Raw genomic sequence first — 288,358 nt, 5'->3', positions numbered from 1 at the left:
CATGTAACATCCTCAGCTCATCTGTACGCAGACACGAACCCTGACTGCCTTTTGCTGGTACTAATGTTCGTTGGAAGGAGAAGGCAAAAAAAATGGGTTTAGAGTGGCATTCTGCTCCTGTTCACCTCCCAAACTCAGTGTAGATGCAGCTTTCTTAAATATTATAGAATCATTGAGTTGCATAATAGTTTGGGTTGGAAGGAACATTAAAGATCAACCAGTTCCAACCCCCCTGCCATGGGCAGAGACACCTCCCACTGGATCAGGCTGCTCAAAGCCTCATCCAACCTGGCCTTGAATACCTCCAGGGATGGGGCATCCACCACTGCTCTGTGCAACCTGGGCCAGGGCCTTCCCAACCTCACAGGAAAACATTTTTTCCTAAGATCTCATCTAACTCTCCCCTCTTTCAGCTTCAAACCATTCCCTCTCATCCTATCCCTGCACTCCCTGATAAAGAGCTGCTTCCCAGCTTTCCTGTAGCCCCTTTAATTACTAGAAGGCTGCTCTAAGATCTCCCTGCAGCCTTGTCCTCTCCAGGCTGAACAAATCCAACTCTCTCAGCCTGTCCTCATGGGAGGTGCTCCAGTTGCTCTGATCACCTTCGTGAACCCCTCTGGACCTGCCGTAACAGATCCATGCCCTTCCCGTGCTGAGGATTCCAGAACTGGACATGGGACTCAAGTCAGGTCTCACGAGAGCAGAGTAGAGGAGCAGAATCCCCTTCCTCAGCACTGCTTTGGATGCAGCTCAAGAATTGATTGAGACCTGTGAATGCACAGGTGTCAATTCTTCATCTTCTTGTGCTCTCTTTCCCTTTGGTCAGTTTGTGGTTTTGATGATGATTCGTTCTCAGATACAAGGTGATAGAGCAGTCTGATCCACTGCAGAAGGTGACAGAGGTTGGCCAGATGTGGAGCAGCCCGAGAAAACAGGATAGGGAGGGAGACATTGCAGTTGAGGAGTGTGGTACTCAGGATTTCCCATCTGTGCTGTACAGCGCTGACACAAAGACAACGACCACCCACTTCTTCCCACTGCTGACACCAGCTAAACCCTCTGGGCAGTTCTGTGCATCAGCACTGCAAGCAGCTTCAGGCTTGAATGATTGGCACATATCAACACCAGACTTATCAACCTAGACAACCTTGTAAATGTCATGTTTTTCCCCCGAATGAACCGCTCTCAGGGAAGCTGCATGAGACAAACAGGTTCTTCTTCATGTCTGAGCATGCTCCATCTTCTTCTTAAAAGGAAAATTCACTGCTTCTTTCACCAGCAGCAAACAGAGGCTTGCTTATACCTGAGTGCAGGACCGATACTCTGGACCAGTCTCTTTTGCCACTGATCCCTTTCCCTGCTTCATCAGATCCAACCATGACTCCTCTCAAGCATATATAAGCACATGCTTTCAAGGATAGAATCCTTCCGGCTCCTCAGTGCCAACCTTTCTATCCTACTTGGACCTCCTAGGTGGAAAAAACTACAACAACTTGATCCTATCCATGCTTATCCTAGAAAAATGCACAATAAAGAGCTCAGTACAGAAACCAGGTGCATCTGACCTGGGTTAACTTCACACGGACTCACCTGGGACAGGGTTTTGTCAGAAATACTATACAGATTGGGGTCTTTGAATAAGCTGCTGTATTTCTGGGCAGAGGAAGTGGCTCACCTTGGGATCTTGTTCCTGGTGCTGAATTGGAAGTGGAGCTATCACTCCATCCTCTGCTTGGCAACAGAAGAAAATGTTGGCATGGCAACCCTCTTCTGATACATAAAAGGTTGTTATAAAGGGGATAGAGATCAACTGTTGTCAAGTCCACTGAGAGAAGGACGAGAAGGAAGGCAGCTTAATTGGAATTAAAAAAATATTAGGGATGGTAGGGAAACCTTCTAACCACCCAATGGTGAAATGCTGCACCTGGCTCATGAGGGAGGCCACAGAATTCCCCCTCCCAGTAAGCTTTGAAGAACAGATAAGATAAAGCTGTCAAGGCCAGTCTAGATGCACTCGAACCACTTCAGTTCAGAGCCTTGTATGGGGAGATTTCTTGAAGCTATTTCAACTGCACTCTTCAAGGACTCCTCTGATGCCTGAACTCTTTTTGTCACTTCTCTGCTTCATACTAATAGGCAAGAAGCCTTATTTTAACTCTTTCTCCCTGCCTCTAATATGCTGTCATCAGATGTCATCAAATCTTTGTCTCCATGCATGTCACACCCTGCTATAATACCATGCTCGGTCCTGGGATTGAGTGGACCCTCATGAAGTATGCAGATGACACCAAGCTGAGTGGTGCAGTTAATCCACCTGAGAGATGGGATGCCATCCACAGGTACCTGGACAAGCTTGAGGTGTGGGTCTGTGTGAACATCATGAGGTTCAACGAGGCCAAGTGCAAGGTCCTGCACTTTGGTCGAGGCAACGCCCAGTGTAAATACAGGCAGGGGGAAAAAGGGATTGAGAGAAGCCCTGAGGAGAAGGGTCTGGTGGTGCTGGAGGATGAAAAGCTGGATGTGAGCTGTCCCAAAAGCCTGCTGTATCCTGGCCTGCATCCAAAGTAACATGGACAGCAAGTTGAGGGAGGTGGTTCTCCTTCTCTACTCCACTCTTGTGAGAACCCACCTGGAGTTCTGTGTTCAGCTCTGGAATCCTCAGCACAGGAAGGACATTGACCTGTTGGAGAGGATCCAGAGGAGGCCAGTAAAATGCTCAGAATGCTGGAGCACCTCTGCTCTGAGGACAGGCTGAGAGAGTTGGGGTGTTCAGCCTGGAGAAGTCTCTAGGGAGACCTTAGAGCAGTTTCCAGTGCTTAATAGGGGCTACAGGAAAGATAATGACAAACTTTTTAGCAGCGCTTGTTGTGACAAGACAAGGAGCAATGGCTTTAAACGAAAAGACAGGAGATTCAGACTAGATATAAGGAAGGAATCTTTTCCAACGAGGGTGGTGAAACACTGGCACAGGTTGCCCGGAGAGGTGGTCAATGCCTCATCCTTGGAAACATTCAAGATCAGGTTGGATGAGGCTCTGAGCAACCTGATCCAGTGGGAGGTGCCCATGGCAGGGGGGTTGGAACTGGATGGGCTTTGAAGTCCATTTCAACTCAAACCATTCTATGATTCTATGATTCCTTCTACCCTGTTCTGCAAGAAACTGAAGCCCCCTGTTAATTTGGACAACATCACCTTAAACTGGGGTTTTCCCAACCACAGGTTTAGGATCCATGATGTGTATTCTTAGCCCATTTCCTACCTTTTCTTAGCTTATTATTATACCTGTTAGTCCATCTCAAGGCTTCCTGATGAGGCAGTTTCTTATATGCTGGGTTCTAACAATAGAAATTCAGAGAGCATCACAGCCAGCCCTTGGCCTCAGTGACACTCGTCGTTATCCCCTGCAAACTATCGAACAGAATGGAGAAAACCACACATAGAGAACTGAATTATTAGGAGACAGTGCTGGGAAAAGGAGAAATCAAAGCCTAGAAATATCACACCAGAAGGAGCAATAAAGAACATGACTACAAAGAATTAACTCTGATCTTTAACATAAAACACTGTTTTTAACAATCTTTTCCAGCAGGATCAAGTAAGGATCAAGAATGATGCTTGTTATTGAGTGAAGAAGATAGAATTGGCCCTTCATTCTTATTTATTATTTAACTTTCCCTGGTTAAAAAAGTAAAACAAAGCCCACAAAACCACAAGGCAGAATCTTAATCTCTCCACAAGATAAATAATAAAAACAAGCAAACCTCAAGCCTCTCTGATCCCAGCACAGAATCTCAGCCTGCTATAAACACTACTGGATTTAAATATCAAGTATATTCAATGCATCAACAACAACAAAATATAATCCATGTTATTTCAGATGACAATGCACAGAGTACAGAAATAGAAAGGTCTGTTCCGTTAAGCTTGCATCTCAAACTGCACTGAAATTATAATCAACAGCTTCTTCAGGGCAAAGGAAGAGAAAACAAAGGAAGGCAGAAGAAAAAAATAAACTAGAGCTCTTTCCCGTGACAGTCAGACCATATTTCCAGCTTTTTTCTGCCTCCCTGGTCAAGTGCTCCAATGTGGCTACTGAATTTTGGAGTCTTCTCCAAACCTGTCTTTTTTTCCAGTGCTGCACATAGAGCTGCAAGCTGGGAGCAAGGTGGGATCCATCAGCAGGATCCACACAGCTCCCTCTGGTCCATTCCCCTCCTTTCTTGTCCTGTCTCAGCTTCCTTGATGAGACAAGCCACAAGGAAAGCCTAGACTGAATCCTACATGAGTCTACCAGGAAAGTTTAGTGTGGGAGATGTTATGGCACATTTCAGGTGGAGAAGACTGACCTTCAGTCCAGGTTCCTTGTTTTGCTTCCTGGCCATTCAGCTGCCTCTTCTCATTTTCTGAGTGACATCCATCCCTTTGGGATGCTTTCCAGCAAGATTTTTCAGTAGACATCCGTGCATCGTGCAGAATTTTCCCACCTTCTTTAATTATTCTTAAGCTGCGGATGGGCTCTTGGTCGGGGAACACAGGGATGGGACAAGGGGGAATGATTTGAAGCTGAAAGAGGGAAGATTGAGATGAGATCTTAGGAAAAAATCTTTTCCTGTGAGGGTGGTGAGGCCCTGGCTCAGGTTGCACAGAGCAGTGGTGGCTGCCCCATCCCTGGAGGTGTTCAAGGCCAGGTTGGATGGGGCTTGGAGCAATCTGATCCAGTGGGAGGTGTCCCTGCCCATAGCATGGGGGGTGGAACTGGATGGGCTTTGAGGTCCCTTCCAACCCAAACCATTCTGTGATTCTATGATTCAAGGGAGGTAAAAACCCATGGCAGGGGGATTGGAACTGGATGATCTTCAAGGACCCTTCTGACTCAAACCATTTGTCAGGTCCCGGATTCATGAGCCACATGCTCACATCCAGATCTGATTTTGGGGCCAAGGGCAGGAGGGGATGATTCATTTATCTGTGCGGCCATCCAGAGGCCAACAAGGTCACACTCAGTGAGAAAATCGAAAGCAATATTTATTCTGCCTCCGGCAAACATAAACAGACCAAAATACTCGGGTGCAGAGCCAAGATATGGGGGTGCAACTTCGCAAAGTTATAGGAAAAATTCCCAACCTGTTTACATCACAACCTGATCCCTGAACGCAACCAAGGTTACTTGGATCCGATCCGACAAACCGTAAGGTAACGAGAGGGAGACGGAGAGAAAGGGTGAGAAAGAGAAGGGAAAAGGAAAGAAATCCCCACATCGATGGGCAGCGATGGTTTCTCAGTAAGATTGCTGCAGCAGCTTCTTCCAGACTGCGTGGTCCTGTTCCCTCCAATCAAAGTCATGGTCAAGGGAGTGAGAGAGAATCAGAGCAAGAGAGCAGAGAGCAAACTCCATGGCTCCTCACTCATTCTTTTCTCAGCCCTTCTGATGCCCATCAACATGTGTTGGGGTGCTCTTGCCATGGGTCTGGCCAAGGCAGTCCAGCTGGTGGAGGACGGTAGCAGTGCTCGTGGCTCCATCACCTCCCCCTCTGGCAGCAGCTCCAGACCTTGAGCTCAGTGAAGGAGAGCGGTGCTTCCTCCTACCCCTCTCCTCCATGGAACTCAGTTCCACAAATTAAGCCCTCATGCATGTCCCAAGCTCCTTCCTTGGGGAGTTCTGCTGCTGCCCCACCTCCACTAGTCGTTGCTGGAGCCACAAAACAAACATGCAAATGGGCAGCCTCCAGACAAAATGTTTAAGGCAAAGAAAGAAGCAAAGTTGGGCTTTACACCATTCCATGATTCCATGTTGATTTTTTTTTTTTAACTAGCCAGAATATTTGAAGTCATCATTTTAAAAGTCAAAATTTTGCGGAAAATTAATCCAACGAACCAACAAGCATAAAGTTAAAAATGCTGATTTTGTTTTCCTGGCATGAACTCACCCCGGGATGTCAAAACAGGGGCCAAATTCTCTGGGCAAGGAAAACAAGAAGACTTTAGAAAAATCAGTCTCTCTGCTGTCGCTCTCTTTGGAGCATATCTGTAATCCCCAAATTCCTTCTTCCGATTTTCCAGGTTCCCTGCAGCTACAGAATCCTATTTCTGTTATTAAATATATTTTTTTCATCATTGATTTATGCAAATTAAATAGAAAGAAATACCAGCACTCCAGCCAAAAGCAGAAACTCTGGTTTTACAGGCTCAATATTTCACACAGATTATTCATTCTTCCTTGTGAGCAACTTCTTCTTTTTTTTTGCCTCACATTATATTTTTACTGATAGCATTAAACGCTGGATGTAGGCAATATCTTTGATATATGGACAATTTACAACACACACAGAGAACCCTGACAGGATTCCTTTTCATTTCTTTATTATCTTGCTCATAAATTACAGCTGCTCCAAAAAGGGGGCTCAGAAGTGAGAAATCAGGGCTGCGTTTGAGGGGTGAAACCATGGTCTGTCTGCAACGTATGACCAGTCAAACTGTATTTGGTGCATTTATCTCCTGAATACACCAAGGCAGTTTGCTTACAGCCTGAGGGTTGTGTATAGCCTCATAGGGCAGTTAATTCTTTTTTTCTGCAGTGCCCTCCTGAGTGCTTTCCTTTTTCAGGACAGCTCTGGAAGGGACAAGACGGGGGAAAGCTGGCAGGATGAATTCTTGCAAGAACAGCCACACCAGCGTAGACCAAAGGCTTGTCAAACCCTGCTGCAACTAAAGAGTCGCGATGGTCAGCATTTGCCACCCAAAGTGACCTCGGGAAGGTTATAACAAGCTGATGTGCTTTGCGAGGCTCCGGTGACGTGTCTTACAAGTTGTTGCTTTTTTTGTCATTTGGGATGGTTGCGATTCATTGCAAGCCCACGTCTTACGAGTTCTCTCCACTTTTTATGCTACCAGAGAGGAGGTGCCAGGTACTCTTCTATGAAAATCTGCTGCAGGAATGAGCACAGCTGACAAATCACCTCTGACATCAGAACAGTGTCGTGGGAGCCCCTGGACTTCCATGCAGGGCACAGGGTTGGGAACCTGAGTGACTATCACGGTGCTTATGCAAGGAAGGAGAAGCCCAGTTCATTGCTGGGAGTGTTCACATCAGTTGGACACAATTTTGAGATTGACTCTGGGATTTCCCTATTTACGCTTAAGTCCATGGTGTCCATGGACTCCAACTATGGATTCCTCAAGACAGATGCCATTGACAGAGACCACAGATGGAGAGTGTAACCTTCCTTGCTGGGATGTCAAGGGACCATATTCAGAGCGTGCACCCTGTGGAGTGGAAAGGCACCCGGAAAGGCTAGAACCGGGTGAAATCTAGGGAGAGGGACAGATGAACTATGAGTTTCCTTCTTCTTCTGGAATAAAAACAGCTGTTTCTCTCTCTGGGTCATAGCAGCAGCAGAATCGAACACTTAGAAAATTGCCAGAAGTGGGAGGCAGTGGGGTGGTGAGAATGAAATGCCAGGCACAGAGCCATAACGATGTGAACTGAAAACACATGGCGTTCTCTCAGCAACACTTAATGCACCCCAGTGAACTGCTCTGTAAATGCAAACTTCTCACCTTGATTTGTCACGTGGAGACACAATCAAAGCATAAGGAACTGCATTGGGATGGGTGGCCCCATATTGAGTGACTCCTTCATCACCGTTGCAGCTCAGCAATGGCATCCAGTTCTGGGTACTCTGTACACTTGGAGGAAGGCACCGCTCTTTTCCCAAGTGTTAAGAGATAGGATGAGAGTAAATGGCCCCAAGTCGCACCAGGAAAGGTTTAGATTGGATATTAGGGAAAATTTTCTTTACTAAAAGGGCAGTGAAGAATTGGAAGAGGCTGCCCAAGGCAGTGGTGGAATCTCCATCCCTGGAGGGGTTCAAAAAACGTGTAGACATGGCACTTTGGGAGATAGCTTAGTAGGCATACTAGTGTTGGTTTGATAGTTTGACTTGATGATCTTCTAGGTCTTTTCCCACCTAAATGGTTCTATGGGTCTATGAGGCACCATCTGATCACACAGGAGCCCTGGACAAGGAAGACACAACTTCCATGACCTGCTATGCGTGGGTTGCAGTTTTGGATCGCAGGCTCTTTCTAGAGATTCATTTCAGTTAGTGGCAAATTGTTTAGAGCCGTATTAATCTCACTCTTCATGCATCTGTAGTCATTTTCTGCTGCTTATAAGCAGCATTTCTCTGCATAATTGTATACTACCCCCCCGGGGTCTGTTACAAACAGAACTTCTGTTAAAAATAGAGTTGTTAATCTGCTTCTCTTTTTCGTTTTTCAAGATACAGGTCAATGCGCACCTGTTATAAAACATCTGTATGCAAAATTACAGCAGCTACCTTCATGCTATCTGAAGTCATGGTTTTTACCTGGCTGCTGGATCACGATTGTGAAGCCGTTACGAGTTAGGATACAAACAATGCCAACACTGACAGCTTTGGCATAGGCTTTCCTATGAAACAATTGCCTGATTGCTCTGTCTCTAAACCTCTTTCCACGCAGCTACTCCTATGGATGGGTAATCTGCCTCCAGCTGCACCCAGAGACAGAGATCCATTGCAGACCAAATCTTGAGGAAGACAGAGTCTGCCCAGGGTTGCTGGTTAATGAAGATGCATTTGTTTCACCCAGCTAAGAAGGATGGTATTTGAACTGAATCCTAGCACTGGAGTGAAGAAGGAAATTTCCTCTTTAGTTCCCAACCCCTTGTCCAGCCCACAGGTCTCCCTGCGATTCATTGAATCATAGACTGGTTTGGGTTGGAAGGGACCTCAAAGATCATCCAATTTCAACTCCCTGACATGGGCAGGGACACCTCCCACTGGATCAGGCTGCTCAAAGCCTCATCCAACCTGGCCTTGAACACCTCCAGGGATGGGGCAGCCACTACTTCTCTGGGCAATCTGGACCAGGGCCTCCCCACCCTCACAGGTAAATATTTCATCCTAATATCTCACCTCAATCTCCCCTCTTTCAGGTTAAAAGTGTTCCCTCTCATCCTATCCCTGCACTCTTTAAGAAGGAGTCCCTCCCCAACTTTCCTGTAGGCCCCCTTTAAGTACTGGGAGGCTTAAAATTCCTTTTGTCTTCTGCAGAGTTGATCCCTTTATTTCCAATCTGAGCCTGAAGAGGATCCATCCTCTCTGAGAATTTTGCTCTTTTCCAGCAGATAGATTGTCCTAACAAAAAAATACTACTTCTGCCTACAAACCTAGTCTTGCTAAAAAAAATCAAGGCTTTCTGTCATGATCATGATGATGCTCTGGCTCTTTTATTGTCTCTTCCCAGAGCAGATTTGAGTTTCTTTGGACTTGTCTTTTCTACTTAACCTTACTGTGAGTCATGTGGAAGCATTTTGCAGCTTGTGAAATTAATGATCCCTTAATTCTCCTGGATTGGCCACGTATTGATGAGTTGCCCACAGTTCTGCAGATGGACACCGCACAGCACTCTCCTGTGCCATGAATATTTTACAATACCATAATCAAATTATTCCATGGCTATCTTATTCCTGTTGGGAATCGCAGACTCAGAGCAAATTGAGGAAGATATATCTCCTTCGGAGATAGATACTTGCATACATTCTCTGCTTATGAACCTTCCATGGACTGGTCTTGCTTCTCACACAACACAGAATCATACAATCATTTAGGTGGAAAGGATCTCTAGAGCTCATCTTCTTCCCCCTTCCTGCTCAAGTAGAGTCACCTAAAGCTGCTTGCCCAGGATTGTGCCCAGATGGGTTTCGAGTATCTCCACAGACAAAGACTCCACAACATTTCTGGGCAACCTGTTCCAGTGTTTCACCACTCAACCAGTAGAAAAAGCTTTTCCAGTGTTCGGATTGCATTTCATGCTTTTTAATTGACACCCATTGCCTCTTGGCTTGTCATTGGGCATCATCAAGAAGAGGCTGACTCCTTTGTCTTCATTAGCTACTGTCGTATTTACACACATTGCCTCTATCATTCCATTTATACCCTATTTATACACAAATGCCTCTATCATTCACAAATCCCAGCATATGAGAAGCACAATTCAGAAGAGATGTGAAGGAAGACACTGCCCCAGACAATAGTTCTCTGAGATTTTCAAATTTGCTCAAAAAGCAAAAAATACATGAGTTCCACAAGCAACAGCAGAAAGATTGCCACCATTGAAGCCATTTAATGCAACTCCACACCATGCTTCATGAGCTTAATGGAATCATAGAATGGTTTGAGTTGGAAGGGACCTTAAAGCCCATCCAGTTCCAACTCCCCTGCCATGGGCAGGAACACCTCCCACTGTACCCAGCCTGGCCTTGAACATCTCCAGGAATGGGACATCCGTAATTTCTCTGGGCAACCTGTGCCAGTGCCTTGCCAAGCTCACAGGAAAATATTTCTTCCTAAAATCTAATCTCTGTCTTCTCTTTTTCAGCTTAAAACCATTCCCCATTGTCCTGTCCCCACACTCTCTGCTAAAGAGCCCCTCCACAGCTTTTCTGTAGCCCCTTTCAGTGCTGCGAGGCTGCGATAAGAGGTAGCTTCCAAACCAGACAATGGTAATTCATGACTGGAGACATGGTCAGAAGACACCAGTGGTCTGGGCAGGATCAAGTCAAGGTATTCACCATCCCAGCTTTACAAAACCATGTTCATTCAACTGTTGCACTGTTGTTTCCACAATGATCATCCTCAGGTTTCTGTGGTTCTGCTAGACCTTAGGCTTCTCTGGGATCACAACGAGACAAGATGCTTCATCACTTACCATCCACAAAAGGTTTTCCTGAGCTTGAGATCCTTAAATCCACTCTGTAAAAGTAGACAGGCTTAACGTGGACCTTGTGTTTGTAACTTTTCCATCTGATACATCCCATGGTGAAGATCCATTTTAATGCTTCGCTTATAGATAACATATCCTTAACCACAGATCTGCCCTGACCTGTAGACTGCAGTTGATGTTCAGTTTCTTCTGAATGAATGTAACTCCAAAAGAAAAGCTACAAGGCCTGCTACTAAGAAAAAGGTTGCCTCTAATTCTTTGATCCATCTCACGGCCCCATCAGATGGTTCTGTTGCCCCTTTCTCCTGCAGAGCTCATGCTCTGGCATGAACCAGAACCATAATTCATTATGAAGAAAAAGATTAATTTCATTAGTGCTAAATCCCTGGTAGATGCAAACCCAGCAGACAAAAGAGGAGCTCAGAACTGAGAAGCCAGAGATCAGCCTTCGTGGTGACTCACGGGACTCATGACAACACATGAGCGCACAATGAAATGTCACGCTGAAAAATCCTCATTGTCTGGCCATAAATCCTTCTCCCAGCTGGGCCGTCTCCCTGTCTCCTGCCCTGCTAAAGGCCACAGAGCTGTTCAGACTCACTTGTAGAGGTCCCTGAACAATATGGATTTCAGGAAGGGAGCCAATGCCTTCCCCAGGCTGGGGCCTGGGAGGTCATCCTTTGCTTCTGACAGGATCTGGATTGACATTTCTTTGGAGCTGCAGCTGAGAAGCAGAGTAAAAGCCAGCTGGAGAGGCAGAGAGGATGCCTGGCTACACGATATAACAGTAAGGAGGCGGAAAGTGTGGTCTGTAGTCGGTGTCCCAGGGATGTTCATCACTCTTTCTTGTCTTCCATGACAAAGTGGAGTAGCTACATCGTAAGCGACAGGGAGTTCCGTTTGTTGGAGTATCCCATTACCATGTTGTTGGAGCACGACGGGGGACAAACAGACTCAGATCATTGCAGGCAAAGGAGACACGCATCACTTAGTGATCTCCTGTTGTTGAAGTAGATGCTGTAGCCACCAACAAATTGCAGTATGAAAGAAGGTCCTGTTCCTCTGGTCTGCTGTTGTCTCTGCAAGGCCTGTTTCAGAAGGTGGAATCCCATGCTGAAACTCGATAGTCTCTTCCAGTTCAGGGGATTCCACTGGACCATTAAGAGTTGTTGGTGCTTAGGACTCAGGCCACTCCGGGCACACCTAGGAGCAAGCATATAGAGAGCATATGGTGGGAATCATCTCCTCTAACTTTGGACCCTCTGTCTAATCCACAGAGAGAGAATTGCTTTCTAAGGCTTTGTCTTCCCAGCTGGTCTTTATCCACTGGTTGAAAAGAGAGGTTAGACATCTGCTTAGGAATGGACACATGGCTTTTACACAACTAAAGGTTATGAGAAGCAGCTGTGGGAATTAGGACTGTTCAGTCTGGAGAAGGCTGAGGGGAGACCTCATCATTCCCTGCAGCTCCCTGAAAGGAGGTTTATAGTGAGGTAGATGCTGGTCTCTTCTCCCAAGTGACAAGTGATAGGTTGAGAAGAAACGGCCTCAAGTTGCACCAGGGGAGGTTTAATTTGGGTAGTAGGAAAAATTTCTGTATCAGTAGAGTGGTGAAGCACTGGAACACGTTACTCAGGGCAGTAGTAGAGTCCCAATCTTCTGGACGTGTTCAAAAAACATGTAGCTGTGACAATTTGGGAGATGGCTTAGTAGGCACTGTGGTGTTGGGCTTATGGTTGGACTGGATGATCTTAAAGATTTTTTTCCAGCCTTAATGATTCTATGATTCCATTCTAAATAAAGCTGTTTCTTTTTTATTCCGTATAGCAAATAAAACTGATTTGTGTTTAACAGCTTCCCACAGTGTAAAAGTCACCACGGGCTGCATTGAATGGATCATTCTTGAAACTGGCCATTGACTTTTCAGTCAAAAAGGTTTCCTCGGAGCACTTTTTCACAGCATTTAAAAGTAGTGTGGGAAAACTTTTGGTTTGTATGACACAAGAATAAATTGTCTCATTTTATGTCTGGCTTATAATTATATTTTTTTATATGAAGCAATGACTTCTTTGTGATTTTGGTGTCAAGTGATATTTTTCTCTTCTGCGGACATTACATTAGCAAAGTGCGATCTCACAGATTTTAAGCTGCATTCAGAGCTGACTTTGTTGAAGGATTTTGTCACTCATAGTGGAAAAAAACATCTCTTCACTGCTTAAGTTGTGTGATGCATTGTGAGACTCATAGAATGGTTAGAAGGGACCTTAAAGCTCATCCACTTCCAACGCCAGGCCACGGTCAGGGACATCTCCCACTGGGCCAGGTTGCTCAAACCCCATCCAATCATTCCTTGAACACCTCCATGGAGAGGGCAGCCACAGCTTCCCTAGGCCAGTGTCTCACCACCCTCACAGGAAAATATTTCTTCCTAAAATCTCATCTCAATCTCCCCTCTTTCAGCTTAAAACTCCTCCCCTCTTGTCCTACCCCTGCATTACTTGATAAAGAGCCCTCCTTCTCAGCTTTCCTATAGACTCCCTTTAAGTACTGGAAGCAGAACCAATGGGTGATTATGGTATGGGAGGTATAGTTCAGCCAAGAAACAAAGCCAGTGGCACACAGATGGCAGTGGGCAAAATGACATTACAATAAATGTGTCAAAATGAGAAAATACTGATTAACAAAGGACAAGACTTCCAGCAGAATACTGGGGAATGTGGTAATGAACTCAAGATAAGGGGTATTGATTTAGGAATTTATTTAAAAGTGCCCTTTGGGTTAAAATTCCTGAAGACAAACAGTTTGGCATTGCGGGATATCTTGGATTTACTAGGTTGCAGAAAACAATTGAAGCGCGAATAGTTTTGTCCCAGTTTGCAAGAAAAAGCCAACGTTGGTGTTTTCATAGGGAAGGGGATTCAATTCCCCATTCCATTCTGCTCAAATTAGCCTTGCCTTTTGAGAATGGGCACAGATCCACTGGTTAAGGAAGAGCAGAGCTGTAATCACTGGAGGTGGAAGGTTGGAGCATCTGTTGCCTGCAGCTGCCCTTCCTCCACCCACTCCTTTTGTTATGCCTCTGCCTCAGAAAATGCCTACCTTACTTTAGCTCTCAGCCAGCAGATCTTGTTATCCTTTTGTGATACAAACTGAAGAGCTCTCTCATTTCAAATTACTGTTCCCAAGCAGGTACTTACAGATAACGATAAATTACCCCTTAACCTTTTCTCTGTAACACCAGGCAGCATATGCCTCCCACCCCTAGATGTGTATCCTCCCTCCAGTCCTGCCATCCCCATCTCCAGGCCTTCAGTTGTTCCTATGGCTCTTCTCCGAACTGCCTCCTGTTGAACAGCATCTTTCTGGACCATGAACAAATTGAACCAAACAGGGGAGAGCAGAAATACCGAACCAGATGAAAAGCCCCCATGTCTGCCCTGCTCTTGCTGGGCTGATGTTTGCTCTGCTCCTTGTTAGGAGCGCATATTTTCTGTGTGTTATTGCTCATCATGATTGCATCGCAGTTTAGTGTAAGATCCTTCATGGTTCCTCTCCAAATCACACCGATCTTTCTTTTCCCCAAAAGGGCCTCCTGATGTCTAAAATTTTCCCTCTCCTCATGCTGCCGGTTTCTGAGGGAAACATTAACCAGAATGATCCAAGGACCCACAGCTCCTGTAGAGATTGGATAGCACTGGGTTGTCAAAAGCTGATTCTACCTCATAGAAGGACAGCTGGACTAGAAGATCCTTATTGGTCCTAATTTCAAAGAATCGTAGAACCATTAAGGTTGGAAAAGACCTCTAAGATCATCCGGTCCAACTGTCAGCCCAACACAACCGTGCCTACTAAGCCATCTCACAAAGTGCCAGGTCTACGCAGCTTTTTGCAAACCTCCAGGGAAGGAGACTCCACCAGTTGCCTGGGCAGCTTGCTCCAATGTTGGACCACTCTTTAGGTAAAGAAAGTTTTTCTAACATCCAATCTAAACCTCTCCTGTCACAAACTGAGGCCATTTCTGCGACAGTATGAGATTCCAACCCTCAGACATGATATAAATGGGAAGGAACTCTCTAGAGAGGTAGAGGTTTGCCCCTGTCATTATGGAGGCTGCAGAAACCTTGACAGGTTTCAGCCCTATCCAACATAACACGGAGTTATTTATAATGTCCTGCTCTGGTAGCACATCGTCTGTCTTTTCTCTAGTCCAGGCAAACTGAGCCCAAGACAATCCCTGCAGTTGTTCTTCTGACATACCTGCTACTCCCCTACCGCTACCAGGAATGGGCAAGCAACATCCACCAGTACCTCATCAATCATCTCCAAATGACACACCACAATGTGTAGAAAGTTTAAATCAGTGGTTGCCAGAGAGCTGTTGGGGTAGACGAAGCCGTTTTACTTTTCTATTACAGCTGACAGCTGGAGCGGTGCCAAGGCAGCATGGTTTCATGATGTGTCTCTAAATTACAGCCGGACTGTGGCATACTCCATCAGTGTTAATTCTATCCACAAGACATTCAGCGTGAGGAGAAAGGTCTCTTTCAGCCTGCGTGTGTATTGATCTGAGTGCACGGGACCCTTGGTGAGAATGAAAAAAAAAGTGCTGGCATTTCTGAAAGGGAAAGAGGCTGCATTGTGTTTGGTGGCTGGGAGAAGAAGAAAAGGCTACTTGTCAAATTCAATGAGCGGTTTCATATGTAGGGAACTGTTTATGGCCCTTTCTAATTGCTGTAATATTCCTGCTGCAGCCACAACTCTTTTTTTCTAGCTGCTTCACTTGCTCTGACAAATCAGCTGCCAGGAGAAGAGAAAACACTAAAGTAAATAATTTAAGCAATGAAAGGAAGGGTGACCAATCCTGCTGATTTCTCAATCTCTGCTTGCAGGAAGGTGTCCAAATGATACGCAAGGATTGTCCATACCCTGTCAGGTATTGACCTCTAGCCGTGGCCACTCTGCATCACACACCTTGAACAAAAGGCTGCCTCCCTTCTGTACAATGTGTCTCATAAAATGTGCTTTCTCCTCCCTAGGAGTTGGTAGCGACTATTCGCTTGGGTACAGCTCATTATTGAAGCATGAGGGGCAGTTTGCACTTGGTTAAACTTCAGAGCAGGAAATGTACTTTGGGGCAGAGTTCAGCATCACCTTGAAAGCCATGTGCAACCTCAGATGCAAGGTCCTGGTCCAATGCCTTTCATTCAAAATAGGTTTCTCTGGGAATCGTGTTTGTTTGTTGGTTAGCAAAGGACCCAGGAGCCTCACCTGCAGGGAGACTGTGAGCTCTTCCAGCTGTGTGTTTTCTCTACCGTGTTCTTGCTATGACCTAAGATGCGCTTCCAAGGGGGAAAAAAATGCCTATTCATTGCCACATTTCCTTCACCACCTATAAACACTCACAAAATCGTTTCTGAAAGGTCTAGAAACTCATTCTAGGTGTGCAAGGCAAGTTTTTGTCAGTTTGGAAATCAAAATTTAACGAAGATGTAGTTAGTGGGACTCATTGTCTTGGACTGTTAGCACCTGAGGCATGGATCGATGTCTACAACAAATTTATATAAATATGGGTGACTGATGTGCACCAAAGCTTTCTTGAGGTAGGCCCGGCTGCTTCACCCCTGGTCAACAAGCAGATCTCCGCTCTCAGCCCTGGAAGTGTTCAAGGCCAGGTTGGATGAGGCTTTGAGCAACCTGATGCAGTGGAAGATGACCTTGCCCATGGCAGGGGGTTGGAACTGGATGGGCTTTAAGGTCTCTTCCAACCCAAACCCTTCTTTGATTCTATGATCACTGCTGCAACCAGTGGGGCAGCTGCCCTCCAGCATCCGTTTGACCAGTTACACCACCACAAAGTACTATTTCCATGCCCTGGTTGGATAGTTGGAAGGAAAAAAAAACAAACCCTTTTCCCTTAAATATATTTCACCTGTCCCCAACACATAGAGATTGTTGGATGCCTGAGTGTATCACTTTATCCTAAACAAGAAAACTCCTCAGCACTTGAACCTTGGAGAACAAATGCAAGCCCATTTCTTGTTATACAAAAACGCACAAAAGGTTTGTTTTACTGGTGGTTTGAGGGAGAAGAGCTCTCAGGAAGAACACACAATGCTCTCATTATACTTGAGCAGACCAGGTGAAGTGCCTAAGTGGGAGTACAAATGCCTCTGAACTTGCCCACTTGCTAATGACACACGCTTGACCTATTGTGCTTAACTAGTGTATTGTCTGCAAATTGCTGCTGGTGGTGTTTTGTCATAGGCAGGAAAGATAACCTGTCTTTCCTGCAGCAAGGCACAGAAATGCTGATATGAGCTGGTGTCTCTATAGTAAGAACCATGAGGGTTTCTCTGGACACAACCTTGCAACACAGAATGGAAGAAGAAGACATAAATTCAAAACACTCTAAGCATCCATTGAATTCTCACCATAGCCATTTCCTTCTTTCTGCTCCTCTTTTTGAAGCCAAGAGGAACAGGGTCAAGAATTGGCAAAGTTCTTTGTAGAATCTCAGCAACATGGAAGCATAGAGAGTCCGGAGGAGGCCATGAAGATGATCCGAGGGCTGGAGTACCTCCCATACAATGACAGGCTAAGAGAGTTGGGAAAAGAGGAGACTCTGGGGCGACCTTATAGCAGCCTTCCAGTACCTGAAGGGGCTGCAGGAAAGCTGAGGATGGACCTTGTGGCAAGGCCTGTTGTGACAGGACAAGCGGAATGGTTTTAAACTACAGGAGGGGAGATTTAGGCTGGATATAAGAAAGACTCATTCTACAATGAGTGTGGTTAAATGCTGGCACAGGTTGCCCAGGGAGGTAGTGGAGGCCTCATCTGTGGAAACATTGCAGATCAGGTTGAATGGGGCTCTGAGCAACCTAATTTAGCCTCTGCAGGGTGTTTGGATTCTGCTTGTGTATGTGGGGGTCTAACAAGCTAAAGGCCACCCAGAAAACTGAGTGGGTCTGGTTCCCTTTGAGGTAAAAAGTCCAAGTGAAGGAAGAGAGAGCGGTCCTTCTCATTCAGCAGCTTGTGAAATTGAATAGCAAACACACACTCAGAAGAAAATACGAAGATTAAGAAGTGGTATCACTATTCCATAACAGAATGGTTGACTTGATGAGGGGGAAAAGAAAAAATAAAAATTCTGAGTCCCTTAGCAGTCTGCTGTCTCCAGTGGAATACCAGAAGAAGACTAAAAAACTAGAAGACTGAGATTTAGTATTGTTATCTCTGATGCACAATGAGGCAAGGACAAATATATCGCAATTCTTTCTGCTAATCCCAGCTCTCAGGTGAGCTCTGACAGGACAACACAGGAGGGCTCAGAGGGCTGGAGAATCTCCCATGAGGACAGGCTGAGACAGTTGTGGTTGTTCAGCCTGGAGAACAGAAGGCTCCAGGGACACCTTAGAGCAGCTTCCAGTACTTGAAGGGGGCCTACAGGAAAGCTCTTGATGAGACAGTGCAGGAGTAGGATGGTTTTGAGCTGAAAGAAGGGAGACTTAGATGAGATCTTAGCAAGGAATGTTTTCTTGTGAGGGTGGTGAGGCCCTGGCCCAGGTTGCCCAGAGAAGTCATGGCTGCTCCACCCCTGGAGGTGTTCAAGGCCAGGTTGGATGGGGCTTTGAGCAACCTGATCCCATGGGAGGTGTCCCTGCCCACGATAGGGGGGTTGGAACTTGGTGGTTTTTAAGGTCCCTTTCACTCCAAACCATTCTGCGATTCTAGGAGAAGACACATCTCCATGCCCTGCAACTGGGGCATAGATGGCCCCCTCTCCAGATCAGACGAGGTGTTATGATTGAGTTCCTGCCTGCACCAGGTGTTTATAATATTTTGAGGAATCTGAACTCCTCCTCAGCCTTGTGGAGTGTAGGGTTCGTCTCCCCCGACTTGAAATATGCAGATCGCGAGTGCCACCACCTGAGCTGATCACTTTGGCTCACCTGGCAGCCGGCAGCAAGGAATCAGCGCTCGCAGTGGGTGGCCTTTTGGCTAATTTTGGTGGGATGAATCATGCCATAGAAGTGCCATCGACTACAAAGAGAGCTGAGGATGAATGTTGCTAATGGAGATGTCGCTGTGAGTACTATGCTGTGTAAGGTCAAGAGAGAGGCAATCAGCATAAAGCATCTATTCTGCAAACTCCAGCTCTTTATTTCCCTATGGATAGAAATAACCTCTGGCATCTGTGGGACATGATCATAAATGCTAGAGCCACCTCCCTCCCTTGCACAGAGAGGCCAGGTCTGGCAGTCCTTTGGAGTAGGCAGCATGATTTACTCCTTACGGTTGTGACTGTGTTAGGCACAGGAGCAGCACATGGATCTGGGTCACCCCAGAGCATCCGTTCTGTTTAGGGGTTTCCTTATGGAATGCAGCTTCTTGTTGTTGTCTTGATGCAGCTGAGTTGTAAGAGTGACACAGATCATAGAATCATAGAATGGTTGGGGTTGGAAGGGACCTTAAAGCCCATCCGGTTCCAACCCTCTGCTATGGGTAGGGACACCTTCAATTAGGTAAAGTGAATAAATCTCTGCTGGTGCCTGCATCTCTCACTGGTGGAGGTGTTCCTCTTGGGAGGTCCTCAGCACCTCAGGACGCAGATCCCTAGGTGTCTATGGTCTCTGCTGGATGGACAACGGAGCAGAAAGAGATGACCAAGGGATTCTGTGTGGTCTCTTTGCTGCAGATATTGGTCTGGATTTGAACCCTATCATCCTTCCTCTTAACTATGCACTTAGGGCATGTATTAAAAGATAAAAAATTAAGAGGAAAGAAATAATAATCAGATGCAAGCAAGTTAACGCTCTCTGTCTTCCTGAAAATACCACTCTACTGGAGAATGAAGGGAAGGATTGTTTGAGTCCTCACAACCCAAGGCACTGGGTGGAGTGTGGCACAAACAATCCTTTTAAAACCAGACATGACCTGGCCTGCTCACCCCTCTCTCCCAGTGCAGGGCTTGACGTTTCAGGATGGCCGTGTGACATGCTGCATGAGATCACTTTGCATTTGACCCAGAGCGCATGGGGTTAGAGAAATACTCACCCGTCTATTCTCAGTAACACCATCGCTTCCATTTTGTAAGACATTAACTGCAGCAAATTAGCTGCCAGTCACAGAGGAAAATGCTGTTGCTAAAGGAAACTTCCCATTTAGCAGCGCAAAACTCCTCATTAATGTTAAGGCTAACATTATTTTTTATTATCTTTAATTTCTTCATGTGAGGCATTGAGATCAAGATCAAGATTCAGGAGTTGTTCGACCTTCCAAAACACAGTGGTGAGCAGCAAACCCTGGCCAGTCAAGCTTACAGCCTTCATGTGCTTTGCTGAAAGTTTCAAAGGGGTAACAATCAGGTCAAGAAGATGAGTATTGAACTCCTTTTCCCTTTTTCTTTGCTATCTGTGGCAGTCCTTTCTTCAGCCACGTGCCTGCATCCTCAAAGAGAGGTGGGATTTTGTTCCTACTCTGGCTGTAGACCAGCTGGCTCTGTAACGGCCATCTCCAGCCACAAGCTGGCCATGGACAGTTGCCCAGAGTAGGGATAAAATTCCAGAGAACTGAGTTAGTTCGTTTGTCGTTGGCAGGAATTACACTGATGACCAACTAGAGCCATCGGGGTTAAGGCAGTGAAAGGCTGCAGCAACACCAAAAGAGTTCGAACCTCGTGTGCAAACACCCAACACCTGATGCAAGGTTCAGGCTTTGCTGCCTCGATCCTTCTCAATTTTACCCTTTCTCAGAGGTGAATAATTCACAGTATTTGTGGCTGGTCAACGTGGATAAAAGAATCTGTTGGATGATACTAAGCCTATCCAGGGATGGGTACTAAAATGTTGTCTTCTACCACATGGCTGTGTTTTCCCAGCTCAAGATAAAACCTTCTATTTGATGCTGGAAAGAGAGAGGCATTGTAATTTTAAGGAAAATAATAAAACCTACACAAGCTGAAAAAAGGAAACCATGTCAGGGTGTCACTGGTGGTGAGACATAAGTCATAGTTTCAATAAGCCTAGGACAAAACTACAGTGAGAACCTTTCCGAGTGATTTTGGCATACACTGCATTCATTCTGCTTATTAATGCAGAAGGGCAAGCTGTAAACAATATTTACACCCTCGCTCCACCACCAGGCAATAATGATGGCGATAGCAGCAGGAAATCAAACAAACCCTCCCAGTGCTGAGGTCTGTGGTGGCTGAAGAGCGTCATTGTGTTCGATAGGGTGGAAAGAGGAAAGTGAGCTGCTGGCTAATGCAGTTTATCAATGTGTTGGCTCAGTTGAGCGAGGATGAGGAAGATGTGCTGATGACACTTTCTTCAGCCTAAGGATGACGTTGTTATTTAGGACCCAGTTGGAAAAACTCTCTTGAAGGTTCACCTACCTGCAGTGGAACATCTTGGGGAAGAGGATAGAAAAGGGCTGACACACCAGAACTGAAGCTTTGTGTTTGTTTGTTGAAATTATCCTTCCTTTCGTATTCCTGTTGTGGTTTCAAGACCAGCTTTCTTGCCCAGAACCCTTTTATTAAGTTCTAGATGTGTTTGAGTTCATGTTACCTATAGTGTAACCAGTCAGTGGCGCAGATTTGTACGTGTGTGTGTGTGTCTACATGCAAGAGTACAGGGAACACAGGCTTTGTTCTGATCCCAGGTGGATTTTACATACATGTGCTTTTTGCAGTAGGTTTTCAGATTCGGATCAGGTCGGATCCAGGGTTTCCTCTGACTGCATCCCAGGCGAAGTCCTGTTGAAACAAAGGGGAATTTTGCAAGCTAAAATTACTTTACAAAAAATGAGTGGGTTTGACTTCATTTCCTTTCCAGCTGTCCTGTCTGGCACCAGAGCGCTGCCAGCCCTGGCTGACAGCACATCAGCCTGAAACATCAAGAGTTACTATGAATTCGAGTCATTTTATGTCCTTTTCTAAAAAGGATGCTCCTACAGACTGAGAAAGAAGGTTGAAGATAGGGTGACTGAAACGCCCTTTGGAAAGTAAATGAGGTATGTTGGCTTCTCTCTGACTCTGTCCACTATTAATGATCTTTCTTCCTCCAGGGGATTTATGCATTAAAATGAATTGCTGGTAGTTCTCTCATTTGCCACACTTATTTGTTAATTTAAACTGAGCTATAAATATTTACCTCCTTTTTTTTATTCTGTCTGAGGAACTTCTACCTCTCTCATTGCAGAGGTGGCTGTTTATTCATAACAGCACAGCACAACCAGGGCTCAACTCACAAAGTCCAGTCCCTGGTTGGCCCGGGTGACCTTAGAAGCTTCTCAGTTATCTCATTCTCCCCATCTCAGACATTGTTCTTGGCTGTACAGCATATTCTTTGTCTTCCTACTGCACCAATCTTCTCCAGAGAGGAGCTGCAGCCTTGTTCCATCTTGGTCTCCGCTGCCCTATTCAAAATCATAGAATCATAGAATGGTTTGGATTGGAAGGGACCATGAAGGTCATCTAGGCCACCCCCCCTGCAGTAAGCAGGACATCTTCAACTAGAAAATCTGTCCAGCCATTCACCTGGCCTTAGCTTCTCCAGAGAACATTGACACAACTATCAGTCTGTCCTTAGTGCAGCTGTGGAAGTTCATGGAATCACAGAATCCTTGAGGTTGGAAAAGACCTCTAAGATCACCAAGTCCAACTACCAGCCCAAGTTCTGCAAGCCCTTGTTGGCATTGCCAGAGGTTTCTAAGGTGCCCAGGAACTGATTTTAGTGAAAGAGGCAGGGACAGGAGAGCATTTGTCCACGCTGTGGTGCATGAGACCAAAGCACAAAGTTGACAGAGCAACTCTCAAATTTTCTTCATTCTCAAGTGTGAAAACCCTCACAGTGGAAGGACTCTCCTTCCCATGATGACATGGGTTTGGGTGGCCCTTTTGCATCTCTGGGATGCTGGTGCTTGAGAGGAATCAAATCTCTGAACAAAGTGCAAAACCCCAGCTTCTTCCCTTCTTCTGACTGCAAACACCAGGTAGATCTTACGAGGACATCAGATCAGGCTGTGCAGCCACATCTGGCCTGTGAACCTAGAAGGAGTGAGGAAAGACTATGGCATTTCATGGCTGGTATGAGGTGCTGGCTGTGATGAGCAGGACCCTGTTGCAGTAAACCACACTTGATGAAGAAGACCCATCATCTGTCACTCCATGGCTCTCCTTCCAGATCCACTTTGTCCTTCCTTGGCCTCTGAGGATCCCAAGGATGAAATGTTGCTGGCAGTGAGCAGTACAGCTTCCCTTCCTTCCAGACGCTGGGACTCCATTGTGCATGATGCACAGCAGAGACAAGCTTCCGTGCTTTGACAAGGCTTTTTGGTTTAAATCCCAGGTGAGTATCCAGAAGATGTGTTTTCTGGATGAAGAAGGTGGTGATGCGGTCTTAGGCCTCCAAAGCAAATGCTGTAGATGTTTGCATCTCCATGGGACAGGATGCGCCAGACCACTGAAGACCACTGAAGACTGGTGATCCTGGAGCCTGGTGCTCACTGCACACTGACGCTCAGCACCACCAGGATCTATTTGTGGGCTTGCCACAACATCACCCTAGTGTTGGGGCCCACTTATTCCAGGGCTCGCAGATATGAAATTTTAGGAAAGATGGAGGGGAAGCTAATAGTGTGATCTGACAAATGGCTCTGCCTTAGCATGGTGGTGACAGCTGCTCCCAATCATAGAATCATCGAACCACAGAATTGCTAGGTTGGAAAAGACCTTTAAGATCATCAAGCCCAACCGTACCTGTCCATTACTAAACCACATTCCTGAGAGTCTCATCTATCCAGCTTTTAAACACCTCCAGGGATGAGCGCTCCACCACCTCCCTGGGCAGCCTCTGCCAGGGCCTGAGAAGCCTTTCAGTGGGAAAATTTTTCCTGATGTCCAATCTGAACCTGCCCTGAAGCAACTTGAAGTCATTTCCTCTCATCCTACCTCCTGTCACTTGAGAGAACAGACCAACCCCACCTTCCTACAACCTCCTTTCAGGTAGTTGTAGACAGCAATAAGGTCTCCCCTCAGCCTCCTTTTCTCCAGGCTAAACAATGCCAGGTCCCTCAGCTGTTCCTCATAAGACTTGTTCTCCAGCCCCTTCACCACCTTTCTTGCTTTTCCCTGGACACGTTCCAGGACCTCAGTGTCTTTCTTATAGCGAGAGACCCAACGAGCTGGGGTGAAACAGCCTGTCTGCCTGAAGAGGAGTTTGCAAGAAGGGAAGAAGGTAATGAAAGCAGCATTTGGTGAGGCAGCACATGTTCGAATTTCAAATGTTTCCTTGTGCCCGCAGGGTTGCTGCGCTGCTCGTTGAACCAGGCTGCTAATTTCCAAATTGATACTTACTCTAATCCCATCCCTGAAGGCTCCATTATGGTGCATTCAGTAATGGGCTATTATTTGGGCTTGTTGCAGGGGGGCAGGAGAACGAAAGGAGGAAGGAGGGTTTTTCGGAAAGCACGCTGGTGTTGGAACAAATCAGCGTCGCGATGATCCTTCCCCAAATTGCAAAGTGATTAGACTGCTTTAGAGCTATTCGCTCTCCTTTGGTTTGTTGACAACCTTGTTTGAGGGAGGAATTTTATGGAATTTTACTGCCTCATATAACACTTATCCCTGGCAATCAATATTGATTTTAACATAACATTTTGTTTTAAGACTCGTTTTGTTGTTTTGTGTTCACTCTGCATGTTAATAAGGTTTATAAAATCCATGATATTTTCTCATTTCATGAAATCTTGTTGGGATAATTACCTTGCTCTGCTGACAGATAGTTGTGCCTGAGTTATATAAAGAACACGACTGTTATCAGATTTTCTTCTCTCTCTTGAAGAATGCTTTCCTAGTTTGACATGCATTGGGTGTATGAATATAGAGTAAATACTGAGAAATATTTATTGCATCCAGTGTCACCTTAGTTGGGTTTTTTACCTCATGGAAAAGAAACTGCCAAACCCCGGTGTTTTCAGGTAGACTGACCTTCACTGTAAATAGCGAACTGAACAAATGAGAAAGAATAATGGCTAACCCTTCAGGACACAGTATGGGCTCTATGTCTGTCTTCTACCCACCTACACCAAGTGCAAAAATGACTGACCACCTCTGGAATCATAAAATCATAGAATGGTTTGGGTTGGAAGGAACACCAACAGATCATCCATTTCCACCCCGTGCCATGGGCAGGGACACCTCCCACTGGATCATGTTGCTCAAAGCCCCATCCAACCTGGCCTTGAACACCTCCAGGGATGGGGCAACCACAGCTTTTCTGGGCAACCTGGGCCAGGACCTCCCCAACCTCACAGAAAAATATTTCTTCCTATTACCTTATCAAAATCTCCCCTCTTTCAGCTTAAAACCATTGCAGAAGCCAAGGGGAGAATTGCTCTGGGAAAACCCTTCCCAATGAAAGCACTTTCATGAAATCATGTCTAGGAATTTTGATCTTTCTGCCTTTGGCACCTGCCTGCTAGACAGAGCATTTTGATCTTGTCTTGTGATGCTCATGCACTAGTTTTGTTACAATGATGACTATCGTCGATTCTGGTATCACATCAGCCAAAGCCAGGTGAGGTGCCCCACCCCTGCATTGTGTGTGATATCAAAATGTGTCTCAGAGTCCTTTTTGGTGCCTTTCAAGAGCTGGACATAAAGTCTCAGGTCACTTTCAAGACCATATAGAAGGTTGTAGAAGGAAAGAACTGCATCTTGAGCCACATCTGTTTGAGACCTGCGAACAAAAACACCTCAAACCCATGATAGAAAAAAGAAAGGTTGGGAGATGTGCACAGGGCATAGCCACGAGTTGCAAGATGAGTTGGGAAACCAATACGAGATGCAAGTTGCATCACAGGAGTAGGACAGCTGCAAGATGAGATGGGAAACCAAGAGAACTGTGTCTGACAGCCTGAAATTGTAGGAAGAGCTGTCTGGGGCCAGGAGCTAAAGAAGCACCAACTCACTGCACATTGTGACATGATGCATTAGTCAAACCCATGATTATTTTTTGTTCCTCTCCTTTCTTTAGGGCTGATGCCTCCAGACAATCATCTCCTTCTGAATCACACTACCAAAGTCATTGCTCGTGGGAATGTCTCCTGCAAATGTAGGGCACAATAAAGATTAGAGCTTCCTTTTCATCTTCTTGAGACCTTGCTCCCCGTACAAATTATCCCTGTTATCTCTCCCAGATTACACTGAACCTACAGACAGTGTGGATTTCTGGACTTCCAGAGCCACACAGTGAGGTAGAAATGTAATAGGTAAAGCTGTCCTGCTTTTGGACATTCCTCAGCAAACAGTGTTTTTCTTAACACTTCAAAGGATGCTTTATGCATATCTATGTTTAAGTTGGCTGTTCTCAGGCATTTGTTTCTCAGTTATTAAACACAGTTCACCGTTAAGTGGATAACCCTGCATAAAAGCTGCCAGTGTGAGACCAGGACTGAGTACCACATAGCCCCAAGGTCTCCAGATGTTACAAGAAAGAGCTGAGGACTTCTCTGGGTCTAGGGTTTGGAGGCCTGGACTCCTATTGCCAAGGTTCTTATTTGCCCTTGCGATGCTGGGTGCTACCCGCGGCAATCAGAATAATGCAGATTGATTGTAAGTGTTGTACGTGTTACATCAGCTTTGCAAGAGATGTGCTCTGGAAAAATCAGAGGAGAGAGACAGGAAGGAGAAAGAGTGTGTGGATCTGTCTGCTTTCAAAGAAAATACTACACCTGGGTCAGGGCAATCCTCAGTTTCAATATAGACTGAGGGATGACGTGATTGAGAGCAGCTCTGCGAAGAAGGACTTGGGGTGCTGATGGACAAAAAGCTGAACACGAGCCAGCACTGTGCACTCAGCCCAGAAAGCCAACCGTGAACTGGGCTGCATCCAAAGCATTGTGGCCAGCAGGGTGAGGGTGGAGATTCTGACCCTCTGTTCCACTCTGACGACACCCCACCCGGAGTCCTGCATCCAGCTCTGCAGCCCTCAGCACGAGAAGAACATAGGCTTGTTGGAGCGGGTTCAGAGGAGGCCACAAAAATGATTTGAGGACTGGAACACCTCCAGTATGAAGACAGACTGAGAGAGTTGGGGTTGTTCAGCCTAGAGAAAAGAAGGCTGAGAGGAGACCTTAGACCAACTTTCCAGTACTTAAAGGGGGCCTCCAAAAAAGCTGGGAAGGGGCTCTTTAGCAAGGCCTGTTGTGACAGGATAAGGAACAATGGTTTTAAACTAAGGAAAGGTGGATTTAGACTGGATATAAGGAAGAAATTTTTTACGATGGGGGTGGTGAGGCACTGGCCCAGGTTGCCCAGGGAGGTAGTGGAGGCCCCATCCCTGGAAACATTCAAGGTTGGATGGGGCTTTGAGCAACCTCATCTGGTTGAAGGTGTTCCTGCTCACTGCAGAGGTGCTGGACTGGATGATTGGTAAGGATCCCTTCCAACCCAAAGCATTCTATGATTCTATAAAAATACCTGCCCTGACAGACCCTTATGTCTGAGCTACAAGGGACTTAGAGACAGGCAGACACATTTGTGGTGAATCAAATGAAACAGCAACACTATTGCTTCCCTGGGACAGTCACCAGACCATGAGTTCAAAATTTCTCACCCCCATCAAGACCATCTGTGTATTTTTATGTCATTGAAACAGCAGTGTCAAAGGGGAAATAATCACCGAATTGTCATTCCAATGGGCACATACAAAGGGAAAAAAAAATGTCACTTTCCCTAGATACTAGGAAGAGAATTGGGTTCTACTGCGTTGTCTCTGGTCTCAGACAGGAAGCAACCACAAGGGACTGAGTTTATGTAGATCATGGAATCACAGGATGGCTTGGGTTGGAAAGGACCTTGAAGCCCATCCAGTTCCAAGCCCTCTGTCATGGCCCCGGACACCTCCCACTGGCTCAGGTTGGTCAAAACCTCATCCAGCCTGGCACCTTGCCAGTGCTCCACCACCCTCACAGTACAGAATTACCTCCTAATATTTAATCTCCCATCTTTCAGCTTAAAAGCAATCCCCTTCCTTCCTCCCTGTACTCCCTGATGAAGTGCCCCTCCTCAGCTTTCCTGTAGCCACGACACCAAACACAAATTAGACAGTCTAGGGAGAAAGTAACTCAAGATATCTCAAAGCACCCCAGGTAGCATTGACCAGCTGGGAGTCCAAAATCCAATTTAACCTGGTGTCTGTTCTCCCTTGGGAATCAACGGGGACTGATCTGCATGCAGCTGACTTCACCTCTTTGAGCTTGCATCGATATTAGCACATAGAATAGACAGAATATATTCATTACCCTTGGGGCAAAGCAGCATTGCATGGCTCAGGACCACCTGGCCAGACTCTGCTCCCATCTCTCCATCCCTCAGCAAAGTGTAACTGTGTCCATTTGCCTTCTAGGAAGAATCCCTGCTCTGTGGTACCCTCTCACTTCTTCCCAGTTTTGTTGAAGCTGTGCACTACCTGGAGGGATGGCTCAATGAAGTTGGCCCTGTTTGTTTTGCTAGGACTGGTTCCTATCCTTCAAACCCTAGGTAGCTTGGACTAGACATCTGCATTTAAAGAGCGAAGAGCAGATATACTGAATCTTCTCTTTTTCACGCTAATTGGGTCGGTTTGGATATTTAGCTTAATAATGCTATGGCTGGAAGGTAAAATACTACATTTAGATATTGACTTTCAGCTTTCCTAGTCATAACAGGAATCCATCGCATCAGAGATGTCCTCTGTCTCACTTCATATCATGTAAAACTCGTGGGGAAATAAAAATATACTATGCTTTTAATTTGTTTTGCAGGTTTTAGGGGGTTAGCTGGACATCCCTGATTCATAACCCTTGCGACTGTGGGGGACAAGAATCCATAGGTGGCCTTTTCCATCTGTGTGGCCCAGTAGTCGTAGCTGAAACATTGCAGACCTCTCCTTCTCACACCTGGCCAGATGGAAGGAGGTATACGATGCAGCAATGCTCTCGCAAGACTTTTTATAAAGGTATGTAGTGATAGGATGAGGGGGGATGGCTTTAAATTGGAAGACGGCTAATTTAAACTAGACATAAGGAGGAATTTCTTCACGATGAGGGTGGTGAGGCACTGGAACAGGTTGCCCAGGGAAGTTGTGGCTGCCCCATCCCTGGAGGTGTTCAAGGCCAGGTTGGATGGGGCCTTGGGCAGCCTGATCCAGTGGGAGATGTCCTTGCCTACGGCAGGGGGGTTGGAATTAGATGATCTTCAAGGTCCCTTCCAACTCAAACCATTCTATGATTTTATGATTCTAAGTACTTCAGGCACTGAGAGATTTCTAAACACCTGGTCATTTATTCACAGTGGACTGCAACCAAGACTAGCAATAACTCGAAGCTGCACAGTTGAATGGAGCATTGTGTCCATCAGAGTCCATCACCGCTCTCTTCTACAGAGCCAAGGCTGAGAGACTTAGCACATCTTGTGCAAATAGCTTGACATATCTGAGTGACTAGGATTCACAAACTGAACCAACGTGCAGCCCCACGCTATTGTTGGATTTGTTACCTTTCCTCACAGCTGGCAACTCTGGAGAGAAGGTTCTTTTAGCTGCATTTAAACAGGTGCAGATGGCAAAGCCAGCTGCGTGTTCTATTGTTCTCGTTGGCACCACAGCAGCAGCTCTCGGTCAATTAACAGTTATTTCTGTATGGCTGCTGGTTTTCTCCCCATGTATCAGCCATGCCTGAGTTAGAGTAAAGCACTGGAGGCCAGATGAGAGCTGGTTCTTGGATGGTAAACCCTGCAAAGTGCTCTGGGCTTTGGTGACAGCAGGTGGCTTTCATTGTTGATGTTTTCCATAACACAACAATGCTGTAACTGGATGCTTCAAGTGATGATGCTTCAAGTGATAATGCTTCACTGGATCCTCCCTTAATGGAGAAGTACTATAAGATAGAGGGTCATCCTATCCTGGTCCCACAGTCCCAGGTCCAGAGGGACCTCGGCAGGCTGGACAAACAGGCCAACAGGAACCTCATGACGTTTGACAAGAAGATGTGCAAAGTCCTACACCTAGAGAGAAACAACCTCAGGCACCAATATATGCTAGGTGCCACCCAGCTGCAAAGCAGCTGGAAGAAAAAAGACGTGGAGATCCTCTTGGACACCAAGCTGACCAACAATGGGCCCTTGTGAAATGGCATTCTGGGTTCCGATAGACAAAGTATTATTAGCATGTCAAGGGAGGTGTCCAGTGGGCTTCCCAGTATGAGAGACATGGACACACTGGAGAGAGTTCAGTAAAGGCCCACAAGGATGATGAAGGGACTGGATCACCTTACATGTAAGGTGAACATCAGGAAACACTTTTTTTTTTGCTGTAAGCACTGGCACAGGTTACCCAGGGAGGTTGTGGTGTCTTCATCCTTAGAGATATTGGGCCTTGGGCAGCCTAACCTAGTCGGATGTCCCCATCCATGGCAGGGGGTTTGGAATTAGATGATCTTTAAGGCCCCTTCCAACTCAAACTATTCTATGATTCTATGATATTCAAAAACCATCTACATGTGATAACTGGTTCTAGGTGTCCTGCTTGAGGAGGAGGTTAGACAAGATGACCTCTATAGGTCCTTCCCAATCTAAACAAGTCTGTAATTCTGTGGAACTATAGCAACCAGCTTGTATATGATAACCTAAGTTCTGTATCCTACAAAGAGCTGAAACATTACCAAGCTCAGACTCTCTTGTGGTTCTGTGAAGTTGTGGCTTGTCACTTGGAACCAACATGTTTTTCTTTGAGAAATTACCCTTTTTTTCGGTGGCTCTGTAGAGGCAGAGCTTAAGGAGAGCCAGGAGAGAGAGGGACAGCAGGTTGGCATTCATCTCGCGTTATGAATCAACACTGAGATCCTTAAATCTCAAATACATGGTGAAAGGTTTGGTGTGTTTCAGAGATTCAAGGGCTCAGGCTCATGGCAATAACCACAAGAATATTTGCCAGATGCTGCTATGCTGATGAAAGTCATCACAGAGGAGAGGAGGGCTACTGAGTTGTTGACTTAACAGTTTGTGATACAGTCTGGTACCAGAATGATGTGGTTAGAAAATGTGAGAGAGATTAGACCCTCCTCAGAGAAGGCAGTCCCAGTGTCTCAGAGTGCACAAATTTGATTAATCATAGAATCACAGAATCATTAAGGTTCAAAAACTCCCCTAAGGTCATCCGTTCTCACTGTCAGCCCAACACTACCGTGACTACTAAACCATATCCCAGAGTGCCACATCTACACACATTCTGAACCCCTCCAGGGATGGTGAATCCACCACTTTTGCCGGCAGCCTCTTCCAGTGCTTTACTCCTCTTTCAGTAAAGAATTTTTTTCTAATATCCAATCTAAATCTCCCCTGGAGCTACTTGAGGCTATTTCCTTTTGTCCTATCACTTAGTACTTGGGAGAAGTAACCCCCCCTTGTAGCCAGAATGTCTTTCCTTTGTCAAATCCAAGAACCAATTTAACCTTTTTCTCACAAGTGCAAACTCTTTCACATGAGGTTTTTGTGTGAAATTTGTTTGGGACTGCCTTGAAATAAAAGCTGGAGGGGGAAAAACGACTCAACTTGATGAGCAAGGCTCAGTGGTAGATACTGAAAGCAAACTTTCCTGATACCCAGTGGCAATTCCCAGCGTGCTGGAACCTCTTTAGCTCAGTCAAGTGTCGCTGTGGCATGGAGGCACCTCCTGAACTTTGCAGAGAAGTCACATCAAATATTTGTGTTTTGTCAAGATTTCCAAATAAGTGAGGACAACATCACACTGGAAGGATAAGAACTGTATTTAGGCCATTTCGTAATGTTTATAACTCTTCCTCCCTCCAAAAGTTAATAACTGCAATTAGGCGCAAAAAGAGATAGTGAAACTGTGATAACTGCCAGAAAAGCGTGGTGTAAACTTCTCGAGAATTAAGGAGGTCTGTAAGTCACCACAAACAAGCACTGTGCTAAGGAAAGGTTTAACAGGGAGACACAGACGCTGATTCAGATGCTGATTTTAATGTCCCATCAATTTGCTTTTCCCTATGCTCTGGAGGACTTTCATAATTGCAAAGACTTTTGATCAGAAACCTCCTTGCCGGAGCCTGCCTGTCAGCAGACGGACAAGGGGAGTCCTCTGGAAGAGTCAAGAGCAGCTTGAGGGCTGGGCCAGTAGCCTCCTTGGTTTAAATGAGCAGCTCAGCAGGCTGACATTTGGAGATATTTTCTTCATAACCTGAAGGTCATCACCCACTCCCAACCTGCACAGAGCTGTGAAATGACCTGCAATTATAAAGCCAGAAACTTCTCATTCTTGGCTTTTGACACCTGATGATAGAGTTTACCATTCTAGCTATTTCCCATAGCATTGTCGAGAGCAATATTCTGGTCTTGTCGCACAGGACAACGTCTTCTTGCCCTTGGTGTGCTTGATCATCTTCCCCCCAGGCAGTAGCAGGGTCAAAGCTTTATTCGTCCCTTGGCAAAGCTGGCCCAGCAGTAGTTGCAGTTCATTTGTTGGGTAGATGTCACTCACAAAGCTCCTCGTAATACTTGTGGCATCAAAAGAGAGGCAGAGCTTGTGCAGACCTGCTTGCACCCTGGGGTGAAGCAGGTCTACATGTTCTTTTCGCAATGCTCCTTGTCACCTCTCTGCTGCATGTCAGTCACAGCTTTCTTGAGGACTTCTTGAGAGCGGCATTTAATACAGCTGCTTCTTTACCTGAAAGGGAAAAGGTCATGATTTGACAAAGGTTTGACAGTTCATGGTTGGAACAGAGAGCCCAGGAGATCCCTGAAAATCTGAACTGGCTGTCACCGCTACCAGGAAAAAGAGTGAGGACAGCAGCTGATGGTACTGGAAGAAGTCACTTTCTATTTCCCATCAGTAGCTACCATTCCACATACAGCCGCAGGCCATCCCCACTGGAGTTCTGGGGCAAGGGTCAATGAGATTTTGACATCTATTTGTGTGCACCTCTGTGTTGCACCTACATGGGTTGAATGGGGCTCTGAGCAACTTGACCTGGTTGGTGTCCCTGTTCACTGTAGAGACAGTGGACTACACAGCCTTTAAAGGTCCCTTCCAACCCAAACCACTCTCTGATGACATGATTCTACGAAAGATAAACCAAAATCGTAGACACTGGAGTTGTTCTTGTGGCAAAATCCCTCTTCCTTCAACTCAGAAAGCTTCTCCGAAACCATACAGGATATGAAGAGAGTTGCACACAGCAAAATAGTTCTAATTTCACCCATTTTAGGGCAGTAGAGCACATATACACACACACAATGCAACCATATGCCCATCCTTTTTCATAACATCTGTCAAAGAGGTAAAGTCCTTTCCTCCATGATGGAACGACTCCTCCGTGTACCACAAAGCATCTGGATTTGATTTTTCCTCTCATTTTATCTGTGTGAGGGAAAAAAAGGTAACAAAGCAGTTGAAAGGCTTGTTGAAGGTCATGGTGTTCAAATGCTTAACAGAACCTCCTACCTGATGTTCAATTCCCAGTCCTGCACACAGGCATCTTGAAGAACAGGATGTAAAAAATACCCAAGGTAGGAGGAGAGCTGAAATAGAAAATACGCCTCTAGAATTTAAATTTATCCCTAGGATGATGCAAGTAATTATTTATCAAAGCATCATAGAATAATAGAATTGTTTGGTGGGAAAAGGCCTTTGAGATCATTGAGTCCAGCTGTACCTGCCCACTACTAAACCATAGCCCTGAGCATCTCATCTACCCAGCTTTTAAATTCCTCCAGGGATGGGGACTCCACCATCTCCCTGGGCAGCCTCTGCCAGGGCCTCAGAACCTTCTTGGTGAAGAAATTTTTCCCAATATCCAATCTCAACCTGCCCTGGAACAACTTGAGGCCATTTCTTCTCATCCTATCAGTTGTTACTTGGGAGAGGAGACCAATATCCACCTAATTAGCACCTCATTTAGCTACACTGAAAGGTTTTCCTCACCAGGGGGAATGTGCATTGTAGGGAGCCCACTACGTGTGGTCGTTTGAGGGACCTACTTCCATGCGGAGATGGAGGGAAGCAGGACTATGGGAAACTCAGGAAACAAGTGCAGATACCAGTCCATCACCCACTTCAAACACAAACAGAACTGAAGCGTAAGCCTACATCACAGTGAAAGTCTACTCTGTAGCCAGGAACTGAATCCACCTCCTCACTCCTTAGAAACAAAAGGGAAAAAAAGCCCTCCCTCTTCCTGCAGTTGAAAATCTGCCAGTTTGTAAGTGCTAACTAATATTTCAATTTCTCTCTTCAGTGGCCAGAAAGTGATAATATTTTTGGTTCTGACCCAGCTGACATGACCCCTCCACCATCCTATATCCCACGAAAACGCTCCTGTAGATGTACACTGGTGATAGTGTCATAAAAGCATCGAAGGGGAGGGAGGAGAGGGACTTGGAAGGGAAAGGAATGATTAAACAAAGCAATAGCCAGGCACCCACATAAAAATCTATCTAGGTGATGAAGCTGCAATAAATGTGGCACATCAGAGCTTTCGTATAAATTGTCAGGGTACGATATATTTTTATATATATGAAAGAGTAGTTAAAAAATTCCTCTGAGCCCACATTGCCCCCCACCAAAAGGAAAAAAAAAATTGTCTGAAGTGTAGCGTGTTATTGATTTTTATAAGTCAGGGCCAAATTTATAGGGGAGAAAAGTTCATTATTTAGTAATCCCCAGCACAATCTGCTCTGCTGGCCATTAACCCTCAACAGTTCCCATGATAAACTCCCTGTGAACTCTATGTGTTGCCTCAATGAACTGCAGATGAATTTTGCTCAGTGCTCATTCAGCCTCGCCTGGATATTCATCGTGCTTTTTGCTGACACAGATCTCAACTAACTTGGGTAAAGCAGCAATGTCCATACCCATCTTGGCTCTCACACAATGCTTCAGTTCCAAGGAATCAGCCTCCAAGACCTCATCACTCACCTGTGCTGAGTAAGAGCAGAAGAAAATAAAGACTGAGGAAGTCTTTAAGTAAGTATTAGATCATAGAATCATAGACTGGTTTGGATCGGAAGACACCCTAAAGCTCATCCAGTTCTAACTCCCCTGCCATGGGCAGGGACACCTTCCACTGCACCAGTTGCTCCAAGCCCCATCCAACCTGGCCTTCAACACCTCCAGGGATGGGGCGTCCACGACTTCTCTGAGCAGCCTGTGCCACTGTCTCACCACCCTCAGAGGAAAATATTTCTTCCTAGGTTCTCATCTAGTTCTCCCCTGTTTCAGCTTTAAAAATATTACCCTTTATCTTATTCGCACACTCCTCGACCAAGAACCCCTCTCCAGCTTTTCCGGAGCCCTTTTAAGTACTGGAAGGCCGTTCTAAAGTCTCCCTGAAGCCTTCACTTCCCCAGGCTGAACAAGGCCACCTCAGTGGGCCTGTCCTTGGATGGGAGGTGCTCCAGCCCTTGAAACATCTTCATGGCCCCCTCCAGACTCATTCCAAGAGATCCATGTCTTTCCTGTCCTGAGGACTCCAGAAATGAAAGTAGAACTCCAGGTAAGGTCTCACAAGAGCAGATTTGAGGGGCAGAATCCCCTCCCTCAACACACTGGTCACCTTTTTGATGCAGCCTAGACTACGGTTGCCTTTCTGGACTGCAGGCACACATTGCTGGCTCATGTAGAGCTTCTCATCCACCAGCACCTGCAAGTCCTTCTCTTCAAGGCTGCTCTCAATCCAAATACATCAACACTCTAAATTCTCCCTCAGTACTTTTTTAAATTGGAATCAACTAGTCAGAAGTATAAATACGTCGGAAAAGGAGTTTTTTCACAAGCATCATGGCATCATTGGTGCTTGATGGCCATGTGTGAGTGCACATGAGTAGGTACAACGCAACTACATGCAACTCTACATTGGGACCAGTTATCTTGAACATACACAACAACATGAAGCTCCATGGTGGGATGCTGTTAGAGCCCTGCACAAGGATGCTAATATTTTTCTGACTTAAGTTCTATACATCAAGTTAAATAACATGAAAGTGAAGATAAAATAGCTGTACATGCTACTGTCCCTATCCAATGCTATTTTGTACCCGTGTTGCACAACTGGAAAGCTCAACTCTTGCCCTTAGTAGGTTTACAGATGACACTAAGCTGGGAGGAAGTGTCGATCTGCTTGAGGGTTGGTAGGCTCTGCAGAGGGATCTGGACAGACTGGATCCATGGGCTGAGACCAACAGGATGAGGCTCAATAAGGCCAAGCGCCGGGTCCTGCACTTGGGTCACCATAACCCCATGCAGCTCCAGGCTTGGGGAAGAGTGGCTGGAAAGCTGCCTGGCAGAGTGGCAGAGAAGGACCTGGGAGTGTTGGTTGACAGCAGCTGAACATGAGCCAGCAGTGGCCCAGGTGGCCAAGAAGGCCAATGGCATCTTGGCTTGGATCAGGCACAGCGTGGCCAGCAGGAACAGGGAAGGGATTGTGCCCCTGGAGTCAACACTGATGAGGCCGCACTTCAAAACCTGAGTTCAGTTTTGGGCCCCTCACTACAAGGGGAAGGGAGGGATTTAAAAGATGGGTAGATGAAGTGCTTAACGATCTGGTTTAGTTGCTGACAGGTATGGTTGGACTTGATGATCTCAAAGGTCTTTTCCAAGCTAAGGATTCTATGATTCTGGGTAAAGGTTTGCAGGGAATAAGGCAAGAGAAGCAGAATTATAAAAAACAGCGTTGTGAAATGATGAGGGAAGTCAAACTATATTTGCCTTGTATGTGAAATCTGTCTTGGTAAGTCATTTGATAGAGTAGATGAATTGCTCATCCGAGACAGGCTGAAATAGAGAGTGTGAATGAAAGGAATAATTGAAACCAGCCATCATAAGCTTTCAGAGTAAAGGAAATCATGCATTCAGGAAAGGTCCTAATCATCTGGTGACCATGTTACAAAACACAGGGCAGAGTCATGGGAAAGGAGCTCTTGCTTCACTTACCACTTCACTCCAACTAGCGTAAACCAGAACTCTTTCAGAATTCCTGCTTCTCCGAGACACCAGGTATGGATCCCTCCTGTGCTGATGTAATGTGTTGGCTTGATGGAGAGCCCCTTGAGTTTCTTTGGCTCAGAGATGGGGAAGGCACAATGGGTGAGGAGAGCAAACACAGGTGGGCAGTCAAATTATCATTAATCATTGAGTTATAGCTAATTAGCCGAGATACAGGTTCCGTTAGGACAAGAGCATACAGCAGCCAGTTATGGTGTCTCTGCTGACCGGTGGCAATTTATTAATTTCTGTTGGTGGATTTTGGTGGGATGCTTTTCAGCAGGACATCTAAGCAAAAAGAGTAACATCTAACCACCACAAAAGTGTATGATGTACACGAGTATGTTGAGAGTCATATAGGAAGATAGTTATATGGGAAACCAGCATGTGAGTCCTTAGTCTGCCAGCACAGCAAGAAATTGCACAGTGGACTTAACGGATGTAGACTTAATCCCACAAAAGGCTTTGTCTCCCTCCAAGCATCAGCTCACTGAGATTGTCTCCATCACTTAATGAAGAAGTATAAAAGATCAAGACGTGCTCCTGTCCACTTCTCTGCACTACTGCCTCCTTCTTCGCGCATGTCCACACAATGATTTGAATGAAAAACATGGCTGAAAAGTGATGAGGACCTTCAGATCATTCACACAAAGGTTCTCCTGGATGCACCTGCGGGAAACTGGGGACCTGATGGGTTTGGACCTGTCCCCATCCTTGCAGAGTGTGGACATTTTCCCCTGTAGGTGGGGACCCTTTTCAGCTGCTAAAGGAAGGAGGGTAGGAGTATCCTCCAGGATCCCCACAAAGAAGATGCTGACCTGCTGACCTGTTGTTCTCTCACACCTTGTAACTGTCTTTCAAACACCGGCAGACAGCTTTGCTAATGATGCTTTTTCTGAGCTGGACCTGCCTCAGAATCTAGGAGATAACTTTGCTCAGCATCAGCATTAATTTCTACACAGAGCAAGACAAGCACTTTTGATAGGATCCAAACCACAGTTGCCTTCACCAAAGCTGCCTCTTTGCTTTTAACATGACAGTAATGGGCTGTGACTCTCCTGGTCAATGAAGGATGTACTTGTTAACAGGTGTAAAACCAGGTGAATCCATGTGGGATAAGGAAAGTTTATTACTTGGTGTTACTGAGCTTGTGCTTTGTAGAGGACTACAGGCTCACTCAAAGGTTCCTTGGATGGTAATTCCCCAGTCCACCCATCACTTCTGCTATGAGGACAGGCTGAGAGAGTTGGGGTTGTTCAGCCTGGAGAAGAGAAGGATCCACGGATACCTTAGAGCACCTTCAAGTATCTGAATGGCCTTCAGGAAAGCTGGGGAGGGAGTATTCACAAGGTCCTGGAGTGATAGGACAAGGGGGAATGGCTTTAAAATAAAGGGGGAGATTTAGATTAGGTATTAGAAAGAAATTCTTCATGATGAGGGTGGTGAGGCACTGGAACAGGTTGCTCAGGAAAGTTGTGGACAGCCCCTACCTAGAAGTGTTCAAGCTCAGGTTGGATGGGGCTTTAAGAAACCTGGTCCAGTGGGAGGTGTCCCTACGCACGACAGGAAGGTTGAAACTGCATGGGCTTTGAGATCGCTTCCAACCCAAACCATTCCATGATTCTATGATCTCCATGCACCTACAGGATAAGCCTTAAGTAAGAAGTAACAAACTTGATTTGATCATACTGTTTCAAAAATAGAAGCCATCTAGAGTGTCAAGCGACATCATACACTTCAGATGACCAACCACAATAAAAAAGGGTGGATCAATTTATTTTGTAAACAGTCTGTGTCTTAAAAATGTGTAATCTCCACTATCTCTGGAGACCTGGGTGTTTTTAAAGTCACATTTCAGGTGTTTCCTCCCTGCATTGATGAAGCAGGTGTTTGGAGCAGAAAAATCAAGAAAATCACTTTAATGGGGAACCTTCCAGTCTAGGAACACACGTGCCACAACACACAAAAGATCTTCTAGATCTGATCAATTGAATAGACCAAGAGAGTTCAAAAGCCCCTTCTCTAATCCTCATCCTTCTTGTCCATGACCAGTATGGAGGGAAAGGGAACAAAACAGAGCCAGAGGGAAATGCTGCCTCCAAATAGCCTCTGTCCTTTAATAAAGCATCATGTCATGTGTGAAAGCAAATCATGCTTCCCCAGGGCAATGAACTCATTTGCTAAGCACCTGCCAGAAGGTTTCTCAGGTTTAAAAAATAGCAGAGCTTGGGGTTTGGAGGTTATTTATTTATGTGTTGGTTAATTCCGAGTGCTCTGCTCATATGAGAAAAGCCTCGGGGGAAAAAAATGGGTAAGAACAGGTATTTCAGCTGTTCTCTGTGACAAGCCAGTTCTTTTGCAGCCAACACACACATGGAGACAAAGCATCTTGGCAGACACCAGCTAAAATACATCACAGCTCCTGTGCATGGTCCTTTCAGGCAGCTGCAAAATGAAGAGCAGAAGTATCCCAGGAAAAAGGGCACGTGGGACCAGGACCCTTCTTGTCATAATGCATACATAGAACTGAATAGTTTCAGTTGAAGGGGATCTTAAAGCTCACTCAGTTCTAACTCCCCTGCCATGGGCAGGGACACCTCCCACTGGATCAGTTTGCTCAAAGCCCCATCCAACCTGGCCTTAAACACCTCCAGGGATGGGGTATCCATGACTTCTCTGGGCAACCCGTTCCAGTGCCTCATCACCCTCACAGGAAAACATTTCTTCCTAATATCTAATCTAAATCTCCCCTCTTCCAGCTTCAAACCAATCCGCCTCATCCTATCCCTGCAATCCCTGATCAAGAGCTCCTCCTGAGCTTTCCTGGAGCCCCTTTCAGCACTGGAAGCTGCTCTACATCCTCCCCAGAGCCTCCACTTCTCAAGGGTGAACAACCCCAGCTCTCTCAGCCTGTCCTTCTACAGGCAGTGCTCCAAGCCCTCGGATCATCCAAGGAGCCATTTCGAACATCCCCTGTGCTGGAATGGGGGGACAGTTGTAGGACCTAATGTCTGCATATGACTCTTTATGGCTGCAGAAAATCAAGAGCTCTGAGCTGTAGCTGCTGTTTCAGATAATCCAAGAATGAAGCAGATAAAACAAGAGAAGAGAAGTTCAAACTGACTGTAAAAATGAATAGGACTGAGGCTGAGTTTTCCTAAAAGTGGCATTTGTTGTTGACAAGGCTGTTGCATATGCCTCAGCCTTTCCAAAGACATCTGGTCTTTTCCTCTGCGCTAACGGCACCGATAAAACCCTCTTCTCCAAAGGTTTGGATGCAGCTTGGGATCTGGGAGGTAAAACAGCATCTCAGCTGTGGTGGATACCAAGGAAATCCTTTGACATCAGCGAGTCTGACACTCCAGCTGGACCAGAGCCTCTCTTCGTGTGCCCTGGCTTGACAAGTTAACAGATCTTTGCCAATCTGCAGAGACACTTCAGACTTCCAGGACTGCGCACTGCTTTATCCAGGTCACTTGCTTTTTAGGCCTGACAGGGGCCAACGCTGCTTCTCCTCTGCCCGCAAGCACTGGCTGCATTTTCTTCCATCTCCCAGCAGTAAAGCAAAAAGTTTTAAATCCTTTTTTTTCTGCTTCCAGGGCGATGAAACAAGGTTCTAAACAGTGCCCATTAATTAGGAAAGGATATAGAAACTTGTTGTATGGGCAGACTGCGGTTGACGAGCTTTTCAAAAAAGAAATCTGTTTGCTTTTTGGACTTTTGGACAGAGGGACCATAGTATCCAACATTTGGAAGTGGGTCCTGGATGTAATTTAGTGAGGGTTAAGGCATACATTTTTACCTAATGGAGATACTTCATCATTAACAAAAATAATTTAGCACTATTTCAATATTTCTAGAGCATGATATGTCTCTAAGTGAGGCCACAGGCAGATAATCATAGAATAATAGAAAGTTTGGGTTGGAAGGGACATCAAAGATCATCCAGTTCCAACCCCCTGACATGGGCAGAGACACTTCCCACTGGATCAGGCTGCTCAAAGCCCCATCCAACCTGGCCTTGAACACCTCCAGGGATGCAGCAGCCCCGACTTCTCTGGGCAGCCTGCCAGGGCCTCCCCACCCTCATAGGAAAACATTTCTTCCTAATATCTCACCTCAATCTCCCCTCTTTCATCTTAAAAACATCCCCCCTCATCCTATCCCTGCACTCCCTGATAAGAACCCCTCCCCAGCATTCCTGAGCCCCTTCAATACTGGAAGCTGCTCTAAGTTCTCCTTGGTGCTTTCTCTTCTCCAGGCTGAATGACCCCAACTCTCTCAGCCTGTCCTCATAGCAGGGGTGCTCCAGCCCTCACATCATCTCCATGGCCTCCTCTGGACCCGTTCCAACAGTTCCATCTCCATCTCATGTCGGGGATTCCAGAACTGAACACAATACTCCAGGTGGGGTCTCATGAGAGCAGAGTAGTGGGGCAGAATCCCCTTCCTCGCTCTGCTGGTCACACTTCTTTTGATGCAGCCCAGGACAGGGTTGGCTTTCTGGGCTGCAAGCACACATTGCCTGCTCCATATTGAGCTTTTCATCCACCAGCACCCCGAGGTCCTTCTCTTCAGGGTTGCTCTCAATCCATTCTCTGCCCAGACTGTAATAGTTCTTGGGACTGCACACCTGATCATCAAGGGATCTTTCTCCTGTTTGCAGTTATTCAGACCAAAATCATGCGTGTTACTCAGCATGTTTATTAAAAACTACTTTTCTCTTTCCCAGGACACAATGTTGTACTTGGAGATGCCTTACCCAGCTCTTTAGTTTCTGTTAGTTTTTAAAGAATGAGCAAATCAGCACACCGATGTCTCATAGGAGCAGACTGGCAGCCCTTACATCTCCTTTAACAGCAGTTAGGGGACGGAGATTAAATGGCATGAAAAGCCTAGATTTGTGGCCCTTGCAACATCTGTGATTTATGGTCCACAGACACAGAAAAAGAGTTTTTTCCCTCCCTCCCTTTATTAAGCTCTTCCATTGACTGCTAGTTAAATTTTGTCTGGGAATTGCTCAGAATGAACATTTAAATCTCCAACAACATATTGAATAACATCTTTCCAAGGAGCATAAATAAAACGGATCCATGTCTTCAGCCATCTGCATGCAATCACACGCTGTTTATGTTTCAAGTCCCGGTCCAGTGAACTTCAAGATGTAATGTTTTGGAGAGACACATCAGACATAGAAGTTCCTCCATAAGCCACTAGCACTGGTACAAAGTGGAAATGACAATGCTGTCTAATGTTTGATGCACGCTCAGGGGAAGCAAAGGTGTGGCTGGAAGGCAAACAGCTTATAATTACATGGCTGCGTTCATTCATGGAGAACCAAAGGTCCAAAGAACATTGGTCCTCTGGGTTGATGGAGTTTGGAGTATTAGACTTTGGTGTTTCACTGCAGCTCTGACTCATTCCAGAGAAGGGCCTCTCATTTTTACCTTTCAGCCTAGAGACAAATAGAGCCCATTTCTATGGCACCTTCAAGGTACCCTCCAACAGGGCAGGAAGCCCTCTTTACAACTTCTAGCAGGACAGAGCACAGTCATGGTCTCCAAGGACATGGTCCAAGCATGAAGGCTCCCAGGGCTGCCTCAGGTGTGTTGGGCAGTCACGTCCTCAAAGCACTAAGTGCCCTACGGACAACAGTGCTTCCCCATCTCAAGTGACATTTGCTTCTGTTTCAAATCCTTGTATTATGTTTGTTTTAGTCACACCTCATATTAAGTCACAGTTTGCTGTCTGTGGCCTGCAGACTTTCTGAGGGCACCAGAAGTTACTTCTAAAGGCAACTAGAAAGCCCATTTCCTGTCAGTCTGTTATCCCTTAAGGTTTTCAGGTGCCTAGATGGGTGTTGTTCATCAGGAACAAGGGATGAATCAAAGAAAGCCTGTGAAGAAATTAAGGAATGAAAATATCATATGTTATGATGGAGAACTTTTTCATAATGTGTTCTCTAAATCATGTTTGGCAACCAAAGCATTACCATGAGGTGTTTTTTCGATTGTGAGCATGAGAGAAAGAACATCTCGGTGGTTTACTCCATGTCACAGAGGTTGAAATACATCTGAAAGCAGCTCCTGATTCACAGTCCATTGAACAGCCAGCAAAACACAGCCTCTTCCCAAGAGAGAAGCCCTGTCTTGAAGCATCAGGTCAGTTTACAGCCAAACACCCACCAGCTAGTTCAGATGACTCAAACGTTTTCCTTCACCTCTTTCTTAGACAGGCAACCGAGAACTAAAATGACTGCATGAGAAGACCTTGGCTGAAGGAGCAACTTGCAGTCTCTCACCTCAATGGCAAAGAGGACAACAGGAGGTTCGAGAGCATTTGTGGTGTTTTTATAGAATCTTAGAATAGAATCATAGAATAGTTTGGGTTGGAAGGGACCTTAAAGATCCAACCCCCTTGCCATGGGCAGGGACATCCCATTGGATCAGGCTGCCCAAGGCCCCATCCAACCTGGCCTTGAACACCGCCAGGGATGGGGCAGCCACAGCTTCCCTGGGCAACTTGTTCCAGTTCCTCACCAGTCTCATAGTGTAAATCTGCCCCTCTCCAGTTTATACCCCCTGCCCCTACTACTATCACTACAAGCCTCTATAAACACATTACTAGCACTTTCAGACTCTTGGAGAGAAGGAAATTCTCCTCCGGTATGTGACTGGAATGGTGCAAAATGAGCCAGCTGTTCTCCAAAGTTCCACAGTACTGCTGCAAAACAAAGAGTTAAAAATTAAAAAGATAAAGCAACCACTTGAGAGAAAAGATATTACATATTATACTGTATATATGTATTCTGAAAATGCTCAGATGCTCACTGTGAGGCACAGTATTTGCATCCACAGCCTTTGACCGACTGATTTTTGTTCATAAAGTGTCTCAAAATACCATAAAGTGTCTTAAAATCCTGTGCCGTGGTTGTCGGGCAGATGAAGACATATTTCCTTCTTCATCCACTAAAGCAGTGCTGGGCAGTAACCAACACGGCAACCTGGGCTGCTCCAATGTGGGAGCACATCACAATATTTGTCATACTGGCCAATTTGCTAATTATTGTGGGGACTAAAATGACATGAGTGTTGGTTGAATTGGCTGCATGAAGACAGCTTGAAAATAATTTATAGATATGTTTGTATGTTTTCCCAGAACAAGCGGACAACCTAGGAAGATCTGTGACAAAATTCCCATTATTTCAATCATAGGTTTTCTGTTGTCAACAAACTGAGTATGTGTGGGTGGGTGCTACAGGAAGAGAAAGAACATTGAGGTGCTGCAGCAGGTCCAGAGAAGGACAATGGAGGTGCAGAAGGGTCTGGAGACCAGATATTATGAGAAGAGGCTGGAGAAACTCAAATTGGTTTGCCTAGAGAAAAGGAGGCTGAGGGGAGACCTTATTGTTCTCTACAACTGCCTGAAAGGAGATTGTAGCGAGGTGGGTGTCAGTCTTTTCTCCCAAGTGACAAGCAATAGGATGAGAGGAAATGGTCAGGGGAAGTTTAGATTGGATGCTAGGAAATATTACTTCATAGGAAGAGTTGTCAAGCATTTGAACAGGCTGTCCAGGGAAGTGATGGAGTCACCAGCCCTGGAGATGTTTAAAAGATGTGTAGATGGGACATGGTTTAGTGGTGGACTTGGCAGTGTTATGTCAACAGTTGGACTCTATGATCTTGAAAGTCTTTTCTAACCTAAAAGATTCAATGAAAAATTGCTGTGCTTTCACCACAGTTTTTCAAGTTTGTGATTTTCCTTGGTTTACTTTTTCTTTCATTTTGACAAATCTCTCGTAGGTTATGGAAAATTTACAGAAAAATAAATATTTCCACTTTTCCATTTGACTTTTTTGGCTGAGAGTAGAACTGCAGTGCTGGAGTTGGTTTGGCCTATGATTGACTGGTTTGCATGGAGGGTGGAGAGATTAAAATATCATTTTTTCCATCCACTCAATGCAGCAAGTGCTCTAGACCTTATAATAAGAGCAAGTTCACATATTTACCAATCCCCACCACCATTCACAGAAGCCTTCTGTTATTATCTTCTTATGTCACAATGAGCTCAAATTAATTTGGATGTTACAACCCCCTAATTTCATTTTTTGAGTCATAACAACAGGCCATTTGATAACTCTTCTGCACTAGTGACCTTGCAAGCCTGATGTCTTTGCAGGAACTGATAGGGCCACACTTGTGCATCTCTAAAGAAGTCATTCAGAAAGTTGTTCTCAGGGCTTTCACATGAGGGTTTCCATGTCTCTATCTCTAAGGTACTTGAGGGAAGGAATAATCTGCATGTGCAGTCATGGCTTATTGTAGATGGAGAGGGCTGACATAGAAGAAAATGCTGTGTGAAGACAATATGAGTTGGGCTGAGAACTAAAAGGAAAGATGAGAACGGACTCTATCAAGGAGTGCAGGGATAGGATGAGGGGTAATGGTTTGAAGCTGAAAGGGGAGATTTAGATGAGACCTTAGGAAGAAATTCTTTACTGTAAGGGTGGTGAGACACTGGCCCAGGTTGCCCAGAGTGCATGCCCCATTCCTGGAGATGTTCGAGGACAGGTTGGATGGGGTTTCAAGCAACCTGATCCATTGGGAGGTGCCCCTGCCCATGGCAAGGAGCTGGAACCAGATGATCTTTAAGGTCCCTTTGGATCCAAACCATTCTATGATTCTATGATTCTATGTTGTGAGGTTTCACAGACTCAAACATAAAGATGACATTCAATAATTTATAACTATTCAATTTGGGAAAAATATTTATCTGTTCTCATTTACAGCTCTCAGAGTAGAATTTCCCACCATTTCTCTAAGAATTTTGCTCCTGTCCTCTACTTTGTCTACTCTGAAGCCCCAAATTAGTGTTTTCCTAAATACTTTGCCAAGAATATTCCCTGCTTCTGTAATATCTGGCTCTGATTCAGTCAAAAAATATCATGTAAATAGATTTTCTGACAATGTTATGTTGTAGTCTTTACTTCTCTTGCTGGCTTGAAAGAAGAAGCAAAGGAGACATGCAAACTGGGCAAGAAAATGAAAGTGATGGAACATCTCCAAAGCTCAAAACCAATAAAAGAATGTTGGGGTTTGAGTTCTGGGCATACATTCAGGATGTCTCTGATTTTATTTAGATGGTGTAGCCCATTTCTATGTTTATTAGGATCACTACACTAATGAAGGCTTAAAGAGAAATGCTGCAAGAACAAATGCTGGGAAAGACTTTTATGCATCTAATGACACTTAATTTCCATAGTAAATGCCTAATGTTTAATGAGTATTTTATTCTTTTCCAATTTACATATTTATAGTTAACTTTTGTAGCTGCTCATGAGTAATTAACCGTCTGTTTAAAAAGAGCCTGTGAACTATACAACCACATGCTCATTCCAGTGGTGGTAAGAAAAGTAACCAAAAAAGTTGGGCACTTCTTTTAAGGAGATATTTGAAAGGCAGTTGAAAAAAAGTTAGTGAAACAAAACAGCAGAGGATTGCAAAATGAGTAAAACACAATGGGAAAAAAAATGAGACAAAATGACACAGAGTCAGATTCTGAAGGGTGTTTCCCCGATTGCAAAAACATTTGCAAGAGCTGAGAAATCTGGAATAACGCTGGTCTCACGTGCCAAGTTCATTACTTTCTCCCATTGATGGAAGACTTGTGGTCATCATGTTGGACTGAGAGTAGCCCTGAAGAGAAGGACCTCAGGGTGGTGGTGGATGAGCTCAACATGAGCCAGCAATGTGTGCTCACAGCCCAGAGAGCCAAATGTGTCCTGGATGGCATCCAAAAAATTGTGGCCAGCAGGGTAAGGGGGGGATTCTAAACCTCTACTCTGCTCTCGTGAGACCTCATCTGGAGTCCTGCATTCAGTTCTGGAGTCCTCAGCACAGGGAGAATATGGTTCTGTTAAAGTGAGTCCAGAGGACACTACAAAGATGATCCAAGGGCTGGAGCACCTCCTGTATGAGAACAGGCTGAGACAGTTGGACTTGTTCAGCTTGGAGAAGGCTCTGAGGAGATCTTATAGCGACCTTCCAGCACTGAAAGGGGATAAAAGACAACTGGGGAGGAGCTCTTTATCGGAAAGCACAGGGATAGGATGAAGGGGAATGGTTTTAAGATGAAAGAAGAGAGATTGACATTAGATTTTAGGAAGAAATGCTTTCCTGTGAGGATGGGGAGGTCCTGGCCCAGGTTGCCCAGAGAAGTGGTGGCTGCCCCAATCCTGGAGGTGTTGAAAGCCAGGTTGGATGAGGCTTTGAGCAACCTGATCCAGTGAGAAGGTGTCTCTGCCCATGGCAGGTGAGTTAGAACTGAATGAGCTTTAAGGTGTCTTTTGACCCAAACCATTCTATGATTCTATGAGGGAAGCCTCACAAGGGACTCAAAGTTTTGGAGAAATCAAGCTTTTTTCTGATAAGGAAAGGACAAGTTATTATGGAGCTAGAGGAAAAATCGTGTTGCTATTCATTCTGAGGGAAAGGCCACAAACTGGCCAAACTACTGCAAAACACCAGATTGTGTAATGCGTTTGCTCTCATTCATCCATGTTCATGAAGTTTTGTCCAGAAACAAAAGGGGGAGAAGCCCTGGTATTCATGGCACATATTTACTCATCAAAAGGCATCTCACAAATGCGATGTAGCTGACAGCAAGGCAATGGCATAAAGATATGTCCTAAATTCAGAAATTAAGGGGTTTCTTGTCACTTGCCATAAAACCTTGCAGGATATCATAAAATGTAGCTTTTTTACTTGCACCCAGTGGTTGCTGTAACTGAATAAGAACAAAAATTAAGAGTTAAATTCAAGTGTAAAGAAGGTGCTTTGGAAAAATATTTGTTGAAAGACACCCTGAACCTTACTGCTGATCAACAGTGTTCAGGGAAAGGCCAATGTTGTGTCTAGGAATAGAATTGAGCTTCCAGGCAGATATTAACAAAGTCATTTATTGTGCTGGCCCATAATCCTACTACCAAACACAACAATTGGATGTCTAACCTTTATCTTGACAGAGTAAACTAGTCATGCTCTTCTTTTTTCTCAGGCATTGTCTGTGGTTGAAGTCTGTGGAAAATACAAATACAATGTATAAATACATGTATAAAGTCTGGATATGCATCCAGGCCAGGTATCTGCCAGCCAGTGTAAGACCAATGCATTCCTCATAATTCCCACTCATTATCACTGATATCAAGGGTCGGGTGATGGTAACCGAGTTTAGCACATGAGCTTGTGTTGCCCAGTAGTCTGATTGGGTGTTGGTTTGTGTGTTAAGCCTCCCATCTGGATTAGAGCCGTGGAATCATAGAATTGTTAAGGTTGGAACAGACCTCTAAGATCATCAAGCCCAAACATCAACACAATATCAACATGCCCATTAAATCATGTTCTGAAACGCCACATCTACATGTTTTTTTAGCACCTCCAGGGATAGTGACTCCACCACTGCCCTGCGCAGCCTCTTCCAACGCTTCACCACTCTTCCAGTAAAGACATTTTTCTTAATATCCAATCTAAACCTCTTCTGATGCAGCTTGAGGCCATTTCCTCTCAACCTATCACTTGTTAGTTGGCTGAAAAGACCAGCACTCACCTTGGTACAATTTTCTTTCGGGCAGTTGTAGACAGCAATAAGGTCTTCCCTTAGCCTTCTCTTCTCCAGACTAAACAACTCCAGTTCCCTAAGCTGTTCCTTGTAAGTCTACGAGACAGCTCCAGATGCTTCACCATGTTTTCTCCAGCAGTGCTGTGCTTCCCTACTCTATGGTCCCCTCCCACATTTTTAATGGACAGAGTTCAATCTTGACCTTCCTGGAGTTGTAGAGACATCACGTTGACAAGCTGGAGGGCAGCACTTAGAAGAGGTATTGATGAGTGAGAGAGTTGTAGACCTGGTAAAAGGTTTCCACTCTTCCACGGGCCTCTCTTCTGGATAGTAGCCTCATTTCAAGTTCTCAAGAAATGTAAACGCATTGTGCTACATTTTCTAACCCTCGGTTGTGCCACATTAGGGCAGTTCGTGAGACTACAAAGCCACTGACCTTGCAGATGTATAACCTCTTGGTGTCTGTAATTTCAGGTTGCTGGAATTCACAGCAAAAATGATGTTCCAAATTCATCTAGCATTTGACCTAAATTCATCTAGCAGGGACATTCAGCAGGCCTTTTTCTAATGCTCTGCAGCATGTTATTTTTTTTTGCATTTCTATCAGGCTCATCCTCCCACCCAGTGACTGGATCTTCAAATAAGACACAAAGTCCGGTATCTGGTTGTCTGAGGTAGGAGCACCAGAGTAAGTGTAGTAGAGCTACAATAAAACTCTCAATAGTATCCAGAGTGATCAGTGACTTCTTATCATTCCTGATGCTACCTCTGTGTGGGCATCGACTGTGTGAAAACATCACTAGGGACCGTGCTGTTTGGATGAAAGCCATTCAAGATAAATCTTTCTGCTCTCATGAGACCTCACCTGGGGTACTGCATTCAGTTCTGGAGTCCTCAACACAGTAAAGACTTGGAACTGTTGAATTGAGTCCAGAGGAGGCCACGAAGATGATCCAGTGGTTAGAGCACCTCCTATATAGGGACAGGCTGAGAGAGTTGGGGTTGTTCAGCCTATAGAAGGCTGCAAGGAGACCTTAAAGCAGCCTTCCACTACTGAAATGGGACCTACAGAAAAGCTGGGGAGGGGCACTTTATCAGGGAGAGCAGGTAGCGGTAGGACAAGGGGTCATGGTTTTAAGCTGCAAGAGGGGAGATTTAGATGAGATCTTAGGAAGAAAAGTTTTCCTGTGAGGGTGGTGAGGCACTGGCCCAGGTTGCCCAGGAAAGTCATGGATATCCCATCCCTGGAGGTGTTCAAGGAGAGGTTGGACAGGGCTTTGAGCAACCTGATCCAGTGGGAAATGTCCCTGTCCATGGCAGGGAGGTTGGAACTGGACTGACTAATGCCCCTGCCAACCCAAGCCATTCCAGGATTCTATGAAATAGGGTCACAAAGAAGACCAAGCCACTTTTCCCATGGACCTCCAGCCTATAGCACAGCTCTGAGAAAGAAAAGAAACATTTGTATCAGTAAAACAGAGGAGTTCTTGGAAGTTACAAGATGCCACTCACATTTCTCAAACTTTTGAGTTTTCTGCATTCCCGGGTCTTTACTGGAGGCATTAAGTTAGTGACTTTATAAACATATAAAAAGAAGTTGAGGAAAGTACAAATGAGTTTCACCTCAGTTTTAATGACTATAATTTTCTCTCCTAATGGTAATTTCAGTAATTAATGGCTGCATTCATCTATTGTTGCAGTATTTGGAGATGACATGAAATGAGCAAGTGTTTTTGTTTCAGTGACAAAAGGAGAAGATTAGCTGGTTGAATGCTGATAGGAAATGTTTGGTGGGAGGAATAAGCACGGAAGGACTGATAACAAGTTTAGTGGTATTGTTTCTTTGCTGTATTATCTCTATTTTACTGGAAGGGAACTGCAGCAGGAACAATGATCTGATGGGATGCTGAAAATGCCTTTCTGCTCCAAGATGCTCAGTGGTTTTGGTGCCTGGATGGACTCTTTAGGAGAACTACACCCACCACACATAGTGCAAAAAATGCTTTCTCAACCAGAAGCATAGCATGGGATTCATTTAGAAGGTCTTGGTTCAAATCTCAGCTTTTCCCAGATTTCACAACTGATCACTTAACCTCTCTCCCTGGGCACCATCCCATTCATAAAGAGAAAAATTTCTTCTTTCCTACCTCCCTGGGAGGTCTCCAGAAGGACTTGTGGTCTCCCAGTAGTTTGAACCCAAATTTAGCCAATGGGAATCCCAGCATGGGTGGGGTTTGTGGGAATTGTTTATTTGTTTGCTTTTTAATTTCAAATGAAAACTCTAACATAGTTTGATAGCAATAACAGGAATAAAAATGCTAACAATAGGACATAGAATGTGGGACTTTGGGACATGGCTTAGTAGGCACGGTGGTGCTGGCTTGACAGTTGGACTGGATGATCTTAGAGGTCTTTTCTAACCTTAATGGTTCTATGATTCTATAATAATGGTACCTGTCAACGCCTCGGATTCCTACCCAGTGATGCAGGAGTTCTGTGCCCCACAGCAGCTAGCACTTCCCAAATGATTCTATCTGGAATAAGTTTCTGGTATCAAGCCATGACGGACCAGGGAGGTATCTCCTGTACTGATGGCTTGGCTAGCACTGCTCACACCAGGACTGACTTCCCCTCTTCCCCATAGAGGTCTGTAATTACAAAGTCTTAATGAACAATCAGACTTCAGAGGGTTATTTAGGTGAACAGCCAACTTGACAAGAGTTACCTTCTGCCTTCAGCTGCCTGGAGACTTGCTGGCTGTTTCCCATCTAAATTAACTTGTCTCCAAAGACTATCTCATGACTTTGTTCCTGAGGCTAGAGGGCAGGCAGTTAATGAAATCCAGACTTCACCTGCAACCTTCCAAGAAAAAAAATCTGATGAGTTCATACATACCTGGTCCCAGAATGGGGTCATCAACTCACAGAGGTCCCTCTGGAAGCACAATGAGATTTTCTAGATTTAATATACTCCCCGCCATATTTCACTGGGGGAGGCTGGGTTTCACCTCATGACGGTGATTTTTTTTTATTTTCTCTTTTTCATTGCCAACCGATTTCTGTTTTTCATCGCCCTTCACTCCTGCTTTGCCAACGAGGGAAGATGTTCATGACTGTGTGTCATTCCTGTTCCCATTCTGGGACTGGAGGCTTGACTCAATGCTTTTCGTGCCTTCCGATGATGCCGCTTAAAACCAACTCCCGTTATCTTACACTGCCAAAGTGCACCTGTCAGAAAGGTTTCAGAAGCCCATCCAGATAGATGTGCCATGTTTTTGGCTTGCTCTCCCCATCTTTTACTGCCATATGTTTGTTAGCTGCAGAACTGTGAAAGAGAAGCACTTGAACACTGATTTAGCAATTGAGCTTTTTTTTTTTCTCAGTCAGTGGCAAAGAAATCAACCCTGAGGAGTTGCCTATGTTAAAAAATAGGTCCTTTGATTTGGTTTTAAAACTTTGAAACTCTTAAAAAAAAATGTTTCCTGAATGAAAAGGCTGATCTATACTTTGCCTTCTGCAAAGTGCTCTTTTCATAGAATCATGGAATCATAGAAACATAGAATCATAAAGTTTGGAAAAGACCTCTAACATCGTCCAGTCCAGCTATCAGCCCAACACCGCCACACCTACTAAATTATGTCACAAAGTGTCACATCTACAGTTCTTCAAACACCTCTAGGGATGGAGACTCCACCACTGCCCTGGGCAGCTTCTTCCAATGCCACTCTTTTGGTAAAGAAATTTTTCCTAATATATAACCTACACCTCACCTGGCACAACTTGAGGCTATTTCCTCTTGTTCTACCATTTGTTGGGAAAAGAGACCAACACCCACCTCAGTACAACCTCCTTTCAGGTAATTGTAGAGAGCACTAAGGTGTCCCCTCAGCCTTCTCTCCTCTTTTCCTGTATGTCGTCCCTGCACTACAGCTGCTGGGCTGGAAACTTAAGAATGCTTCAAGCCATGCCTCTGCAAAATCAACTTTTTTACTGCAAGCTGGTGCCGGAGGTGGTTTGAGCCAATGCAGCTGATCTTCCACCAAGACTGGCAGGATCATGACACGTGCTGCTGGTGCCCAGCTCTCTCCCTCTGATTCCTGGTGTTCAGCCATCAAGCAGAGAGATTTACCAAGCAGTTCTGTTGCACTCTTACTGTAGAGAAAAAGATGCTTTCACAGTAGCTTTCATTCTTTGTTTGCTGGCCAAACCACCAGGGAATATTTTTTTCAGCCATAATGTTTTTGCAGCGTGGGAGGGCCACAGGAGCTACATGGCATCCCCATGGCAAATGGCATGAAGCTGGGTTTGTGTTAGCTGATGGGCGGTCTTCCTGATGCTGAATACATTCCGTTTCTGACTGGGCAATTCATCCTGGTTCCCAACAGTGATCTGCCAGGGCTGCCTCTTCACAGCTGTGTCTTGCAACAGTGGGACAATTCCCTCTAGTCCCATTTCACTCAGTTCCACCTTGTTTGCTTTAGTTATAGGCCTCACTCTTCCTTTTCCATGACCGAGCTCTACTCTTCCAAAAACAGAAAGCAGCTGCACTGCTGTAATATTCCAGGGATTGCCAGTTCCCTACTTGCCTAAAGAAGGGCTCTGCTTCTGCCCGTGGTGGGCTGATGCTTGCTTTGCCTTCCCTTCCCCCTTGGTCCCAACTCTTTGTTTTGAGATTCATCAGATGGAAATCAATCAATTGTGACATCTTCTGCTGAAGTTACAGGAAACCAAGAACAGGATACTGGCTTGCACCAAGGCGGTGAGAGGAGGGGACTGATTTATCTCAAGTCTTCCCTGCACTACATGAACCCCTTTCTGTTTTCCAGATGTTGTTCTTCCCCTCGGATTGGCAAAGCGGGAAGTCCAAGCCATAAGGTGGAATTCATAATGAAGTCACTTATGTACTGCTTTCATCTGACTTTCTGCCTCTGTTGTGTTTGCTCCACCCTTCTCAGATTGTGTCTGGGGCCCTCAGCTTGGTGGTATCTCACCTCACAGAGACAAGGTCAGAGGCATTTCAGAAAGGGATTTAGAAGAGTGCACCTCATCCAGTGTTTTAATACAGTTGGATCTGGGATAGAGCATGTGTTTGGCAACACCAGGGCACCAGCATAGGAAAGCAGCGAAGAAGGTTCCACATGCTTATTTGCTAACAGCAGTGTTGGCTTAGTTCTTTGCTATTCTGACCTACTTACTCCATCCTGCTCTGCACCAGCCTACAAAAATATTTTGGACGGGGCCACACGTTGAACTGCCAAGTAAAGCTCTGGCTCAGAGCATCGCCTTGGAGGCTGCTAAGTGGGCAGAAGCAGGAGCAAGGCAGACCATGCAGCAGCGAAAGGAAGGAGCAGGAAGCTTTGCAGAGGAGAGAGGGAAGGCAAAAATCCCCTAATCCACCAAGTCTCCATGGATAACATATGAAGAAGGTGCAAATATGAGACGTGGCATTAGTGTGTGATACATATACTATGTGTTTCTAGTGGAAGGTGTCCCTGCCCATGGCAGTGGGGCTGGAACTGGGTGATCTTTAAGGTCCCTCCCAACTCAATCCACTCTTGTGATTCTGTGATCAGGTCAAAGGGGCACCCACAGTGCCATCTTGGACCGGGTGTCACTGCAAGGCAACAGAACACGTGGTCGCAGTGCTGTGGGAAAAGACCTGGTTTAAATAACCTTTCCGCTTCCTTTTTCAAAACTGCTTTATATATACATATAAAATCATCTTACAGATCATGACAGGTGTCCCTGCCCATGGCAGGAGGGGTTGGAACTGGATCATCTTTAAGGTCCTTTCCAGGCCAAACCATTGTATGATTCGATGAGTCTATGATCTGCTTTAGAGCAGAGGGTCCTAGAAGCTCAGTCAAAGCATCTGAGGTCTGGGCACAGCGCATGGAAGGATGGGCAGTGGTAGCAGAGCAGAGAAGGGTGAAGAAAAACCTCAGGACATTTTCATCCCCACAGCACGACTGCAGCTGTCAGGCTGCAGGTCAGGTTGGATGGGGCTTTGAGCAACCTGATCTGGTTAAAAAAGTCCCTTCTCCTGCAGGGACAAAAGTGTGGTTTAACCCAAGATTTTAAAAACAATCCTCTCACAAATAAAATATGCAAAAAAAAAAAGACCCCAAAAAGACACACAGTTGTGGGTTGAACCAAACCTGGAATAAACCCTTTGTTTCCTTGCTTCAGCTTTTTCTAAAAATAAGGGCTAACAGAGGTCAATTTTGAATGATCACTTCAAACCTCCAAACCCAAAATATTTTGTGCTGAGCCAATCAAAAACAATTTCACACCCTCCTAAAAAAATATCCCAAAGTCTTTGTTACGTACTTTGAACCAAAATGTTTTGCTAAGTCCAGCCAGAATGAATAAGCATTTTTGGTCAGCATGAATAGATATGTTTTTCCGGGGAGATAAATTATTCTACCAAATGTATGCATTTATTTATTATGCATTTGGGCTGTAAATACAAATGCTGCTTTCTGCCCATAAAATGCACAAGCTATCATTTAAAAAAAAATGTTTATATTAACACTGGAAGTTGGGCGGAGTGCCTAGCAGAGAAAATAATGTCAATTACCCACACAAATGGCTTTCCAAATCTCTCAGTGCCTGCTTTCTGCTTGAGCAGTTAGATTCATAGAAATTAGAGATGGGAAAAGATCTTATTAGCATATCTCATCTACCTCACTGCTAGCAAAGGTTTGTCCCCCACTGTGTGTTTTCTAGTTAGGTTTGCCCAGCCTAGATTTAAAATGATGGGGGTCTCTTGGGTAGCCTGGATTTTTTTTTTCCCTATAAATAACTCTTCATTAGCAAGCAGAAATATTGAATTTATGCTGCAGAAATCAGTGACTTGGAGTCTCGTGTCTGTCTCTCACCTGTACTCAATGTGCAAGAACTGAGAGTAAGCTCTGGGCTCAGCTTTGGAGAGGTAATGGGCCCTGGAGATGATGTTTCAATCACCCTTTGGTGGCCTGTCAGCCTTTGCTCCTTCTACACTACTCTGGTCCTGAGAAAACCCTTTCCCAGTGGGAACCTGCAGAACAATTTCCATCCATGGGCTCTCTGAGTGGGTCTCTTGCAGCCCAGCTGGTTTTATAGGAGATGGGTGGTGTCTGTGAGATGTTGCTTTGGCACGGACCCTGCTCAGCCATCCCTGCAGCATGTTGGCTTCCATGGGCACCACATCCAGACAGAAAGCATTAATGTCTGGAACAGAGCACCCAGTCTCTACCAGTGCACAGGCAATCTTCAACCTGAGAGCCACATGCAGTTCTCTGCGGTCCCTCAGGAACACCTTAAGATCACCACACGCCATAGCTCCTGGAACTCCTCTGCACTGAAAGGCACTTGATAATAAAGATCAGAACAGTTGAGGAGACTGCAAAGCTCAGGGAAGTCCCCAAGTCAATCACTTGGGCTCTTTGTGTAGTTGCTCAGCAAAAGGAGACAATGCATCTCACTTGGCCCCCTCCCACAGAAATCTTAGAATCATAGAATAATTAGGGTTGGAAGGGACCTTAAAGCCCATCCACTTCCAACCCCCTGCCATGGGCAATGACACCTCCCACTGGATCAGACTGCTGAAAGTCCCATCCAACCTGGCCTTGAACACCTCCAGGGATGGGGCAGACACAACTTCCCTGGGCAAACTGGGCCAGTGCCTCACCACCCTCATGGTGAAGAAATTCTTCCTTATATCAGGCCTAAATCTGCCTCTCTCCAGTTTACACCCATTCCCTCTCATCCTACCACCACAAGCCCTTACGAATAATCCCTCCCCAGCTTTCTTGTAGACCCTTTCAGGTACTGGAATGTCGCTATAAGATCTCCTCAGAGCCTTCTCTTCTCCAGGCTGAACAAGACCAACTCTTTCAGCCTGTCCTCGTATGAAAGGTTCTCCAGCCCTCTGACCATCTTTGTAGCCCTCCCCTGGACCAGTTCCAACAGTTCTGTATGCTTCTTATGTTAAGGATTCCAGAAGCGGACACAACACTCCAGATGAGGTCTCACAAGAGAGGAGCAGAGGGTCAGAATCACCTCCCTCGAGCTGCTGGCTAAAGCTTCAGCTGCTCCATGGGTTAGTTTCTGGTGTAACCCCTGTGGTGACACTTAGCCTAGAGAAAGGGACATTTGTACATATGGAAGTATAGTCTCTGCCGAAACTGGACTTGCAGAAGGTCCCAGGTCTGGGATGGGGCCAGAGCAGCTGCTGAAGGCTGCCCCAAGCTGCACAGGGAACTAAATCTGCACACCCAGATGAACACAGTCTGTTGTCTCTAGCAGCCCTGTTCTTTTTCCACCTTGGAGTAGCCCTGGCATCCTATCAGCCTACAAGCAAGTTGTAATGCCTGAAAAGAAAAGAAAGCACAAGATGATGGTGTAGTCTCTAGTCCCGGGACTTTTTTGCCCAAGCTAAGTTCTTTGGGTGCTAAGTGGAGAAGAGGGGAAGCATGCTAAAGCTTTGTTTACCCGCCAGCTCTCTCCAGGATCTCAGCAATCAGCCTTTGGATTTGATAGCAACTACATGCCTGTGGCTCACATCCAGCCAAAACAACTTTGACAGTGAAACCTTGTCATATTCTTTTTAAAGGTCACCATAAGTGAGCTAGGCTCCTTCTATCAACTTATCAGTTCTTTACTTAAACCAGCTCAAAGCGAAACTTCCCATGGTGAATTATAGTTTAACAGCATGTTATTGTCTGATAAGCACAATCCATGGGGCCCGAGACACTCTCTGCTTGGAAATTGCTGATAACAGCATGTCTCTTTGGTGAGGCACGGACTTATCTGCCATAATCATAATGCACCTTCTCCTCCACCTAAACACTGGGCACATAAGCAACTGCTGGGGCAAGCAAGATATCCTGGGCAGGATTTCTAGTTTGTGTCCTAAAAAATTAGCTAATTCCTTGCTGCTTTTGGGCAGATGTACCTGTGTATTCTACAAAGCATTTCTTGTTATCCCAGTCCTGATAATGCTTTAATTTGTATGTGTGCATCCCACTCCATGCCCTCCAAGTTCAACATCAACACATGTCATGTATAGGTCATCTCTGCTGTCCCACAGACCAGGTATGGGTCAGAACAGCGCTAAAGCCCCAGCAGAATTAGATTTTCCTGGAAGTTGTTCTTCCAAGTTCCCATTTTCAGTGCCTGCAGACATTGCCAAACTGGAACAGCTCAATTTGAATTTTTTGGCATAGCGGTTCTCCAGCTCAGGCTGTGTGGTCTTGGAAAACATTAGCTGATACATGGCAGAAATCTCTGATTAGAGAGCTTTTGTGTTGTTAAAAATAAAATGATAGCAACAGTGATCTTTCCCACATGGTGTGGGTAGGGATTCCCAGTGTGCTTTCTCTGGGAGGCAGGAAACTGGGTTGCACCAGTACCAAGGGTCAAAACGCTTAGAAATCATAGAATCATCATAATTTGTCGCGTCCCTCAGAACATCCCCTCAAGCTTGCTGCTTCCTCTATCTTTTGCAAGTGCACCTCCAAAAGGCATTCTCAGATCTCACACAATCAGAGACAGTTTGGACTAATGTTGATAGTCTTAATAGCATCACTTTAGGTTTTAATTCAGTGCAAGCAAGTCTCACTTGTCCTGCATCCCCCTCTCGAGCAGGGCTGGCTGGGAGTGCAGGACACCCACTCTGCCAGTGGCGCTCCTTTCAGCCTCTCTGAAACCATCTTACCAACACTCATGAGATTACAACTGTCTATGCAAACATTTACAGAATCATAAATCATAGAATCACCAGGTTGGAAAGGACCCACTGGATCATCGAGTCCAACCATTCCCAATACTCCCTTAAACCATGTCCCTAAGCACTTCATCCACCCGTTCCTTAAACACCTCCAGGGAAGGTGACTCGACCACCTCCCTGGGCAGCTGTTCCAGTGCCCGATGACCCTTTCTCTGAAGATTTTTTTTCTGATATCCAGCCTGAACCTCCCCTGGTGGAGCTTCAGGCCATTCCCTCTTGTCCTGTCCTCAGTCACTTGGGATGAATTTACGCAGCTTCGCTGGGCAACCCTCCATTTAAAAAGATGCAGATTTCCATCATCTTGGTGTAAGTATAGAGCAACAGTACTGGTCCAGTCAATCCGTGTTTTTGTGGATGCAGCAGGGGCAGAATTCATTCCTTCACTGGTTTGGATGGACCTCGCCTGAGAGACATCTCATCCGTAACATCATCTCATCTGTAACATGCACATGCTGTTGGAGGTATCATTTGGCTTCTTCCACACGTTCTCATTATGTTCTCAGACTGCAACCCTTGAGATTATGCAAATGACAAAACTGAGGGGAGCTGCTGATATGCCAGAGAGGTGTGGTGCCATTCAGAAGGACTTTGGAATGGTTGGACTCGATGGTCCAAGAGGTCTCTTCCAATCTGGTGATTCTATGATTCTATATTACACATCTGGTCACCCTCCACACTTCTACAGACTGTTCCTTGTGGCCCTACATCACCCAGCCATGCACAATGCTGCACCAGAACTTCATAACTGACCTTCTCCACAGGGAAGGTTACAGCTCCTGTCAAATGAGTCATCTGTTCTTAAAGCTTTTGTTACCAAAATATGGTGCGAAAGTGATTGACAGAGAACTGGAGCCCTTCCCTGGCCCCTTCACGCAGTTGCAGTGTGCTTCATCTCCTGCTGTCAGGGAGCATCTCTGGGGCCAAAGCACTGTTCACTCTCTAGGAACATTTATTTCTTAACCTTGCTGTAGACACAGAGCCATGGGGCTTTACTTGCTCCATCAGAAGAAGGCTGTTGGATCACCAGGGAGCAAAACTTCTGTAGATCTGACAACTGTGATATTTAAAGAAGATGCCCGAACTGGCTCAGTTCCCTAATGCTCCAGCTTTCCTTCCCTGATCTTAGTCCTTTGTAGCACCATCAGCTTCTGCCCAGCAAGGACAATACGTGTCCCTTCCTCCACATCACAGGCTTCGCTTAACCATGATCCAGCTCTTCTCAGATGAATTAAAAGCCTTAACAGCTCCTGCTTCAGAGCCAGAAATAAATACAGCAGACCTAATCCTAGGACCTATTCTGAGCTCCCTTTGTCCCCTCTATACTAGGAAACCTTGGGGAAATTAGTCCTTTCCTCTTCTCCCATCAGCACCTACTCTGACACAGATGAACTTTGGTTGAGGTTTTGGGGGTCATCTGCATCTAAAAGGTGAGTTCCAGGCCCCTCAAATGTGCTGGTTTAAGATGACCCTGAAGAATGAATCACGCAGAGATCCAGAGATTTACTTGACGATGAGGCAGATACTGCAATGAGCTGCCCTTGACCCAAAACTGACATCTCCCTTCCAAGGTCACTTTTGTCCTCCTGGACATCCCTGAATACCCCTTTGGCACCTTGGGAATGCTGGAGAGTCAAGCAAGCCCCCTCCCACCTCCTGATCACCTTTCCATAATGACTCACTCCTTTCCCATTGTTTATATTCCTTTCCAATGGATGTCTATCTCTCAGTTGGTTTAACTCTTTAATTCTCTTCTTCCACTGTAATAACTTATAGTCTTGCTATGGCAACATTAATTGCTCAAGGAATTCAGGGATAGGAGCATTATTTTTGAAAAATTAATTTTCTTTTTGCTCTTCATTTCCTATTCTCCTACTGCACTGCCTTCTGATGTAACCCAGGTGTGGATTTTCTCATTTCCAGTTCCCTGCTTGCAACCAAGTTTCATAAGTCTGAGAAGGAGAATTAAAATAGTAATAATAATAATAGTAATAATAGCAACAACCATGAATAAAGACGAAATTGTAGCAGCCTGAAGGCAGATAGGTGGTCGAGATAGCACCAAGAGATGATGTTATGCCACAGACTCATCCAGAAGTTCATAAATATGATCTTTAAGGTCCCTTCCAACCCAAAGCATTCTATTATTCTATGAAATATAAACATGCCCCAACTTTTAGGCCCCTAAGCATTTCTGTACAATCTCCCCCAAGACCTGATGGGAGAGATATGGGCCAGCATCCAAGCACCTGCTTCAGGACGTGGAAACCACAGGTTTGGCCCATAAATTTGTCATCGGGCTTCACACAGCAGAGGGGAGGCAGAGAATTATAGAATCATAGAATGCTTTGGGTTGGAAGGGACCCTTAAAGATCATCCAGTTTCAACCCCCTGCCATGGGCAGGGACACCTCCCACTGGATCAGGTTGCTCCGAGCCCCATCCAACCTGACCCTGAACACCTCCGGGGATGGGGCAGCCACAACTTCCCTGGGTAACCTGGGCCAGGGCTTCACCACCCTGACAAGAAACTTGTTTCTTCCTAAGATTAATGTCTGGAACAGAGCACCCAGTCTCTACCAGTGCACAGGCAATCTTCAACCTGAGAGCCACATGCAGTTCTCTGCGGTCCCTCAGGAACACCTTAAGATCACCACATGCCATAGCTCCTGGAACTCCTCTGCACTGAAAGGCACTTGATAATAAAGACCAGAACAGTTGAGGAGACTGCAAAGCTCAGGAAAGTCCCCAAGTCAATCACTTGGGCTCTTTGTGTAGTTGCTCAGCAAAAGGAGACAATGCATCTCACTTGGCCCCCTCCCACAGAAATATTAGAATCATAGAATAATTAGGGTTGGAAGGGACCTTAAAGCCCATCCAATTCCAACCCCTTGCCATGGGCAATGACACCTCCCACTGGATCAGACTGCTGAAAGCCCCATCCAACCCGGCCTTGAACACCTCCAGGGATGGGGCAGACACAACTTCCCTTAGCAACCTGTGCCAGTGCCTCACCACCCTCATGGTGAAGAAATTCTTCCTTGTATCAGGCCTAAATCTGCCTCTCTCCAGTTTACACCCATTCCCTCTCATCCTACCACCACAAGCCCTTATGGATAATCCCTCCCCAGCTTTCTTGTAGACCCTTTCAGGTACTGGAATGTCCTATAAGATCTCCTCAGAGCCTTCTCTTCTCCAGGCTGAACAAGCCCAACTCTTTCAGCCTGTCCTCGTATGGAAGGTGCTCCAGCCCTCTGACCATCTTTGTAGCCCTCCCCTGGACCCGTTCCAACAGTTCTGTATGCTTCTTATGTTAAGGATTCCAGAACTGGATACAACACTCCAGATGAGGTCTCACAAGAGAGGAGCAGAGTGTCAGAATCACATTCCTCGAGCTGCTGGCTAAAACTTCAGCTGCTCCATGGGTTAGTTTTTGGTGTAACCCCTGTGGTGACACTTAGCCTAGAGAAAGGGACATTTGTACATATGGAAGTATAGTCTCTGCCGAAACTGGACTTGCAGAAGGTCCCAGGTCTGGGATGGGGCCAACCCCCTGCCATGGGCAATGACATGGGCTGAGAGAGCTGGGGTTGTTTAGTCTGGAGAAGAGGAGGCTGAGGGGAGACCTTATTACTCTCTACAACGACCTCAAAGGAGGTTGTGGAGAGGAGGGAGCTGGGCTCTGCTCCCAAGGGACAGGGGACAGGACAAGAGGGAATGGCCTGAAGCTCCGTCAGGGGAGGTTCAGGTTGGATATCAGAAAAAAATTCTTCTCAGTAAGAGTCATCGGGCACTGGAACAGCTGCCCAGGGAGGTGGTCGAGTCGCCTTCCCTGGAGGTGTTTAAGGAACGGGTGGATGAAGTGCTGAGGGACATGGTTTAGGGAGTGTTAGGAATGGTTGGACTCGATGATCCAGTGGGTCCTTTTCCAACCTGGTGATTCTGTGATTCTGTGACACCTCCCACTGGATCAGACTGCTGAAAGCCTCATCCAACCCGGCCTTGAACACCAATGTGGGCAGTTATTCGGTGCCTCCCCCCCCCCACACACTCCCCCAGGCAGCACACAGGGAAATGGCTGAGCTGAAGAGGCCCTTGAGGGACCTCAGAAAAGCGGACAACAGAGCAACATTGCCGGGAAAGTACCTACGAAAAGCACCGTAAACAGAAGAACAAAAGAAACAATTATAGCTTCTGATGCCCGAGGAAAGAATTGGGGCCGCGAGTGGTCAGTTACCTGTTCAACAGTTATTTTGAGGTTTGAGCGCGGGGGGGGGACAATTGTTTGGAACCAATCAGATAACGCCACGTGTATTGAAATGTAGCAGTTGTATAAAAAGCTTTTGCAATAAAGGGTCTTCTGTTAATACAAGCTCAGAATCCCCTCACCCCCCCAGGGACGTGGGCAGCCTGGGCGACCCCACCCTCACAGGAACAAAATTCCTTCCTAAGATCTCATCTCAATCTCCCCTCTTTCAGCTTAAAGCCATCCCCCCTCATCCTATCCCTCCCCACATTTCCTGTAGCCTCCATTAAGGACTGGAAGCCTGCTCTAAGGTCTCCCTGTAGCCTTCTCTTGTCCAGACTGAACAACTCCATGTCTCTCAGCTTGTCCTCGTGTGGGAGGTGCTCCACCCATCGCATCACCTTCATGGCTTCCTCTGGACTTATCCTTAACAGATCCATGTCCTTTCTGTGCTGAGGAATCCAGAACCAAGCTGCTCAACCTCCCAGTCCTTCTCCAGTGCATTCACCTTCCTTCAAAACATCTTCTGAATATCTTCACTGACCTACAAGTCAAGGGACAAACATCCAGCATGAAAATGTTCGCACAAATGGAGTGAGACTCAGACCCAGGAGGCTTCTGGCATGTGACTGTAACAGAGAATAAACCTGTCCACAACTCCTTCCGCCTTTAAAAACCTTTCTGAATCTGTGAGTGCTGTTGGACATCCTTTTCCCTGCTTCTTCCTGCAAGAACTACTAACAGGGTTAAAGCCTGGATGGAAAGAAGCCTGGAAACCTTTCTGAGAATATCACAGGTACCTCGTGTTTTTTATGGCTTCAATTATTATGTCCATTATTCTGCTCAGATGTGGTTATTGGCTCATTAGTATTTAAATCAGCTGATAATATGTGGAGAGAGATTCCTTCTGACACAGGCTTTACAGCTGGTCTCTGTAGTGTGGAGGCTATAATGGAACCAGTTGATGCCATTTGTGTCAAGCAAGCTTTGATTTTTTAGCCTGCAGTGGCGACAGAGCAAGGCCATGCAATTTGGTGAGATTAGCATTTTGCCATCCACAAAAGGAGGATTACAGAGTTTATTGTGGACTGTGAAAATGAGTCGTGAGAGAGCAAAACCCTGTAGTTTGCTTTCTTTGTGAACAATGTAGCCCCCGTGGCAGCCTCAAGGGAGGAGGAAAGGGGATGAGTTTTAAGCAGTTTGATGGCTGCGGGGTCCTGGTTGCTTTGTGGGATGAATAAAGCTCACAATTCACGTGGGAAAAGCATGGAAGAGGAGAGCAGAAAGTGGGGAGATGGTGTTGTTCAGTGAGGGAAGGATGAGAGCTGGGGCAGACAGAAAGGTTGGTTGTCTTCTCCATCCTCATGCATACATACCCCCTCTAGACCCTTGCTTTGGCCCGTTGCAAGAAGTAAAGAAAATAGCACAATTACAGACTCCCATTGTCCTTGGAGATCTTGCTTGTGGTTTTGCCACCTTTTGGGTGGACTTTGGAACTTTCAGCCTAGTTTTCTTCACCTGGTAGGTAGAACCCAGGTGGTTTCCTAATTAAGGATGCACACGTGTATATTGGGGGTACATAAAGGTACAGATTAGAAGTTTAGCTGGGTGCAAGTCTGTCAGATACGTGGTTTAGTGTGAGGGTCCTTCTGGGGAAGATGGAGACTCGGTAGATTTCATCTGGAGGTGGTTGATTCCCCATCCCTGGACGTATTTAAAAGATGCATAGATGAAGGGCCTAGGAGTGGACAGGTAAGGTTGAACATGATGATCTCAAAGGTCTTTTCCAACCTGGTGATTCTATGGTTCTATGACATCTCTTGTTGAGTGTCACAACTCCAAATCCCATATTCATGGTGCAATAAGGAGGTTGAGTATTGCTCCTTATCTATCCTTCCCCGAGCTAAACTTAGGAGTTTACCTGATAGCCAGCTGGACATTTGACCAAGGACCCCCAAATGTCCTGAGATTCAGTGACAGAAAAATGCTGAAAGTCACTCCAGACCTGGAGATCCTCATGGGTCCTCACTGAGAGGAAGACCTCAAAGAGCACAAACCCTCCTGTGCCTTCTGACATGCCACAGTGTTGCTCCCACACTTCAGGACAATCACGGGGGCTAATTGGACTTGAGATTCCTTGAGTTAGGAATCAAGAATTGCTTTCAGCAGTGTTGGTGTCCCTCATGACGGCTGCTCAGATGATGAACCACTTGTGCACAGGAGCTCAGGCATAGAATCATAGAACCATAGAATCATTAAGGTTGGAAAAGACCTTTGAGATCATACCTGTCCACTATTAAACGAGATCCCTGAACACCTCATCTACCCTTGATAAGACAGTGATAATGTCTCACTCCAGCCTCCTGATGGTTTGACTTGATGATCTTAGAGGTGATTCTATGATTCCATAGAATCTAGTGATTCTATGATTCCATGATTCTACCTCTCTGCTGAGTTGGTGGCCTTGTTCCAGGGGTCATAAAGGACAATGGAAAAAGCGAGAGGAAAGGATTGATCCATCTCTTCTCTTGCATCTGAAACCTGCCTAAAGCAGGAGCAGCACAGGGAGAAGTCCTCATCACTCAGAGATGCATGAGAGGGAAACTGGCACAGCCTCTTCCTGCAGTAAGGGTTTTTCACTGCTGAGCAATAACAGGGTAAGAAAGGACATAAGTTAACTGGAGAGAACAGGCTTATGTAAGGGTTTAGGGCAAAGAGGGGTTTCCACCTCTCTTAGTCAGGCTTGGGAATATCTATATTTAAACTTCTCCTTTGCCATAAGTTCACTGTATTGGCGTGGACCAGAGACTTACAGACAGTTTAAGGTCTTGCAGCTCCTGCTCCAGAGTGTGAGAACTGTATGCTATGCCAGGCTTTGTAGGGTGTTTGTCCATCTACGTCATGGAGATAGCCGGAAACAGGTCTTGTAAAGAGGTCTTCCAAGTGTGGTTGCACCCATGCCACTTCTACTTCCCAGCTCCAGATTGAAATAACTGTCATGTAGGTCATTCCAGTTAGGATGTCATTTGTGCTACAAGAAGCCCTGCACCTTGAGCTGGGCCCACTGTCTCCCCTCTCCTACCAGCATAAGTGCATTAGCACACAGGGCTTATTGCTCCAACAGGCTTTGCTCCTCCTTGGACCAGCACATCCCAAAACCCTTTCCTGACCTCCCCTGTGGGCAGCCACCTCATGCCACCCTGAGGCTGGGGACAGACTGTTCTGCCAGGCAAGGGAATGAAGGGGAAACTCTATTTCCCTCATGAGGGAGTTGAACTGAGTCCCGATTTATATTCCAGGATAAAAAAAAAGAAAAAGGGCAGTGTTCCCACCAAAAATGAACCCCATTATCCTTTTTCTGCAGTAAGTCTGGTGCTATGCCATCTTTTCTGGGGCATTGCAAGGGTCACATCATTCAAGGTATGGCTGACTCTGAATCCATCAAGAGTGGTCCTAGACAAGGAAACAAGGGTCTCGCAGGGTGGCTGATGTGAGAAGAGTTGCCTGCCCTCAGTGCAGTTCCCTGCAAAGAGAGGTTCCTCCCTTTCTTATCATCACCATCCTCAAGGTGCCATGAAACCCGAGTGAACCAGAGCAGAGGCTGCAGGGCTGTCCTCATGGGACCTGTGCTCTTTTGCTATGACAAAGGAGGGGACAAAGTCTCTGATGCTTTGGGATGCACAGAAAATTGGAGCAATGGAGTTTCTCTATGCTCTGTTCTTCAGACTAATGCATGAGTCTGAGTCTCTTCATCCATTTTAATCTGGCTATTTTTTTCCCTTCTGAACTCAGCAGAACATGTTCCCCCCTACGCTTCGCTGCAGGATCTCAGCCCAGCATTTCAAAGCTCTTTTCTTTCTCTGGACAGAGCCTTAGCAAACAATATTGATGATCTAAGTCACTCTCCAAAAAACAAAGAGGAATTTGCTCCCTGGTGTTCTTGTACACGGTGGGAAAGCAATCCTTGCAGAGAAGAGTTTGCAAATGAAAAGTGGCTGGCACTTCCCGCAGGGCATTACTTCCCTAAACACCTTTAGTGGTATGAGAAGCATTCCCACTTCTGATTCCCCTGCTCAGAATCACAGAAGGGTCTGAGTCAGAAGGGACCTTAAAGCTCATTCAGTTCCATCCCCTCTGCCATGGGCAGGGACACCTCCCACTGGACCAGGTTGTTCAAAGCTTCATCCAACCTGGCCTTGAACACTTGGCCTTCAGGGATGGGGCAGCCACCACCTCCCTGGGCAATCTGAGCCAGGGCCTCACCAACCTCACAGGAAAAAGAATCCTTCCTAAGATCTCATTTCAATCTCCCCTGTTTCAGCTTAAAACATTCCCCCTCATCCTATTCCTGCACTCTTTGATAAAAAGTCCTTCCCCACCTTTCTTGTAGACCTCCTTTATGGACTGGAAGCTGTTCTAAGGTCTTCCTGGAGCTTTCTGTTCTCCAGACTGAACAACCCTAACTCTCTCAACCTGTCCTGTTATGGGAGGCTCTCCAGCCTTTGGATCATCTTCGAGGCCTCCTGTGGACTCAGTCCAACAGATCCATGTTCTTCCAGTGTCATGGACTCTAGAACTGAATGCAGGACTCCAGATGAGGTCTCACATTAGCAGAGGAGAAAGGGAGAATCACCTCCCTCAAGGTGTTTCCTTCCAACCCAAACCATTCTATGATTCTATGAATCACACTCTCCCTGCAGAGTGAAACATCACCACATCCATCAAAACCATGCCCAAAGCAAATCAGCGATCAGCTTTCAGGCTGGAAACCGATGCATTTTCATAAGAAAAGATCCTACTCCTCCTAATTCCTTGTCGTTATTCACAGCCTTTTTGATGCTGTGGGAAATAAGCTGTTCCATTTTAATTGGGAGAACCGCAGCAACAATTTCTTAAAATGCTTTTTGGGCCCACCCAGAGTAAAACCCAAAGAACAGAACAAAATTAAAAATGCAGCGCTGCCCCTGCAAATCAGAGAATAAAAATCACAGTGAGAGGGTGTTATTTTTTCTTATCTCAAAGGAAAGGTTTCCATTTGTTGCTCCCCTCTCCTCATTTTACTTGTAAAGTAAATCACAGCGTTTTGCTGAATTTTTAAATGGGGCCGTGCTGTAAAAGGAAAAATCAAAACATTCCACGTGACAGAATTATTAACATTGAACTGCTACGACCGTTGTACAGCAATATCGTTTTTCAAAGTAGCCCCCTCCAAAAGGAAATCCTGTAAGTGGCTTTTGACCAAATGACTGGAAAATTAGTTCACTGAGAGTTTCGCTCAAGCCAAATCATTATTTTCCAGCATGATAAACTATTTGACCAAATTTTGTTTCATATGCCAGAGCGCCCTCTCTACTACCTATCAATATGAAGGCTTTAAGAAAGAGTACACCCAGCTGGATGCTCTGTTAATGGGTCAATTTGTTGTTCATTTTCCATTATCACATGGTGTGGGAGACAAGTTAACTGAGAACCCTGCAGGGACGATGGGTTTCTATGGGTTTTATTCCCACCACCACCCCTGAACTTGCCTTTGCCTCCTGCTATGCCAGGAAATCTTTCTGAGCTCACCTTATGGGCACTTATGTTCTCACAGCATGGTAGAGAGGGTTGGTGCATCAGGTCTGAAAGTCTGCAACCTCACTTATCCTCCCAACCAGCCCCAGGCATGAGGCACCACCTTGCTGCATCCAAGGCTTCTGATGCAACTGAGTCCTTCCTGCAAGGAGAGGATGAAACAGCTGGAGTCACAGAGATTTTTCCCATAAAAGGGCCAAGGAGAATACCAAAGGCTTGATGACTCGGGGGACAGGAGATGAGATGCTGGCCAGAGCGAGGAACGGTGGGAGCCTTGAGCAGCCTGGTCCAGTGGGAGGTGTCCCTGCCCATCTAGGTTGGAGCTAGATGATCTTTAAGGTCCCTTCCAACCCAAATCATTCTACAAATCTATGATTCTATGGTGGAGCAGAGCTGCAGAGTGGGGTACAAGGGTTGCCTTCACCTCCAGTGTCCCACCCACAGCAGGCAGGGTGGGTGAGATGCAGTAAATGAGCTCATTTGGCGACAAGCAGGAGCCTTTGATTGCTCACATTCGTACAGAAAGACGAAGTGGATAAAGTAATGGGTATTTACTCTTCTCCGCCTGTGTACACAACAGAACTGTGTTTCTTTTAATGGGAAGTCTATTCTAATTGCAGTCATTACCAAAGTGAGACTTTAAGCTCAATACCATCTTTTTGTTACCTCTGTGTGTGATGTACTGCTTTTCTAGTTTGCTCTCTTTGACACGATCTGAGCCACAGTCCGGATAACCCTCCCAAGATGCTTTTTTGGCATCCCTTCTGAAGTCTCCCCAGAGCCAGACGTGTTCACAACTCTGCAGGATCCAAAAGATCCTGGTGATGTTTCATTAATGGAGCTCGTCTACCCACGGATCCAATTTTGTCTGCTCATCAATGCAGTCGGCATGTCGTGTGAACAGCATATGCCACAGCAGATGGCACCGACTCAATTCCAGCAAACAGCACTGGATTGAAATCACTCATCTGCTCTCCCCTGCTTTAGAGAGACTAGGAGCGTTGCTGGAAGAGAAGTTTGAGCTGAAAGGGGAGGAGGAGCAATGATGGAAAATTAGCTGAGTTCTGTGTCAGTTTCTCCATCAAACAGACCCTGTAACTGATCTACAATCAGCAGCCTCTGATTTTGCTCTGCAGCAGAGTGCTGGGGTAGGTCATTAGCTGTCAGACTGCTCCCAGCAGCCGGCAATGCTGCCTTTTCTCTTGATCAGCCCCATGGAGGAGGATCTTGAGGGCTTATGTAGGAAATGGGGAGGTATTTAAACCCTAACAGTGGACACAGGTTGTTGTGGGCATCTCAAGGTGGTTTTGGGTTGCATTTTGTAATCTACTAGGTTGCCTTCCTTACTTTCTGCTCCTACCTGGCTCTGCCACGTTGTCTGGATTTTTCTTGATGCTTGGGTTGCACTTTCTCCTTACTATGTGTATGTTATGAGAATTAAAGACTCTCTGACCATGAGTCCTGTCTGAAAGCAAACATTTCAAGAGGCATCCCAACTTTTCTCCCTCTTCTGCTTGCTGTCTGGGTGCCTGTGGGTTGGCTTGGGCTTACTGTTCCCCCACACTAGAGCTTTAACCCCAAACAGTGCTCTGTGCAGAGCCCCAGCAGTGTACCTTTGACAGTCTGGCTTTTCTAGTTATCAGGAAGGAAGCTTAGGAGGTGGAGGTGGACTTTGAGACCTCACCTGGAATACTGTGTCCAGTTCTGGAATCCTCAATGTAAGAAGGAGATGGAGAGGCTACAAAGGTGATCTGAGGGATGGAGCACCTTCCCTACGAGGACAGGCTGAGAGAGTTGGGCTTGTTCAGCCTGAAGAAGAGAAGGCTCTGAGGAGACCTTATAGGGACCTTCCAGTACCAGAAGAGGGCCTACAGGAAAGCTGGGGAGGGGTTATTCATAAAGGCTTGTGGGGATGGGACCAGGAGGAACGGGTATAAACTGCAGAGGGGCAGATTTAGACTGGACATTAGGAAGAATTTCTTCATCTTGAGAGTGGTGAGACACTGTAACAGGTTGCCCAAGGAAGTTGTGGATGCTCCATCCCTGGAGGTGTTCAAGGCCAGATTGGATGGCGTCTTGGGCAGCCCAGTCCAGTGGTACGTGTCCTGCATGGCGGAGGGGTTGGAACTAGGTGATCTTTAAGGTCCCTTCCAACCCTGACTATTCTATGATTCTGTAATTCTAATCAGCAGAATGGACTGGGCCCTTGAATTCTTCATGTGTCCTCTTTGGGTGACTGTGTGTGGCTTGGTCCAACCACTTCCTAGGATCCAAAATCATTGTCTCAATGAAAATGATGTCTGATATAGGTAATAGGTATGCAACACCTCTTTGGTGTACCAGTGGCGATCTGCATCGGAGAACCTCAGAGCTTCCTCAGCCTTCATTTTCAGCAGTGCTTTGCCTCCAGTGCTGAAGAGTCGAGCTGGTTTGGGCTGCATATCTACTTACTGTCATACTGGGCTGTCTGTTTTCTCTAGTGAATAGTTTTCATTTAGAATGTAGTTTTTCAAGCAAAGTCTTCCCATGAACTTTTGGACTTTCCCCGAAGTCTTCCAATTGTTTATTGATTAAAGAGCTTGGTCACAGCTCCCATCCAGCCCTCCAGATGTTTTCTGCACAAGAGTCTGTGTGTGCTCCATACACAACAGGAATTTGCAGTGTGACATGAAGCACAAACTCATTTCTGCATCCCATTTTCCACCCTGGCCGGTGTGACTTCACGTCACTTGAGAGTGGGAGAGATTAATTAGATTTCTGGAAGTATTATATCTGCACTAGCGTGGCATTTGAGCATGTTCAACTGACCAACCTGATCTAGTATCAGATGACCCTGCTCGAGGAGTTGGACTAGATGATCTTTTAAGGTCCTTTCTGCCCCAAACCATTTTATGATCCTATGATTTGTGGCTGCCCCATCCCTGGAAGTGTTCAAGGCCAGGTTGGATGGGGCCTTGAGCAGCCTGATCTAGTGGGAAGTGTCCCTGCCCATGGCAGGGGGTTGGAATTAGATGATCTTTTAGGTTCCTTCCAACTCAAATCATTCTGTGATTCTATAAGCCTATAATTTGGACCTGCCCCATCTTGCATATTGGTTGTGTCAATTAATGTAGAGTATTTCTGTGCTCCTGGTTTGAGTCTCTGTCCCAGTGACCTCAATACCTCTGCATTCTCCAAAAAGCAAAAATAAACCCATTTTTGCACAAGGCTTTCCTCTAATTACACTTAGCCTTTCTTCACTCACATCCTGCAGTAGATTACACCACCTCTTACACTCCTAGATGGTACCTCCATGCATCAAGAGAGAGGAGTAGGGACCTTCCTGAACTTCGTAATGTTCCTGGTGAACAGGTTGCCCAGAGAAGCTGTGGCTGCCTCATCCCTGGACGTGTTCAATGGCATTTTGAGCAAGCTGATCCAGTGGAAAGTGTCCTTGCCCATGGCAGGGATTTATAACTGGATGATCTTTAAGGTCCCTTCCAATCCAAACCATTCCATGATTCTACTATCATGCTCCTAGATGAAAGCCAATAGCAAAGCAAAACACAGCCCTTGAGTGAGGTCTGTAGATAAAATTTTCTCTGGACTCTGGGGTTTGTAGATCAGATCATTAACATTCTCTACCATCCTGGTCAAAGATCTGGACGGTGATCAGACAATAGTTCAATGCTTTCAATTTACAATGCAATTACATTTTAATAAGTTGTGACCCTTGAGGCAGGACCTGCCACCTGTCAGCTGAGATCCAGCAGCTGACCTCATCTCAACCATGGATGTATGTGCTGCAGCTGAGTAGGTGGCAGTGTAGTAAAATGTAATCTATGGCAATTTTCCAGCCAAACCCTTGCTGTCTGACCTCAGTGCACAGTGGGAACCAGATGCCTCAATTTCCCTTTTGGTATAATACAGGTCTTACGTCTGGCCTCATGAAGATGTTGCAGAGCTTTGGAAAGTCCTTTGGCTCCCCTTCCAACAGCGTGGCAGGGAAGGAACACTGTTTGGGGGAAGGAGAAAGTGAGCAAAAGGAAAATGTTCTTAGAATCATGGGATGGTTTGGAGTAGAAGGAACCTTAAACATCAATCAGTTCCACCCGTGCCATAGGCAGGGACATCTCCAACGGCATCAGGTTGCTCACAGCTCCATCCAACCTGGCCTTGAACACCTCCAGGGATGGGGCAGCCACATCTTCTCTGGGCGACCTGGGCCAGGGCCTCACCACCCCCACAGGAAAACATTTCTCCCTAAGATCTCATCTTAATCTCCCCTCTTCCAGCTTAAATACATTACCCCTTGTCCTATTCCTGCATTTCCTGATAAAGGCCCCCCTCCAGCTTTTCTGTAGCCCATTTTAAGTACCGGAAGACCACTCTAGGGTCTCATTGCTTGCCCTGCTTGTCACACTTGTAATGCAGCCCAGGGTACAGTTGGCTTTCTGGGCTGCAAATGCACATTGTTTGGCTCATGTTGAGCTTCTCCTTTACCGCGTTACATACCCTCATCTCCCCCCATGCTGATTTGGGCTAAGAGCAGCTCCAAACGAGTTTCCCACAGATCTGACTGCAACTGAAATATCACCACTTGCTGCAAACATTAAAAGAGGAAAAAATCATCCATAACTCCTGATGACAAGTTCCAGAGAGGGTCAAATTCCTTTATGAGGATGAGACGAGAGGTTTTATGATCACACGGCCTTATTATACATGACTCCCTGTAGCGTCATATGCATCCTAAGAACCAATTTACTATGTATCTCTCTCTCTCTCCAGCACCATTAGGAACAAAACAGCTTCTAAATATCCTTCCACTGCTATAGTTGTTGTTTTTTTCAGTAAACATTTGCTTAGTGGCATTCAGGGACCCAATCCTTGCAGAAGGGCTGAAGCATCCAAGCATCACTGAGGAGACAAATGGGCTTTTGTGGTCCTTTCTGGTAATAAAGGCTGCATTTTCTATCACATTTTCTTTGTGATAGCAGAGTATAAAGACTCCTGAGTATGCTGGCTACAGCAACAATTACATGAAATTTTTGTTCTACCTTGCTCAAGTGACTTCCACCAGCAGAAGTAAAGAGTCTCTGGCTTAAAAGAGAGAGTCAACTGCTCCTTCAAGGAGGTGATCACCAGGAGAGAACCCTCCCATGCCTTTTTCCCAGAATATGGGGGTAGTTTTGGTATTTTAGGGGTGATTTTTTTTTTTCTTAAACATACAGAGGCTATTATCTATTCCTTGAGACAGGGAGTTGATGTCACCTGAAAGCAGAACAGTGGGATTCAATCTGACAAGGCCCTGTACTGATAGACAAGGGGAAATGGCTTTAAATTTGAAGGGGGAAGATTTAGATGAGACATTAGGAAGAAATTCTTCACAATGAGGGTGGTGAGGCCCCAGCACAGGTTGCCCAGGGAAGCGGTGGATACTCCATCCCTGGAGGTGTTCAAGGCCAGGCTGGATGGGGCTTTGAGCAGCCTGATCCAGTGGGAGGTGTCCCTGCAGGGGGGTGGAAGTGGATGGGTTTTGAGGTCCCTTCCAACCCAAATCATTCTACGATTCTATCCTTCCCTGGATGTCTCCATCCCATAGGAAGCAGCAGAGCTGAGCTGTCTAGACACTGGAAATGGCTATGTCAGAACATCTTTGATGTGATCCCTGACTATGGAAGTGTAGAGGGTTGTTACAATGGGCTCCTGGGGACTAAGTGGTGGCGGGTAACAAGGAGGTTTTTCCATTCCAAGCTCTTAAGGAGAGGATAGGTCACCTGGAGTCAAACACGGTTTTCTCAAAGCACTTCAATGCAGCAAATTGAGTTTGTCTGTGAACATGCCACAAAGTCAATGCTGAGAAACAATGGGAGCACCAGCAAAAGCAAGAGCAGGGTGGAAAAGCACTGGGAGCACCTTTCACCCAAGTGACCTTTATTTCTATGATGCAGCCCCACACTTGGAGCTTGCCAGCTGATTTTCCTTGAAAGGTAAACAAGGATATATGGTGAAGGGATTTTTACTGGGATCTCCTTTGCCAGGAGGGAGCTTCAAGCAGTAAACTCTGAGCTCTTACACCAGCCTGGAAGGATACATTTCACTTGCCTTTTGTATTCCCTCCCTTTTGCTTAATTTATTTCTTTTATCTCCCTTTTTCCTTTCTTCTGGTGCTCTCAGTCTCTTCTTTCTTCCTTGTCTTCTTTCTTTTCTAATTCATGCTTTCAAAGACAACCTTGGCAGCAAGGAAGGGGAGAGGGGAGACGACCCCATGGAAGTTTCTCTCTTCTTTATTTTCAAGCTTGTTCAGCAGGGAGGGGGGAAGAAAGAAACACACAGCATTAAAAACCCTGGAACGATGCTCCTGCTGCTTTCCTGAATGTCAAGGGAGCATTATCTGGCCTTGCACAGAAGGAAGGAGAACTTGCACCTTGTGAAATGTAATAAGGAACACAGAGCCTAATGGAAAAATCATTTGCTTGTGGCATTTAATTAAATATGTAAATTTGTGAACGGCCCTGAAATCATCAAATTAAAAGGCAGAGCTGTTGTGAATTTTGATTTGATTTCCTCCATGGGCTTTCCCTCTATCCTCCTGCATTCCCTTTCCCCTTAATCAAAGAGGTGGCATGTGAGGGTGGCTGAGTTGCTGCCAGGTCTTTCCTGAAGGTTTCCCCAGGGGTGGCACACAGAAAAGGTGTCTTCATCCTCTGCAAATGAGCCGCTGGTCCAAGGAGATGGCAGATGGGTGGGTGCTTTTTGGCTGCAGGGAATCCAGTAGTGCACAGAGCGTGGAGACGCAAGTTGTTCTCACCATCTGGTCCTGGAGCTTGGTGGGGTGACACCACATCACATCTGCTACCACAACTGGACCTTTACAGTATCAGTGTCCACAATCCTACCCATGCACAAACTCATCCTGTGCCTGGAGGACTGGCATTACCTTCTGCCTTCTGTTCCTTGCAGACAGCGTGGTCACGTCACCTCTAACCTGACACACTACTCCCATCACAGACATGGAGAAGAAAATCCTCCAGTGAGGGAGCTTGAGTCCCTCGCTGTTCCCCAAAATCTACCTTGAACTTGCATCCTGGCACCATGATTCACATCATTTAGTACTACCACAGCATCCGGATTTCTGATGTGATGAACCCACAGCTTCAGCCTTTTCCCACAGACTCAGGAATATGGGACACTGGGACTTGTGGCATAGCAGGCATTTCTCTAGGGCCATCATTGCTCTGCATGAATTACTGACCACCTTCCAAATAGCCACCATCCATTTCAGAGCTGGAATGCACAGGGAGGTGACTTTGTCACATCTGGATTACTAAATTGACCCTTTTGACTTGCAGCTGACTGGGCAAAATCTGGACCTGCCTTCATCTTCTCATGCCCAGCTCAGCCTTTGAGTTTGATGCATGGACTGTAGGGTTTAGGATGAATGATTCCTGCTGATCCTTTTCCCCTTGTACAGTTCCAGTTAGTGTAGTCTGTCAAAGACTCTTTCTCAGCACAAACCTGATGAGAATCTGTGTTTAATTCTGACCTGGTATCTGCCAAGCAGCTGCAATGGGTGTTCAGGTAACAGAATAGAATTACTTTTCCTCAGCTCCCCATCAGCCTGCTTCATAGAGTCCATCCAGGCAGGAGTGCAGAACTGAATGGCCTTGTGTGGGAAACACTAGCCAACGTTGGAAAGGGCAGAGAGCAGCAGAGAAAGTTAGAGGCTCTACAGCGACAGCAGAGCCCCATGGCAGCCAAAAATGAGTATTGAGCTCCAGAGGAAAGAATAGAATAGAAAAGGGTAAACAAGGTAGGAGGAGGTGGAGTTCACAATAAAAAGACCAAGCAGAAAAGATTGTAGAGAGTTGGGGTTGTTCAGAATGGAGAAGAGAAGGCTCCAGCGAGACCTTAAAGCAGCCTTCCCACACTTCAAGGGGGCTACAGGAAAGCTGGGGATGAGCACTTTATCAAGGCATGCAGGGATAGGAAAAGGGGAAACAGTTTTAGGCTGAAAGAGGGGATATTGGGATGAGCTCTTAGGCAGAAATAGTTTGCTGTGAGGCACCTGTGAGGCACTGGCACAGGTTGCCCAGAGAAGTCATGGATGCCTCAACTCTGGAAGTGTTGAAGGCCAGGTTGGATGGGACTTTGAGCAACCTGGTCTGGTGGGAGGTGTCCCTGACCATGGCAGGCAGGGGTGTTGGAACTGGATGATCTTTGAGGTCCCTTCTAACCCAAACCATTCTATGACTTTATGACTCTTTGTCCATAATGACATGGCCACAGCTTTCTCCATCACAGCAAAACTTGCAGAAGGAACAGGTCTGACACTTTCTATGATTTTTTACTGAATGCCAGCTCTCAGCTGCAGTGGCAGATGTGCCTGTGAGATGATCCCGTTCCCTCAAACACCCCTCTGTCACCACAGCATTGCCACGTCTGCATCTGGACTGTGAGCTAGCAATGAGGAAAATCCTGAGATTTGAGCAAGTTTCTGTTAAAACACGTTGTTTTTTCACCTAGTGACTGTAAGACATCTCTGCAACAACTTCATCAGCATTTCTACCCACTCCAGTCTTTCCCCTTTCAGATTGCAATGCCAAAGCCAAATCAGAGGGTCACCTCACCTCACTCTGGTCACCTCCCAGGGGCCACCCCAAAGCTTCCACAGAGGAAAATTGAGCCCCTTGTTTGTCCACATGTTTTGGAAAAGTCAGACAGTTTTTCCCTGCCTTCCCAGGTTGCTTTAGATCTGGGTGAACAGGTCATGAGGTGCGAAATCCATCTCAATTTGGCACCGACGGCTGCGACATTTTGCGAGCACACCCCCTGGAGTAAGCGATGAGCCTCTCTTTCCACTTACAGCTCCTTATGGGAGATACTGTGAGAGGATTGCCGACTCCCCAGGTACGCCACCGATTATCCGTTCAGTTTATTTATACGTCTGCCTGAAGCAGAGAGAAGAGATCTGCCGTGTGTCATGCAGGGACACATTTATCCTGCTGAGATGCTGCACTGATACACTTGGCAAACAGCAAGTGCTGAAGGAGTGTCCTTCCTTTCAGCCCACTCCTGTCACTGGTTCTCCGAAGAGACCAGGAACAGCTCCAGCTGTGCAAATGAAATTCAAGAGACTTAATAACATTTTAATGCATGCTCTTAGCATTGAGAGTTGGGGCTTTTTTTTTTCTCCCCTTCTTGCTTTCCCTTTGATGGTTACAAATGGAGGGGATGTCATTTGCTTGTACAGCTGCAAGGCCAGTTCTTTGGAGAAGGTAGGGGGAATGAGGGAGATTATTTTATCAGGAACTTGAAAGAGGCATAAAACAGTAATATGCAGGTGTGCTGATTTCCCAGAGAGCTCTAATCAGCTAATAATTTAATCTGTCAGCCTGTCTCAGCAGTGATAAAAGTCTTCATGGTTTCTGGGATGAAACTACACTGCCCATTATCCCAGCCCCAACACTCAGCTCGTTGGGTTATTGCTGGAGAAGACAAACCCAGTCATGAGCACCTGCCCAGGAGCTGCCAGTGGGGAATTGTCCACCCAAGGTCCTTGCCTTCAAATGGTCTTGATCTTCAGGAGAGGTGAAGAACTATTGAGGAGATGGCTGTGAAGCACAGCTCACAATTCTTTTGTCCACAGGACAACGTCCTGTTGACAGGATGAGGGGAGACAAGGAGAAGAGATTTATATTAGATTCTAGGGAGAAATTTTTTACTGTGAGAGTGGAGGGGCACTGGGCCCAGGTTGCCCAGAGAAGTCATGGATGCCCCATCCCTGGAGGTGTTTAAGAGTAGGTTGGATGGGGCTTGACGCAACCTGATCCAGTGGGAGGTGTCCCTGCCCCTGGCAGGGGGTTGGAACTGGATGGGCTTTAAGATACCTTCCAACCCAAACCATTCTATGATTCTATGATCCACCACCCAAACATTGCCAGGAGTTGCAGTGCCCCTGATTTTGTGGTCAAGATTGAAAACACCAAACTGGGAGGTTCAAAGTTTTTCCAGTCATTGCCTTCCTGTGGTGGCACAATGGTTGGTGGCACTTACTGCTGGTCCTTACATGGTCCTTTCTTCTGACTTGTCCCATAGAATTACTTTTGGGAAGTCCAAAGATGTGCATTATGCTCTTGATGGACCATCACTAAGGAGAATGCACAGGTTTTGTGGTCTTTCTGTTGGTGAGCACAGAATCACAGAAGAGTTTAATTCACCAGTGACATATCCACAGGCATTCATGCTACATTGGCTTCTTTATCACCTTTTGGATATCAAGGTGACAGTTTTCAGTGCTAGTTGTCTTTGTTAAGATGAAGCATGAATTCTTAGTCTGCAAGATGAGGCAGAGCATTACTTGGTCGTCTTGTTTACCATGGTTTATTTCCTGTATAGGATATTCATTCTCCATGGAAGAGAAAGGTTAAACTGAACTGGTAATACACAAATGACACAAGAAAATTCCTGGAGGCACCTATAACTGTGACATCCATGTCTGCTTTCCCTTCCATCACCCTGAGCAGACAATCCCACAGCTCACAGAGTGGTGCTGAGCTTCTGTCCTTTCCACCCAGGGCATCTGAGGCCACGTTATTTACACAGCCTCTCTGATCCAGCCACTGAGCAGAGAGAGAGAAGCAGGAGGTTTGCTGTGCTCTCCTTCTCCTCCTGACCCAGAAACGTGACCAGTCCCCCATCAACAGAGACTGTCCATCCCTTCACCTGCCTGGACAGCAGAAAGTGAGGAAGTCTTCCCAGCATCCTGAAGTATCTGGGCTAAACATAGCAAAAGCAATACGAGGAGAGAAGCCATTTATTCCTACATGTTGAGGAATGGAGCAGATGCAGATCCATGACCAAAACTCTGGGATTCAAAGTGCCCACACTGAGCTTCTCCCATCCATCGAATCGTAGAATGGTTTGGGTTGAAAGGGACCTTAAAGATTATCTAACTGCCACACCCATGGGCAGGGATATCTCCCACTGGATCAGGTTGATCAAAGCCCCATCCAACTTGAACACTTCAATGGGGTAGTCACGACTTCCCTGCGTAACCTGGGCCAGGGCCTCACCACCCTCATTGTAAAGAATTTCTCCCTAATGACTTATCTAAATCTCTACCCTTCCAGTTTAAAGCCATTCTCCCTCATCCTGTCACTCCATGCCTTTATAAAAAGTCCCTCCAAAGCTTTCCTGGAGCCCCTTAGGGTACTGGAAGGTCACTCTAAGCTCTCCCTGGAGCCTTCTCTTCTCCAGGCTGAACAAGCTCAACTCTCTCAGCCTGTCCTCATAGCAGAGGTTCTCCAGCCCTCACATCATCTCAGTGGCCTCCTGTAGACCTGTTCCAACAGTTCCACATCCTTCTTATATTGGGGATTCCAGAACTGGACACAGGACTCCAGGTGGGGTCTCAGTAGAGAAGAGGGACAGATTCCCTTCCCTCACCCTGCTGGCCACGCTGCTTTGGATGCAGCCCAGGACAGGGTTGGTTTCTGGGCTGTGAGCACACATTGTGAGCTTCTCATCCACCAGCACCCTGAAGCCCTTCTCCACAGGGCTGCTCTCAATCACATCGTCCCCTAGCCTGGATTGAAACCATGGATTCCCTGCCCCACATGCAGAACCATGCATTTGGCCTTGTCGAACTTCATGAGGTTCACACAGCCCCACTTCTCCAGCTTGCCCAGGTCCCTCTGGATGACATCCCATCCTTCTGGCGTGACAACTGTACCACTTAGATTGGTGTCATCTGCAAACTTGCCGAGGGTCAACTCGATCATGCTGTTTAAATCATTGATGAAGATATTAAACAGCACTGGTCCCAATACAGACACAACAGACAAGAGCTTGGAGTGATGTTAAGACAGAGAACGCTGGGTTTGTGTGGTCTCTACTTTTGTTCCTGCAACTCAGGAACTTATGCTGCAACTCACTTATGGGGAATGCTGCCTCCTCCCAGTGGGGCAAGCTCTCTGGAGGTGACATCCTGTGATAACACAGCCATGCTGGAGCTGTTGCACGTCTGGCTGAACTGGGATCTGACTGACTAGAGGCAGAATTACTGCAGCAGGAATTATCATGGGATGGCCTGTTCGCATAACAAGCACATCTTGCTCTGTAATAAATCAGAATTACTGCTTAGAAATCTGGCATTGCTAAAAAAAAAACAGCTACTACCAAGAAAATGTTTACTTTTGCAGCACGTGGTTTGATTCAAAGATATCATCTTAGGAGTAGTATACAGCAAGGCAAAGAGCCATGGCACAGCAGACAAAGGGCAAGTGGTTGGGTGCTTCCTAGTTTGGAGGGTGTAGTCAAGTGAAACCTCTGGTACAACCGCACATGACACAGAATACAGCCAAACACCACCAAACTTCTCCCAAGATATCTTCACCCATGAGAGCGATGGAACCAAATGGGCTGCAAATAGTCTTCATCCCTAAGACCAACCACTCTGTTCAGGGTACAGCACAGGTTCCCTGCCCCAGACAACACCCTCCATCTCTCAACAAAAAGTCAGTGCCACCTTCGGAGTACTCTGCTAAGCAAAGATTTGCAAAAGCTCCCTGGGATGATACAAAGAGTGCTTTTTCTGATGCAAGGGGACCACAGGAGTGGTTCACACCCTGGATTTGAGCCTCGGTGCCCTTGGCATCCTTTAACCCATCTTTGAACTGGCTTGAGGACAACTGAAGAAAGCAGAGCATGGCCAGGAGAACTGTCAGCTCTCCAAGATCTCTCATCATAAAGTGCAGCAGAGTTTTATGAATAAATGCAATTCCTCTCCACAACACAAGCCAAGCCCTTCGAACTGAACTAAACTATTTCTGCACTTCTGTGTCTAGAACAGCAAGCTAGAAACTCTTTCTCTATCCTTTAGATACCATTGACCCCCATGCAAACTTATGTTTGCCCCTACCTGGGGCTCTCAGAGAGTACATGTTACGCATTATTATATCCTGTCCTCTCAATAAAATGTCTTCACTCAGTCAGACCCTTCTTCTCCCCCCTGCACAGTTCATTTTCTGTCCAGACATCTTGCTGGTTCTGTTTGTTTGGAGAACTGCTGGATGGTGTCATCAGAGAAAAACAACACTGCTCACATCCCATGAACTCAGTGCAGAAGTGTTTTGAAAACACGAACAATCAGGACAGGCTGCCAGGAAGGGCCTTTGTTGACTTTGCACCCAAATCTTTGAATTTCTTTAAGTTCATCCTAGGGGCTGGCTCACAAAATTCCTGTGTATTATTAGTTTGCTGCTGTTGCATTGCTGTTTATTCTCCTCCCAACTTGTTGCTCTCACGTTTGGAAGCGGCTGTGTGATTCTGGACCCGGAGCAATTCTGTGGGATGTGTTGAAGCTGAGGAATGTTCTGAGTTTGACTAAAGCAAAGTATGAACGTGTAGATAGGGCATCTTCATCTCTCTGTTTGGAGCAGTATCACCCATCAATAAGTGCAAGACCTTTGAGAAATGCAAGTAAATTGGAATCATAGAATCATTAAGGTGGAAAAGACCTCTAAGATCATTCAGTCCAACTCTCAGCCCAATACCACGGTGCTTATTAAGCCATAGAATCATAGAATGGTTTGGTTTGGAAGGGAGCTTAAAGAACATCCAGTTCCAACCCCTGCCATGGGCAGGGACACCTCCCACTGGACCAGGCTGCCCAAGGCCCATCCAACCTGGCCTTGAACACCTCCAGGGATGGGGCAGCCACAGCTTTCCTGGGCAACCTGGGCCAGTGCCTCACCACTCTCATGGTCAAGAAATTCTTCCTTATGTCCAGTCTAAATCTGCCCCTCTCCAGTTTGTAGCCATTGCCCCTCGTCCTATCACTACAAGCCTTTGTAACTCCTGTCCGGAGGTGCCATGTCTACATGTTTTTTGAACCTCTCCAGGGATGGAGACTCCATCACTGCCCTGGGCAGCCTCTTCCAGTGCTTCACCACTCTTTCCCTAAAGAAATTTTACCTGATATCCAGTGTAAATCCTAAAACAGACAGGCTGTGCCAAATCTTTCCCTCTTTCTTCTTGCTTTTGCTTCCATCAGGACTGGCTTGGAGATCCAGACCCTTCCCAAAGTAAAAATAATTGTGAAGCTATGTGCTGAGCTGCTGAAAGCTAGTGATTTCTTATTCCTGGATTGGCTTACTCCAGGCTTACTGAGGCTAAGTGTAGTGACTACAAAATCACAGAATCATAGAATAGCTTAGTTGGAAAAGACCTTTAAGATCTTCGAGTCCAACCATACCTGTCCATTACTAAACCAGATCCCTGAGCACCTCATCTGCCCATTTTTTAAATCCATCCAGGGATGGAGACTCCACCATCTCCCTGGGCAGCCTCTGCCGGGGCCCGAGAAGTCTTTCAGTGCAGAAATTTTTCATGATGTCCAATCTGAACCTGCCCTGGTGCAACTTGAGGCCATTTCATCTCATCCTAAGGAGTCCACTAAGATTTTGGGAAAACAAAGCCCCAGGCATCCTCTGGAAATTAGGACACTAAATGTAAAAAATCTGAGAAGTTTCCTAATTGCTGAGTGTGTCTGCTACCACGTTTATCTGCTCTGCTTCTAAACCCATTCCCGAAGCTACCCAGCTCTGCAGGTTCTCAAGATGGTCTCCTAATTTTAGAATCTGAGCTACATTGGGATGCAAAAAAAAAAAATAAAAAATCAAAAAAACACTTTTTTTCACTCTTCTGCCTCCAAAAAAAGGCTTTCAGTGCTTCCAGCAAAGAGAAGGTGGCAAAGGGTTTCTAATTCTGAAGCTGTCAGCTCACTTGCTTTTGTGGCAGCTGGAACAAGCCGAAGTGACGAGGCTCTGGAAATCGGTGTGTCTGAAAGCTGTGCCTGAGCCAGCAGTTTTTATCTGGCTAATAATATTTATAATTGGATGACACTTTAATTAGACAATCAGAAAGTTCTAAATCTTGTCTGAGATTTTAACTCTGTTTAACTCAGGCAATCTTCAATCATGTTCCCCCTGATCCAGTGGGAGGTGTCCTTGCCCGTGGCAGGGAGGTTGGAACTGGGTGGGCTTTGAGGTCCTTTCCAACCCAAACCATTCTATGATTCTGATGGGGTTTTTTTTCCCCATGGACAGCATCACAACTTTTGCTGTGACTTTCTCAAGTGGAGCTGTCTAATGATGTTAGCATTTATCTTTCACTAGGGCGCACGGGCATCGGCTTGCTCTTGCCATGGCTGTTGTTATTCTTGATGCTCAGACAGGACCGGCACTGGTGAGACCACACCTCGAATACTGTGTTCAATTCTGGGCTTCTCACTACAAAAAGGGTGTTGAGGCTCTGGAACGTGTACATAGAAGAGCAACGAAGCTGGTGAAGGGACTGGAGAACAAGTCTTAGGAGGAGTGGCTGAGGGAACTGGGGTTGTTTAGCCTTGAGAAGAGGAGACTGAGGGGAGACCTTATTGCTCTCCACAACTACTTGAAAGGCTGAAAACCCTTCTCCAATTTATACCCCTTCCCCCTTATCCTATCACCACAAGCCTTTATGAACAGTCCCTCTCCAACTTTCTTGTAGCCCCTTTCAGGTACTGGAAGGTCATTATAAGATCTCCTTGGAGCCTTCTCTTCTCCAGGCTGAACAACCCCAACTCTTTCAGCCTGTCCTCATGACTGCCAAAGAAAATAAAATTAGCTTTTCAGAGTAACCCAGGTTACTTAGGCTACTTAGTAGGATGGGGTTTTCTCTCTTTTTTTTAAGTTTACTCCCTGTAGTTTTCCTGCAGAAGTGTGGAAACTTGAAAGGACCTCCATGCCGGAGAGGAGAGGCGCTAGTGCGTGAGGTTGGCAGGCTTCGCCCTTCAAACTCTTCACTCTGCACTTGTTAGGCAAGGTCAGGTCAAAGCCCACATCATCCCCTCTGCACCAAGCATGAGCAACTGCAGGAGTCCCTGGTCACCGTCCCTGGAACTGTAGCACGTTGTCACACGAGAGCAGGGCCAGCACTACCTGAGGTGGGTCAGAGAAGAATGGGAATCAAAGGGAACCATGCTGGTGGGGAGCCTGGCAGGCACAAAAGTCTTCCTTTGAAGAGTATATTTAGGACTTCAAGGATATCTCATGTGCTTATCTCCTTAGCAACAAAGCCCACTTTGCCCCCGAAGCAGATAAAGCTGAGGACTCACCCCGCATGCCTCCCTGTGTGCTGCCACAAGGTAGGAGGGTGAACCTGTCCCTGCCTGACTCATGACAGCTTTGGACATGCCTTCTCTTCCCAGACTCCAGACTGCAAATGAGACTGAAAAACCAGAACGGCAACAGTGAGCTAATGGGGTGGCTAAAAATTTTATTGAGCCAAACCACTGGAAAGAGATGTGGAGAGCCCCTGTTCCATCTTCACACCATGTTCCAGTAGGTGAACATCAGCTTCTGTGAGGAACCCTGTTCCTCCTTTTTTATTCCCTGGCAGGTGGCTCCACTGAGGAGGCACAATGTAGAGCAATGCTGTCCTTTAGTCTGTCTTGGATCTCCTGTGAGTAGAGAGATCACTGGGCTTGCTGGGCCACTGGACACGCTTTACCTGGACAAGCCCAAAGTCTCGAGAGCTGCCTTGGCCTTCACTGGCAACCAGCAGGCTCTGAGCAGTGGTTGACTCTTTGCTGTAGCCTGGACTCCTTTTTGCCTAAGATTTTGGGGCTGCTAATTTTTTCTTTCCACGTAGACATGATTCTTCATTTGAGGGAGCTGAAAAGGGTCGAGAGGCAAAGGGTTTTCTTTCTAGAAATTAAATCAAGCTGACAATTGCAGGATGCAGCCTGACCCAGATGATGAAGCAAAAAGGTTTTCTTCCCATCCTGGCTGACCTAAACTCCAGGCCTATGTGGAGGAGATAGAGGAGAGGTTTTTTTGATGATCTCTGTCACTGCAGGGTCTCAGGTCTCTGGCTGGTCGTCAGTGTCCTTGTGTCCTCCTATCTACAAGCTTGCTCAGATCAAGGGATACCATGGTTGGCACCTCCCACTGTCCAGAAAATAAACCCTCAGAGAAAAATCAGTCATCAAAACAGGGCTTGCTGCCACCATCTAGATGCAGACACCATGGCTGTCTACAAGGATCAAGTTCATTATGAATCCAAAAGCATCTCCCTTTTGAGACAGGAGAAATGCCCTGGTAGATTCAAAACCAGCAAGGAAGCAACTCTTTACTCATTTCCCAGCCGAGCTGCAAAACTCCTTGGCACAGGAGGCTGTGGATACTATCACAGGAGTTAAGAAAGGGGCCAGAAGGAAATGAATCAAGAGCTATTAAATACAAAAAGGCCATCACTGCATCTGAAGAGAAGGCTGAAGGTGGCTACTAAGCATGACAGTCCTGAGTAATGCTGTCATAGCCAGGAGCTGCAGCGTCTCTGAATGTACCCTGTGTCTCATGCAGCAGCCCTAAAGGTCATTCTCTGTTTGTTTTAATCTTCCTCCTTATTCATCTTCTGGGCTGAGATGCCACTCTGGCTTAGAGGCACTTTTGATTGACTCCAGAGGGCTATTTCTCCTTCTCAGGACACCCAAAATCAATGAAGTAAGAGGATGAAAGCAGGAGATTTCAAATGCATCCAGACTGAGTGCAAAGCTACCTGGCATACTGGTGACTGGCTCCAAGGAGCAGTTGGTTGTCCTCCCCTGGACTGTTCTTTATAAAGCCTGCACTTGCTCTGAGCACCACCTGCCCTTCTCTAGCATGGACAAACCAAAGTGGGCATTGCAGTGGGAAGCAAAGATCAGGAAAGCCCTTCTGTCATCTTGCTTTGCCCCGTACCCACCGCAGCCTTTGCTAGGAACCTCCAGAGACTCACACGAGCTAATTAAACACCAGTTTATTCCTTATCATTGCTTGTCTCTATCAATGACAACAGCAGCCTGTGATGGCATGGACCAGGTCGCTCTTAATTAGCTGTGAGATGAAGTGATAACCTTGAAGGCCGTGGCAGACCTAGGCGAGGCTGATACTCCCTGTCAAACCACCAGCATTTCAAAGGCTGTCAGCTGAGATGTGCATGAGCCGAGGAAAATGAACCCACTCACCTGGGCTCCTGTGATGTCTCAGGAGCAGGGAGATATGAGGGGAGGGAGAGGAGAGTTCAGCATGATGCCTGGTTTCCTAAAGCAGGGCAAGCTTTGCCTTTGAGCCTTCACTGTGGACAGATGTGTAAACAGCTGGCGCCAGGCTGGCAGGGCAGCTGGGTGAAGAGGAGCAAGATGGGACCCTCTGTTGCTCCAAGGCTTTGCCTCACTGGCTCAGAAGCAGCTGTGGGTGGGGGGAGATGGGCAATCACACACAGACACATGGAGGATAATCACTAACTCTCATTTCCTATGGAAAACAAGCTGTGAAGTCAAGTCTCTGGGTCAAGCTGGCTCTGCTTGAGTTCCTGCTGGCACAAGAACACAGCATCATCCCCACCATCCCCTCAGCATCCCAAAATCCTTCCACTCCCAGCTCAAACCCTCTCACTTCAGGGTTGGCAATTCAGCCAGTGTTGCCTCTGCTTTGCTACCCTGGTGGAGAGGTAAGTGGTCCTTCCGGAGTGAAAGCTTTGTGCAGCAGGAGACACCTTGGTGAGGGCACTGCTTTAACGCTGTTAAAAGCCATCTGTACATTTTCATGGAGATTAGCAAGCCTTTTTCGCAGAGGCCTGGGCAGACCTCTTGCTGTCCAGGTTCATGTGAATGGCCACGGAAACTGCAGAGATAGCTGTTGAAACTTGCCTCGAGGCGTTCTTCTGCTGTTTCCCTCTGTCCTTACAGCTGAATTGCTTCATTGCTACCTCCTTCTGCTTCTCCCACACTTGCTGGTAGACTTGAGTCCCAGATCTGAGCTGGGCCTCAGCACATTGCAGCATCCTCACTACAAAGCCCGTGGTGGAATGAGGACCATGGTTTTGCTTCTTTGGCTCCAAAGCACACACTTGCTTGTCTGCTTCCAGCTTCTTCCCAGAGATCCTGGTTTGGTATCCACCCGTGACTGCCTAGAGCAGGGACATGGGACACCTGAATGAGGAAGTTCTTTCCTTCACGGTGCAGAGCCAGAGCAGCATCCCCTTGCTCCAGGCCCAGGCTCTTCCCATGAGCTTCAGCAGCAGTAAATCGACTTGTTCTCATGTAGGGGCTGACCTCAGAAACTGTAAAAAGAAATAACAAACCAGAATCTAGATGAATCACATCTTCATTTGCAAGTCTTCCAATGTTGCAAGACCCAGTCCCCGTAAACGTAGACATCTGGAGAAGAGGAGGCTGAGGGGTGACCTTATTACTCTCTACAACTACCTGAAAGGAGGTTGTGGAGAGGAGGGAGCTGGGCTCTTCTCCCAACTGGCTGAGGACAGGACAAGGGGGAATGGCCTCAAGCTGTATCAGGGGAGGTTCAGGCTGGATATCAGAAAAAAATTCTTCACAGAAAGAGTCATCGGGCACTGGAACAGCTGCCCAGGGAGGGGGTTGAGTCACCTTCCCTGGAGGTGTTCAAGGAATGGATTGATGGAAGTGCTTAGGGACATGGTTCAAGGGAGTGTTAGGAATGGTTGGACTCGATGATCCAGTGGGTTCTTTCCAACCTGGTGATTCTGTGATTCTATGATCTAGTGCAGGTAGAGGATTTTACAACTGACAAGCCTTGGGTGTCCATATATCATGGCTATTTCAGATTTTAAGAGTGCCTCCCCCTTACACACACATGGAAACACACAGGTAGGTCCATGGTAGCCTCTCCTTTCTCTTATAACCTGCTCAGCTTTTTCCAGGCAGCTCCAGCCTGGTCTCACTCTCTGAAAACCAGTGTAATACAAGAGGTCCTGCCAGCCTGTGAAACATCAGAACGAGGTGGAAGGGGAGGAGGGGGGAGCACAGGGATGCGATGAGCTGCCGGCAGTTGAGGTGGGAGAGGTCTCCTTCCCTGCAAGGTGCTGGGGCTGATGCCCACTGCTGATCCAATGTGTCGGGCTGGGCCAGCTCCTCCTGCCTCCTGTAGAAACACTTAAGGACTTAAGGAGGGCTCATCCTGTTCTCCAAGGAGCACATTTTGGCAACTGTTCGGCCTCAGAGCACTAAAGGTCCCTTTCTCCAGCCTGGATCACAATGAACTCAGGCTTTTGGGCTGACAGGAGAGAATCATTTCTCCTTCAGCCAGAACAACCTGGAATAGCTTGCAATGACTCGGGATCTTGCCAGGCTCCCTTGGGAATAGCAGTGATGTTATTTGCACTCCTGTCCATGCATCTGCCACTCCTAAGAGCTAAAAGTCTCCAAGCATCGTCCTCCAGAAAACCAGGGAGGAGAGGAGGAGACAGGGCACCGCGGTCCTGCTGTTGCTTTATTTGGTAACTTTGCTGGAGTCCCACAAAGGCCATCCTGATGTGCATAGCAGCCCTCATCCTCCTCGTTGTAAAGCTGATAAATGAAGCATCCCAAATGCCATTTTTCACACTGACCTCAAAAACCTTAATGAATCAGCAGGTACCTGAAGCGGGTATAAAAGAAATATGGAGAGGGACTTTTTACAATGGCACAGAGTGATAGGAAGTGGGGGAATGGCTTTAAACTGGAGAGGGGAAGATTTAAATTAGATATTAGGAAGAAATTCTTCATGATAAAGGTGGTGAGGCACTGGCACAGGTTGCCCAGGGAAGTCATGGCTGCCCCATCCCTGCAGGTGTTATCCCTGGTGGTGTTCAAAGCCAGGTTGGATGGTGCCTTGGGCAGCCTGATCTAGTGGTAGATGTCCCTGCCCATTGTGGGGGGTGGGGAGTGGAACTGGATGATCTTTAAGATCCCTTCCAACCCAAACCATTCTATGATTCTATGACTTTTCCAAAGCTGCAATCTCGATGGTCCTAGGAAAACCAGAAATGAGCCCCAAGCATACAATTTACAGCCCAAATAGTGACTAGTCCTGGTGCTTTCACTGCTCAACCCATGTTGTACCCTGGAGGGTCAGACCAGAGTTTGTCTTGTTCAGCATATCATCTCCCATAGCCCCAGTAGGAGGCACAGTTCAGTGAGATGATGTGACCCAGGATCCTTTTTGTCAATTCTTCTGCCATAGTCCTTTAGCATCCCCAGTTGTTCTGTTGGGGATGCTGCGGGAACATGTGGGATGTTTCCCTGCCCATGGCAGGGAGGTTGCAACTAGATAATATTTAAGGTCCTTTCCAACTAAACTATTCTATGGTTCTATGATTCTATAATTCCTGCCTTCCTGTTCATGGACCTACTGTCCATGAAATGATTTAAACCCTGGTGGGCTTGGATGTGCCACATTCCTGACTACCTGGACTGGTTTTTACACCTCATTATAAATAAAGCCAGCAGCGCCCTGGCACTCTGCTCTTTTCACAGCCCACAAGGCAAAGCCCAGAAGCAGCTTTCCCTGCACAAGCACCTGCAGATTCCTGCTAGCCAGAATCCAGCATTTCAACACAGTGGGTTCCACCTAAAGTAATGGGTTTTTTTGCTTACTGTTTGTGCAGCCTTGTACCCCAACTAGAAGCAAATGCTGCTTATTTAAGACATATTTCTTTGTATTTCAAATCACAGACCTTATAAATCCCTTGGAAGAACACAATTTCTGCAACTTAGTGGCCTCTTATTTGGCTTCCTCTCATCCTCCAAAAAGTGGTAGGGGAGGGAAATGTGATGCCACTCTTCTGTTTGCTGTTCTGCCACTCCAAAGCATTTCCATTGCTTCTTCATCACTGCTAACGACAGGTCAGTGATGGCTGTGATTGATAAGTGTCATTATTTCTATCTCACTCCCAAAGCAACAGGACAAATACTATTTGTCTGTCTTGGAGCTCTACACGTTACAATTTCTTCTGGAGCTGTTATGAAGCTTGGTCCATCTCAGTCACCACAGGCTGCAAGATGGACCATGGTGCAACATTGAAAGCCCAATTCTCTCAGCCTGTCCTCATAAGGGAGGTGCTCCAGCCCTTGGATCATCTTCGTGGTCTCCCGCGACTCACTCTTCCATGCCCATGATCCATGTTCTTCCTGTGCTCAGGACTCCAGAACTGAACACAGGACCCCAGGTGGAGTCTCACGACAGCAGAGTAGAGGGGGAGAATCTCCTCCTTCCCCCTGCTGGCCAAGGTGCTTTAGATGCAGCCCAGGATATGGCGGGCTTTCTGGGCTGCAGTTCTTCACCTCTTGTGTGTCCAAGCACCTCCTGTCACTGTCAGCATGAGTGAGTGCTTTCTGATGGAAAAGAATCATGGAAGATGCTTTGACATGCCTGACTTGCAGGTGTGAGCCCCTTGGCCCTGCAGAGTCACACAGACTTCTCACCTGGTTTTGATCCCTGTGGGTGGGATGTAGGTGATCCAGGCTCTCCATAGGACAGCAATTAAATCCTATTCCTATTGACAAAGACACAGAGGTATCACAACTAGGCTCCACACTACTCTAAGTCCGTGTCATCTGCAGGGGAAAACCCAGTGGCATTTAGCAGAGACAGAGCTTGGCATGAGGTTGATGTGTGCCCAGGAATCATGGAATCAGAGCTATAGAATGCTTTGAGTTGGAAGGGACCTTTACACTGCATCCAGTCTAACTCCTGTGCAAAAGCAGGGACACCATTACCCAAATCAGGTTGCTCAGAGCCCCATCCAACCTGACCTTGAAAGTTTCCAGGGATGGAGCCTCCAATACTTCCCTGGGCAAACCGTGCCAGTGTTTCACCACCCTCATTGTAAAAAATTTCTTCCTTAGATCCAGTCTAAATCTCCTATCCCTTAGTTTAAAACCATTACCCCTTGTCCCGTCACAACAGGCCTTGCTAAAAAGTCCCTCCCCAACTTTCCTGTAGCCCCTTTAAGTACTGGAAGGCTGCTATGAGGTCTCTCCAGAGCCGCAAGTCTCTCACAACCGCAAGCCTCTCAGCCTGCCAAGATGAGGGGCAGGGATAAGACCTACTGCCTTCCACAAGAAAGGCACCAGCCTGCCTTCTGCAGCAGGATCAGCGCATCCCTTCCAGCTTCATCAGGCAAACGCTTCCCTGCAAACCTCTGCACAGTCACTGCCTGCCTATCTCCAGCCAGAAACCAAAGAGGGATGATGATCCCCATGGGCACATCCCAACCTCTGATAAAATGCTTGGCTTCACATCAGGCAGCTCTCCCAGCCGTCTCCAGGATATTCGCCTCTCCCAGCTGGTTCTCCAGAGGGGTGTAGCTCTTGTTTTTCAGCCTCTGTGTCCAAGCCCCCTTTTTTTTTCCAGCAAAGCAAATGCACCACAGCTCTCAGTATCCACTTCTTGTAAACAAACAGAGCGTGTGACCAGCCAGCGTTGAGCCTAAGCTGTGGGGTTTGTGCGAAAGGAGCAGTAGGGCATTTCGATACACCCCACCAACTCCGAATGCTATAAAAACAGCAGGAGACAGTGGAAAGCAGCTCGCATTTCAACAAACCCACAGACTTCCATCCTCCCCGTCATCGTATTATTATCATTATTATTGTTATTATTGTAAATAAGACAGTAAAACCCCGCTCCAAGTCTTATAGAAGGGAGCGGCAATTTCTTGCAGAGATGGTAGGAAGCTGGCGAGGTCGTGTAAGAAGCATTACATGTAATAAGAGCCACAGTCCTCCCAGGCTGTCATCTAGCACTGAGAACATCTAGTTGGAGATAATTCAGAGGATGGAAGGAGTCTTTTCACAGGCAGTTTATATTCAGAATGGGCCCTGGGATGAAATTCTCTTCTGCAAGCCCACCTCCTTCCCATCTCTCCTGTCTCTAGCTCCCAGCAAAAGTCTGTGGTAGAGTTGGAAATGGGTCCAAGATGCTGCACCACCAAGTGTCTGCTTCAATCATGGACCTCGGGGAGGAAGCTTGCCCCAGGGCTGTGTTTGATGGGTGCAGTCACCTGCAGAGCAGCAACAGGGTCTGCTCTGGCCAGGCGGAAGGGAAGTCTGGCTCCCAAAGCTGTCTGCTCGAGGCAACTGCGATTGAGGGATTCAAGCGTTTAAGAGATTTTCTATGAAGGCTTTCAGTTCGATTGACCTTTAAAAGGCTAATTCTGTGCTTTTGTAGTTAAAGCTGATCAGTAGGGGACGTTGTTAGCACTTATGTTGTTTACCCCATCGTTTTCCAAAATGACAGTAAGCTCTCTAATCCCAGCCTCACCTAAACCATCTGGAAAAAGAACAGCTAAGTGACTCAGAACTTACTTTTTCACGCATGTGCTCTCAGTTCAGTTTCCTTCTATTCCCTTGGAGCTGCAGAGTCACAAACAGGGACTCCTCATCCAATGTCCCCTTTCCACCATGCACTTGGCCTACGTCCAGTGCCTGCTGGATTCCGAGCCACCACCAAGCATAGGCTCTCTGTGATTCCCTGTCATAGAATCATAGAACCATTTCAGTTGGAAAATACCTTGTTTCAGTTGGAAAATGGCCATTGAATCCAACCATCAACACAACCCTACCGTGACTACTAAACCATGTCCCAAAGCACCACATCTACATGTTTTTTGACCACCTCCAGTGATGGAGATACCACCTTCCCTGGGAAGCCTCTTCCAATGCCTGTAGGTCCCCTTGAAGTAGTGGAAGGCTGCTTTAAGGTGTCCCCACAGGCTTCTTTTCTCCAGGCTGAACAACCCCAACTCTCTCAGTCTGCCCTCATATGGGAGATGCACCAGCCCTCCAGTCATCTTCGAGGTCTCCTCTGGACTTGCTCCAACAGCTCTATGTCCTTCTTGCTTTGAGGACTCCAGAGCTGAACACGGGAATCCAGGTGAGGTCTCAGAAGAGTAGAGGGTGAGAATCATATCCTTCAACCTTATCTACCACATCGGCTACATTTTCTTCCTTGATTTTTTTCCCAGCTACTCCAATTTAATCTCTTGGCATCCTGCAGAAAACAGTCATCAACCTGTCTGTTTGAAGGCCATCATCTGTTAAATCCTATTTTTCATCCCAGAGAAGACCCCGAATGATCAATCTCAGCCATCTTCTCTGTGCGCATCATTATTTCATAGACCACCTTCACACTGGTCTGTACAGTCTGTGTGTATTTTATGTATGTTTGTACATGAAATAGTGAGGAAAGCCTCCTTCCTTGTAGACTAAAACACTCGAAAAACAGCTACTGCCATCCTACTGGCTTGGTCATGTTGTACCTCTGCTAATGAATTAAGGCTTTTACAGACTAAAAGGGTAGAAGTATTGCCACCAAGTAAATTACTTTATCTTCCCCAGCTGAGAGGCAGTGTAAAGAGAGAACAGAGAACAGGTGAGCTGTGGAAATCTATACAAAACGTTTATTGATTTCTAGTTCTTTTTTTTCCCCTTTCCTCTTCCCACCTCCCAGCTGGTGCCAAAGAGAAGATAAGAGCTGCCAGGACTTCTAAGGGGATGAGTCACCTTCTTTCAAGCTCCTGTGACTGGACTTAAAAAAGTCAGTGAAAGAAGAACCCTTCACAAAGAGAACACTGGAAGACCCACCAACCCCGTGCAGTGAGGAATTATTCAAGGAAGGTCAGTTCATGGGGGTGGGAAGGGAAGGGAAGGAGGTTTGTGTGCAGTAGTTTAAAACCTGGCTCTGCCCCAGACTCCTGCTCCAACCCTGGACCAACCTGGTGGGGCGAGGCATCCCCTTAACACTCCATAACTTGTATTTTTGCAGCCTGAAAGAACAGGGCATGAACTAAAGCCTCGCACAGCTCAGCCTCTCCTTAGCAGGATACGGATCTTTTCTGCACTGGCTGCATATGAAAAATGCACACCATGATGTGGAAGAAGCCCCCCCATTCCAGGCAAACCCTGCAAGGTGGCAAGAACCCCATGCATGGACTTTTCATGCCCTCATGGATGCAGTAAAGTAGAAGGGATGTGACTGAAGAAAGATGAGGTAATAACAAGAGGAGCTTGCAATGATTTCCAGGGCAGGGAGCTTGTGAAATAGGCTGCCAGCAGAGAGGACGCAGAAAAGACGTTTGTTCGCTTTGCCTTCATCCTCCATCACTTCTAAACCTTCCAGTCATCAGCTTGGTGGCAGGCCTGACTCACAGGCTGCTTCAAGGAGGCATTTTCTCTGCAAAACTCCCTCTGAGGACTCTGGTGACTGAGCCTTTGGGCGTGCAGGCTCCATGCCCTGCTCTGCCCCTTGGGAAGGAGAAGGGAAGGATGCTGCCTTCAGCCTGCATCCCTTATGCTGCCCCGGTCCGTGTCTCGCACAGTGACCTTGTTGCTGATCCTTTCCCAGTGGACTCAGGACCATCCTGTTGTCAATTCTTCACAGGTCTCATCTCATCTGCCTTGACAGCTGCCCAGAGCAAAGTGCTAGATACGAGTGATCCTTGCCCCAAATCACCCTACCCTCTGCTGTACCACTGCTGGTTGGCCATGGCTCCTTTTTGGTTGCCTTTGGCTTTTCCAGCCCCAGGGCTTCTGTTTCCACGGGTTCAGCTTGTCTTTCCCATTGGATTTTTGCCTGGATGTATTTAAGTATGTATGTTGTGATGCAGACAGCTCCAGGTGTAGGATGATGTGACATCTCCACCGCTTCCCAAGAGCTGTGCATCATTTCAAATAATCAAGCTACCAAGGTGCTCCCTAAGCACACTCAATGGCTTCATCTCTCCTCGTGCAAGAAATAACACTAGGATTTCTGGTTAGCCTGCGTTAACCTCATGAAGTTTAACAAGGCCAAGTGTGAGGTTTTGCACCTGGGTCAGGGCAATCTGCAGGACGAAGACAAGCTGGGCAGAGAATGGATTGAGAGCAGCCCTGAGGAGAATGACTTAGAGGTGTTGGTGCATGAGAAGCTCAATGTGAGCGGGCAATGTGTGCCTGCAGCCCAGAAAGCCAACTGTGTCCTGGGCTGCATCCAAAGCAGCGTGGCCAGCAGGGTGAGGGAGGGGATTCTGTCCCTCTGCCCCCCTCTGGTAAGACCCCACCTGGAGTCCTCTGTTCAGATCTGGAGTCCTCAGCACCGGAAGGTAAGCACTATTTCAGCCAGTGCTTATTTCAGGCTTTATTTCTGTTGGGAGGGAGGTGGAGGGGGAAAGGAAGGAGTGCTGTGTAACGCTTACAAAAGCCCTTCTGCTGATGTTGGTGTCACGATCTGCAGGGACTGCTCTACTCCTGACCTCTACAGGAGTTTACTTTGTAAAGTAGAATTTTAAACCTTTGTTTTGGCAAGTCTAAAATTGCCTCCTGGCTTTAGATTCTTTGAAACATGCTGGGGGTCAGAAAGGTACCCAGTGTGGGGGGCCAGGTATTGACCATGTGCTCGGCAGCAACTCAAGATGGGTTTTTGTGGCAAGCCAAGATGTACATTAGCAGCCTGAGACAGGGAGAAGGAGGTTGTCCATGCTGGAGGTACTTCTGGCCCTCTCTGTGCAAAAGCCTGCCAGTAGCTGGCGCCTGGGAGCCAGTTTGGGGCCTTTCATGATCTCTGTAGACAACAGTCCTCAACACAGGAAGGACATGAAGCTGTTAGAGCAAGTCCACAGGAGGCCATGGAGACGATCCAAGGGCTGGAGCACCTCCCATCCAAGGACAGGCTGAGAGAGTTGGGATTGTTCAGCCTGGAGAAGAGGCGGCTTCAGGGAGCTCTTAGAGCAGCTTCCAGTACTTAAAAGGGGCTCCAGGAAAGCCGGGGAAGGATTCTTGATGAGGGAGTGTAGTGATAGGACAAGGTAGAATGGTTTTCAGCTGAAAGAGGGGAGATTGAGATGAGATCTTAGGAAGAAATGTTTTTCTCTAAAGGTGGTGAGGCCCTGGCCCAGGCTGCCCAGAGAAATTGTGGCTGCCCCATCCCTGGAGTCGTTCGAGTCCAGGTTGGTTGGGGTTTTGAGCATCCTGATGCAGTGGGAGGTGTCCCTGCCCATGGCAGGGGGGTTGGAGGTGGGTGGGCTGTATGGTCCCTTCTGACCCAAACCATCCTATGATTCTATGATGGTCAGCCGTACACTGTCCATACCCTGCTGTTGACATCAAATCCCAGAGCCAGCAGGCCAGTAGATATCCACTGTTAAAGAGGAATCCACCTAACACAAAGACATGCCAACATTTTAGGCTGTGGTTTCAGGAGAGATTCTAATCCATTTCCAAAGCAGAGTGCTGAAATGACCATACAGGTGACAGAAAGCAGTGGAAATCTCAGATGGCCTCAGGGGGTGTTTCTATCCCTCAGGTTAGCTGTCTAAATAAAATACACTGAACCAGAGCCTTAATCACAGATTTCCTAGCAGTGCTCATTATCGCAGCATCAGAGTATGTCACAACCCATTAATTAACTAATCTTTGCGTCCTTTGAGTACATTATCCCTACTTACAAATGGAGAACTGAGGTTCAAAGTGCCTAAAACGAAAAGTTTCCAGGAATGCTTATTTTTCTGTATTATGCATGATCCGGAGTGCTTGGCAGTACCAGCAGAGTGCTAAGTGATGCACAACAGAATCATAGTGTTCTTTGATTAGAAAAGACATTTGAGATCATAGTCCAACCCTACCTGTTCACTACTAAACCAGATCCATGAGCATCTAATCTACCCATCTTTTAAACACCTCTTAGAATGGGGATTCAACCATCTCCCTGGGCAGACTCGGAACATTATCCATGAAGAAAGTTTTCCTAATATCCAGATTAATTCCCCTCTGGTGCAGCTTGAGGCCATTCCCTCTCATCCTATCGCCTGTCACCTGGGAGAAGAGACCAACACCCAGCTCACTACAACCTCCCTTCAGTTGTAGACACTGATAAGGTTTCTCCTCAGCCTCCTCTTCTCCAGGCTAAACAACCCCAGGTTCCTCATCCATCTCCCATAATCCTTGTTCTCCAGCCCCTTCCCCAGCTCTGTTCCCTTCTCTGGCTTCCAATGTCCTTCTTGGAGTGAGGGGCACAAAACTGAAGCCAGGATTCGAGGTGCAACCTCACCAATGCTCAGGACAGAGGAAGGATGACTCCTCTGCTTCTGCTGGCCATGCTCTTTCTGATCCAAGGATGCTTCAGGATGCTGTTGGCCTTCTTGGCCACCTGGGCCACCGCTGGCTCAAGTTCAGTAGCTGGACCCCCAGGTCCTTCTCTGCCAGGGAGCTTTCCAGCCACTCTTTCCCAAGCCTGGAGCATTGCATTGGGTTGTTGTGTCCCAAGCACAGGCCATGGCATTTGGTCTTGTTGAACCTCATCAACAAGGGTCACAGCTCATCAATCCAACCTGTCCAGATCCCTCTGCAGAGCCTCCCTACCATCAATCAGATCAACACTTCTGCAGTGCCTTCTTCCACTCCTTGTGGTACCTAATATTATATTTCCCATTTCCCTACTTTTCCATTTGTCTTTTTGATCCCTTTTTGACCTCTTCACTGGCATTAGATCTCTTAAAAAAAACCACATTCCCTGCATCCCATATCCTTACCGCGTCTGTGTGCTTTGGGCTTTTGTTGAAACATGGCATGTAGCAGATCCTGGTTGATCCAAGTCCACTGGTAATCATAACTGTGGTTTGCGACATGCTCAGCCCTCACTACTGCTAAGGTGTTTGACTCTTCACATCAAAACGTGCCTTAGCCCGAGTCAGACACCTCCATTGGTCATTTAAAATCATTTGCATTTTAAACCATTCTCTGATGTGGCAGAGAGAAGGGAAGAGAAGTTTGCAGCCTGCCCCCATGCATCAGAAGGGTGGATGCATGCCATCCTAGGGCAGCTCGTGGCCACCTGCCCCTTAAAATGCTGCAGGGGTGGGGTAGTTCTGAGCAACAGTCTGAAACACTGTGAAGCAATCACCTCCACTACCTCCAGATCTTCCCACCGTTTCTCACAGCTGGCCCTGATGTGTTTTCTCAGCAGTCTGGTCACTGAAAACCAAGATTTGCCTCCTTGCAGGCTTCATGGAAAGCTGTTACCTTAGGAAAAACAGTCTGAGAGACGGCGATGCCATCTCCCGATAAATGCCGAGAATACAAGAGTGAACCTCTTTACGTCTACCTTTTCGTATGTACCATCTGCCACATTCACAGGTAAGAGAAGTCCTACAGAGGAGTAACACCTTTGGCTGTGAAATGAGAACCCCAACTGCTGTGTATCAGCAGAGCTGCTCCAAGCTGCCACCATTTATCTAAGCATCTCTCCCCCAGGCAATTTTACATCCCATGAAGGTGGTGTTATCCAGTAGCAATCACCAGATATACGGCTTCAATTGACTATGAAATGGAGAAATTCCCAAATGGGAGTGCAATCTGTGAAGCACTTTCTGATGGATGTTTAATGTGAATATTGACTATCTGGGCTTTTCTGTCTAATAAGTGGAGTGGATTTATGTGAAGGCTCATTGTTCAGCTTTCAGTGTCATAAGGCAGCTCTGTTTTGATTATGGTGATTTATTCTGCTCTGCTGCACTATCTGTAACAGCTTACAACTGATTCAATTCCCTATCACCTTCCTCCAAAAAATAATTCAGCTGCATTTGGGACTTCATAGGTTTTTCAGAAAAGCATGAAAAAATCCACTGTGATAATTTTCTCTGGCCTCCTGGTCAGCCTCGCCCATGAGTTTTGTGCACTAATATCCACCACAGATCGAATAACTGTGATGAAACAAGAAGCCCTCCTTTTGAAACACAACCTGCTTCGGTACAGATATCGCTAGCAATGGAGAATGTGACACAGCCTTTGCTGCTTCTATGATCGATTACCCTCATTGTTTAAAAAATTGCATCTTTTTCTGGTGTGGTTTGTCTGGCTTGAACTCCCAGACACTATTTCTTGTTGTACTTTTGTCTGCAGGACCAGAAAACCTCTTGTCGTCGATTTCTGTTGTCCATGCAGACATTCATGAGCCAACATAAAATTACTCCTTAATCCTCTCTTTGTTGAGCAAACCACGGCGAGATCCTGGAGATTCTCACAATAGAATCATGGAATGGTTGGAAGGAATCTTAAAGATCATCCACTTCCAACCTTCCTGCTTTGGGCAGGGACATCTTCCACTGGATCAGGCTGCTCCAAGCCCCATCCAACCGGGCCTTGAACACCTCCAGGCATTGGGCATCTGTGACTTCTCTGGGCAACCTAGGCCAGTGCCTCCCCTCAGGATAATATTTCTTCCTAAGAACTCATCTAAATCTCCCCTCTTTCAGCTTAAAACCATCCATAAACAGGTTTCCAATCCTTTAAGCATTTCCTTGGCTCTTCTCTGAACCTTCTCCAGTCAACCGTTGATCCCAGTCTGGATGCAGTCTTTCTGCAGGATTCACAGCATTGCCAAAATCCTCCTTTTTCTCACCTAAACCATCAAATGTTTATAAGGCCAAGGCTGGCATAAACCTACTTAGCCCCAGGCTGAGAGCTCCTGTTCAGCTGTCTATCTGATATGCCTTTTAGGTCTTTTGCAACCTCTGCTTCTTGGAAATAAGTCTTACATCCTGTAAGTGTGGATAGATCCCAGGACAGGGAATTCAGATCCTGCCCAGACACGCAGTAGGTCTGACACCCAGTGCATCAATTTGAGTTGAGTGGCTGTACCGGGTCTGGTCCCTCTATACATGCTGTGTGGGCTATGTCTCCCAAGACACTTATCTGGCTTTCCAAATCTGGAAGAGTTTTAAGATGTCCAAGTGCCTGTATCTCAAAACTGGAGTCCTGCATTCACATTCTGCTCTTCCATGAATACTAGACCAACCGTGAAGACCATGGTCCTGATGCACCACCCGGTGCCACACAGACATGCACACTGGCCCAGGCTGAATCCCATGCAAGAGCATCTCCTCATTAAAGTCCACATCAAAGTCAAGTAAAAAGTAGCCACCATTTCTTATAGAATAACAGCATCATTTAAGTTGGAAAAGACCTCTAAGAGCATCCAGTTCAACCATCAGCCCAACATCACTGTGCCTACTAAACCATGTCCCCAAGTGCCACATCTACACATTTTCTTAACACCTCCAGGGATGGTGACTCTATCGCTACCCTGGGAATCCTCTTCCAATGGTTCACCACTGTTTTAGTAAAGACATTTTTCCTAATATCCAACCTAAACCTCCACTGGTGCAACTTGAGGCCATTTCCTGTCATCCTGTGACTTGTTAGTTGACAGAAGAGACTGACACCAACCTCGCTACAACCTCCTTTCAGGCAGTTGTAGACACTGATAAGGTCTCCCTTCAGCCTCCTCTTCTCAAGGCTAAACAGCCCCAGGTCCCTCAGCTGTTCCCCATAACCCTTGTTCTCCAGCCCCTTCCCCAGCTCTATTCCCCTTCTCTGGATGTGCTCCAGCCCCTCAAAGTCTTTCTTAGTGTGAGGGACCCAAAAACTGAACCCAGGATTTGAGGTGCAACCTCCCCAGCACTGAATACAGGGGAACAATACCTTCCCTGCTCCTGCTGGCCACACCATGGCTGATCCAAGCCAGGATGCCTTTGGTCTTCATGGCCATGTGGGCCACTGCTGGCTCATGTTCAGCCACTGTCAACCAACACCCCCAGGTCCTTTTCTGCAGGACAGCTTTCCAGCCACTCTTTCCCAAGCCTGGAGCGCTGCATGGGATTGTTGTGACTGAAGTGCAGGACCCAGCACCCGGCACTTATTTCCTCATAGCCAATAAGTTAATCTGGCTGCAAATGAGCCTTCTCCCAATTTCACCCTCACCCCACCACCCCAGCCCTGGCACTGCTATAGAGAGTGAGTTAAACCTTTTGCAAAACTACTCTTCCTTGCCAAGGCTGGATCGAGCAGGCAGGGCAGGGCTGGATCAGTGACAGGGCTCCCATTCAGCTGTCACGCACCATATGAGACCATCTTCTGCAACACTGCCAGAAAGTCTTTTTTTTCCTAAGGGTTCAAGTGTTTTAGATTCATGGTACATATTTGATATCTTCATACTTCAAAAGATCATCAGAAATGTGGGTCAGAGATTCACCATTGGTATGGAAGACAGCAGTGAATTTTCGATGTAGGAATAGCACTTGCTATCTGGACTAGCTTAATAAGAGTGGGTATCAAACTGTGATTCTCCTGCCTGCATTCTGCTCTCCTGAGGCGTCACCTGAAGTCGTGCATTCAGTTCTGGATTCTTCAGTACAGGAAGGACGTGGATCTGTTAGAGCGAGTCCAGAGGAGGCCATGAAGATGTTCAGAGGTCTGGAGCACCTCCCATCCAAGGACAGGCTGAGAGAGTTGGGCTTATTTAGCCTAGAGAAGAGAAGGCTCCAGGGAGACCTTTAGCAGCCTTTCAGTACTGAAAGGGGCTCCGGGAAACCTGGAGAGGGCCTCTTGATCAGGGAGTGCAGGGACAGGATGAGAGACTTCAAGACTTAAGGAAAACCATCTCAAAAGTGAGGGCTCATTAGATCAACTTTTTTGCCACCTGAAAGCTAGGAATATAGTTTGAACTAGTGTAGACACCTCTCTGGTCACTGGAGAGAGACCAGCACCTGCAGCAGACGTGGGTAAGGCTACAGGAGATGAGGTCGGGTCTAGGATGCATCCTGCCCAGGTGCTTTGAAACTCCTCCAGGCAAATGTTCCTCACCAGCTCATGGGTGTAAGGTGACTTTATTAGCAGATGAAATCCTTTACACCTTCTACTCCCCAAGACATCGCTTGGGACATGGACAGGACCCATTTCCTTATGTATTGCAGATAAGGTAGTCAGGCCCTTGGAAATAAATCTTCCCGAGGAGATATCTTTTCTTCTCCACTAGTCACTAGACTTGGGAAAGAGTTTCAAAACCTGGCTCTGCCTCAGGCTGCCCGTGTGATTTTGTAACAAGATAGATCAGGCCAGAGATTTCAAAGAGCTCAGCTCCTGTTAGAAACCCCAAAACATAAAGAAGAGCCAGATTTGTTCGTGACCACGAGGCATCTGGCAACTCCCACTGTGACGTGAAGAGCCAGAGCTTCAAAAGGGTTGGCTGAAGTCCAGCCTTTATTCACCCCAGGGCTTCCCTTTCTTCATCCAAAAGGAGGATGTTGCCTCAGATCACCGAGGTGTTTCTAGGCCAGACTCGCTAATATCCATGGGCAGCATTTCAGCGGAGAAAGGAAAGACAGGTGAGATATTGATAGCAGCCCTGCAGAAAAGGACCTGGGGGTGCTGGTTGATGAGAAGCTCGACATGAGCTGGCAATGTGCGCTTGCAGCCCATAACCAACCGTATCCTGGACTGCATCAAAAGAAGTGTGGCCAGCAGGGCGAGGGAAGTGATTCTGCCCCTCTATTGCTCTCTTGTGAGACCTCATCTGGAATAGTGTCCAGTTCTGGAATCCTAAATGTAAGAAGGATATGGAGCTATTGGAAAGGGTCTAGAGGAGGCTATAAAGATGATCAGAAGGCTGGAACACCTTCCCTATGAGGACAGGTAGAGAGAGTTGGGCTTGTTCAGCCTGGAGAAGAGAAGGCTCTGAGGAGATCTTATAGCGACCTTCCAGTACCTGAAGAGGGCCTACAGGAAAGCTGAAGAGAGACTGCTCGTAAAGACTTGTGGTGATAGGACGAGGGGGAATGGGTATAAACTGGAGAGGGGCAGATCTAGACAAGACATTAGAAAGAATTTCTTCACAATGAGAGAGGTGAGACACTGTAACAGGTCGCCCAGGGATGTTGTGGCTGCGCCATCCCTGGAGGTGTTCAAGGCCAGGTTGGATGGCGTCTTGGGCAGCCTGAGCCAGTGGGAGGTGTCCCTGCCCGGGGGTGGTGGGGGGGTGGTGGGGTGGAACTAGGTGATCTTTAAGGTCCCTTCCAACCCTAACTATTCTATGATTCTATGGTTCTATTTTGACTGGACGGTCAGAGTGATTTCCTGCTTCTCTATTACAGTCCTTGTAGAGTATTTTGCTCTGTGTAAGAAATATCCCTTGTAACATCTTTCCTTTCAAGGTCTGAGGGAATTTTGACAATACCATGACGAGACGTCTCCCGAGTGCAATCCTAGCATCCAGTCCCTTGTAGCTTCCCAAACCAGGCAGAGTTTCTATGCATTTAACCACCCTCAGGGCACTTCTTTGGAAAGAACCTCTTCCAGTTCCCTTCATTGTTAACTTTTATCATATACCATGCTGAAAGTAAAGTGAAGGAGGCCTGCTGTGTTAGGACCTGCAACATAAAGACCTTCTGCTCTTGCTTGTTGTGAGCCTGACACAGGCTAGGGCACTCCAGAACAAAAAGCAGGAAAGCTGGGGAGGGGCAGGGATAGGACAAGGGGGAATGGCTTTAAGCTGAAAGAGGGGAGATTGAGATGAGATGTTAGGAAGAAATGTTTTCCCATGAGGGTGGTGAGGCCGTGGCCCAGGTCGCCCAAAGAAGTCATGGTTGCCCCATCCCTGGAGGTGTTTAAGGCCAGGTTGAGTGGAGTTTGGAGCAACCTGGTCCAGCTGGAGGTGTCCCAGCTCATGGCAGGGGGTCCCTTCCAAGCCCTTCTATGATAAGCCACCCCTTGGCCACCAAGAGGGCATCCCACAACATGTCAGAGCTATTCTGACATCACTGAATAGGATGGGCAGAGAAAAGGACCTATCTCAAGAAACAAAAAATTGCCTTGTAAGGCTGCATTTAAGCTATGCTTGGGCTTGATGGACAGCGATCAAGAGCACTCTCTTTCAGGGATCTGATTCTGGATTGTGATTCCCCCACTGATGAGCTGCTTTAATAAATTTTTAAACAATTGTTGAGCTGATCTGTGCTGTGTAAACACGGATTTTAGACACAGAGCAAGTACAAATACCTATCGTTCAGACCACCTAACACTTTCCACTACAAGAGCTTATTTGCAGTGACTTACAGCTTTGCAAAGCTGAAACCAGAGAGTCTAACATTTTCTGCGCAGGATGCTTTACCCCAGGTTGACCTCATCTGCAGCAATTGCTCAGCTATTGCCAAGAATAAGGTTAGGGGAGTATCTGCTGGCTTGCCTGTATTTATCAATTTGTGGTAAGGCTTTTGTTCTGGACATCATCCTGTTGTGGCACTTTGCAATAGGGAGTAAATGGAAAAAGCAGTGTGTGATTAGCAGTTTAAAGTTTGCATCGTATGTGCATGGAAGGGATGAAGGTTACACAGTCAATATTGCAGGCAGCATTGCCCAGCTTTGTCCTTTACAACCTTAACACTATTTCATCTGGGGCTTATGTCAGGCTTTATTTTTGTGGGGAGAGAGGTGGAGGGGGAAAGGAAGGAGTGCTGTGTAACACTTACAAAAGCCCTTCTGCTGATGTTGGTGTCACAATCTGCAGGGACTGCTCTACTCCTGACCTCTACGGGAGTTTACCTTGTAATGTAAAATCTTAAACCTTTGTTTTGGCAAGTCTAAAATTGCCTCCTGGCTTTAGATTCTTTGAAACTTGCTGGGGGTCAGAAAGGTACCCAGTGTGGGGGGCCAGGTATCGACCGTGTGCTTGGCAGCAACTCAAGATGGGTTTTTGTGGCAAGCCAAGATGTACATTAGCAGCCTGAGACAGGGAGAAGGAGGATGTCCATGCTGGAGGTACTTCTGGCCCTCTCTGTGCAAAAGCCTGCCAGCAGCTGGTGCCTGGGAGCCAGTTTGGGGCCTTTCATGATCTCTGTAGACAACAGTCCTCAACACAGGAAGGACATAGAGCTGTTAGAGCAAGTCCACAGGAGGCCATGGAGATGATCCAAGGGCTGGAGCACCTCCCATCCAAGAACAGGCTGAGAGAGTTGGGATTGTTCAGCCTGGAGAAGAGGCGGCTTCAGGGAGCTCTTAGAGCAGCTTCCAGTACTTAAAAGGGGCTCCAGGAATGTTGGGGAGGGGCTCTTGATCAAGGAGTAGAAGGATAGGATGAGGGGGGAATATTTTTAAGCTGAAAGAGGGGAGATTGAGATGAGATCTTAGGAAGAACTGTTTTTCTCTAGGTGTGGTGAGGCCCTGGCCCAGGTTGCCTGGGGAAATTGTGGTTGCCCCATCTCTGGAATTGTTCAAGTCCAGGTTGGATGGGGCTTTGAGCATCCTGATGCAGTGGGAGGTGTCCCTGCCCATGACAGGGGGTTGGAACTGGATGGGCTTTAATCATGGAATCGTAGTGTCATAGAATGGTTTGGGATGGAAGGAACCTTAAAGATCGTGTAGTCTGCCAAACCTATGACCAAATATATTCTTCCATTCCTCTGACAGCTGGACTCCATCAGACCCTAGAAGAGCAGGTTTCACAAAGCGAGCCTCATGGTCAAGGTTGCTTTAATGTCATTTTCAACCCAAACCATTCTATGATTTTATGATTGTATGAAAAGCATGGATCCGAAAGCCTGCTGGTGGTTTTCTGCCTCTGCTCCCCGCTTTTTTTTACTTTAACTTCCTGCAGGACTTCAACGTTCACTTTTCCCACCAGCAGCAGTTTCTCCTGCTAAACAGGGATACAAGTTTTACGTGGGTCTACTGAATATTTCTCCTAAGCCCTTGGTATCCTGCCACTCACACCGCCACTATTCATGCTGCAAAGTTTAGTGGCAGGCAGGATTTTAATGGCAACAGCCCCTAATCCATCTGCACAAAGATTTCCAGCTCTCAGCAGACCAGCTCTCCCTATCATGGGCAGCCCAATACTCAGCACCTCCCACACAGAGGCTGAAAGCCACAGTAACTCTCCTAGATGGCCAAATGCCAAGAAATAGGGCATTTGTAATGGGAAAAGAGAGGAAAAACTGCTCCTGTCAGAAACAATGCAGCTGCCCTGCCCATCTTCAGTGTAGCAAGGGCTTCGAAGGCAAAGTGAAGGTAGACACCCAGAATGAAGTCGCCGCCGATGCCTTGCCACGAGTAATTCTCCGTGTTACTCAGCAGTGATAAAGCTCTCAGCAAAGGACAGCAGAAGGCAGCCCTGTGCAGAGAGCGGTGGGGTCAAACCAAGGTGGCTCTAGAGCCACTGGTCCTCACTGGGTAGAGGCAGGTGATGGCGCTTTGCTGCTGGCACATCAGTGTGCCAGGGAAGGGAGGCGCTAGTGATGCAGGAGATGGATTTTTCAGCTGTGAATGCCTGGAATCAGGGAAAGATGTTTAGCCCAGAAGGATCCACAGGAAACCTACCCCATGTCCCTAATGGCACAGGTCCCAAACCCCAGATCCCTTATGCATTCAGTCTCCCAACAGGACTTCATCACACCGTCTCACTCCTCGGAGGTGCCCAGCAGAGCAGCTTGGAGTTGGCACATCATCGCAATGATGAGAGGAGAGGGTTCCATGGGTCTGAGCCAGTTGTATCTCTGGAATTGCCATACCTACCTGCTGGCTGCCTGGGGCAGCTGCTGAGAGAGTCCCTTTGGTTTTCCTAGATCAGTCCTATTCTGTGTCCTCTGTGTGAGCACCAAATATCCCCACAAGCTACTGAAGCAGCCTTAAGAAGGATGCTGCAGCCATCTCAGTATCTGCCATCCCTTCTTCCTGGTTTGAGAGATAAGCTCCCCAAGAACAACCCAGATATAATAAAAACAGAAAAAGTCAGAGCCTTCTTCAGCAAGCAGTGCCCACTTTTGATTCTCACAGGAGCCTGGACTATCTCCACTCTGGATGTCACCAAACTTAGCTAATTCCCTAAACTCCAAATTGCTTAGAGGTTGAGACAGCCTTTGAAGGGCACGCTACCTTCATGCTGGCCCTGTTCTGCAAGCCTTTCCAGGGCATCTGTCTTAGCCATTCAGTGGGACAGCAGACAGATAAATTATTCATAGAGTCATACAATCATAGAATGACCTGAGTTGGAAGGGTTCCACAAGGATCGCGTTCAACTCCTGTCCCTGCATAGGACAACCCAAACATTCACACCATGTGTCAGAGGGCATTGGGCAGATGCTTCTGGAATGTTGTCGGGCTTGGAGCTGTGACTGCTTCCTGGGGAGCTGCTCCAGTGTTCCACCACCCTCTGGGTGAAGAACCTTTTCCTAATGTACAACCTAAACCTCCCCTAGCACATCTTCCTGCCATTCCCTCAGGTCTTTGGTGGCCAGAAAGATCAGCACTTTCTCCTCTTCCTCCTCTTGTGAGGAAGCTGTAGACCATAGTGACGTCTCCCCTCAAGTCTCCTCTTTGTAGACTCCACAGACCAAGTGACTTCAAACGCTCATCATATGGCTTCACCTCTAAACCCTTCACCAACCAGGATGCTATTTCTCATCAGAGAGGCCAACACTGAGCTCCTCTTGTGCCGAAAACACCCAACCAACCCACCTACAAAGGAACCACTCTTACAGGGGAGCTCCACAGGCTTGGACAGATAGCTGAGGACTTCTCTTGTTCAGAAGAAGGCTTTTTTTCCTGGTATCACACATTACAGCTAATTCAGTGGTGCTTTTTCCTACGAAGCACTTACAAAATCAGCAACGACAAAAGATATCCCAACCCAGCCATTTCAAAACCCTGCACTCTTGCTGCTCTTAAATGAATGTCTGAAAGGTCTGAATTGTATAAAGTAAAGAGAATATGGAGACCTGATCCTCAGGTGGTGTAAGAGGACATCTCTCCAAGGGAATCAGATGACTCTTAACTGATTTTTAGCCCAACCAAACGCCTTTAAAACTCAGCAGAGAAGATTGCATTGCTATTGATCACATACCAGCTATCACCAACGCAGAGGGAGATTTGTGCTTCGGGAATGCAGTAGAACAGGCTCCGAGACCCTGCTGAGAGAAACAGCAATTTAATAAGTGTTGAAACATGCTGTCCACTGAAAGGAAATGGAATAATCACGCAGACTGTTGAGAAGCAGGACACAATTCCCACAGAGGGGAGGGCTCTTTGTAAGAAGAGGATTAGCAGCCAGAATCCAGCAGTTAGGCTTTGGACCAGTAGCCCCTGTCTTTCACAAATCATCCTGTAATGAAGGAGTCACTTAAAATAACACTAGGGCAGCAGCATCCACACCAATTTGCCTGATAAAGCCTTTATAAGAGCTTAATAAGAGCTGACAATTGTTGTCATCATGAGTTAGCAGCTCTGAGCTGCAGCCCAAAACCTGCTGAAAGGACTAAGCTGGAGTTCCTGGAGGGGTTTTTACTGTGTTGGAAGTTTGTACGAAGTACAGACTGAGAGCCTGATTTTGCTTTTCCAGTGTTTTGCTTTTGCAGAGTCCCTGGCAGGATAATAGAGGCTGCAGGTGAGGTCTGGAGAACAAGTCTTAAGAGGAGCAGCTGAGGGACCTGGGGCTGTTTAGGCTGGAGAAGAGGAGGCTGAAGGGAGACCTCATCACTGTCTACAAGTGCCTGGAAAGGAGGTTGTAGCGAGGTGGGGGCTGGTCTCTTCTCCAAAGTGACAGCGATAGGATGAGAGGGAATGGTCTCAAGTTGTGTCAGGGAAGGTTTAGATTGGATATTAGGAAAAATGTCTTTACCTAAAGAGCGGTGAAGTATTGGAGCAGGCTGCCCAGGGCAGTGGTGGCATCTTCATCCCTGGAGGGGTTCAAAAAGCGTGTAGGTGTGGCACTTTGTGATGTGGTTTAGTAGGCACAGTGATGTTGGGCTGACGATTGAGCTGGATGATCTTAGAGGTCTTTTCCAACCTTTATGACATTCTATGAGACCTCACCAAGCTCACCTCGTCCTGGCGTGACGACTGTGTGAGCAGCATCGAGGCTCCAGGTCTTGTGCAATGCTTGTCCACGGGAACCAGGCTGTGCAAAGCCAGGAACACTTTCTGAAAGTCTTCTGGGCCCAGTTTGGCACCAAAATAGCATTCAACAAGGACAAGGAAGACCGAATCCATGTTGCAACGTGGTGGATGCAACCGCATCCATGGAACCACAGGGTCAAAAAGAAAATGCATTGAAACAGCGTGGCTCCTGCTCCATAAATGGACCTCTCAGGGTATAATGATGTGAAACACTGATCTGTTCATGTTCTCTTATCACCTCTATTTCTGTCTCGCAGCTCTGATAACTTCAGATATTTACAACGCAGAACCATTTGTCTCAGCTCTCTTTCTAGGCTGTAATTCATCTTATTGCAGGTAAACATCTGAAAGTAGGTCATATTAATCTAAATGTGGGCAAATGAATCCTACCCTAAGTGACAACTTCTGTCATGTGCAATTCACTTTTCTCCCTTTCTTGTCTCAGACTAAGTGTTATCCAGCAGACAGTGTTATTCTGTAGGAATTAATTCCTTGTTTGGGTGGTTTTTTTTGGCTGTCACTATAGATGTCATAGACAGGGAGCTGCACCAGAGAAGTGCCCTGTCTCATGTTGACAGGCCATAGCAGGTAGACCACAAAAACCATTTCAGTTCTACAGTATTTGCTTGACAACAAGACTGAGGGTGGCTCTTGAAAGACTCAGAGGATCCTCTAAGCTCCACAGTCTCGGTAGATCATTACTCTGTGTGGTCCTGGCTGTACTTATCTGCTGGCTGATAGGAGATCAGACACGTCAGTGTCTTGGCTGAGGAGACCTAGACCACTGCGGTCCTACTAATTCTGGCCTGGAAGTCCTATAGGGAGTTATCAGTTGTCACATCAGGCAGGTTTGTTTCCTAAACCCCTGTTGGAGGAGCTGGGAAGGCAGGAATTTGGGAGATTGTGAGCAGTACCCAATAAATGGAGAGACCACACACTCTGTCCTACCCTCACTTCACAGCTCTTAGTGGCGGGCTGTCCTGGGGGACACTAAACACAAGAGGGGAATGTTTTTAGCTCCTCCCACTCAAAATCTCCCACACACTTTTCCCAAGATGACAGGTAACCAGACTTCAAGGTTCCTTTCATACCCTGTTGCTCCAAGGACATACCTTGTTGGTCCAGTTCAGTTTAATATCTTTCTTGATCAATGATCTGTATGAAGGGATTGAGTGCACGCTTAGTCAGTCCACAGATGACCCTAAGCTGGGCAGAAGGGTCGATCTGCTTGAGGGTCGGGGGGCTCTGCAGAGGGATCTGAAGAGGTTGGATTGATGGGATGAGGCCAGTAGGATGAGGTTCAACAAGGCCAAGTGCCATGGCCTGTGCGTGGAACACAACAACCCGATGCAGCACTCCAGGCTTGGGGAAGAGTGGCCGGAAAGCTCTCTGGCAGGGAAGGACCTGAGGGTGGTGGTTGACAGCAGCTGAACATGAGCCAGCAGTGGCCCAGGTGGCCAAGAAGGCAAATGGCATCCTGGCTTGGATCAGAAACAGCGTGGCCAGCAGGAGCAGAGAAGGGATTGTGCCCCTGTCCTGAGCATTGGTGAGACTGCACCTCAAATCCTGTGTTCAGTTTTGGGTCCCTCATTCCAAGAAGGACATTGAAGGGCTGGAGCTCATCCGGAGAAGGGAATGGAGCTGAGGAAGGGGCTGGAGAACAAGGGTTATGAGGAGCAGCTGAGGGCGCTGGGATTGTTTAGCTTGGAAAAAAGGAGGCTGAGGGGAGACCTTCTCACTGTCTACAACTGCCTGAAAGGAGGCTCTAGTGAGGTGGATTTTGGTCTCTTCTCCCAAGTGACAGGAGATAGGATGAGAGAAAATGGCCTCAAGTTGCACCGGGGCAGATTTAGATTGGACATCAGGAAAAATTTCTTCATGGAAAGAGTTCTGAGGCCCTGGCAGAGGCTGCCCAGGGAGGTGGTGGAGTCCCCATCCTCAGAGGGATTTAAAAGCCGGGCAGATGAGGCGCTCAGGGATCTGGTTTAGTGGTGGACAGGTGCAGTTGGACTTGATGATCTCAAAGGTCTTTTCCAGCCTAGATATTGTATGATTCTATGCTTCTCACTGCTCTGTAGGACAGGCAAAATGCACAGGAAAGACGCCGCATTATCCTTATCACCCTCTTAAAAAGATATTGCTGGCAACTGCCTCCCCCCTGATTTATCCTCTATTGAAAGATTAACGCTTAATTTTGCAGTGTCCCACTCTGCCTTCCAACCCTCCTCCTTTTTAGGACAAAACCTGATTGATTTCTTTTTTGCTGTGACATTTCCAGGCATTTTCCTATGAAAACTGGGAAGTGACCAGCACAGATTTAATTGTGTTGGTGGGCAGGTCTTATATAAAAGCTTAAACTGTCTGCACACTGTGCTACAAAAGGCTTTTGGGGGGGGCACAGTGAGCTTTGCAAAGGGTACTTAAAAGCTTAGCGCTCACTACCCTATTACCGTAGCAAGGGGCAACATCTGGCTTTGCATCAAAGTGCTCAGAAAATTCTTCCAGGTTCATTTTCTTTTTTTTACTGAGTTGTTCCTTAAAACCCTTGATGGTAGATGCTGTGCAGGACACAGGCGTTATTGCTCCACATGATTTAATGGCAGCTGCTTTCTGCCTCTTCTCTGCACACCGTTTCTGCTGTCATTAAGGTGTTTCTCTAATTGCAGAAACAGGCTATTATGGCACATGTCCTCTTCAAACTGCATTAATTAGGTGAGATAGTGTTTTAGCTCACGTGTTTACGAACCGATAGATATAAAGTGAAACAGAGAAGCACTCAGGTCCTAAAAAGGACTTTTCAGTAAAAACGACCCAAGCAGATCATGTCCTGAGGAGTCGTAGAATCATGGAATGGTTTGGGTTGGAAGGAACCTTAAAGCCCATCCCGTTCCAACCCCCCCTGCCATGAGCAGGGACACCTCCCCTTGGATCCAGTTGCTCCAAGCCCCATCCAACCTGGCCTTGAAGACCTCCAGGGATGGTGCAGCCACAAATTCTCTGGGAAACCTGGGCCAGGGCCTCACTACCCTCATAGGAAAACATTTCTTCCTAAGATCTCACCTCAATCTCTCCTCTTTCAGCTTAAAACCATCCACATCCCATCCTATCCCTCCACTCCCTGATCAAGAGCCCCTCCCCAGCTGCTCTAAGGTCTCCCTAGCACCTTCTTTTCTCCAGGCTGAACAAGCCCAGCCTTCTCAGCCTGTGCTCATACGAGGGATGTTCCAGCCTTTGGATCACCTTCGTTGCCTCCTCTGGACTCGCTCCAACAGATCCACGTCCTTCCTGTGCTGTGGACTCCAGAACTGAACGCAGGAAGACAAGGCCACCAGCAGTAAAAAACCCCATAAGTCTGATCCACTTTCCTCTCCAAATCACAGGTTTTGGGTTAAAATTGTTTTTTAGCAAGAACCACAATGTGTGCTCCTTGTCGGCCAGCTCACGTTTAAGGTGTTTCAAGGCCAGGTTGGATGGGCCTTGGGCAGCCTGATCCAGTGGGATGTCTCTGCCCATGGCAGAGGGGTTGGAACTGGATGATCTTTAAGGTCCCTTCCAACCCAAACTATTCTATCATTCTATCATTCTATCATTCTATCATTCTATACTTGAGGTCTCACTTCTCAGTTTTCCTCCACAATCATAAGAGCTTCACATATTAATTTTGGAGAGAGAAGGAAAAAAAAAAAGCCCGATCATCTCACTCTTGGCACTGGGAGTTAAAAGGTGCATCCGCTGCTGCAACAATTGTGATAAACAATATTGCCAGCTGAGGGACTGTTGTAAAACTTTGCGCATAAGGAACTTAAGCTCTTGGATTTGGCAAACCAATTATTCCAGTTAAAACACACAACCTTAGTTCATTGTCCTAATACCATCCCCTGTTTCTTGTTCCTTACAGCATCCACACCTGCCCTTTGGTCAGTACCTGGCCAAGTGGGACACTCACACTCAGGGCTTTCTCCCAGAGGCCATGTTTTACGCATGCATTTGTATTGTTACATAATGTTTAATTATAGTTCTATATGAAATTAAGATTGTTGTGGTGTCCAGATGGCCAGGTGGGATGCTCGTCCCATTTGCCAGGGATGGGGGCTGCAGAAAAGCAGAAGGACCCTGGCACTTAATCATAGAATCACAGAATCATGGAATTATAGAATGACAGAATCGCAGAATCACAGAATGGTTTGGGTTGGAAGGGACCTTAAAGATCATTCAGGTTCAATCCCCTCCTGCCATGGGCAGGGACACCTCCCACTAAATCAGGTGGCTCTTAACATCCTCCAGCCTGTTCTTGAACACGTCCAGGGATGGAGCATCCACAACTTCTCTGAGCAACCTGTGCCAGTGCCTCACTGCCCTCCTTCCTTGGAGGCTGATACTCTTTGCAGCGCTCCAAGCACCCCGGTGCTGAGGCTTTACTGAAATCCTTCTGGCACAAATAAGGAATTTCAGACGTGCAGGGGACTGGGCTTTATAGCATCAGCTCAAATAAGACATATCTCCATTCCTTCCCATCACATCTCCAGACACACACACTGCGGTGCAGCAGAGGGTGCCAGGTGCTGCACATTGCTTATCGGAGGGGTTTGCCAAACTCTGGAGGGCAAGGGGCAACAACCCAAGGCAGAGAAATCTGTGCACACTCATGGCATGACATGTCAAACACTACAGTTGGCTGACAGAGCTCGCAGCCAGGCTAGCATGCAACAGAGAAGAAGGAGGAGGCAACAGGGAGGGGATTAGAGAGGCAGCCCTACTCGTCAGACATGCTTTCCTCCAGATTATGCTGTTCTGAAGACTTTTGCATGCAAAAAATCTGGGTGTTGAGGCAGTCTGCAACTAAATTAAAACCAGCTAATGGAGGCATATCTTTCTTAGCAGCTCTCTGTGTAAGACCGAAAGGGAAGACACAATTAGGACCATGGTTATCAAAAGCAATGCTGCTTATTTAATGTACTCCTGCAAGATATCAGATTTTCTACCTCACAGCCCTTTGATGGACAGGTAGGATGATTTAAAATGAACATGGTACATGTTGAAGGGATTCAAAGCCCTTGACTAACCTCAGCTTGTGCCAACAGACAGGAAACATTTGCAAGGAAGTTGTGGCGCCCAAGAGATTGATGCCATCTCTTCATACTTATCAGTGACCCATAAGGAAACCCCAAGACCTCACCAATGAAGTCTGCAGAAGAAGCAAGACCCTGGCAGAATACGTTGCTGATACAAGGCAGCCTAGGTGATATGATGAGAAGGACATGGGGAGCAGGTTAACACCGTACAAAGTACAATCAGTACAGAGGCTCATGGTGTGATGACTATGACAATGACTATGGGTTGTGAATGCATAAACGAAGAGTTTTGCAAGGAAAGGCCCAAGTGTCACGTCTGTGTGTAGCTGTAGGGACAATGGGACTGTGAAACGGCATCTTCTTCAGTTCTGGAACCCTCAGCGTAAGAAAAACATGGATCTCTTGGAACAGGTCCAGAGAAAGCCATGACGATGATCCAAGGGCTGGAGCACTTCCCATATGAGGGCAAGCTGAGAGAGTTGAGGTTTCTCAGTCTGGAGAAGAGAAGGCACCAGGGAGACCTTAGAGCAACCTCCCAGTACTTAAAGGGGTTCCAGAAAAGCTGGGGAGGGGCTTTTGATCAAGGAGTGGAGGGATAGGAAGAAGGGCAACAGGTTTCAGCTGAAAGAGGGAAGATTGAGATGAGATGCTAGGAAGAAATATTTTCCTTTGAGGATGGTGAGGCCCTGGCACAGGTTGCCAGAGAAGTTGTGTCTGCCCCATTCCTGGAGGTGTTCAAGGCCAGGCTGGATGGGGCTGTGAGCCACCTGATCCAGTGGGAGGTGTCCCTGGTCATGGCAGGGGGGTGGAACTGGATGGGCTTTGAAGTCCCTTCCAACCCAAACCATTCTATGATTCTACAATATGATGATTTATATTGAAAGTAAGAGCAGAGAGAGATTAATTATTGGAAAGTGTGAGTTAACTGGAGAGGACCCGGGAGTTCAAGTTGTTTTGTTATGAAAGAGAAAGCCCAAAGGCGTGGTTGGAGCAGTCTGCAAGACTCCTCATTAAGTGCAGAAATCTGGCATTTGTCAGTCTATCAAACAAAGACATAAGAAGCACCTGAGTCTGGATGTTAAAGCAGGACAAAATCAAACAAGAAATTACATCTGGTTGCTCTCTTACTGGGAAGGATAAATAAAAATGCAACGTTCTTATAAATGGCTGTGCTGGAAAAGACTTTAAAAACAATCCTAGGTGGGTTTTGTTCTTTTCTTGAAAATCTACTCTCATCCCATTAAACAGAATGTCAGTGTCTTCCTGACCTTACAAGAACTCTCCAAAGTCTGTGTATGAGCTGCATGGCAGTGTTCCACATCCACTGAAAAACCCAAGGAGGGAGGGAGCTCTCTAGAAGTATCTTCTAGGCAAGAAGTTGTAACAGCTCCCTGGGGTCCCTTCTTTGCAGGACGGAGATGCACTGAGCACACCCCTGTGTTCCTGGGCTGCTGGTCATCCTTTCTGCCTGCTGGGGAAGACCTTGTAACCCTTCCCTGGTCTCCGTGGAGCACTGGTGAATTCAGCAGCAAGCAGTGTCACCGTGGGAACCCAGAGAGGAGAAGGTAAGTAGCTCTGCTTGCCTTGCAGTCCCTATAAGGATAGAAACATAGAATCATTAGGGTTGGAAAAGATCTCTAAGAGCATTCAGTCCATCATCCCAACACCGCTGTGCCTAATAAACCATGCCCCCAAGTGCCATATCTACCCATTTTTTGAGCACCTTCAGGGATGGAGACTCCACCACTACCCAGGGCAGCCTCTTCCAGTGCTTTAACACTCTTTCAGTAAAGACTTTTTTCCTTATATCCAAACTAAACCACCTCTGGGCCATTTCATCTCATCACTTGTGCTTGGGAAGAAGAGACCAACACCCACCTCACCACAACCTCCTTTCAGATAGTTGTAGACAGTGATGAGGTCTCCCGTCAGCTGCCTCTTTTCCAGGCTAAACGACCTCTGTTCCCTCTGCCACTCCTCGTAGGGCTTGTTCTCCAACCCTTTCACCCACCTCGTTGCCCTTCTCTGGACACACTCCAGCCCCTCAATGTCTTTCTCGTACTGAGGAGCCATCAGGTGGTGGAAATATTTTCCTTTCAGCGCCTTTCCTGAATTCCCTTATGCTTTTTTGAGGATGGAGGAGTTCCCTAATACCACCTCCTCTCTCTGTGACAGCAAGGAGACAATCCAGAAGACGTTGCAGGGCTCAGCTTGGCAAAGGGAAGCCAGTGTCTGTAGGAAGGAAATGCCTAGGAATAGCCTGGCCACATTCCTGTGCTGTCAGGTGCTTTCCCACAAAAAGTGTGTCCCTCTGTGTCTATGATTAGATATGATAGTAGTAATAGTGATGAAAATATACAGTAAAAAAAAAAGAGAGAAAGAAAATACAGCAGCCTCTAAAATCAATGACCCATTAAATAGGTGATGATCATTTCCAGAGAAGCTCTGAATATTTAATTAGGACAAACTGAGGGAAAAAATGGTAAAATAAAACACCTGCCTGGGTTCCAGACCAGCCCCCAATGCTGTTGCTGCCCACTACTGAGGACAAAAATTGCACCTTTCTCTCCAAGAGGGTGGGGATAAAAGGGATGAGCCCAAAATAGTGATCAGATTCATCTCCACGTCCCTGTGTCAGCTTCTCTCTGCAGGGAACATGGTGAAGAAGAGACTCCAGAGGGAGTTTCCAGCAAATGATGTGAATTACTTGGGGCAGGACTAAGTTAGTGAGACCAGGACTTCTCTCTGCCCTCTGCAAGGGGACTGGGTAACACCACCACAAGGGACTGACCCTGTTCTTCTTCATATAATTGATCCACTGAAGCATTAAAGTCTTTTTTCCATCTTTCTCTTGGCTGTGTTGCCTTTTTCACCTCTCCCAGCTTACCCAGGATGGTACTCAGCCTATGAGATGAGCGAAGGACAGTGGCTTTTTGTGTTGCTCTTTGACCCAAATTCAGTTCCACTCCAACTAGTGTAGCAAAACCATGCTGCTCACCTGCTTTCCACCTCCTTGGGCTGTCAGATGGGGTCCTGCCCCATCCCACCCTATTCCTTTCATAGAATCATAGAATAACTAGGTTGGAAAAGACCTTTGAGATCATCAAGCCCAACCATACCTGCTCACTGCTAAACCATATCCCTTTCTTGCTGAAGACCAGCACTAAAAGGAAAAAGGTGCTGACAGAGTTTCTAAAGTAATTAAGAACTTCGGGCCTCCAGTAAACCACCTGCAGTGGGTAGAGGAACTGGTTGAAGTGGGCAGAGTTCCCATTCAGCATATTTTTCATTGATCTGGTCTAAGAAGTAGGCCAGGACTTGTCTAAGGACAGATAAATCATCTACCAGAGGTGTCAGTCACTCTCCATTGCCCAACTCTGGAGTCTGGAGGGCCATCCTACATGTGATCCCTGTGTAGACTGTTACGATTAGGCAAGACAATTTGAACCGCAAGGTCTGGAAATGTTTTTTTACATCATCCCGCAGGTGGCATGAGCCGCTGCCCAACCCATAGGTTGTCCCCAGTCACACATGCAAGAAGGGCTGGTTGTCCTCATAGTGGCATCACTGATTTGGGATATGATTGGCCACATCCTGCCTCCTTGCCGTGACCCCACAAGCACTCTCAAGGAGACCGGTGCTCCTCCAACCTTGCTTGCTTTTTAGGCCAATAAAACCCAAACCCCAGGTACCCATTTTTGGAAGTTCATCCCCAGCCCCCACCACAGTGGTCTGCTTCTACATTGGACACCTCCAGAGACCTCTTTTGATGCAATTTATTTTCCTTTCAAATGAACACAGGTCTGAGTATTGGAACAGGAGGAGGAGGTTGGGAGGGAGCAGGGGGTGGATTCTGCAAGCAATTCCCCATTGGCTCTGGTTGTTATGTTGAATTGGGCTGCATCTGTCACATCTGATTAGATTGTGTTGTTCTTTTTTATCTCCCTCATCTAAGCTATGATTCTCCCATTTTTATTTGACATTTCCTTGGCAATACAACTGCTTGGATTATATATTCAGAGTGTTTCACAAGCCGTAAAACATCCAGATTACAAAGAGTATTTATTTGCACAGTTATGTTTTGCTTTGTTTTGGTTTTTTTTTAGTGTTGCCTTTTTTTCCAGTGCTGATTCTGCTTGTAAAGAGGATCCATGAGGCTTTTATGGATGAGTTAAATTTAGAGTAAGGCTATCTGTGTCATATTTGCGCAAGGATGGGGCTTTTCTGTTTAAAGAACTGTGTCTCTCTTCTGTTGACCTGGTGTCAGGGCAGAGTAAATCTATGAAGTCTTTTAGGTCAACAGAGGTTTAGGAGAGGCAAGAACCTCAACCAAAATGATCACATCTACAACTGGCTTTGTTAGGAAGTCCCTTGTACAAACCATCATTGTGGGGAATAGTGACAAAAATAAGGATCAGGGCTCCCATTTTTTGAGTTGTGACATCTTCAGGACCCATCAGTTACACAGTGGCTCGAACCAGTTGTGAATATGCCTACAAGTCTGAGTGCAGACAGTGACAAACCTAATCCTTCCATGCTCAGGGCTGGAGACCATCCAGAAGATCCCAGCCACCACCCAGGTCCATCTAGCCTCTTCTTGTGTCCTGGCTACAAACCGGATGCAATGCCTAGGGGGAAAGTAAAAGAATTGGGACAAGGATGAGATCTTTCTCCTCTCTCTCAACTCCATCACAGAACTCTCATCACCACTTACATATAGTTGGAATGTGCTTTGAGTTGTAAAGAGATCTTAAAACCCCTCTGGTCTGTGAGAACAAGCTGCCCCACAGGGCTAAAAGATGATACCTGTTATCAAAGGTTATTCTTCCGCACGTATCTTCTTCCCCAATGGCACTGTCTCATCCCCTTCTTCCACTTCCCCAGAACGGGAGTCAGCCCTGAGAGGACTCAACTATACTCAGCTCTGATCATTTCCCAGTCACCGCAGCCCCAACAAACTCACTTGCAAGGTTGTCCCAGCCTTCCACGGCCCTTGCAGCTCCTGCAGTCCTGTCCTGGCTGTTGGATTGCTAGAAAATTCCCACCAGCACATGGATAACGTTCTCCTGTTCTCCAAGCAATCCACCCCTTTCCTTGTCAGCCATCTCCAAAGGACCATGTGTGTCAGGGGCTAAAAAAGCAAACAATAATGACCCAGACCAACAAGTAAAGATCTTGGGCCAGCTCCTCAGCTCTGTCAATAGATGTTACTCTTGGACATGGATAGAGTTGCACTTATTACATCAGCTGAGAATTTCAGCTTATTTTTTTCCTCTGAGATACTCCTTGTCTATGTTTTTTATTTCATTAGATGGTTTCTTCTTGGCTCCACTCTTGTTGCACACTTTTTGCAACCTCAGACACCCTACCCTGCAAGGTCAATGCTGGGCTGCTTGGCTAACTGACCAGCACAGCTGGGATTTCATGACCGGATCACTGTTAGAGATGATTGGGAAAAGCCTGTTAGTCCCATTAAATGGGTGAGCTGAAGCAAATTTGGCCCACAAGATCCCCAAGGAGAATTGCTGCTGGGGTTCCATAATCATGCAGAGAGGATATTGAGCTGCAGGAACCCACCAGGCAAAGGCTTTCTTGGTAATATCAATACTACAGAATCTAGAATTGTTAAGATAGGAAAAGACCTCAAAGATCATCCAGTCCAACCATCACCCCAACACCACCATGCCTACTAAGTGACTCTGTCCTGGTAGCCCATGATAAATCAACACAAAGGTTGGTGGAGGATCAATCAGGAAAAGTTACTATCAGGAGATTGATGGGCAAAAGTGGGCTATGTCCCCACACCAACCTGTGCTCTCAAACTTGGAGACTCTAGGGCCAAATATTGTCCTGCAAAAAAACATCTGATACATCTCTTGATTGACTTGACCACACCTTGCTAAACCTGGTCACATCTTTGCGCCAACATAATCTTTCCTCATTTTCATCCATTATCAGCAGGGCCTGGAAGAGTCCTATTAAAAAAGCAACTTTGTGTGTGCGTGTATGTGTGTGCTCAGAAGATAAATATAATTACTGGGACCGATTGACTAATAAACTCCTTTCTAGAGCCTACTGATTATTCCTATGGAGGCGAGACCATGCTGATGAATTAGCAATGGGTTATTAGAGTAGTCCTGTGTCCTGTCTGCAGGGCTAATTTTCCTGCTGAGGTAGAGCGTGTTTACCAAACCAAATATTCAACTGCCTTATCTTTCTCTTCTTGTTTGCAAGAAAATAATTCAAACTTCCTTACTCAACTGTGGTCGTGGATAGGGGAATGATTGAACGGCTGAGCTGTTTTGACAGGCTGGGAAAAGAGGTTATGTAAAGAATTGTATCTCAGCTCAAACACAAGACACCTATTAAATAAACCAACAACGAAGATAGACAAACCAGCTCCCACAAAGATTGAGTGTCATCATTGGCTCTTCTGTTTACCAACGAGACCTAGAACACGTAGGTCAGAGATGTCACCTGGTGGTTGAATCACCATCCCTGGAGGTATTCAAAAGACAGGTGGATGAGGTGCTCAGCTGGTTTAGTAGTGGACAGGTACAGTTGGACTCGATGATCTCAAAGGTCTTTTCCAACCAAATGATTCTATAATCCCGTACTAACTATATTGTTCTGCTCTAGTTCTTCAGGGATAATGAGAGTGGTGGGCCACAGACAAAGAGTTAGACAGGTCCAGAATGACCAGAAGGACCAGGCTGGGTAGGGAAGGAACTGAAAATTAGTTTGGCGGTGTATGATAGACTTGCAGAGTCATGGAAAAGAATAGGGCAAAGCCCACAGGTGCCAAATTCCTCCTCCCACACAGGTTTGAAATGGTGTTTCTGTCCCAGGACTGAGCACCCGCTGCTCCACCTCTGAGGATGAGCAAGTCACGGGAAATTCAAACACATTCCGCTGGAAAGACCCCTTTTCTGAGTAATTTCTGGTTCTGAATTCACCTTTCTGGAACTCCTTAATGGATGTTGGGGGGTGAGTTACTGAAATGATATTTTACAGAGAGTTTTTCTCCCACTCCATAAATTCTCTGCCTTTGCAGGGTCCTAAATCAACACTGAAGTCATTCAACCTCTTTTCTTGTCTTTCCAAAACACGTTGAAAGCTTTTCAGGCTGTACCCCTCTCAATCTCAATTCTGTCATCAGTGTTGCAATGTCAAAACCGGTTGTGCCATGTGTGACCACGTGGACTTGTCCTCAGCCAAGTCATTACATGGGACGAGGATGAGGCCAGACTCAATGGCTCAAATCACTGATGGCCTGGGGGGTGTTTAAGTGCCAGATTCCTCCTTAGAATCATAGAATGGTTTGGGTTGGAAGAGATCTTAAAGATCATCCAGTTCCAACCCCCTGTCATGGGCAGGGACACCTCCCACTGGATCAGGCTCCTCAAAGCCCCATCCAGCCTGGCCTTGAACACCTCCAGGGATGGAGCATCCATGACTTCTCTGGGCAACCTGGTCTAGCGCCCCACCACCCTGATCCTGAGCAATTTCTTCCTAATATTTAGTCTATTTTAAAGCCATTTAGTGCCATTTAAAGCCATTATAGAGAATAAAGTGTGGGGAATAGCTGTATAATCCTGTTCTGGATCTACCTGGACTGGCTATGCAGAAGAACCGGGGATGTAGGATGCCTCAAGCACTGACCCAGGGGATGCACCCTCCCCTCTCCAGTCCAGGAACATAACAGTATTTGCATTTAGATGGGAACAGTTATGAACTCAGATGGCCTTTTGTCACCACGCAGCTGCTGCACACAGCTGCTCCTGGATGTAAAGAGGTCCCTTATGGTTGTTACACATCGGGGCCCTGCAGCCCTTTGGTGTCTTCCCCCATTCATCTAAATAAAAGCGCTGGGTGGAAATGCCAGAGAGCAGCAAGATTTCCCTGTGGAGTCCTCCCATCCGTCTGTATTCCCAGCACCACCGTGCCTGCTAACACACCCCACTGCCTTGGAGACGGAGACTCTGCACACAGTCTCGGACACCTATAGATGAGCATTTCTGCGTTATATGGATGCTTTGTTCATGACATATGACATGAAAGCTGCTGTAGGTTATACAAAGGGTCACCATGTTACAAAAGTGCAAGTCTCCCATGGTCTGCAAGCCCCGTGCAGGCATCTTGGACACCCCTGGACATCTCAAATACCACTAGGCAGCTGTCTTTAAAAAATTGAGACAAGCTGCTAGTAAATACACACTTGAACTTGTCTGCTTCAGGAGGGAAGAACTGCTCTCCAGACTCCTTGGATTATACTTAGTACTCCCACCAAATTGCAACCTGAGCTCCCATGCCTTGCTTCTAGGAGATATCTGCAAGTGTGGAGTTGAGCCCAAGGTGTGAATTGGGAGTTGAATCTCTCCCAGAATGCTTTTGGCCTTAAAAGAAAAAGATTATTGGTTTAAAAACATGTTTCTTTTATGATGCAGCAGCGGAAGCAGCCGTTTCACAGGATTGTAGAATCATAGAATCATGAAATGGTTTGGGTCAGAAAGGACCTTGAAGCCCATCAAGTTCCAACCCCCTGCCATGGGCAGGGACACCTTCCACTGCATCACATTGCTCAAACCCTCATCCAACCTTGTCTTCAGCACCTCCAGAGCATTTTCTGTAATGCTTTGGGAACTGGAGTGACATTGAGAAGAAACAAAGCCTCCAGAAAGTGTAGATATAATCTGTTTAACCATCACATCATTCCCTTGATGTCAGCAGCTGTGATTTCACGTTTATCCATTCTGATACCTGGAGGTTTCCAACGAGATCTGCGACTCAACGGGGCTGCAGGACTATTGCCTTCACCTAAAAAACAAACAAAGACCACTAATTCACTGCAGCTGAAGAGTTTTGCTGAAATACGGTGGTTTGTGGGAGGTCAATGGCTCATTGACATGAGGGAACTCACCCTGTCCACTCTTGCAGCTGGGGATGGGATAAAAGCTAAGCCTCTAACACTACTTTACGAGGACCCATGAGCCCCTTGAGTCCCCAGTAGCTCTAAACCAAATCCTTCAACTTGTGAATTCAGGAGGTTTACATTTCCAACTCAGGAGCTGTAAGGAGGGGGGATAGATAGTCAGTGTTCAAGATACCTGGACTTTGGATGATGAAAATCAAAGTTGAGTTACAAATCTGCACCAAAGATCGCATCTGAAAGTTCAGCTGAAATCCTTCTGAATTTGGATGCTTTTCCTTTCTAGAAACTGAAATATTTGTGATGGAAGATTCCCCCTCTCTAGGAATTGCCCCCTTCCCCTGGCAGACTCACTGTCTATTTGTTTACCAACCTTATTTTAGAATTAATATTAACCAGGATTGATCTCTTGGCAGGGATGAGGGTTTTTTTCCCCCTCAGTGGTGAAATTGCATGTGAATTCTGAATTTTCCAGTTAATTGAGCAAGCTAAGCACTGGCAATGCAAGAGGCCCCTGTAACATACATATGCTTTATTCTGCTTTTCCTTGTGGTGACAGTATTAGAACAGTCATAAGGAAAAATAAAGACCAGGAAAAAAAAGGGAAGACACTTGCTGCATTTGCAAGGTCATTTCTTGTGGGTCTTTGAAATCCTTCCAACTTCCTTATGTCCAGCTTAAATCTGTCCCTCTCCAGTTTATACCCATTCCCCCTCGTCCTATCACCACAAGCCTTTATGAATAGTGCCTCTCCAGCTTTCTTGTAGCTCCTTTCAGGTACTGGAAGGTCCCTATAAGATCTCCTCAGAGCTTTCTCTTCTCCAGGCCAAACAACCCCAACTCTCTCAGCCTGTCCTCATATTTTAACGACTTTTTTTTATGGCCACCCTGACATGGAGCCAACTCCATCCTAAGGACCTGATGGTTGAGGGGGTTCCCAGTGGGGAAAGACAGCCCACACACTGCAAAACAAAACCCATCAGCTCCAAAAGGAAGCAGGATGAGGGCCAGGTGTAAAGCACTGCAGCTCCACCAACACCCAGCAGCAAAAAGCCGGTGGGACAATGCCAGTTTACAGCCAGGAGGGAGCTGGCTCTCTATCAAAACATGCATTAAATCTCCATTTGGGCGATAGGATTTTATTTAACATCTGTTCCTCATTGACACAGTTTGTTTTATGTGAAAAAGGATTTGCATCAGGAGCTTTGGCAGGAGCAGCAGATGTGTGTAAACAGCATGCTCAGCAATGGGTCTGCCCCCCATGCTGAGGGGACAAGAGTGGTGAAGCCCCTGGGCTGAATAAAGATCCATATTTTGCAGATGGGGCTTACTTTCTCCTCCAGGCTTGGGACTGAGTTGGCAACGAAAATATGACTCACTGTGACTTCCACCGCATGGGAAATTCCTTCCTATTTCACAAAAAAGTGTTATATTTCCCTTCTTTGATCAGGGGCTTTGCAGAACTTCTCCTTCCTGGGGCTGAAAGCCAGGGGTAGAAAGTCAACATGCTCCACCTTCATGGATTTGGGATGTCCTTATAACAAAGACGGACTGGTTTCCAGCCCCCTATTTTTAAGCTGAATTTTAAGGCCGAAAGAAGAATTTTTATTTAAGTGCTCCACTTAAATAAAGGTTTCACAAGGTGTATCTTTCAAAGAATCATAGAATGGTTGGGGTTGGAAGGGACCTTAAAGTCCATCCAGTTCCAACCCCCTGCCATGGCCAGGGACACCTCCCACTGGACCAGGCTGCTCAAAGCCTCATCCAACCTGGCTTTGAACACATCCAGGGATGAGGCATCTATGATTTCACTGAGCAACCTTTGCCAGAGACTCACCACTCTTGGAAACCAAGATTTTCTTCATTTCTCCCCAGTTCCTTTCCTGTCTCACACTGGAGATTTGCAAAACTAACTCCATCTTGCATCTTCCCTGTCAGCCAGCTCTCCCCACTGCCTTTTCTTTCACCACTCCTAGCTATGAAGATCAAGAAAGGGCTGGAGCACTTCTGCTATGAAGCCAGGCTGAGAAAGTTGGGGTTGTTCAGCCTGGAGAAGAGAAGGCTCTGGAGAGACCTTAGAGCAGCCTTCTCGTACCAGAAGGGGCTCCAGGAAAGCTGGGGAGGGACTTTTTCCAAGGACCTGGAGTGATAGGATGAGGGGGGATGACTTTAAATCGTAAGGGGGAAGATTTAGATTAGACATTAGGAAGAAATTCTTCACGCTGAGGGCAGGGAGGCCCTGGCACAGGTTGCCCAGAGCAGTTGTGGCTGCCCCATCCCTGGAGGTGTTCAAGGCCAGGTTGGACGCGGCTTTGAGCAGCCTGATCCAGTGGGAGGTGTCCCTGCCCACATCAGGGGGGTTCAAACTGATAGGGCTTTAAGTTCCCTTCCAACCCAAACCATTCTATGATTCTATGATTCTGTATCCCCTACGATTTCTTTTCCATCGTCCCCTGCAAGAGTTAAGAATAATTCACCTCTGAGCAGCCCAGCCACTTAGTCCCAGAAACTCGCTCAAGTGGGACCTACTGCCAGTGCCAGAACGTATTTATATCCCACTGTTCCCAGCCATTTGGCAGGTGATTCTTAGTCACAACGAATTTGCTCTGCTCCTGTAGGACTGTCATCTAGTGTTTACTTCCGGACCGCAGGAAAAATCGCTGGTCTAAGGCAGGGCTTGGACATGAGAGCCACTCATTTATTGCCTTGCATGGGGTGTCATAATTTTATTAAAACCCAGACAAGCCTGACACCTTGGTGATAGAATTTAATTTCCCTAACCAAATGCCTTGACACCAAAAATTAGGCTAAATTGCATTATTTTAAAGGAGAGGCTGGGAATGCTAAACATTTACCCAGGGAAAGGCTTAGATCGCCACAGTCCATTATTGCCAGGGCACGGTAGGGTGCCTAATGGCCTCCATTAGTGAGTGCAGAGCAGAAGCCACAGGTAAAAGTTGGTCCCTAGATGTTCCTGTGCAAGAAATAGATATCCTCCTCCCCAAACACAGGAGGCGTGGAGATGCTGGGTGGGGGAAGATTTGGTTTGTAGCGAGGCTGTGAAGATAAGATGATAAATGGTTAAAAAGGGACTTGTGAGATACCTCTCCCTCCATGTCCACACAGGTCCAGTAGCAGAAACTGTCAGGGATGTAGCTTGGTCAGCTAAATCTTCAGAAACCTCCACTTGCCATTGACTGAACCCTTCACCCATGAATCTCTAAGGATCTAATAAGAAGGTTGACCTCAAAATACTATAGAAGGATCTGGATGATCTTTAAAGTCCCTTCCAACCCAAACCATTCGATGACGGCACGTTTCATAGAATCATAGAATAGTTTGGGTTGGAGGGGATCTTAAAGACCATCTAGTTCCACACCCCTGCCATGGGCAGGGACACCTCCCACTGGATCAGGCTGCTCAAGGCTCTATCCAACCTGGCCTTGGACACCTCCAGGGATGGGGCAGACACAACTTCCCTGGACAACCTGTTCCAATGCCTCACCACTCTCATGATGAAGAAATTCATCCTTATATCAAGCCTAAATCTGTCCCTCTCCAGTTTATACCCATAAACTGGACCCTCTGAACTCTCTCGATACATACCCAAGGTCCCTCAGGATTTGCCAGCCCCATCGCTGACCTGAAACACCATCAGCTAGAAATCTCTGTGCAAATAAAATAGCCCACAAAACCCAGGGCAATTTATAGAAATGCAAACTCCAGTTTAAATTGGAGTAGATTGGACAATTTCTGCACACTCTGGAAGCAGAAATGCGAAGAGTGTTTAAGAAACAGTCGGAGAGAAAGCAATCAAGAGGACAACAACAATAAAAAAAAAAAAGAGAGAAGAAAAGAGAAATAGATGTGAAAAAAAACCCTCGGTGTGCTGGAAACAGCAGTGGTTTAGCTGGAAAGAGAACCCCCAAGAGAGCAAACAGATGATGGGGAGGGGAGGAGAAGGGAGGAAGAAGCACCAGAGAAAACATTTAGCAGAGAGACTGAGCTGGGGAAAGAAAGTAGGAGCCACAAAACAAGCAGAGACAACACAAAGCAATCTTTAATTAGAGGAGGCAAAAGAAATAATGTGCAACAAATTGCAGAGAGCATTGGCAATTAGCAGCAAGGAATCCATTCCCTTCTGCACACAATAGACGCCAGATAAGAACATCCATTTCAGAATGTTTTGCTCAAGTGTTGCTGGAGGGTGAGTAGTCGACCAGAATGGGCATTTGTGCTGGTGCTGCCTCTGCAAAGGGAGGGAAGATCCATCATGAGAGGAAGCAGCTGGGTGAAGAGGACGGGGGCACCCAAAGAGACTGGAAAAGTAGGAGTGGCAAAGGATTTAAGAAAAATATTCCTTTTTCAGTAACACTGAAGAAGCTGAAGGAAGTGGTTGAGACCTAGTAACATCAAGCATGTGGTTCCTCAGAGGAGACCACACTTGGATCTCATCACAGGATCATAGAATCACAGAATCATAGAATGGGTTGGGTTGGAAGGAAACTGAAACACCGTCCAGTCCTGCCACAGGCAGGGACATCTTCCACTGGATCAGGTTGCTCAAAGCCTCATCCAACCTGGCCTTGAACACCTCCAGGGATGGGGAACCATGACTTCTCTGGACAACCTGTGCCAGGGCCTCACCAGCTTCATAGGAGAATATTTCTTCCCAAGATCTCATCTCAATCTCCCCTCTTTCAGCTTAAAACTGTCCCCCCTCATCCTATCCCTGCAATCCCTGACCAAGAGCCCCTCCCCAGCTTTCCTGTAGCCCCTTTCAGTACTGGAAGTTGCTCTAAGGTCTGCCCAGAGCTTTCTCTTCTTCAGGCGGAACAACCCCAACTCTCTCGACCTGTCCACATATAGGAAGTGCTCCAGCCCTCTGATCCTCTTCATGGCCTCCTTTGGACTTGCTCCAACAGACCCATGTCCTTCCTGTTCTGAGGACTCCAGAACTGAACACAGAACTCTAGGTGATGTCTCAGTAGAACTGAGTAGATGGAGAGGATCCCCTTCCCAGCCCCTGCTAATCACACTTCTTTTTGTGCAGCCCAGGATACAGTTGGCTTTCTGGGCTAAAAGCACACACTTCTGGATCATGTTAAGCTTCTCCTCCACTTAAATATTACATATCCCTGAACTTACCGTGACATGGACAGCAGTGACCTTCATTGCATGAAAGGATGCAGAACAATGCAGGGTTAGCAATTTGTATCCGCTCTGGAGTCAAGCGACTATTTGTATAACTTAGGTGCTTTGTGCTGGAAAACTCTACAGAGATTGAAGAAACCAGTTCTCCATTCCAATGGCTCTTGAAAGACTTTTCATAGATCTAGAGATCTGTCCACATGCAGAACTCAGCCTAAGCGAACTACCAGTTCTTCCCAGCAGCTGAAGCCAACACACCCTAAATCAACGTCTACAAGATCAGCTACTGCTCTTGAAAGCACAACAGTTGAATTGGTTTTGAGTGTGTTGCAATGCTTTGCTTCTGTCCAAGTTTTCTGGAAGATTCCCAGCTCTGTTAGTCATCGTGGCAATCAATGAAATATGGAGATGATGAGGAGGGAATTTCTTCACTTCCAGCTTAGCAAAGGGATTGCCAGCTTACAGCTCGGGATCTGAGCGTGGTTGGTCAAGAACAGCTTACCCTCCGCTCACTGCAGGTAGGATTAAATTCACTAATGTCAATGCCCACATTTAGGTGTCTCCATGTAGTTGTCCAATGGTCTGAGTACCCACTGCAGACCTTGGAATCACAGAATCATTCAGGTGGGAATAGATCGTTAAGGTCATTGAGTCTAACTGTTAACCCAACACTGCCAACTCTGCCACTAAACCATGTCCAGAAGAGCCACATCTACACATCTTTGACGGTTGAAGAGGTGTCATGGGGCTCAGGGGGTGACAGGGAGGTAAGAAATGGGGGAGAGGGTAGAAAGATCCCTGATCCTTGGAGAATTCAGTCAAGTTGGAGCCAGCAGAAAAATTCAATCCTCCCAGATCTGTCGTCCTCTTCAGGGTGGACATTGCTCTTGAAGTGAAATAAATAACCCACTTCCCTCACTTTTTGGTTCATGTCTCTCAGTTGCCTTCAATGAGTTAAACACCCCTGAAAGCCATGCGGATCCTGGAAAAGCCAGAAAAAGAATGTGCCCTGACTAAAGGCAGCAGTGTGAGTGGAGGGATGAGACGTCTCACTTAGGTGATTTGTCAAATGTCTTTGAAGACACCACTACTGAGGTATTGGAAGAAAATAACTCTCTCATCCAGTGATTTTTTTCAAAGAGCATCTCAGAAGGTTTCATCTGTGAGATAAATGGTTGAAGCAGAGACCTGGGGAGCGAGAGGAAGGAAAAACAGAGTCTGGAGCACGAACCGGTTAGAGAACAGGCAAGAAAGCAATGCCAGAGGTAGAAACCATCTGAGCTTGGAAACACATCATGGGACAGGCTGCACCAACAGAGCCATCGGAGCAGTTGTGATTTATGACAGGCAGGAAAGAAAAGACTGCAAGTTTTTAACAGGACTGGGCAAAGAACATCCAAGGCAAAGAAATAACCTAAGGAGCTTAAATCTCTTTGCAAAGTAGATGTAGGCACTTGTGTTGTTTTTTCCTTCTGATTTTAAAGGCCTTTTTCACTGGCTTTCAACAGTGTGGTCATGAGCCACAGCACAAACTTTAGCTCCCACGGTGCTGAAAGAAAACAAACCAATTAGACCGGTCCCTCTGAAATTCATTGGTTTGGGATATAACTGAGTCAAATGTTTGTCATACAATTCCTCCCACAAAAGGGGAAGAGAGAAACAGGAACTGAAGCAGGGAGGGTAGGAGTAGACACCGGACGAATGTTTGGTTGAGCCAAACAGGATCTGAGATCCAAATACATCGGTGTTTGCAAATGAATATCTCACTGTAATTTTGTTTTCTAGGAAATGCGGTCCTATTTCATCTTTCATTATTATATAGGGAAATAATGAAATATCCAGGAAAACTCTCTTCTTTCAAATATGTCTTATGCTTTTTCTTTCCAAGAAGCAAACTTTTCAACAATTAAAAATGAGAAGAATTCAATCCGGGTTAAACTAAGAAGTACATTTTGTTTTGTTAATAAATTTCATTGAATCATAGAATCATAGAACAGTTTGGGTTGAAAGGGACCTTAAGGATCAACCGATTCCAAGCCCCCTGCCATGGGCAGGGACATCCCACTGCATCAGGTTGCTCAAAGCCCCATCCAACCTGGCCTTGAACACCTCCAGGGATGGGGCAGCCACAGCTTCTCTAGGTGACCTGGGCCAGTGCCTCACCACCCTCACAGGGAAATGTTTCTTCCTAAGAACTCATCTCAATCTCCCCTCTTTCATCTTAAAACCATTTCCTCTCATCCCATCCCTGCACTCCCTGATCCAGAGCCCCTCCCCAGCTTTCCTGGAGCCCCTTTCAGTACTGGAAGCTGATCTAAGGTCTCCCTGGAGCCTTCTTTTCTCCAGGCTGAACAACCCCAACTCTCTCACCCTGCCCCCACACGAGAAGTGCTCCAGCCCTTGGCTCATCTTCGTGGCTTCCTCTGGACTCGCTCCAACAGATCCATGCCCTTCCTATGCCAAGGGCTCCAGAACTGGATACAGGACTCCAGGTGGGGTCTCAGGAGAGTGGAGTGGAGGGGGTGAATCCCCTCCCTCACCCTGCTGGTCCCACTGCTTTGGATGCAGCCCAGGACACAGTTGGCTTTCTGGGCCACAAGTGCATGTTGCTGGGCCATTTCTTGGCAAAAAAAAATCAGGTCGTTCAATTTAAAGTTTAAATCTACATTTGTATCAGAACTATTCTGGGGAGAGAGTGTTTGGAAATCAGAGTTTTGCCAACCAGCCTCTGCTACTGGAAAATTATTCCTTCTGTGCAGTTAGAGCTGACACTGAGAAAACCTCCTACATGAGATATTAGAATATGAGCCTCACGCCTGTACCAGATATCTGGTTCCCATGCATCATTTTGCTCTTTTCTTGAATTTTTTTCAGCTCCTCTATCAGAGATGCCATTCACTTTTCAGCTAAATATTCCATTCAGAAGCAATGGATTCTTTTTTTGGATAAATATCTGTCACTGCCTCCTATCAGCAGTAATTAAAGCAGATGATGCAGCCTTCAGCGTCACAGGTGACGAGTGATTCGTGGTGGTTGTTGATGGGTAACAAATTCTTTTGGGGAAGGAGCTGACAGTCACTGTGCTGACATAAACCACCATCAGCTCCTGAATCCTTCCAGGACAGAGAGGCCACTGGGACCCACCAACACGCTGTTCCTGGGGTGCAGCAACGCATTCGCTTCAGTAGGAGACATTGATGGTAGAGTACACTCATGCTCTGGTGGTCTTTCCCTCGCCCCACCCTCCTTCACTCAACACCAAGTCAAGAAAAGCTCTATTTTTTCTTGTTCAAAGGTCCTCTGACCTTCCAGCTCTGTCTCACTGACCTCCCACACCGGCCACATCATGCTCCCCCCTCCAACACCCCTTTCTCTTCCCATGTTGCTTATCCCACCGCTCTGGCTCTATGTTGGACAGATATATCTGCCCATGCATATCTATCTATTGGACAGTCATAAAGAAGCGTAACTGCCTTACATATTCATGCAGAGAAGGTGGCTGTGACACCGAAGCGTTTCATAACAACTCAACCCACAGTTTTTCCTACAAGTCCCCAAAACACCACGTCCCAGCAACTGCCGAAAGGAAACTTAGGTACCAAAAATTCCCACTCCCTCATCGAAAGGAAAACTTGAATGCAGGTCAGAAATGGTGATAGCCTCCTCCATCACTGTTTCTCAGATTAAGAACTCATCTTCTTCCTGTTGCAGCATAGACCCCTATTAATCACAGAATCATGGAATGGTCTGGGTGGGATGGGACCTCAAAGCCCATCCAGTTCCAACAACCCTGCCATGGGCAGGGACACCTCCCACTGGATCACGCTGTTCATAGACCCATCCGACCTGGCCTTGAACACCTCCAGAGATGGGGCAGCCATGACTTCTCTGGGCAACCTGTGCCAGTGCGTCACCACCCTCGTAGTAAAGGATTTCTTCCTAATATCTAATCTAAATTTGCCTTCTAGCAGTTTAAAACCATTCACCCTCATCCTATCCCTGTACTCTCTGACAAAGGGCCCCTCCCCAGTTTTCCTGTAGGCCTCCCTTCAAGTACTAGAAGGCTGCTATAAAGTCTTCCCAGAACTGGTCATGGTAAGGAGGTGTAGAGGTTCCATCTATTTTTGACCTCAAAGCGTGGTGAGTGGAAGTGTCGATCTGCTTGTGGGCAGGGGGGCTTTACAAAGGCATCTAAACAAGCTGGAGTGATGGGCTGAGACCAACAGGATGAGGTTCAACAAGGTCCTGTGCTTGGAACACAACAAATCTGTGCAGCTCCAGGCTCAGGGAAGAGTGGCTGGAAAGCTGCCTGGCAGAGAAGGACCTGGGGGTGTTGGTTGACAGCAGCTGAACGTGAGCCAGCAGTGGCCCAGGTGGCCAAGAAGGCCAATGGCATCTTGTTTTAGATCAGAAACAGCATGACCAGCAGGAGCGGGGAAGGGTTTGTGCCCCTGGACTCAGCACTGGTGAGGCCACACCTTGAATCCTGGGTTCAGTTTTGGGCCCCTCACTCCAAGAAGGACATTGAGGGGGTGGAGCGCATCCAGAGAAGGGAATGGAGCTGGGAAGGAGCTGGAGAACAAAGGTTATGGGAGGCGGCTGAAGGACCTGGGGCTGTTTAGCCTGGAGAAAAGGAAGATGAGGGGAGACCTTCTCACAGTCTACAACTGCCTGTAAGGAGGTTGTAGCGAGATGGGGGTTGGTCTCTTCTCCCAGTGACAGCTGATAGGATGAGAGGAAATGGCCTCAAGTTGCACCAGGGCAGGTTCAGATTGGACATCAGGAAAACTTCATGGAAACGGTTCTGAGGCTCTGGCAAAGGCTGCCCGGGAAGGTGATGGAGTCCCCATACCTGGAGGGATTTAAAAGATGGGTAGATGAAGTGCTCAGGGCTGTGGTTTAGTAGTGAACAGATACGGTTGGACTTGATGATCTCTAAGGTCTTTTCCAACCCAGTGATTCTATGATTCTGTGTGAGACTGCCCATCCCCACGAAACTGAGGGGAAGGGAATGAAGTGGCAGTACTGGGTCATCCGACAGTAACACAACAGTCACAGTGCAGCCAGGGAGACTGGGAGAAGACTAGACATAAATTAATTGCATTCCCTTCACTCTGCACCAGACACCTTTCATCCTCCAAACACACACACACAAGCCACACAAGACAAACCACACTCCTGCTCTCTGGCCCCGGCACTGCTAAAGAGCCGCACTCTACCTCCAAGGCTGCCACGTAAGTCAGAGTGTGGAGGCCAAGCAGCAGAGATGCTGGTTCTCATTTTCATTCTGCTTCAGTTCAGCATCTTGAAGAAAAGCAAAGCCACGCACAGGCACACGTACTGGATTTCATACAAAGTAATCAGAATGCAATAATATTCTCCCCAGTAACCGTCCTGGCAAAAGCCTGGGAGATGTTGACATTATTTGCATCTTTATTGTTCCTGAGCAGTAGAGCAATGATCTTGCCGTGTTTTGACTAAATAGACAGAGAGAGATGTTTTGTTGCTTCCTTGAGTGTGGAAAGATTAAGACCAATTACACATTCGCTCCATCTCCCCCTGTTCACACATACGGATTCCGCCTTTGCCCAAATTGCAGAACAACCCTGCCAGTTATTCAAGGCGGGCATTAACAGAGAGCAAGTATCATCTGCATTAAATGGAGGGGAATGCCACCCACCAAGGAGGATTATAATGATTTAGTTTAGATGGGTTGAGAGCAGTGATGCACAGGAGGTTCTTGCCATCCCCATGGTCCCAGTCCCAGCCTCAGACAAGTTCAGCGTGCCAGCATGAGCACACTCAGCCTGCAGGTAGTCTAGGAAAGGGAGCTTTCTGCCTCATTGCATTCGCTTTTGCACCACTGGAGAAGCGAGGAGCTGCAGGAGCATCCCAGCATGGCTCTCAGGAGTCCACGAACCATGGAGATCATGGGTAGGGTTGCAGCACAGCTGCAGCACCTCCAGGGAGGGTATGGCATGTCCTTGGGACACAATTCCACTATGCTGTGCTCCAGGTTTGGGGAAGAGTGGCTGGAAAGCTGCCTGGCCGAGAAGGACCTGAGGGTGTTGGTTGACAGCTGCTGAACACAAACCAGCAGTTGCCCAGGTGGCCAAGAAGGCCAACAGCATCTTGGCCTGTATCAGAAAGAGCTTGGCCAGCAGGAGCAGGGAAATGATTGTGCACCTGGATTTTGCTCTAGTGAGGCTGCACTTCAGATCCTGGATTCAGTTTTGGGCCCCTCACTCCAAGGACACTGAGGGGCTGGAGCACATCCAGAGAAGGGAACAGAGCTGGGAAAGGGGCTGGAGAACAAGGTGGCTGAGGGACCAGAGGTTCTTTAGTCTGGAGAAAAGGAGGCTGAGGGGAGACCTTGTCACTGTCTACAACTGCCTGAAAGGAGGTTGTAGTGACGTGGGGGTTGGTCCCAAGTGACAGGCGATAAAACAGGAGGAAATGGCCTCAAGTTGCATCAGGGCAGGTTGGGATTGGACATCAGGAAAACTTTCTTCACTGAAAGGGTTCTCTGGCACTGGCAGAGGCTGCCCGGGGAGGCAGACCAAACTCTTCCTTCCAAAATGGCAGAGAGCTTTATAAAGCCAGTCCCATCCTTCCTTCCCCTTGATTTTTTTTGCTGTTCATGTCCTCAGACAATCCAGACCTCTGCAGTTCCCTTGCCAGGGAGAAAATTAGGATGTCACTTTAGCTGTCAGTGTTCTGGCTTGTCATCGGAAAACAGCCAGAGGGGGAGGAGCCGGAGGAAGGTCAGGGGGAGCACGGAGGGGGACAACAGCAAGGCAGGTAAAGGTTTGTGCAGTAAAGTGGGCAACAGCTGCTGCTGCAAACTACAAATGGCCAGGGGCCAGCACGAAGGATGGATTTTGCTCTCTGGCCTTTGCACCGGGAGGGAAGGAGAACCATTGGTTTAGGGGCTGGAAGAGAAAGTCGAAGTCCGGGTGGTGAGGCTGACTGAAGGCAGCTCGCATTAACCACACAAAGGTGCCGCCTGGTCTTCCCTAGATTCCTAAGAAAACTAACCATCCTTTGTCTCCCTTAAATCTAGTTTGGAGGCTGCTGAGCAGTGAAGTTCTAAAGCTGTGGTTGCAATAAGGCAGGGTAGATGTATTTGGTAGGACTATCCTGGGCTCAAGAGACTGATTACCACCCTGTCTGGTGCCTCTCCATCTTTCTCCAACCCTCCAGGGCAGGCATTTGAGCCCAAGCGGGTCGTGCCCTCAGCTAGCATTGCATAAGAGCACAACCCTCTCACACACACAGTTCAGTCCTTGAAGAACCGCTGTCTTCTGTGGTCAGGACATCAGCCCTAGGCAATGGATGCTGTGATTTCTGCTCCCACTGCCTCCTCACAAGATTTGGGAAAGCTTTCAAACAGCCCATTTTTTGTCATTAGCCACCGAGAAAGCAAGGTTAGTTGCTTCTCTCCCTGGATTAACACTCCTTGAAGGCTCTACACGGAGGCAGCAGGCACAAAGCCTCCATCGATGGCAGCTGCTTTCAAGTGCCACTAAAGCTCAGTGGAATATGGGGAATGAGACTCATTAATTAAACAGATAGTTAAGCCTTCCCACAATCCTGCTTTGGCAAGATGCTATTGTTGCTCTCCTCAGGTGAAGCTCACCCCTGGTGTAAGAGCCTGCGTCAGGTCTGTGCACAATTTCATCCTGAATTGGAAAGCACAGCAAGCTCACTGGACCAGCAGAGGCGTGGTTTTCCCTCTCTTACCTCCCAGTTCACCAATCCCTTTCCATCTCTGCAGGACCTCTTGCTTGTGCCCAACCTTTTCACCCCATCCAACAGTGCATTTTAAAGTATCGCCACATACTGACACTCATGTCTGGGTTGGAGTGTACAAATCCAGGCATAACGTTCCTCTTCTCTAGAGTGGGAGCTTTGTGCTTGTAAATCTTAATCCTACTAATACTTAGTTTTCAGACTTTGTCAGGTTCTCAGCACCTCTGTTTACAATTTCCCTGCTCTGAGCATCCTGGAGAGGAGCCCATGCATTCCTCCTTAGCAATGGGGAGCAATCCCAGCAGATCATCCAAAGCTAGGACTGGGTCGTATACTCTTTTATGTACCTTTATGGGCTTGCAATGGTTTCCCAACTCCAGATCCTTGATTTGAGAGATGCATTTGGGTTCACACCTTGTGAGTTTGGATCATCTCATTTTCAAAGCATTTCTTATCAGTAGCAACAACAGCAAGGAGACAACTGCTCTGTGGTCCCAGCAACCCAGCAGGTCCAGACCCCAGCCACCTCCAAACCAGCAACCTTGGCTGGTGTGACAGCTCCTATGTCTGCCCAATCGCCCCTCTGCCGGGGAGGGGGTTACAGCCTTGTGATATCCTATATTTTAGGCTATGGGTCTCACGCAGTCACTGCTGCACTTACTTGACAGCCAGGACAACCTGCTCTGCTTCAGGTACTTGGTGGTCAATAACTCTCCTGAGCTATCTGGACTCCTGGAGTTGTTCCTGGAGAGCATTCCGCATGGTTAACCCATGCTTTGGCGGGCTAAAATGAAGGGAGAACCACAGTCATGTCTGTTTCTCCCCACTTTAGATAAATGGGTTTGTGACCTGCTGGAAACAGCAAACGATACATTCCGCCCATGGTCTTGGGTGAAGATGCCCAGGAAGAAAGCCCTCTCCATGCATTACAGCTCACCTCGTGGTCTCCAGAGAGACATGGCAATAGGAGAACTCCCATGGCTTTTACCTCACCAGCTCGTGGCACAACCAAATCTGTATCTCAGTAGGAACCAACAGGATTTAGGGACATTGGCGAAAATGCATCCCTTTTCTTTCTGACACAAGTTAGGTGTTTGTACACAAAAAACTCCTTCTAACTCACCTTCAACATGATGTCCTCCAAAATCCATAGGGTATCCTGGGAAAAAAGGATCCTGAAAATTGCTGAGCTCTTCCTGAATTTGAGTATCAAGTACCTTTCTGAGCAGGCTGACCCGGCTCAGGTCTGTGAAAAGCTGGCTTAATTAACCCCAGATTAGAAAATCCTTCCCTCCTGAAACAAGGCTTAAATAGCAGCATTTCCACCCTTCTCAGTGACATCAGGGGTGGTTGTGGGGCAGGGGTTGGTGAGAAAAGCTCTATGATTAAGCAATTGAACTGAAGAAAAGCACTCTTTTGGACTTGCCTGAAAGGTATACTTTTCAACTTTTCACTGGCGAATCATTTGAACAAAATAAGCCCGTTTTGTTTACTTGGGAATTTCTTTCCATTTAAAATAAATGTTTCTGTGTTTTAAGTCGAAGTGAAACCAGTGAAATATTGTTTCAAACGGAGACATCAAACTGTTTGAGGAGGGGAAAAAAAGGTAAATTGAAGCTTTTCTTTTTCAAAATTGCCTGTCTTGGTGATTTCAACCCAAAACAAGGAACCAAGGTTGATATAAAACCACAGCATGTTGCAGGTGACCTGAAAGTGTATCTTTCAGTGTTAAAAGTTCCAGGTGAAAATGTTTTCCTGGCTTCAGCAACGATTGATTCATGAGCAGAATTGGGATTTAAAGCTCGAGTCACACGGTTTAATCCACTCCCCCCCCCCCCCCAAACCCAACCAAATCTGCTTTGAACATGACCAGGGTGGAGGGGGCAGAGAAATCTGCAGGGGAAATACAAGAGCAGCCGTAGAAGGCTCTGGCATCCACTTAACTTGAAAAGGAGACAGAAAGCAGTGTAAGACCAGGACAATGAGATCCTGAGCAACACAGACCTTTCCGAAAATGAAAGACAGCAGGGGGAATTAAAGGGCATAAATGCAACCCAGTAATTAATTGATAAATGGCATTAGAGAGTTTTCTAAAGAGGAAGAGTGCAACGTGACTTATCTTCCCAAGTGCTGAAGACAATTTCTCCCTCCTTTCACCTTGCAGATAAGGACAGAGAACGGGGACCTTTCAGTTTCGAAGCTTAAGAGGAGCCTGGAAGTTGAAGACAAAAGAGAAAGCAGAAAACCCCACATGACAGGAGGAACCTCACTGGGGGCTGTTGTGGTTGATTGAGCTACTGCAGATGGAGAAGAGCAACCTGCAACTACTCGCCACCAAATAATTCCACTTGCAGTGGTGGGAGCAAAGCAAGGAGTAAAATCACAGAATCACGAGGTTGGAAAGGACCCATTGGATCATCGAGTCCAACCATAACTAACACTCCCTAAACCATGTCCCTCAGCACTTCATCCACCCGTTCCTTAAACACCTCCAGGGAAGGCGACTCCACCCCTCCCTGGGCAGCTGTTCCAGTGCCCAATGACTCTTTCCGTGAAGAATTTTTTTCTGATATCCAGCCTGAACCTCCCCTGGTGGAGCTTCAGGCCATTCCCTCTTGTCCTGTCCCCTGTCACTTGGGAGAAGAGCCCAGCTCCCTCCTCTCCACAACCTCCTTTCAGGTAGTTGTAGAGAGTAATAAGGTCTCCCCTCAGCCTCCCCTTCTCCAGGATAAACAACCCCAGCTCTCTCAGCCGCTCCTCATAAGACTTGTTCTCCAGCCCCTCACCAGCTTTGTTGCTCTTCTCTGGACACTCTCCAGAGCCTCAACATCCTTCTTGTGGTGAGGGGTCCAGAACTGAACACAGTATTCAAGGTGCGGTCTCACCAGTGCTGAGTACAGAGGGAGAATAACCTCCCTGTTCCTGCTGGTGACCCCATTTCTGATCCAAGCCAAGATGCCGTTGGCCTTCTTGGCCACCTGGGCACACTGCTGGCTCATGGTCAGTCGGCTGTCAACCAGCACCCCCAGGTCCTTCTCTTCCGTGCAGCTCTCCAGACACTCTTCCCCCAGTCTGTAGCACTGCATAGGGTTGTTGTGCCCCAAGTGCAGGACCCGGCATTTGGCCTTGTTAAACCTCATGCCATTGGTCTCGGCCCAGCAGTCCAGCCTGTTCAGATCCCTTTGCAGAGCCTCCCTACCCTCCAGCAGATCCACACTTCCTCCCAGCTTAGTGTCATCTGCAAACTTGCTGAGGGTGCACTCAATGCCTTCATCCAGGTCATTGATAAAAATGGGGTAGGGCGGGTCCTGCTGATAAAGAAACAAGATTATAACCTTAGGGAAGAGGGGAACCCGAAAGTTGGGCTGGACAACAGCTTTCTGTGTAGACCTCCTCACCTTCTCCATCAAGCAACGGGGGAGGTCTGCAGTGGGACTGCTTCTGTTTGCTGCAGCTACAGCTTCCCAGCCAGCCCCTCACGGATATGCATTGCTCCCCTTGGACAAGTCCACCCAAGGGCTTTCCATCTTTTCCCCTTGCTACCTCCACACCTGCAGTAAGGTGTCATCTGTGCTTCACTCCATGCAAAACGTTCGAGCTAATGTCCCCCACAGCTCACCTGCAGGGTCCACCATATCCTGAGACACCCTGCAAACAGCTCCATCACTTCGGATGCTCAACAGTGCGGCAATGATTTTTTCAAGGATGAATAAACCTAATAATTGAGACACTTCCCTCCTGCCCTGCTAGACACTTAATAGTAACAACCACATTGAAACCCTAGGCAGGATTCACTGATAGATGGGAACACACAAATTTCAGTGTCTAAGTGTAGGTGTCTCAGTGAAGACCAAAGGATCCATTCAGGTGACCAAAGACACCTGAAGTTAGGCATCTGCTCTCATGAGACTTCATCTGAGTATTGCATTCAATTCCGAAGTCCTCAGCACAGGAAATACAAATCCAAAGGAGACCACAAACATGGTCCAAGGGCTGGAGCACCTCATGTGTGAGAACAGGCTGAGAGAGTGGGATTTGTTCAGCCTGGAGAAGAGAAGACTGTGAGAAGACCTTAAAGCGGCCTTCTAGTACTGAAAAGGGCTACAGAAAAGCTGGGGAGGGGCTCTTGACCAGGGAGTGCAGGGATAGGATGAGGGGGAACAGTTTTAAACTGATAGAAGGTAAATTTAGATTAGACATTAGGAAGAAGTTCTTTACTGTGAGGGTAGTGAGGCACTGGCACAGGTTGCCCAGAGCAGATGTAGTTGCCCTATCCTTGGAGGTGATCAAGGCCAAATTGGATGGGGCTTTGAGCAACCTGATCCAGTGGGAGGTGTCCCTGCCTATGGCAGGGGGTTGGAACTGGATGGTCTTTAAGGTCCCTTCCAACCCAAACCATTCTATGATACTATCTTGAGCCATCTGAGATGTCCAAAGGTACGCAAGACACCTGCACGTTGACAGCAATGAAGCTGGTGAAGGGGCTGGAGAACGTCTTACGAGGAGCTGCTGAGAGAGCTGGGGTTGTTTAGCCTGGAGAAGAGGAGGCTGAGGGGAGACCTTATTACCCTCTACAACTACCTAAAAGGAGGTTGTGGAGAGGAGGGAGCTGGGCTCTTCTCCCAAGTGACAGGGGACAGGACAAGAGGGAATGGCCTGAAGCTCCACCAGGGGAGGTTCAGGTTGGATATCAGAAAAAAATTCTTCACAGAAAGAGTCATCGGGCACTGGAACAGCTGCCCAGGGAGGTGGTCGAGTCACCTTCCCTGGAGGTGTTTAAGGAACGGGTGGATGAAGTGCTGAGGGACATGGTTTAGGGAGTGTTAGGAATGGTTGGACTCGATGATCCAGTGGGTCCTTTCCAACCTGGTGATTCTGTGATTCTGTGACTGTTCCTGGAGCAGTTCTTCCATCCTCAGTCCCGCTGGACAGCAGGCAGACAGAACAGCTCAGCAGCTCTTCATTCTTGTCATGAAAATAAGTGTAACCTCCAACCAAGGCGCCAAGTCAATTCAGCAAAAACCTGCACAATTGCCCTGAGCTGAATCAATAGCCCCTGAGCTTCACTGCTGGAGCAGGTCACTGGCTTATCAAGGCAGAGCTGAAATCGCTCATAGGACACTTACGGTTTCAATGTCCTTGTGATGGGTTTCCTGAACTCTGTCCGAAGCAGAGACATATCATTTAGATTCTATTAAAACAAAGGTGCACGTCTGCACGCACGGGAAAAGAAGGAGAGGAGAGAAAAGAAGGAGGGAGCTGTGTGTCCTTGAGGTCATGCAATCAAACAAATCACAGAGAAGCCATTAGCACCACGAAATGACAGGAGGCAAAACAAGGCAGAACATTAAGCGCCCAGCGCTACCAAATCCATCAGCTGCCCCTGTTCTTGCGATGCTGTGTCGGTGCAGTGTATAATCATCAAAATTGGTATTCTGCTGCAAATGTCTGTCTCTTGCTTTTACTCCAGGCTGAGTTTTGCTGGTCATTAGGGATCAAGGAGAAAGTACGGAGTCTACTTCACATCAGTTCTTGCACAAAGACAGCTCTCAGAGAAGGCCACAAAGGTGATGCGAGGACTGGAGCACCTCTGCTGTGAGGACAGGCTGAGAGAGTTGGGATTGTTCAGTATGGAGAGGAAAAGGCTCCGAGGAGACTTTAAAACAGCCTTCCAGTACCTGAAGGGGCCCCAGCAAAGCTGGGGAGGGACTTTTTCCAAGGGTCTGAAGTGATAGAATGAGGGGGGATGGCTTTAAATTGGAAGAGGGGAGATTTAGATTAGACATTAGGAAGAAATTCTTAATGATGAGAGTGGTGCGGTACTGGAGCAAGTTGCCCACAGAAGCTGTAGATGCCCCATCGCTGGAGGTGTTGAAGGCCAGGTTGGATGGGGCTTTGAGCAGCCTGATCCAGTGGGAGGTGTCCCTGCTCATGGCAGGGGGGTTGCAACTAGATGATCTTTAAGGCCCCATCCAACCCAAACCATTCTATAACTCTATGATTCTATGCTCAGCTCCCCCTTCACTGGGAGAGCAGTCAGGGTCCTAAATGCAATAACTCCCACTGTTTGCTTGAAAGGAGGAGAAATAACTGGGAGAGAGGCTTAATCAGTCCTGGAGTCATGAAGAATTCAAGTGCAATGTTGTTTTGGAGTTGGATGGTGGCAAAACTAGCAATGTGCTAGATCTGCGAGATCTTGGGGCTGGGTCAGTGTTTGACAGAGTCCTTGTGTCACGGACAGAACTGTGATAATAAAAACTGAGTCACCATCATCAGAGCTGAAACAACTCAACTCATGTCCTGTTACTCAGGGGATGGAGGATGAAAAGGGCCCCGAGGAGTCTTTCAAGGAAGGACCAGCTCTCATTCAGGGTGGAACTTGTCCCTCTATCATAGATCAGACTCCTTATTTGGAGATAGTAAGGATGCTTGAATTGATCAGACCTTAAGTGCAATTACCACCAGCCTTTTCCTGGAAAGAAAAAGAGGAGAGGTTCTGAGCAGACATTCCAGAGCATCAATGGAGCTCCATGCCAACCAGCACCTATGTGGTTCTTAGGAATGGATAAACTTCACGTTCTGCAAACCAAGAGAGGCTCTTGTCTCATTCAGAGGGTCACAACATTTTTCAGCGTGAGGGGATCCCCATCAAAGGAATGCCCACCAGCAGCCCTGGCATGGTTGCCAGCAACCTCCTGGTCATTCCCTGGCTCTCAAGGAGAGACCAACATTGCAAGCTCTACTGGAGAGACCCCTGAGGACTTCTGCTCTCTGTGCGTTTGGTCCAGCAGCAGAGTCCAGACCAAGTATGATGCTACCAAGACCATTTCCTAGAGAAAAATGGCCAGCAGGTCTTAAAGGTGGTTTTACACCAAGCTTTTGTCTGAACAGTGTTGGAGATCAAGCATAGAGCTGATGGGCATCCAAAAGGGCAATTGTGCCGCTTTTACCTGTGTTCCTCCATCCTCCAGCTCAGCCACAAGCTATTCCCAGTGTGCTGTGGCACAACTGAAAAGGACAGCATCATCTGGATGTTTGGGATGGTCCGGTCTCAGCTTTCCTAAGTCCCAGAGAAGATCTTGACCTTCTGCTGAATATACAGCAGAGCTCAGTTTAGCCATACTCCAGGGTCTGTTCTCTAACAAGACAGAGCAGAAAAGAGGAGCAACCATTTCTCATCCTGGAAAACAATGTGTTTCTTGAAGTTTAATGGAGAAAGTTCTCCAGCCAATTGTCTGTTGGGCTCTTTGAAAGCATTGTGCATGTCACGCAGTGCCAAGGATTTCAAAGTGTGTCATCGTTGATTTTCTTTTGTCATTAACTGCTGGGTTTGGGGGGTTGGTTCAAGGCTGAGCCAGAGGAAGATGGGAGGCAAAGCTGACTTAATTAAGACTGTGTTTTGAAACCTTTCTGCATCTTGTTTAAATTGATTTTCTTCTGCTTCAGCTCTAAAAGGGAAAGGAAAAAGAAGAAAAAAAAAATAGAGCTCCATCCACAGGAACATCAAAGGGAACTGAGCTGTTTTCACTGCTGGTATGAAAACAAAAACCAAGCAAAGACCAAACTGCATGACTGATGCTAATAAAGTGCCCGAGAATGGAGTCCTGTAGGGACGAGGCACAGGAACAGACAGTGGGGGACCTCCTGGGGAGGGGCTCTTAATCAGGGAGTGCAGGGGTGGGATGAGGGAAATGGTTTTAAGCTCAAGGAGGGGAGATAGAGTTGAGATCTTAGGAAGAAGTTGCCCACAGAAGTCGTGGCTGCCCCATCCCTGGAGGTGTTCCAGGCCAGGTTGGATGGGGCTATGAACAACCTGGTCCAGTGGGAGGTGTCCCTGGCCATGGCAGGGGGTTGGAACTGGCTGGGCTTTGAGGTCTCTTCCAACTCAAACTGTTCCAAACTTTGACTTAGTCCTCAGTTTCCTGCAACATAAAAGCTTCACAGGTATAAAATCCTGCTGAGAAAGACAGCGTTGAAGAGACAGTGGGGAATCATGCCAGGAATTACTTGAAACTCAAAGAATGACTAAACTTTACCTTGCAGTCATGGGTTTTCTTTCTGGAAAGGGCAAGTAGGGGGAGAAAACCAAACAAAACAAGGCAGAAGAAAAAAATAGTTGAAAAAGCCACCTGTTATTTTCACGCCCAGGAGAAAATGAGGCTGTTTCTCAAAACTGTGGCTCATTTTGCGTTCACTAAGCAGAGGCAGAAGAAAAGATTGGCAAGTTGGACTCTGGGCTTTGGTCACCTCAAGGAGTACTAAGCGTTTGGTGGTTGCTTTCATCCAGTGGAGACCAGGTACCAAAAATTGTATGAAGTTGCTTTAGTCGAGAATGGTAAGGTGACTGTTCATAAATGAATGAATTCATAAAGAATGAATGAAAACAAGAAGACTCTCTTCTTCTGTCTTCACCCATTCTCTATCAACCACAGCGAGAAGCAGGGGCAGAGGCAGAAATGGACCATCCTTGGTTGAGGAGAGCCATAGATATGAAATATATTTCTTCTTAAGATGAGAGGAGATGGCCTCCAGTTGCACCAGAGGAGGTTTAGATTGGATATTAGGGAAAAATTCTTTACCCAAAGAGTGGGGAAGTACTGGAAGACGCTGCCCAAGGACATAGCATAGTCACCATCCCTGGAAGGGTTCAAAAAATGTGTAGACATGGCACTCTGAGACATGGTTTTATAGGCCCACTGGTGTTGGGCTGGTGGTTGGACTTGACGAGCTTAGTGGTCTTTTCCAACCTTAATGATTCTATGCTTTGGTCAGACCAATCCCCAAAGCTGTGCCTGTACTCATGAACAGAAGAGTGGACTGAACTCCAGCTGCCAAACTCTTAGTCCTTCTTGGCATGCCTTTGGCCTTAACACAAAGCACTCTCTGATTCTTGCTTGGGTCAGCCACTTACTTGCTCCGTGAATCATCCCAGCAGACAGTTTGCTGATGGCCACTTTGTTTTGAAAGGAGGAGAATTTAATAATACAGATGACTACGGCTCTGTGTCATTGGCCTTAGGACCTCCAAAACATTCCCAAGCACTTTTAATCTACGACCACAAACATGACCAAAGCTCTTTGCTCTGCAAGCCTAGGGATCATCAAGTGCATCAAGTCCCTTGGTCACAGGATGCTACTTTGGACAGAAACAGCTTATTTTTTTGTGCAAATCCAATTTAGACAAAATTGTCTCCTTAGGACAAAAATTTCATCTTATACCTATTTCTTTAAAGCACATTTGGGCACCAAACAAGTGGCAGCAATAGCAATAAACAGCTCTCTGTCCCAGGGTGAGTGGACCACCAGCTTTTCCTGTCCTTGTAGGAAGGTTGGTGAGCAGCATCCCAACCTTCGTAGAATCATAAGATCATAGTATCATAGAATAGTTTGGGTTGGAAGGGACCTTAAAGATCATCTTGTTCCAACCCCCTGCCATGGGCAGGAATATCCCACTGGATCAGGCTGCCCAAGGCCCTATCCAACTTGGCCTTGAACACCTCCAGGGATGGGACAGACACAACTTCCCATGGCAACCTATTCCAGTGAGTGGAATTAGATGATCTTTAAGGCCCCTTCCAACCCAAACCATTCTATGCAGCACATTTGAAGCCACACTGTGGTGTTTCCACCCGTTTCTACATTCTCCAACTTCCTAATCTTACTTTTTTTGGAACAGTTTTGTTTGATTATCTTAGCTAAGGATCTGGGACCAAAGCAGGTACGTCGCACTTATTCTGATAACCAGGTACAGCCCTACCTTCATTCACCGGTGTTCTTCAAACCATGATGGGCAGCAGAAGCAGTGGTTTTGCATCAAGATCACCACAAAGCCACTGAACAAAGCTCCAAACATCGACCAAACCTGCAGCTATTCCTTCATTTGTATCTCTGAGCAAGTCTTTAAAACTGAAAGGAAAGTTGGAGAGGGACAAACGCATCCCACTTTGCCACTGCTGACCCAAAAGCACTTCATCTCCAAGCTCTCTTTGTACTTCATAGTGCCAAGATTTGAAAGACACTCACTTCTTTCAAAAATACTTGGAAATTAGAAAGATAAGACATCAGCTTTAGGCAACACTTCAGTGATAACACTCAACAAGACCCTGGTCTTTAGCATGTGCGAGCGTGTGTGGGTATAATATTGCAAATTTATTTCTCTCCTTCTCTCTGTACATATAGAAATGTTGACGCAGTGAATTAAAATCAAGCTGTGCTTTATACTTTCATTTTTAATGGGACCATTCTTGGCTGCAAGGAGGGAACACCGGCCCCCGAACAGCAGGAACGGGTGGAGAGAGCAATCGGCTTCTGCCAAAGACAAATGAAGTAAAAGGAAAGAAAAAGGCACTGGAAGATGATGAATGGTTCAACTTTCTCAGCTGCAAGAGCTTCTTCATTAACCGCTTCAGTGCTTTTTTTTCCCCTTTTTTACTTCATTTTCTTTTTTTTTTCCTCTGGCTCTGTACATGTGCTGTCTGCCTGCAGCTCTGGGCGCTCATGAATGCGTTGCCTGCCTGCAGCTGGTCCCACTTCAGGTGTCCATCTCCCTCATCTCTTCCACCCCAGGATGCAGCACTAAATAACCAAAATAAAAAGAAAGTGGGTTTTATATTTTACGCTCACGATGTCACCTCATGCTGCACCCCTGGTGCCAGGACACCCCCAAATGAACTCGGTGCAAACTCAATGCACTTTGAAATTCAGGCTCAGAGGAGGCAAGGAGGGCATTTCTTGTCCCAAGATGACTTCCCCAGTGTGATCCAGCCCCCCAGTCTCTGAAGCTCACTGGAAGCCACTCAATCAATGGGGACTCTCAATTGCTCGATCCTTTCTCCACACCCCCCTTCATCCCTTGGAAACCTCTGCAGAGCTCAAGCAGGCTAAAAGCCCATGGAGCTGCCGTGGGTCAGGATTTGTCCCCTTGCTGGGGTTCTTGCACCCCAGGGTGACTGGGCAGGACAGGGAATGGACGGGACAGATCAAGAACTTACGGTTCCACTTCACAAACCGAGGGGAACTGAGGCATGGAGGCAGAGAATCATAGAATCATAGAATCATAGAATTGCCAGGTTGGAAAGGATCATTGAGTCCAACCATTCCTAACACTCCCTTAAACCATGTCCCTAAGCACTTCATCCACCCGTTCCTGAAACACCTCCAGGGAAGGCGACTCCACCCCCTCCCTGGGCAGCTGTTCCAGTGCCCGACGACTCTTTCCGTGAAGATTTTTTTTTCTGATATCCAACCTGAACCTCCCCTGGCGGAGCTTCAGGCCATTCCCTCTTGTCCTGTCCTCAGTCACTTGGGAGAAGAGCCCAGCTCCCTCCTCTCTACAATCTCCTTTCAGGTAGTTGTAGAGAGCAATGAGGTCTCCCCTCAGCCTCCTCTTCTCCAGGCTAAACAACCCCAGGTCCCTCAGCTTCTCCTCATAAGACTTGTTCTCCAGCCCCTCACCAGCTTCGTTGCTCTTCTCTGGACACTCTCCAGAGCCTCAACATCCTTCTTGTGGTGAGGGGCCCAGAACTGAACACACTACTCGAGGTGCGGTCTCACCAGTGCCGAGTACAGCACAAGAAGGATGTTGAGGCTCTGGAGCGTGCACTTGGGGCACAACAACCCTGTGCAGTGCTACAGACTTGGGGAAGAGTGGCTGGAGAGCTGCATGGAGGAGAAAGACCTGGGGGTAATGGTTAACAGCTGACTGAACATGAGCCAGCAGTGTGCCCAGGTGGCCAAGAAGAGAGAGAGAGAGAGACACTGTTGGAGATGTTTCACTCACCTAAGGGCCTCAGCCCTTGCTCAAGACCTCATTGGAGGTGGGCAGTTTCAGTATACATCTCCATAATCATGGTTCCAGGTTCTCCTTACCTGACTGGAGGGGAAATGGTATCCCAAATCCCGGCATATGCAGCATTTTGCGGAGACTTTTGTCACAAGAGACATCCAAGGCAATGCTAGAAATCATGCAGATGGGCTAGAGAAGGTTACAGCACTCAATGTATTCACTTTGGTGCTGGTGTCTACCTTGAAGTACGTATGTGGACAGACAGGATATATGAGTTTGCCTATAGAGCAGCAAAGCTGGGACAAACACCCAGAAACATCAAGATGATGAAGTTACAAGTGGTCTGATCCTCTGTCCCACAGCCTCTTCCACTTTAGGAACACTGAAAGACATGGAAGCACCAGATGGGACTACGATGGCTCATCTCAGTGCCCCCAGGCTTCAACGAAATGATGGAGCCAAGATGCCTCCATGAGAGCCTTCTCCTTTCCCCCTCACCAAGCACATGCTGTCTGAGCAAGGCTCTGGTAGCCAAGAAGGTGCCTTTGATGCTGAAGACACTGTACAGTGAAGGCTGTGTTTTTTCAGCTCTCCTAATGTCATATTCCAAAGGTACCCATACTGGCCGAGGACCCCTTTATAAATGGGAAAGCTCCATTTGGATGGTCTTCAAACTCAACAAGTCGCCAGAGACGCTTAACAGCTTTCATGCCCAGATCACCCTCTAAGTGGATTTGCAGATGATGGAGTAGGGGAGAAAGGGCAAGGAGAAAAGCTGCACTTGAGGATCTGGTCCTTGGAAATCCCAAGAACAACACAGAAGGCAGCGGAACAAAGGATATGATGATCATCTGCTGCCATCTAGTGTCACAGAATCATAGAATCATTTGGTTGGAAAGACCTTGGAGATCATCGAGTCTACCCGTACCTGTACACTACTAAACCAAATCCCTGAGCACCTCATCTACCCGGCTTTTAAACATCTCCAGGGATGGGGACTCCACCACCTCCCTGGGCAGCCTCTGCCACGGCATGAGAACCCTTTCCATGAAGAAAGTTTTCCTGATGTCCAGTCTGAACCTGCCCTGGTGCAACTTGAAGCCATTTACTCTAGTCCTGTCACCTATCACTGGTAGAAGATACCAACCCCACCTCGCTACAACCTCCTTTCAGGGAGTTGTAGACAGTGAGAAGGTCTCCTCTCATCCTCCTCTTCTCCAGGATAAACAACCCCAGGTGCCTCAGCCACCTCTCATAACCCTTGTTCAGAGAAGATCCAACTCATTGAGAAGAGTTTCTCCAACCACTTCATCATTGCAGCAACTTCTCCAAACTCTCTCCAACTGTTTAACTCTCTGCTAGAACTTATACTGGACAGTAGAAGGGAGGCCATTCACAGGCAGGGGGCAGAGTTCACCTCTCCAGGAACTCTGTAGGCTCTCCCTCAAGTCTGACCATGTCAGATGTTCTTGGGAGATCACTGAAAAGAATGGAACTCTGGGGAGGTTTAGAGACCAATACAGTTCTCCTGCCTTCTGGAGGTCATCTGAGGATGATGTCAAGAGGTCTCTCTCAACCTAAATGATTCTGTGACTTGTTATCAGAGTAAGAAGCTCTGCTGGATCCTACATCCTGCCTGGATATCCACCGACCAGGAAAAATAAGGAGGTACCAGAGGTCTTCAGAGAAGACACATATGTGTGACCAAAGACTTTGAAACAAATTCCAATCAGAAAAAAGTAAGGACAGTTTAGGTCGAGGTGGCCCTAACCACAACCTGCAGAGCACCACATTTTTTAACGTGGGATAAGGAAACACCAGAAGAGTTTCCTGAGGGGTGTCCCTGAGTCTACACCATCAACAACCTTTGTATTTGTTGGACACATCTCAAATTTCATAGAATCATAGAAAGGTTTGGTAGGAAAGGTCCTTAAAGATCATCCAGTTCCACCCCTACCTCCTCCCCCACTGGATCAGGTTGCTCAAAGCCCCATCCAGCCTGGCCTGGAACACCTCCAGGGATGGGGCAGCCACAACTTCTCTGGGTAACCTGGACCAGGGCCTCACCACGCTCACAAGAGAACATTTCTTCCCAAGATCTCATCTCAATCTCCCCTCTTTCAGCTTAGAACTGTTCCCCTCGCCCTATCCCTGCACATCCTGATCAAGAGCCCCTCCTCAGCTTTCCTGGAGCCCTTTTCAGTACTGGAAGCTGCTCTAAGGTCTCCCTGGAGCCTCCTCAAAGCTGAACAACCCCAACTCTCTCATCCTGTCCTCGTCTGGGAGTTGCTCCAGCCCTCACATCATGTACATGGCCTCTGCTGGACTCGTTCTGACAGCTCCATGTCCTTGCTGTGCTGAGGACTCCAGACCTGGACGCAGGGCTGCAGATGAGGTCTCAGGAAAACACAGCAGAGGGGCAGATTTTGTCCTAGGAGAGATGGGATCTACACCAGGGCAGCTGCCATGGCACATACAGTCGGACCGAATGATCCCAGGTTTAAGAGGTAACAGAAGGGGTTCCAAGGATATCTGTTTGCACTGGTGTGGTGGGAGACCCAGAGTCCTTGGTGTCTAAAGGCTCAGAGGACTTCTGAGCAAGGAACGAGTCAGAGGAGCCAGAGGACTGTAGAAAGCCTTTGTTTTCATTTCAGACCCTGACAGAGCCGCATGTCAAGTCACAGGAAAGTGGCACGGTGTAGCACTGTGCAGGTCAACAGCACCTTTCATCTGAGGATTGTAAAGCCCTTTCAAGATATCACTTTGTTAAACCTCACAACACCCCTGTGAGGTAGGTATTTACCCCCCGTTTTACAGACGAGGGGAACTGAGGCACAGAGAAATGCAATGGCTTGGCCAAGGCCTTTGGGCAAGCCAATGATGCAGGAAGGAGGTCTTCCTGCTCTTGTTCCCGGCTTGTGGCTCCTTCCCCCTTTGGACAGCAGAGTGTTAGCAGCTCACAGAGCCACTGCTGGGCTTGCCCCACGAGCAGGGAACATGCAATGTTTATGGAGGGCTCCCGAGCCCCTTGAAAGCACCTTGGGAACCAGCTGCCACCAGCAGTTCAGACATTGAACCGTTTCTCAGATGGTTTCTCCTTCCAGGTACGGCCCCAGGATTGTCACTGCTATTTCCTGTGCAACCAGGCGGGAGGCCAGGAGGAGCCTGAGAGCTTGGATGCTTCATGGAAATGTCCCAGCACTGTATGGCAAAGTCCAAACTGGAAACCACTTTTCTTTCATGGCAAATGTCTCCCTGGAGACAAGGCCCAGCATTGAACTCTGGCAGCAATGGGTGGGTGGGCCTGGAGGAGAAGGAGGAGGTAGCTAGAAGGATATTACATGGCTTTCGCTGCCGCTGTCATCAGCATCTTTCATCAGTGTCAGATGTTCATTTGACCCCAAGTCATCCCATCCCAGCCCATGTGCAATGACAAGAAGAAACTAAAGCTGGGGGGGATAAATCGGCCAGGAAGCGATGCTGGAGTCTCCATCGTGGTAACCCCACGAACAGCTTAACCCTTAGTTATGTCACGGTACCGATTTCCCCTCTCCTCCCCTCCCACCACTACAGTTTTTGTGCATATTCTGTCTTATAAAAATAGTCCTCTGGTATCAAAAGACAAATAAAAGAGAGGAATAAAAGACCCCTGTCGCCAGCAGCAGTGCAAATCAGGAGAGCCAGCTCAGGAAGGATGGGCTTAAGGTGTCCTTGGTTCGTCACTTCTTCAAGAGAAAGGAGGTTGATTGGGCTTTGATGGCTGGGACTGGCCTAGAGCGAGAAGGAGAAATGAGACAACTCATGTGAGTGCATCCACCACAACCATCCTCCAACAGCTCAGGGAAGACAGACCAGCTGCTGAACCTGAGACCAGAGGGGACCTGGCACTATCATGGTCACTCATGTCCTCTCTCAAAGATACAACCCTGAGTTGTATCACTTTGAGGTGTTTTCTTGTGTTTGCCTTCCCTCAAGACCCCTGTAGGACGCAGAATCTACCAAAGCATGTGGTGCCACCAGCACTGAATGCTGGGAGCCCACCAACTGCAGTAATCATGTTCCTGAAGGGGTCACTGCTCTCAGCTTCCCAAAACCAGCCAAGGTGGTTTGTGCACTATCAAGAGATGTCACCCAATCAACCAAACCAACATGGAATCTATAGTCCATCCTGGGAATTATGAAACTCACCTCATCCATCTAGGAGAGGAAATAGGACCCTGGTTCTCTCTTACTCTGTTGGTAATATCAAGTGATGAATCCAAACCAGGATATGGGCATGTCCTTCTCCCTGGCACGCGTCTGGCCTTACCAGGCAACGCTTTTTAACATGGGCACCACTTCAAGAGAGGATGGCCAGGGCCAGCAAGAACAAAACTACACCATCTGGGGAGGGAGCAGAGTTTGGCTGCCAAGATGTGCCAAATCTTTCTCTTTTGGGACCACAGAACAGGCCTGGTTTATCTGCTAGAAGAGATGGGCCATGGGGATTGAGTAACACTGAGAAATTTTGGGCATATTCAGCCTCCTTGGGGTGGCAACTACAAAGACACGGGAAACTAAAATGGTCCACAAGGGTCAAAGAAGTAACTAGCAAAGCAGATCATCTGTGGATGAAGGCCAGCTTCAGTCCAGCATGGTGCCTGGATGTGGCCCACAAGCCTGGCTAGCAGGAGCAGATGCCAGCATGATCTCCTGAGATTTTAATGACCTGATTCCAGAGGATTTTTAGCTGAAAGTAGTGGTGATATTGTAGAGGGCTTGGACTGAATCTCCCAGCTCCAAACTTGAATGCCCATGTCCTCCATTCCCTTGGACATAGGTGTCCAAGCCCTGCTGTTGTCTGGGTATTCAGAGGGGCTTTGTTCTGCTCATCTAAGAGCCTCTGGGAAGGGGAACATTTAATCCCTACTTTTTGGGTCTCAGACCAGTTTTTAGTCAAGAGCCATGTCTTACAAGCAGCAAAGACCATCCCTGTGTTGGCCTGCACGGTGTCTGTGACTCACCTTTGAGGTGGCATCGGTCTGTAGGGAGGAAAGATGAAACAGAGCATCAATATACATCACTCCACTGTCCCCCAGCAGCTCACCAACAGCGCTCTCCATGCTCCGCGCTATACACAACTCCAAAGGATGGCATCTGACTTAACCCACCAGGACCTATAAGACCCAAAGTCCCAACCTTGGTCACCGCTGGCCAACCTTGGCCAAACACTATAGAGTCCTACTAGGTGGAGGCATGGCTGCCAACCCCATGCACCCACAGGCACCTTGCTTGGGTGGGCAGGTTCTTCTCCTGCACCACGCAAGAGGGAGCATGGGAACAGGTTTGTTTATGCACACAGTGTCTCCATCTGGACAAACACTTTGGTTGTGATTGCTCCCCAGGCAGAAGAATTTGGGACATCTTTTGATTTCCTTCTTAGCTGTCAGTGCTGCCCCCACATGCTCCATATCAAAGATCCTCAATGTCCTACAGACCAGTTACCCCGAAGCTGGTGGGCTTTGAACTGCTCTGTAGCTCCAGCACCGCGCACAGACCCACACGGCTCAGAGCAGAGAGCATTTCATCTGCTTCTCCCCACCCTGGCCGGTACATACCAGGGAGGAGAAGGAGAAACCCGGGTTATGGTGAAGACACCATGAGAAGCAGATCAAAGCACACCCTAGTGACATTTGGAATGTCCCACACAGACATGACCCTCAAGACTTCGCTCACTGTGTCCACCTGCAGGACCCAACAGTTGGGAGAGGTAGCGCAAATCCTCTTTAGACTTACTTTAATGGCCTGGTGGGGTGGCTCATGGCACTTGTACCCGATGTCTTGAAGTTGGTAGGAGGGACCATGACCAGCAGGGTCTGTCCATGTGCAGGAGGCAATTCTTTGGCCAGAAAAGGACTTCCAGGTAGTGGCCGACGTGGGGGCTGGTGCTTTGGAACGACCTGTGATCACAAAGTGTATGGGGAGAGAACATCCTCAAAGGAGTTCCTACAAACCTCACACCCCTGCTGCAGACTTGAGATCACAGAATCATAGAACAGTTTGAGTTGGAAGGGACCTTAAAGCTCATCCAGTTCCAACCCCCTGCCGTGGGCAGGGACACCTCCCACTGGATCAGGTTGCTCCAAGCCCCATCCAACCTGACCCTGAACACCTCCAGGGATGGGGCAGCCACAACTTCTCTGGGTAACCTGGGCCAGGGCCTCACCACCCTGACAAGAAACTGTTTCTTCCTAAGATCACATCTCAATCTCCCCTTTCAGCCTAAAACCATTCCTCCTCATTCTATCCATGCACTCCCTGATCAAGAGCGCCTCCCCAGCTTTCCTGGAGCTCCTTCAGGTACTGGAAACTGCTCTAAGGTCTCCTTGGAGCCTTCTCTTCTCCAGGCTGAACAACCCCAACTCTCTCAGCCTGGCCTCACATGGGAGATGCTCAAGGCCTTGGATCATCTCCATGACCTCCTCTGGACTTGATCCAACAGATCTATGTCCTTCGTGTGTTGGGGATTCCAGAACTGAACACAAGACTCCATGTGGGGTCTAATGAGAGCAGAACAGAGGGGCAGAATCCCCTCCCTCACCCTGCTGGCCACGCTGCTTTGGATGCAGCCCAGGACACAGTTGGCTTTCTGGGCCAAATGCTTCCAAGCATATAACAATATCCAAACTACCTTAAAATAGTCTCATTATTTACTCAGCTTTCTTCACCATTGCAAACAGATTTCTCTCTTAGGGTGGCATGACAGCTTCCCAATAGTTTCCAACCCAAAAGACCCCCTGGGCAGCCAAAATGCAGCAAGTTTCTATGAGCCTGGCAGGAAAACACGGCCAGCCAGCAAAGCTCACCAGTGGGGTCCTCACGGGGCTGCAGGGAAGAGGTTTCTTCGGAGGTGGCACCTTAGCCTGGGAGATGACTGGTTTGGTGTGGCCCATGGGCGATTTGCTGCGTGGTGGAGGTGGCCTGGCAGGCTTTGGGTCTCTCGGGCGCGGAGGGATGGAGTGGGGAGCTGGGCGAAGAGGGTGGACAATGTTGACGGGCTGGGAACCAGGCTGATGAGCACTGGGTTTGGAGGGAAATGCAGCTCGCGTTGCCTGCAGGAAGAAGAAAAGTTTGAGTATGGAGAGAATCAAGTGCATCTTCTTGAGTGCTAAAAAGCAGATGTCCCATCAAGGTCTGGGTGCTAGGGATTTGTAGGAGGAGCCTTGGGTATTTATTCCGCTTTCAGGAACCAACACTTCTTCCATCCCACCCAAAAGCTGACCATTGTGTTCCTCACTAACCATATGAGGGCACACAAGGGTGAGAAAGAGGCCTGGCCCAGGAGATATGGACCAGGACCATCTCTGGTGGAACCATACCAGATTTCCACCAGCCTGAATTACACAGATGGTAGACATTATCCTTTCTGTCTGTACCTCAGCCACCATAGCCATGCTCAAAAAGGCCATCACTTTCTTCGTAACTAAACTCAGACCCAGGTTTACTCATCCCGAGGTCACCAGAGCTGATGCAACCAGCAGCAGAAACATCTGCCTCCCTAGACCACCAGCACAAAGTCACCAGTGGGATTGCAGAGCCCCTGCTAAGCTTTGCCATGGTGATGGACAACTTCCCAGCAGAACCTCCTGGCAATCACCATGGCCTTTTGAGCAGGCAGAACTCAACTGAGTCACTTTTGGAAGGGCTGTGTACTTGTGACCAAGGCCTCCTGGTGTAGACACAGCACAAAACCAGCACGGAATACCATAGAATCATGGAATCATAGAATGACTAGGTTGGAAGGGACCCACTGGGTCATCGAGTCCAACCATTCCTATCACTCCCTAAACCATGCTCCTCAGCACCAGTTCCTTGCCGGGTTTCTAGAGGGAGATGTGATCACCCACAAGTATCAAGTCCCAGGGAGGGAAAGTAAACCTGAAAAGCAAGTCATTACTTACTTTATTAGTGTGGCTGGAGGTGGAAATGTTCCGCAAAGTAAAAGCAGCTTTGGAATGGCCACCAGTTGACTTTCGAGCCATGGTTTTGTTCCTGCCAGGGATCACAACCATAAGTCATAGATGGCAAAATAAAACAATCATTTGTGCAACGGGTGCCTCCTGAAATGCCGCGAGAGCCTGTCTCCGTTAACCGGTTGTTAACAGACCGTCTGGCAATGCTGGGTGAGCAGAGATGACAAGTTTGTCTGGAGACAATGAGCGTCATCATAGAATCATAGAATGGTTTGGGTTAGAAGGGACCTCAAAGCCCATCCAGTTCCAACCCCTCTGCCATGGGCAGGGACACCTCCCATTGGATCAGGCTGTTCAAAGCCCCATCCAACCTGGCCTTGAACACCTCCAGGGATGGGACAGCCATGACTTACCTGGGCCAGGGCCTCACCACCCTCACAGGAAAACATTTCTTCCTAAGATCTCATCTTAATCTCCTCTCTTTCAGCTGAAAGCCATTCCCCCTCATCCTATCCCAACACTATCTGATCAAGAGCTCCTCCCCAACTTTCCTGTCAGCCCCATTTCAGTACTGGAAGCTGCTCTAAGGTCTCCCTGGAGCCTTCTCTACTCCAGGCTGAACAACCCCAGGTCTCAGCTTAATGAAGTAGGTTGTTCCGTTCTGGGTTTCTCACTCAAATTGTGGCAGGTATTTGTGTGTCTGTAGCTGTACCAAGAGGGGAAAGAATGAGCATACCTTAATCCAGCTCTATTTTAGAGCCCTTCCAGCTCTTGCCTGCTAGGACCAGATGGCAAGAAAGCTTCTTGGTACAAGGCCACCTTGGTCATGACTTTCTGGGGTTGTCCTGTCCCACAGACCTCTCTTGTTCTCTGCTCAGGGGAGAGCTGAGAGCCTCATATTAGAATCAAAGAATCATTAAGGCTGGAAAAGACCTCTAAGATCATCCAGTCCAACCATCAGCCCAGAACCACTGTGCCTACTAAACCACGTCCCCAAGTGCCACATCTACACATTTTTTTTGAACACCTCCAGGGATGGTGACTCCATCGCGTCCCTGGGCAGCTTGTTCCAGTGTTTGACCACTCTTTTGGTAAAGAAATTGTTCTTAATATCCAGTCTAATCCTCCCCTGGCACAACTTGAGGACATTTCCTCTTGTCCTATCACTTGTTACTTGGGAGAAGAGACTCAACACCCACCTCACCACAACCTCCTCTCGCTGTAGATGGTGACAAGATCTCTCCTCAGCCTCCTCTTTTCCAGGCTAAACAACTCCAGTTCCCTCAGCTGTTTCTCATAAGACTTGTGCTCCAGGCCCTTCCTCAGCATCATTGCCCTTCTCTGGACATGCTCCAGTCCCTCAATGTCTTTCCAGTATTGAGAGGCCCAGGAGAGAGCTCATCACATCTCATACCAGTTGGAAATAGAAGGTCTCGTACCAGTTGGAAACAGACCCTGTGCACCACCATCTCCCCCACAGCCATTCTTCCCAGGCTGGACGCTGCCAGCAGCAAGAAAACATTTCAGAGTCTCATTGGGTCTTCAAGAGAGAAGGGGTTTAGGACGCATCACCCACCTGTATGTCTCCTGGCTCCTCCTCCTCATCTCCTTTATCCATTTATTCAGGAGTGAGTTCTCCCGACGGTACCAAAAGTAGATGATCATCATCAAGGCCGGAAGGAAGAGCAGGAAGATGAGCAGAAGGCTTATTAAGATGGCTTCATGATCTGGCAGGGAAAGCACAAAGATGAGTGCAGGGCTTGGAAAGCCAGCAGCCTCCAGCTTCACTCGATGCAAACCTCAGTCCCATCTGCCCATTCCCAGCCACTCAGGCTAGAGACATCATTGCTGGTCACATCTCCAAAAAAGGAGCAGTACCTTCTAGTGGCCTTCAATTCAAATGAGTGGCCACCAAGCAACCAGGCTGTGAGTCTGCCTGAATGGACCCAACCCAGCACATTTGGAAGCAGAGCTACCAGCAGCTTTATCGCCCCATCGACCCCTCTTGTGCCATCACTCCAGCATCACAAGCCACCAACTTGTGTCACCAGCATCACAAGCCACCAGACGAGAAGTAGAAACTCACTGTCACGTTGCACAGGGCCACTGTCCACGCTGCCACCCAAGCCTGGCTTCTCGCAGTAGGGGGGAGCCCACCCAGCATCGCAGTGGCAGTTCTTGTTGCTGTTGCAGACCTGCAGGATGAGAAGGAGGGTTGGAGACCTCGAGGGATGTATGGAAACATCAAAGGAAGTGGGGTTGTTTAGCCGTGAGAAGAGGAGGCTGAGGGGAGACCTTATTGCTTTCTACAACTACCTGAAAGGAGGTTGTAGAGAGAAGGGTGCTGGCATCTTCTCCCAAGTGACATGTGATAGGACAAGAGGGAATGGCCTTAAGCTGCACTGGGGAGGGTTCAGATTGGATATTGGGAAAAAAATATCCAAGGGTCATTGGGCTTTATCAGAGGCTGCCCAGGGAGGGGGTGGAGTCCCCATCCCTGGAGGGGTTTAAAAGCTGGGTAGACAAGGTGCTCAGGGACGTGGTTTAGTGGCAGATAGGAATGGTTGGACTCGATGATCTAAGAGGTCTTTTCCAACCTGGTGATTCTATGAAACAATGGTCCATAAGGTGAGAATGAGAGCAAATGAGAGCTCTTTCAGTCCAGGCTCAAAAGAGCTTAACCTCTGCCAACATTTACCCCTTGAGCATCACTCGGATTGTGCCTGCGTTGCCTTCAAATGTGTGATTGCAATGAAAAGAGATATTTTCTTGCTGACACTTTCATTTCCTTTCATTTCACAGAAACCTTGAAGAGAGGGATCTTGTACCCTCAGTTTTCACATCGCATGACTGGGCCAGCCTGATGCCTTTCGTATTTTGACAGGACAAGAGGAAATCACCTCAGGTTGCACCAGAGGAGGTTTAGATTGGATATTAGGAAAAAAAAATTGTTACTGAAAGAGTGGTGAAGCACTGGAAGAGGCTGCCCAGGGCAGTGGTGGAGTCCTCATCCCTGAAGGTATCAAAAAAACATGCAATGTGGTGCTTCAGGACATGGTTTGGTAGGCACTGTGGTGTTGTGTTGATGGTTGGATTTGATGACCTTAGAGGTCTTTTCCAACCTTAATGATTCGGTGATTCTATTTTGGTTTAAGTCAGAAATTGGTTAAACATCTCCCTTTCATGGCCTTTCCCATCAAACCACAGCATTTCTGAAGCACAGAATCCAAACCACGAGTCTTAAAGACACTGAGCAGAAGAGAAGGGTAAATTTAGGTGGGTTACCTACCACATTACCTAATCCAGCAGTGATTTCCTACAGCAGTTTGTTGTTTGCTTCATCTGACAAAGTCCTGCAGAGGTCAAACCTTTGTAGCCTTTAAGCTTTGCACAACAGTGGACAAACTTAGGGATATGACTTAGTAGTGGACAGGTACGGTTGGGTTTGGTGATCTCAAAGGTTTCTCCAGCCTAGGGATTCTATGATTCTATAAATATTTTCTATTCTTTGAACCACATCCCTGCCTTTTTGCTGTCCCGGTTGTGTTTCTATCTCCTGCTTTGCTCGCAGAGGGAACAGCCACCTGTTCTGAGCAATAAACACTCTCCAGTTCAAATCGGACCCTGATCCAAATTTTGCAGATGGTCCTTACATCACAAATGATCTTTGTCCTCTAACTTGGACAAGGGTAACAAAGCTCTCAGCTCACTCTCACCCCTACCTAATGCAGGTGTGAGTTATGAAAAGCAGATGCTCATTGCGTTGCAGGGCTCCTCCCTGTGGGAGATGCTTGGTTTTGCTCAAGAATCTGCCCTCATGTCAGGATCCTCCTGTAGGTCTCGGGCAATAACTCACCCCGTGGCCGTTGCATCGGGAAACACACTTTTCCAGCTCATAAAGGGAGGCATTCTGGCACCGTCGATCTTTGCAAACCTGAGAGAGAACCAAAAAGCTGAGGTTCAAGAAAGAAAAGAGAGAGGGGGAGACAATGATCTTCTGGCTTCACTGAGTGAAGACTTCTGGAAGGATGTTGCCCACTGGAAAGTGCGAGTTGGTTAAATCTTATTGTTCCAGGTTAATGCATTTCACTTCAATTTTCAGCACAGTCCAGGAAACCTCTGCCATTCCCCTATCCAGGATGGCTCAGTGGAGATCAGCCACCACCACTTCCACCCCCTACCCCTGACAACCCGCCTGGCAGCTCCTGGAGAAGGCATTTCCCATTTGGCCCTAAAAGGCAGACACCAGCCAGAAAAAAATGACACTGGATTTTGAAACCCACCATCCTTCCTCATGAAAAATGCCGACAATTTGGCTTTCCTTCCCAAACTGGGATGGAAATTGCACAATTAAAATGTTGAATAGCACAGGATGTCTCTCCTTAGCCAGCGCAGTCTGGCATACATCCCTGCTACCGTGTTGTCTCCCAGGCTTCTGGCCTTTCTCAGCAGAACTGACCCTCTGTGAAGCACTCGGAGATGCAGAAGCTGTAAAAAACCCTCACGTTCAGTTAGCAGCATCTGTTTGGATCTGTCATCTTGATTCCTAACACAGCCTTCCCCTGGGAAAGAGTTTATTCATAGGAGGAAGCCTCATCTGTCAGGTCTTGGGACACATAACTCCTGTTGGGGTTGTTCCACTATGCATTAGATCAGTAAAGAAGGATGGAGGCCAGAGAGAAGAATTTGGTGGCCAACAGACAGACATCTGGTGATGTCTAGAAATGCCTTGCTTGAGATGTCACCAAGGCAATATCTGCAAGTGTGGGGAAACCACATCCCATGGCCCGTCTGTAACGCAGAGAAGAGCCAATGTCCACTTTGGAGCTGAGAGTAGAGCCAAGGTGATGATGTCCCCTAGAAGACCCCAGCCCTAGGAAGAGGTACTAACCATCCCATCTCCACATTTCGTCCCTGTCATCACCAGCCCGGGGTCAGAAAGGTCGTCTTCATCATCCTTCGCGGTGTACATGTAGGTCCCTCGGCACTTCACCTCCCGCCCGTTGAAACGGATGGTGGTGTCAATGGAGACAGTGTTGGTCCCTTGGGGCTTCTTTGCTGAGCTCTGGCACTGGATCTTGCCACACATAGCATCCCTAGGAGCAGGACACAGCCGAGGTGAGCGCAGACGTGGGTACCAGCCACCCCACCCTCTCTTCTCCATCACCCCCTGCCCCACTGCCTGCTGGCTCGTCTCCCTCTGAATTTATGTTAGACTGTGATGGAAGAATCTCAGCAGGATCGGAAATGACAGATAAATCATGGACAGCATAGAGAAATGGTGGAGCGAACAGATAAGGCAGGTTGCCTCTAACTTCCCTGGTCTAACTGGAGACCGCACATTCCTTCGAATAGCATTCTCTGCTGATGTTGTCTCTGATTTTGCTTTCAGAGTGGGCTGGGAGGTGATGCATGGTGGGACAACCTCCCAGCAGTGACAGGGACTGAGCCCAGGAACGATGTGGTGGCTTCCTGAGGTCCAAAACAGAGCTGGCGCAAAGGGTGATGCCAAGAGGCTGGGGTAGGACCTTGCCAGTCTCTTCACACGGGTGGGCGGTGAGAGGCAGGAGGTGCAAAAAGAGGTGATGAGGCACCCATGAACGCCAGCGTTGCACCCACCTCTTCTCGCATTTCACATAGCGCCCTTGGCTGTCTTTACCGCAGTTGCCATAGGTGTTGCCAGCCATGTTCACATCCTGGAAACAGGCGTCTGGGGCCGGCCAGGCACCTGCAGGGGAGGAGGAAAGGTCCCATGTCAGATGAGGAAAGCAGCCAGCAGGCAGAAATACCAACACCAGGAGCACAGGCTGAATGTTCATGGAGGAAACACCATGAAAAAGTCTTCTGGAGCTGCCAGGCCAAGAACACCACAAGAGGGGCTTTGCGTGACCAGATCCAACAGGAGATGTCCCTGCCCATGGTAGGTGGTTGGAACTGGAGAGGCTTTAAGGTCCCTTCCGAGCCAAATCATTCTATGATACATCCCATCCATTGAATACATCGCCATGCTGCTCATGATCCCCACGCTGCACGTGACTCCTTACACAGCCTGAACGCTATGAGTGGCTTCGGCTTTGCATGAGCTCATCGGCTGCAGAGCTGTGCGTGGCCTCCTCGCTTCGGTTAACCCATCCTCTGCACATGGCCCTCGTGCTGCCTGCAGACTCCATGCTGCACTTGGCCCATAGGTGATGTGGCTCTTCAACACCTCCAGGGATGGGGCAACTGTGACTTCTCTGGGCAACCCGGGCCGCTGCCTCACCACCCTCACAGCAAAACATTTCAGATCTCATCTCAATCTCCCCTCTTTCAGCTTAAAACCATCCCCCCTTCACTCCCTGATAAAGAATTCCTCCCCAGCTTTCCTGGAGCCCCCTTTATGCGGTGCGGGAGGCATAGTGAGTGGGCGATGGACACAGCAGAGGACCAAACACCAGCGGATGTGCATGCACAGCACCTCCAGCCCTCCACACCAGCCCATTGATGCAGATCCCATCCCCGTGGATGGGGACAACCCAATCCCTCCATCCGCCACCCACCAGCTCCATGGACAGAGGCTACGGGGAGAGATAGTGCCAAGATCCAGAGAAGGGTGCCAAGAATGTAGGGCTGGTGGTGGTGGGACTCACCTGGACCCCAGAGCTGGACACATTGTTGTTGGTGGGTCATGCACATGCCGTTGTTGCAGTAAGCCTCGCCGTAGGCGCAGGATGAGCCATCCAGCAGGTAAACGTTGGCCGGGCAGTAGGGTGAGGCACCAGTGCAGTATTCAGGGAGGTCACAGGATCCTGCTGCTTCTCGGCACATGGTCCCAGCCACCTTCAGCTGTCGCCGGAGGAGAGAGAAACATTAGCACTGAGCAGCAGCAAAGCGGGCAAGCTGGTATTGCTGCTGCCTCCCAGTATAGCTTGGGGCCATAAACCATCTATAATGTCCCTTGTGGGACTACGTGGGGCTGTAGGCATAAAGCCAGGTTCCTGGGCTGGTCCCCAGCCACAGAGAAGCCATAAGAAACTCTCATATGAACATGAGTTTATGCATAACTGTTCTCATTTGACCCCATGGGGTTGACCCTAAGGACATCATAGAATAGTTATGGTTGGAAGGGACCTTAAAGATCATCCAGTTCCAAGACCCCTGCCATGGGCAGGGGCATCCCACTGGCTCAGGCTGCCCAAGGCCCCATCCAACCTGGCCTTGGACACCTCCAGGGATGGGGCAGCCACAACTTTCCATGGCAACCTGTTCCAGTGTCTCACCACTCTCATGATGAAGAAATTCTTCCTTATATCAAGCCTAAATCTGCCCCTCTCCAGTTTATACCCATTGCCCCTCATCCTATCACCACAAGCCTTTGTGAACAGCCCCTCTCCAGCTTTCTTGTAGCCCCTTTCAGGTACTGGAATGCCGCTATAAGATCTCCTCAGAGCCTTCTTTTCTCCAGGCTGAACAACCCCAACTCTCTCAGCCTGTCCTCGTATAGGAGGTGCTCCAGTCCTCTGATCATCTCTGTAGCCTCCTCTGGACCCATTCCAACAGCTCCATCTCCTTCATATGTTGAGGATTCCAGAACTGGACACAGGACTCCAGGTGAGGCATCACAAGAGAGGACTAGAGGGGCAGAATCCCCTCCCTCGCCCTGCTGGCCACGCTGCTTTGGATGCAGCCCAGGACACGGTTGGCCTGCGCTGCGAGCACGCATTGCCGGCTCATGTCAAGCTTCTCATTGATCAGCACCGCCATCGAGTACATGAGTCCTGATGGAATGGTGTGGCTGCATCTCCCTGCTCATCCCATGGGTGGGTAGGTGGGAATGCTGGAGGGCAGGGCGAGAGGCTTACCTTGCAGCTCTGGCAGCAGTCACCGTGGGCACACTGGGCCCCCGCCTTCAGCGTGCAGTTGTGTGCATTGCAGCATGGGTTGGTGCACTCCTGCATGGGCAGAAGACACCAGCAATTCAGCAAGTCCATCCCTTCCCCGTTGCTGCCCCCAGGTCCTTTCCACCCTTCACAGCATCGCTCTTCTCATTTTGCCAATGGGAAAACTGAGGCACAGGGAGGGATAAGGAAAACCTGAGCACTCTGGGGCAAAGAAGAAAGCCAGGACCAGGTTAAATGGATTAAGGAAGGTGAGATAGAGTTGGAGTCCCTGTGGTGACCAGCAAACCCTTTCCCTTGGAAACACCCTTCTCCTCGTGAGCTGCATCCTGTCACCGAGCAGCTGGGCTGAGCTGCAAAAGCCTCTGTGGGAAAGCAATGCACAACCCAGCACCGTACCTCCACCTCCCCACAGTCACAGTCTTCTCCTTCCTCCAGAAAGCCGTTGCCACACTTCCGTCCCACCACTAGGTCCTTGGTGTCAGGCAGGTTGAAGAGACACATGCCACCTCCCTTCTGGAAGTAGTTCTCCAGCTGCCTCTTGCTGCAGGAGCTGAACACGCGAGGGAAGGGGTGTCTGCGCAGGGGACAGATGGGGAGGGGTGGAAACCGGGACGATCGGAACCAGGAGAAGGTGGAAAACCACAGTCAGAGCTGGGAAATAAGGACACGGGCAAACTGGCACAAACCCTTCCAAGAGCAGAAGCCACCATCGACCAGATGCATCAATAACATGAACATCCCCCACCCCAGCTCACACGGCTGAGCATCAGATTAACAACCAAGGGACACCGCACTGAACCCCAATATCCACCAGAATGGGATGGGGTGGAGAAGCAAAGCTGCCATAAACCCTCCTGAGAATATCAGCCCTCCAGCAAGGAACCTTTTGGAGACTGGAAGCCCCCATGGTCTGAACCTCAAAGGCCAGGAAGCACTCATGCTTGCAGGCTCTCCCAGTTCGATGCAGGTGTAGTTGTCACCTCTGTGCCTTGGTCCTCTGCAAGTGGGACAGAAGCCACAGACCTCCCTGTCCTAACCACAAGGTAGGTCTCCACATCTGCAGTGACTCAGACTCAGGATGTCTGCTAAATATGTACCTGATGTCACCAAACCACTAATAAGAAATACCAGTTCGGGGCTACTTAAACACCTTTGAGGTTGGGATGGAGAATCATAGAATGGTTTGAGTTGGAAGGAATCTCAAAACCCATCCAGTTCCAACCCAACTGCCATGGGCAGGGACACCTCCTACTGGATCAGGCTGCTCAAAGCTCCATCCAACCTGGCCTTGAACACCTCCAGGGATGGGACAACCACCACTTCTCTGGGCAACTCCCCACCCTCACAGTAAAATATTTCTTTCTAAGATCTCAATCTCCCTTTTCAGCTTCAAACCGATCAAAAAAAAAATTAATCCTCTAAAAATTAAAGAAAAATAGAAGAGAAACACACAAAAAATAACCCCATGTTAAATCATTCACATGGCCTGAGTAGCAAAAAAAACTATGAAATCAGAGCCTAGTACATGTCAGGCCACTTCTCTAAGAGCCCAAATGGGTTTTCCCATAAGGAGAAGGAAGAAATGGTGAGTTTCTAGAGAAACTCCGAGCATAATTTTGCACATTTGTGGGGGTTTGTGTGATGTATTAAGAAGGAGGAAGCAGAGTCAGGGCTGGGCACCGCTCTCTGCTTCAGTGCTGGTTTCAGTTCCTCCTATCGCTAAAGAAGGATTTGATTTCATGTTAAGATATCTCATTTCCGAGATGACGCAGAGGGCTTTCTCTAAAAGTGATTTTGAAGGCTGGGAGAAATCTCTTGAGCTGTAGGGAAAGCTGTAAATCCACGCGAGTTATGGGAGGGTAAGCGGATGAGTGCACCCAGAAGGGGGTGCATGAATGAACAAACAGGGGACAGGCTGAAAATGGCCAGAAATATGTTTCCTGCCCATGTGGGGTAAAAATAAGAAGGAAGATGGCTGAAACAGTTGAGTTTGTCCATCCTGGAGAAGAGAAGGCACTGGGGAGACCTTAGAACAGCTTCCAGTACTGAAAGGGGCTCCAGGAAAGCTGGGGAGAGGCTCTGGACCAGGGAGTGCAGGGATAGAATCATAGAATTACTTGGTTGGAAAAGACCTTTGAGATCATCGAGTCCAATCATACCTGTCTGCTACTAAACCAGATCTCTGAGCACCTCAACTACCCAGCTTTTAAACACCTCCACGGATGGGGACTCCACCACCTCCTTGGGCAGCCTCTGCCAGGCTGAGAAACCCTTCCATGAACAGGTTTTTCTTGATGTCTAATCTGAATGGCCTGGAGGACATTTCCTCTCATCCTATCTCGTGTCACTTGGGAGGAGAGACCAACACCCACCTCGCTACAACCTCCTTTCAGGCAGCTGTAGGCAGTGATAAGTTCTCCCCTCACCCTTCTTTTCTCCAGGCTAAATAATGGCTAAAATAGGACAAGGGCGAATGGTTTTGAGCTGAAAGAGGGGAGATTGAGACGAGATCTTAGGAAGAAATGTTTTCCTGTGAGGGTGGTGGGGCGCTGGCCCAGGTTGTCCAGAGAAGCTGTGGCTGCCCCATCCCTGGAGGTGTTCAAGGCCAGGTTGGATGGGGCTTGGAGCAACCTGATCCAGTGAGAGGTATCCCTGCCCATGGCAAGGGGGTGGAACTGGATAGGCTTTAAGGTCCCTTCCAACCCAAACCTTTCCATGATTCTATAAGAAATGTCACAGGCAGATGTCATCTTGGAGATCTTTGCAGGGTGAGCAGGGGCACAGCTGAGCTGCAGCATCTGCTACTACTTTGCATCTCATCCAGCTCTGATGGGGTGGGGGCAAGATAATTAATTATTAGGATAAGTAGCCAAGTGCACAACTGCCTCGTCCTGGAAAACTGGTGCTTTTCCCACCACAATCCACCTAGGCAGATACTAAACCCCATGGGGTGAGTGTTGTGGTCTAACAGACTCATGGTTAAACAGCCTGGGGACACCTTGACACCGCATCATGGGTTTTGACTCTTATTTATTAATTGGAAGAGCGGGTGGGTTCAAATAATGGGGAATAAACAGCTGCTTTTCTGCAGTATAGGGAATTACTGGACATTAGGAAAAACTTCTTCTCAGAAAGGGTTCTCCGGCCCTGGCAGAGGCTGCCCAGAGAGGTGGGCATCCCTGGAGGGATCTTAAAGACATGTAGATGAAATGCTTAGGGATATCATTTAGTAGGGGACAGGTATGGTTAGGCTTGATGATCTCAAAGGTTCTTTCAAACCCAGGGGTTCTATGATTTGGGATGACTGTGTTGTCAGGAGCTGAAAAATCCAAGACGAGGACTTTGGAAGGGAAAGTGGCTCCAACCAGCTGTATTTCATACAGTTCTAGGTTGAATTACGGGGTAAAAGCACAGGGAAACAAACCTGGAGGGTGTTAGAGGTCAGGAAAGTTAATGACAGGCACTCTGGAGCATCATGAATCCAGATTTAGTGGGGTCATAGAATCATAGAAGAGTTTGGGTTGCAAGGGACCTTAAAGATCATTTAGTTCCAACCCCTGCCATAGGCAGGGACATCCCACTGGATCAGACTGCCCAAGGCTCCATCCAACCTGGCCTTGGACACCTCCAGGGATGGGGCAGCCACAACTTCCCCGAGCAACCTGTTCCAGTGTCTCACCACTCTCATAGTGAAGAAATTCCTCCTTATGTCTCACCTAAATCTGCCCCTCTCCAGTTTATACCCCTTACCCCTCATCTTATCACTCCAAGCCTTTGTGAAGAGTCCCTCCTCAGCTTTCCTGGAGCCCCTTCAGGTATTGGAAGTTCACTATAAGATCTCCTCAGAGCCTTCTCTTCTCCAGGTTGGGTAAAGGGGAGGGATGTGAGCTCACCCCATCACAACCACGCGGTGCTGTGAGTCCCCAGCAGCGTGACCAGAACTGGGCACTCCTTGGCCGTCTGGTCTTATAATAAAGAATAATTTCACTGTGCTGAGATGTGGGATAGAGTAGGAAAATGCTTTGGATTCTTATAATATGTCTAGAAGGTGACACCCATTTGTCTCCATCTTTAGCTGTTTTGGGATGGGGCTGCTACTCCTCAAAAGCCACCAGCCCTGCCTGTTCCTGGGTACTGGGATGTTCTCGCTCCATGGAAATGGGATGCACAGGGAAAATGGGGAGAGCAACCAGCTGAGTCCCCCTTCGCAACAGCCACTGCACCCACTATGGGTGCCTTGCAAGACCCCTCCCTTCTCCCCAGCCCACCCAGCTGCAAACAACATCCAGAACCTGCTGAGATGCCTCCTGTCCCCATCACCACTTACCCGGTGGCCGCTGCCATGACACAGCCGCCTTGCTCCGGGGTGGCCTCCACGCAGCAGCCAGTGCTGTCGTGGCTCATGCCGAAATTGTGGCCAATTTCATGGGCCATAGTGGCGGCTGCTCCGATGGGCTGCTCCGAGTGGTCCTACATAAGGATGGGGAATGCATCAGCACAGCAGCCAGAAGCGATGAAGAAAGGTGATCCCACACCAGGGAATGGAGTTGGGATGATGGAGTGACCACAACAACCCCAAGATTACAGCTAGATCCCATGGGAGGGACAGAGAGAGGGATGGAGATTGATTCATGGCTGAAGTGAGGTTTGGTCTCCTAAAAGTCCCACAAGTCTGTTGGGAAGCTCTTTTGCTGGAGCCAACTGCTGAAAACCTGGGGCCTTGGAAGGTGCACCCTAAAATCCAGAAACCTTGGTGCCCCACACCACCACCCTGCTGAAGGACCACAGGTCATTTAGGAACTACAGGTCACCTCCCATCAGGAGGAGGAGGAGAACAGTTATCTGTGGTGGAGACGACCCTACAAAACCAGAGAGTGTAAGCAGGGAATGAGCAGGGCTATTCCATACGAGGGGCAGAAGAGACACAGGAGATCCCAACGCTGCTGCGGGTGCACATGGGGTGGGAAACCTTTAAATCAGCCCTTTCCCACCCTCCTTACAACTTGGACAACATCTGAGAGGGGTAAGGAGCTACGAGCATCAGTTTGCTCTCAAGCTGCATGCCAGGACCAAGTCTGGGTGGCTGGTCCTCCAAGTCCATGAAGAAACACAGCAAGACAGGGTGGCAATGGGGTCCTCCAGCCTGGGAGGAGCAGCAGGGACCTCCATGCCTCTCTTACCACACTGACACCTCCAGAGTTATCTGCGCTGCACATCCCCTCCAGCGGGGCCATGCCGATGGTTGTCCCCCTGAATGTCTTCCCTCTGCCCAGAAAGAACAGAGGAGCAATTAGCACCTATGGGGTGATTTGGAGACCCCGGTCCAAGGTGGGAGCCTCATGCTCCAACGTCCCAAGGTTTACAAGGGTGCTCACGTCAGCAGCTGGGCGTTGTCATGCTTCTTGCGTGACCTCAGCGCCTTCTTCCACTGCAGGAAGGACCAGAGCGTGGTGTTGGCGTCGCTGGTGACGGCGCACTGGTCCCGCTCTGTCCACACCTCCAGGCCGATGAGGGCCACCTTGATATTCAGTGACCTGTAAAACTGCAAAGAGGGGACAGGGATGGAGGGGATGGGGACTGGCATTTGCTGTAGATCCTTCAGCCTTGCCATGGCGTTTCGGCTGGTGGACCTCCATGCTTTCCTTCCAGCTGGGTGACTTGGGCACACACTTGTCCCGCATCCTCCTGCAAGTATGAAATCTACAGACACAGGCATGGCCACAGGAGACAGTCACGGTGGCACGATGCCATCAATCAGCCAACGATGCCTAAACGTGTCCTTCCTTGCATCAAGGACGCCAGCATTGATTCCCATCATCACAGCAGGGCAAGAACCACCACACCCTTCACTGTTGCAGCTCAGCCATGAGTGGCAAAGCATTTTCCACCACATGCTCACCTCTGCCATCTAAACTCCTAGACCTAGAGACAGAGGAACACTCCCTGAGGGCCCCCACCAGGCTGGACCCAACTTCAGGTGCTTTCAGATGCACTGGGCATCATGAAGGTGGTCACAGGGACCAGCTGGTCCCTCTCATGGGCTGATACCTTGTCCACGTAGTTTGCAATCTCCACGATGCGCTGCTTGGTGTGGCCCAGGTTGAGGTTCTGGTTCCTGTACTGCAGAAAGATGGGGAAGGGTCATAAGAGCAAGAGCAGGGAGGGAGACGGAAAGAAGTCCAGGCTTTTTGTCAGGGGACCAGGTTTCTGCCCTTCACAGCGCTCACCAGTGTGTGATCAGCAACGATGAAGAGCTCCATGTACTTCATGGTCCTCCAGGCATCTCTCTTTGCCTGTAAGCCAGACAGGAAAGCTGAGAGGAGCAAAAGAGTGAGCAGTCCATGGCTTTGGGAGTTTCAGGCTCCCCATATATGGCAGAGCTGCCCAGGAGGCACAGCTGAGAGGGGAAACTGAGGCAAGAAGAAAACTTTGGGTGGCTACAGCACAATTCCCAATGTCACCTCACGTCACATCCCACACCATACAATGCAGCACTGGTCCCCAACCCACACATCGTCCCTTCGAGGCCTCCTGCCCAAGCTCAAACCAGGTCAGCTGCTCACACAGACCCCTCATGTCCCATCCGCCCAGATGCCAGGGTGATGGGCACCCCACCACAAGCTACAGGTGTTGAGCAGGGGTACAGAAGGACCCTCCGCGAGCAAAGCGCCCCAAAATGGATTTACCCGGTGCTGCACCGGTTGGAAGAGCCGAGCGATGTCAGCGATGCTGCTCACAAAATCATCACCGTGGCCGCAGGTCCCACCTTGGATGGGCAAGTGCTCTGCGCGGTGGATGACGTGGTGGCCCGGCTCGGGGGTCCCCAGGGGTTTCAGGTAGTAGCTGGAGTTGCTGCTTAGTACGATCAGGCCCCTGGTAATGAAAAGCAGCCCCTGATGACTCCTGTGGTGCCTTCACCCCACTTCCCACACCCCCGCTGAGGCCTCACAATTCATTGCACCTCAACTTGGTCCACACCCAGGGTGGGGGCAGAGACAAGAGACGGGTGGCTCTGTCAACAAAACTACTCTATCCTTAGCATTAAAACCACTGTGCTGGTCAGAAGATGCCAATGGAGCAACGACTGCAACCGAGAAAAGCTGAGTTCTGGGGTACCCACAGCAGGGTGTGGGGTCTCATCTCCTCCAGAGATGAATCTCCTTGCTGCCAGCAAAACAGTTTCTCCCAACCCTGCCCACCCTCGGGGTTGGGTGAAGGAAGGGAGAATAGGAAGAATGGAAAATCAGCCCCATGAGGTATCTAGTGTTGGGCTTGCAGGACCATCAGTGCTGCACCAGAGGGTCCCTGCCAAGAGGAAGGGGGTAACAGGATCCATCCCCTTCTTCATCAACCCCACAAGCCTCCCTGCACCACTTCTCCGTACCGTATTCCTGAGCAGGTGCTGAGGACAACCCAGGAGCCTCCATAGCCGTGGACGTGCCCATGGTAGTAGCAATGGTCCTGGGAGAGGGGAGATGAAGACCTCCATTAGAAACCACCACGCAGGGCTGGGCATCAAACCTGACGTTCTTGGCCCAAAAATCCACCCATTTTGTGTTTCCCAGCCAGGCGAGCGATGTTCCTTTCCACGGGGGAGCGGGAGGGATGGAGCCGGGAGGCTGCTGGCTCCGGTGGTTCAGTCAGGGACACAGACAGCTGGAAGGGTGACAAACGGCCGGTGGGGCGACGTCGGGGAGAGCGAGGGCTGCTCGCGCCGGCGCTGCCTGTGTTTATTTCCCGAGGTGCTGTCTCGTGGCCAAGAGATACAGGAGCCGCGTGCTGCTCGCATTCCTCCCGCGACAGGCGCTGGGGATGCTGCCAGCGAAAACACCACACCTTGTCCCGGTGGGGCTTTGGCTTCATCCCAAATGCTGAGAAGACCCCAAAAAGCAGAGATGAGCTACACCCGTCCCCCAACACCCACCGTGTGGTTGGGAGCCACCGTCACGGGCTGCCCATCCGCAGTGTAGTGCGTCTCGGTGTAGCCTCGTGCCAGCAGCCTGCGGAGAGAGGAGAGGACACTTGAGGTGCTCTGGGTGTCCTGGCACAAGGTTGAACAGAGCCTTTGTGTCCAGCTCTAGATGGCCTGGAGAGTGTCCAGAGAAGAACAACGAAGCTGGGGAAGGGGGTGGAGAACAAAGGTTATGAGGAGCGGCTGCAGGAGCTGGGGTTGTTTAGCCTGGAGAAAAGGAGGCTGAGGGGAGACTGTGGGGGTTGGTTTTTCTCCCAAGTGACAGGCAATAAGATGAGAGGGAATGGCCTCAGGTTGCACCAAGGCAGGTTCAGATTGGCCATCAGGAAAAATGTCTTCAAGGAAAAGGTTCTGAGGCCCTGGCAGAGGCTGCCCAGGGAGGTGATGGAGCCCTCATCCCTGGAGGGGTTTAAAAGACAGGTAGATGAGGTGCTCAGGGATGTGGTTTAGTAGTAAAGTACAGTTGGCTTGAGGATCTCAAAGATCCTTTCCAACCTAGTGATTCTATGACGAGACGTCTGCAGGGTCCCCCTTCGCACCTCCCCCCTTGCAGAGCTTCAGGCAGCGAGGCCATCACCCCTGAGTCAGGGCTTGTGGTTGCCAGGGAGGATGTGAATCACACTCGAACATCCCCCTTTGCACCTCAGCAAGGAAGAGGCTGCCCACACCACTTTGAGGACCTGCTGGTCCAGGCCAGGGGACCTGCATAGGGATGGGGTGGAGTCCAGCTGCCCACCCATCCCCAGGGCTCAGGCATGGCAGGGCCACTTTGCCACCACCGAGAACGAGCAGCCAAACCGGGCAACAGCTTCTCCATAGGGACCAAACCCTCCTTGGGACTACTAAAGTCCTCAGGTGGAAGCATCCCGCTGGGAGGAGAAAGAATCAACCCCGTACTTGAAGTCTAGCAGACACAGGGAAGGGTTTGGGGTTTCTGTCACTGTCCCATCCTCCAGCTCCAGGCATGTCACATCATCTCACAACAGCACAGTGAGGGCGATGCTCCTGACAGAAGACCTCAAGGGTAAGGAGTCCTCAAACAAACAGAGCTGATCGTGCTGCTTTTAGCGAAGGCTGCACCTCTCTGCCTTCATCCCATGTGCTTGGGCTTCCTCCCAGCTGTGGCAATCTCCCACCAAGGCCAGTCCTGGAGCTGCCTGCGGCACAACCCCATCCCATGATGACAAATTGCCTCCTCCTGCAGGGAAGTGCCAGAGCTGAGCTCACAGGAAGGAGAAGGAGAAGAAGAAGGAGAAGGAGAAGGAGAAGGAGAAGGAGAAGGAGAAGGAGAAGGAGACAAGGAGAAGGACAAGGACAAGAGGAGAAGGAGAAGAGGAGAAGGAGAAAAGGAGAAGGAGAAGGACAAGGACAAGAGGAGAAGGAGAAGAGAAGGACAAGGAGAAAAGGAGAAGGAGAAGGAGAAGGACAAGAGGAGAAGGAGAAGAGGAGAAGGAGGAGGAGAAGAGGAGAAGGAGGAGAAGGAGAAGGGGAAGGGGAAAAGTAGAAGAAGGGGAAGGGGAAGGGGAAGAGGAGAAGGAGAAGAGGAGAAGGAGAAGGAGAGAAGAAGGACAAGGACAAGGAGAGAAGGAGAAGGAGAAGGAGAAGGAGAAGGAGAAGGAGAAAAGGAGGAGCGAGCTTCCCACATCACCCAAATCTGCACCACCTTGCCCAGATGCCACAGTGATGGGCACCTCTCCGTAAGCTTGCAGCCACCACAGCGATAGCAGGTCCAACCACGGGCAGGGCAGCATGCATACAGGGGTCTGAGCCACCCCAAGAAGGACAAAGCAGGGCAGGGTTTGTCCCTGCTGACAGTTTGATCCTCAATTTGTGGGGTTTGGCTCAGTCCCAGACATTTTAATCTGCAGCAGAAGAAAATAAACTAAGCAGACGGACCCAGAATAGCCCTCCCGCCTCTTAGTTTCTATTTTGCAACCAGTTTGGCCTCAAAAATGTCGCTGTGGGCACATTCCCGGCTATGCAGCCTGCCTACGAGTGGGTGCCTGGCACCAGTAACTCCAGTTACAGCAGAGAAAGGAGACAGACGCTTAGTCTGGGTCCTGGAAAGGGACCCATGGGCAGCTTGGCAAGACAAGAACCTGGTCAGGGCAGATAGGCAGAATGGGGGGACACGTGAGGATGGCTTCGCTGAAGACAATGGAGAGGAAAAAGCCTCCACACTGTGCCTGAGAATGGTGAGAGCTAGGAGGGTTGAGATGAACCCCCAGTCTGGGGCACAGCAAGTCCCAGCACAGCTCAGACTGCTGGGATGTCCTCTCTGGGGCAGGACAAGGTCCAAGAACCTCAGAGGAGGAAAGGCAAGATGTGTCCTCTTCTTCTCCAAAACAAGAGAAGGCCTTGTCGGAAAGCAACACAAAAGATGGTTTTGGAGGCCAACTATGTCTCCCAGGACCAGAAGAAACAAGATTTGAGGCCTAGCATGGCCTTGCTGGCCCATGCGCTAAGGTAGCCCTGTTAGCCAGCACAAGGCAGCAGAGCAGATGGCCAGAGCTGCATTGATCTCCCCATTGGACACAACCGTCAGGCAGAGCCAATCCTGGGTTCTGTAGACTACCTTGGGTGTCGTATGGACTACCTTTGGTGACACAGATGATCTTGGATGCTACAGACTACCTTGGGTGCCATGGATGGTCTTAGATGCTAGAGACTGCCTTGGGTACCACGGATTGTCCCAGGTGCCATGGATGTTCTTCAGTGCCATGGACTGTCATGAGTGCCATGGAAGGTCCTGTGTGCTATGACGCTCTTTGATGCCATGGGAAGTCCTGGTTTTGGGTGCCACAGATGGTCCTGAGTGTCATGGACAGTCCTGGGTGCCACACATGTTTTTGTGGACAATGGATGATCCTAGATATCATGGACAGTCCTGGTTGTCATGGACTGCCCTGGGTGCTCAGCTCCCTTTTGCTGCCACCAATCCCCTCATCCATTTCATTGTACCCTCATCCAGAGAGCTCAGCGTCTTGCAACGCCCTATGCTCCTCCAAGTCCTGTCAGAGGCACCACAGCCACCAGGGGTTCTCTTCACAGCTCCTGAACACACTCATCCCTTCAGCAGGGCAAACTGGTGCTGAGCCAGAATTAGTGTCATGAGAAGACAAGGAAACATCTCCGGTGGATGTTTGTACCCAAAGAGCAGAAAGAAGAGAGTTCTGCTGAGCAGGGGCCTCCCACAGCTGCTGGTGAGAAGCAGAAGTGGAAGTAGAACCCATCCTGCAGAGCTCAGCTTTCCACTCTGCTTCACCACTGGGCTGTCTGCTGCCAGGAGGGACCTGAGGAGGAGGACTTGGGGTGCTGGGGGATGAGAAGCTCAACATGAGCCTACAATGTGCACTCACAGCCCAGAAACCAACCGTGTCCTGGGCTGCATCCAAAGTAGCGTGGCCAGCAGGGAGGGAGGGGATTCTGCCCCTCTGCTCCACTCTGGTGAGACCCCACCTGGAGTATTGTGTCCCATTCCAGAATCCCCAACATAAGAAGGAGATGGAACTGTTGGAACAGGTCCAGAGGAGGCCACAAAAATGATGCATGGGCTGGAGCCCCTCTGCAATGAGGACAGGCTGAGAGAGTTGGGGTTGTTCAGCCTGGAGGAAAGAAGGCTCTGGGAAGACCTTGGAGCAGCTTCCAGTACCTGAAGGGGCCTCAGGAAAGCTGGGGAGGGACTTTTTCCAAGGGCCTGGGGTGATGGGATGGCGGGGAATGGCTTTATAGTCATATTGGAAGGGGGAAAGATTTAGATTAGGAAGAAATTCTTCCTGGTGAGGATGGGGAGGTCCTAGCCCAGGTTGCCCAGGATAGCTGTGGCTGCCCCATCCCTGGAGGTGTTGAAGGCCACGTTGGATGGGGCCTTGGGTAGCCTGATCCAGTGGGAGGTGTCCCTGCCCATAGCAGGGAAGTGGAACTAGATGGGCTTTGTGGTTCCTTCCAACCATTCCACAATTCTCTGATCTGAAGCCAAAATGGAACAAATGCCACAAGGAATCAGGGAGAAGGTCAAGAAGAGCAGGGCAGGAGATGGAGATGGTTGCTGTTTATGCTTCAGCCCTGGCATGAGGGGATGCTGGGCTAGGTGAGCATCATAGGGTAGACACGCTGCTGACACCTGCAGACAAGCCAAACTAAAGGAGTCAACAAAGGGTCAAGTGAAGCTACATGGGAAGTTCACCCAGGAATGGGGTTAGGCTGCCAACTCCAAAACCAGTCCAGCAGAAGAAAAGCAGAGGTTTCCAAATCACTGCCAACAGTCAGAATTGCCCACCATGAGATACCTTCAGGATTAGCCCTATGAGCGGATTGGCAGCCCAAGAGCCTTCCCATCCTGCTGACCCTCTCCGTTGCATATCTCCATCCCCTGAGCACTCCACATGGCCTTCACCTGTGCCGGATCCTGCACCATGGCATCAAGCCAGGGCTGCTTCTTGCACAACGTGGGTGTGGGCAGTGGAAAAAAGGAGCATTTCAGCCCAAACCACCACATCAGCCGCAGCTGGCAGGAAGCCACACCAAGCCAACCCTTCCTCCACGGACAGGAAAGCCAGGGCAGGGCAGCCAGGATCACAGACTCATAGAATGGGTTTGGCTGGAAGGGACCTCAAAGCCCATCCTGTTCCAATCCCCCTGCTATGGACAGGGACACCTCCAGGCAGCTCCAAGCCCCATCCAACCTGGCCTGGAACACCTCCAGGGATGGGGCAGCCACCACTTCTCTGGGCAACCTGAGCCAGGGCCTCCCCACACTCATTGTGAAGTTTCTTCCTAATGTCCAATCTAAATCTTCCCCCTTCTAATTTAAATCCATTAAATTGGATCCTTCTGCTCCAGGTGAGACTGTGCCAGGGACACCCAACGCCCCTTCCCCGACCCAGCCCCAACACTTACTGGTTCCTCTCCAGCACCAGGATGAGTTCTTTGCCCTCGGCCTTCACGGCCACCTTTGCCCGGGCAGGCGCCGGCACCTGCGAAGGAAGCAAAGGAGGGACAAGGTTAGGAAAGATAGAGCCAAGGACGATGCCAGCCAGGTGCCTGCCCAAGTTTTTGCAGGACCTACTGCTCCTGGACAGTGGGTGCAGTGGCTTTTGGGCATCATCCTTGTTTGGAAAAGCAGGAGCAGGAGTAAGTATGAGTAGGGACAGGAAGGTCCCCGGTCATCCCATACACTCTACAGAGGACAATCCTCATCAGCTCCCAACCTCCCAAAAATTCAGTCCTCTCAGTTCAAGATGTGGATGGACCACAGGGCACACTGTGCTGTTCCTACTTGGTACCATCTCCTCTGCTCATCTCTGTCCCCAGAACCTTATTCTGCTCCCCAGCTGTGGGTGCATCCCAGTCTCTCCTTCATGGATCTGCTCCACCTACTCCCTTCCCGGCCTCAAGCCCATGCAAGGCAAGGAATAAAACCTCCTGCTTGATTTCACATGAATATAAAGAGGATAAAAGAGGATTCACACTGGGGTTCACGCCACAAAAGCAAGAGTGAGAAAGCAAATGGCAAATCTGCTGGCAGCTCCCTGAGGAAAAAAAGCAGCAAGAGAGAACCACTATGAGATACGAGATCATGAAATCAAGCTGTGTGAACCTCATGAGGTTCAACCAGGCCAAGGGCAAGGTCCTACACCTCAGTTGGGGTAATCTGCGGTACCAATCCAGGCTGGGAGAATACGTGATTGAGAGCAGCTGTGAAGAGAAAGACTTGGGGTGCTGGGGGAAGAGAAGCTCAACATGAGCCGGCAACGTGTGCTCATAGCCCAGAAACCAACTGTGTCCTGAGCTGCATCCAAAGCAGCGTGGCCAGCAGGGAGGGATTCTGCCTCTCTGCTCTGCTCTGGTGAGACCTCAACCTGGAGCCCTGTGTCCAGTTCTGGAATCCTCAACATAAGAAGGAGATGGAACTGTTAGAATGGGTCTAGAGGAGGCCAGGAAAAGGATCCGAGCGCTGGAGCACCTCTGCTGTGAGGCCGGGCTGAGAGAGATGGGGTTGTTCAGCCTGGAGAAGAGAAGGCTACAGGGAGACCTTGGAGCAGCTTCCAGTACCTGAAGGAGCTCCAGGAAAGCTGGGGAGGGACTTTTTCCAAGGGCCTGGAGTGATAGAACAAGGGGGAATGGCTTTAAATTGGAAGGGGGAAGATTTACATTGGACACGAGGAAGAAATTCTTCTCAATGAGGCCCTGGCCCAGGTTGCCCAGGAAAGCCGTGGCTGCCCCATCCCTGGAGGTATTCAAGGCCAGGTTGGATGGGGCTTTGAGCAGCCTGGTCCAGTGGGAGGTGTCCCTGCCCATGGCAGGGAGTTGGAACTGGATGGGTTTTAAGGTCCCTTTCAACACAAACCACTCCATGATTCTATAAGCACTGTCCCAAGCGCCCCAAATGCAGTCTCCGTGTGCTCTGTCCCCACTGTGGCTCCATCCCAGCAGGGATCCTGAGCCGGATCCAGCAGAGCCTGGTCCCTCAGGGCTCACTCAGCACCTGCACGCAACCCCTGCAGGGTACGGAAATAAAACCGCAACCGCCCGGGCACCGGATACCTGCTCTGTTAAAAATACCCAGGGGCAGCAAGAGGAAACGCTTGACTCAGCTTCCCCAGGATGCTGGTGGTTTTACTCACTCCTTCACTTTGGACAGCATTAAACGGGAACCCTACGCATAGCAGCACAGCTCATTTGTACGGGACGGGACAGGCTGGAGCTCAAAAGTGCTGCCCTCCTCCAGTGTCCTTATATCCCTTCCCCAACTCCAGTGCTGAGGACACTAAAAGCATCACCCTGGCTCTGTTTATGACCCAGCCGGCGTGGTTGGCTCTGTCTGCCTCGCTCCTTCCTCATCCGTGACAGATGCAGGGAATCCAGCCAGCTGCCAGCCTGGGATCTGTCACAGGGCTCTGGCCGCGAGCTGGTGAGGTTTTCCCGGCTCTGAAGGGAAAGGGAGAGAGGAAGAAGCGGTCTCTGCAAGGTTCTGGCTTTGGCTGTTTATAGCATCACGGGGTTTTGCAGCCAGTCACTAGGAATGCAGTGGGGTGGGGGTAAATCCGGGTGATTCTCAGCTTGAGCTAAAACAGAGGCCAAATCCTGCTTTCCACACCCATCCCTATGGAGATTGACAGCAATGCTTTGCTCCTCGTGGATCCTGATCCCCATCCTGAGCACCAGGGGTGCTGGGGGAACCTGGGCCACCCTCCTGGAGACCATCAGGTTTTCAAGGAGCAGCATCATGGGACAAAGCATTTTGGGGTTCAGGGCAGATGGGTACCACCACCACCGCACGCCAGGACAAGGGGTTTGTGCTCCCAGAATAGATATTCCTGGAGGACCACCCCAAACTGAGCTCTAGGGATGAAGGCACCCCATTAAAGTGCTCAAACTGGCCATGGGGGTGCTTGTCCTTGTCAAACCATCAGCCAGACGAATGACTTCCATCTCCTCTCTCCAAAGTGCAACTCTTTTCCACCTGGAAGCACCAGAGCCACCCTCCTGAGGACTATCACACTTTCAAGGAGCAGCATCATGGGATAAAGAGTTTTTGGGTGCAGGGCAGCTGGGTACCACCACTGCACTCCAGGACATGGGGTTTGTGCTCCCAGGATGGATGTGGCTGGAGGAGCATCTCAAACTGAGCCCTAGGGATGGAGGCACCCCATCAAGCTGCTCAAATTGGCCACAGAGATGCTTTTCCTGGTCAAACCATTAGTCTGACAAATGACCTCCATCTCCTCTCTCCTAAGTGCCCAACTCCTTTCCACTCAGCAGTCGCAGGACCATTGCCCTGTGGACCATCGTCCTGTGGACCATCATGTTTTTAAGGAGCAGCATCGTGGGATAAAGCATTTTGGGGTGCAGGGCAGCTGAGTCCCACCACCACCGCCCCCCAGGACATGGGGGTTGTGCTCCCTGAATAGATATTCCTGGAGGACCACCCCAAACTGAGCTCTAGGGATGGAGGCACCCCATTAAGCTGCTCAAATTTGCCACAGGGATGCTTCTGGCCCCAAGAAGACCCATGGTCAGAGCCCTTATGGCTGTTTCCCCTGATGAATATTCTATTCCTCTCTTATCAGACCTCATCTGGAGTATTGTGCCCAGTTCTGGAATCCTCAACATAAGTTTTGTGCCCAGTTCTGGAGCTGTTGGAACCGGTCCAGAGAAGGGCTACAGGGATGATCCAAGGGCTGGAGCACCTCCCATCCAAGGACAGGCAGAGAAAGTTGGGGTTGTTCAGCCTGAAGAAGAGAAGGCGCCGAGCAGATCTTATAGCGAACTTCCAGTACCTGAAAGGGACTACAGGAAAGTTGGAGAGGGACTTTTTATAAAGGCTTATAGTGATAGGATGAGGGGGAACGGGTATAAACTGGAGAGGGGCAGATTTACTCTTGACATAAGGAAGAATTTCTTCACCATGAGAGGCACCAGAACAGGTTGCTCAGGGAAGTTGTGGCTGCCCCATCCCTGGAGGTGTTCATGGCCAGGTTGGATGGGGCCTTGGGCAGCCTGATCCAGTGGGAAATGTTCCTGCCCATGGCAGGGGGGTTGGAACTGGATGATCTCTAAGGTCCCTTCCAACCCAAACTGTTCTATGATGGGGAGGTCCTGGTCACCCCAGCACATGTCTACGGTGATGAAGCCAGGCTGGCTGAGCACCCCTTCCACTTCCAACACCATCTTCCCAGCTCCAAAAAAGGAAACCAGACAGAGCACTTCTTTAAGAATAAACACACAAGAGCTAAGTGAGCCGAGTCCAAGGCTCTGCCGCTTCCCAGCGAGCCCCTTCGTCCACGGCCACGGTCCCCGCTCCCGACGAGGGGCCCTGTGCGATGCCGGCAGGAGGAAGCTGGGGCAGAGGGCTCCCCTCCTTCACTGATGGTGGGAATGGGCTGTATTTTTAGAACATGATCTTATACAAACATCACTCTCTGGCCAAACATGGTCTGTACATTTTTCTTGCCGTTTTCCTTCTTTCCCCCTCCTGCCCTCCCTCTTTCTTTTGAGCCTGTTTCTCCCCATCTCTGAGCTCTCCAACACCCGCTCCCCACAGCCCATCTCCTCCGCCTCCTTCTCCTCCTCCCCAAGTCCCTTCCCGGTTTTGAATTCCCCAGCAATTACTCCTTGCCTCGACTTAAGAGCCTTTACTGGCAAAAATGTTTCTTCCCAGCTGCCGTCTTAAAGAGACACGGATGCGTAGGGGGTTATCCCGGCATTCGCAGCTCCCCATGCAAACACCATCCTATCTCCCAGGCTTCCAAATGCTGGGAAACAAAACACTGCTCATGGGAGCTGTCTGACCCCCACAAGGTGATGCCTTGCAATCCTTCCCCATCCCTGTGCCTCAGTTTCCCCTGAGGGGGGAGCAGGGGACTGATAATGGCTTCAGCTGGGACAGGCTGGAACCAGCTCATCCTCTGGAGAAATAAATAGCAGTAAAAAGAGGGAGGAGAAGGAGGGTGGAAGCACCACTCATGCAAAGCAGGGGTCAAATAAACCCAACTCTAAGGCCAGAAAAGGTTATTGCATTAGAATCATAGAATCACCAGGTTGGAAGGGACCCACTGGGTCATCGAGTCCAACCATTCCTAACACTCCCTAAACCATGTCCCTCAGCACCTCATCCACCCGTCCCTTAAACACATTAATTAAACACTGATAATTTTGCCTTGACTCCAACTGGCAATTGAGTCCCCAAGAGCTGCCTGCCAAGATGTGTACCAGGAATCAGTAGGGATCAGCATCTTCCTGGACTCCAGCATCATCGTAGGTTCCAGCATCTTCTTAGGCTCCAGCATTACCCCAGGCTCCAGCATTCTCCTGCAGTCCTGCATCATCCCAGGCTCCAGCATCTTCCTGGGGTCCTGCATCACCCCAGGCTCCAGCATCCTCCTGCGGTCCTGCATCATCCCAGGCTCCAGCATCCTCCTGCGGTCCTGCATCATCCCAGGCTCCAGCATCCTCCTGCAGTCCTGCATCATCCCAGGCTCCAGCATCCTCCTGCGGTCCTGCATCATCCCAGGCTCCAGCATCTTCCTGGGGTCCTGCATCACCCCAGGCTCCAGCATCCTCCTGCGGTTCTGCATCATCCCAGGCTCCAGCATCCTCCTGTGGTCCTGCATCATCCCAGGCTCCAGCATCCTCCTGCGGTCCTGCATCATCCCAGGCTCCAGCATCCTCCTGCAGTCCTGCATCATCCCAGGCTCCAGCATCCTCCTGCGGTCCTGCATCATCCCAGGCTCCAGCATCTTCCTGGGGTCCTGCATCATCCCAGGCTCCAGCATCCTCCTGCGGTTCTGCATCATCCCAGGCTCCAGCATCCTCCTGCGGTCCTGCATCATCCCAGGCTCCAGCATCCTCCCGCGGTCCTGCATCACCCCAGGCTCCAGCATCCTCCTGCAGTCCTGCATCATCCCAGGCTCCAGGATTCTCCTGTGGTTCTGCATCACCCCAGGCTCCAGCATCCTCCTGTGGTCCTGCATCATCCCAGGCTCCAGCATCCTCCTGCAGTCCAACACCCTTTTAGCCTCCAGCACCATCCGGGGCTCCAGTATCTTCCCAGGCTCCATCACCTTCCTCCTCCACCCAAACACCACCACCTCCTTTCTCTAGCAGCCACAAACAGAAGGCACCACTTCTCACCACGGGCTGCTGGAGCCGTCCTCTCTCAGCCCTGGCTGGATGTGGAGGTGGTGGCCCCTCTCCAGGACATCCCAGCAAAGCCGGTCCCCCCAGAGCCTGGGCTGGGAGAGGCAAAGAGTAGCTGGGATGAAGCTGTCCTGGCCAGGACCCAGCCTGTGATCAGCCCAGAAGACCCATAAGGCCGAGTCTGAGTCTATTTTTCTTTTGCAATCCACTGATCAGAAAAACCCCAGCGATGTTTGCACAAGAGCTGAGCCAAGAAGTCTGTGCTGCTCTTCAAGAAGAAAGACAATCTTGGTTTCTCTGTGGCTCCTGGCCATGCTCCTCACCCAGGCTCCCTCTTCCACCCTTGCCTGAAAGCTCCTAGTGCCCTGCAGGAGAGAGGCTAATGCGGGATCGAGCTCCGGGAGCTCTGAGCTCCTTGGGAAATCACCACTTAAGCCAAAACCCAAAAGCCATGTTCAAACCGGAGCCCGACCATCTGCTCGGGCAGGTCCCACAAGCCCTCATTTCCTAAGTAAGCTGGATGTAACAAGGAAGACGCAGCTTGGGAGTCACCAGGAGATGCTCCGTAGAGGATTGGTGATGGGTTTTGCAGCTGGAACACCGTGGCTGAGCCAGGTCCTCCCCAGGCAGCTGGATCCAAGCAGCGGAGTCAAGGTTTGAAGAGCACAGCTTGAGGACTGCGGCGCCTTGTTCTAAATGCACACTGGGATCTGAGACCTCAAGGACAATATCCTGCTCCACCTTCTCACTGGAAAAGCCTCCTGGGGGCAGGCCAGCTCCAGGTGAGATGGAGGAACCAAGGCAATCCAGGCCCTGGAAGCAGAGACCGCATTTTGGTTGTTTCAAAGCCAATTTGGCTCAGGGACCACATCAGGCTTTGCTCAGTTCCATCACGCGTTGCCAAGGGAAAAGGGCTTTCCTGCAGGAAACAGATTGCAAGGGTGCGTGTCCTCGGCACCTGTGTCCCATCCAGAGCCATGGGCGGTCTTTCTCCTCCCTTCATCCTCTTGGAGAAGGGCTGTGGTCCCACACGGATGTGATGCTCCCCAGGGAGGGGCCCTTTGTTGGCAGGGATGAAGGGGACAGGAATGTCCCATCCCCAGGACAGGGAGATGCTGGCTGCTCCAGGGACACAGCAGATGAGCCTGTGGTGTGAGGGGAAGCAGTGGGTGGAACGATGCTCCACTGGTGCCAAGGCGCATTCCCATGCAGGAATAAAGTGCCAGGAGAGACTTGGAGGGACCTTCGGGGGCTCCTCTGCCCGAGTGCTCCTCAATCCTCATGATTTATAGAGTCGCAGAATGGTTTGGGTTGGGAGGGACCTTCAAAGATCATCCAGTTCCAACCCCCCTGCCATGGGCAGGGACACCTCCCACTGGACCAGGCTGCTCAAAGCCTCATCCAACCTGGCCTTGAACACCTCCAGGGATGGGGCAGCCATGGCTTCTCTGGGCAACCTGGTCCAATGTTTCACCACCCTCATTGTAAAAGCCCGTTTATACATTGAAAGTCTCCACTAAGGTCACCCCAGAGCCTTCTCCAGGCTGAACAACCTCAACTGTCTCAGCATTTCTTCATACCAGAGGTGCTCCAGCCCTTGGACCACCTTCGTGGCCTCCTCCGGACCTGCTCCAACAGGTCCATGTTTGTCCTGTGCTGAGGATCCCAGAGCTGGATGCAGGACACCAGGTGGGGTCTCACCTTGGCTACAGCAAGAGGAAACCTCACTAAAGGGTGACCTTGGGAGGCAGCTGAGGTTCAGGCAGGAGGAGCTCCAGGACATGCTGCTCCTGCTGAAGGCAGCGAGAAACCAGTCTGGAGAAAAAGCAGTTACAAAGGGGGAGAAATAAAGCAGGGAACACCACAGGCGGTACAACATGCGGAGCGGGTCCCCAGGGTGGGGACAGGGGACTCCTGTTCCTTAGGTCTTGATACTGGTGGGACGCTCAGACCTGGATTCTGGGCACAACTTCTATTTCTAGCTCTAAAGTGTTGGAAAAGTCCACAGTCACCTCTGGCAGCCAAAGGGGAAGAAGTGGGAGGAGGATGCTGGGAGCAGTGGGGTAGGATCCCACCCCAAGCTGGTGGTGACAGGGGAGCTGTTTGCAATCAGGGTCCCCACGACCTCCTCCCTGGCCTCTCCAAAATCGCTTCCATGTGTGCCGGGAGCCGTGGAGCCCACAGGGAGTTCAGCTCTGAACAATAGGAGAGAGGAGAGTGTAGAGGGGGGAGGAAGGGTCCAGCCCGCCCAGCGCTGTGCCAGCCCGCACACGATGGGACCACAGGGCCGCCACCACCACCATCCTCCTCCTCTTCCCTCTGGCTTGACCTCACTCCTCTAGGAGGTGGGAAAGGAAATGCAGCGACATCCCCTGGGACCACGGCATGGGCCACCTCACAGCATCCCACTCCCTGCGCAGAGGAGCAGTCCCCGAGGAAGGGATGGAGAAGCCTTGGGGTGGTCGCCACGCTTGAACGCATCATTTCACACGCTCAGATGTCATCTCCTTGTAGAATCCCACCCCAGAAGCCAGTCATGCCCGGACAGACAGGACAAGCTGGTGACAATCACACAGCGGTATTTATTTCTAGGATCTTTGCTGGAGAGCAGGAGGAGACAGGCAGGGGTGGGGCAGGCTAAATCGGTCTAAAAAATCCACTCGTCAGCAGCAACAGGGCATAAAGGGACAGTTTGGGGCTCTGTTTGTAAGTGAGGAATGTGCTCATCCCTACGCCATCCTTTGTCTGGTTGCCACCATCCTTCCCCTCCGAAGCCTCCAGGCTCCTGGCTGTGACCGCTCTTCCTCTTCCCTCCTTACCCCACTCTGAGGAACAGGAGCCTCCTTGTTTCGGAGCCAGCGGAGGCAGAGCAGATGCCAGGAAACACAGCAGGACCTGCCCAGCCAACCTGGCCCCAGCTGGTGGCCCCATGGACCCTTGGGTCTCCTGGTGACCCCCAAACCCCCATGAGCCTGGGATTTCAGGCAGCAGGGGGCTAGAGAGACCTAAACCTCCTGCTGCCATGCGCTCCCCATCTCGTGTGCCCTCCCCATCTCGAGTGCCCTCCAACCTAAATACAGAGCGATCCAGGGCTGCTACGGAGGGAGGGGACATTGCTGCAGGCTGCCCACAGCAGCCCCAGCGTGATGGGCTGTTCCGGCTACTGAAGAAGCACAATTCCCAGTAGCCAGCACAGATGGGAGCAGTACGACTCCAGCAAAAGGCATCATCCGGCCCCTCGGAGGAGAAGGGTCAACAAAAAGCCCCTTCTCTGCTTTTGCTGTCAGGAAGCAGAGCTGATTTCCACCCTCGGTATCTCCTGCCTGAGGCAAGATCTCACTTGGAGGCATCTCAGGTGGCTTCAAAGCTGCGTCACCGTCCAGGGAGATGCCACCAGAGAAGGTCACTTCCCAGCGCTGAGCCGTCTCAGCAGTGAATCTGCTCAGCCCCAAAACGCAACGGTTTCTCATAACCATCTGTGTTGGTGCTTCTTTTCCTGGGAATTGATTTGATCTGCCCTGACGGAGACCACAGCCCCTTAGACGCTCCCAGCTGCCGGGTACAAGGACCAGCGGCTGACGGGCAGCTGTGGAGCCTGTTGACACCAGAGCCCGGCAGGGCACCAAACCGAAGCAAGAGTCATAGAATCATGGAATGGTTTGGGTTGGAAGGGACCTTAAAGCCCATCCAGTTCCAACCCCCCGGCCATGGGCAGGAACACCTCCCACTGGATCAGGCTGCTCCAAGCCCCATCCAACCTGGCCTTGAACACCTCCAGGGATGGGGCAGCCACAACCTCCCTGGGCAACCACCCTGAGTCACCACAAGCATCTCATAAAGTGGATTTGGGGATGGTGGGATGGCAGGGAGGGTGTGAGAGCCAGCAGAGCTGCCCTGGGAAGAGATGTCCTCTCTACCACGCAGCCCATGCCTGGCTTCTCAACAGTCTTCCTAAGGACAACACTCAAATCCTCCACTACTTTCCTGCCAGCAAATAGTCGGTGTCTCTGTCCTGGCCAAACCACCAATCTGACTAATGACCTCCATCTCCTCTCTCCAAAGTGCCCAACTCCTTTCCACTTATCTTGAAGCTCTTGGCCATCCTTCCTACTGACCAATACTTAAAACCACGCTGAATTAACTTGCTGTCGAACCTTCTGCCTTCCCTGTTCATCGCCTCAAGAGGGTGATGGGTCCTGCAGCCTCAACATCCTGCTCATGGGTCCTGGAGACTCAACACCTCCATCCAGGTCCCACCACCAAGACCTCCAGAAGCAGGAGCCAGGTGCACAGCGCAAAGGAGAAGAAGCATCTCTGCCCTTACCTTTTCATCCAGGCTGACAGCACGTCTGGTACGGCCCCCAAGGAGCCAGTGAGGGGTGACTCGCTCTCCAGGAGACGCTGGCCCTGGGAAAGAGGAGACCCAGTAAATGTGTGAACAGAACTTGCAAGACCTTGCAGCCACGTTAGGAGAAAAGTAGGGGGAAGAGACAGAACTGGGGGCTCTGACCAACATCTAGGGCCACCTCTTAGGCGTTTCTAGGGTGTGGACACCAGTATAAAGCCAAAACATTGCCCCTTCCTAGGCCAGCACCCTCATTGCTGCCCCAACCTTCTAGAATCATAGAACTCTTAAGGTTGGAAAAGACCTCCAAGAACATCCAGTCCAAGCATCAACACACCACCATCGTGCCCACTAAACCATGTCCCAAAGTGCCATACTTATATGCCTTTTGAACCCCTCCAGGGATGGTGACTCCACCACTGCTCTGTGAAGCTTCTTCCAGGGCTTCACCACTCTTTCAGTAAAGACATTTTTCCCAATATCCAATCTAAACCCACCCCGGGCACAACTTGAGGCCGTTCCCTCTCATCCTATCACCTCTGACTTGGGAGAAGCCTCCCAGGAGCATCGCTGCCTACCAAAATCCCAAACCCGCGGTCTAAATCCCCTGAAACCCAGTCTGGAGAAGTAGCTGGTACATGGGTGGCACCACCCTGACCCTGCTCATGTCCTGACCATCAAGCAAACCCCACCAAGCACCCAGAGCACCCCAACACGGGGCAAGGACAGGGGCTGTGCAGGCAGCAGCGCATCCTCCCTCTGGCTCCACCTCTCCTGAATCACACAAACAGCTTTTTTTCCTGCCTTTCTTTGGGTTTTTTTGCCTTTATGCTTTTAAACCATCGATCGCTGTCATTTATGGGTTGGGGAACCATGGTTCAACCACCCAGAAATGGAGCCATCATCTTTCCAGCCAGCGCTGGGCTCAAGCAGGGAACGGAGGAGCTAAAATAGCTGCAGCACATTATGGGTTTCTCGGAGCCATCCCAGCTCCCCCGGGCAGAGAAGGACAAGTAATTCTTTGGCTCCATTAGAGACAGGCAGACTTTCTAAGATTATTTGCTTTCCTAAACAATGTGGCTGTATCCGATTGCAGCCGAGGGAGCAGCGCCCGATGACTTCAGCCTGGACAATAAGAGAAAGAGGAATAAAATCTGAAGACGCTGTGGAGATGGGACGAGGTCTGGCAAAAATGTCAAAGGCTGGACCACCTCGCCAAGCCAAATGTTGTCAGTGAAAGCCTGGAGCTCGTAGCCTTCCCCAACAAAGGATAAAGTTATTTACTAAGGGAGTGGAATAACAGGGCTTACGGCTTTATTATTTTATATCATAGAATGGTTTGTATTGGAAGGGACCTCAAAGCCCAACCAGTTCCAACCCCTCTGCCATGGGCAGGGACACCTTCCACTGGATCAGGTTGCTCCAAGCCCCATCCAACCTGGCCTGGAACACCTCCAGGGATGGGGCAACCACCACTGCTCTGGGCAACCTGTTCCAGGGTTTCCCCACGTTGAGAGTAAAGAATTTCTTCTTAATGCCTAATTTAAATCTTTCTCCTCCAATTAAAAGCCATTCCCCCTCGCCCTATCACTCCAGGCCCTTGGAAGAAGTCCCTCCCCAACTTTTCTGGAGCCCCTTCAGGTACTGGAAGCTGCTCTAAGGTCTCCCCAGAGCCTTCTCTCCTCCAGGCTGAACAACCCCAACTCTCCCAGCCTGTACTCATAGCGGAGGTGCTCCAGCCCTCACATCATCTCTGTGGCCTCCTCTGGACCCGTTCTAACAGCTCCAACTCCTTCTCATGCCGGAGACTCCAGAACTGGACACAGGACTCCAGTTGGGTCTCATGAGAGAGGAGTAGAGGGGCAGAATCCCCTCCCTCGCCCTGCTGGCCACACTCGGTTTGGTTCCCTGTTCATCTCTCGGGGGGATTTGGCTTGAGGAAAGATGAAGATGTTGAAAAGTATAAAAAACAAAAGACAGAGTTATTGGTTGGGAGCTGCAGACTAAGGGTTGAACGGGATCGAGCTTCTCAACCCAGCCACGTCTCTCCCACGAGGCCCCCGCTATCGCACAGTGGCATTTAATCAGCCTTCATTACAAATAGCATTTAATCAGATTCCAGAAATAACTGTAGATAAGGTGGTGGCACCGTCCCAGTTCCCTTCATCTCACCTCCTCCAAAAGCTTTGGCGAGGTCCTCCAACCCCTCCAGCCTCGTAGTCTGGTGGGGAAACTGAGGCACGGGTGTGACACGAGTCACATTTTGTCCAGCAGGGTTTGCTGCCTTGCCATTAAGCGAGACAAAAGGAATAAAAAAAAAGTCCTATTTTCCCTGCTGAGGGAGAAGGGCAGGAGCTGCTGCCTCTCCCGGCAAAGCCCATCTTTCTCCCACGCTGTCTGGGGAGAGGATGGGACGCGAGGAGCAGCCATTCTGCAGGGATTACTGGGCTGGACTTCAGGCCACGTCGTAAAAACCTTTTGGTTATTATGTTAAACCTCTCTCTGTTTTGACTTTAGCTTTTGCTGGGAAGCAGAGACATCCAGAGCATGGGATGGGGCCTTAAAGAGTGAAGTCAAATAAATCCAATCATCATGCAGAGAGGGTTGCCTGCCTACCCCTTCTCTGTTTTTTCCTGGAAAACACACTCCTTCCCAGCACTTTCTTGGGAACGGTGTTGTTTGGGATCTTTGCAGCTCCTCATTTGGGGGACGCCCAAAGATGAGCCCTGCAGCACCCAGGCTGCCGCCGACACGCGGGCAGCGTTCCCATCTGCTCCTCCTCTCCTCAAGCATCCAAACAGAGGTTTCTGGCTCCCAGCACCCTCCCTGTTCCTCTCCCAGCTGCGCGGCTCACACGAGTCTCTCTTGGAATCGCTGGAAAACTTTCTTTTCGGCAGCAGAGAACCCAGCAAAGCTCGAAAGTTAAAAAAAAATAATAATAATGAAAATTGTGCTTTTCTTGGAAGAGCAGCAACTCCAACTCCTTGGTGGGGTTGTGGAAGGAATTAGGGATAAGAAAGAGCCTCCAGGAGGCTGAACTCAACCTGGCAACCCCCCTTCTATTTGAAAAGTGATAGGAAACCTCTAGGGAAAATAACATATTTCCTCCGCAACAGAAAAAGCCAAGTTTCACCCCAAAACAAGCAGCAGCAGCACTGCCAGCTCCACTGCCAGGGGCCACCGGATGGAGCTGGGACGGGGACTCAAGGGGGGCGCGGGATGGGGAGATGAGGGGGTGTCGGTGCGGTTTGAGGGTGAGGAGCTGAATCCGTGCCCTCTCTCGGGGGATGCTGCCCGGTCCCAGCCCTCCCATCCCAACCACACCATATAGAGTCATCGCGCGCCGCCGTGGCGCGGGCAGCGCTGGGATGGGGGCTCAGGGGGGATTTGTGGGGTGCAGAACTAGCAGAGCGGCAGGGATGGGAGGAGGGAAAGCTGCCCACAGCCTCCCCTCGATCCCAGGAGAGTCAGATCCCTCCAAATCCACAGCCGTTCGCTTTCTACAACCCTGAGATACACAGACACACAAGGAGCGATGCCCACAGCCTTCCCTCAATCCCAGGGAAGACAAATCCCTCCAAATCCACACCCATTCCCCTTCAGCTGTCCCAGGATACAGACACAGGGAACACTGCCCGCAGCCTCCCCTGGACCTCAGGGAAGCCAGAACCCCCCAAATCCACACCAATTCCCCTTTTGCAATTCCAGGATACACACACAGAGGCAGACAAACATGCAAGGAGACAGACAAACATACAAGGAGACAAACAAACACACACACAGCTCTGCCCACAGCCTCCCCTCACCCCCAGGAGAGACAGATCCCCCAGATCAGCCTCTCCCTGTCCCTAGGGAAGCCAAATCCCCCCCAAATCCACACCCATTTCCATTTTGCAATCCCGGGATACACACACAGAGACACAGCTCTGCCCACAGCCTCCCCTCATCCCAGGAAAGCCAAATCCCCCCCAAATCCACATCCCCTTCCCCTTCTGCTGTCCCAGGATAGATACACAGGGAACACTGCCCACAGCCTCCCCTCAGCCCCAGGGAAGCCAGATCAGCCTCCCCTGGTCCCTAGGGAAGCCAGATCCCACTAAATCAGCCTCCCCTTGACTCCAGGAAAGTCAAATCCCCCTAAGTCAGCCTCCCCTTGTCCCCAGGGAAGCCCAATCCCCCTAAATCAGCCTCCCCTTGTCCCCAGTGAAGCCCAATACCCCTAAATCAGCCTCCCCTTGTCCCCAGGGAAGCCAAATCCACCCCAATCCCCCCCCATTCCCATTTCGCAATCCCGGGACACCCAAACACACACAGAGCGCTGCCCACAGCCTCCCCTCGACCTCAGGGAAGCCAAATTCCCTCAAATCCCCTCCCCATTCCCCTTCTGCAATCCCGGGACACTCAGCCAGAGACAGAGAAACCCACTCAGAGACAGAAGAACCCCCCCCCTTACCTCGCCCTCCTGCATCCCCCCGCCCGGCGAGCATCCCCAGCATCCCCAGGAGGAAGATGCGGCTCCCCCACATCTCAGCCGAACCCCGGCGGCCCCAGGGCTTGCGGGGGGCCCTCCCGGCCATGCCGGCTGTCCCCAGGGCTGTCAGCGCCTCCCTTCTCCTCCGCTGGCCCTGCCTTCCCTTCTTATGCTCTCGGGTCCCTCCCTCCGCCCGCTGCCCCCGGTGCCGGCGGGGTCCGGGCTGGGAGGGAGCAGCATTGTTCGCCTTTTATTTATTGCTGTGGTTCTTGGCCAAACCGAGAGGCTTTAATGAAAACCAGACCGGAGCAGAGAGAGCTGCTCCCAGGCTCCCCCTCATCCCCTGCTACACCCCCAGCCCAGGCTGTCCCCGGATCCTGGGGTGTCCCCCTGCACCCCCTGTTACACCCAGTCCTGGGCTCACCCTCATCCCCTGCTGCCTTCGTCCCGGGCTCCCCCCAATCCTAACTCCTCCTTCCCCCCCATCTCCTGCTCCCCCTCATCCCCTGGTACCCCAGTCCCAGGCTTACCTTCATCCCCTGGTACCCCCCATCCTGGGCTCCTCCCAGTTCTGGGGTCCTCCCAATCTCAGGGTCCCCCCATCCCAGGCTGTTCCCAATCCGGGGGTCCCCTCACCTCAGACTCCCCCCCCAAGTCCTGGGCTCCCCCTCATCCCCTGCTACCCCCATCCTGGGGTCCCCTCAATCCTAGACTCCTCCCAATCTCGGTATCCCCCCATCCCAGGCTGTTCCCAGTCCCAGACTCCCCTCCAGTCCTGGGCTCCCCCTCATCGCCTGCTACCCCCATCCTGGGGTCCCCTAAATCCTAGACTCTCCTCCAATCCCAGGCTCCCCTTCAGCCCCTGCTCCCCCCAATCCTAGACCTCCCTAGGCTCCCCTTATCCCGGGCTCCCCTCATCCAAGGTTCCCCCCCCCCCCCCCCTAATCCCAGGCTCTGTCCCATCCCAAGGTCCCCCAATCCTAGGCTCCCTCCCATCCCATGCCCCCCCCACCCCAGTCCTAGGCTCTTGTCGTCTCCCAGGCTCTCCTCCATCCCAGGTTCTTCCCCATCCCAGGCTCCCCCCATATTCCAGGTTCACCCCACGAAGATTCATAGAATGGTTTGGGTTAGAAGGAACCCCAAAGCCCATCCAGTTCCAACCCCTGCCATGGGCAGGGACACCTCCCATTGGATCAGGCTGCTCCAAGCCCCATCCAACCTGGCCTTGAACACCTCCAGGGATGGGGCAGCCACGACTTCTCTGGGTAACCTGGGCCAGGGCCTCCCCACCCTCACAGCAAAACATGCCTTCCTACGATCTCATCTCAACCTCCCTCTTTCAGCTTCAAACTGTTCCCCTGGTCCCATCCCTGCACCCCCTGATCAAGAGCCCCTCTCTCCAGCTTTCCTGCAGCCCCTTTCCATACTGGAAATCTAAATGAAAGCCAAATGGAATCCCTAATAATAATAGTGATTAATGCTAGCAAATAAAGATTTGCAAATTATTTTATTCTAAAAATGGGGACAGCCATGAGCCACCTGCACCCACTGCACGCCGGGACCTCTGTGCGTGCCTGTCCCAAGAGACATCTTCAGGAGATAAGAAGATGGGACTTCTGCGGGGGTTTCCCAGCACAAAGGCAAATCTCATTGGTGCAGCCCCAGCAACAGCACAGTCAGAGCCCTCCTGGCACTCAACCATGTGTTGAGGTTCTGTCAACACAACTTTCAGATGCAACCAGCAGATGCAACCATCTGGGCAGGGCAGGAAGTCTGTTCCACCTCAGCAAAACCTTCAACCCACCCTTAACCTCAGACACAGCTTTTTCAGGTGTATTAATGCCATTTAGCAACACCTCACTCTCACCACAAGCTCTCACAAACATCTTCTACCCTTTGTGGGTCAAGCTCTGTAGAGCGTCAGGAAGGACTCGCTGAAGATTGAGGATGGTCTTCTACTGAAGCTCACCATAGAGGGGCTGTGCAGGTCCTACCACTTCCCCAAGAGGAGAAACACTGCAAAAAAAATAAAGTCATTCAAAAGAATAAACCTGTGGAAAAGTAAGCTGAGGAAGAGAGGGTGTTGCTGTCCCTTCTTGGATCCAGGCACTGGAAGAGGCTACCAGGGAGATGGTGGAGTCCCCGTCCCTGGGGGTTTATAAGCCGCGTAGATGAGGTGCTCAGGGATCTGGTTTAGTAGTGGACAGGTAGGGTTGGACTTGATGATCTCAAACGTCTTCTCCAACCAAGCGATTCTATGATCCAGGCGGCGCGGTGGAAGCCCAGCAGAGCAGCTGTAACTCAGCAGCCTGGCACACAATGAGGCAACGTTCAAAAGCGTGAGATGGCTTTCAGCCACCAGGAAATCAGCAGCAATGAGGTCCAGAGGGACGAGGTTGGGCAGAGCGCTGTGAACATCTTTCCAAGAAAGGGCAGTTAGTGGCCAGGGCTGCCGTGGAGGGGTGAGCCAAGGGCTGGGATGGAGCAAGGACCATAAGCCAATGGAAACCCTGGGTGGCTGACAGGCTCCAGTCAGCCTGTCACCACGACATAGCTTCACCATTACTTCACCATCACCGGTTTCCCCTCACTCCTCCACTTTCTCACCCAGTAGAAATGACAGAGCAGCATAGTCTTGGGGCTGGGTGAAGGCAGAAGTCTCTCTGCTTCCCACCACCCATGGAAGCAGAGCATGGAGATATCCATGCCCCTCCGTGGGGCTGAGGATCGCAACAGCTGGTGGTCCTCCAGAGCAGCTCATAAAGGGCCTTTGTGTGGAAAGGAACAGGCATTCTTCCTCCTCCCTGCAGCCTCCATCACTTGATATCCCAGCTGACAGAAGCTGTGGCACTTGACCGAGGTCCACAGCTGGGTCACGCAGCCTGGCAGCTGAACCCCAGCGCGGGGATTTCTGTGTCCTGGCGTCAGCCAAGAGCAGCACATGTGGAGCAGGGGATCACTCACAACCATGGAATTAAAGCCTCTTGGTGTCTATTTTCAGCATTCTCCAGTCCTCCCAGGCACTCGTTCTTCATAGTCATGGAGGAGGCAACCAGCACACGGAGTCACACATAGGACGTGTGCTCAGGAAGATCCTGGGCAACCACACTTTGGGTCTTCCATCACTGCTTCACCAGCACAAATGAGCTTATCCTGTTACAGGTCCCTCTGCAAAGGACAAGGATGGTTGGAATGTACTAAAGCAGCTCTACACCATTCATAAGAACTTGCACCCCAACAGACAAAATGATGTCTCCTTAGACCCAATTTCACATCAGCACCCACTGAGGTGACTATTTAGTCTGCACAAAATGACACAAACTCAACTCCTCCAGCACAGGTGTTCAGGAGGCCACAGAGCATAGCTGGCACGCTGTATTCTCCGGATCCAACTGATGAGTCTCAGAGCCCAAGAGACTTATCCCTTCCTGGAGGAAGGCCAGGGCTGGCCACTCAGCCCATGAGTCAACAAGGCTTGGCAGAAGCCAGCAGCAAGGCCCCAAAAGCAGAGTGATTCACAGGATGCACCGAACCAAACTCAAGCAGAGGAGCAACCACAGCTTGCAGAGAATCATAGAATCAGAATATTTTGGTTGGAAAAGACCTTTGAATCATCAAGTCCAACCATACCTGTCCACTACTAAACCACATCCCTGAGCACCTCATGTACGGGGCTTTTAAAAATCAGGAATGGGGACTCCACCACCTCCCTGGGCAGCCTCTGGGAGGGCCTCAGAACCCTTTCCATGAAGACAGTTTTTCTGATGTCCAATCTGAACCTGTCCTCATGCAACTTGAGGCCATTTCCTCTCATCCTATCACTGTCACTTGGGAGAAGAGACCACCTCGCTACAACCTCCTTTCAGGCAGTTGTAGACAGTGATGAGGTCTTCCCTCAGCTTCTTTTCTCCAGGCTAAACAACTCCAGGTCCCTCAGCACCTCCCCATAATCCTTGTTCTCCCCTTGTTGGGGAAGGGGAGTCCCTTTCCCACCTCTGTTCTCCTTCTCCGGACATGCTCCAGCCCCTCAATGTCCTTCTTGGAGTGAGGGGCCCAAAACTGAACCCAGGATTCCAGGTGTGGCCTCACCAACACCAAGTCCAAGGGCACAATCCCTTCCCTGCCCCTGCTGGCCACGCCGTTTGTGATCCAGGTCAGGATGCCATTTGCCACCTGGGCCACTGCTGGCTCATGTTCAGCCACTGTTGACCAACAGCTCCAGGTCCTTCTCCTCCAGGCAGTTTTCCAGCCGCTCTTCCCCAAGCCTGGAGCTGCACAGGGTTATTGTGTCCCAAGCACAGGACTCAGCACTTGACCAATGAGCTGGAATCTCTCCTTTTGTTCTCATCATGAAGGCAAGTCTGAGGAAGCTTCTGAGAAGCCTAAAAAGCAACAAGGCTGCAGCACATGAGCAAATAAAGTTAGACTGAGTTTAAAAATAACGTCCTCTCCGCTATCAAGATCTCTCACAACTGTCCTCATCCCCATGGAATTTGAGTGCCTTCCAGAGGGGTATTAATCAACATGGCTTTCATTTGTCACGCAGAGGTCGTTCACCCTCCTGCAGGGTCTCCTTTGGCCTGGAGAACTCAGTTTATCGGCTGATGTCAGGAGAAAAACGTTAATAAAAACTTGACTTTCAAACCTTGCCTGTGTGAACGAATCGTGTCTTTTCCATCTCCAGCAGCTCGGCAGAATTCCTTCCCCAAGTCTACAATAATGAGAACGTCCAATAAGTTCATGATAGACTCGAAAGCGGCCCAGCTGGCCAAGTCATAAATGCAGCCTGAAGGAAGTAATTTATTAAGATCTTCGTTAACAGATTAAAGTTTGCTCTGGGCTAATGAGCAGCCAGACAGGAAGTATTTGCTGTATGAGGGTGTTGTTTCAGGAAAAGCAACTTAGAAACCAGGATGCTCTCATGGACAAGCGGAAGCGATTGGCATACCTGCTTCCACATGCGACAAGGCTCCTTCTTCAGTCTTCTCCTCTTCAAAGTCATAGAATCATAAAATTGCTTGGTAGGAGAAGACCTTTGAGATCATCAAGTCCAACCACATCTGTCCACTACTAAACCACATCCCTGAGCACCTCATCTACACAGCTTTTATGTCCAGGGATGGGGACTCCACCACCTCCCTGGGCAGCCTCTGCCAGGGCCCAAGAACCCTTTCCATGAAGAAATTTTTCCCGATGTCCAACCTGAACCTGCCCTGGTGGAACTTAAGGCCATTTCCTCTCATCCCATTGCCTGTTGCTGGGAGAAAAGACCAATCCCCACCTCACTACAACCTCCTTTCAGGCAGTTGTAGACAGTGAGAAGGTCTCCCCTCAACCTCCTTTTCTCCAGGATAAACAACTTCAGTTCCCTCGGCCACCTCTCACAATCCTTGTTCTCCAACCGCTTCCCCAGCTCCTTTCCCTTCTCTGGACGTGCTCCAGCCCCTCAATGTCCTTCTTGGAGTGAGGGGCCCAAAACTGAACCCAGGATTCCAGGTGTGGCCTCACCAGTGCCACAATGGGACACAATCCCTTCCCTGCTCCTGCTGGTCACGCCGTTTCTGATGCAAGCCAAAATACCACTGGCCTTCTTGGCCACCTGGGCCACTGCTGGCTCACTGTCAACCAACACCCCCTGGTCCTTCTCTGCCAGGCAGCTTTCCAGCTCCTCTTACCCAAGCCTGGAGCACTGCACAGAGTTGTTTTGTCCCCAGGTCATTCAGTCATGTTCTCCTACAGGCACAACCACTAACATATCTACCACCAAGAGAGGCAGACAGCAGAAATCCTTCAGGGAAGAAGCTCTCTAGGAGTCAATCACTCTGGACCATGGTGGTCTTTCCACCTACCAGCAATGACAGAAACTGTCTCAAACAACATCTTCTTAAGTTCCATCACTGCCCCATATGGCAAACCTCCAACTTGAGACCACCTCCACGGAAAGGACTCCAAAACCATACACCAAGAACCAAAGGACTCACTATGTTATTATAAAAGGTCCATCAGGATGGACTACAGAAGGTAGAACTAGTGGAAGTGATCACAAAAGAGGAAATGGAAGACGGTTCTGAAGAGCAAACAAGCCTGTTATTTCAAAATAAGGAACCTTTCAAAGCATAAGGTGGCTTTTTCAGATCCCCTTTGTCTCCTAGCAGTGTCGTCCCCTTGTCCCTCACTCCATCCACACACCCATCAAGAGCAGTTTGTAGACAGAACATCTACAGCCAATCTAAAGCCTGATAAAGTGCAAATGAATGATCAAAGCTGCTTTTGGTTTCTAGAGGCAACACAACAGAAACCCACCCTTTCCCAGTTTTTCAGAGAGCAGCTACGATAACTCTGGTGAGACCCAAACACACACTTGTCACCTAAACCAGCAAGACCAGGGAAGTGATTCTGCCCCTGTGGGGGGCACTGGTGGGGCCACACCTTGACTCCTAGGTTCAGCTCACTCCAAGAAGGACATTGAGGGGCTGGAACACATCCAGAGAAGGGAACGGAGCTGGGGAAGGAGTGGGACAACAAGGGTTACGAGAGGCAGCCGAGGGAACTGAGGTTGTTTAGTCTGGAGAAAAGGAGGCTGAGGGGAGACCTCATCACTGTCTACAACTGCCTGAAGGGAGGTTGTAGAGAGGTGGGTGTTGGTCTCTTCTTCCAAGTGACAGGCGACAGGGCGAGATCTGATTCATTACCTCAATGTGAACTCCAGGGGTTCAGGGCAGACCTGGACTTTGGCCACCGCTGCATGGCTCAGCCAAGGGACGAAACAAGAAGTTCTACCAAAGTCTTAAGAACAAAAGAGGTCAAAACCCGTGTTTTGTGTGTCACCCTTAGCAGAATTGGGTGAACCGTTACAGCTGATCCTTGAACTGAATATCTATGAACATCTTGAGTACAGAAAATAGGAAACCACTGCTCACACCCACTTACTTTTCCTCCGATGTCTTTTCCTGTTTACACATCATTTGAACTCTATTGCGATATGCAAAGGAAACCGAGACTTTAGGCTTCTGTCGCCAAGAACCACAATCTTTGCAGTCCATCTTTTGCCACTGTGATGCTAGCGAAGAAGAGAACAACCAAGTCTCCTGTCAGAGTGAGAGCATCTAGTGCAGTGGAGGGGACTCTCCTAGGCAAGCATTATGAACCCCTAATATCATAGAACCATAGACTTGTTTGGTGGGAAGAGAACTTTGAGATCACCAAGTCCAACCGTACCTGTCCACTACTAAACCACATCCCTGAGCACCTCATCTACCCAGCTTTTAAATCCCTTCAAGGATGGGGACTCCACCACCTCCCTGGGCAGCCTCTGCCAGGGCCTCAGAACCCTTCCCATGAAGACATTTTTCCTGATGTCCAGTCTGAACCTGCCCTGGCGCAACTTGAGGCCATTCCCTCTCATCCTACCACCTGCCACTTGGGAGATCAACCCCTCCACCTCACTACAACCTCCTTTCAGAAACTCGTAGACAGTGATGAGGTCTCCCATCAGCCCACTTTTCTCCAGGCTAAACAACTCCCGGTCCCTCAGCTGCCTCTCATAACTCTTTTTCTCCAGCCCCTCCCCCAGTTCCATTCCCTTCTCCGGAGGAGCTCCAGCCCCTCAATGTTTGTTTCAGAGTGAGGGGCCCAAAACTGATCCCAGGATTCGAGGTGTGGCCTCACCAATACCGAGTCCAGGGGCACAATCACTTGCCTGGTCTTCCTGGCCACGCTGTGTCTGATCCAGGCAAAGATGCTACTGTCCTACTTGGCCACCTGGGCCACTGCTGGCTCATGTTCAGCCGCTGTCAATCAACACTCCCAGGTCCTTCTCTGCCAGGCAGCTTTCCAGACACTCTTCTCCAAGCCTGGAGCTGCACGGGGTTGTTGTGTCCCAAGTGCAGGACCTGGCACTTGGTCTTGTTGAACATCATCCTGTTGGTCTCAGCCCATGGATCCAGGCTGTCCATGTCCCACTGTAGAAGGCAGAACACCATAGAACTTTGTTGTGATTGGCCTCTCCTGGTTCAAACAAAGACAGCAAACCAAGCAAAAGGTCAGTGAAGTCATGACTGCTCCACGCTAGAATTGTCTGGTTCAATCAACCTCGGAGCTTCTGAAGTTCTCTGTTGGGGAGAGTAAGAGGTGAGCGCTGCCAGAGAGCGAAGAGACACTTCAGGATCGCTGCAATAGTTACTACAAACCAGTGTGACATTATTTATTTAAGGACTTTTTTCCAGTACAAAACATTACAAATAAATTTTCTACATTGAAATAAAAAAATAGAAATCATTGTTAAAAACTATTAAAAATAAATATATAAAACTGCTGCTCCAGTCAGGTGGTTATAAACACATCATGATCCGAGTTCTTCCCCCAAACTTAACTCAATAGCACTACAAAAATCAGGCATTTATTTCAAAACTCATCATTTCCATCAGATCATTGATTCTTAAATAGGGCAAGATTATCTGAGTACAAAAATGACACAAGTGAACAGACACGACACAAGTATTTACTGCAATATCGTTTACAGATCACAGCCTCCTCGGTGCTGCATGGTTTCGAAGCACGAGGCACCTTCGCTTGAACAGCAGATCTTTATCAGTTCCAAGGCACCTTCCTCCCTAAGACCTGGTTGGTGATTTTCTGAAAGAGAAAAGCAAAGCGACAGAGATAAGTTTTATTCCTCTGGAAACCAAAAACACTGAGCACAAAACCAGAGTTTTCCACAATAAACAATGAATAAATTCATAGAATCGTGGAATGGGTTGGGTTGGAAAGGACCTTAAAGCTCATCCAGCTCCAACCGCCATGCAACAGACAGGGACACCTCCTACTGGATCAGGTTGCTCAAAGCCCCATCCAACCTGGCCTTGAATGCCTCCAGAGATAGGGCGGTCACAACTCCTCTGGGAAATCTGGGCCACCTCATCATCAAGAATTTCTTCCTAATGTCTCATCTAAATCTTCCCCCTTCCAATTTAAAGCCATTCCCTCTCGTCCTATCACTCCAGGCCCGTGCAAAAAAGTCCCTCCCAAGCTCTCCTGGAGCCCCTTCAGGTACTGGAGGATCACTCTAAGGTCTCCCTGGAGCCTTCTCTCCTCCAGGCTGAAGAACCCCAGCGCTCTCAGCCTGTCCTCATAGCAGAGGCGCTCCAGCCCCTGGATCATCGTTGTGGCCTCTTGTGGGGGCAGGAGGCTGCTGCCCGTTGCCACCTTTGGCATGTGATGAAGGAAGGGTCATGAAAGCACCAAGAAGGACCTGCTGGTGAGCACAAGCACGAGCTACCACCGCCAGAACCTTGTAACTTATTTCTGCATTGCTGCCAGTCATCAGCTGAGGAACAATTGCAGGATGTGTCAGTTGTTCTGCTGGGCTCCACATGGCTTGTGAGGTCTCTGTTGTGTAGGCAGGCCCAGTCATTCTCAACGTACCACCAAAGAACACACTCTGCTTACGTACACACATATAAATCCAGCAAAGTGGGATCTCAGTGTGAAATCTGTCCCCAATACTGCAGGAAGGCTCAAACCTCCTCACACCACAAACCCCCGATTGGTCCTCATGGCTCACAGACCCCTTCGCAATCCAAGAAGCAAACCCAGCAAGGAATTCGATGTCATCTGCTCTCTTTGCTCCGCTTCCAGGAAGCGGCTACAAACCCAAACTCTGAACATGTTGCTGACAGAAGGAAAAACGCAGCCAAGAGGATGGAAAACAAGCAGCAAAAACACTGTAAAGCAGCAGGCAGAGAGCAATCCCATTTCACACCTCTAGAAGCCCGTGCCTTTTCCTTTGGGGTAGTGACACCTTGTGGCCCCTGTCTTGCACTGGCACTAAAAGACACAAATCTTCCATAAATAAAGCATTTGGTGTTCTTAAATGCTAATAGCTTTTATAAGGGGTTGAGGAAAGTGCATAAATTAATAACTTTGCTGCCCCTTAGGGAGGTTTCTCCCATGCTCCCTACTGATAAAAGCTACAAACTCACTACATCTGACAGTGCGAACCTCATGGGGTTCAACCAGGCCAAGTGTAAAGTCCTACACCTGAGTCGGGGCAGTCTGCAGTTTCAATCCAGGCTGGGGGATGACGTGCTTGAGAACAGCCCTGAGGAGAAGGACTTCAGGTGCTGGTCGATGAGAAGCTCAACATGAGCCACCAATGTGTGCTCACAGCCCAGAAACCAACTGTGTCCTGGGCTGCACCCAGAGCGGCAGGGCCAGCAGGGAAGGAGGGGATTCTGCCCCTCTGCTCCGCTCTGGTGAGACCCCACCTGGAGCCCTGTGTCCAGTTCTGGAATCCCCAACACAAGAAGGAAATGGAACTGTTAGAATGAGTCTAGAGGAGGCCAGGAAAAGGATCTGAGCACTGCAGCACTTCTGCTGCGAGGACAGGCTGAGAGAGTTGGGGTTGTTCAGCCTGGAGAAGAGAAGGCTCCGGGTAGACCTTAGAGCAGCTTCCAGTACCTGAAGAGGCTCCAGGAAAGCCGGGGAGGGACATTTTCCAAGGGCCTCGAGTGATAGGAAATGAGAGGGAATGGCTTTAAATTGGAAGGGGGAGATTTAGATTAGACATTAGGAAGAAATTCTTCACAATGGTGGTGGTGAGGCACCGGCACAGGTTACCCAGAGAAGTCATGGTTGCCCCATCCCTGGAGGTGTTCCAGGCCAGGTTGGATGGGGCTTTGAGCAACCGGACCCAGTGGGAGGTGTCCCTTCCCATGGCAGGGGGTGGAACTGGATGGGCTTTGAGTTCCCTTTCAACCCAACCCGTTCCATGATTCTATGATGTAAAAGCTTCAGTAACAGGAAGAATTTCCATCTGATAAACTCATAAAATTTATTTTCACTTCACTGGGGCTGACAGCTCTGATTTATTTGTACTGCCATCAGATCAGAAATGTCTCGATAGAGCTTTCGGAACTGAAGGACACGCACAGCCCTTATCTGACTGCTATAATTTTATGCTCTACTTGAAATGAAAAGTACAAAAGCAAGAGGACATTGGGACAGAACATCAGACCCATGTGCATCCTGTGATAACTTTGCTATCTTAATAAGGATGAAGCTTTAACAACTCAAAAGATTAAGAAGGCCTTTGCAACCCTCGGTCTCTTTCTCCATTGCCCCATGCGGCCACTGTGGCTCATCAAAGCCTCCAAACACGTACTGACAGCCTTTACTTCTCACTGTCCAGTCCGAGTGTGCTTTACAAAAGGTAAGGGCATTTCGTTGATATATATTCACTAATTTGATTCACTAATATATTCATTTACTTTGAGACAAATAAAGTCAGTTTTTCATCCCTCAACCTGGATGCTTACTTAAGACACTGCCTCTCAGCGTGGAACATCCCAAATTGTAGCTGTCCTGGCTCACACTGCAAACAGAGTTTTGTTTGCTTTCTCCACCCAATGTATTTCCAAGAAGCTGGTGTTCATTTCTTTTCTGAAGCACCAGCCCATAAATCACATCAAAATGCACTTATAGCTGATGTACCTTTAAATTCTGGGTTGAAGATACTATGTGTGAGCAACCACAACTTCAGGGAATCATAGAATCCTTTGGTTGGAAAGGATCTTTGAGATCATCAAGTCCAACTGCACCTGTCTACCACTAAACCACATCCCTGAGCACCTCATATACGCAGCTTTTACACACCTCCAGGGATGAAGACTCCAGCACCTCCCTGGGCAGCCTCTGCCAGGGCCTCAGAACCCTTCCCATGAAGACATTTTTCCCGACGTCCAATCTGAACTTGCCCTGGTGCAACTTGAGGCCATTTCCTCTCGTCCTATCTCCTCTCACTTGGGAAAAGAGACCAACACCCACCTCGCTACAACCTCCTTTCAGGCACTTGTAAACAGTGATGAGGTCTCCCCTCAGCCTCCTTTCCTCCAGGCTAAACAGCCCCAGGTCCCTCAGCCGCCTCTCACAACCCTTGTTCTCCAGCCCCTCAATGTTTTGTTTTGGAGTGAGGGGCCCAAAACTGATCCCAGGAGTTGATTGGGTGAGGTTTGGCCTTACCAATACCGAGTCCAGGGTACAGTCACTTCAGTGCTCCTGCTGGCCGCACCTGTCCCTGTTTATGTATGTACAGACAGGGGTGTTTGTACATGTTTAAGTCATTGCTTCCTTTCCCAAATTTTCATCACCCCTAGCCTGCAAGTCCTCAGCCCCTCTATCAATGATGTGCACGGTACTGCAGATAATCCAACCCTCAGAGCCAGCTGCACTCCTCCTAGCAAGGTGCATGCCCAGTTTTACTTTCACGTCTCCTCCTTTGGTGTCAGTGACCGAGACAGAAGCAATCAGTGTCCCAGGGCTTTATTACACCCATGGCCAAGACACAATAACCTTAGGATATAAGCACAGTGCACTATTACAAGAGAGTCACAGAATCTTAGAATCGCTTGGTTGGAAATATCTTTGAGATCATCGAGTCCAACCGTACTTGTCCACTACTAAACCAGATCTCTGAGCACCTCATCTACCCATTTTCTAAATACCTCCAAGGATGGTGACTCAATTCCTACTATTCCAGTGCCTGAGAACCCTTTCGGAGCAGACATTTTTCCTGATGTCCAATCTGAACTTGCCCTGGTACAACTTGAGGCCATTTCCTCCCATCCTATAGCCTGTCACTTGGGAGAAGAGCCTGGTCCGGTGGGAGGTGTCCCTGCCCACGGCAGGGAGTCGGAACCGGATGACCTTTAAGGACCCCTCCAATTCAAACCTTTTTATAATTCAATAATTCTATGACTGTGATTAGAGTCAGCTCTGTTCCGGAGTCCGGATCGGCTGTTCTGCATCAGCAGTTCACAAATGTGTCACTATGAGTTCCCAGACCTAAGATGTGAGATGCTACAGATCATTTAAATGATACAATCCGTAACTATGCATGTTTTTAATCTGGCTTTTGTACCTGCCCTTGTCTCCTAATACTCTGTGTCATTCTTGGAGTCGTTCCACACAATCCATTGTTCTTTTTTCCATGCACAATGAGATCGGCTTAGAAACTGATGCTCCCAGCAACACAGTAACAAACTCTAACCAAACCTCTCCCTGCATTTACAGCCCCTGCAGCGATTCTGCATCAGCAAGGAAGACAAAAAGATTACAGTATTTACTGCAATGAACCAGCATCCCTTTTCCAATCCAAACCACACTTGCATACAAAACTTCTGATCCGATTCCCTATCCGGTCCCAGCTGACTAGGCTACTTCAAGTCAATGACTGCCAGAACTCATTAAAAATTCATTAACTCTTAAGACTTTATGGTACCAGCACCTGAGATTCTCAGACTGGTGAAAAATACGTTCTGAACATCCTCCACAAAAGCACAGCATCAAATCAAAGTAATTCTCTTGCTAAGGACCACAATTGGACTAGGGAGGTGATCTGGCAACACACTGTGTTGCGAACCCTGACTTTTAAAATCCAATTGCTGCTGTTCCCAACAAATTACTGACCCTATTAGTCCAGCTCTGGTAGGACAATGCCAGGGGAGGTTTAGGTTGGTCATTAGGAGAAGGTTCTTCACCCAGAGGGTGGTGGAGCACTGTTGCAGCTCCCCAGGGGAGCAGTCATGGCCCCAAGCCTGACAATATTCCAGAAGCAACTGCCCAATGCCCTCAGACACACAGCGTGAATGTTGGGGTTGTCCTATGTGGGGACAGGAGTTGGACTCAATGATCCTTATGGGTCTCTTCAAACTCAGGTGATTCTGTGATTCTGTAACTCAGCCTGGAAAGAGTTGCACTGCAAAAATTTACCTGCAATCCTAAGTTCCAGAGGAGAAAAAAAATCAGGTTTAATTTTAAATGCATGTCATAGAATCACAGAATCGTTTGGGTTGGAAGGGACCTTATAGCCCATCCAGTTCCAACCCCTGCCATCGGCAGGGACACCTCCCACTGGGCCAACCTGCTCAAAGCCCCATCCAACCTGGCCTTGAACACCTCCAGGGATGGGGCAGCCACCACTTCTCTGGGCAACCTGGGCCAGGGCCTCCCCACCCCCACAGGAAAACATTTCTTCCTAAGATCTTATCTCAATCTCTCCTCTTTCAGCTTCGAACTGTTCCTCCTCATCCTATCCCTGCACTCTCTGATCAAGACCCCCTCCCCAGCTTGTCCTTTAGCCACTAACGCCTACAATCCAGCTTATTGTCTGCAGCCAGAGCTCTACACTTCATGGGGTGGATGTAGTTAAACAGCAAGGTCAGCCGGGTTAGAACCTCAGTGCCTGTATCACAAACTGTTGCTCCTCCTCTTTTAGTTCTTATTAAGTCTCAAGAGAAAGCTGAAGCATATGGACACCTGGACCAGCTCAAAAAGCGATGCATGGGTCAGTTTTGAGATTAACTTCAAGCGAAAAACAGGCCTCATCTGTTTTAACAGGACATTTATCACATCAATGTGTACAAATTGATACTACTTGTCACACAGAAATATCAAGACGATCAGATGTGTGCACGTGGGAAGGCACGGAGACAGAAGACTCTCCTTACTCACGGCACTAAACTTGAGCGAGGCTCTAGCACAAGGTTCATCAATCCTTCTATCATTAATTACACCTGTGTTTAACAGGCAGACACAAAGCCCATGTTACACCACTTGTATAGCCAGGGAAGAAGAGCATTAGGAGTTGTAAGCTGGGACAGAAGCAGCTCCCTGCAGGGATCTCCTGCTTCATGGAGGAATGAGGCAAGACTCAGCAGAGGCCTGGGGTGACCAGCAAAACAGGCCCAACTCTTTCCTTCTCCTGCAGTCCTGACCCACCATTGCCCTGCGCCTGGTAGCGTGGTAAGGCCCCAACATAAAAGCTGTTATTGAACTGCTGCAAAAGGAATGGCTGCTGGGTGGGAAGCCTAACATAAGTTAGCAATGTGCACTCACAGCCCAGAAACCAACCATATCCTGAGCTGCATCCAAAGCAGCGCAGCCAGCAGGAAGGGAGGGAATTCTGCCCCTCTGCTCTGGTGAGACCTCACCTGCAGTCCTGCATCCAGTTCTGGAATCCCCAACATAAAGCAGACAGAATTGTTGGAATAGCTTCAGAGGAGGCCATGCAGATAATGCAAGGGCTGGAGCAGCTCTGCTACAAGGACAGGCTGAGAGAGTTGGGGTTGTTCAGCCTGGAGAAGAGAAAGTTCTCGGGAGACCTTAGAGCAGCTTCCAGTACACGACGGGGCTCCAGGAAAGCTGGGGAAGGACGTTTTCCAAGAGCCTGTAGTAATAGGACAAGGGGAATGGCTTTAAACTGGAAGAGGGAAGATTTTGATGAGACATTAGGAAGAAATTCTTCCTGAAGAGGGTGGTGAGACCCTGGCCCAGATTGCCCAGAGAACTTATGTCTGCCCCATCCCTGGAGGTGTTCAAGGCCAGGTTGGACAGGGTTTTGAGGAGCCTGGTCCAGTAGGAGGTGTCCCTGCCCACAGCGGGGGATTGGAACTGGATGAGCTTTGAGGTCTTTTCCAACTCAAACCATTCCACGATTCTACGATTTCCTAAATAGGTGCTTTCTCCCCTACACAAGTGGCCGTTGCTCTCTTCTCCCGAGTGACAGGTGATAGGACAAGAGGAAATGGCCTCACGTTGTGCAAGGGCAGGTTCAGATCGGACATCAGGAAAAGTTTCTTGACCAAAAGGGTTCTCAGACCCTGGTAGGGGCTGCCCACGGAGGTGGTGGAGTCCCCATCCCTGGAGGTGTTCAAAAGCTGGGTAGATGAGGTGCTCAGGGATGTGGTTTAATAGTGGATGGATACGGCTGGACTCCATCTCAAAGGTCTTTTCCAACAAAGCGATTCCACAATCTTATGATTAATCAGGACCACGTGCCCTTGTCTTTTTTCCACACACCCTGTGCAGGTACTGAAAGATTTCAGGTTAGGTAGAGCGATTCTTTTTCATTCCATGTTGTCTGCTTTGACCCTGAATAAATGCCAACACATCCTAATCACCTAGAAATGCAATAACCACCAAAGAATTACATTTTTAAATACCACATCAATGCTTGTGACCTCAAGAAAAAAGAATTCTAAACATTCCACTATACGTACTTGGCCAGAACACCTACCGCTTTGTAAAGCTGTGCTTTGAGGCGGTACGAGTTGTATTCCATTTTTCTCTTCTCTTCCTCTCGCTTCTTTTGCACCTCTGGCAGCTGCTCATAGATCCTTAAGCATAAATACAAGAAGTCAAAAATAGGCACTTGGAAGGAACTTATTGATATAAAAAAAACCCAAAGCATCCTCTATTTTATCTTGACAGTCTGTTTAAGGCTGCTGGCCAAGAGCATCACCGGAAGATTTATTTGGGTGTCTCCTAATGTCACACAGGGGAAATGTGGAATACACAGCAGTTGTGACACCGGAAATTCCCACATCCCATAATGCTTTTCTCTTGCAAGCAGCACTCTCCTAAAAGCAATATTTATAGTGTTAAAATGTCTGTACAGCTGATCATGGAATGGTTTGGGTTGGAAGGGACCTTAAAGCCCATCCAGTTCCACCGGGGCCAGGGCCTCAGCATCCTCATCATGAAAAATTTCTTCCTAATGTCTGATCTAAATCTCCCCCTTCCAATTTAAAGCCATTCCCCATCGTCCTATCACTCCAGGCCCTTGGAAAAAGCCCCTCCCCAGCTTTCCTGGAGCCCCTTTAGGTACCGGAAGCTCCTCTAAGGTCTCCCCACTGCCTTCTCTTCTCCAGGCTGAACAATCCCAATCCTCTCAGCCTGACCTTCTAGCAGAGGTGTTCCAGCCCTCGCATCACCTTCGTGGCCTCCTGTGGACCCTCTGGATTTGATCCCTGCTTTCTTGATTGCACCAACTTAGTTATGCCTTATCATACAGCTTCTTATTGCTTGCATTGGAAAAGCCAAATTATGGCAAATTCCCAACTCTTTAGCCGCAGACAGGATTCATCCATCTTCCCCACCCATTTATTGAGGTCACCCATCTCCAGGAAACAAAGTTTTCTCAACCTTACCGTTTAGATCTTTGAACCATTTCACTCTTCGGAATTGTTCTTCCCTTTTCTTTAATCAGAAAACCTAAAGAGAAAATTTTGAGATAATAGAATGGCGAACAAGTCTGCTTCTCATAAAGAATACAACGGCAACAATGTGAGTTCTTTATAAGTTATGGATTCATAGAATCATTGAACGGTTTTGGTTGGAAAAGACCTTTAAGATCATCGCATCCAACCATTGATCCAGTCCTGCTAAGTCCATCACTAGATCATAACCCCAGCTATGACATCTATTTGCCTTTAAACACACCTCCAGGGATGGGGACTCCACCACCTCCCTGGGCAGCCTCTGCCAGTGCTTGACAGCCCTTTCAGTAATGAAATTCCTCCTAAAACTCAACCTAAATCTCCACTGGTGCATCTTGAGGTCATTTCCCCTGGTCCTGTCACTGGCTACCAGGGAGAAGAGACCAACCCCCCCCCCACACACACACTTCACTACAACCTCCTTTCAGGCAGTTGTAAACGCTGATGAGGTCTCCCCTCAGCCTCCTTTTCTCCAGGCTAAACAATCCCAGGTCCCTCAGCTGCTCTCATAACCCTTGTTCTCCAGCGCCTTCCACAGCTCTGTTCCTCTTCTCTGGATGCGCTCCAGCCCCTCAATGTCCTCCTTGGCATGAGGGTCCCAAAACTGAACACAGAATTCAAGGTGCAGCCTCACCAGCACCAAGTTCAGGGGCACAACACCTTCCCTGCTCCTGCTGGCCACGCTATTCATGATCCAGGCCACGATGCCATTGGCCTTCTTGGCCACCTGGGCCACTGCTGGCTCACATTTAGCTGAGCATCTATCAACAATCCCTGGTCTTTCTCCTCCGGGCTGCTCTCCAGCCACTCCTCTCCAAACTTTGAGCACTGCAACTTACAGACAATAACATTAAGTAATTGTAATACTTCTAATTAAAAACACACACAACCTTAATCACAAGGTGGAAATTAATTCATTCCTATCAAGCATACAAATCAGAACCGTGAAGGTACCTCTGTCGGACAGCAGATGATTTGCATTCATGTAGCCCTTTCTTTTCCCTGGAGGATTAAACAGCTCTTCTCGCTCGGCCTGCAGTACGTTCTGCATCCTCCTTTCCTCAATGACAAGCTTGAGATGCTTCACGCGCTCTCCAGAGCGAGAGAGGAAATCGGGGCGATGCACTGCAAGAGCCTCCTAAGATGGGATGAAACAAAACAAAACCTAATGTGGCCAGGCTGTCTCCCTACAGCTGGAACGGAGCAACCAAGATATCTAACACCAGGACAAAAACATGGAAAAGCATCCCATCAAAGCAATATTTGGTATGACAGCTAAAATCCTGTATCTTAATCATGGAATGGTTTGGGTTGAAAGGGACCTTAAAGTTCATCCTGTTCCAACACCCTGCCATGGGCAGGGACACCTCCCACTGGACCAGGCTGCTCCATGCCCTACTGAGATCCCAGTGGTCTCACAGCACAGAATCACAAAGCATCACAGAATGACCTGAGTTGGAAGGGACCCACAAGGATCATCGAGTCCAACTCCTATCCCTACATAGGAAAAGCCCAAAATTTACACCACATGTCTGTGAACGCCTTTACCTGTAGCGTGAGCCTCACAAATGGCCGCAAGGTCCCTTTTTCAGCATCTCTTTCTGGCACTGCTTGATGAATCATGTTGTGGTGTTGCTGCTCTTGCCAATTCTTCTCTCGGAGAGGCTCTCTCCACGGCTTTGTGCTGGTCAATGGTTCAAACCAAGAGGGACCAGGACCAGAAAAGGACCTGGACTGGTTTTCTTTATGAGATTCAGATTTCCTGTGTTCTGCTTGGACAAACCATGAAATCCCTGTTAAAGAGGAGAATAAAGATTTGTAGGTGATACCCCTCATGCCCAAGGTCTTAACTAAACACAATCTGTAGCCCTAACACAGCAATAAACACTCCAGTTTAGTAACAGTGGGACTCTGTAGTAGACAGCTTTGGTAGTTTCAAAAGAATTCCTTCACGAAGTGTCAGAAAACCACCAAGACTTGGGAAAAAGCACAAAATGGCTGCTTAGTTTGTGAGTTTCTCTCTTTATAGAAATAATCATAGAATGGCTTGTGTTGGAAGGGATGTTAAAGCCCATCCAGTTCTGACCCCACTGCCATGGGCAGGGACATCTCCAACTGGACCAGGTTGCTCAAAGCCCCATCGAACCTGGCCTTGAAGACCTCCAGGGATGGGGCAGCCACCATTTCCCTGGGCAACCTGGGCCAGGGTCTCACCCACCCTCATCATGCAGAATTTCTTCTTAATGTTCAACCTAAATCTTCCCCCTTCTAATTTCCCCTTGTCCTGTCACTCCAGGCCTTGTAAAAAGTCCCTTCCCATCTTTCCCGGAGTCCCTTCAGGTACTGGAAGCTGCTCTAAAGTATACCCGGAGCCTTTTCTTTTCCCCACTGAACAATCCCACCTCTCTAAGCCTGGCCTCACAGCAGAGGTGCTCCAGCCCTCACATCATCTTCAGGGCCTCCTCTGGACACAACCTAACAGTTTAATAACTTCTTATGTTGGGAATTCCAGAACTGGCACAGGACTCCAGGTGAGGTTTCATGAGAGCACAGCAGAGGTGCAGAATCCCCTCCCTCGCCCTGCTGGCCATGTTGCTTTTGATGCAGCACAGGACACGGTTGGTTTCTGGGCTGTAAGTGCACATTGTTGGCTCATCTTGAGCTTCTCATCCCCCAGCACCCCAAGTCCTTTTCCTCAGGGCTGCTCTCAATCACATCGTCCCCCCATCCTGTATTGAAACTGCAGATTAACCTGACCCAGGTGTAGGACCTTGCACTTGGCCTTGTTGAACCTCATGAGGTTCTCACAGCCCCACTTCACCAGCTTGTCCAGGTCCCTCCAGATGAAATCCTGTCCTTCTGGTGTGACAACTGCACCACTCAGCTTGGTGTCACCTGCAATGCACCCAATCTCCCTGTTCATACCATCAATGAAGATATTAAACAACACTGGTCCCAGTATGGACTCCTGAGGGACACCATTCCCAGTTACATGTCTTTAAAGAGCCTCTGTGCTAACGCCCCAAGTCTTTTTTAGATATTCTTGAAGACCAAATGCTTTACATCTCCGAAATGTTATCTATGTACATGAGAATTAGATGACTCACAGTTTACACACAGAATGGGATTCAAATGCATCACTGAGTGCTCTGAAGAGAGACTCTAAATGAAACTGGGATGAGAGAGAATGATTTGCCCCTACAAAAACGACAATGATGACTAAGGAAAACATTTTTAAACATTTAATCATGGCATCACGGAGACTGATGGGAAAATTAAAAGAAAAGAAAATGACGAGGCTAAAAAAATGAGCCCAAAATTGCAACTCTAGCAAGAAGAGGGAGACGGGCCTGGTTCTTCCAGTACCACATTTTGCCTGCAATTACTCCTAAAAGAGTCCTTCTTCTGCAAAAGGAACTGAAAAGGCTTACCTCAAACTTGTGATGATTTACTGTCTCCAACCCAGACCGGTGACTGAAGGAACTGATAAAGGAACGGAAGGTGATGGTGATGACTATCTATGTGGAGCTGCTGATAAGACAAGTTCTATCAGGGTAGGCTGTTTCTGGACAGCCTGGATCCATGGGCTGAGACCAACAGGAAGAGGATCAACAAGGCCAAGGGCCAAGCCCTGCACCTGGGACACAACAACCCCGTGCAGCTTCAGGCTTGGGGAAGAGTGGCTGGAAAACTGCCTGGAGGAGAAGGACCTGGGAGTGTTGGTTAACAGCGGCTGAATGTGAGCCAGCAGTGGCCCAGGTGGCCAAGAAGGCCAATGGCATTTTGGCCTGGATCAGACACAGCGTGGTCAGCAGGAGCAGGGAATGATTGTGCCCCTGGACTCAGCATTAGTGAGGCCACACCTCAAATTCTGGGTTCAGTTTTGGGCCCCTCACTCCAAGAAGGACATTGAGGGGTTGAAGCTCATCCAAAGAAGGGAACAGAGCTGGGGAAGGGGCTGAAGAACAAGAGTCATGAGAGGTGGCTGAGAAATCTGGGGTTGTTTAGCCTGGAGAAAAGAAGGCTGAGGGAAGATGTCATCACTGTCTACAACTGCGTGAAAGGAGGCTGGAGTGACATGGGTGCTGGTTCTCTTCTCCCATGTGACAGCTGATGAGACGAAATGGCCTCAAGCTGTGCCAGGGCAGGGTCAGATTGGACATCAGGAAAGATATCTTTACTGAGAGGGTTCTGAGGCCCTGGCAGATGATGCCCAGGGAGGTGGTGGAGTCCTCATCCCTGGAGGGGTTTAAAAGCCATGTAGATGAGGTGCTCAGGGATCTGATTTAGTAGTCAACAGGTACGGTTGGACTCGGTGATCTTAAAAGTTGTCTATACCAAGCCAGTCTACGATTTTCTACCTTTACTGACTAGGCTGCATCTCTCAGCTTGACCCAAAATCCTGTCGTAACAGAGCACTGCGGAGTTCCCTTGACATGGCATTTGTGTTTAAAACCCAATGCTTAAACCCAGAATAAGAACCACCCGTCCCAGTGACGGACTGCGCTGTGTCCTAGCTAATCGTCCTCGTGTATGCTGCTGGTTGAGATGCACAGCTTTTCTGCTCTGCACAAAAATTGTATTTTTGACTGACCTTGTGGTAAACGCAGACCGCTCATTTTTATCCTTTCTCACTAAAACATCACCTGGCTGTCCCTTCTGCTTACCCTTGCTTCCCGCTGCCCGATGATCTGTGACCACACCATCTGACTTTCCCAAAATACCATCAACGCGGTGCCAAGGTTCCTGGGGCCGCTGATTTGGCTGGCTGGGTCTCGGAGTAGGAAAAGTCACACCAACATCTCGAGTGTTTTTCTTAGTGGCACTGTTCACAATCTCCAAGTCTCCTGTAGTTGAAAATGAAGTGGCAACATCTTATTCCAGAGCAGCTGGAAGCCTGCGTGACATCATAGTTCTGGGGGTGACCCCCAATTTTTACCCTGAAGAATCGCTTTCTTTATCCCACCTTCAAAGGGCAAAATATTTTATATTCACACTTCCAATTCAAGGAGAGTTTACAGCAATTCAGGATTGTTAATTTTACACAGACTATCATACAGTGAAGTGGTATAAACCAAGTATCTCAACCTAAACAAGAAGGTGTATGGAAAGAAAGGAGGGAAGGAGGAAGGGAGGGAGGGAGCCAAGGCAAGAAGGCAGGAAGGCAGGTGTAGAGCACAAGTGTTATGAAAAGCGGCTGGAGTAAAGGCGGCTGAGGGGAGACCTCATCACTCTCTACATCTCCCTGAAAGGATGTTCTTGGTCTCTTGTCCAAGTAACAAGTTGCACCAGGGAGGTTTAGATTGGATATTAGGAACAATTTCTTTACTGGCAGAGGCTGCCCAGGAAGGTGGTGGAGTCCCCATCCCTGCAAGTACTCATAAGCCAGGTACATGAGGTGCTCCGGGATCTGGTTTAGTAGTGAACAGGTACAGTTGGACTAATTCTCAAAGGTTTTCTCCAATCAAGCGATTCTATGATCTCAAACACTACCAAGAAGACGACAAAACGGTGTACTTTCTGTCTGAACTGGCACATGCCCACAACATAAGTTCTGTGAGTAACGTGTCTTGTGGTTCAAAGAATATATTAAAAAATACAGGTAGTCCATTGAAATGGATCAGAGCTTAAGTTAATGAACTCACGTGTGAGAAAATGGGCTGCTACTCGAGCACACCAAGAAAGAAAATGAACCGGCTCATTTTAATCAAAGCAGAACATCTTTCTCTAGAGTATTCGACTGAATATGAAGAACGCTGTGTGTATGCACCCATCACCAGAACCACAGAATCATAGAATGGTTTGAGTTGGAAGGGACCTCAAAGATCATCTAATTCCAACTCCCATGCCACACTGGACCAGGCTGTTCAAGGCCTCATCCAACCTGGTTTTCAACACTTCCAGGGATGGGGCAGCCACAACTTCCCTGGGCAATCTGTCAGGGCCTCACCAACATCACAGTGAAGAAATTCTTCCTTATGTCTAGCCTAAATCTCCCCCTCTCCAGTTTATACTCATTGCCCCTAGTCCTATCACTACAAGCCTTTATAAAAAGCCCCTCCCCAGCTTTCTTGTAGCCCCTTCAGGTACCAGAAGGTCTCTGTAAGGTCTCCTTTGAGCCTTCTCTTCTTCAGCCTGAACAACCCCAACTCTCTTAGCCTAGCCTCACAGCAAAGGTGCTCCAGCCCTCTGATCATCTTTATGGACTCCTCTGGACCCCATTCCATGAGTTCTACCTCCTTCTTACATTGAGGATTCCAGAACTGGACACAGGACTCCAGGTGACATCTTGCAAGAGAGGAATAGAAGGGCAGAATCCCCTCCCTCGATCTGCTGCCACGTTTCTTTTGATGCAGCCCACGCAATAGACTTTGGAGAACGATTGCCAAAAAGATATAAGGCAGAAGCAAATACAGAAAAGACGAGTATGGAAGTGAGCAACTCACCTGTCTGGATACCTTTGCTTAGCATCCGTGTCCGTCGCTTGGTAGTAAGAGCAGAGCTTGGCCCCCAAGAACTGCTGCTTGCGGAAGTTGAATCTGATAGAATGGATATTGACCTCTAGGAAAGCGAACAAGAAATAGAAGAGAAATTCCTGAAATACTGACCAAAATGAGGAGAAAGCAGGTATTCAACAACAAATAGGCTACAGTCATCACTCACGTACCTTGCCTCTATTATCATTTTGATTCCATGATTTAGGTGTTTATCACAGGCTGAGCAGTGTCTCTTATGGCTACATCACATAACAGCCAGCCTTGACTTTCTCCCCACGCACCAACACGCTTTCTGCATCCCATAGAAACATGGAATAGTTTGGATTGGAAGACACCTTAAACATATCCAGTTCCAATCCCCCTGCCATGGGCAGAGATACCTCCAACTGCATCAGGTTCCTCAAGGCCCCCATCATCCTCAACATAAGGATATGGAACTACTGGAATGGGTCCAGAAGAGACCACAAAGAAGATGAGGGCTGGAGCACCTCTGCTACGAGAACAGGCTGAGAGAGTTGGGCTTGTTCAGCCTGGAGAAGAGAAGGCCCCAGAGAGACCTTAGAGGGATCCTTCCAGTACCTGAGGGGGCTCCAGGAAAGCTGGGGAGGAACATTTTCCAAGGGCCTGGAGTGACAGGATGAGAGAGAATGGCTTTAAATTGGAAGGGTAAGATTTAGATTAGATATTAGGAAGAAATTATTCACAGTGAGGGCTGTGAGGCCCTGGCCCAGGCTGCCCAGAGAAGATGTGGCTGCCCCATCCCTGGAGGTGTTCAAGGCCAGGTTGGATGGGACTTTGAGCAGTCTGGTCCAGTGGGTGGTGTCCCTGCCCACGGCAGGGGGTTGGAACCGGGTGATCTTTAAGGTCCCCTGCAACCTAATCATTCCATGATTCTAAGAATGTGTTTTCAGTTTCCCAGAGCTGTTTCAGCTCTGGCAGAATGCAGACAGCTGCGCTAGAGCAATATCTTCTTTCAGAGAACAGAAGTGAATCTGAATGTGTGCTCAGCAAAAGGGAAGAGAGCATAAAGTAAAGAAAAACCCAAGATACTCCATTTAGACGCACATTCAGCTCAGCCCGCAGACAAACAGAAGCAGCCACTCAACACTGAACACACTGGACCAGAATACGCAGTGCAGAGCTTTCAAAGCCCTTCAGCAGTTGAAGAGCGCAACCTTTCGCTTTGTACCTGCTACCAGATGGCACAGCTCAAAGAGCACTTTAGAAATCACAGAAACTGGAAGAGAAAAACCTGCTGGGATGGGCTCAGCATCTATAAATAAAACATGCTATAACCAAGTTTGCTGGAAGCAGAGCTGACAAAAGGCTCACAGGAAAAATGGAGCTACAAAATGCTGCACTTGCCTGGAAGATTGGTGCAGCAGTTCTCCAGGAGCAGGGCTGCTGCTACGAATAAACTGGTGGCACTGAACCACAGAGATTTGTTGACTACAGAATAATAAGAAATCTTGATTTTCTCACAAGCTGGAGAAGTGGGGCTGGGTGAAAGTCACAAGGTTCAACAAGGCTCAGGGCAAGGTCCTACGCCTGGGTAGGGGCAAGCTGTGGTTTCAATCCAGGCTGGAAAACAATGTGATTGAGAGCAGCCCTGAGGAGAAGGACTTGGGGTGCTGGGGGATGAGAAGCTCAACATGAGCTGGCAATAGGCACCTATAGCCCAGAAATCAACTGTGTCCTGTGCTGCATCCAAAGCAGCGTGGCCAGCAGGGCCACGGAGGGGATTCTGCCCCCCTGTTCTCTCATGAGATCCCACCTGGAGTACTGTGTCCAGTTCTGGAATCCCCAACATAAGGAGATGGAACTGTTGGAATGGGTCCAGAGGAGGCCACGGAGATGATGTGAGGGATGGAGCATCTCTGCTCTGAGGACAGGCTGAGAGAGTTGGGGTTGTTCAGTCTAGAGAAGAGAAGGCTGCAGGGAGACATATGGACACAACCCACCTCGAATAAGGAATGAGAAAAAAATCCATAGCAGAATGGCAAACAATTTTAAAAAATAAATACTGGTGATTTCTGTGACACCGGGCAGAACAAAAATCAAGATTTCTTGTTTTTCTGTACTTGCAAATCTCTGTCATTCAGAGACAACCCTTTTATTTACAGAATCATAAAATGGTTTTGGTTGGAAGGGACATCAAAGCCCATCCAGTTCCACCCCCTGGCCATGGGCAGGGACACCTCCCACTGGATCAGGCTGCTCAAAGCCCCATCCAACCTGGCCTTGAACACCTCCGGGGATGCGGCAGACAACTTCCTGGGCAGCCTGGGCCAGGGCCTCACCACTCTCATTGTGAAGAATTTCTTCCTAATATCTAATCTCAATCTTTCCCCTTCCAATCTAAAGCCATTCTCCCTTCTCCTATCACTCCAGGCCCTGGGAAATAGTCTCTCCCCAGCTTTCCTGGAGCCTCTCCAGGTACCGGGAGATCCCTCTAAGGTCCTTCCAGAGCCTTCTCATCTCCAGGCTGAACAACCCCAACTCTCTCAAAGAAGCTTACAACCAACATTTAAAACAGACAATAAGAAAATTCAAATAATATTTCCATTTTTTGATGAAAAGGTATTTGTCCTTGCCCAGAAACATTCAGGTAAGAAAATAGAGTCAAAATCTACCACCTTGTCTTTCCACCACTACCGTCATCAGGATCGCTAAAGCACAGAATCTGCAGGTAACCAGAAATCAGACAATGCAGGATCTTGCTTCCTCAGACAAATAAAGGAGGAGAAAAAAAGCCAAGTGAGAACAAAGGGAAAGAAAGCACAAGTGACGTTTGAAGATATTTTCATCTCCTCCTCACTCATGGACACGCAGAGAGAGTTGTTTGAGCTACTTAGATCAAAGAAAGCAGCTGCCTCTTTCACAAACAAACCTCTGGGAGAACTCTCAGAAAAACAAACTCTACTCTAGTGCCGTTCCTGTAAAGAGTGGTTACTGTTGTCTTTTGGTCTCATTGCCCACATACCTGGATCTCTTTCCTTTTCCTGTGTCTCTCAGAAGCAACCTTGAGATATTCTACACCCACAGCTTTTCCGCTTTTCTTGTCCCACTCTTCCGAGCAACTTTTCTGGCGGTTGATGGTCTCATAAAGCTGGGAAAGTCTTGGCGACACTCTTTCCCGGCCAAAAGCCCTGATCAGCCTGGCTGTGTCTATGGTGGAAATGGAGCTGCTCACCTCGGTCGGAGTAGCAGTTCCCAGCTCCATAGGGGTTGCTGCATCTGATTCTGAGATGGTAGAACTCATTGTGGTGCCATGATCCCTACTAAGCCTCATCTCTGAGGAAGTGTCACTAGGAGTTTCCAAGCACTGCTGGTGCTCCAAAACTTTATTCATGTGGTAGAGAGCTTTTTCTCCTGAGCTGTTTTTCCTGAGCTCTACAAAGCTATTTTTACCACAGGCGATATGTGGCCTTTCTTCAACCTGTGTTGCGTTACGCTTGAAGGTACTTTCAGACATACTCTTTTCAGCGAGTCTTATTTTCTTCTGCTCTCTTCCCTTCGTTTCCTCTTCAGACACATTCATTACAGACCTTGGTGGTATCAGTGTGTGTTTAATGGGATTCTGAAGGACCCTGGCCAATCGATCAAGGCGTTCAACAAGAGACAGTTCACCATTACTCCGAAAATCATGGTGCTGGTGTCTTTTCTGGCGGTCCAAGAACTTAATCCAGAGTTCATCTAAGCTAGCACTGGAGTGTGTTCTCTGTCTTGGTGGTAGGTCTTTCTCCATCTTCTCATGAAGGTGAGTTGTTTGGCTACAAAGCAAACAATTTCTACCTGCCCTTTGTTCTGCTTCTCTTCTGCCATGCTCCTTCCCTGATGTTTCATTCCCCAAAGATGTGCTAACATTCAGATCCTCATTCCTGCTGTAATCTGCTTCTGCAGTGAGTGGGAAGAACTTGTTTTCACCATCTTTTTTATGGTGAACAGAGAAAACACGCTGATGACGATGTGCAGTTTTCCAATTCGGCAGGACAGCCCTCGAGGAAGGTCTAGTGTGTCCAATACCAGAACCGTCCTCTGACAGCTCGCTGTTAGACAGGAAGAAGCTCTCGCATCTGGGCATTGGCTGATGAAGGTAGAACTGTGCAGATCCAAAGACTGAATGAGTGTTTTTCACAGACTTGGAGTGATCTCTGTGTTCTGGAAGAGAAGAAAACACTTCAAATTGTCATCTCTTTATGGGGAAGCAGGTAGCAAACATCAAATCTTAAACAGGATGATTTTCATCCCAACATTTCCCAACCACTTCAAAAGATTAGAAGTAGAAATCATGGCACCCATTCCTGAAATGCACGAAGGTAGCAATGAAGTTCTAGCATTACTAAAGGTTTATAAATAATCTTTTAATCAGTTGCAACATGGAATGCAATAGAATATTTGCTGTGGCTTGAGCTAAAGTAGAATCAGTTTTCTGACTTCAGCTCAGTCTCGTCTGAGTAAATTCATTTTCTGAAAGTTCATTGCATGTTTTTCAGATGGGGTTTGTCTCTCGCAGTGATCACATAGGGCACTGGGATGCAGAAAGGCCAATGCTTGTCCTTATTCCTACAAAAACCAAAGCCATCCTTGAGCTGGTGGAGCCCCGAGTAGAAGAGGTGAGAAAGGTGGCACCTACAGGAGGGAGGAACAGGACAGGTGACCCCAAAATGATCAGCAGGGGATTCCATCCCATAGACATCACGCTCAGGATAAAACTGAGATATCACAAGGGCCTCACTCTCTTCTGCAATGGCCGATGTCCAATGAGGACCTCGTCTGGCTGGCTGTCCTTGATCCTGGCCCCGTGTGTTCCTGAATTCAGTTTCTGAGTCCAGCTCCCTCCTCACCTCAGACCTTTTCCCTCACATCTGATTTCCAGCATTTGTGGTGACATGGAGTCATCGAGGGGTGGGGATCTGATTTCATATATTTGTATAGATTTTATTACTTTCTTTTTATTTTCATCATTATTATTATTTCACTAAAGCCGTAGTTTTAGTTTCTAACTTGCAAGTCTTTTTTCTTCTCATTTCCCCAGGGGCTGCAGGAATAGGGGTTGGGAGCCCAACTAATCGGTTTTAACTGCCAAAATTAGACGGATCGGGGCTAAATGGTGACATCAGCACACAAAGACATCTCTCTTGCTTTTATTTCCATGGGAATATCTGTTTGTTTTCTACCCAGGCATCCTTTCAAAACTCAAAGACTCTGCACTTCAGGAACTTAAAAGTGATTTAATGCCTTCATCAATGATACAGACAGTGAGATCGAGGGCACCCTCAGCAAGTCTGCAGATGCCACCAAGCTGAGTGCCACAGTGGAAGGATTGGATGTCATCCAGGGGGACCTGGACAGGCTGGAGAAGTGGGGCCGTGTGAACCTCATGAGGTTCTACAAGGCCAAATGCAAGGTCCTACACATGGGTCGGGGCAATCCCCGATTTCAGTACAGGATAGGGATGATGTGATTGAGAGCAGTCCCGAGAAGAAGGACTTGGGGTGCTGGGGGAGGAGAAGCTCAACATGAGCCAGCAGTGTATACTCACAGCCCAGAAACCAAGTGTATCCTGGGCTGCATCAAAAGAAGCATGACTAGCAGGTCAAGAGAAGGGATTCTGCCCTTCTATTTCTCTCTTGGGAGACCTCATCTGAAGTATTGTGTGCAGTTCTGGAATCCTCAACAGAAGAAGGAGATGGAGCTGTTGGAACAGGTCCAGAGGAGGCTACAAAGATGATCAGAAGGCTGGAGCACCTCCTATACAAGGACAGGCAGAGAGAGTTGGGCTTGTTCAGCCTGGAGAAGAGAAGGCTCTGAAGAGATCTCATAGCAACCTTCCAGTACCTGAAAGGGGCTACAAGAAAGCTGGAGAGGGACTGGAGGGGCAATGGGTATAAACTGGAGATGGGCAGATTTAGATGAGACACAAGGAAGAATTTCTTCACTATGAGAGTGGTGAGGCCCTGGCCCAGGTTGCCCAGGGAAGCTGTGGCTGCCCCATTCCTGGAGGTGTTTAAGGCCAGGTTGGATGGGGCCTTGGGCAGCCTGATCCAGTGGGAGGTGTCCCTGCCCATGGCAGGGGGTTGGAACTAGAAGATCTTTAAGATCCCTTCCAACCTAAAACATTCTATGATTCTTTAATTCTTAATCAAACCCTAAAAAACCAAACCCTACCAACAAAAAAAACTTTTGAAGGCTCCAATAAGCACTAGAGCCCCTGCAATGCAATCAAATACTCAAGTCCAGGAATATGGGCAATCAGGAGGAAGCAGAAAGATAGTGAAGACAAAAATGAGTCAAAATCAGCATTTTCAGGCAGACTATGAGCAACATGATGAGATCAGAAATGATGGATCCTGAAACGTATTTCTTTCATGTGTATGGAAACAAAGGCCTGAAGTGACAGGATGAGGGGGAATGGCTTTAAGTCAGAAGGGGGAAGATGTAGATCAGACATGAGGAAGAAATTCTTCACAATGAGGGCTGTGAGGCCCTGGCCCAGATTGCCCAGAGAAGCCGTGGCTGCCCCATCCCTGGAGGTGTTCAAGGCCAGGTTGGATGGGGCTTTGAGCAGCCTGATCCAGTGGGAGGTGTCCCTGCCTATGGCAGGGGGTTGGAACTGGATGGACTTTTGAGGTCCCTTCCACTCCAAACCATTCTATGATTCTATACCTAACAGTGAACTTCAACTAACTTCAATTACCTGGTAAGGCTTCCAGCGGTCCCATTTGCTCCTCAGCCCAGGCCAGCTTGGGCTTGGCCCTCTTGCTGTAGATTCCTTCTTTATCCTCAATAGCTGTACTGCCTCGAGGATCATCATCCCTTAAACCAAGGACACTCTCCAAAACCCTTCGAGGAGGGGCATCGTTTGGCCCTGCTGAGAAAGAGAGTGATAATTATGATTAAAGGAAGTAGGAAAAATGCATGCAGAACTTTCACAACAAAGACAACATCCAAAGGGAAGCATATTGTCCAAGTGCTAATGCCGGTACATTCACCACCAACAATCCTGATCCTTGGGTGAGCACTTCCAGGGACTAACACTGTGCCAAGTGGGTTCCCATGGTTTCAGGACAAGGTTCTTCTCTGAGAGGTAGATATTTTACCTCTCCTGCTAATAAGCAGAATACAAGATAATGAAGATAACTAGCCACGTCTGTTACGGAACCAGACACAAGACTTGGAATGTCCAGATTACCTTGAGCTCACATAAAAATTCCAGGTATTTTCGCTGACTGATGTGAATACCTGTGTTCTGAGCTCAAAATAGCAATGGAGAAAAACTGGAAGACCTGATCAGGTCTGTATAACCTCAAGAATTCAAGACAGCATCAGCAAGACCATCATATCTTCTAACATTTCTTCACCATGAGGGTGGTAAGACACCAACACAGGTTGCCGAGAGATGTGGCTGCCCCATCCCTGGAGGTGTTCAAGGTCAGGTTGAATGAGGCTTTAAGCAACCTGGTCCAGTTGGAGGTGTCCCTGGCCATGGCAGGGTTGGAACTGGATGGCCTTTAGGGTCCCTTCCAAGCAAACCATTCTATAACGCACTCTGTTCCATGATCAGAAATCTAAACTTGCCCCCAAGCACTTTATCAACCTGGTCAACACCACCTGCTTACATCCAGCAGACCCAACTCAGTTTCTTGCAGCTACTGCTTATGAGCAAAGAATTCGAGCCCTGGCAGGGAGTTTAAAAAACAGAATGTGCTTTTTAACTCTGCTGTTTGTTTTCTAGAACCTCGCACTGCCTCATATGCACATTGGATTTTTAGATCTAACATCACAGTGTCTGCAGAACAACAGACTTGCATCACATTTGTTTCTCTCATTTTGACCAGAGCACAACAGGCAGACTGGAAAAAAAGTACTGAGCAGACACACGCAAGCAATTAAAAGACCAATCTAGGGCTGTAATGACTAACCGGAGCGTTTACTGTCACTTGTTTATTTTCCCCACCCGAATGGAGTAATAACATCCTTTTCATCAATGGAATTGAAAAAACAACCTTCAGTCAGGACTCACAGATCTTTGTGTTATGAAGTGGTGTGAAAACAAACATTTTACTGTTGAAACCAAAGCGCTTACTCTAAACTGGCAGGACAGATGTATTTCTGAGCTCAGCTAAGACCACTCTGCGTACAAAACAGATCCATTTTGATCCATGAACTTCAACCATTTTAGATCTGGAAGAGCTAATTAAGTACCTGAGTGAGAGCTCTCAGCGCTGGTTTCTGACCCAACAGGAGAAGTTTTTGCTCCTGCCTTTAGATAAGGAACATAATACATCCCAGTACTTCCAGAAGGTTTATACGGCAGCAACAAGGGCTGATCTGTGGGGATAGAAGGCAAAACGATTAACAAAAGTCAGGCTTTAACCCTTTAACGCAACTAGAGAAGAAAGCAACAAAATCAGGACCCAGGAGACTGCGAGGGTCAGTCTGGAGAAATACTCTGTTCTTTTGCAAAATAAATTGCACTTATTGTTTAATTTTATTATTTCAAAGAATCACAGAATGGCTTGGGTCGGAAGGGACCTTAAAGCCAGTTCAGTTCCCCCTGCCATGGGGAGCTAATCGCTATTATTTGATTTATTGATTCTGTAACTGTTATTATTGCCAACCCAATGGTCAGAAGGTTGTCACTTAGGTATGAAAAATAGCTTCCTTACCTATCCAATATTAACTTTGTCACTAGGGTGACAAACACTGACTTAAAAGAAACCAATTCACATCCTCCCTTAGCTCCTAGCTGATCTGTCTTTAATGAAACTCCGTTACATGAACCTTCCAGTACCTGAAGGAGCTCCAGAAAAGCTAGGAAGGGACTTTCTCCAAGAGCCTGGAACGATAAGACAAGGGGAAATGGCTTTAAATTTGAAGGGGGAAGATTTAGATTAGACATTAGGAAGAAATTCTTCACAATGAGGGTGCTAAGGAACTGGCACAGGTTGCCCACAGAAGTGGTGGCTGCCCCACCTTGGAGGTGTTCCAGGCCAGGTTGGATGGGGCTTGGAACAACCTGGTCCAGTGGAATGTGTCCTGCCTATGGCAGGGGGTGGAACTGGATGGGTTTGAGGTCCCTTCCAACATAAACCATTCCATGAATCTATTATAAAAACAGCACTGTGGTAATCTCTGAGCAACATTCACTTCCCTCTGTCAACAGACTGTAAAAGCCCTCCATGCTTTCTACTTCATTCAACTAAAAATCGAATCATACAACTGTATGGATTGGAGGGAACCTTAAAGATCATAAAAATCAAAATAGCAATGTGCATCTTTTCCTCTTCAGTTTTGTACTCCCTTGACTCAAGAGCACATCGGTAATCAGATCTCTCTCAATAAACTCAAAGCAGTGAAATAAAGCAAATTATCTAGAAACAAATGCCAGAAGTGTTCCTCAGCCAGACCTGCACCCAAAAAATTCAGTTCCAGATAAACCTGAAGTGAATGACAACTGTGTTTCTACAGCTCCTGCCCATAAGGCTGAAAAAGGTTGGGGTTTTCCCTACATGAGCAATTAAATATCAAAATAATAGAATCATAGAATGGTTTGGGTTGAAGGGAACTTAAAAGTCCACCCAGTTCCAAGCCCCTGCCATAGTCAGGGACACCTCCCACTGGATCAGCCTCATCCAACCTGGCCTTGAACACCTCCAGGGATAGGGCAGCCACGACTTTTCTGGGCAGCCTGTGCCAAGGGTCTCACCACCCTCATCATAAAATTTCTTCCTAATGCCTAATCTAAATCTTCCCCCTTCCAATTTAAAGCCATTCCCCCTCACCCTATCATTCCAGGCCCTTGGAAAAAGTCCCTCCCCAGCTTTCCTGGAGCCCCTTCCAGTACTGGAAGCTGCTCTAAGGTCTTTCTGCAGCCTTCTCTTCTCCAGGCAGAACAACCTCAACTCTCTAAGTCTGTCTCCTCCACATTATCTCAAAAACACTGCTTCCATAAGAAAACTGGGTTTGATTTTGGTTTTTATTACTAATAAATACTTCAAACTTGAATAGATGAAAGTCTACAGATAGATACAAGGCAGGAATTTGCTCACCTTGCCTTGGGAAAGAGGGAATCTTGTTAAGAGATAATGTTGGGAGGTTAGAAAGTTCACATGTTTTCTGGAGAGACAACTGCTGGGCAGCATTTTCATCGTCCTGTGAATTAACATATATCTCTGCTGAAAAGGTGGTTTTTCCAGGACTTTCAGTTGTTATCTGAGTGGCAGCATCGGAAGTGTTTTTCCCAGTGTTTGTAGGAACTACAGAGTTGACGATGTTGTTCAGATTAAACCCCCTTGAACCTGGAACAGGGTCTTGTAATCTCTCAGTGCTTTGCAGAGGCAGCTCTTGCCCTGCTGTTCCGGTAAGAGAGGAAAACACTGGGCAGGCACCTGCTGAAGACACTGTCACTGGGCAAGACAAAGATCTCTGATCTCCTGGAACAAGGTCAGCAGGTGACAATTTCGAAACAGTTGTTAGAGTTTCTGGAGTTTTTAAAAGCATCGGTTGAGTATTAACATCAGGTTTATCCCGTGATCTCATCTCAGTTTCAGTGTTTGCATCACTCTGCAGCTCTGAGTTATCACTCTTTGAGGAAAGAGTTATGTGGACACAAGACAGGACTTTCTTAGTTCGTGATGAAGGAGATGCAGACGTGGTGGATAAAATCGCATCCGCAGATGCATGGCGAGATGAATGGATTTGCTCTCTCACAGTCTCTATCTGAACAGGAGCTACTTCATCAGGAGGACTTTCCTTCTCTTCTTTCAACACCTTAACATGGCCCTTTAGCAATTCGCTTTGTACAGCTGGACCCAAACCTTCTAAGCTCTCACATAAGCGGACGTGGCCACATGAGCTGCTGTTCTCCTGCTGGTAAGAGCTTACAGCACGAGATTCATTAAATCGATTCATTTCTTGGCTGAATCTTGCATCACAGTCAAGCCCTGTGAGCCTGGCACTACGCCTGCCCAATTCAGTCACATCTTGAGGGGAAACTTCAGAATATTTTGCACTAAGGGTCTGTATTTTATCAGCATGAACGCTTACGGAATGCTGATCTGACAAGCAGTCTGTTCCTTGATAAGCTCCAACTCTGTTACTGTCAGCAGAGACAGGATGAAACCTGTCCTTCTCACCAGCATAAACTATCTCATCAGCCACCGAGCCAGCAAGAACTGGACTCAGAAGACAGGTCTTAGATCTTTCTAAGTGTTGTTTGCCATGGCTCTGTTCCTCAGTGCTAGCAGAGTCAACCTCCAAAGGCATTATCCCATCAAGATCATCTCCAGTAAGACTAGAGCTGAGTGCCATGGAGGTCAATGGTGACCCCAGACGTTTTCGGGATGAAAAAGTGATCGAAGTGATTTGCTTCGCCACATCTTCACAACACTTCTCCATAGAGAGTTTCTTCCGAGCTGACAAATGGCTTTCTGATGCTATATCAGAAGCAGCTGCAGACCTCATTGCAAACGTGTCCCATTCTTTCTGCACCAGTGGGTGGAGTTCAGCAACATCAGAACGACTTGTTGGAATTGTTTGCTGTTGGTTGCAGACAGGGGTTTGAACGGTACTCAAAGTTTTAAAAGTCAGGCAACAATCAGAAAGATCAGCTCTGTGTAACGGCTCGGACTGATGTAAGCTTGACTCCATCACCTCCTTAGTTGTTATGGTTGGGATGTGGTTGTCACTTTGAAATCTTCTTTCACTTGGAGCTTCGAAACCCTTGATGTCCAGTTCCTGGTCACGGCTGCACCCAGAGGCAGCTTCCAAAGCATGAACGCATGGCTCCTGAAAAACACAAAGAATTCACAGAATCATAGAATGGTTTGGATTGGAAGGGACCTTAAAGATCACCTAATTCCATACCTCCTGCGAGGGGCAGGGACACCTACCGCTGCACCAGGCTGCCCAAGGCCCCATCCACCCTGGCCTTTAACACCTGGGCAGCCACAACTTCCCTGGGTAACCCGTTCCACCCTCATCGTGAAGAAATTCCTCCTCACATCTAGTTTAAATCTGCCCCTCTCTGGTTTATAGACTGGACACAAGGAGGAATTTGTACAGGTTATGTGGAAAACTTCCTGCCCTCACCACAATCCACACTGAGGAACTCAACAGAAGAACAGCGCTGTCAGTAATCAAGACCCTGTCATCGTGAACGAACACATGCTTTCTCTGGAACTCATCTGTTAATGGAACCAATTAAACATTCATCATATTTTAAATGCCAGAAAATTAGCTAACATGGTTTGGATCCTATAAAGACCAGCAGCAGTGACATCTATGATAGAACCCTTTCATTTTGTGAACTATAAAGCTGTAATGCTGTTACTTAGTCTAAAAGTGTTGTAAACCCTTTAAAACATCAATCCCCTTGCTGCAAAGCAAGAGCAAATTTCTCTTCTTTTCTATCAGTCTGCTTCACCCCCAGCTCGGCTTTTACCACAAACCCAGTGCACAACAAATTGGGAAAAAGAACTGTTTTCTATGAAACTTTGTTCACTAAAGTTCAATAGGACTTAAAAACAGACAAAGACACTTCACGAACACACCCTCACCCCTCAGAGGGATAAAGAGGCCCGAGTGCAAGGTCCTACACCTGGGTTGGGGCAATCAGCAGTTTCAATCCAGGCTGGGGGATGATGTGATTGAGAGCTGCCCTGCAGAGAAGGACTTGGGGTGCTGGAGGACGAGAAGCTCAACATGAACTGGCAACGTGCGCTCCCAGCCCTAAAACCAACTGTGTCCTGGGCTTTCAAAAGCAGTGTGGCCAGCAGGGTCAGGGAGGGGATTCTGCCCCTCTTCTACATTCTGGTGAGACCCCACCTGGAATCCTGTGTCCAGTTCTGGAATCCACAACATAAGGAGATGGAACCATTGGAACAGGTCCAGAGGAGGCCACAAAGATGTGAAGGTCAGAGCCTCTCTGCTATGAGGCCAGGCTGAGAGAGTTGGGGTTGCTCAGCCTGAGGAGAAGGCTCTGGGGAGACCTTAAAGCAGCTTCTATTACTGCTGCAGGGGATCCAGGAAAGTAGGGGAGGGACTTTTTCCAAGGGCCTGGAGCAATTGGACGAGGAGAATGGCTTTAAATCAGAACAGGGAAGACTTGGATTAGACATTAGGAAGAAATTCTTTGTGATGAGAGTGGGGAGGCACTGGAACAAGTTGCCCAGGGAAGCTGTGGCTGCCCCATCCTTGGAGGTGTTCAAGGCCAGGTTGGATGGGGCTTTGAGCAGTGTGATCCAGTGGGAGGTGTCCCTGCCCATGGCAGGGTGTTAGAACTGGATGGACTTTGAAGTCCATTCCAACCTAAACTATACTACAATTCTATCTATTTTTAAGAGAGTAAAAGTTTATTTGGCTTCCTGTGCTTCCTACAGCCAAGAGACTGCAGAAGAATTCAAGGACGCACAGCAGCACTGTGCCAAAGTCTGGGTACTTCTGAGATGATCTCTTCCCTAAAACACATCACAGTCCAATGTTCTGAACTAAAACACAGCAACTCCTACTACTGAAAGCGAGCACAGAAGTTGCTATAAACTCCTCTTCCCAAGCCTTTCACATGTTTTATTGTGCTCCTTATGTGTCATCTTTCAAAAAAAGATCTCGATGGCGCATGATCCACAAGAGATTGCAGAGCAAATTTATAGCTACAACTCTGTGAACTTCCTGAAAAAATGAGAATGTACAAAGAGTGGAAAAACACAGCTCAGAGAAGAATACATAACCCAAAGGGAGAAGACTCCTAGGCAAGTCAGAGATCACTGAATCATAGAATTGCTTGGTTGGAAAAGACCTCGGAGATAAAGTCCAACGAAACCTGTCCACTACTCAAGGTAGTGCTCCCTGAGGACCTCATCTGCCAGTCTTTTAAACCCCTCCAGGGTAGATGAGGTGCTCCGGGATCTGGTTTAGTTATGCATAGGTATGGTTAGACTCTATGACTTCAAAGTTCTTTTCCAACAAAGCGATTCCATGCCTCTATGATTCTACCAGTCTTTTAAACCCCTCCAGCAATGGAGGCTCCACCACCTCCCTGGGCAGCCTTTGCCGGGGCCTCAGAACCCCTTCCATGAAGAAATCTTTCCTGATGTCCAATCTGAACCTGCCCTGGTGCAACTTGAGGCCATTTCCTCTCATCCTATCACCTGTCACTCGGTCAACCTCACTCCAACCTCCTTCCAGGCAGTTGTAGACAGTGAGAAGGTCTCCCCCTCAGCCTCCTTTTCTCCAAACAATTGGAGAATAATAAACAATTACAGGTCCCTTAGATGTTCCTCGTAAAGTTTGCGCTCTAAAGCAGTCCCCAGCTCTGTTCCCTTCTTTGGACACACTCCAGCCCCTCAATGTCCTTCTTGGAGTGATTTTATGATTATAAAATAGGTGAGCAGAATATTTCTCTCTTGGTGTAATGGAAGAGCTACAAATTCACCTACAAGACTCCATACATTGAAAGTAGAGACAGCAGATTCACATGCAAGGTCTGTCAATATCACAGAAGTGAAAAATCAAAGAAATAAAATAATACAAATTCTGTGTTACTTTTGTCAGCTCTGCCTGCTGCAGCCTGAAAGTCCCTTTTTTGGGTCACTCTGCAGCCAAGCACTTGAGAACATCTGGAGTTCATTTATGTGCGTACGTCCCAATCACCTCTGCAAACACTCTGCTTGGCAAGAGTCACTATGGTGCTTCTTTTCCGGAGCGTGTGTTATCCCACCACCAGTGACAATCAGCTCTCACACAGACAGGCCACCACCTCAAAAGATGGAACAACCTTCACAAGTAAATATCACTGAGAACTCCTTCCCCCAAGCTGTCCTGCTCTTTCACTGCATTTTCTTTTTCCCCAACTGAATCATAGAATGGCTTGGGCAGGAAGGGACCTTAAAGCCCACCCAGTTCCACCCCTCCTGCCACGGGCAGGGACATCTCCTTCTGGATCAGGCTGCCCAAGGCCCCATCCAACCTGGCCTTGAACACCTCCAGGGATGGGGCAGCCACAACTTCCCTGGGCAACCTGGGCCAGGGCCTCACCATCCTCGTCGTGAAAAATTTCTTCCTAATGTCTAATCTAAATCTCCCCCTTCCCATTTAAAGCCATTTCCCTCTCATCCTATCACTCCAGGCCCTTGGAAGAAGGCCATCTCCAGCTTTCTCATACGCTCCCTTCAGGTACTGGAAGGCCGCTCTAAGGTCTCCCCAAAGCCTTCTCTTCTCCAGGCTGAACAACCTCAGCTCTCTCAGCCTGTCCTCAGATCAGAGGCGTTCTAGCCCTCACATCATCCCTGTGGCATCCTCCGGACCCATTCCAACAGTTCCACCTCCTTCTTATGCTGGGGATGCCAGAACTGGACGCAGGACTCCTGGTGAGGTATCAGAAGAATGGATTAGAGGGGAGTATCTGCTCCCAGAACATACATAGGAACTGACTAACCAGAAGCAAGTGTCTCTATTAACCAGAGCTCTCAGGAGTTTGCACTCCCTTCTCCCTCTCTCACCACCAATATTCACAAATACCGCAGGGATACAATTCCATCATTTTGAGAACAAAAGACAAGAGCATTTATCCCCCACTTCAGACGTTTTCTCACAAGCACCTGGTTTGTACCTTGGCTGACGCAGAGTTCGTGGCTGTCCAAAGCAGCTCTGCCTTTATTTCTTCTACTCTTTCTCGCTTCCCTTCATTCAGCTCTGACAGAGATTCCTGGGACTGGCTGGCCAGTTTTAGTTTCATCCGTGCTACACAAAGAAGAGAAAACACAAAGCAGTTCCCTTCTTCAATCTTCTCATATCACGCAAAATACCAGATTTATAACTTAAAATCAAAACTTGGCCATCACTTCCAGCCACCACAATTGAGGGAACAAAGACCACAACCAAATAGCAGAGGGGACACTGAGCAGGGATGCAATTTAAAACACGCCTTTCGAGCATTTCTGTGGAAAGACGGATCAAGGACCCACAGCTTGGTTCATAGAATGACAGAAGTATGGAATCGTTTGGGTTGAAAGGGATCTCTAAGCCCATCTAATTCCAACCCCCTGCCATGGGCAGGGACACCTCCCACCTGACCAGACTGTTTAAAGCCTCATCAAACCTGGCCTTGAATACAAAGGGAAGGAGCAACCACAACTGCTCTGGGCAAGCTGGGCCAGGGTCTCAACACCCTCATCATCGAGAATTTCTTCCCAACGTCTAATCTAAATCTTCCCCCTTCCAATTTAAAGCTATTCCCCCTCATTCTATCATTGCACGTCCTTGTAAAAGGTCCCTCCATAGGCTTCTTGTAGGCTCTCTGCAGGTACTGGAAGCTGCTCTACGGTCTCCTTGAAGTCTCCTCTTCTCCAGGCCGAACAACCCCACCTGTCTCAGCCTAGCCTCAGAGCACAAGTGTTCCAGCCCTTGGATCATCTTTGTTGCCTCCTCTGGACCCATTCCAACAGTTCCATCTCCTTCTTGTGTTGGGGATTCCAGGACTGGACACAGGACTGCAGGTGGGGTCTCACAAGAGCAGAGTAGAGGAGGAGAATCCCCTCCCTCAGACTTATCATCTTCATAGTCTCAGACTGAAATCCACACTCTTCACACAATTCCTTCCCAGCCTCTTAACCTAGCCCTTGCCTAAAACCTTTGCAGACAAAACACCTTCTCCTGCCAATGTTACCAAAAAGGTGTTCAGACTCAAAATGCCCAATTCTATCCAATCCCATGATACTGAAAAACACTGCTTATTTATTTACACCCTGTCCTATTAAAGTTTATTATTATAATATAAATTATATATATATATTACATATATTATATATCTTTGAAATAAAAAAAAACTCTGCTCTGAGTACAGGCTGAGAGAGTTGGGGTTGTTGAGCCTGGAGATGAGAAGGCTGGGGGGAGACCTTAGAGCAGCTTTCAGTACCTGAAGGGGCTCCAGGTGATAAACACTGAAAAGAAACCAACTCACACCCCCCCAGCTCCCAAATGATCTGTCTTTAATGAAACCACCTTAAATGAGCTTTCCAGTACCTGAAGGGGCTCCAGGAAAGTTGAGGAGGGACTTTTTCCAAGGGCCTGGATAGGATGAGGGCGAATGGCTTCAAATTGGAAGGGGGAAGATTCAGGTTAGACATTAAGAAGAAATTCTTTTGTGATGAGGGTGGTGACACACTGGCCCAGGTTGCCCAGAGAAGTTGTGGCTGCCCCATCCCAGGAGGTGTTCAAGGCCAGGTCTCGCGGGGCTTGGAGCAGCCTTATCCAGTGGGAGGTGCCCCTGCCCATGACAGAGTTGGAACTGGAAGGGTTTGAGGTCTCTTTGAACCCAAAATGTTCTATGATTCTCTGATATAAACACCTTCAAAATCAAGGGAGCAGACTCAAGTCGTCTTATTACCACAGTCCTTCATTTCAAAGTTGTTTCAAAGCATTCCCTTAAAACACACAGAATCTGAGAACAGTTCTGGCTGGAAGGGATCTTAAAGATCCTCAAGTTCCAACTAGATAATAAATACATGATAAATACCTCAATATGTGTTTGCCAGTCTAATACAACACTTGATAAAACACAACTGAGACTTTATTACCTCGTGCTTTCCTCTCCTCTTCATCTCCACTCTTCACAAATTGTGTGTCTTGTACCCCACCAGGCAATCCTTCTCTCAGAAGGTTTTTGACATGGGCAGCGACCGAATCACCACTGCTGCTGTCATCGCTGCCTCGCTTGCCTCCTGCCTCACTTCTGGTTGCGCTAACTTTGGACAAGATGCTCGGGAGACCTCCTGTGACATCAGTGCCACTGCTTAGAGGCTCTGAGGAAGAAGAATTCCCCAGAAGGGCTTTGACACGGGCAGCGAGTGTCTCTCCACTTCTGCTGTCATCTCCCTCTTGCGTGCCTCCTGCCCTGCTTCTAGTAGCATCACCTTTAGACAAGAAGCTCTGGGTGCCTCCTGGGACACTGGTGATACTGTTGAGATGCTTGGAAGCAGAAGGATTACCCATTTCTGAACTTCTTCCAGTGTTGACTTCAATACTTCCAGTGCTTTGTGCAAGACCCATCAACCCAGGCCGGTTTCTGTCTGTAGCTGCATTGCTACAGCCTTCTGGCTCCGACCTTCCTACAGATCTTCCTGTCCTAAACTCTCTGGTGGCTTCCTTCATCTTCTCTTCACTATGGCGTAAGCTGACATCGAGAGACTTTTCCCATCTTAAACTGCCCGAGTTATATTTCAGAGGCTTTACTTCCAACCCCTCTTCTTGCACGCTTTGGGCTGTAGCCTGATCCCATGACAGAAACTGAGGGATGCTGTCTTTCCCCAGCCTAGAATCTTCAGGGACACCTTCCATTCTCTTTGGCACTGGAGACAACTCACCAGTTTCTTCACAGGAGACAGTGGAACAGGCAGAATCGCACCACCTGCTGGTTGTACCCTCCGCCAAAAGCTTACATGTTTCTGGTTGGGTCTGGTGCTCTGCAGAAGAATCGCTTTCTTGACCTTTACTTCTCTTTTTAACTGCGCTGAAAGCTTGCGGACCTCTGTCACCTTCTATTTCATCTTTAACTCCAGCCAAAGAACCAGCAGGCCATCTCTGCAGGCTGCTATTCACAGCTTTGGACTCACTTAGAGATAGTAGATCCTGAAGGCTTTTTGACACGAGCATAGGACTTCTTCTGTCAGGGCAGTCAGGTGGAACGCTCTGCAGCCACCGGTTTGGTTTATCTGCCTTCTGTTGGGTGGAAAGCAAAGCAGTCCTTTCCAGTTGGTGGCACAGACTCGCCGGTGTCTCTCCAAAAGATCTGGAGAAGTAGGGGGAGAGCTCACGGGGAGACAGGACACCTGAGCCAACTTCTGAATTCATTGACACAGACATGCTAAGAGTGGAAGTGCCGGGGTTAAAACTTGTCTGGGTAATTTCAGCTGCTGAGAACAAGTCACCTGCAAAGAAACAGAAGATTCATGAAGTTCGGGCATCCAAAAACCAGCTGCATCAATAAAGACTCCTTTTTCTTGTACAAGAGTGCTTGTATGGGGGGTAAGAACTTAAATATTGGTTTTGGAATGAGATTTGGACTAGAACTCCCATGAGAATCGTGTCCTGAAATCTATTAGATCATTTTGGACAAAAACACAGAATCATTTGGTTGGAAAAGACTTTTGAGATCGAGTCCAACCGTACCGGCCCACTACTAAACCAGATCCCTGAGCACCTCGTCTACACTTTTAGATGCCTCCAGTCATGATGACTCCACCACCTCCCTGGGCAGCCTCTGCCAAGGCCTGAGAACCCTTTCAGTGAAGAAATTTTTCCTGATGTCCAATCTGAACATGCCCTGGAGCAACTGGAGGCCATTTCCTCTCATTCCATCACCTGTCACTTGACAGAAGAGACCAACACCCACCTCTCTACAACCTCCTTTCAATGCAGTTGTAAACAGTGATGAGGTCTCCCCTCGGCCTCCTTTTCTCCAGGCTAAACAACCCCAAGTCCCTCAGCCGCCTCTCATAACCCTTGTTCTCCAGCCCCTTCCTAGCTCCATTCCCTTCTCTGGACACGCTCCAGCCCCTCAATGTAATTCTTGGAGTGAGGGACCCAAATAAATATCAAAAGAAGTTACAGAACTTGACTTAAAGAATCATAGAATGGTTTGATTTGGAAAGCACCTTAAGGCCCATCCAGTTCCAACCCCATGCCATGACTGGGTACACCTCCCACTGGATCTGGCTGCCCAACGCCACATCCAGTCTGGCCTTGAACACCCCCCCAGGGACGGGACAGCCAGAACTCCCCCCGGGCAACCTGGGCCAGGGCCTCCCCATGTCAGAGTGAAGCATTTCTTCCTAATGTCTAATCTAAATCTTCCCCCTTCCAATTTAAAGCCATTCCCCCTCACTTCAGGCCCTTAGAAAAAGTTCTTCTCCATGTTTCCTGGAGCCTGTTTCAGTACTGGAAGCTGCTCTAATGTCTCCCTGAAGCCTTCTCTTCTCCAGGCTGAACAATCCCAACTCTCTCAGCCTGTCCTCACAGCAGAGGTGCTCCAGCCTTTGGATCATCTTTGTGGCCTTCTCTAGACCAAATCCTTAGACTAGATTTTATATATTCTGAGACAGATGTTACACTGGTTCTTGAATTTCCAAATGGAAACTTGGATTACAAAAGCATCCCTGTAAGAAACTGGAGGGCTGCAGCGCTAGGCGCCACTGAGGAACATCTTAACCCTACCTGAGGACACTCTGTTCTTGATATTGAAATGACTCAACATTTAAGGTGATACTGATTTTTTTTTTTCTGTTGAGAGGTGTGGATTTCTGAACTGATCCAGATCATTATAAAATGTGCCTGACACTGTCACAATGAATACAATAGGAAGTCTCAGAAAGAAAGAGAAACCAAGACATATTTCCTTCACAGAAAGAAAAACTCAGAACACAGTTTTGATCTTCATATATAAAACATTTCCTTCTGAAGAACTCCTGTGAAAAATGAAGAAAAAAAAAAGGATGAAATGTCCCTGCACTGGCTGGAAGATGCCCCATAGCTGTCAGCCCTTAGTGAGAAGGGACATTTTCAAAGGTTTTAATGCTTACTTTTCCAACATCAAATATCTCACATTGAAATGGCACAAGATCAACTCTTATTCTGGAGTCCTCAGCACAGGAAGAACATGGATCTGTTGGAGCAAGCGCAGAGGAGGCCACGAAGATGATGCAAGCGCTGGAGCACCTCTGCTATGAGACCAGGCTGAGAGAGTTGGGGTTGTTCAGCCTGGAGAAGAGAAGGCTCCAGCGACACGTTAGAGTGGTGTTCCAGTACATGAATAGACTGCAGGAAAGCTGGGGAAGGGCTCTTCATCAGGGAATACAGGGATAGGTCAAGGGGGAACTGTTTTAAACTGAAAGAGGGGAGATTGAGATGAGATCTTAGGAGGAAATATTTTCCTCTGAGAGTGGTGAGGCACTGGCCCAGGTTGCCCAGAGAAGTTGTGGCTGCCCCATCCCTAGAGGTGCTCAAGGCCAGGTTGGACGGGGCTTTGAGCAGCCTGGTCCAGTGGGAGGTGCCCCTGCAGGGAGACAGGAATTGGATGGGCTTTAAGGTCCCTTCCAACCCAAAACATTCTATGATTTCATGAAGAAAACTGAGCATCACATGAGAAGAAACATATTTGACATTAATACAGACCAAGAGCAACCTCACAGGTGAGTCTGAAGTTCCATGTTCCCTAGGGCTTGTACAGCACAAGGTGTGTCCTCCTCCTACCTTGTGGCGCTGCAGCAGCCCTCATCGATGTGTCAGTGAAGTCCTTCACCGTTCGAAGCTCTGAAGGGGAAAATTCCACTTCCCTGATTGGTCCTCGGGGTAGGAATGGTGTCAGTATGGTTCCAGGTGACTGATCAATGCCAAGGTTGCGCAGATACACCTGACAAAAGAAAAAAAATAAGTAGCACATATGGCACTCCTACATCATATCACTGGATTCTGAAGGTGCACACTTTTTCCATGTCACCTTCAAATGCAAAGAACTTCCTCTTGTCCCAAGTGACAGGGAACAGGACAAGGGGGAATGGCCTCAAGCTGTGCCAGGGGAGGTTCAGACTGGATATCAGGAAAAAAATTTTCACAGAAAGGGTCATGGGGCACTGGCAGAGGCTGCCCAGGGAGGGGGTGAAGTCACCGTCCCTGGAGGTATTCAAAAGACAGGTAGATGAGGTGCTCAAGGACATGGTTTAGTTGCAAGTAGGAATGCCTGGACTCGATGATCTAAGAGGTCTTTTCCAACCTGGTGATTCTATGATTCTATGAACTTGAGCCTCAACATGTTTTGGAGCAGTCGTGTGCGACTTGCACTAAGCTACCCAAACCACTAAAGCAGTCACATGAGACAACATCTCCAACTTATTCTACTGCTTGGACCATAAGTGACACCCTTCTTTCTAGCCTGTATGACCAGGTCAACTCACAGGCCACATGGAGCCCAGTAGAACTGACACATCCTGCAATCAGTTCCTCAGTTTACAATTGGCAGCAATGCTGAAATAAGTTGCAAGGTTCTGGTGGTGGTAGCTTGTGCTTGTGTTCACCAACAGGTCCTTCCTTGGTGCTTTCCTGACCCTTCATCACACAACAAAGATGGCAACTGGCATGATCTTAGGTCCCTTCCAACCTAAACCATTCCTTGATTCTATGATTAACAGCCATATATGACCTCCTCCCCTTTACCTTGTCAGTGACTTATGAGAACAGAGTTCCTCATGACTAGGGCTGAGGAACATGTCTAATTACAGTCACTAAAAATGGAGGTAAGAGACAACATTTACACCTCAGGATTTTTATTTAAAATCTCCTCCCTACAACAATTACATTTGTTTCAAAACATGTTTGCAGAGACAACTTGCAGCAGAGTGCTTCTAAAACACAGCTCCAAAGACCTAATGATTATAGAAGTCATCTTGTGTGAGGAACAGCCACTTACTCAGAAGATAATTACATGTTTATCATTAACATAAATCTGCATTACATTTTCTCTAGCACTCAACAGCCTCAGTGCCATTAACACGGCTGCCATAACCATAGAATCATGGAATGGTTTGGGTTGGAAGGGAACCATAGAATCATAGAATAGGTTGGGTTGGAAGGCACCTTAAAGATCATCTAGTTCCAAACCCCCTGCCATGGGCAGAGATGTCCCACTGGATCAGGCTGCCCAAGGCCTCATCCAGGGATGGGGCAGCCACAACCTCCCTAGACAAAACTTAAAGCCCATCCAGTTCCAGCCCCGTGCCACAGGCAGGGACACCTCCCACTGAACCAGGATCCAACCTGGCCTTGAACACCTCCAGGGATGGGGCAGCCACAACTTCCCTGGAAAACCTCTGCCGGTACCTCACAACCCTCATTGTGAAGAATTTCACTCAGGCCCTTGGAAAAAGTCCCTCCCACGCTTTCCTGGACTCCCTTTCAGTACTAGAAGCTGCTCTAAGGTCTCCCCAGAGCCTTCTCTTCTCCAGGCTGAACAACCCCAACTCTCTCAGCCTGTCCTCACAGCAGAGGTGCTCCAGCCCTCACATCATCTCCATGGCCTCCTCTGGACCCATTCCAACAGTTCCATCTCTTTCTTATGTTGGGGATTCCAGAACTGGACACAGGACTCCAGGTGGGGGTCTCATGAGCACAGAGCAAAGGGCAGAATCCCCACCCTCACCCTGCTGGCCACGCTGCTTTGGATGCAGCCCAGGACATGGCTGGCCTTCCAGGTTGCGAGCACACATTGCCAGCTCACGTTGAGCTTCTCATCCCCCAGCACCCCAAGTCCTTCTCCACCATCCTCAAATGGGGAAGGAAGGGAAGAAATTTCCATCAGCCACATAAGAAATAGGGTGGAAGGGTACGCAGAGGCTTCAAACAGCCTTTATGAACAACATACAAAGAATCAAGAACAGTTCCGGTGTCTAAGGCATAGAAGTGAACAAGTAAAATGAGTATTTATAAGAAAAAAAAAGGCAGTTTGATTTGTCAAGAAGCTCTGTGTTGGGTTTGCTATTATTGCAGATCCGTGGGTGGGTGAAGTTCAGCTCTCTCCTCTGCAGCCTCACATTTCCTTAGTCAGCAGTTGAGTCTCAACCTCATGTTTGGATAATTATAACCTGATCCTTAGAAAGAATCTGGAACCTCAGAACCAGCTCATGGATGCTTTGCTAGAAGAGCTGCAGCCACTATTTACAAGTCTTTATAAAAGAGATCGCACTTTTTCCTCACCAAAAAAATGCCTTGTGCTTGTGTCCTTTACATTCCACAACGATTAGCCATCAACCTCTTCCTCCTGCACTCTGTTCATAGAATCATGGAATGGTTTGGGTTGGAAGGGACATTAAAGCCCATCCAGTTCCAACCCCCTGCCATGGGCAGGGACACCTCCCACTGGATCAGGCTGCTCAACGCCCCACCCAACCTGGCCTTGAACACCTCCAGGGATGGGGCAGCCACAACTTCTTGGGCAACGTGGGCCAGGGCCTCACCACCCTCATCAGGAAGAATTTCCTCCTAATGTCTAGTCTAAATCTTCCACCTTCCAATTTAAAGCCGTTCCTCCGTGTCCTATCACTTCAGACCCTTGGAAAAAGTCTCTCTCCAGCTTTCCTGGAGCTCCTTCAGGTACTGGAAGATGCTCTAAGGTCTCCCCAGAGCCTTCTCTTCTCCAGGCTGAACAACCCCAACTCTCTCAGCCCAGCCTCAGAGCAGAGGTGCTCCAGCCCCTGGATCATCTTCATGGCCTCCTCTGGACCCATTCCAACAGTTCCATCTCCTTATGTTGACAATTCCAGAATTGGACACAGGATTCCAGGTGGAGTCTCACCAGAGCACAGTAGAGGTGAGAATCCCTTCCCTCGCCCTGCTGGCCACGTTGCTTTGGATGAAGCCCAGGACACAGTTGGTTTCTAGGCTGCAAGCACACATCACACACGATAGTACAATGTTACCACTGTACAATCACCCACACCTGGAAGGAAACCAAACCTTTCCTATATCCAACCCTTTCCTCACCCACGTTAAATACTACCTATAAGTTATGTCTTCCACCTCTGTATTTAAGATAATGCCGTGTATGGAAATCATCAGTAGCACAGACCACTGTAAAACCTCTCAATTTAGCCCACAGATGACTCTGGTAGGGTCTGCATCACTAAAAGAACCAGGATAACATTATAACTGGAGTTTAAAAATAGAATGACTTACAAAGGGTCCTTTAAGATCTTTTTAGGCTTAGATAAAACACATATTTGCTCATATTTCAATGGCGTGCCAGGTTCCTGACGTGACTGGATGTCAGAAACTAGGCATGCTAAGTGCGTTTGTTATTCCTGCGATACCTTTTGCCCTTCTGTCCTCCTCACTCCTTGACAGCTGCGTGGCCTCTCATCTCTCCACAATCAAAAGGTAAAGAAGGGTTACAAACAAACTTACCGGGATCCTTTCTTCAATATTAAGCTCTTCTTTCACTGGACTTTCCAAAGAAGCTGTTTTGATGGGGATGAAGTTCTCCTCTTTCTCGCTGGTGGAAAAGTGCCTGGAATCCACCGAGGAGTGCCCTGCTGAGCCCGGTTCCCCCTGGCTGCTCTCCCCAAGACTAAAAGGCAGATTCAAACTGTCTGGTGAGACATCATCAAATTTGTCCATGCCAACACAGCCAGGAGGAGCATTTAGGTTGCGAGACTGATTTTCAAGGGCACCCCAATTCTCCTGGTCATCATTTGGAGAGTTGCCATCCTCTTCAAGCAGCTGAACAACTCCACCTGAAACAAACACATTTCGGTCTGATCTTCGTCCTGTACTTTCAGCATCTCCACCACTAGGTCCATGAATGATGTCAGCTGTAAACTTCTGTATTGTGGAGGCTCCTGAAATACTTTCAGACACTCCTAAAACGTCCCTTTTTTCTCCTATAGGCTGCATGGCCTCTGCTGAGTTTGCTGGCAGGACAGCTTCAGGCAAGGACATGTTCCTACTGGACACATTCACTGCATTGTCAGACTGAGATCTGGTAAGAGGCTGGATAAGCGGTGAGTCTTGTTTAGGAAAACACAAGCTCCCCAGTGAACCTGTTCCTGTCATTCTATGGGTAACAGCAACAGAATCTTTGGGTTCTCTACCGCTTTCTCGTATGGGCAAACTATTGCTTGAAGAACAAGCAATGGCACTGTAGGCTTTCCTTCTAGGAGAAACTCCACTTGGGTCACAGGAAGCCAACGCATCAGACATCTCCAGCTGGCTCATGTTCCAAGCTCGTACCTTCTCCATGAAACTAAGTGATGGGAGAGACTGAATTCTTCCAGTGTGGGGATATTTCGACTTTAAAGCCTCAAAATGTTTCTTGTTTTCCTTCTGAGCGCGTTGGAGTGACGGTTGCTTCTCAGATACAGGAGTGCTGGCAGATGAGTTCCCTGAAGTTCCTTCCTTTAAGCATGAAGGAGAGGTGTGAAGATCTGATTTGATCACAAGGACACTAAGTTCTTCCACCTTAGCGTTTTTCTTTAGAAATATCCCTGGAGTGGACTGATAGTTGGGCTGAGCAAGATGTCCAGAGAATGAGCCATCACCTACAAGATTAAATGAAGGGGAAATGCCTGTAACTTTATGTCCCCTCTCTATGGAAAAATCTGAATTAGTTAATTCACCCCTGCTTGCTCCGGGTTCTGCTTCCACCGGAGCATTCTCACTGCAGGAAGGAGCTTCCATGCCAGTCACAACCAGTTGTTTAGGTGTGGTGCTTGTCACAGGAGACAGAAACTCCTCTTTCTCTAGTCTCACTGGAGGAGACAGTTGTTTCTGCTGGGGATCTAGGAAAGCTCCTGGGAGTCCTTCAGGAATAGACACCAACTTCAAGCTTTCAGAGCCATTTAAATCCACTCCATGTTCGCTTGACATTCCTTCACCTGTTTCAAAAGGCTTTGCAGAAAAAACACCTCCAGCATCTGAATTTTTACAATGGTCTTTCCTCAAGTCATCAGATAAATTGTTCGACAAATGAAGCTCAAGAGCCTTCTCGTCTTTCTCCAGCTTCTCCAGCTGCCTTGTGCACCTTTCTACCTCGCTCTCAGTCATTTTTACCTTTTCCTTTGGCACCTCTCTTTCACTTTTTGCCAAATACTTAGTCAGTGCCGTTTTACAAGAGGAGTTCTCAGAAGATGAGAACTCATCATGCTTCAGTAATCCTTTTTCTTTCTCAGAAAGCTCAAAATCAGTAGCTGGTACATGACTGTCACAGGAGAAATGTTCATCCTTTACAGAAGGACTCCACATCTGCTTTGCAAGAAGAGATTCCCTTGGGTTTAGACTCTTTGCCTTGGTCAGCATCACCTGGGAAGGAGAGTTTGCTAAATTGTCACCTGTTTGGGGAATCGATACCTTTTCATCAGTATCATCTTCACAGTCTTCATCTTTGTTAACAAAGAGTTGTGCAGAAAGAGATGTTTCCTGAGACAAACCACCACCACAACTGGCATCACAAGGGCCCACGTGTCCGCAGGGGAGAGGATGCTGGGACAAAGTAAAGCAGTCACTGGGTGCACCGGAGGGAGATTCTGCGCCTGACACAGCTTCATGAATGAGAGATGGCTTCGAACGCTCCTCAGACACACCAGAAATATCGGGGATTCCTCTACAGGAGGGAAAAAGAGGAAGTGAATTTCTAGTCAAGTTTCTTATTTCAATAGCCATGTTCTCTGCTTCGATAGAAGCAAAAGTAGAACTTCACTCAAAGAAATTACTGGGGCTTTGCAACACGCCCAGAAATACAGCCCCTAACCAGGCCAAAATGTAAAGAAAGTCCAAAAGCAATATCAAAAAAGCCTACTGCCTCTAAAATAAAGGTTTGAAAACAATATTAGTCTACTCAGTGTGTCAATATTTTTCAGTCAATTAAGATTCATGGAATAGTTTCAGTTGGAAAGGACCTCAAAGTCCATCCAGTCCCAACCCCCCTGCAATGGGCAGGGACACCTCCCACTGGATCAGGCTGCTCCAAGCCTCTACCAACCTGGCCCGGAACACCTCCAGGGATGGGGCAAACAACTTCCCTGGGAAACGTGGGCCAGGGCCTCACCACTCTCATTGTGAGGAATTTCTTCCTAATGTCTACTCCAAAACTTCCCCCTTCCAATTTAAAGTCATTCCATCTCATCCTCTCACTCCAGGCCCTTGAAAAAGCCCCAACCTCCCCAGCATTCCTGGAACTCTTTTCAATACTGGAAGCTGCTCTAAGGTCTCCCCAGAGCCTTCTCTTCTGCAGGCTGAATAACCCAAACTCTCTCAGCCTGGGAACACAGCAGATCACAGAATCATAGAATGTTTTGAGTTGGAAGGGACCTTAAGGCCCAATCATTTCCAACTCCCTGCCAGGTGCAGTTACACCTCCTACTGGATCAGGTTGCCCAAAGCCCTTTCCAAGCTGGCCTTGAACACCTCCAGGGATGAAGCAGCTATTTAGGATCAAAGTATCTTCTACTAATAGGATGTCTATTAGATAAAGTATAGGAGTTGCTTACACACATACTTAAACTTGCATGTGATTTATATCTATACACACACACATATAAATATCACCCACTTCACTCTTTATATCAATTATTTCTTCAAAGGATATAAAATAAACCAGGTCTCAGATGAACACAACAGATTCCTTCCAGTACCTGAAAAGGGCTACAGGAAAGCTGGGACTGCTCATAAAGGCTTGTAGGGATAGGAGGAGGGGCGATAGGCATAAACTGGAGAGGGGTACGTTTAGACTAGATATAAAGAGGAATTTCTTCATCAGAAGAGTGGTGAGGCACTGGAACAGGTTGATCCAGTACGAGCTTGGAACTAGATGACCTTTAAGGTCCCTTCCAACCCAAGCTATTCTATGATTCCATAAACTTCTAATATTTTTATTGTGGATTTTGAATAAGAGTGATTTTATACAAAAATAATCAACCTGCAATTACTATTACTTTATGCAAGTAGAATCCTGGCTCTCGTGAAACCATGTTTCAACTATGAAAGTGGTGAGGCCCTGGTCCAGGTTGCCCAGGGAAGATGTGGCTGCCCCATCCCTGGAAGTGTTCAAGGCCAGGTTGGATGGGGCTTGGGGCAACCTGATCCAGTGGGTTGAAACTAGGTGGGCTTTAAAGTCCCTTCCAACCCAAACTATTCTATGATAAGTTCTGCTCCATAAAGTGAAGTCAGAGCATATCCCATCAGGACACTGATCTGTCTCCTGCCACATAGCAAACGAAGTACAAAGCTGCCTAAATATGAACAACACTGTAAATACCTATGTCCATAAGCACACTTTGTTTCCTCATTTTAAGAAAGGGCAGAGGATTTCTGACCTTCTTTGCACAAAAGGAATCACTTGTCACACCTTGAAATGAAGGCTTGGGCAAAATCTTTTACTGGAACAGCTGTCTCTTTATGTATTTAGCCTTTATGTTTTTATATCTGGTTTACATTATGCACATCACTCCAGTAAATACAAATCAGAATACTATTAGGTTTTTAAATGTATGCATTTACTACTGTAAATCCAAGCTGTATCTGATCTTTGTACTCAACTCATTAAGTTTATTTTAGACTCTAAGAAAGCCAAAAAGAGGTCGCAGGGGGCGGAGAACCTCATTTTCACAGTTTCTTCAGGTACGTTAAGGATGGTAGTTCAGAAGAGGCTTGTTCTGGTTTCCAGTGTTCAAACTCTTTGAAGGCAAAATAAGATGAGGAGAATTCTCCTAGTACCTTCTCTCTATACAAAACAAAGACTAAACCATACCTTTGTCTTATTTCTGAGGCCATAAAAGTGCAATTATTTAGGTATCAAATGTAGGACAATCCATGGCCACTCAAGAAAAAAGGCCTGCATTCTCTCATGACACCAGACAATTTTATCTTACCTTAAGGGAATAAAATCCATTTCTGATGGCTGGAGAAGCATCTCATCTGAAAATCTCTGGCCTCGTGTTGAATACATCAAGAGTGGAAGACAGGGGGGGAATTGAGTGTTCTGAATGTCTGTTAAAAATAACAACCCGTTAACAAAAGCTTGCCAGGCAATCCCTCTTTAATTGCCCTGCCAGCTAATACAGACTTCAACCCCAAAACCATGCCAGCAGCAGTGAAAGTGATGTAATGGCATCACTTAAATCCACGGCCAAAGCACATTCCCACATGTATTAAATTCATCTTATCACATATCAAATTCAGGTTTCTTCTCGTCAATCAAAATGCTACTGACACTGACATCCCTAACTTAGAATCACAGGATGGGTTGGGTTGGAGGGGACCTCAAAGCCCATCCAGTTCTAATCCCCTGTCACGGGCAGGGTCACCTCCCACTGGATCAGGCTGCTCTAAGCCCCATCCAGCCTGGCCTTGAACACCTCCAGGGATGGGGCAGCCACAGCGTCTCTGGGCAACCTGGGCCAGGGCCTCGCCACTCTCATCACAAAGAATTTCTTCCAAACGTCCAATCTGTCTTCCCCGTTCCAATTTAAAACCATTCCCCCTTGTCCTGTCACTCCAGGCCCTTGGAAAAAGTGCCTCCTCAGCTTTCCTGGAGCTCGTTTCAGTACTGGAAGCTGCTCTAAGGTCTCTGGGGAGCCTTCTCTTCTCCAGGCTGAACAACCCCAACAACCCCAACTCTCTCAGCCCAGCCTGAGAGCAGAGGTGCTCCAGCTCCCTCATTATCTCCGTGGCCTCCTTTGGACCTGTAAACTGTATCCAATAAGATTCTGATTCTATGAAGTGGAAAGGACTACATAAATGCTTGGTGCATGCATAAAAAAGAAAACCATGTTCAATACTTTGATAAGTAAGCGCTTTTTTAAAGCAAAGCTATTTCTCTTCAAGAGCATGACTTTCAGAGCCAGAATTCACATTCATTTAATTTAGGTTCATTAGTTTTCAACCATTTCAGACCAGCTACGCTCCATGTCACTAACAGAAGCGTAATCACATCAGATTAGATGACTATTACAATAAATCAGGTTTACATTACATCAGCTTCACCCCAAGGCTGCCTTCAACCGCTGTTACATCACCTGCTAAGTGGTACCCAACCACAAAAAGACCTTTTGGATTCATTCTTAATCTAATACTTCCAATTAAGATTTTGTTAATTACTTTAGAACACTATGTAGCGAGAGAATAATTACATGGATCAAAATAATTCTATACCACACAGCAAAGCGGGCTCCAAATTTGGATGCTCTTGACTCCCACTCCGTCAGCAGATAGAAAAATAATAATACGATTGTGATACAGTCTCAAAGATTCCCCTCTATCCCAGCAGCTGCTCGACCACATGGCCAGCCGAATGTCTCCTAGAGGAAGCCAAATTTATACTTGAGCATCTGCAGTGCAGATGGCACAAACACACCACAGCAACTGAAGTGGGGAGTCTTGTTTTTCCAGCACCCAGTATCTCTTTAAAACTAAACTGGCCCCATTTGCTTATTAGATAAAAGCATTGACCTCTCCACTGCACTTTCATCTTAACTATTTGCAGAATGAAACGTGAATGAAGAGTAAAAAAAGCCACCTGCTCTTCTGGAAGTTTAGAGAAAAGGAAATTATATGCATCTTCAAAAAAGAAGGCATGAAAAGCTCCTCCTGAGCAACCTAACAAGAAGAGACATTGGAAAGGGACTCCAACGCACACTGCGCAAAGCCAGATGTTAACAATCATGGGATCATTTGGTTGAAAAAGACCTTTGAGATCGAGTCCAACCGTTCCTGTCCACTACTAAAGCAGATCCCCGAGCACCTCACCTACCCAGCTTTTAAACCCTTCCAGGGAGGGGGATTCCACCACCTCCCTGGGCAGCCTCTGCCAGGGCCTGAAAACCCTTTCCATGAAGAAATTTTTCCTTATGTTCAATCTGAACCTGCCCTGGTGCAACTTGAGGTCCTTTTCACTACCAGTCTTTACCTCACTAAATAAACCGCAAAACTGTGCCCTCAGACCAGGCTCCACTTCAGGCAGCCTCGCTCCCCTGGCTCCTCCAAGGAACATTCTGGCTTTGCTGTGCAGCAGAAATCTGCCTTGGGCTGACAACTCTGCCTTCCCCATAGGTTTCCAGTCAGAGGAACCATGGTGGGGATCACTGCTTGAAGCAGACGATGACTGACAAGACCAGGGTAGAAGACTGAGGAAAGGGAATAGAAGGAAGAGAGAGGAAAGAGGATAGTCAAGGTTCACTGCAGCCACATCCTGGGTGGAAACCTCTTCCAGCTTGTCCCCTGCAAAAGGGATCTGTAAAACCACCCATGTGGAGTTCAACACGTGACAGTTAACCAGGGCTCCAAAACTGAGGGGTAACAATCACTCCTGGAAGTCTGGTGAAGTTGTTTAGCACAGTAACTTGGATGGCAAAAGAAGCAGAAATGCAATCAAGGGAAATCATGGAATTATTTGGGTTGAAATGGAACTTAAAGGTCATCCAGTTCCAACCCCTCTGACATGGGCAGGGACACCTCCCACTGGATCAGGCTGCTCAAAGCCCCATCCAACCCGGCCTTGAACACTTCCAGGGTGGGACAGCCACAACTTCTCTGGGCAACCTGGGCCAGGGCCTCCCCACCCTCTTCACGAAGAATTTCTCCCCAATGTCTAATCTAACTCTTCCCTTCCAATTTAAAGCCATTCCCCTTCGTCCTATCACTCCAGGCCCTTGGAAATAGTCTCTCCCCAGCTTTCCTGGAGCCCCTTCAGGTACTAGAAGCTGCTCTAAGGCCTTCCCAGAGCCTGCTCTTCTCCAGGCTGAACAAACCCAACTCTCCCAGCTTGACCTCTTAGCAGAGGTGCTCCAGCCCTCGCATCACCTTTGTGCCCTCCTCTTGATCCATTCCAACAGTTCCATCTCCTTACGTTAGGGATTCCAGAACTAGACAAAGGACTTCAGGTGGGGTCTCACAGAATCCCCTCCCTCGACCTTCTTACACATCCAAGACTTCCTGACATATTCAAAATATAACTCCAGACATGTCACTCTTTCTACCTCCAATGGCTTTTCTGAACTTTTTCTAATCTTACGGCACACGAACTCCAATGCTTCCAGCAACTTTTATTTTCTTCGGGATGCAGAAAGATCATCACTCTCATATCCTGGAGGCTTACAATGATTTAGAGGCTCATTGTGCTCAGACATAACCCAAGGTTTGCAGGCAGAGAAGCAGGTGCTCAATGTTTAAAGCAGCAAGTGACGTCAGTACAACACTCTTTAAGCATCTTGTGTCAAAACAGTCATTCTTCCCGCTGTCGCTCTGAAGGTCAAAAGCTTCCTCACAGTTGAATTCACTGCAGAAGCAAAGCTGGGGCTGCTACTTTATCTTACAGCCTGCTGACAATTCTGAATGCCAGAGTCAAACTGCCATTTGCGGAAGATAGAAAAGGAAGGCAAAACAAAAACAAACCTTCTTGGCTTCGTCAATCTGTTCCACAATGTAACAGGAACAATCTCAATACAACTGTCACTGTGATTTCCCCCTCTTCCTAAGTGAAATTCAAAATGCTCTTTGAAGAGAAGGAATGAACTCCTATTACAGCTTACATTCCTCCCTTCCTCTCATCTTTCCCTCCCATATCTGGAAATTTAAGTGCCTACACAAAAGGCCGGAGCTACTGGCACTCTCACTAGAGTAACAAACAGAAAACCAGCAGTACAGAACAATTTGTATGGTATTAAAAGCTTTAGGCTTTAACTCCAGTTGCACTTAAAAAAGCAAACTTTCACAACTGTTCCTCTGATCTCTAAGGTCTTTGCCAACCAAGCAAGTCTATGATTTTATGACTCATTGGCAGAAGGACAATGGGAGGATGACACCAAGGTTACTGCATTTGATATTCCCAAATCCTTTTCCTGTTTGTCCCATGGAACAGCAGACTACAGCACAGCAACACCAGGACTTAACAGCTACTACACACAGGGCACCACCTTACAGGCAAAACAGACCACTTGGGAAAAAAAACAAAACAAAACAGAGTTGCTGCTTGTGACTGCAACAGCGAAAGTGGGTAAACATCAACTTTCTTAGACATTTTGTGAGTCACCATCTTCCCATTTCAGAAAGTCTTTGTTATCCTAAGTTCCTACACAAGCAAACCCCTATATCTCAATAATTTGGGTTAAATCTTGCAGCAGAACAGTACTTCTAACTATATTTCCTCGATTTTTGCTGTTATCTGAAAAGAAATACACATACTGGTTCATGAAAAGCAGTGAAAGATATAAGAGACCTTTGTGAAGGGCTATGGGAAACCTTTTAAAACCGTATTTCATGGAATCATGGAATGGATTGGGTTGGAAGGGACCTCAAAGCCCATCCAGTTCCAACCCGCTGGCCATGGGAAGGGACACCTTCCACTGGATCAGGCTGCTCCAAACCCCAACCAACCTACTTTGAACATCTCCAAAGATCAGTCAAGCCACAGCTTCTCTGGGCAACCTGGGCCAGGGCCTCACCACCCTCATTAAGAGTTTCTTCCTAATGTCTAATCCAAACCTTCCTCCTTCAAATTTAAAGCCATTCCCACTCATCTTTGCCTATAAAGAAACCCTGCAAGAACCAGTGAACCACAGAAGCAGCACAGAATAGTGTGAACATAAGAGAAAGGGGTGCAAGAATGCATGCACTCTTATCAAACGGCTTTTCATGTTATCAATGCAATTATATCAACTTGACTTTTCTATCTACTATTTAGAAACTAACGAAGATTTTTGACTAACAAATTAATACAGATTTTTAAGGACACAGAGAACCATCGCCTCCCATACAGGGAGTCCCAAAAAGTTCTAGCTTGACTCAGGTTTACTATTCATTCTAAAGCAAAAAAAAGACTGCAGTTTTACCTGAGACCAAAGACAATCAGTTCACCTGTTAAAAGATCTCGGGCAGGCACACAAGCCCTCTGTCTCATTTTGAGGATGGGCTTCAGTAATAAAATTAGACAGAATGTACTTTCTAACATCAGTTCCCACTAAAAGAAGTCAAATCCAGGTTAGAGACTGATTTAAAAGGGAAAGTAAAATCTGAACTGTTTAGCAGTTAAACAACAGGCAACTTTGAACGTACCCTGCAGTACGCCATGTGCTGTATCTCCAGGAGATCGCCTTCTGGATGCTTCTGCTGAAGGCAACGTTCCTTCCTCCAGCGTAGGGAACTCCGTCAGGTCATTTCTATCATAAGTCAGGCCAAGCTTTGTCTCCGAGGCAGCAGTTAAACAGCTGGCATCCACTTCTGCCGGCAGCTGATACCATGACTCAATTCCCTAAGAACACATGGGGAGGAAAAATGTGCTCAAGCATCAGGAAAGTTTTATGAGACACATTTCCAAAGAAGATAATGTCTAAGTTGTAAAACAATAAATAGAATTATTACTTCTAAGTTGTTTTTCCTATACAAATATTCAGGTTTTCATGTGAAAGAATTATCATAGAATCACCGGTTGGAAGAGACCTTTGAGATCATCAAGTTCAACTGTACCTGTCCACATCCCTGAGTACCTCATATACCCAGCTTTCAAACACCTCCTGGGACAGGGACTCCACCACCTCCCTGGGCAGCCTCTGCCAGGGCCTCAGAACCCCTTCCGTGAAGAAATGTTTCCCGATGTCCAATCTGAGCCTGCTCTGGCGCAGCTTGAGGCCATTTCCTCTCATCCTATCGCCTGTCACTTGGGAGGAGAGACCAACATCCACTTTGTCACAACCTCCTTTCAGGCAGTTGTAGACAATGAGAAGATCTTCCATCAGCTTCCTTTTCTCGGCTAAACAATCCCAAGTTCCTCAGCCACCCCCATAACCCTTGTTCTCCAGCCCCTTCCCCAGCTCCGTTCCCTTCTCTGGAAGCGCTCCAGGCCCTCAATGTCCTTCATGGGGTGAGGGGCCCAAAACTGAAAGCAGGATTCAAAGTGCAGCCTCACTAATGCTGAGGACAGGGGCAAAATCATGATGCAGTACAACTGAAAGCCACAGTCAGCTCTCGCTACTGCTTAAAGTTCTCATCGCTCACTGTGATCACCAGCCCTCAATCACTTGTCTGAAACAGAGCTGAATCTCCAAATCCTGTCACTGCAGAAGACTTTTTCCAACCCAGAATGAAGTCTTTCACCCAGAAATAAAGACCCTGATAAGGACAAACGCTTGAGATAGACACTGGGCCAATACAGTTCCTGATATGACATAGTAAAGACTGCTTGAATTTACAATTGAGGAATGACAAGCAGAACAGTTTCCGATTTATCTTTGAAGGAAGTTTCTAGTTAAAACGATTTTGAGCTCACAGAGACAATGCCTGGGACTCATAGTCAAGTCTCTGGTATATTTTAAGAAAAAGATTTTCAGTTTGTGTTCAAATGCAAAGGAGCACCTCCAATTCACATAATTCATTAAAGAATTTGCATCGGGATTACTGGGGAAGTAATTAAACAGGTAAATTTTAATTATAGAAAAGGCACAGGTCAGTCTTCAGCGCAGAGAATTAAGAATATCAAACACTTACTTGAGACCTTAGAGCAGCTTCCAGTACCTGAAGCTGCTCCACGAAAGATGGGGAGGTACTTTTTCAAAGAGCATGGAGTGATAGGATGAGGGGAAATGGCTTTAAATTGAAAGGGGAAGATGTAGATTAGACATTGGGAAGAAATTCTTCACAATGAGGGTGGTGAGGCCCTGAAACAGGTTGTCCAGAGAAGTTGTGGCGCCCCATCCCTGGAGGTGTTCAAGACCAGGTTGGATGGGACTTGGAGCATTCTGATGCAGTGGGAGGTGTCTCTGCCTATGGCAGGGGGTTGGAACTAGATGGGCTTTAAGGCCCCTTCCAACCCAAACCATTCCCTGATTCTATGATTATAAGGCAGACCATTACCATATGTATCTAATAATTACATTTGTGTCAATATAAGCAAGAAACTGCCCCAGTGAATTTGTTCAGTGCTATACCTACTGCACAGCTGCAAGCTCTTCTACCTTTTGAAACAGTACTAAGGAATTAAAAGCTACTTTTCACATCAAAATTTTATTACATAAACTGTAAATTTGAACAAAATTCTTATAATAGTTTGGGAATTATATTTCTTTTCAAAACACCTGCGATCTTATGCGATTCTCAGAGTAATTAAACATTTGGCAGCATCTCCACCAGACTGAACTATGACTGAATCACGACGTGAGCACAGTTTTCCTTAATCACACCTGGAACGCGTCATTAAAACTAAGGTCTAAATGCAGTCAGGTTTCACATGAAGGGAACTGAAGCATGTCTCTATTCTAAAATGAAAATTGCCTATTTTCAGGTAGACAATTGGTACGAAAACTTAAGAGGCAGCAGCAGGACCATGATTATAGCAAATTGCAAAGTGAACAGATATCAAAGACAAAGAAGACATTGCACTGGAAAACATGCCAGGTTTTTAAACAGAAAACAGGGCTAGGAAAATAAATAAACAAACTGCTAGGGATTTAGTTTTGAATGAGAAATGTCATAAAGGTTTGCAGCACCAGCACCAAGACTACATTGGGTGACTTATCAGAGTTCCAAGCAGTCCTGTTTTCCTGCAGTTCGGAGATACAGACGCATAAATCTTTACAAGGACAGTGGAGGTCTAAATTATACAGAGAAAGCACTTTGTACTAATTTCAATCACAGAGAATCACAGAATGGTTTTGGTTGGAAAAGGCCTTAAAATCATCAACTCCAAATATCGATCCAGACCCGCTAAGTCCGCTACCAGACCATGTCCCCAAGTATATCTACTCATCTATTAAACACCTCCAGGGATGGGCACTCAGCCACCTCCCTGGGCAGCCTCTGCCAGTGCTTGACAGCCCTTTCAGTAAAGAAATTCCTTCTGATATCCAACCTAAGTCTCCCTTGGCGCCTCTTGAGGCCACTTCCCCTTGTCACTGGCTACCTGGGAGAAGAGCCCAAAACCCACCTCACTACAACCTCCTTTCAGGCACTTGTAGAGAGTGATAAGGTCTCCCCTTCAGCCTCCTTTTCTCCAGGTCCCTCAGCTGCCTCTCAACCCTTGTTCTTCAGCCCCTTCCCCAGTTCTGTTCCCTTTTCTGGACATGCTCCAGCGCCTCTATGTCCTTCTTGGAGTGAGGGGCCCAAAGCCAAACCCAGGATTCAAACTATGGCCTCACCAGTGACGAGCCCGGGGGAAGGATCACTTCCCTACTCCTGCTAATAATAATCAGCCTCTCACCACAAGCGAAACAAAGCACAGTACAAATACCCAATTAACAGCAGTCTTCTGACGTATTGCTTCTCCTAGAGAGATCCCACTGGTAACCGATGCCTGGGTTTCGCTGCTGCTGCTGCGGCTCAAGGAGTCCTCCCTCCAGACACGATGGGGTGGAGTTGTTGCAATAGGCTAAAAGAAACCATACATGGTTTTAAAATAGAAAATAATTCCATGGTATTTCAATACGCATATGCATTTATGTAATAGACAATGAAATAAAGAAATTACTCAAGCCAACCCCAACGCCAAGTCACTCTTCAATGCGCTGACGCAGTGATCTAAATTCCATCTAGAGTCCCAAAAGGTAACAAAACAGGGCAGGTTCAACTGCCACTTTAGACCCAAAACCAAGTGAGCACAATTTTCTGCACATCAGCCAACCAGGTCTGAGGGCCAGAAATGTATTTCTCATTCATAGAATCACTTGGTTGGACAAGAACTTTTGAGATTGAGTCCAACCATACCTGTCCACTACTAAACCAGATCCCTGAGTATCTCATCTCCAGGAGACCTTAGAGCAGCTTCCAATACCTGAAGGGGCTCCAGGAAAGCTGGGGAGGAACTTTTTTCAAGGTTCCTGAATGATAGGATGAGGAGGAATGGCTTTAAATTGGAAGGGGAAAGATGTAGATTAGACATCAGGAAGAAATTCTTCACAATGAGGGTGGTGAGGCCCTGGCACAGGTTGTCCAGGGAAGCTGCGGCTGACCAATCCCTGGAGGTGTTCCAGGCCAGGTTGGAATGGGCTTGGAGCAGCCTGATCCAGTGGGAGGTGTCCCTGCCCATGGCATGGAGTTGGCTGGCCTTTAAGATCCCTTCCAACCCAAACCATTCTGTGATTCCATTGTTTTTTATATTTATTTATTTTTTTATTAAAACCAGAAGGTTATTTACTTATATAAATATTGCAAATGAAATTTTAAAAGCCATCTTATGTAAACGCATATATATTAAAGAACGTTCAGGTAGATTTCCACGCTGTAATTAAGCAATACCTGACACACTGTGAGGGCAGGAACTGAAGTTACATTGGACTGATGCCTAGAAAAACAGCTGTGACATTTTTTTTCCCCACAAGGAACCAGAGGAAGCTGCTCTGCAGTCACAACAGAATTTCTCTTCTATAACATCCCATGGCTGAGGATGCAGTGACTGTAACAGCTTTCCCCAGACAAGAGTCAGCCAGGTTCAAACCCAATGGGATATAACTGAGAAAACATATTTCTGGAACACCAAGGTTCAGCCTAAACAAAAAAACTTCCAGGAAGGAAGTTTAAAACGCCTGGAGACCAGCACCCACCTCACTACAACCTCCTTTCAGGTAGTTGTAGACACTGATATGGTCTCACTTCAGCCTTCTTTTCTTCTTGCAGAGTGTCAGGTGCTATTATTAATGCCACAATTTAACATGAAGCCTCAATCAGAAGGACTTGCAGCTCCCCAACCTCTTTAATACTCCTCCCTGCATTCATCCTCTCCCTCGCGTCAGCACTAGTTCCAATTTCACTCAATATTTTTTCAAGTCAAGCAACACCTGGGGTGGATTTTTCAGCAAAAAGCAGGATCTGGAGATACTGCAGCGAACACAAGCAGGGGCCGGAGGAAGCTCCCCACCACCTACTCCTGAACAGTGAACTCTGCATCTGCTGTCTGGTGGGACCTGGCTGCCGTGAGAATTAGCTACAACAGCTCTTCCCGTGGGCAAGTGACGCCTGAAGAGCAGGAATAAATGGTCACAGACTGAAGAGAGGGTCAGTGAGAAAGCAGCAAATGATTTCCCAGAAGCCTGAATAATGATAACGCTGTTGGATGTGTGCCTTCAGTTCTGAGCCCTCCAGTGACAACCGTCTTTCTTTTTCTAAGCGGATTTTCTGATAAATTGGTCTAATGTTCATTTGGAAGTTTCCTTTCGTACCACAGATCCACCTTGATGGAGTGAGCGCACTGTCTGCAACCTTAATCAGAAAAAAGGCAAGCTGTGAGAGTTTTCATAAAGACATTAATTACAGTCTAAGAGAAGAGATTAGACACAGCCTTAGAGAAAAGTCCAGAACACAGACCTGTTTCAATGCAAAAGACAGGTAAAATACAGCATTTGAAACTGTTTGCTGTAAATGTAAATATTACCCCCTAGATCAGCTAAATTGTACATCAGAATTCTCTTTCATTCTTATGCCGGAAAGGAGATGAATAAAAGCATAAGATTTTAATTCATTACAAGATTGCTAACCCATATCAGGGCTTCAGAAAGGCACGTTCACTCTTGCCTGTTCATACCACCTCGGTTGAACGTGATATTACACAAAAACACATCTTTGAACCATCCACAAAAAATACATGACAGCCAACAAAAAGGAATCTCCATTCATCTCTTATGTTCCTAAGAAGCCCTTAATCCTGCCATGAACACAAATTTCAGAGATAAGGAGAGGAAAGTCACAGAATCAGAATCGCTTGGATGGAAAAGACCTTTGAGATAGAGTCCAACCGTACCCATTCATGACTAAACTAGAGCCCTGAGCACCTCATCTACCCAGCTTTTAAACCCTTCCAGGATGGGGACTCCACCACCTCCCTGGGCAGACTCTGCCAGGGCCTGAGAAGCCTTTCCATTTCCTCTAGTCTCATCACTTGCCACTTGGGAGAAGAGATCAACATCCACCTCGCTACAACCTCCTTTTAGGCAGTAGACAGAGGTAAGGTCTCCCCCCTGCCTCTTTTTCTCCCTTCAATCCCACCTCACCTCTTCGAGGGACACCTGAAATAATTACAGTCATGTAGGCTGTCACCAACAGAGAGAGAGTTTACACCTTCCCTCTAATTCCCAGATATCCAATCTTACAGTGAACAGATTGTATTCACCCTTTCTAAGCCTGAGAACACAGAAGGCGAAACACACCAAGTTTCTCTTGGTTTTAAAGAGCATTTGGTCAAGGGACTGCCAGACGCACTGGTAAAGCACCACTTGGACTCATAGAATGGTTTGGGTTGAAAGGGACCTCAAAGCCCACACAGTTCCAACCCCCTCCCATGGGCAGGTACACCTCCACTGAACCAGGCTGCTACAAGCCCCATCCAGCCTGGCCTTTAACATTTCCAGGGACTGGGCAGCCACAACTTTGCTGGACAACCTGTTACCATACCTCATCACCCTCAGCATCAAGAATTTCTTCTTACATCCTATCTAAATCTTCCCCCTTCCAATTTAAAACCATTCCCCCTGTCCTATCACTTCAGGCCCTTCTAATAAAGTCCCTTCCCAGCTCTCCTGTAACCCTTTCAGGTGCTGGAAGGCCACTACATAAGGTGCTATAAGGTGTCCTCAGAGCCTTCTCTGAAAAACTACAACTCTCTCAGCCTGGCCTCATAGCAGAGGTGCTCCACCCCTCGCATCACTTTCATGACCCAATCCAACAGCTCCTTCTTATGTTGGCCATTCCAGAACTGGACACAGGACTCCAGGTGGGTCTCATGAGAGAGGAACAGAGGGGCAGAATCCTCACCCTATTGGTCACACTTCTTTTGATGCAGTCCAGGATACGATTGGTTTCTGGGCTGTGAGCACACACTGGTGGCTCATGTCGAGCTTCTCATCCCCAGCACCTCAACTCCTTCTCCTCAGGGTTGCTCCCAATCACATCATCCCCCAGCCTGGATTGAAACCACTGATTGCCCTGACCCAGGTGTAGGACCTTGCACTTGGCTTGTTGAACCTCCCAAGGTTCACACAGCCCCACTTCTCCAGCATGTCCAGGTCCCTCTGAATGACAAAGAAGCTGCACTGAAATATACATGACAATAACTGTGAAACCAAAGCATTACAGTAGCTGTTTGTTAAGTTAATTAAGGCCTATTATTAAAAATGTGGGTTTACAATACACATTCTCAGAAAAGGGCTATTTTATTAATCCAACTAGAAATAAATACTTCTGAGTACTGGAAATTAATAGCGTTAAGACAAGGGACCCAGACTGTGTATTGAAAACTAATTTCAAAAGAAAAAGGTACTGATTTGATTTAGATAGCGTGAACGCTGCTAATTAAGTGGGTGTTGTAGAAGATATTGGAACAGATGAGTAACGCCAGCATTCGAGATGCACACAATGAACAAAAGACTAGAAGACCAAACTGTGCATGTTATTCTTCCCTCTCCCCTCTCCAATGACCTTCAGTCTATAGTGAGCAATTCCTCTCCAAATCGTTTAATTACTCCTATATCTTCTGGCCACTTGAATCCAAATCCTTTATCTATGCTGCAGCAGTTGCATCGCAGACGTCCCTCACCCTACCCACACATGCACCGAGGAATTGCTTCACATGACAAGGAATCTTCTGTTCCTAAAGCCAACAGCTTCACTTGCTTTGAGAGAAAAAAAAAAAGCTGACTGGCCACCCAAGAAAAATATTACCAAGCTAATATCATTAAATCATAGAATGGTTTGAGATCGAAGAGACCTTAAAGATCATCTAATTCCAAACCCTCTGTCATGGCCAACAACATGTCCCGCTGCACCAGGCTGTTCAAAGCCCCATCCAACCAGGCCTTGATCACCTCCAGGGATGGGGTAACCACAATTCCCTGGACAACCTGGGCCAGGCCCCCCCCCCCCCCCCCCGCACTGTAAAGAATTCCCTCCTAATGTCTAACCTGAATTAAATCTTAGAGCTGAACTTCGAATTTGAGCCTTTTTCTGTACAGGTTAAGCACACCTGGAGTGACATGATCTTTCTCACAACACTAAAAGGAAAATAACAGGAAAACAGCATCTGAATATGTTTCTTCAACCTGTAGGTTCGTTTCTTTATCTTTCACTGAAATATTTTAGTATAGAATTAAGAAAAAGAACAATTCACTGTCAACTAAAGTCAGCAAGAATCTTCTTGTAGAGAGAATTTAACTTGAACAAGCCTTGGGAAATGGGGATAAAATGAGAGTAGAGAAGAATAGTCTTTAGAACTACATGAAAGGAGGTTGTAGCGAGGTGGGTGCTGGTCTCTTCTCCCAACTGACAAGTGATAGGATGAGAGGAAATGGCCTCAAATTGCACCAGGAGAGATTTAGATGGGATATTAGGTAGAATTTCTTCACCAAAAAGGTTATCGAACATCGGAACAGGCTACCTGGGGAAGTGGTGGAGTCAGCAGCTCTGGAGGGATTTAGGAAGACATGGAGATGCAGCACTTAAAGACATGTTTAGCGATGGCAGTGTAAGGTTTATGGTTGGACTCGATATTAAAGACCTTTTCCAACCTACACGACTCCATGAGCTTCAACATTGTGGACATATCCTTCCCAGGAGTACTTCCTCTTCCCTAACACTCTCTTAGCACTAACAGCTTTGAAACTCCATTAATTTTGCATTAGAATTTGGAATAGGTTCGACCAGTCTTATTTTGGGAAGACAGAGCCAGAGATGCATCACATGCAGATTCCTCAAAAAGAAATTGGTGAAGAAATGCTAATGAGTTATGATGCAATTACTGCAAATAGCAATATTCTAGAAAATTCACAGTATAATTATATCCACAGCTATCAAAAGCTCAAATACTCAGTTAGCCAGAGGAGCAGAAAGGAATCACAGTAGCGTTACTCTTGCTAAGAGCACTTACATAGTGCCTGCCAAGCAGAGACCCAAAAATGTTTCATAAACACTGATTCACAGCACTGCTCTACAACGCATATGACGAATATTTATCATACTTTTCCTAAGCACGGAGAACTCAGTGTATTATACTGCAGAGGGTTCAAAGGGGGAGTCATATGAAGAGCAGCTGAAGTCACTTGCTCTCTTTGGCCTGGAGAAGATTGAGGGGAGACCTCATCGCAGTTTACTGCTTCCTCACAAGGGATGGAGGAGGAGAGGATGCTTATCTTTTCTCCCTGGTGACAAGTGACAGGACCCAAGGGAATAACAGGAAGATGTGCCAGGGGAAGTTAAGGTTGGGCAGTAGGAGAAGGTTCTTCACCCAGAGAGCGGTGGAGCACTGGAAGAGCTCCCCAGGGAAGCAGTCATGGCCCCAAGCCTGACAATATTGCAGAAGCATCTGCCTCAGACACACAGTGCGAGCGCTGGGGTTGTCTTGTGCAGGGACAGGAGTTCGACACGATGATCCTTGTGGATCCCTTCCAACTCAGGACATTCTACAATTCTATGAACTGCACATTCACAAATATATGCTCTGAACACAAATCGAAAGCCAATCAAAGCTTATGAAGTGACAGAAGAAACTTAAGGAAACACGATCACCTCCTGAAGTCAAATGCTTCCCAAACAAGTCGGATTCTCCTACACGCAAGCTTGATTTGTGCTTTCACAGAACAAATGCCCAGGCTCAAGTGGTAGTGCTTAAGGCCCACATGCTCCTCAGCTGCGTTGCATCCACAGGGCCACACTATGGATTTAGTATCACTCCTTAAAAGAACCTGGCACAGGATTAATAAAACACAGCATAGAAATAATCCCTACTTCCCTAAAACAGCCAAATCAGTAGGACCTCACGGGTGAGCAGCTGGAAGAAAGCAAAGCAAACTGGCAACAGCACATTCTGATTCATTATTTCATGGTTAATCCTCACACCAAAGAACGACATTAAAGAACCAGCACAATGGAAGAGCTCCACCACGTTAGAGCCACACATATGAGGGCACTAGGTAAAACAAAAGTCGCAAGCAAAAAATAAATTAAGACTTAATAAAAGCGTATAACCATCTCTGAGGGCTTGTATACAATTAAACTCAAAAGAGGAAAATTTAACAAGGTTTTTCTCCCTGAAATCCCATACAACAAAAGTTAGAGCTTGTTACTAAATACATAATGAGAGCAAAATAAAGCTGAACAACTACAACCACCCCCAGACAACAAACACAGCAGCACTGATTGAACAGTACGAACTGCAGACCCTGTTTGGCATTCGGAACTGCTCCTACATTGCATGAACGGAATAACAAAATAGTTTGTGTTCTAAGTGACCTCAAAACCCCTACAGTTTCAATTCCCCTGCGATGGGCAGGGAAAGCTCCACTGGATCAGGTTGCTCAAAGCCTCACTCAACCAGGCCTTGAACACATCCAGGGATGGGGCAGCCAATATTTCTCTGGCCAGCCTGGGCCAGCGCCTCACCACCCTAATCACAAAGAATTTCTTCCTAATGTCTAATCTAAGTAAACCCTCTTCAAATTGAAAGCCATTCTCACTCATCCTATCATCCCAGACCCTTAGAAACAGTCCCCTTCAAACATTGCTTCTGGCCCTTTCAGGTACTGGAAGACCACTATAAAAACTCCTTGGAGCCATTTATTCTCCAGGCTGAACAACCCCAACTCTCTCAGCCTGTCCTCAGAGCTTCAGACGGGCCATCATCTTTGGAGCCTCCTCTGGAACCATTCCAACAGCTTCAACTCCTTCTTATGCTTCAAACTCAAAAACTGAACACAGCACTTCATGTGGGGCCTCACGAGAGCACAACAAAGGAGCAGAATCTTCCCCATCCCTGATGGCCAAACTGCTTTGCATGCAGCCCAAAAAATGGCTGGTTTGACCAGCTGGCTCCCGTCGCCGACGGCTCCCGTCGCCGACGGCTCCCGTCGCCGACGGCTCCCGTCGCCGACGGCTCCCGTCGCCGACGGCTCCCGTCGCCGACGGCTCCCGTCGCCGACGGCTCCCGTCGCCGACGGCTCCCGTCGCCGACGGCTCCCGTCGCCGACGGCTCCCGTCGCCGACGGCTCCCGTCGCCGACGGCTCCCGTCGCCGACGGCTCCCGTCGCCGACGGCTCCCGTCGCCGACGGCTCCCGTCGCCGACGGCTCCCGTCGCCGACGGCTCCCGTCGCCGACGGCTCCCGTCGCCGACGGCTCCCGTCGCCGACGGCTCCCGTCGCCGACGGCTCCCGTCGCCGACGGCTCCCGTCGCCGACGGCTCCCGTCGCCGACGGCTCCCGTCGCCGACGGCTCCCGTCGCCGACGGCTCCCGTCGCCGACGGCTCCCGTCGCCGACGGCTCCCGTCGCCGACGGCTCCCGTCGCCGACGGCTCCCGTCGCCGACGGCTCCCGTCGCCGACGGCTCCCGTCGCCGACGGCTCCCGTCGCCGACGGCTCCCGTCGCCGACGGCTCCCGTCGCCGACGGCTCCCGTCGCCGACGGCTCCCGTCGCCGACGGCTCCCGTCGCCGACGGCTCCCGTCGCCGACGGCTCCCGTCGCCGACGGCTCCCGTCGCCGACGGCTCCCGTCGCCGACGGCTCCCGTCGCCGACGGCTCCCGTCGCCGACGGCTCCCGTCGCCGACGGCTCCCGTCGCCGACGGCTCCCGTCGCCGACGGCTCCCGTCGCCGACGGCTCCCGTCGCCGACGGCTCCCGTCGCCGACGGCTCCCGTCGCCGACGGCTCCCGTCGCCGACGGCTCCCGTCGCCGACGGCTCCCGTCGCCGACGGCTCCCGTCGCCGACGGCTCCCGTCGCCGACGGCTCCCGTCGCCGACGGCTCCCGTCGCCGACGGCTCCCGTCGCCGACGGCTCCCGTCGCCGACGGCTCCCGTCGCCGACGGCTCCCGTCGCCGACGGCTCCCGTCGCCGACGGCTCCCGTCGCCGACGGCTCCCGTGAGGTCAACTCACCACACCAGGCTAACTGTCTAGAAGTTCTTCAGATCCACTTTCCTCCCCTTCTTGGTAAAAGGTAACATTAACCTCCTTCCGTTTATCACAAACATCCCCTGGCCATCACAACCTTTCAACTATGACAAAGAGCAGCCTTTCATGACAGCAGCAGCTCCACCACCCCCTCAGATACACCTTGTCCAGACCTATTGACTTGCGTACATCCAGTTGACCTATGCAGACACTCTTGGACCTCCACCACCCAGAAGTTCATCTACTGGGAACACAGATTAAGAGAAAGATTTAAATGCAACTATGGTTTATTCCATTTCATTACAACTAAAGCCGGACTCCTCTCTCAATTAAGAGCTAATTACTCTGTTTTTCATAGAAGAGCTCTGTTAGAAGGAACCTCTAAAGACCATCTGGTTCAACCTCTTAATTAGCCTCTGAGGGCCTATTTTCCAATTAGAAAGAACATGCTAAATTACTAATATGTTAAGAGTGCTACAGTCACTTCAGCAATCTAACAGCTAATAATCAAAACTATTAATTTCCTCCAAGCATCTATCTGTTCTCTACTTATTCCAAATAAAGGAAAAAAAAAAACTAGTTTAAGCACCTACCCAAGATGTCAAAAGAGCTCATTTCACACAAGACAGTCAGTACATCTTCTCTTTCCCGTGTAGTAATTCCGTAACTGCTTGCTGTCCAAATCAGAACTCCAGAACAAACATTCAACAGTGTTCCTGAATACTTGGACGTAATGATTCCCTTGGCAACCCTGGCCAAGGCCTCAGCACCTTCATTGTGAGGAATTTCTTCCTACTGTCCAGTCTAATCAGGACAGTGCTTAAACCATCCCCATAATCAACAGGGAACTAAACAAAGTGCTTTCCCTGATCAAACAAAGCCTACACAATAAAAACCATTACTATATTGGTTACAGATTTTCTCCTCACTCTTACAGTCTATGCCAGAAGTTCCACTATGCCTTTAAAGTACCATAAACTGGCACTTCGCCTGGAAGACACAGTCCAAATCTCTCTTCAGTAAGGAAAAACTTGAGGTCAGAGTTGAGTAGCTGTTCCTCAAGCTGATTTTAACTACAGTCAACAGTCCTAGCTGCACTGGTTCACTGTCTGCTGGAATCTGTGACAAAACAACAACAAGCTAACAATAAGCAATCAGGGCACAGCAGCAAAGTCACTTCTTTTCATAAGCGAGCTGGGGCTTGCTGAGTTATCTGGCACTTGTTAAACTACAGCCATGTCTGTTACAAGTTACAAACACAGGTTTTCAGCGTTTTTAGTCTCTTTGCCAAGTGAAATTATAGCTAAAATAGTATTTTGCAACCAGAAAACACAAAAAAGGTGTATGAACAGCTGTACTACAAGAGACAGATCCACCCAGTCTACCCACACCTACATCTCCTCAACCCAGAGGAGCAGCAGAACACTAGCAACGAGCTTGGCTCAGCTCCACCATGTATTCCCAGAGCTCAGCTCCAGTTGTCAGAGCAGCAATTAAACCACAATGCAAAACAAATGTGGAGAAGGAAGCAACGGCCAACGTAAAACAACAAAACCTGACACCCAAGGAGGATCCAAATAAAAGACGCATGATGGATGCCATGAAGGGAATACAAAGAGTAGGACGCAAGCTCAGTGTCTGTAGCACAACATACAACTTAAAATCATGAAGTTAAATTGTCTGCAAGCCAGCAATCACGCAAACTTCATTTCTACTTAAATATAAACAAGAACACACAGCAGTGCAAGACACAGTGCAAGATGCATCCCATCTCTTCTGTGGCTAATTAGCCTTCCTGGAAACATATGGCAAAGGTCCTTCAGCAGAAGGCTTCTGGAAACTGAATTAAGCCCACACCATCCGAGTTCCCATTTTCACATGTTCGCTAAGGCCAGAATTGTTTTATTTCATACTTATTCACATGGATTTTTTTATTCTTTGTTTTAATTTCTATTACTTTACTAACCCATGGTTCTTCCAAGGAATATCTGTGAAGATTGATATGGAATCTACCACCTGTTGCCATTTGGCTGTTGCACCTCCAGGCTCTGGGATGAAGCTCTGGAGTGACTACCATCTTCTAACTTTTCATTTTGGGTTGCCCTCTTACACCTTTCCTAACACAGAACTGTTGACACAACTCCCAAAAACATCTCCAGACCCAAGTGTCCGACACCACCTGTTCAAGTGCCCTGCACAAAGCTGCCTCCAAACAGTTTGCGAGTCAGAACTCATGCAGGTGCCACAAGTCCTTTACACTTCTGGAAACCACCATGAGAATAGCAGGGTACTTAAAACCAGGTGCCAGAATAGCGCACCACAGGAAGGCAGCTTCCCAGTGCTCTCACAAGCAGAAAGCTCAGGAAGACACTGACTCCAGAACACGGGGGTGGCAGGATGCGTTGAGACACCCATGATTTCCAGAGATCTCTTCCCCGTCTCCAGCATCAATACAAACGCAGCATAGTACACGGAGCCACATATGAGCCCTTCAAGGCCACGAAAGCCTTCAATCGGCCACTCCACCTATGAATTTTCAGAAGGGTCAGTGGCCAAGCCAGCTGCACCCATCAAGCCAACAGCACCCACACCTCTCCAGGGAACAAGACAAGCACACAAATACTCTGAAGAGAGAAGGAATCTCTCCAGTTACAGCCACTCTTTTCTCCAAAGCAGAAGAGCCCTCCCATATCTCTAGGCGTTGGGTGTGTGGAAACTGGCCTGATCTCACCTCCAGTTGCATCCTCACTTTTTCTGGGGCATAAGAACCAGCAGTGAAGGAGAGATAAGGCAAAATCAGCTGGAGAAGCAGGCCTGTGTGAACCTCATGCGGTTCAACAAGGGCAAGGTCCTACACGTGGGTCAGGGCAATCCAGGATAGGGGAATTATATAATTGAGAGGAGCCCTGTAGAGAAAGACTTGGGGTGCTGGTCAATGAGAAGCTCAACATGAGCCAGCAATATGCACTCACAGCCCAAAAACCAACCGTGTCCTGGGCTGCATCCAAAGCTGCGTGGCCAGCAGGGTGAGGGAGGGGATTCTGCCTCTCTACTCCACTCTTGTGAGACCCCACCTGGAGTCCTGCAATCAGTTCTGGAATGCCCAACATAAGAAGGGGTGGAGCTGGTGGAACAGCAACTTTCCAGTACTTGAAGGGGGCTACAGGAAAGCTGGGGAGGTACTTATTACCAGGGAATACAGAGATAAAGTCACACAACAGTTTGAGTTGGAAGGGACCTCAAAGCCCATTCAGTTCCAAATACCTGCCACGGGCAGTGACACCTCCCCCTGGATCAGACTGCTCAAAGCCTCATCTAGCCTGGCCGTGAACACCTCCAGGGATGGGGCAGCCACAACTTCCTTGAGCAATCTGTGTCCCAGCTTTCCTGTAGTCCTTTCAGATAGTGGAAGGCCACACTAAGGTCTCCCCAGAGCCTTGTCTTCTCCAGGCTCAACAGTTGGATTGGATGATCTTGGAGATCTTTTCCAACCTCAATGATTCCAATCAACGTGTCCTCACAGCAGAGGTGCTCCATCCCTCGCATCATCTTTGTGCTCTTCTCTGGACCCATTCCAACAGTTACATCTCCTTTTTATGTTGGAGATTCCAGAACTGGACACAAGATTCCAGGCGGAATGAGAGCAGAAGATAGAGCAAGAACAATATTGTTAAGCTAAAGACTAAGATAAGATCTTAGGAAGAAATGTTTTCCTGTAAGAGTGGTGAGGCCCTGGCCAAGGCTGCCCAGAAAAGTCATGGCTACCTCCCATATGAGGACAGGCTGAGAGAGTTGGGGTTCTTCAGCCTGGATAAGGCTCAGAGAAGACCTTATAGCAACATTACCATACCTGAAGGGGCTCCAAGAAAGCTGGGGAGGGACTGTTCACAAAAGCTTGTAGTGATAGGATGAGTGACAACGGGTATAAACTGGAGAGGGACAGATTTAGACTGGGCATAAGGAAGAATTTCTTCACTATGAGAGCAGTAAGGCAGTGGCACAAGTTGCCCAGGGAAGCTGTGGCTGCCCCATCCCCGGAGGTGTTCAAGGCCAGGGTGAATGGGGCTTGGAGCAACCTGATCCAGTGGGAGGTGTCCCTGCCCACGGCAGGGATTAGGACTGGATGGGCTTTCAGGTCCATTCCCACGCAGACCATTCCATGGGTTCCCTCACACACAAGATCGATACCCCCATCACACTCCACTCCGTCAGCACCACGACCGCCGCTTGCCGCGCTGCCCGCGCCCCTCCAGCACTCACAGGAACCGGGTCGCCCTCCTCTTCTTCTTCTCCGCCCTCCTCCTCCTGCCCGGTCTCCACGGCTGCCGCCATCACCGCTCCTCCTCAGTCTCCTCACGGCTACAGCTCCGCGCGCGCCGCGCTACATCCGGGCACTTCCGGCCCCGCGCTGCGCATACGCCAAGCTGCTTGCGAGCACATCCGGCCCCCGCTCGGCTTTATATCCGGGCATTCCAGGTCCGGCCCCCGCGTCCGCACTGCGCATGCGGTTTCACCACCACCGCCCCCTACACACACCCCCCTCACTCCCACCAATCATAGACTGGTTTGCGTTGGAAGGGGCTCTCAAACCCATCCAGTTCCACCACCCTGCCATGGGCAGGGACACCCCTCACTGGATCAGGTTGCTCCAAGCCCCATCCAACCTGGCCTTGAACACCTCCAGGGATGGGGCAGCCACGACTTCTCTGAGCAGCCTGTGCCAGTGCCTCACCACTCTTGTAATGAAGAAATTCCTCCTTATCTTTAGTCTAAATCTGCCCCTCTCCAGTTTATACCGTTGTCCCTCGTTCTATCACTACAAGCTTTTGTAAACAGTCCCTCCCCAGCTTTCTTGTAGCCCCTTCAGGTACTGGAAGATCCCTCTAAGATCTCCTCTGAGTCTTCTCCAGGCTGAAGAAGCCCAACTCTCTCAGCCTGCCCTCATAGCAGAGGTGCTCCAGCCCTCGGATCATCTTTGTAGCCTCCTCTGGACCCGTTCCAACAGCTCCATCTCCTTCTTATGTTGAGGATTCCAGAACTGCACACAATACTCCCGATGAGGTCTCACAAGAGAGGAATAGAGGGGCAGAATCCCCTCCCTCCCTGCTGGCCACGCTGCTTTGGATGCAGCACAGGACACGGTTGGTTTCTGGGCTGTGAGCACACATTGTTGGCTCGTGTTGAGCTTCTCCTGCCCCAGTACCACAAGTCCTTCTCCTTAGAGCTGCTCTCAATCACATCACCCTCCATTCTGTACTGAAATCGGGTATTGCCCTGACCCAGGTGTAGGACTTTGCCCTTGGCCTTGTTGAACCTCATGATGTTACCACAGCCCCACTTCTCCAGCCTATCCAGGTCCCTCTGGATGACATCCCATCCTTCCAGTGAGGCAACTGCCGCGCTCAGCTTGGTGTCATGTGCAAACTCGCTGAGGGTGCCCTCCATCTCACTGCCCGCATCATTGATGAAGGCATTAAACAGCGCCGGTCCCATCCCCGCCCCGTCGTTAGGGACGCTCTCCCAACGCGCCCTGTAGTTAGGGACGCTCTCCAGGCCCGCCCTGCGCATGCGCCGCGCAGACACCACCCACTCCCCCTCCCGCGTCGTTAGGGGCGCTCTCCCGTCGCTACGGGTTCGCGCGCGCTGCCGCCGATTGGCTGCGGCGAGAGAGGGGGCGCGAGCGCGGGAGTTTTGGCGCGCTGGGGGAGCGAGCGAGTACCCGGATGTAAGGCTGACTGGAGAGGGATGCTCAGTCACAGCCCCTCTCGTTGTGCCTTCCTGACAGCGAAAATACCGGCAAATAAAGACTCTTAAGACCCGTTTTGGAGTTGTAGGAAGCAAGAACCCTTGAATGAGGTGTGGGCAACGCGAGGGAGTGATCTCTGTCGATTGGGTGCAGCCAGACGAGCTGGGAACTGAATTTATTCCCCACTTCAATGCATATGGTCACATTTTCACGGAAGCCTTAAGCATGTTTTATTCCTTTCCAAGGACTAATTTTACTTCAGTTCTCCAAAGAATGAAAAGCGTCTGGAAAAACATTCCAGGGGGGTTGGAACTGGATGATCTTGAAGGTCCTTTCCAACCCAAACTCTTCTATGATTCTTTGAAAAGCAATGTTTAGAAGAAAACACTCTATAAAATCCATGTTTTCAGAGGGATGTTCTGCCTAACTTTCAAAAAATACAATTGCTTGAATGAAAACTTAATGCTACTTTAGCTTAAGTCAAAATTATTCCACTTTTTGTAATAATAACTACTTCTCGTACTATTGGGTGGTGAGATGAGCTGATTACAGAATATTACCCTCTGCTGGAGGGTAGGGAGGCTCTGCAGAGGGATCTGAACAGGCTGGACCGCTGGGCCGAGACCAATGGGATGAGGTTTAACAAGGCCAAATGCCGGGTCCCGCACTTGGGGCACAACAACCCTATGCAGTGCTACAGACTGGGGGAAGAGTGTCTGGAGAGCTGCACGGAGGAGAAGGACCTGGGGGTGTTGGTTGACAGCCGACTGAACACGAGCCAGCAGTGTGCCCAGGTGGCCAAGAAGGCCAACGGCATCTTGGCTTGTATCAGAAACGGTGTGACCAGCAGGTCCAGGGAGGGGATTCTCCCTCTGTACTCGGCACTGGTGAGACCGCACCTTGAATACTGTGTTCAGTTCTGGACCCCTCACCACAAGAAGGATGTTGAGGCTCTGGAGTGTGTCCAGAGAAGAGCAACGAAGCTGCTGAGGGGCTGGAGAACAAGTCTTACGAGGAGCGGCTGAGAGAGCTGGGGTTGTTTAGCCTGGAGAAGAGGAGACTGAGGGGAGACCTTATTACTCTCTACAACTACCTAAAAAGAGGTTGTGGAGAGGAGGGAACTGGCCTCTTCTCCCAAGTGACAGGGGACAAGGACAAGGGGCAATGGCCTCAAGCTCCACCAGGGGAGGTCAGGTTGGATATCAGAGAAAAATTCTTCACAGAAAGAGTCATTGGGAACTGGAACAGCTGCCCAGGGAGGGGGTCGAGTCGCCTTCCCTGGAGGTGTTTAAGGAACGGGTGGATGAAGTGCTTAGGGACATGGTTTAGGGAGTGTTAGGAATGGTTGGACTCGATGATCCAATGGGTCCTTTCCAACCTGGTGATTCTGTGATATTTCCCACTCACACGCCACTGTATACATTTTCACAGATGCCCTATGCATATTCTATTCCTTTCCAAGGTCTTAATTTCCATGTTATTATGAACTTCACAATAATCAAATCTCTTGCTCATTTGGAGTTGGCTCCAGCTCTGTCTGACCTTGCAGTTGAGACAGAGAAAGGCTGCAAAGAGGTGGTTATAGAAAACACCTCTCAGACTGAACACACAACATTATCATCTCCAAAGAATGAAAAGCATCTGGAAAAAACACTGTTTGAAAGAAAACATGCTATAACACCCATGCTATCAAGAAGGACGTTCTGCCTAACTTTCAAAAAATACAATTACTTGGATGAAAACTTTACTTTACTTTAGCCTATTCCACTTTTGGTAATAATAACTACTTTTTGTATCATATGCGTCGAGATGAGCTGGTTACAGAATGTATTTTCCCCTTGTATGCATGTGTATAAATTTTCACAGACACACTATGCATATACTGATAAAAGGCATTTTTTCAAGCTTGTACATCTTATAGCGATATATGCTTTGAGCTTAAGTGAATGTGTACCTAAAAGATGACTAGTTTTACAAGGAACAGACATCCTGTAAGATAAGATAAGGAATTAGGGAAGCCACATTGCTGCTCTGGCAGAAAAGGACCATTTTTTTACAAGTTCCTCCGGTAAGGTTGAAAGTTTACCGATGAGGAAGACTTCAAGCCTTCATCTTTGGACCTCCAGGACGGGTCCTCACGACCACTGAAAGGACTGACCGCCCACGTGAACAAGGTGTGGAGATATGCCAATGATGCCTCAAAAAAATAGACATGTAAAACATTTTTGGGAGATGGAGTGAATAGACATATATCTGTAAGATAAAAGACGTGTGTTTTTCTCGCTTGGTGCGTGTGTTTGGAGGAGCCATCTGCCATGCATGCAGAGCTGTAAATAAAGAATATCTGCTTAATAACGACCATCCAGTTGTTATTGAGTCGTTATCTCAGAATCGCTACCCAGCCGCGTCTAGCCTGCCACTTTTATGAGGAGTGCTAGAGTGCAAGGGGGAAGCTCTGTACTTTGAGTCATTTGATTCCTTTCCAAGGTCTAATTTTAATGTTGTTTTGAGCTTCACAACAGTCAAATCTCTTGCTCATTTGGAGCTGGCTCCAGCTCTGTCTGACCTTGCATTTGGGAAAGGGAAAGGCTGCAAACAGAAGGGATTACAAACAAATGATTGGACTGGATGATCTTAATTATAATAAGGTTATAAATTATAAGGTTATAAATAACCTTAATTATTCTTTTACTCTATGATTGAGACTTGGTGGTAAGTACACATTAAAATCTGGTGATGGACTTTTTGAGATAGTGTAGGTGTTACAAGGGAACAAGATGGGATTTCCGAGGTGTGAATTCCATTCAGCTTATTCAAAACTCTCCACCTGGAGAGCTGGTCTGTCTGAGGCAGTCTGTCCGGGACCATCTTCCCGGTCGGGTTGGAAAAAAGACAGGCCTTGCGTTTGGGGGAGAAACTTTGCCGCCTGGGTAGGGGGATTCGCAGAATCATTTCAGTTGGCCTTTAAGATCATCAAGTCCAATCAAGTTGGAAATAGAGATCAATCTCCCTTTGGGCTTGATTGCCAGCAGGTTACCTCAATCATTCTTTCCTTCCTTTTGTTTGCCAGAAAGGAAAGAGGAGCTCCACGTTTCCCCCTGCACAGCTGTAATGTGGGGTTTTTTTGAGTACAGATACTGACTATAATGATATTTTATGTTTCAGCTGTTTCTCAGCAAGGACAAGGAAGGAATTTCCCCTTAAAATCATGATTGCCCAGCTGTATTTTATTTATTTATCTTTCCTCCCAAGCATCAAGAGCTGGTGACAGTCGAAGCTGGAGTAACAGAAGACGCAGATCATTGATCTGGCACAGTACTGACAGTCCTTCCCCCACAGCTCGAGAGGCACGGAGGAGTGAGAAGAGTCTCCAGGGTCATTGACTGCAGCTTCGCGATCTGTGTTTCAAAGGCAGAACATCGTTTAATCTTTCATAAAGTTATTGAGCTCCTTCTCGAAAGCAATTAAGCTTTGCTGATGTTGGTATAAGCAATATATCCAGCTGTCCATGTGCGTATAGATCCAGACTGTCCACCTCTCTGCATACAAGACAATAAATAACTGCACCAGTTTTCATTCTCTGCTAAGCAGAGGGAAGCTGAAGAAGACAGAAGCATAAAGAAGCTTCCATAACGTTTTCTGTCTCCTGAGTTATTTATTCTCCTCAGAGCAGTTATCTGCCATGCATCCAACGTAACAACTCCCAAAAGGCTGTGTGTGTTCATTTTTGCCTGCGTTGATTCTGCAGTGAATTGGGTGTTCTTTTTCAGCACTGGATAAATCAGAACACTCAAGTACGTCAAGGCAAGCGTTCCTTAAAATAATTAAAATGCTGACAAGAAAATGCAGCTCGATATCCGACCCCATCTCCTGTTATAAATGCAATTCAATTTGCTGGTCCCAGCCTATCCGTGACCTTGTTTATGTACATCCCTAAAAACCCATCACCTAATAATTTACGAGTGAGGCTTAATAACATGTATTGGTATGTGCGGCTGAGGTGACTGGGTGAGGAAGAGAAGACGTGGGAATAAAAAATTAAATAGTGCTGGAAGAAGCAGAGATTCTGTGCTCGCTTTCCCTGGGAAGTACAAGGAAAAGCCTGTTTGATTTCAGTGCTATTTTCTCTTAATTACAGCAGTGCGAGGGAGAGCAGAATTTAGCCCATACGTTGTAGTGCTAATAACAGTTCCAAATGTCATCAGTGAGAAAGATTGCCATTTGCTTTTCGCTGCTGCAAGTGACTGAAGGGCTCCTCTTGTCATACAATACAGGAATTCTGTCATTCCTTTTATTTTTAGAAGAGCAATTCACAGGCGGAGAGGGGAGGAGGAAGGGTTTTTCTGAATGTTTATCGCTTACACATCACACAGGAAGCTGTTCACATTCTTTATTAATTTTTCTAACAATATCCAGAGACTTACTCAGGCTGACATGTAATATGCTAAAATCCCTTCCAATAAAATGTCACTCGAAATGAAAATTGGAGAGGAATTTTTTCAAAGGCCATTGCTGTAGGAGATCTTCAGAGGGAGCCAGACCTGACCAGCACTGCCTGGAGCTGCTTTCCCCGCAACTCTGTGAAGCCCAAGGGCTTTTAGAGGTAAAATATAATGTATTAAAATACAACAGTTGATTAAAGTGCTAATTCCCGAGGAGAATATGAAATACAGGTGCCCCTCATGAGTGCAAATACCCCCTAAAAAGGAGTATTAAGAAATGAGATCCTGGCTTGCACTAATGATGTGTTAATTGCAAAGCTTTTGATGCAGGGATCCTACAGCTGGGTCGGGGCAATCCACATTTTCAATATAGGATGGGGTATGATGTGATTGAGAGCAGCCCTGAAGAGAAGGACTTGGGGTGCTGGGGGATGAGAAGCTCGATGTGAGCCAGCAATGTGCTTTCACAGCCCAGAAACCAACCATGTCCTGCATCAAAAGAAGCTTGGCCAGCAGGGCGAGGGAGGGAGGGGATTCTGCCATTCTATTCCTCTCTTGTGAGACCTCATCGGGAGTATTGTGTGCAGTTCTGGAATCCCAACATAAGAAGGAGATGGAAAGATGGAACTGTTGGAATGAGTCCAGAGGAGGCTACAAAGATGGTCAGAGGGCTGGAGCACCTTCCCTATGAGGACAGACTGAGAGAGTTGGGCTTGTTCAGCCTGGAGAAGAGAAGGCTCTGAAGAGATCTTAGAGGGACCTTCCAGTACCTGAAGGGGCTCCAAGAAAGCTGGAGAGGGACTGTTCACAAAGGCTTGTGGTGACAGGATGAGGGGCAATGGGTATAAACTGGAGAGGGGCAGATTTATACTGGGCATGAGGAATTTCTTCACTATGAGAGTGGTGAGTCACTGGAACAGGTTGCCCAGACAAGTTGTGGCTGCCCTGGAGGTTTTCAAGGCCAGGTTGGATGGGGCCTTGGGCAGCCTGATCCAGTGGGATGTCCCTGCCCATCGCAAGGGGTTGAAACTGGATGACCTTTAAGGTCCCTTCCAACCCAAACTATTCTATGGTTCTAGGTAGGGGATAATATTAGTGAGAGGCCAGTGGGAGTGCTTCGTTAAAAGAAGAGCTGAAATGTGTCTGCATTAGTGCAAGTGAAGGAGTTCAAACTGCAGATGCCGGGTATGAAACTGGATATTAGGATAACGATGCTAATAATGAGTTAGAGCTCATGGCAAGTGCACAAGCACCAAAAGATCAGTGCTGCTCAGGGAAGATGGAAATAAACAGGTGAACAGGGAGGCTGCACCGGGTTGGATGAACTTTAAAGGTCCCACCTGCCATGGTTTACTAGGCTGGTGAAATAGGAGTTGGAATGGGTGGAACAGAACCAGTGTAGGTCAACGTGAATTTGAGGAGAGCTGGAAGAAGATTTTTCCCCTCGCTGTTTGCGGCAGCATTAACAATCTGCCATAATTGGTGAAATACTGTTGGAGAAAGCAGGAGGGTTCATTAGCTGATTCTGTCTAAATTAGATTGAGGGATAAGCAGAATCTGGGCTTAACTGCTGTTTCTAATCTCAATCGTCAGGATTAAACGGAGAAAACTGCTTAATGAGATAAAATTATCTAAGAAACTTCAGCCCAACATCACTTCACCAGACCTCAGGCTCTTGACTGGGTATTTGAGCTGGGACAGCCATTGTCTCGCAGTCCTTAATGAGGTATAGGATCACCAAATGGTTTTGGTTGGAAGGGAACTTTGAAGATTATCCAATCCAACCGGCTGCAATGGGCAGGGAAGTCTTCTACAGGATCAAAAGCTCAGGTATGATCACTAGGATCACTAGGCTCAAAGCCTTGTCCAGCCTGACCTTGAGGTCTTCCAGGGATGGAGCATCCACAGCTTCTCTGAGCAACCTGATCCAGTGTCCAACCACCCTCATCTTAAAAAAAACATTCAGTCTGCTTAAGCACCACTCTCTCAATGAGCCCCGACTCCTTCTGCCTGTCCTCACAGCAGAAGTGCTCCAGCACTCAGATCACCTCCGTGGTCTCCTCTGGACTCGTTCTAACAGCTCCATCTCCTTCTTATGTTGGAGATTCCAGAAATGGACACGAGACTCCAGGTGGGGTCTCACAAGAGCGGAGTAGAGGGGCAGAATCCCCTCCCTCATCCTGCTGGCCACACTGCTATGGGTGCAGCCCAGGATATGGTTGATCTTCTGGGCTGTGAGCAGTCATTGCCGGCTCATGTCAAGCTTCTCATCCCCCAGCACCCCAAGTCCTTCTCCTTAGGGCTGCTTTCAATCACATCGTCCCCCAGCTTCGATTGAAACCAGATTCCCCAACTCAGGTGTAGGACCTTGCACACGGACATGTTGAACCTCCTGATGTTTGCACAGCCCCACTTCTCCAGCTTGTCTAAGTCCATCTGGATGACATCCCATCCTTCTGGTGTGACAACTGCACCACTCAGCTTGGTGTCATCTACAAACTTGCTGAGATGCACTTGATCTCACTGTCGATATCATCAATGAAGATATTAAACAGCACTGGTCGCAGCTCATTGACATCCCGACCAACAAGCACAGTGCAGCTCCTGCAAGTAGCGCAGTCACAAATTCAGGACTGGTGCCTTGACTCACATCTTATGCAATCCTTCTCCTCACCAGGAAGCGAGAAAGAACCTATTAAATCAGCCCACACAGCGTCTCTTAATGCCTGAGCTGAAAGTGTTAGGAAATTATGATAAATTCACGGAGCCCTTCCCCACATTTCAGGCAAATCAGGGGAAAGTTCCTTTGGAAAAATGTACAACTAATCATGGATTTTCCAGCTGCGATAATGTTTGGAGGTCTAAGTCTTTCTTTAATTAAATCAGAGGTTTATGACTGAACGCTGCCATTTCTGGTAGGAGTCTGCAGGGAGTAGCCTTTGAGTCGGTAAATCAGCTGCCTGAATAAACTGCTTGTGAAGCTAAAACATTACCTTCTTGGAGTTATGTGCTACGTTTAAACAATAAAATAAATGAAGTGGATTTAGTGGGGATGAAAAATGACGAACTGGCAGTGCTGGGAACGAGAATCTCGCTCTTACCCACAGGATCGCAATAGCTTCTGCAGTACTTTCTGTCTGTGCCATCCCTACGGTGTGCGTCTGCTCTGAGAGTGGAATCACTTGTGCTCCATCACCCATTGAGACCTCGCTTTCTGCACAGGGCTGCCAGAAAGTCATGTTTGCTAATTGTACTGGTGGCTTTTGGACGCTTCAGACCCGGTTGTGCCAGGGCTACCTAGTTGTGCTCTCCCCGATAACATCTACCATAGCATCAGGGCTCTGAGGCTGTGCCTGTGGAAGACAAGACTTCTGGTTTAGGCTTGAAATATAGAGTCCATTTATATTTTCCATCTGTTTTCTTCAGTAGCATAGCCCACACCTTGAATCCTGTGTTCAATTTTGGACCCCTCATTACAAGAAGGACTTTGAGGTCCTGGAGCACGACCAGAGAAGAGCAACAAAGCTGGTGAAGGGGATGGAGAACAAGGATTGTGAGGAGCTGAGGGAACTTGGGTTGTTTAGCCTAGAGAAAAGGAGGCTGAGAGGAGACCTCATCACTGTCTACAACTGCCTGAAAGGAGGTTGTAGCGAGGTGGGTTGTTGGTCTCTTCTGCCAAGTGACAGGTGATAGGATGAGAGGAAATTGCCTCAAGTTGCACCAGGGAAGGTTCAGGTTGGACGTAAGGAAAAATATCTTCATGGAAAGGGTTCTCAGGCCCTGGCAGAGGCTGCCCAGGAAGGTGGTGGAGTCCTCCTCCCAGGAGGTGTTTGAAAGCTGAGTAGATGAGGTGCTCAGAGATATGATTTAGTAGTGCACAGGTACAGTTGGACCTGATGATCTCAAAGGTCTTTTCCAACCAAGGGGTTCTATGATTCTATGAATCCCGAGTTCATCCACCGCATCAGTGCCCTTGTGTGTTGGTGTCCCGGGTATCTGAGTTACAGACTAAGGGTGGAGTTCAGCTGATAGATAAAAAATCAGCTGAGTTAAAGTCTCTACACAGAGGTTTCTGCATGTGAATTGTGTGTTTAAACCTTTCCACAGTTGGTGGCAATGCAGGATGGGATCCAGTTGCCTAAAAGTAGCATTTAGTTCAGTCTGAGGTGCTTCCCCATCTGCCTGGAGCTTGTGGGGAGAAGGCCCTCAGCCTTCTGCAAAGCAGCTCTCAGTGATTCCTGAAGCACTCAGGTGCTGAGACATGGGTATCTATGCTGGGGTCAGCTGAATCACACCTACATTTCACAGGACTCCACTCTTGTTGCCTACTCACAGATCTCTAGTGCCACCTGAGAGGTAGCAGAGTGCCCAAGAGCTGGTAAATCCAACACCAGAGCTGTGAGAGAACTGTGCCCTTATGGAAATGGAGATGTGATACCCCTGGGCATCTCAAGTAGCACCTGATGCCTCTGTTTGGGCAAGAGCATTGATCCTCAGATTTAACTGACCATAATGGGAGGTTGTACGCCTCATTCAGATGCAGTGTTCACATGTAGCTGGAAAGCTGCCTGGCACAGAAGAACCTGGGGATGTTGGTTGACAGCAACTGAACATGAGCCAGCAGTGGCCAAGAAGGCCAATGGCGTCTTGGCCCATATCAGAAACAGCGTGGCCAGCAGGAGCAGGGAAGGGATTGTGTCCCTGTAGTTGGCACTGGTGAGGCTGCACCTCAAATTATGCGTTCAGTTTTGGGCCCCTCACTCCAAGAAGGACATTGAGGGGCTGGAGCACATCCAGAAAAGGGGAACGAGGCTGGTGAAGGTCATGGACAACAAGGGTTATGAGAGGTGTCTGAGGGACCTGGGGTCATTTAGCCTGAAGAAAAGGAGGCTGAGAGAAGACCTCATCAGTGTTTACAACTGCCTGAAAGGAGGTTGTAGTGAAGTGGGTGTTGGTTTCTTCTCCCAAGGGACAGGTGATAGGATGAAAGGAAATGGCCTCAAGTTGCTCCAGGGTGTGTTCAGATTGGACATAAGGAAAAAATATCTTCCTGGAAAGGGTTCTCAGGCCCTGGCAGAGGCTGCCCAGGGAGGTGGTGAAGTCCCCATCCCTAGAGGGGTTTAAAAGCCAGGTAGATGAAGTGCTCAGGTATCTGTTTTAGTAGTGGACAAGTATAGCTGGGCTAATGATCTCAAAGGCCTTTTCCAACCCAGTCATTCTATGATTCTGTGTTCACATGCTCATGTTTGAGGAGCCATGTTCTTGTACTTCCAACTCTTGGTCAACTTCTGCACTCCCAAGAGGAGACTTGCACTCAGTGCTCTCAAGACATGTTTTCTCTGACAGGCAATTTATGAAGGAACCTGCTCTCTTTTAGCATGGACAATAAACCCAATGACTTTTTCTTTGATGCCCAGTATTAATGAATTGCCTTCCCCGCTCAACCACTTCACCTCTATCTTGTCTCTACTCTTCAGTCTCTCCTCGCTTTTACTCTTCCATTTTCTTTCCCAGTGCAAGGTTGCCCAGTCACAGCTCATCCCCGATACGAGTTCTCTGCTCCCCTGGTCAGAATGCAGAATGTTTGGGGTGGACAGGCAGCATGGCAGTTAGCTGAAGTTATATTCCTACAGCACAGTTTTCTAATCTGAACTCAGGAGTGTAAACTCCTTCGTAATCTGTGGGGAAAAATCATCCTCTTTTAGGGCATGAGTCAGCTGATCTGTTTTAGATCTCTATTTTAGGATGAGATGAAGCATGCCCTCCATGTTTCTGTTCTTCTGTGTTGGCTTTGAAGGCAGCCCGGGGTGAATAGCTCAAATGGAGATATCTGTGCTAGGGAAGTCTATCTTTGGTCTGATGAATCGCAACAATGAAGAGCAATGATGACTTCATCCATTATATACTCATTCTTTTGAGTGGATTCACTCAATCTCGAGTTCTGCTACCTGGCTAATGCACTCTTAGGCTCTTGCACTATTCACTCCTTGAGGCTGCCTTTCTTCCTTGTTCTGCTTCTCTCCAAGGACAACATCTTGCCTGGTACTTCCAACAGGTTGTTTATGGACAACTTGTGTTGTGAACCTTCCCTACCTCTGTGCTTCCCTGCCCTCCATCTGCCTTTCATTCTTCTCCTCCGTGGTCACCTGTGTAGGAGTTTCTTGGTCATCCCCACACTTGCCTCCTTTGCACTTCCATCACACCCCCTTCTTTGTCCTTACACCCTTAGTCTTGACTGCTGATTTCTCCTCCCAGTACAACCACACTTTATGTTCTATCATCTTCAAAACTCTCCACTCTGACTCCATTTGCCACCTCCATTCCTGCCCCATCTTGCCTTCTCTCTCCACCTCTTAGCTCATTGAACACCCTGAACAATTACTGCCAATAGTTTAGAGCTGGAAGAGACCTTTGGAAGTTATTTAGCAGTTCCAACTTGGTTGAGTTGCTCAGGATATTGTCCAGTCAAGGTCTGAATATCTCCAAGGATGGACACATCAAACCTATCTTGGATTATTCCAATCTCTTTCAATACCTAAGAAATGCTCATTCCAGAATAATTTATTACCTCTTTAAAGTTAAGTTGCAAAAACAATACTTCATCCTCGCCTCCCCTGACTTATCAACCAATTCCAGAAGTTACCCTGATCTTCCTGAAGTCTTGTCATTTTCTTGCATCTTCCTATCTCTCCAGTGGTTCCTTCCATATGGAACTTCGGAGAATATTTCTCTTCTTACTCCCAGGCTATCTGTGTGGGTCACGCAGGCCTCTAGATGCTGCATGCTCTAAGGTCTTCTTATTACCTCTCCTCTGGAGAATCTTATAGACACAAATCCAGGTTCTACCTCTGTGGAAGTAACTAGAAGGTGCAGCCTTTTCTTCCACCCACCCTCCTCAGTCCAGACCAGAATCACAGAATGGTTTGGGTTGGAAGGCAACTTAAAGATCATCCAGTTCCAAACCCCCCTGCCATGGGCAGGGACATCTGACTGGATTGGGTTGCTCAAAGCCCCATCCAACCTGGCCTTGAACACCTCCAGGGATGATGGCAGCCACAACTTCCCTGGGCAACTTCATCCTTATGATGAAGAATTTCTTCCTAATGTTTCATCTAAATCTTCTCTCTTCCAATTTAAAGCCATTTCCCCTCATCTTGTCACTCCAGGCCCTTGTAAAAAGCTCAGAAGTCCAGCCTGTCTTTGGTATCCTCATTTTATGGATGTCAATCCAAGCTCTGATTGTCTTCTGCCAGCCCTCCTCTGCGTTTAGCAGACTATCACTCGGACTTTTCATGTGGTCTTGCACATGACCTTTGACTTCTGTCTTCCAGTTAGTCCGTTCACTCAAACTTTCTACATGTCTCTGACCCTTTCCACTTCAAGGCTCTGCGAAGCAGCCACCTACACCCAGCCATCTCCCATCCTGAACACTGCCATGTCTGCTTCTCTGGGGACCAAGGGGCAGCTGCAAAACCTAACACTTAACTTCCAATGCCCTTCCTCCTCCGGCTCCCTTCCTTTCATTCCCTCCAACTAGAAGCCTTGCTCTTCAATTTCAAGACCTTGTTTTTTCGCTTACTCTGGGCACATCCCTCCGCTTTCATCAGCCAGCCTTTGTTACTTCCGTGCTGTTCAGCCTGGAGAAGAGAAGGCTCCGAGGACACCTTATAGTGACCTTCCAGTACCTAAAGGGGCTACAAGAAAGCTCAGGAGGGACTATTTACAAAGGCTTGGAGTGATAAGATGAGGGGCAATGGGTACAAACTGGAGAGGGGCAGATTTAAACCAGACATAAGAAAGAATTTCTTCACTATGAGAGTGGTGAGGAACTGGCACAGGTTGCCCAGAGAAGCTGTGGCTGCCCCGTCCCTGGAGGTGTTCAAGGCCAGGTTGGATGGGGCTTTGAACAGCCTGGTCCGGCGGCACATGTCATTGCCCATGGCAGGGGGGTTGGAACTGGACGATCTTTAAGGTCCCTTCCAACACAAACCATTCTATGAGTCTATGATTCTATGCTAGCGTACAGACAAGCACCTTCATGCCCTTTCCCATGCCACTCCCCGCATTTTGCTGTGATTCCAGTAAAAAGCTGCCTAGCGGACTCCTGGGGTGCTGAGCTGACTTCCCGTCATGCTGGCTGACATTGTATCATTGTTTTCTTGCTTGCCTCCATCTGTCTGTTTCCATCTGTTCTATCTTGCCTTATCCCTAGACCTTTGCAAGACGGAGACTGTTCTTTTTATTGCTGTGTCTGTGGAGCGTGTGGTGCAGCCTGGCCCGTGTCTGTAGGGCTGAAAGAGACTTTAATGATAAATGTTTAATAAAATAAGATGAAAAATGAGATTTAGATGAGATCTTAGGAAGAAATCTCCTCCTGCAGATGAGGAAGGTGAGGGGAGAACTTATCACGGCCTACAACTATCTGAAAGGGGGTTGTAGAGAGGTGGGTGCTGGTCTCTTCTCCCAAGTGACAGATGATTGGACAAGGGGGAATGGCCTCAAGCTGCCTCAGGGGAGGTTCAGATTAGACATTGGGAAAAAATTTAACACCTAAAGGGTCATCAGGCCCTGCCAGAGGCTGCCTAGGGAGGTGGTGGTGTCCCCATTCCTAGAGGTATTTAAAAGAAAGGTAGACAAGGTACTTAAGGATATGGTTTGGTGGCAGATAGGTATAGTTGGACTCAATGATCTCAGAGGTCTTTTCCAACCTGGTGATTCTATGGTTCTGTGGTTCTATGACTTGCGATGAGGCCCTGGCCCAGGTTGCCCAGAGAAGCTGTGGCTGCCCCATCCCTGGAAGTGTTCAAGGCCAGGTTGGATGGGGCTTTGAGCAGCCTGATCCAGTGGGAGGTGTCCCTGCCCATGGCAGGGGGTTGGAACTGGATGGGCTTTGAGGTCCTTTCCAACACAACCCATTCTCTGACTCTAAAATAAGACTTTATTTATTGAACCCGCAGCAATGGTGCCTTTGACTCTGATGAGAAAGTAGAGAGGCCTTGAATTTATACAAGACTTGATCTGTGTTCCCCAAATCCTCTTCGGGGTAACGGGAGACTGCCTGAACTGTAGCCGTCTGATTGTCCTTGAATTGCTTATGTTATAATTATAAACCTCCAAAGTAAGACTAATAACATGCAAGTGTAGTTCATTTTCAGACTTGGCTAAGAAAAGGCTGCATCCAGACTGAGAAATTTTAATTTAAGCAAATTAAGGATTTAAATTTAGCACGGTAACTAAAATCCTATAAATCATAAACCATCACCCCATGTTAACTGCACGACCATATTCTTCTCATAGTTTGATGTTCCATTGCATCTCTATTTCTTGGTTTCTGACCAGTTTAAAATCATCGTTAGTCACGCAATGAATGTCTGGGAACTTGCCATGCTTAACATTTTGGTTTTTTCTTACTTCATGGAAGGGGGTTTTTTTATTACTTTACTATTAAAGTACAGTACAGTACTATTTTTGGACAGAAACTTTTAAAATTAACTCCATTTCTATAGTTTGTAAAAATAAGAGACCCACATGAGAAGCTGTCTATTTAAATGCTCATTCTTCAATTTAATATGAAGTACCAGAAGCAGTAAAGGATTTTGCTCTTGATCATATTAATGAATTTGATTATTTTAAGCATACATGCTGCCAAGCAGGTTATCTATTTTGGACTGTAATAGCATCATAAATTAAATGTAGTAATTAAAAGGAAACGTGTAGCAAATATCAGATAAATGAAGGTTTTCACGGGCAGGACTGTAGGGAGGAGGAGAAGAGTGCAGAAGCGACAGAGCTACCAGTATATTCTGTAATCCTCAACATAAGAAACATAAAAAGGAGATGGAACTGTTGGAATGGGTTCAGAGGAGGCTACAAGGATGATCCAAGGGCTGGAGCACCTCCCATATGAGGACAGGCTGAGAGAGTTGGGGTTGTTGAGCCTGGAGAAGAGAAGGCTCCGAGGAGACCTTATAGCGACCTTCCAGTACAAACTGGAGAGGGACAGATTTAGACAAGATGTAAGGAGGAATTTCTTCATGACCAGAGTCCCACTGGGTTAGGCTGCTCAAAGCCCCATCCAACTTTGCCTTGAAGACCCCCAGGGGTGGGCAGCCATGGCTTCTCTGGGTAACCTGGGCCAAGGCCTCACCACCCTCAAAGGAAAATATTTCTTCCTGAGATCTCACCTGTATCTCCCTTCTTTCACCTTAAAGCCTTAAAGCCATTCCCCTTCGTATCGTCCCTGCACTCCTTGATAAAGAGCCCCTCCCCAGCTTCCCTGTAGCCCCCTCCTTAGTCTTGTTATAAACCCCAGGATCTTTTCATATCCTGGATAGACACTCGTGCCAGTGAAATCCAAGGATAAGAAGAAATACAAGTGTTTTTTCATTGTAGGAGCCCCAGCCAGAAACAAAATCCTAGGCACTGGTCAAGGGGAGGAAGAAGCTCTCTGCTCTACAGTTACCTCCCAAAGACTAAGACAAGAAACACCAAATCTGTGCCATGGTGGGGAATGTCATCTCTTCAGGGGCTTTGGCTGCTGAAAAGTGCCGTGAACTTTTCTTTCACCACTGAACTGCTGGCAGGAACCTCCAGCCTCTGGAATTCCCATCATGACAACTGTTGTGAGGTCTTCCTACTCATCCTTACAAATTCTGCCCCCAGCTACAATTTGCGACAGTTCACCTGTGCATTGGAGACAACAGGTTCTTGTGGAGGACAGAGCAGAGCATGAGGCCTACAAGAAAGCTGAGGGGAGACTGTTCACAAAGGCTTTTAGTGATAGGACAAGAGGGAACAGACATAAACTGGAGAGGGGCAGATTTGGGCTAAACATAAGGAAGAATTTCTTCACCATGAGGGTGCTGAGGCACCAGAACAGTTTGCCCAGAGAAGTTGTGGCTGCCCCATCCCTGGAGGTGTTCAAGGCCAAGTTGGATGGAGCCTTGAGCAGCCTGATCCAGTGGGATGTCCCTGCCCATGGCAGGGGGGTTGGAACTACGTGGGATTTAAGGTCCCTTCCAACCCAAACTGTTCTATGAGTCTATGACTTGGAGCTTCATCTGTGCTGGTTCCCATAAGCCTGCCTTGATGGCCTGCACTGATCAATCACTCTCTTTATTTGGAAGTGCTATTAATTCCCAGCACCTGAAGGAGATATCCAGACAAGAGAAGGCTGAGGCAAGACCTTATCAGTCTTTACAACTATCTGAAAAAAGGTTGTAGTGAGGTGGGTGTTGGTCTCTTCTCCCAAACAACAAGCCATAGGATGAGAGGAAATGGCCTCGAGTTGCACCAGGGCAGGTTTAGGTTGGGTATTAGGAAAAATTTCTTTCCTGATAGAGTAGGGAAACATTGGAAGAGGCTGTCTGGGAAATGGTGGTGTCTCCATCCTGGAGGTGTCCAAAAATCATGTAACTGTGGTACTTGAGGACATGTTTTAGTAGGCACAATGGTTTGGAGCTGACTGTTGGACTGGATGATCTTAGAGGTCTTTTCTAACTTTAATGATTCTATGGTAAGCGAGAAAATCATCCTTCGCCATCACAGCAGTTTTCCAGTTCTAATGAAGAACAATTACTGCTGGGGAATATTCAGTGCTTCCCATTGGCAGGTTTCCTTCTCGCAGTCCCACAGTTCCCTGTGAGGGCAGCAGCCACTTGTTTTTCATGATCTCAGAGTCAGCCTCAGTGAGGGAAATGGTATTGAGGTCTCAACTATCATCAGTTCTAAACCATTTGTGCCCATTTCAACCCACAGACGGATTCTGGATGAGTTTTACGACGCCGTCTCCGTGCTGCCTGGGAAGAGCTCACTTACTCATCTGTGCCATTGAGAGCCATCCGGTGATGCAACGTTCAATACGGTGTCTGTTTAGATGGTGTTAGGGCTGCCAGCCTAGAGCTGAAGGGTGATAAAAGAAAAATGAGATGAAACGCAATGAAAGGTGATCGATAAAAATATAATTCCGCTGATAATTCCATCTGTCAGTCTAATAACTCGCTCGTAATGTTTTTTTAATAATAATAACTTGTGCTTACATAACAGCTCCTATAAGTGGCTTTTTAAGCAGTTTGTAAGTATTAATTAAGGCCCAAAACAGCCATGTGTGAGGCAGGTGGGAATTCACATTGAATATCGCTGTCATCACTCCCTCATTCCTCAAGCAAAGAAGTTAGCAGAGCTGGTTAGAGGCTTCACAGTGCTGGAGGTAAAATTCAGCTTGCTCTGAACAAACCATGGAATGCAGAGATGCAGGTGTGGAGCAAGGTCGGAGAAGTGGACAGGATGGTTTGGGCCACCTCTTGCCAGCACGACTTCATTCAGATTTCAGATCCAGCAGTCTCCAAGGGTAGTCTGTACCATTGTGAACCGGTGGAAGCTGGGCAGAGCTGTGGCTGCCCGGGGATGTGGTCGAGTCGCCTTCCCTGGAGGTGTTTAAGGAACAGGTGGATGAAGTGCTTAGGGACATGGTTTAGGGAGTGTTAGGAATGGTTGGACCTGATGATTCAGTGGGTCCTTTCCAACCTGGTGATTCTGTGATTCTGTGGCTGCCGCTGTGATGTTCAAAATTGTCTTCATCTTGCTCAAACCTCAGCCTCTCCTGCTCTAGGTAACCACCTGCTTTGTCTGTGTCTAAAGGCAGTGCTGGAAACCAGGGAGAAGTCCTCGGTAATAAAATCAACCCACAAAAAGAGTAGAGTCTTGGAGTCTCTTCACACGCATCCCTGAGTTGTAGATAACTTTTTCCCCTGCTCCTGTGCTCCTCAGCGGACGAGACAAATGCAGCTGGCCCCGAGGCGGGTTCTTGGGCAATCATTTCTCTGTAACTGCCGTGCATTTGAAGCCAAGTCCTGTAAATCCTCCCTTGCAGTACCCGCACTCCTTGCAATCAATTAGAAATTGCAATAGGTGATGTTTTGTGTTAGCAACGGTGTTGCCAGCAAGAGTAGGGAAGGCATCGTCCCTATGTACTCAGCACCAATGAGGCCACACCAAGAATTCTGGGTTCAAATCCGGGCCCCTCACTCCAAGAAAGGCATTGAGGGGCTGGAGAACATCCAGGGAAGGTAATAGAGCTGGGGAAGGATACCTGGAACAAAAGTCCTATGAGGAGTGGCTGAGGGACCTGGGATTGTTTAGTCTCGAGAAGAGGAGACCGAGGGGAGACCTCATTGTTCTCTACTGCTGCTCGATAGGAGGTTGTAGCGAGGTGGGTGTTGGTCTCTTCTCCCAAGTGACAAGTGATAGGATGAGAAGAAATGGTCTCAAGTTGCACCAGAGGAGGTTTAGATTGGATGTTATGAAAAATGTCTTTACCAAGAGTGGTGAAGCACTGGAAGAGGCTGCCTAGGGAAGCCATTGAGTCCCCATTCCTCAAAAAATGTGTAGAAGCAGCATTTGGGGAAACAGTTTAGTGGGCACGGTGGTGTTGGGCTGACGACTGGACTGGATGAACTTACAGGTCTTTTCCAACCTTGATGCCTATAAATTGGAGAGGGGCAGATTTAGACCAGACACAAGGAGGAAATTCTTCACAATGAGGATGGTGAGGCCCTGGCCCAGGTTGCCAAGGGAAGTTGTGGCTATCCCATCCCTGAAGGTGTTCAAGGCCAGGTTGGATGGGGCTTTGAGCAGCCTGGTCCTGTGAGACTTGTCCCTGCCCATGGCAGAAGGCTTGGAATTAGATGATCTTGAAGGTCCCTTCCAACCAAACCCATCCTATGATTCTGTGATTCTGATTCACATCCCCTAAAGCTGGTGCTTGTTTGCTCTGCCCTTCTTTGCACCATCTGAGCAGATCAGGTGTGTGTGGGACCACAGACATAGTGCCTGTTGATGCCAGCATAGAACTTCTTATCTGTTGAACCAAATATCTGCAATGGGTCCTTTCTTAGATTTTAAGCTGTAATTTTTAGTTGTAAAGACAGAACAAAACTCCAAAATGCAGCCTTAGGAGGGGTCACTTGGAATCACAGAATCATTTAGGTTGGAAAAGACCTTTAAAATCATCATCCACCTCCATTGCAGAGTCATCGGCTCCTCATTTATATCTCTGAAATTCCAGCTAAGAGCAAATGTACAGCCCATTCCCACCTATTGACCCTTATTTTCATGGTGAATTACTTTGTCGGTGCTACCTTGACCTTTTTCATGTTCTCCCCCGCTCCTTCCAATATAGAAACAAATCTAAAATGGGTAATGATATAAAAAGTGCATTTTATGCCCTCTCATGCCTGTTCAGATGTTGCCAGGCTGGTATTTCACACACGCGCACGTTGTCAGAGCCTGTTACCAAGAAAGCGTGATGTTGACTTTTGTCTGGCAGGTCGCTCCTCGTGTGGGGGTTTATGAATCAACATTTCAGAGGTGTAAGATGTCCATCCTAATTCCTTGAGCTATCTTAGACATCTATGAGCTTTGGCTTCCTTGGAAACAAGGCTGATGTGACCATGCCTGCATCCATCTGTCGGTTCATCTTCCTAATTTTAAAGGAATGAACTAATAACTGAGAGCCAGTGGGCAGCTTCAACTAAATGTGAATGTCCCAACCATGGAAGGATTTTGATAGAGTACATTAATTAGAGCCTTATGAAATGCCAGGAGACCCAATCAAGAGCTCAAGCTCTGTGGGACATCAAGCTTCACTGGTTCTACTTATCACTGCCCACCTTGTTGGCTTACATGGTTCATCTCAATTTGTGGGCAAAGCTTACCATGTGTGGAGGCCTCACTTTCTCAGAACCATGCTCAAGTTGAACCTTAGGCAACTTGAGTTAGCTGTCAGGAGAAGGAATCAACCAATACTCTGTGCCCTTTGTAGATCTCTCCCTCCCATCTGCAGACCCTTTTGTTTTTGTGTGCTTAGTGTTAGGCGTTGGTCTCCAGAAAGAGAGCTTCTGCACCCTTTGGAAAGGACTGTGCTCCAATTCATGCTCTCCAAGCAGAGTGTGAGGCCAAACAGACAGCCACCAGCCTCCTCAGCAGATACCTCAAGCTTGAGCAGATGTTCAGCCCAAGCTACAGCCCCCAGTGGGAAAGAAGAAATAGGAAAGCTTGACACATGCAAGACTAGTTTTGGGTCTGTTTCAGCATCTGGTCCAGAGGGTTTAATGATCCATGGTTGCCTGCAGAACTCTCGGCTCTAACAGAAGAGTGACTGCTCCTGGATTTAAATTCAGAAATGCTGAGCTGAGAATGCAGGGCAACCCTTCTGAAGGCACTGACACGTTGAGCAAGATGCATTCGTCTTTGCCAACTTACCTGTGGTAGAGATAGAATCACAGAATCATGGAATGGTATGAGTTGGAAGGAACCTCAAAGCCCATCCAGTTCCAACCCCCTGCCATGGGCAGGGACACCTCCCACTGGACCAGGCTGCTCAAAGCCCCATCCAACCTGGCCTTGAACACCTCCAGGGATGGGGCAGCCACCACTTCCCTTGGCAACCTGGGCCAGGGCCTCACCACCTTCACTGTCAAGAATTTCTTCCTGATGTCCAATCTATATCTTCCCCCTTCTAATTTAAAGCCATTCCCTCTTGTCCTACCGCTACAGACTCCTGTAAAAGGCCCCTTCTTCAGGTCCTGGGAAGCTGTTCTAATGTCTCCCCAGAGCCTTCTCTTCTCCAGGCTCAACAACCCCAACTCTCTCAGCCTGTCCTCATAGCAGAGGTGCTCCAGCCCTTGCATCATCTTCGTGATCTCCCCTGGACCCATTCCAACAGTTCCATCTCCTTCTAATGTTGGGGATTCCAGAACTGGACACAGGACTCCAGGTGGGTTCTCACAAGAGCAGAGTAGGGGGGCAGAACCCTCTCACTCACCCACAGTTATCTTCCTTTGAGCTCAGACACAGGCTGCTGCTTTGTCCATTCCTTGACCTGCCTGCACTGGCACTGATCTCACCTTCTAGAGCCTTCTTTATTTGAGAAGTTACCCCTTCCAACTCCATCACCTTCTCAGCTTCTCTTCCATTCCATTACCCCGTTCCCTATTTGGTTTTTATTTCTCCTTGACATGCCCACGATATGCCAACAACAACTTCTTGATCTTTCACAGTGACTAACGCTTCCGTTTTGCCAACCATTCTGATTCATTCTGGCTGGTTCAGCACATGTCCTCAAAACTGACACACATCATTATTCTTGGATGCAAAGTCATATGGAGGAATTGCGTCCCCTCAAGTTGCTTTTCTAGTTGCCATTTTTGGCTACAGGATCACCCAGAATTTGCGTGCAAAGAAAAATATGATCGCCTTTATATTGTGGCTGTGTTACAGTTTTCAGTTATTTTATCGGCAGGATTTCTATATCTTTCCATCTGTGAAGGAAGATGCCCTTGGCTTATTTATTTTTCATTAACGCTACCAAGATTTTAGAAGCTCCTTTGAAAATCCACACAATCCAATATTTTTTTCTAGCGAAGCAAAGCCAGCCATGGCCAACCACAGACCTCTGGAAAAGCCTGGAATCCCACACCCTCAGAAAGAGAAGACAATTTGCTTTTGGGGTTCATTCACTGCTGAAATGGAGCTCAATCATAAATGCTACATCATCCATGGGTTTGACTTCCAGAACAGGAAGGACATGAGTCTGTTAGAGCGCGGCCAGAGGAGGCCACAAAGATGATCTGAGGGCTGGAGCACCTCCCATCCCAGGACAGGCTGAGAGGGTTGGGGTTGTTCAGCCCGGAGAAGATAAGGCTGAGAGGAGACCTTAGAGCAGCTCCAGTGCTGAAAGGGGCTCCAGGAAAGCTGGGGAAGGGCTCTTGATCAGGGAGCACAGGACAAGGGGAAACAGTTTTAAGCTGCAAGAGGGGAGACTGAGATGAGATCTTAGGAAAAAATTCTTCCCTGTGAGGGTGGTGAGGCCCCGGCCCAGGTTGCCCAGAGAAGTTGTGGCTGCCCCATCCCTGGAGATGTTCAAGGCCAGTCTGGGACAATCTGTTCTCCAAGGCCATGTGCTTTGCATGCTGTAGGGAGACAGCGTTCATAGAACGGTATAGACTCATTACAGCTGGACCTCCAGGATCAACCAGTCCAATCGTCAGCCCAACACCACCATGACAACTAAACCGTTTCATAAAGTCCACGTCTACATGCTTTTTGAACACCTCCAGAGATTGTGGTGCTACCACTGCCCTGGGCAGCCTCTTCCAGTGCTTCACCACTCCTTCAGTGAAGATTTTTTTCCTAATATCCAAACTAAACCTGCTTTGGTGCAACTTGAGGCCATTTCCTCTTGTCCTATCACTTGTCACTTGGGAGAAGAGACCAGCACCCACCTCGCTACAACCTCCTTTCAGGCAGTTGTAGATAGTGATAAGGTCTCCCCTCAGCCTCCTCCAGACTAAACAGCCCCAGATCCCTCAGCTGCCTTTCATAACCCTTGTTCTCCAGAACTTTCCCCAGCGCCATCCCCTTCTCTGGATGTGCTTCAGCCCCTCAATGTCCTTCTTGGAGTGAGGGGCCCAAAACTGAACCCAGGATTTGAGGTGCCGCCTCACGAATGCTGAGTCCAAGGGGATGATCGCTTCCCTCCTCCTGCTGACCACACCATGGCTGATCCAAGCCAGGATAATTCACACTGCTGGAGGAAATATCTCTGCATATTGGATTGGAAGAACTTAATGTACCTATTGCTTAATTCTTGTTCCAAATTTTCCTGTTAGAACAAGTGCTGGAGGTAATAATGAGAAACCAATTCAGACGTTCT

The 288,358-nt window shown here is 48.0% G+C and overlaps 2 protein-coding genes across 7 annotated transcripts; both read right to left on the bottom strand.

The window, feature by feature from the left end:
• Window positions 1-149,877: 149,877 nt before the first annotated feature.
• Window positions 149,878-194,463, bottom strand: ADAM33 (ADAM metallopeptidase domain 33). 3 transcript variants are annotated; one of them, XM_054064421.1, is made up of 24 exons: window positions 192,387-194,463; window positions 186,028-186,110; window positions 175,962-176,038; window positions 171,015-171,090; window positions 170,475-170,551; window positions 169,777-169,963; window positions 169,318-169,383; window positions 169,139-169,210; window positions 168,466-168,632; window positions 168,271-168,355; window positions 167,418-167,560; window positions 163,487-163,664; window positions 163,052-163,141; window positions 161,840-162,035; window positions 160,830-160,938; window positions 160,102-160,306; window positions 159,067-159,144; window positions 157,297-157,405; window positions 156,787-156,937; window positions 155,199-155,289; window positions 154,104-154,349; window positions 153,034-153,197; window positions 152,262-152,279; window positions 149,878-151,029 (listed from the first exon to the last, which is right to left on the bottom strand). In XM_054064421.1, exons 1-24 carry the CDS (start codon window positions 192,403-192,405, stop codon window positions 150,978-150,980), a joined length of 2,739 nt encoding a protein of 912 aa, XP_053920396.1. In that variant the 5' UTR covers window positions 192,406-194,463; the 3' UTR covers window positions 149,878-150,977. The 3 variants fall into 3 exon arrangements, with proteins under 3 accessions (XP_053920396.1, XP_053920395.1, XP_009564026.2); XM_054064420.1 differs by lacking the exon at window positions 192,387-194,463 and adding an exon at window positions 190,502-190,671 and having other exon boundaries at window positions 169,318-169,403; window positions 169,857-169,963; XM_009565731.2 differs by lacking the exon at window positions 192,387-194,463 and adding an exon at window positions 190,502-190,670.
• Window positions 194,464-198,717: 4,254 nt separating this feature from the next.
• Window positions 198,718-264,858, bottom strand: ALMS1 (ALMS1 centrosome and basal body associated protein). 4 transcript variants are annotated; one of them, XM_054064418.1, is made up of 19 exons: window positions 264,718-264,858; window positions 251,827-251,964; window positions 248,661-248,856; window positions 243,482-243,599; window positions 239,022-241,215; window positions 235,320-235,479; window positions 231,650-232,999; window positions 229,684-229,814; window positions 224,126-225,863; window positions 222,279-222,404; window positions 220,771-220,944; window positions 217,264-218,231; window positions 214,020-214,134; window positions 212,241-212,420; window positions 209,122-209,366; window positions 208,528-208,711; window positions 207,505-207,568; window positions 206,592-206,691; window positions 198,718-199,153 (listed from the first exon to the last, which is right to left on the bottom strand). In XM_054064418.1, the coding sequence occupies exons 1-19, from the start codon at window positions 264,787-264,789 to the stop codon at window positions 199,109-199,111; spliced, it is 8,298 nt and encodes a 2,765-aa protein (XP_053920393.1). In that variant the 5' UTR covers window positions 264,790-264,858; the 3' UTR covers window positions 198,718-199,108. The 4 variants fall into 4 exon arrangements, with proteins under 4 accessions (XP_053920393.1, XP_053920390.1, XP_053920391.1 ...); XM_054064415.1 differs by having other exon boundaries at window positions 198,720-199,153; window positions 217,054-218,231; XM_054064416.1 differs by having other exon boundaries at window positions 198,720-199,153; window positions 217,054-218,231; window positions 220,771-220,941.
• Between the last annotated feature and the right edge of the window lie 23,500 nt (window positions 264,859-288,358).

The sequence above is a fragment of the Cuculus canorus genome, chromosome 4, assembly GCF_017976375.1.
Source record: "Cuculus canorus isolate bCucCan1 chromosome 4, bCucCan1.pri, whole genome shotgun sequence".
NCBI classification, from domain to species: Eukaryota; Metazoa; Chordata; class Aves; order Cuculiformes; family Cuculidae; genus Cuculus; species Cuculus canorus.
The sequence above is the reverse complement of the archived record's forward strand: the minus strand, read 5'-3'. Positions and strand labels throughout refer to the sequence as shown.

Coding starts and splice junctions, on each gene's coding strand:
- ADAM33 (XM_009565731.2), bottom strand. CDS start 190,625: ATGGCCGGGAGGGCCCCCCGCAAGCCCTGGGGCCGCCGGGGTTCGGCT. Junction 171,091..175,961: donor CTGGTGCTGGAGAGGAACCA/GTAAGTGTTGGG, acceptor CTCTCTCCGCAG/GCTGCTGGCACGAGGCTACA. Junction 167,561..168,270: donor ACTCTGGAGGTGTCAGTGTG/GTAAGAGAGGCA, acceptor ATCCTTATGTAG/GACCACTCGGAGCAGCCCAT.
- ALMS1 (XM_054064415.1), bottom strand. CDS start 264,789: ATGGCGGCAGCCGTGGAGACCGGGCAGGAGGAGGAGGGCGGAGAAGAA. Junction 233,000..235,319: donor GGCTGCTGCAGCGCCACAAG/GTAGGAGGAGGA, acceptor GTTTCTTTGCAG/GTGACTTGTTCTCAGCAGCT. Junction 220,945..222,278: donor CGCTGAGAGCTCTCACTCAG/GTACTTAATTAG, acceptor TCTCTTTCTCAG/CAGGGCCAAACGATGCCCCT.